The 254895-nt window shown below is 42.1% G+C and overlaps 1 protein-coding gene across 1 annotated transcript; it reads left to right on the top strand.

The window, feature by feature from the left end:
* The first annotated feature begins 44375 nt into the window (after positions 1–44375).
* Positions 44376–160487, top strand: LOC117530533 (formin-2-like). The gene is given in 23 exon segments (XM_034193425.1): positions 44376–46279; positions 58004–58245; positions 67217–67401; positions 70205–70355; positions 75635–75687; positions 78332–78415; positions 78417–78786; positions 78830–79073; positions 79111–79205; positions 79208–79496; positions 84669–84822; positions 88489–88576; positions 89837–89898; positions 95909–96000; positions 102230–102359; positions 123026–123172; positions 124619–124678; positions 135054–135174; positions 139098–139190; positions 144489–144540; positions 147735–147884; positions 151684–151765; positions 160403–160487. Coding segments are annotated over 23 exon segments (4605 nt in total). The 5' UTR covers positions 44376–44645; the 3' UTR covers positions 160430–160487.
* Positions 160488–254895: the final 94408 nt, after the last annotated feature.

Genomic DNA, 254895 nt, shown 5'->3' with positions numbered 1-254895 from the left:
TTTAATTCCCACCTGCACTGCCAGTTTCTTGTCCAGCAGGTTTCCTTAGCACCTGAATCAGAGGGAGAGAAACAGAGGGAGCACAGCACTCTCCAAGACACAAAGATGCTTTGATTTGAAATCTGGGTTTATTTGGAGATGGATCATTCTCTGATTTAAGGCTCACCAATACCCTCATCCTTAGTGATGACCTCTCCCGCTAACTGTAACCTAAACCTACTCCTTCCCCTAACCCTAACCATAACCCCCAGACTCCCTGCATCACTTTTAATTTTGTACAGCCATCATGGAATGTATTAGAAAAAATTTGTGCTCCCATTACAAACATTTTGCACTTATGGTACGATATGGTAGGAGTAAGATCCAAGAAACGAGTGGAAGGCATACCAGAGTAATCGGGATGGTCAAAAGCATTCTTTAGTCAATTCTGGAAATATGTGTATATAAATGATTCAAAAGTGGAGGTAGTGTTCTTAGCCACAACAGAGCTCTGCCTCGCAATAATTACGTAGAAAATTTTAGCTGTCAGTAGAAAAAGCCAGTGGTCTCTGCTTTAAAACCATGACATTCTTATAGCTCACTATGAAAAGGCTCCGGATATGGAAGGTGAGTGTCTCAGCTGGCACCAGCAGGTGATGTGTGCTTCTGGATGAGTAGGGCTTGAAAGAGAAAGCAAAGGTCAAGGGTGGTGAGCAGAATTGTCCTTGGAGATCCGTAGGTTCGTAGGCTGTACGTGGGCAAACAGGAAGTGAAGCTGGGTGTGGCTGGCTGAGAGAGAGAGAGAGAGAGGAAAAAAAAAAAACAGGAGAGAAACAAATTTAAAACCAGTCTCAAAGATTCACACAAACTACTATGAATAAGAGCCAACATCTTTTAAATGCTGGCTAAAAAAAAAAAAAAAAAAAAAGATGGGTGACATTTCTAGATAGGGGTTTTTAAGGATGTTGAATAATGTGGATTTATGATGAAAAAAATATGCATTTTCACATTTAAATGTGACTTTTCAGTTCATTCATTCATTTTTTTGATAGAGTCACTGAGGGCTGGAGCCTAGCAGCCATAGGGCGAGAGGCAGAAACACCCTCGACACCAGTCTATCACAAGGCCACATATAGATGGACAAACATTTTATTTTATTTTCCTCCACATCAGCAGCGTGATGTGGTGCAGCTCGTCCCACAGTGTGAGCTGCTGCAGCTGCTCGCACTGCTTGAAAGACACCGTCCCGTGCACGAACTGTCGCACCGGCATCGTGCACGCCTGCCCATCGGCGCAATGTTTTGTGGTGCGCTAATTTGAACTGTTTCGCCCTAATTCGACCAAATTTGCACGATGTGTGAAAGGGCCCTAAAGAACTTTCAAACACGTTTTATCAAATGTGTCATCCTCAGTCAAGTGTGACAAAACCTTTGTCCATCACACATCTGAAAAAATAATGAATCAAATGTTTGTTTTCATTCGTTTAAGATCAGCTGAGTCCTTTTGATGCAACAAAGCAGCAGCTTGATCCCAGTGTTTAAGCACTGTACGTCCATCCTCACTTCCATCACTGGTACCCCTGACCTTGTTCTTTTAGTCATGGCCCAAAGCTCCACACCATAGGTAAAGATCTGGGTGTACCTTGACTGGTAAGTCCAGAGTCTTCTCTTGTGTCACAGTTCTTTCTTCACCATGACTGTCTAGTGCAGAGTCCACCAGACCTCAGACACAGTCCCAATCCATCTATTGATCTGACAAGACCCCTCCCAGCACACACCCATAAAGAACAACTACACATTCATTTGGTGGACCAACAACTCTTCAAGTCAAAAAGAATCAAAGTTTATCTGAATGCCTTCAAAGCAAGAATTTATTTCAGGTTTCTTTGTTTTTGATTAATGTTTTAAATCACCATGATAAGAATCCATTTCAGAATGACTGCGAAAGTTCATCATAAACTTTTCAAGTGTGAAAGTTGTTTTTCAGGAAACGTAGCTCAAGTTATCTATTCTCTGATCAGATGTTTCCATCCATCACCAGGTCGATGTGGTAAGACTCCATCATCAGCCTGCCTCTGTGACTGGAAGCTGCCAGTATGAGGTACTGTGAGCAGTTTCTTCATGTGACACAGATGCAGTGTTGACTGTCAGTCATGACCACCGCCAAGGGGGGTTTATTTTTGTGGTTCTTTATCTGTTTTTCCGACTGTTTTGTAGGACAACACTAAAACTTATGATCAGAGTTCAATTAAATTTGGTGAACAGATCGTTTTCCATTTTGGGATGTTGATATGGAGGCAGCACAGTGCCTTAGTGGTTGACACTGTAGTCTCACAGCAAGAAGGTCATGGGTTCGATTCCTACCTGGTGCCTTTCTGTCTGAGTTTGCATGTTCTCCCTGTGTTTGTGTGGGTTCCCTCCGGGTGCTCCGGCTTCCTCCAACATCCAAAGACATGCAGGTTAGGTGAACTAGACATTTTAAACAGACCACATGTGTGAATGTGTTTGTTTGTCTTCAGACTCCAGGGCCACATCCTGTCCTGTCAAGGGTGAACCCTGCCTCACGCCCTATGACTTTTGGGATATCCTTCCCTCCATGACTGTTGATTGGAGTAAGTCAGTATAGAAGATTAATGAATGTCGATATAGAACACACTGATACAGCTGCATTGTAATGCATCAAAGTAGCACAATGTATTGATGAAGAACTACATACACAGTACGATGGCACTAGACTCCTAACAGGGCCTTGGAGCAGTGCACCTGTTTCTGGTCCCATCTGTGGTTGATACTGAGGCCAACTGTGGGTGTTATGGACACCATCTGGACTGGCAGAGAAGGATGTATGTCGACATCAGTGTTTCCAGAGGCCACACTTCTGGCAGCCACATCATCACAGATTTATTTAATAAAATGCTTGCAAAGGTCCACAGCAGCCATCAGCTGCTGGTAGCTGGGGTCATGGACTCATCAGCACACACTGCTACCAGTTACTTTACCCCACCCTCCGCATATAAATCCTTTCCCATCCTATAATAAATTGTGCAGTAAGGATTTAACAGCCAATGATACTGCACACCTGAGAAGATTTTGAAGGAGGCAGCAAATGATGAAGAAATATTTGAAGGGTTCAGATATAAAACCCTGTATCTTCAGAACTCCAGATTATTAGTTCAGACTAACTTGCACTTTGCATTAACAGTGTGCAAAATATTGCAGAACTTGAACATATTTTCATTTTATTTATGGAAATCGGGGCATTTTCTCATGTGCTTTCTTTTATATCTCAGTTAACAAAAGGAGATACTGGGTTTTTGTATCTGTTGATTTTGAACCCAAATGTTCTTGAATGGATTGAACACTGTATTATCCAAGTAGTAATAATAATATTAGTAGTGGTCAGTGTGTGTGATCACACTACATGTATTACTACACCCAAGGGAAACTGGACCACATCCCAGACCACCTCTGCAAGTCAAGCAGGGATGTAAATGTGCACCATGCCTGAACACAGCCTCGAGCACTTACAGCAGTCAAACAACTGGATGTCCATTGTGCTCGGGTGTGGTACAACTTGCCTCATGTGAGTGTGTGCTTTGACACATACAGACCAAATCCATTTTATTACTTGTGTTGCTTACTACTTTAGATTTGCTTGATGAATGTTTTAAAATGAAGTTAAAATTTGAAAACATCTTTTCAGTAATTACGCTGTGGGTTCCACCAGGTCTTTGTGAACCTTTGCAGTGACGTCTCTCTAGGCAGGGGTCACATCCTGATACTGTTGGTATTTGTGTTGTGCAGATCTCAGATGTGTGATATACAAAATGTATTCATTAATTCATTCATCCACAAAACCAGTCTATTCCAAGTAAGTGTTTGGGGGGTGGGGTGGGGGTGTTAATCCAGAAGTGATTGGGCAAAAGGTGTGATATACCCTGGACAGGACACCAATTTATCGCAGGGATGACACAGAGGCAAACCTACAGTAAATTCAGAGACACCAGTTCATCTAACCTGCATGTCTTTGGCAGTGGGAGGAGGTTGGAGCACCTGGAGGGAACCCACGGAATCATGGGAAAAGGTGCAAACTCCACACCGAAAGGCCCAGCCGGGAAGCGATCCATGACCTTCTTGCTGTGAGGAAACAATATTAATCACGAAGCCACGTGCCACCCACACTTATCAATGAATTTCTGAAAAATTGTTCAAAAACATTTTTGTAATTTTGCATATTCTTTTGGAGGCTGCTTACAGACAGAAAATAAATTGCCATTGAATGATTCTAAGTGCCCCGACCCCCCCCCCCCCCCACCACCCCGATAAATACAATAAAATAAATTCACACTATTCAAGTTGTTGCAGAAAATCTGTTCATAGAAATTTTCTCATTGAGTTTTTCATAAATTTTGCACAGACATTCCTTGGGTGACTGTCTGGCTATGGTAAAGTGGACTTTCTGATTCCCAGAGCCTGCAGAAGGATAAACACTCACTCACTCATCTTCACCACTTACTCCAATGAAGAGTCATGGGGACTGGAGCCTATCCCAGCAGTCATAGAGCGTGAGGCGGGATACACCCTGGACAGGACGCCAGTCTGTCGCGGGGTCACATATAGACAAACAAACACATTCACCCTGCCACGCACGCACACCTATGGACAATTTAAAGTTTCCAATAGGGTTGAGCCGGATACTCGTTTCAGATGAGTATCTGGTACGGATAAAGCATTTTTGACAAGTATGAGCATGATATGATATGAATATGAAGGAAAATTCTCATTGGCTAACTGGCTGTCTTCATGCTCTGTGATTGGCCAGTCACACAACGTGCCCGCCTCTCCCTACACAGACACGTCTGTCTGCAGCTTCTCTCTCAAACATACACACACACACACACACACACACACACACACACACACACACACACACACACACACACACACACACACACACACACACACACACACACACACACACACACACACACACACAGGATCTCTCTCTGTGCTTGGCTTCCGTGCTGTGCTCTCTCTTCAGCTCGGCTCTTTTTTGGTTTGTATGATATTTAAAGTTACTTGGTGAACTTGTTTCGTAATGTATGTGGTGCATTTGACAAGACAGAGCTGAAAACGGCTCATGTCGCATCGGTCACTGCCTCCACTCTGGTCGGGTATTTTTTTTAACTGTTTGTTTGCTCTAAGTTTGGCTGGTGATATAAAATCAGTTGGAAAACTTTGCTCGTACTGAACGCGGTGCTTTTGAGAAGAATACAGTGAACAAGGCTGACATATTATTTCCTTGTTTGCCATCACTGGATGTTTGCGTGAATCACCAAGTTCACACACATCATTAAAAAATAAACAGTCTTACAGACCACTTACACACATACTCACATATAGCTGAACACACAAAGCAGCTTATTATTAATATTTTTTTTGAATATGGCTGCATGTAGTATCTGACATTTTCTCACTGCAGTTCATAAAAATAAATTGGTCAGTCGAACAACCTCTCTCTCTCTCTCCCTCTCACACAGTCACTCAGTCACACACACATGCACACACAGTCTTGCACAAACAGACACACCTTAAACAATATTGTTTAACTTCATGTGGAAAAAAAGCCAAGAACGTTAGATACTAAAAATAAATAAATAATTGGGAAAAAAAAACACACAGTATGATCATAAAATTTTTAAAAAAGGAAGTTGTGTTGAGTGTGACAACTCTTGTTCATGCATACTTAGTAGTTCATAATTTCCTACTACATTAAATGTCAGTTCTGAGGCTGTTCTGTTATTCATTCACACACTTAAGAAAATATTAATGTTCTGAGTTTATAAAAAAAAAAAACTTGTTCTGTAAAATAGTTCCTTTACTGTTGTGATCAAAAACATATTCATGTTCTGAGTTTCTAAAAAAAAAACTTGTTCTGTAAAATAGTTCCTTTACTATTGTGATCAAAAACATATTCATGTTCTATTGTGATCAAAAACATATTCATGTTCTGAGTTTCTAAAAAAAAACTTGTTCTGTAAAATAGTTCCTTTACTATTGTGATCAAAAACATATTCATGTTCTGAGTTTATCAAAAAAGAACTTGTTCTGTAAAATAGTTCCTTTACTACTGTGATCAAAAACATATTCATGTTCTGAGTTTATCAAAAACTTGTTCTGTAAAATAGTTCCTTTACTATTGTGATAAAAAAAACATGTTCAAGTTCTGAGTTTATAAAAATAAACCCTTGTTCTGTAAAATAGTTCCTTTACTATTGTGATCAAAAACATATTCATGTTCTGAGTTTCTAATAAAAACTTGTTCGGTAAAATAGTTCCTTTACTATTGTGATCAAAAACATATTCATGTTCTGAGTTTCTAAAAAAAACTTGTTCGGTAAAATAGTTCCTTTACTATTGTGATCAAAACCATATTCATGTTCTGAGTTTATCAAAAAAGAACTTGTTCTGTAAAATAGTTCCTTTGCTACTGTGATCAAAAACATATTCATGTTCTGAGTTTATCAAAAATTTGTTCTGTAAAATAGTTCCTTTACTATTGTGATAAAAAAACATGTTCAAGTTCTGAGTTTATAAAAATAAACCCTTGTTCTGTAAAATAGTTCCTTTACTATTGTGATCAAAAACATATTCATGTTCTGAGTTTATTAAAACAACTTTTCTGTAAAATAGTTCCTTTACTATTGTGATCAAAAACATATTCATGTTTTGAGTTTATAAAAAAAACTTGTTCTGTAAAATAGTTCCTTTACTACTGTGATCAAAAACATATTCATGTTCTGAGTTTATAAAAAACTTGTTCTGTAAAATAGTTCCTTTACTATTGTGATAAAAAAAAAAACATGTTCATGTTCTGAGTTTATAAAAATAAACCCTTGTTCTGTAAAATAGTTCCTTTACTATTGAGTTTCTAAAAAAAAAAACTTGTTCTGTAAAATAGTTCCTTTACTACTGTGATCAAAAACATATTCATGTTCTGAGTTTATAAAAAACTTGTTCTGTAAAATAGTTCCTTTACTATTGTGATCAAAAACATATTCATGTTCTGAGTTTATATAAAAAAAAACTTGCTCTGTAAAGTAGTTCCTTTACTACTGTGATCAAAAACATATTCATGTTCTGAGTTTATAAAAAACTTGTTCTGTAAAGTAGTTCCTTTACTATTGTGTTCAAAAACATATTCATGTTCTGAGTTTATAAAAAAAATAATAATATAAATAGTGCCTTTACTATTGTGATCAAAAACATTGAATCTCAATTCTGAGGCTGTTCTGTAAATATTCATTCATAGACTTAAGAATATTTATGTTCTGAGTTCATAAAAACTTGTTCTGTAAATAGTTATCTTCCTTTTGTGATCAAAAACATTGATTTGAATCAAAATTTTGAGGCTGTTCTTCTGATCAATCTATATCAATTTCAGACTAAAAATAATGTACTGATTTAAGCCCTAGCCATTTCGCATTAAACCACGCTCACTTCTGGTATAGGCCACGCCCACTACAAGTACAGATACGCATACAGATAATTTAGATGGTTGAACCGTTACAGATACAGACAGTGGTGTACTCGCTCATCCATAGTTTCCGATCTAACCTGCATGTCTTTGGATGTGGGAGGAAGCCGGAGCACTCAGAGAGAACTCACGCAAACACGGGGGGAAGACACAAACTCCACACTGAAAGCCCACAGGTGGGAATCAACCCCATGACCTTCTTGCTGTGAGGCAACAGTGCTAACCACTAAGCCACTGTGCTGCCTGGAGGATAAACAATTTCAGGTAAAAACACAAAAATGAATTACTTAATGTCACTTTTCCCATATTTGTTCAAAATGACTCTTTCCAAAGCGCTTTTTTTTTTATTATAGGTTGTTGAAATGCTTTGTGTTGCAGCTTTATTTACTGGGTCTAATACAGTTAATAAGCAAATCCATGTTCCAACAGTTCTTATCAAATAGGTGTTTTTCTGGATGACCTCAAAGTAAGACTTTCTTTCTTTTTTAATGTTTGGGACTTTCAACATGATTAGAATCACTTTTAGAATTAGTGTGACATTTTATTGTGAACTTTTAAATTACAGTCAAAGTTGCTTTTCAGGAAATGCAGTGTAGCTCATGTCTACTCTCAGCAGATGTTTCCATCCTTTATCAGGTTATCGGGTTCATGTGGTTTGACTCAAATGTCACCCTGCCTCTGTAACAGAGAAATAGAGATACATAGAAAAAAAAAAAAAAACATTAACACTGCTGATCAAAATGAAATACATCTCAAACTGCTGGCAAAACCCAGACACAGCAGGAAAGCAGTGGGACAGATCCGGCACAGAGGATTTGCAGGGCTGCTTTGACTGGACTGATTGGTTCAGTCTCACTCCAGCTGAGATTGGTGGTGCCCAGTGATGTCCTCCTACTGCACTACTGATTTCACAGCAGAATATATCAAAATCTGAGAAGGCTGAACTTTGTACCCTCAAAGACAGTGAAAATATTCTTCAGCAAAGTGTATATGTAAAAGCTGGAGAAGCTCTTCCAGAATAGAAAGGGAAGCAGGGAGTTAAGACACTCATCGGTCTCGCCACCAACAGTAAAGGTCCCTTCACACATAACACAACTGAAGCCAACTGGCAAGGTGGGGCTATTCGCACAGCCAGCACGACAGTAGAGCGCAGACGACCACTTATGAGCCGACTGTGTGCATGGCCTAACAATGTCTAAGTACCCCTTGAGTGTGCTGTTACCAAGCAATACATATATCATGCAAGTGTGCTTCTGGATGACCTCAAAGTAAGAATTTCTTACTGTGGTGTGCCAGTGTGTCACCCCCCCTCCATGAACCAAAACTGTCAGGTGCGGCTGAGGTTACTGAAGTGCGATCGCTGTCCAGCACAGCATGCATCTGGATGGCTGTAATGTCCAGAGGGACAGCTGGAACAGCTGAGCACTGTGTACTCACAACTCAGCTGGAGAACATATGTTGTGCCATGAACAACACTCCATACAATGCACATGTGTGTACGGGCTCTCATACTCTCATGACATGCTGAGAATTAAGTACAGACAAGATCACATGGGAACCGGCCAGCCACGTCTGAGCGCGCATAGCACGCTGTGATCTTTGATATTAGCTGGCCGACCAGGCTAATGAACCTTCCACCACGTACATTGTAGTCCCCCTGACAGACAGAGTGGAAAATATATAAAACATGAGGAAAGGCGTGAACTCATTCATGTGTGATTGTTTTGCATATAGCACTGTGGACACATGGCGCCTCTCAGCTGATCGCTGGCCAGCCAGTCAATGTTAGCTGGAAATGACAACAGCTCAGTACACACGGTGTGTTACATTAAAAACACATAGAACATAGCCAGCACAAATAACTAAATAAATCTACAATAACTACATACATAATTACATAACAAATACATAAAATAAATAATCACAGAACAAAGGAACAGATAGTGACACTTTGTTGTCTGCACTGATTGGAAAGGTGGGCATGTCTATGAGAGCAGCAGCTGTTGGGATCTGTGGACCCGCAAGTCACAGCTGGAGAACACATATTTTGTATGAAGGACATCGCCTTACAACACTCCACCGTGAGGTGCGTGCATGCTGTCCTCACGTGGAAATACATAAAAACATATATCGCGTTTGCAAAGGGCAGCAGCAAATGTGCCAGCGTGCACATCACCAACCAGGCTGCCCCACGTGACAAGCTCCGTGTGATCATGTGAACACTCAGCTGGCAATCGGGCTGTCACGTCCACCACGTGAGTTATGGGCCACATGACATGGCGTCTTTCGGCGCACCACTAAATGGACACCTGGACATGCAACGCCAACTGATGTGTCCACATTTTGAGCGCACGGCTTCATTCATGTAAGTCCATCAGCGTGTTTACGTGCATGCTCATGGGTCATGCACAGAGAAGAACAGGAGGATGATACTTATATTTTCCACTCTTCATAGCAGGAATTAATCACTTAAAACTGCAGTGTTTTCTTTGTTTTAACAGTGACAACAGATTCATGTAACATTGTTACTTTTAAACAGTACATTCACTGTTCCTAGAATGTTCCGAATCTGTGCTTCGCTTTATTTTCTGGTTCCATTTAATTGTTGATTTATGTAAATGCTAAATGGACTGCATTTATATAGCGCTTTTCCACTTGCATCAGATTCTCAAGTGCTTTACAGTAATGCCTCACATTCACACTACACACCGGGAGCAATTAGGGGATTAAGGACCTTGCCCAAGGACCATTAATGATTCTCCAGTCATGCTGGGATTTTAACCGAGGATCCTCTGGTCTCAAGCTCAATGCTTCTAACTGTTCTGTTGCTGTGGGAGCGGAATGTGGTGCCACGCATTCCACATGCTCGCACTGTGTTTGTGCGCAACCATCGCCACAGTATCGTTCATGCTTGTCCAACCATGTGTCCATCCAGACAGCAGGTGGAGAGTTTTTACAATACCTGATGGTCATATTTGATGGCCATCGGGTAATTAAAATGATAAAAGTCATACGAAAATTACCAGCCCCCCCCCCCCCCCCCCCCCAAAAAACATACAAAAGAGCAAAATAAAATCCAATTTAAGATCCTCTAGAACAGTGTTTTTCAACCTTTTTTGAGTCGCGGCACCCTTTTTATATTTACAAAATCCTGCGGCACACCACCAACTAAAATAATATTATTATGCTATTACCTCTGGTTTTGCGCAAAACCCAATTATTGCAATAGAAAATCGATACAGAAAACATCGCATTTTGAAAATCCTCAAGCATTTTGCGCTCTGATCTCAAGTAGGGCTGTCACGATTAGAAATTTCTGGAGACGATTAATTGTCAGACAAATAATTGCGATTGACGAATATATTGTCTATTTTTTTTCTTTTTTTCCCCTTCTTTATATTCTACTATTGTAGTATAATTACACAACTCTGGAAGAACGTTTGGCTTCTGTGAGTGGAGAAACTGGGAATGGTGCAACATTTTTATTTTTATCTTCATTTTACATACAGTCCCAACTTTTTCTGATTTGTGGTTGTTTCTGTTGCATTTCTGAAATTGTTTCTCCTCATCAGTCACGTTTTGTGCTTAAACACTACATTAAGCTCAAGACTGAACAAATAAATACCTTTGGAAAGTAACAGCTGTTAAAGTTCAGAGTTCTCACCTGCTTTTTGTGATTTGTGCGTCTGGACATTTTTTTTTGTGTGTATCTCAGTTCATTCATATATTCTCATTTTTTAAATATGTTTTTAAAGATATTTGACCGTTTATTTCATCTCATGATCTCATAAATTCAGCATACGACGCGCACATGGTGTGAACAGGACGGTAACGGCAGAATCACACCTTTAGAGAAAGTTCAGGGAGAAGTAAAAGCTTCATGTTTTCGTTTTGTTAACATGTTCACTCCATTTAAAATCCTCTCTCTGCTCCGCGCTCGCTGCGCACTGAACGTGTCGCGCCTGCATCCAGGAATCTCCCTCACCCACCCCCTCCCCTCCCTCACCCACCCCCTCCCCTCCCTGACCCACCCCCTCCCCTCCCTCACCCACCCCCTCCCCTCCCTCACCCACCCCCTCCCTCGCAGTCTGCAGCCTGTTAACTCCGCGCGCGTGCACACACAGGCACAGACACACACACCGACAGCTCCGCATTTTAGACGGCTTTTGAAGGAGACGGCACTGTTTTAATCGGCCGTCAGCCTCCTTGTTATTGTCCCGCCTTAAGACGAGAGCGAGGCTGCAGCACAATGACATCAGATTCTGAGTCGTTTTATGCTTTGTGGATAGGGTTAGGCTCCACTCTCTGTGGAACACGCTGAGGATTCATTCCTATTCGCTTTTATGGTGGGAGGTTTGCCGCTGATTGGTTTGTGTGCTGCCCTGACCATAGGAATATTAGCAAGAGGGCTGCTTCCAGAATTTTGTCCCATCATCTATCTGTCATGATTAATGAGTTAGGCAATGCTGTGTAATCTCAGACTGTGTGAACTCTTGAACTCAAACACAAAATGGATACAATCTCGGAGGAATTTGCTGCATTGCAAAGGAATGTGTTGCTGAGGACTGGAGAATATTCTTCATAAATTTGGACTCTAGACAGTCAGAGGTGCAGTAAATGGAATTCTGTATCTCTCCACCTAACATCAACATGGCAGCCTTATCAGCACCTGAAGGCCAAATTCTCTGCTCTTCCCCCAGAAGGATCTACGGCCTTGGTGAAGGAATTCAGCTCCCCCTTCTCATCTATCTCCCCCCTCCAGCCTGCTGTTGCCTAGCAACATTGGACTTTACACAAACACGGACAGAAATTGACAGAACTTTAACTCATCTGCACACAACGCATGTCTCCCTCCCTCCATCCCTATTACTCCCCTCTCCCCCGTGTCTCTCCACTCCCCTCATCCTGGCTTCCTCCCTGCCACCTTAATGGCAGCGTGGTTTTTACTGCTGCAGCCTTCAACCCCCAAGCTGGGAGGCGCGGGCCCCTCCTGCTGCGGCCTTCACCCACTTTAACTCGGATGACAGACTGCTTCAAGTTTAGAGCACATAAACAATGACAAATGTATATGTGTTGTCTTTAATTTTGATGTGTGCCATTATTACAGTAAACAAGTAATAACTGTGGATTAATTGCTGTATCTTGTCTGAGGTAATTGGAGTGTAAACAAAATTGCCCTTTTAGGGATTAATAAAGTTTTCTGAAGTCTAAAATCAACACAGTAATAAAAAGTAAACACACACACACAAGGTGCATTCAAAAAGTATTATTATATCTCACAGAAACAAATGAAGCGAGTTGTTTGCTCGGGAGGTTTCGGGAACTTTCTTGCACATGTGTGAATTTTTCCCACCCTCAGTTAACATTAGTGGCAGTCAGCCTTTGAGTGAACATGTGTACCAAGCGCCACTCCAATACTCATTTTCTCATAATGGAATGACTTGAGCACAGGTGATGCGAAGCTCATTCTGGTAGTACATCCACAAGCCAAAACGACCAAGGGACTGACAGAATATAGACTTTGGTCATGGATGGCTGTTGTGCCACCATCCAAGAACTTGAGGGATAAGGTGAGCATAAGCACAGGTTCAGTACATTCCATTTTGACAGAAGATTTGGGCATGTGGAAAGTAGAATAGAATAGAATAGAAACTTTATTATCATTGCACATACATACAGTAGTGTTCAGAATAATAGTAGTGCTATGTGACTAAAAAGATTAATCCAGGTTTTTAGTATATTTCTTATTGTTACATGGGAAACAAGGTACCAGTAGATTCAGTAGATTCTCACAAATCCAACAAGACCAAGCATTCATGACATGCACACTCTTAAGGCTATGAAATTGGGCTATTAGTAAAAAAGTAGAAAAGGGGGTGTTCACAATAATAGTAGTGTGGCATTCAGTCAGTCAGTTCGTCAGTTTTGTGGACCAAACAGGTGTGAATCAGGTGTCCCCTATTTAAGGATGAAGCCAGCACCTGTTGGACATGCTTTTCTCTTTGAAAGTCTGAGGAAAATGGGATGTTCAAGACAGTGTTGAGAAGAACAGCGTAGTTTGATTAAAAAGTTGATTGGAGAGGGGAAAACGTATACGCAGGTGCAAAAAATTATAAGCTGTTCTTCTACAATGATCTCCAATGCTTTAAAATGGACAAAAAAAAAAAAAAAACAGAGATGCGTGGAAGAAAACGGAAAACAACCATCAAAATGGATAGAAGAATAACCAGAATGGCAAAGGCTCACCCATTGATCAGCTCCAGGATGATCAAAGACAGTCTGGAGTTACCTGTAAGTGCTGTGACAGTTAGAAGACGCCTGTGTGGAGCTAATTTATTTGCAAGAATCCCCAGAATATTTTGCAGACTGAGAGTAAAATTGTTCTTTTGGGGTCCAAGGGCCGCAGACAGTTTGTGAGACGACCCCCAAACTCTGAATTCAAGCCACAGTTCACAGTGAAGACAGTGAAGCATGGTGGTGCAAGCATCATGATATGGGCATGTTTCTCCTACTATGGTGTTGGGCCAATATATCACATACCAGGTATCATGGATCAGTTTGGATATGTCAAAATACTTGAAGAGGTCATGTTGCCTTATGCTGAAGAGGACATGCCCTTGAAATGGGTGTTTCAACAAGACAATGACCCCAAGCACACTAGTAAACGAGCAAAATCTTGGTTCCAAACCAACAAAATTAATGTTTTGGAGTGGCCTGCCCAATCCCCAGACCTAACTCCAATTGAGAACTTGTGGGGTAACATCAAAAAGCTGTTTCTGAAGCAAAACCAAGAAATGTGAATGAATTGTGGAATGTTTTTAAAGAATCTTGGAATGAAATAACAGCTGAAAGGTGCCACAAGTTGGTTGACTCCATGCCTCACAGATGTAAAGAAATCATGAAAAACTGTGGTTATACAACTAAATACTAGTTTAGTGATTCACAGGATTGCTAAAAAAGCAGTTTAAACATAATAGTTTTGAGTTTGTAGCGTCAACAGCAGATGCTACTATTATTGGATTAATCTTTTTAGTCACATAGCACTGCTATTATTCTGAACACTACTGTACATACAACAAAACTTGTTGTCTGCATTTAACCATCCTAATTACAGTTAGACACAATCTATCCACTAGGAGCAGTGGGCAGCCACAGTCCAATGCCCGGGGACCAACTCCAGATGTAGAGATGCTGCCTTGTTCAGGGACAGAGAATGGAGCAGACCCTAAACAAGCATGTTTTTGATTGAGTGTCAGCTAAATTCATGTTGAAGCTGCTCGTGGCAGAGCAGAAGCAAATGCATCTGGAAGTCTTGGAGGACATGCTGAAATGCACAAACAGTGACCTTGACTTGACTTCCTAAACACTGTCATCAGTGGTAATGAGACATGGATTTACTGGTACGACCCGGAAACCACATTTTTTCTTGTTGCTAAATGCTGACAAATTATACAGTAGTTGTTGTCTTTCTGCCACCTAAATCTGTTTGTTCTTTCTGTTTGAGGTGCGGCTCCATCCAGAGATGGGAGTGGATGTCTTCTTCTGCAGGCCTCCTGTCCTGTGCACCAGCATGGACTCCTAAAATTTCCTGTATATTCATATTGTCAATTGTGTCTGTAGAATGGCCCAAGCAGAGGGTCACCCTTTTGAGTCTGGTCTGCTTGAGGCTTCTTCTTAAGAGGGAGTTTTTCCTTTCCACTGTCCCCTGTGCATTTGCTCTGGGGGTTGGTAAGGTTCGACCTTACTTGTGTGAAGCGCCTTGAGGCAACCTTGTTTTGATTTGGTACTATATAAATGAAATAAATTAAACTGAATTGACTTGAACCATAAAGTGGACACCATTTGTCTTATACAATTTGAAACTGGGGATATAAGTACTTTATTCTGAGAATAGCCAGCATTGATTTTATTAACATCCTGGTGTAAATAAGGTATCACCACATGTGTAGAACTCAAAAAGAATGATAGGATGAGTTTTCATTAAAAAAAAAAAACTGCAATGTGGTAAAATGTATTCAGAAATATGAAAGAACAGGCTCTTAATAATTATTAACTATTGCATACTGTATTTTTTTCTCAAGATTTGTTTTTGCATAAGTTAGAAAAAACAACAGATCATAAGTTTAGGATAAAATACTTATCATGAATTTAATTTTCGAAGTGGCACTAATGACAACACTCATACTGAACATAATTTCGCTTGCATAGACTGATTTTGGAGATCAAGCAATAATTGTAGATGGGCTTTCTGAGGTCCCAGATAGCTTTTCTGATTTCCTTTTCTAAATTTCAGAATTTAGTAAATTAGCATATGGTCCATTGATACTTATGTGTAGACACTAGTCCCTAGAGGCAACTATTTTTGGTTTCAAATCTGGGCAAATGCAGTCCCAGAAAATTCAGAATGCGACAAACAAGAAACAGGTGTAAACAAGTCAATGCTGCTAAAAATACAAACTTGCAGAAACAAAGATACTATTCTGACATGATTTTGCACATAAGACTGACATAGCATGTTTCAAGTACACGCATATATGTCAGAAGGTGGGGGGGGGGGGCATACCATATTCTGTCACCCCTGGTTGAAAAGGTGGGGGAACATGTCCCCCCTATGCCCCACCAAATTGCGCCCATGGGCCAACTTATCTGATGACTGGTATTGCGCATGTATTGATGGCTCAAATCTTATTCCTACCAATGAGCTTGCAGCTGGATAGTGTAGTCATAGACTTTCTGCCTCAGGAACAACAGGTAATGGGTACAAACTCCGGTCTGGACATACGAGGTCTGTTAGAAAAATAACGGACCTTTTTATTTTTTGCAAAAACTATATGGATTTGAATCATGTGTGATTGCATCAGCCAAGCTCGAACCTTCGTGCGCATGCGTGAGTTTTTTCACACCTGTCGATTGCGTCATTCGCCTGTGAGCACGCCTTGTGGGAGGAGTGGTCCAGCCCCCTCGTTGGATTTTCATTGTCAGGAAATTGGCTGATCAACTGCACATTCCACTGTTACAGGAGTTTTTGTAATGGAAAGAGGAGCGGAGAAATTCGCCACGGAGCCGCTCATGGTGCGGGACGAAAGCACCTCCGTGTTGGTCTCACAGGACAAGCCCTAACATGCCCAGCTCTTGCACCATTCGGAAAATTCAGATGGCTTTCAGTGGCTTTTCAGTCATGTGACTATCTGAGAAATTGTGGACAAGCTGGACATGCCACAACATGTCCTGTGAGGCTTCATCACAGTGTTGCTTTTTGTTCTGTGCCCTGCGCCTCCGTCCTGACGCGTGAATTCCTCCGCACATCTTTTCATGACAAAAAACTCCTGTAACAGTGGAATGTGCAGAAAAAGTGCTATGTCCAGCTGTCTTGCCATTTCTCTGGTAGTCAGACGACGTCCCAGATCAACAAAGCGTTTACTATGGAAATTATCTGGTTGTTTGAGCCTGTCGATCGCCGCTCGGTGCGCGGCGCACCATCCGCCGCTGTGGGCCGTCTTTAATCCAGTTGTAATTGTCCTTAATCTCTGTGATCCCCATAAGATCTTCACCGAAAGCCATCTGAATTTTCCAAATGGTTTCCACTTGGCTGTCTCTCACACTTTCTGAAAAAAATTTGATGAAGCAAAGCGGCAGTCGCTCAGCCAATTTCCTGACAATGAAAATCCGACGAGGGGGCTGGACCACTCCTCCCACAAGGCGTGCTCACAGGCGAATGACGCAACCGACAGGCGTGAAAAAACTCACGTACGCGCACAAAGGTTCAAGCTTGGCTGATGCAATCACACATGATTCAAATCCATATAGTTTTTGCAAAAAATAAAAAGGTCCGTTACTTTTCTAACAGACCTCGTACATCCAGTAATGGCCCCCAGGCAAGACTCTGTATGCTAGTCCCCCAGCCTACCTTGGAGCATGAATGTAAAACATAAATAAATCCATGCTGGCTTGGATGTCACCTGGATTAACAAGGTCCATCTCAGTTGTTGAGGAACCACAACAAACTGATTGCATAAATGGACAAAAACTGGCAACATCCACAAGCGTGGCCAATATTATGTACATATGCATTGGAATGCCAGTTTATACACACACACACACACACACACACACACACACACACACACTTGTGTGTGTGTGTATACAACCCCAAATCCAATGAAGTTGGGACCTTGTGTAAAATGTAAATAAAAACAGAATACAGTGATTTGCAAAACTTCTTCAACCTATATATATATATATTTTTTTTCTAATATTTATTTAATTCATTTAAAAGAAAAACAGAAAAGCAGAAATGAATATATTACAAGACATTAAATGAAAAGGAGCAGAGGGAAGAACAAGTCTTATATTTTCTGCCCCTTTTTACAATACAATCTTTCAATTTTAAGCATCATTATTCAGCATTATTTAACAGATTACATTTTTTGACTTTGTCACATACTACTGACTTATTTCATAATTTTAGCCATTATTTAAAAGATTACATTTTTAACAGGTTACATTTTAAACTTAAAACATTTTAGACATTATTAACAGATTACATTTTAGACTTTGTCACAACCCACTGACTTATTTCATAGTTTCATACTTACTTACTACATCTAGTTTAATACATTTTTAAAAATAATTTAAGCGACCTTGATTCTTTGATTTCTTTGTTGAGGTTGTTCCATAATTTTACACCATTCACTGCAATACTCCGTTCCTTTACTTTGGTTCTGAATCTTGGTTTTTTAAAGACTTCTATTCCTTTCAAATTATAACTACTTACTCTTTTTTCAAACATATTTTGAATGTTTATTGGTAAGGTATTTTTATTAGCTTGGTGCATTGTTTGTAATATTTTCAAATCAACTAAATCATGAAATTTAAGTACCCTATACTTAATGAATAATGGATTAGATAGATCTCTAAAATGACTATTGCTAATGGTGTATTCAATTTTTATTCTTTGTGGTGTATTCAACTGAATACACCACAAAGACAAGATATTTAATGTTCAAACTGATAAACTTTATTGTTTTGTGCAAATATTTGCTCATTTTGAATGTTTACCACTGTGTTACATCACCTTTCCTTCTAACAACACTCAGTAAGTGTTTGGGAACTGAGGACAGTAATTGTTGAAGCTTTGTAGGTGGAATTCTTTCCCATTGTTGCTTGATGTATTACTTCAGTTGCTCAACAGTCCAGGATCTCTGTTGTTGTACTTTGCGCTTCATAATGCGCCACACATTTTCAATGGGTGACAGGTCTGGACTGCAGGCAGGTCAGTCTAGTACCCGCACTCTTCTACTATGAAGCCATGCTGTTGTAACACGTGCAGAATGTGTCTTGGCATTGTCTTGCTGAAATAAGCAGGGATGTCCCTGAAAAAGACGTTGCTTGGATGGTAGCATGTGTTGCTCCAAAACCTGGATGTACCTTTCAGCATTGATGGTGCCATCACAGCATGCCATGGGCACTAACACACCCCCATACCATCACAGATGCTGGCTTTTGAACTTTGCAACTGGCAATAATCTGGATGGTCTTTTTCCTCTTTTGTCCGTAGGACACAACATCCATGATTTCCAAAAACAATTTGAAATGTGGACTCATCAGACCACAGCACACTTTTCCACTTTACGTCTGTCCATTTCAAATGAGCTCGGGCCCAGAGAAGGCAGCGGCGTTTCTAAATGTTGTTGATGTATGGCTTTTGCTTTGTATGGTAGAGTTTTAACTTGCACTTGTAGATGTAGCGACAAACTGTGTTAACTGACAATGGTTTTCTGAAGTGTTCCTGAGCCCACGCAGTAAGATCCTTTACACAATGATGTCAGTTTTTAATGCGGTGCCTCTTGAGGGATTGAAGGTCACGGGCATTCAATGTTGGCTTTCAGCCTTGCCGCTTACGTGTAGAAAGTTCTCCAGATTCTCTGAATCTTCTGATTATATGAGCAAAGTGTCATGCAGTGGCGCGAAGCTCACTCATGATACAGGGCGTCCTAAACAGGAAGTGCCACAATTAAAGTCCACAGTAAAACAGGAAATGTTCAAATGTCAAACACTTCCTGAATTGACAGACAAGATCCCATGGAATCTCATGGGATTGACAGACAAGATCCCATGGAATCTCACGGGATTGACAGACGAGATTGTTGGGTATTTTCTCCTCCAAACATTCTTAAAACCTTTGATAAGACAAACAGAGTCAAGAAACACCAGTGAGACAGAAAGTCAAATTTTACGCGCGGAGTGCGGCCAGGCTGTACACCAAAGCTACACTAAAGTCTGGCCTGCGCTTCGCTCTTTTTATTAGTGAATCCCTCATCACATCATAAAACTTGTCCTAAGGGAGGGGGGGGACAACGCGAGACAAGTTTCTTCCCGTAACATAAACACATACGTCAATAAGCGCAGCTGTAAGGAAAAACAGTTTCTTTCTTTACTCTTATCGTCGGAGGTCAGCACATCTCGTTCGTCTGTTGCAGTTATCAGCTGTTCTGCATCTGCCTGGAACACTAAGCATCACATCACAATCAGTCAAAATTCAACCTTCAGTTCTTTTACTCCCAGTCGTTAGCGGCTACGAAGACAAGTTGTGTAATAATAATAATAAGTACATCCAGCTCCAACAAGGTTGAATAACACGTACATTCTCGGGTTTAAGTGCAAACAGCACAACACCGTTCTCATCAGAAAGAAGACAAAAGGTACAAATGTTTAACAGTGATAACATATATATATATATAAAATCCTTAACATTTCCCACCTGTTTATCACCTGTTAAACATACAGTAGGCATCACCCAGCTTAGTTAGTTAGTTTATTAACTTAATCTATTCTGTCCACGTTTTTATTAATTGAACACCACCAACAGATGGAAGATTTGAATCCAGCTGCTATTTGATCAACCAGTTTATACTCGTCAGGCACTCCTCTGGGGACTCCTATTGCGTCAATATATGTTGGATTTCCTACTCCTTTCCAATCTCTTTTTACTCTATGTCTGGCTATGCCTTTCTGCCAATCCTCAGGAATAAGAGAGGCTGCATATGTCGTAACGTCTTCAGGGGTCATGGGTAACAATAATGATATTAATGCACAATAACCTGACACATTTCGTGGCAGTCTGTCAAAGATTCTGTTATCACCACACCACCACCATACATCACTCCTACCGACTGGTATAAATGAACCGTTTTTCTGTATTATTCGACTACACCACTTGTCTTATTACTTTTTCAGCTAAAGCTTCATAGGCTAAGAGTGTGTTAACTCATCACGTCAACAGTTCAAGCTTGAACTGGAGTTGTGAGCTTTTCAATATCATCATAATTCTCAGTACAGTCATTACAGTTTTCTCCACTAAGGTCTGACTGTTTCAATGCTTGATATTTTGGCATAGTTTGTTGGAAGGCCAGATTACACTGTACAAATGTATTTGACACCATTTTGCCAACCATTGTTTTGATATAAGGGATCACACAACACATGCAAAGTCCAATCAGAATTAGGACTATAATAACTGGTGTCACCATTTTCAATAGTAACTGCCAACATGGTCCTGAAGTCAACCAGGACCAGGGATTCCACCGGTTCACGGCTAGGGTGTCTTTATGCATTGCATCACGAAGTTTATTCAGCTCTTCCAATGCGTCCTGCATATCCACTGAATGAATGGAGTCTGGGATGAAAGTACAGCATGTTGTGTTCAGCAGAACACAAACTCCTCCCTGTGAACCAGTAAGCAAGTCTAAAACCATGCGATTTTGCATCACCATGGTACGTAAAGCATCTATTTCAGTGTTTTGAGCTGCTACTATTTTTTTTTTAGTTACATTCATGAACAGACCCAATCGATAATTCAGAGTTTCAATCATTAATGAATTTTTTCCCACTCCTATCCAGGGGAACAATGAATGTGCTATTTTATCTCCTACAGACCACAATTTTTTGGTCCTTTAGTACATCCGAGCCCCACATGTGATTATGTGGTAACACATCTGGGTATATCAATCTCCTCCGTCTGGTGCTGCCATTCTTCTCTGTGGAGGTCCTACCACATATGTATGGTCAGTCACCTGGGTAGGTGCACACACACCACCCCAATTTGGTGGGAGACTCATGTACAGTCTGGAACCATAAAGCCAATAGATGTCATCATACACCGGAATACCATTTACAGGTGGTAGCAAAAACTTACTAACATAAGCACATGATTCATCCGTTCCCCATGGACAGGAGCCTGTATAATTACATCCCCGTCCAATGTGATGAAGATAAGTACCATCCACATATTATGTTTTGGTTAGGCTTAAATTATTTGATAAAACATACGTTTGGGTACACAGACGTTTCTTAATTTTACCTACATTTTTATTCCCTGTCCCGTAAAAGCAAATTGGGAATGGCCGTTGTGATGACAATTTAACGTGATGATATTTTTGCGTTTCCCTTCAGTCTAGTCAATGGAGCAGCACTTGGGCACGCTTGTACGTCCTCTGTTGAAATCCCTATCATATAAGTGGTTGCACTGAGGCAAGTGGTGTTACATCTTATCAGATTTGCTGAGAACTGCTGCCCCCGAAATACAGTTTGATTATGCATCCGTATGATAAGACATTCTGTCACCCTAGCAGGGTACGGTTTAGCCGTCAGAGCTGGGTGTGTTGAGGATATAGGTATTTGCGAACAAACATAACAATTAGTAACGTAATTCCATAGCCAATAAATGAACATATCTGTACCACATATTAGTATGGTATATATGAGGGTGTCCATCTGTCTCATTCACATTATGAATAAACCTCTTCTGACGTTGCTTGCGTTGTTCTCTGGCTTGGTCCACAGTGAGCTGCAATTCTTGGGTCAACCACCAGGCCAGGAATCCGAGGAGCACGAAACACACTAAGATCACAACGCAACCGGCTGCCCTACCAACAGTCTGGCAGCGGCGGCGCTGAGCACGCCGCTCCGGGGTCTGCTGTAGTTCAGTCATGATTGCTAGGATACAGTGTTGTTAACCACCTCACCTAATAGTGCAAGGATCTCCCTGCTTCACTGGCATTGAGACAATCTATTGCTAATTAAATAGACTCCCTTTGTAGCCAGACTTCCCCTTCCACTGTGGAGGCCGCCAACACACGCTGTATCTTACAGTGATGTATCCACGTTGATCTCTCCGCTATCTTTACTGCAGTTGGTGTTGTTAACAGCACTTGGTATAGACCTTCCCAACGAGGACTGGACTCTGATGAACACCCAGTCTCCTGGCTAGACTACTGGAAGGCCGTCCTGTGGAAGATCAAAATTATTCGGCAGTAAATGTGTTTAAGTTATCTCTTTCTGTGTTAATGTCTTTTTCATAAAATTTGCTAATGTTTGTTCCTCATCTGCTGTTTTAGTATCCATGTCAAAATTGGTAGACGATATGGTCGTCCATAAAGTATCTCAAATGGTGTTAACCCTGATGGTGTTGGTGTTATTCTCATATACAATTTTACTAGGTCCAACATTCAATCCAGGTTCGTTTTGTCTCTTCTATACATTTCCTTAATCTTATTTTTATTGTGCCCTTTGTCCTTTCCACTAATCCGGCACTGTGTGGATGATAAGCACAATGATTTTTGAGATTGACCTGTAGCGCTTCTCCTACGTATTGCACTATTGTATTAACAAAATGCGCTCCATTATCTGAATAGACTGTTTCTGGTATTCCAAATCATGGAATGATGTCTTTGCACAATGCCTTAGCCACTGTAAGTGCACCTGCATGTTTTGTAGGGAACAATTCTACCCATTTTGAGAAGGCATCAATTATGACTAAACAAAATTCCTTCCCTTCATGTTTACTCAGCTGTATATAATCCATATGAATCACTTGGAAGGGATATTGTGGTGTTGGAAATTTGCCTCTTTGGGGTCTCAAATTGCCTTGTGAGTTGTGTTTTGCACATGTCATGCATGCTCTACAATGCTGTTTTGCATATGCATCGAACCCATAAAGACAAAAAATAGATTGCAATTGCGATATCATACCCCCTGATGAGACATGCGTCACGCCATGGCTCATAATAGCTGCCCATTTAAACATATTTTTTGGCAATATGGGTTTCTTTTGTGGTCATATCCGGAGGGGTGTCATATAGGAGAAAAATAGAAAGAGCTGTTGCCGCCTTTGCGGTTTTGTCAGCAACGTCATTTCCTTTTGAAACACTGTCAGAGCCTTTGGTGTGAGCCGCACATTTGCATATAGCAATTTGGTTAGGCAATTTCACAGCTTTCATTAGTGCAGTTAGGAGAGTGGCATGAGTCACTGGCTTTCCAGATGATGTCACCATTCCACGCTCTTCCCACAGTTTTGCAAACACATGCACTGTGCTAAAAGCGTACTGGCTGTCTGTATAAATTGTTACAGCCGTACCTTTAAACAGATAGCAAGCTGCAGTTAAAGCAACTAATTCAGCTGCTTGTGCTGAAAATGAGGATGGCAATGAAGCAGAATCCAATACTTCTGAATTTGTGACAACAGCATATCCAGATTGTGTTTGTCCATAAGCGTTTTTAGTGGAAGAACCATCCACATACGCAATTGTACTGTTTGGAATGGGTGTGTCCTGGAGGTCTGGGCGTGCTTTCGTACAGACCGTAGCTACATCAAGACAATTGTGCGGCTCACCATCCTCAGGTAAGGGTATCAATGTGGATGGATTCAATGTTGTACAGCGCTCTACCGTAAGATGTGGTTGTGATAATAGCAAGGACATACACGAAAGATGTCTTGCTGGGGACAAAAGGCTCATGTTTGTCTGCAACAGAAGTGCAGAGACTGTATGTGGAACTTTCAGTGTCAACTGATGGAATAGAACAACATTACTGCTACTTTGAACAGCCATAGAGGCTGCAACAACAGCCTGTACACATGGTGGTAAAGCATTTGCTACTGCATCCAATTTAGATGAGTAGTAGGCAACTGGCCTCAATTTTGAGCCATACACTTAAACCAAAACACTAGTCATGAACTTATTCTTACAATCAACTGTTTGAATGAATGGTTTACTATAATCTGGTAGTGCCAAAACTGTGGATGACACTAATGTTTGTTTTACTTTTACAAAGGCTTCCTCAGCATCTTTGTTCCATTCCAACACGGTTGACATTGAAATATCATCCTTGTACATCAAATCAGAAAGTGGACTAGTCAACTCTGCATAGCAAGGAATCCATGCCCTGCAGTAATTAGTCAGTCCAAGAAATGACATCATCTGCTTTTTGGTTTGTGGTTTTGGAGCGTGTAAAATTGCTTCCTTCCTGTCAGACAGGATCGTGCGCCCTGTGGCTGATAATTCATGTCCTAAATATTTTACTTTATCCCTACACAACTGAACTTTGTTTTTACTCACTTTGTGGCCATTATTAAATAAGAAACATAATAATGCTACTGTGTCAGTTATGCAGTTTTCTCGTGTGTCAGAGGCAATCAGAATGTCATCAACATACACTAACAGTTGGCTATCTGCCGGTGGAACAAAATTGGCTAAACATGCTGACATGACTTGAGAATAAATAGTTGGGCTCTCTGCGTAACCCTGCGGTAATCTGGTAAATGTATATCGTTGTCCTTTAAAGGTAAAAGCAAACCAGAATTGACTATCTGGGTGTACTGGTACAGAAAAAAAAAAAAAAAAATGCATTACTGATATCTATTACAGAAAAACAACTAGAATTTAATCTCAATGAGCTTAACAGTGTGTGCGGATCTGGTACACATGGTGCTCTTTTAATCACAGCAGCATTTACTGCCTGCAGATCTTGAATCATTCTCCACCCCACTGAGGGTGGAGCCTTTTTTTTTACAGGAAATATGGGTGTGTTACATGGTGAATCTGGACATGGCACTATTACTCCTGCTGTTAATAAATCCTCTATTACTGGCCTGATTCCGTCAATTGCATCAGGTTTCAATGGATACTGTCTTACACATGGTCTGTATTCTGTTTTTGGTCTTATAACTACAGGTTGTGCATTTTTTATCAGTCCTACGTCTGAAGGACCTGTTGTCCACAATCCTGATGGTACAGAAGAGAGAAGATCATCCTCTTCAGGACTCAACTGAAACACTCAGGATTGTGAAGTGGACACATCAATGTGTGTTCCAGCTGTCAGCACCAATGAGACATTAACTGGCACTTTATACAATTTAGTTGATGGACTGAACTCCGTTCGTGGTCCAACTCTGCTCCAATCAGTGGCTGACAAAGCTGTTATGACTGTCAGTCCCAATTCTTGCCATTCTGTCAAATATGGTTTACAAAGTGACACATGTAATGGCATACCTGTGAATCTCAATGTTAAAACATCTTCAGTGGCACCTGTTACTGTTATGACAGCTGTTGAGTTGCCATCATGAATCAAATCGGTCATTGTCAGCTTCACAGGTGAAACATTTTTCAATTTGTTTTCATACACTGGTGTTCCTGGCAATATGCCACTATGGACTCTAAATAATCTGCATCTAAACTCTATCCATGGTTCTCCTTCTTTCTGAGTTGTCCTGGTAATTTCAGTATAATTTATCTTTGGTCCTAACACACCTTTTGCCCGTGTAATCATAGCTTCCACTCTTGTTTCTAAGACTAGATCATCATGTGTCAGTGGTACGCCTTGTTGGTCTGCAGGATTCCAGTCTCCGCGTACCTGACTCCATTTAGGGCCACATGCTTTCATCCACACCTGTTGGACTTCAGGTCCACTAAGGTGGTAAGAACTTCTAATGTTTTCTATATCCTGCATAAATCCCTCAATATCGACATGTGGCGATGGTATCATGTCGACTGCTGCTTTGATATCATCAGCATTCCATGTTCGATATACGAGCATGGTTGATCGATATCCTGCTGTTCCTGCACGAGGATTTGGTACTTCTATCATAGGATAGGCACCTCCCTGGTCACTGTGTTCCACCATGGGAGGGGCTGTAGGCACTTTCGCTTGACTGCGTGTTTGTGGTTTTTCTGGTTTTTCTGGTTTTTCACTTTTTACCTTAGGTTTTACTGCTAAATCATACTGTGGTGGCGGTACATCGTCATCCTCTGGTAGAGGAGATAAGGGTGTTGTTGTCACCGACGATCCAGCCGTCGGTGGTTGCTGAGGCTGTTCTGGTTCTCTGTGCTGAATTATCACATCTTCTTCTGCCTTACCTACAGCTTTCTTTTTCCTTGCTTTCTCTAATCGTCGCTTCTCTGCTCCCTTCTGTCTGTTCTCTGCTTCCTCCTCCCAAAATGCCACTAAATCTGCCCCTACTTTCTGCATCTTTTTCTCATCACCTTTATGTTGCTGTTCTAACTCCTTCTTTAGCTTCTGTATACTGATCAGGTTCAGTCGTCCGTCAAAGTCATGTTTATTTATCCAGGTCTCCAATTTCTTTGTTGTTTTTGGATTTTTTGCTTCCATAAATTTCCAGTCGTCAGTTGATAAATTTCCCTTATTTATAGACGTCTTACCCCCCATTTTTATTATCCCTTGTTATAATTTGGACTTCAGACGGGGGCACACCTAGGGTGTTCTAAATCTGAAGTTTTCACACTTTCTTTGGACGTGACAATTAATTAGCCGTCGTGTGGTTGATTCCTTTCACCTCCCCGTAGGAAGCGGAATCACTTGCCTGCTGCTTCCACACGCACGGTTGTCACTAACGTTGTCCAAAGTATTACACTTTCACACAGTTATTTACACTTACACAAAACACTATTTACACATAGAAACACTTTTAATAATCGTACGCGTATTCTTAGCCCAGGGGAGCTCGCCCTCCCGTGAAATTTAACTAATGTCCTGCATTAGGGGACTCCGCCGTCCCTGCCAAATTTAACTGCTTTTTTACAGTGCACGTATTTCTACCCGGGATTTCCTTTACGTATTAAAACAGAGGAGTCCGTATCCTCCTTCCGGAATTTAACTACGTGCGTCCCTCGCAACCGTAGAGGAGTCCGCCCTCCTTACAGAGTTTAACTGTGTTTCATTAACAGACGATTCTGTATCATCGCTTACGGAGTTTAACTGTTTTATGTGATCACTTTTATCCCCTACCGGTACGCGTATATAAACAGAGGAGTCCGCACCCTCCTTACAGAGTTTAACTGCTTTGCATTAACAGACGATTCTGTATCATCGCTTGCGGAATTTAACTGTTTATGTGATCTGATCACCACTCACTCAGTACTGTTTACAAAGAAATTTTACTCACTGACTCGACTTCCTGTCTGTCTTCTTCGGGAAAATCTCGTCAACCAGACGATGCCAACGGTGGTCGACAATTGCAGACACGATCAATCGATCGGACCTTGGCCAAGGATTTACGTCTGGACTTGACGACCTCCGCTGGACACCTCCGGTATTGTTGAGCTCCCGGACGAGCCCCCAGTCAATGTTGGGTATTTTCTCCTCCAAACATTCTTAAAACCTTTGATAAGACAAACAGAGTCAAGAAACACCAGTGAGACAGAAAGTCAAATTTTACGCGCGGAGTGCGGCCAGGCTGTACACCAAAGCTACACTAAAGTCTGGCCTGCGCTTCGCTCTTTTTATTAGTGAATCCCTCATCACATCATAAAACTTGTCCTAAGGGGGGGGGGGGACAACGCGAGACAAGTTTCTTCCCGTAACATAAACACATACGTCAATAAGCGCAGCTGTAAGGAAAAACAGTTTCTTTCTTTACTCTTATCGTCGGAGGTCAGCACATCTCGTTCGTCTGTTGCAGTTATCAGCTGTTCTGCATCTGCCTGGAACACTAAGCATCACATCACAATCAGTCAAAATTCAACCTTCAGTTCTTTTACTCCCAGTCGTTAGCGGCTACGAAGACAAGTTGTGTAATAATAATAATAAGTACATCCAGCTCCAACAAGGTTGAATAACACGTACATTCTCGGGTTTAAGTGCAAACAGCACAACACCGTTCTCATCAGAAAGAAGACAAAAGGTACAAATGTTTAACAGTGATAACATATATATATATATAAAATCCTTAACAGAGATCCCATGGAATCTTGCGGGAACTCAGTTGCAAGCTCACACTCAAACAGGAAGTGCCAATTTATCAGTCATAGTGAAACAGGAAATGTTGAACACTTCCTGGCATGGGTGGAGCTAGCGTGGAGGCCGGGGTTTCACTGGACTCCCCTGAAATCTGATTGGACACGGATGAATGACATGTCACTGCACCACACGTCTGGTTGAAAGAGCTGCATTTTCAAATCAGTGAGTCATATTGACTGCTAGGTTCCTCCTGTCCAGAAGTTTGTGCTGTGTACCACAAAAAGTTCTAATCCACCTTAGAAGAAAAAGAAAAATGTTTGCTCCAGATTTGGAATCACACCAAACTTACATTGGTGAGTAAACGACCGTATTTTATGCCAGAAATGAGGTCCAGGTTGTTAAAAGCAGTATTTCTCCTTTAATCAGGTTGCCATGTCTGTCTGTCAGCTGTTTAAGAGTGCAAACATGTTTAAACTAACAGAAAACAGCTGGTTCATGCTCTGTTGGCTTTTTGTGCAGCAGATAACTGAAACAATCCTTCAAATAGTGATACAAACATCAAATTCAGCACAAATACAGCTGGAGCAAAATTCATGGAACAACTTTAACTTCTGACCCCTGTACAAACTGAAACTGACCTTTGTCACCATTCTTATCATTCATCATTCTTATCACTTATCATGTTTCCATCCCCTGACTTGTCTAAAGAAAACTGGCAATAAAACTGATTATTATTTACAGGTTTTATCAGGTTTTAGAGATTTGCTTTCAGTTTGAGTTTGAGGAAGATCATTTTAGAAATTTTTATTCTTTATACTTTTTGTTTTTCTTGTATTTTAAATGGCATAAAGAAGTTAAAATGTGTGAAATTCCAAGTGTTCCAATACTTTTGGAGGGCACTGTATCCTAACCTTGTGATGAGTGCAAAATGAGTGTGGTATTTTTACTGTTTTGTTTAAGAATGTTTAATTTTCACTGTTGCTGCACTTTGTGTCAAATCATAGTCCTATCGTATATCATATTGATATGGAAATTCAGTAAGGTATATCTTCTAGTATACATTCCAAATCTAAGGTGGAACTCTACTACTGTTTACTAAGGTACACCTAAATATCTTTAAATAAAAAAACAAAACAAAACAAAAGAGAGTAGAGCTACTTAGGTGCCTGGTCTTGAGAACCAGGTTGAAAAGCTTTTTTATCCCATGGGAACTCTCCTACCCACCTAAGTGGCTCAAGAATATGGACAGCATGTATATAAGTGACATTTACATTTAATGACAATTTATATGACGATACTGAGATATGATAATTTGACCATTTTGTACAGCCCTACTGTCAACTAGCTGAAAACTTTGAATATTAATTTACATCTACATTTAAAAAAAATACTTAAAGTGGCAGGGGGTTAAGAGGCCTGTAATTAGGAGGGTCAGCTGAAAAGCAAAAAAGAAAAATGCTTAAAAAGGTGGGGAGTATGGGGGGGCAGAGCTCCCGCCCCCCAGAAGCTGAAAGGGAAAATAAGTAAATTGCTTAAAGGTGGGGAGTCGGAGCCTCCCCCCCCCCCCCCCAGAAGCTGAAAGGTTTTAGTCATGCTCATGCTCCCAAGAACCATTATACTGAAAAAAGTCTGAAGGACCTAAAGGACATGGTTAGATGGCAAGAAGCTTTTCCAGGCATGTGAGGGGCAAATAAAGAAAATGCTTAAAAGGCGGGGGGTCTGGGGGGGGGGGGGGGTGGCTGAAAGGCTGAAAGGTTTTTGCTATGCTAATGATCTGCTGAAGCATTTACTCAAAATAAAGTCTGAAGGACCTAAATGACATGGTGAGATGCTGACGAGCTTCGCTCATTCATGTCTGCGACATATGCATATTATTATGGACTGTAGATGATGGAATCCCTAAATTCCTTGCAATTCAACGTTGGGAAACATTGTTCTTAAAGTGTTTGACTATTTTTCATGCAGTGGTTCACAAAGTAGTGATCCTCGCCCCATCTTTGCTTGTGAACGGCTGAGCTTTCTGGGGATGCTCATTTTATACCCAATCATGACACTCACCTGTTTCTGATTAACCTGTTCACCTGTGGAATGTTCCAAACAGGTGTTCTCTGAGCATTCATCAACTTTCCCAGTCTTTTGTTGCCCCGTCCCAGCTTTTTTGAAATGTGTTGCAGGCATCCATTTCAAAATGAGTAAATATTTGCACAAAAACATATGTTTTTGTGCAAATATTTACTCATTTTGAAAAAAAAAAAAAATATATATATATATATATATATATATATATTATATATTATATATTATATATATAGATAAGTAGATAGCTACGCTATTGAGAGAGTAAAGGTGTATAAATAACTTGGATCCACCAGTTGACATTAAAAAATAACACCAATTAGATCCTCAAAAAAGTGTCATCATCTCTACGTCCTTCCTTCCCTTGGCAGGATTTGGCTCCTTGAGTGGGCTAAACAAAAGTCTTTGACAGAAGTTTATCAAAATGAGTGAGAAGATCCTTGAACAATCCCAGAACACCCTGACGGTCATCTTTGAGATACAAGCTACCAGGGAAACTCATGACCTCTGACCCACTCAACAGCTAATACGATGTGTTGTTTTCACAATGGAGGTTTCAGTCTCTGTCCCCAAAAACTAACCTTTGAGTCAGCATCGATCAGACTGTTAAATAAACAGTATGCATCCCTCCCCAACATACACACACTATTGCTTAGTTTTTATGTTTTTTTTAGCATGTTTCTATTATTATTGTGTACAACCCTAAATCAGAAAAAAGTTAGGAGACTATGGAAAATGGGAATAAAAAGTGATTGTTACATTTACATTGACTTCTGTTTCATTGCAGACAGTTTGACACTGAGATATTTTAGGGTTTGTGTGGTCAGCTCCACTTCATCTGATGTTATACATCCATTTCTGCATTTATAGCCTGAAGCACATTTCAAAAACAAACAAAAAAAAAGTTTGGACAAGGGTAATTTATTCTAAATATAAGGATTAACATTTTTTGCAGTTAGTTGCCATGAGACAGGTCAGGGGATGGATACATGAACATTTTCAAGTCACTGAATATGTCTCTGACTTCATGAACATCCATCATTAAGAAATACAAACATATGGTTCTGTATGCAAATCTGCATCAAGTTGGCAGGTCTAAAAACTCAAATGACCGTGCTGGAAAGAGACGAGTGAGGGAAACCACCAATACACCCACGAGTGCTGTGAAATAATTATTGGATTCTATGGATGTGAGTGGAGAAACTGGGAACAGTGCAACATTTACCTGTTGCGTCCCCATTTGCAGCTTCATGTTGGAGTGGAGTAGAAAAGGATTGTAAAACTCAAAAACAGATTTGTTGTGTGTGTGTGTGTGTGTTTATTGCAGTTGCAGGCAACAGTTGAAAATATTTCTCTTTTGCTGTGAACTCTCTCACCACTTGCTCCAAAAAAACAAGTATGAAATACAGGGAGGTGCTGTTCAGATATTGCTATTTGCAGTTGATCGCTGTATTTTGTTGGTGAATTAAAAACTGTTTGGGGTTTTCTGTTCTGGACTTTGGTGGCTGAAATCTTATTACTGAGGTCAATTTCAGTGTTTCTTTTAATAGAAATATACTAGAGTATTTCACAGTGAGGTACCTCAAGGTTCTGTTCTTGGTCCACTGTTGTTCTTTCTGCATGTACCACATCTTAATCATATTGTACCTAACCATGAGACTGACTTTCTCTGTTATGCTGGTGACCTGCTACTGCACATGCCTGTTTATGTTGGTAATGGCTCGAAGGCTAATTGTCCATAGCCTGATTCCACCTTCTGTAAAAATGTTACACCCTGTGTTTTTTGGGGGTTTTTTTTGGTCGTTTTTTTGTTGTTTTTTTTCAGAGCATACTGGGTTTTTTGTGTGCAAGCTGTTTGTGCTTTTAAATTGGAAATCCAAGAACCCTATATGGACATGGGACCTAAAATTGTAAAACTGCAGGGTTGTTCATTCATTCATTCATTTGTTCCCAAACCAACTGAGAAATATAATCCCTTCAGAGTCTCACCCGGGTTCTTGACCAAGGAGTCGATTGGGGGTTAACCAGACATGAATGGTCTCCTTCTTTAGCCTGACAGCTTTCTATGCCACAGGTGTCCACTACAGAGTTCTCTGGTTGCTACCACGACAAGCACCAACAACTGTCTGACCACAGCTCAAACCAACTGCCTCAGAATGAAGGCCTTGAACATGGACCACTCTGATTTCATGACCTCACTCTGGATAGGCTCCAGTCCCCTGTGACCCTCAAATGGAAAAACTGGCTTCAGGAAACAGATACATTGATGGTCAAAGGTCAAGCAAACTAAAGGCCATAAAAACCCCATTTACCACAATATCGCTGCTGCTGCCCTTCATTTCTGTTCATAATTTGTTCAAATATTTGTTGTAATTTCATCAATCTTTTAAACTTTTTTCAATTTGACATCACTTTGTAATTCTTGACTTGAAAGTGCTTTAAACCAAATTATTATAATTATTATTACCGTGTGCTTCGGTGAAGTGGTGAGCGGGGCGTTGTTTCGACTGGCATGTGTCTCTGTGTCAATGTATCTGCAGACAAGATAAATCAAACCACTCCTCCCACAAGGAGTGCTCACAGGCGAATGACGCAACCGACAGGTATGAAAAAACTCACGCATGCGCACGAAGGTTCAAGCTTGGCTGATGCAATCACACATGATTCAAATCCATATGGTTTTTGCAAAAAATAAAAAGGTCCGATACTTTTCTAACAGACCTCGTATGTTTTAGTTTTAAAGTAATGTGCAAATTTTTAAGGATTTAGTGTGGGAAATGCTGTGTCCTGGTGCATTATGGGATAGGGTAATCTCGGTACGGTAATCTCAGTACATTCACGACAGGAGAATGCATTTCAGACACTCTGATCAGGACAACAGCATTAAACTCTAGTGCCCAAAACTCACATGCAGTGTTGCCACAGTTACTTTGAAAAAGTAATCCAATTACTGATTACTTATTACTCCTTGAAAAAGTAACTTAGTTACTTTACTGATTACTCAATTGTAAAAGTAACTAAGTTAGATTACTAGTTACTTTTTTAGTTACTTTCCCCAGCTGCCGACAACAACCCACGTCAACATGACAATGATACCTGTTTTGCCAAAACTCACTTTATAGTCACCCTTTCTTGACTTCAATGAAAATAAATACTTGTTTTATAAAACGTAAAATAAAGACCTCTTTCTTGACCTCATATTTAACTGTTGACAGCACTGTAACAGTAAAACTTGCAATTTCAAACCTACATTGTTTATAAATGTAACTATTAAATTCTAACATTTTTCTAACATTTAAATTCTCTCTAAACATTTTACTTGTCAAAATTATTATTATTTTAAGCAATATTAGTAGTTGTAGTAAAAAACGGCTTCAAAACTGGACCTTTAATCTAGGGGTGTTGTGGGGGAGGGGGACACATCCCTGCCACACACCCCCATTCAATCTGGATTCGCCCCTGTTTTGGCATTTGAGCACAAAGAATGGATAACATTTATTTATGCAGAAAGCATGACCAGATTTACAGGTAAGAAAGTTTTATTGCGTTTTCACATCATGTGGTCCTCAGAAAGACAGTTTAGGTGCATTTGAGTGGAAAATAGTGTTAGTTGTTGACGCGTCGCGGAGGATCAGCTGTTTTAATGAGACGATGCAGAGCGGCTCAGATCAGAATTCTAAATAAAAGAGGGAAAAAAGTATAAAAATGTCTTTGCAAAGCTCAGTGCAGATGTGCAGATCACCGCGCTTTAAGAGGTGAAGACGAGTCGAGCAGCTGCAAAAAAACGCGGATGAAAAGCTCACAGCTCAATTAAAGTGGGCAGTTCAGTCGAACTCTGACCTTCTGCCCACGGACCAAGTTTAATGCTGCTGTCGACCCACAATGAAAAATAATAGTAACGCACAGTGACATGGAGAAGTAACTTTAATCTGATTACTGATTTGGAAAGATTAACGCGTTAGATTACTCGTTACTAAAAAAAAGTGGTCAGTTTAGAGTAACGCGTTACTAACGGCATCACTGCTCACATGAATATACAGACATTGTTATTGTGTTTGTTTGCTTTTATTAAATTCCACGCCTCTTAAACGTAGCAAGTAGCAACACAGATTATCTGGAATTTTGTGTTTGCAAGTTTTCAAGGTCTCTACTGCTATCTACTGGCCAGTAGTGTTCATGGCAGTATTCAAACTGAAGCTGGGCTGATATTCTCAAATGACATGTCAGACTCGTGTTTCCAGAAGCAAAACATAAACAGAAGCTTTTTTTAAACTTAATTTACAAAAACTGCACTTTAACCGCTGCACATGGACAACACCATTAACATCGCAACATAAAACTATTTTTATATTGTGCCTAAAACTCTCATGAATATATTCTTTGGGTTGACGTTATTATTGCATTTTTTTTTTATGTAAACGTGAGAATCACAGGCTGTCTCTCCGTTATTTTCAATGGGAGCTGCTGTGAGAAACGCTCGCTTCCTGATCATGTCGTTCTGGGTAAAGTGAAGTTTGCTCTTTAACATCTTGATTATTGTTCTTTACAACACTGTTTGTCCTCTTTGTTCCAGACTAATATATATAAGATGTCTGAAATTCGGTTTGCGTTTATTAAATTCCAAGCAGATTAAACGTAGCAGACACGGATTATTTGTTATTATTGTTTAAGCAAGTTTTCAGGCTATCATGCATGCAGTTTCTTATTAACGTGATGAAAAGCATAAAAAATACATTTTTTGTAGTATAATATTAATTTACAATTGTCTTTATGTGGATTCTCTATATGTTGTTTGACTGCAGCAACTCTCTGGTGCGCAAGGGATTATGGGATACGTCAATAGGGCGAATGGCAGTGTTCTATTTATTTTGCCACCTGCTATATCAGATGGTTATCTAATTACAACTTGGCTTTTTTTTTTTTTGAAAATGCCTTTTTTTACAAATAAAAAATGGCATATTTTACAAAAGCACATTTATCTGTAAATATCAGCAAATGACACACCTCACATTAACGTGTTGGTTTACATAGAATGAATCATCCAATCAGTGTGAGCAGAGGCACATTTTACCCAGAATGCCATCTGTCTGTGTTTGTTACAAAACTTCAGAATTAGTGCATTATTCAGTTTATTTCAATTTCAATTTATTTCCTTTATATAGCGTAAAATCACAACAGAGTTGCCTCAAAGCACTTCACACAGGTAAGGTCTAACCTTACTAACCCCCAGAGCAACAGTGGTAAGGAAAAACTCCCTCTGAGGAAGAAACCTCAAGCAGACCAGACTCAAAGGGGTGGCCCTCTGTTTGGGCCATGTTACAAACATAAATTACAGAACAATTCACAGAACAATTCACGGACGAATATACAAGAAATGCTATTGGCACACAGGACAGGAGGGTCGCCAACACAAATACAACTCCCATCTCTGGATGGAGCTGCACCTTAAACAGAAAAAAACAGAATCAGGCATCAGAAAGACAAAAAATACTGTATAATTTGCCAGCATTAAACAACAAGAAAAACAGAAGAAATACTAAGGTAATCGCCCACCACTAACCCTAAACTTCACTAAAAGGCCCAGAATTTAGGTAAAGTTGAGGCCGCGGCCCACTGCAATTACTAATAAAATTAATTAAAAGAGTAAAAAGCATAAAACAAAACTGTACCAGTATGCTAGCCATATGAAAGGGAAAATAAGTGCGTCTTAAGTCTGGACTTGAAAATCTCCATAGAATCTGACTGTTTTATTGACTGTTTTATTGATATTTATTGTTTTATTATTGATTATTCAACATTAAAAGATATGTTATCTTAACTTTGCACAAATGACAGAATTGACATTAATGGAGTTATTCTATCAGTATTCATTTTATTTACACCAAACCATTACCAGTTGTATTTGTGCTGGTGACCCTCCAGTCCTGTGCACCAACAGCATTTCCTGTATATATGTTTTGTGAATTGTTCTGTAAATTGTTCTGTAATTTATGTCTGTATCATGGCCCAAGCAGAGGGTCACCCCTTTGAGTCTGGTCTGCCTGAGGTTTCTTCCTCAGAGGGAGTTTTTCCTTACCACTGTTGCTCTGGGGGTTAGTAAGGTTAGACCTTGCTTGTGTGAAGCGCCTTGAGGTAGCTCAGTTGTGATTTGGTGCTATATAAATGAAAAAAAAAAATGAAATTGAATATTGTTTCACCTTTGCCAGTGTGGAATCTCTGTCGGTTTCACGTGCAATCTGCTAAACATTGATAGGCAAACTGTCGAGGTAAGAGACTCAACACACTGGGCTAGACCTTGGAAAATCTTTATCTGTTGGCAGTCTGGATAATTCATTTGCATTTCCATGTTGTTCTGATGGTATGTACTTGATTTCTTAGGCATATGCAGCTAAAATCAAGGACCATCTCTGTTTCTACCGGCGGTATTCCTGTCTTTGGACCTACAATTTTTAACAATGGCTTGTGGTCAGTCAGGGCTGGATCCAGAGTGAAAATCTGACAGATGCATTTTTGCCCAATGATAAAATAAAAAATCGTATGCATCTTGTTATTCAATAATTTTCATTCTTTTATTTGTGTGCAACATACACTGTCACAATTCTTTTAATATATTTATTATACTTCACCATAGTGAACACTTCTTATTTGTATAAATACGATGTCCTAAAAATAAACTATAACAAAAATTGACATGGTGGATCCTTGATCTCTGGACATAAATAGGAATAAACAAAATCTGTCTATCTGAGCAGAGCTCTTACAGCTGCTGTGCTGCAAGTCAGGGTGTAATTTGTAAAGAAATATAGCATGTCTCATTTTGGGAGGAAAAAAACATTTTAGTCGATTGTAGTTTCTTGTCTGTATTACAACGTTTGTAAAAGGTGTCATTTTATTTAATGCTGCAATTAATTTTCAAGTTATTAATTCAGAACAGACTCTGTCTCAGCAGAGAGCCGTGCAGCGTTTGGAGCTGTGCCAACAGAACGGAGGACGATTCTCGTTTCTTGACAGGCAACAAGACAAGAGTCCCAGTTAGTGACTTTAATACACACAAAAGTGACTCACGGTATTTTAGCGGCTTTGAGAGGGGTTAAGAACCGGGCTTGCCGTTTCTGAAGAGCAACGAATCAAAGAGCCAACGAGCTAGTGGATCGAAGCATTGCTTCAATGGTTCACGCTTGAAAGTGGAGTCGCGCTGCAGAAATGGTTGATTACAGACCCGCTGCAGACCAAACCCTGAATATCCAACCTTATTTGTATGTCCGTATGACTCTGAAACTCGGAAAAATCTGTATAATTTACAGACAGTCCGTATAGGTTGACATGTATGGACTTGGAAAACCACCGAAAATGTAATTTCAGTCATCATAGAGTGCCTTTCAAACACACTATTGTCTGAAAATTATTTATAAACCACTCACCATTTCTTGCTGAAATAAGCGCCCAATTTTCATTGCACAACTTTTTTCCTGGATGCCATGATCATCGACTCGACTGTGTACACCTGCGTGGTGCATTGTGGGATCAAATCAAAAGCTGTGTTCACGTGGGGACACCTTCGGCACTATTTGGGATTATTCAAGATTTTTTTTTTTACCAATGATGAACGATGTGTAAAAAAAATCTGACCGATGCAACTGCATCAGTCCAAACTGGTCTGGATCCGGGCCTGTCAGTGATCAAAGTAAACTTATGTCCAAACAAATACTCATTCAATTTAATCACTCCAAAAACTAAGCCAAAAGCTTCTTTTTGAATTTGTGAGTAATTCTCTGCTTTTGTGTGCATTGTAGAAGCAAAAACAATTGTTTTGAGTTTTTTTTTTTTTTTTTTGCTTCCATCTGGCATTTGGTGATAAATCCCTGCAGCGACACCTACTGGTGAAGCATCACATGCCAATAACAGTGGCAGATCTGGGTTAAAGTGTACTAGCACTTTGTCTGAAATCAGCTCCTGTTTTACTTCCTCTAAAGCCTTTGTACATGATTTTGTCCACTCCTACTGAGCATCTTTTCGTAGCAACACTGGTGCAATCACTCACTCACTCATCTTCAACTGCTTAATCCAATTAATGGTCACGCGGGGCTGTAGCCAATCCCAGCAGTCATAGAGCACGAGGTGGGGTACACCCAGGACAGAACGCCAGTATGTCACAGGGCTACAAACAGACAATCAAACACATTCACACCCACTCGCACACCTATGGACAATTTAAAGAGTCCAATCCACTATTGACAAATTTGGTATGAACTTTCTATAATAGCTCAACAGAGAGAGAAATGATCTTAACTCAGTCATATTACTTGGGCTTACTTGGCACATTACTTGGGTTTTTGCAATTGCCTCACATTCCTCTGGCAGGGGATGAATTCCCTCTGCATCAATCATGTGTCCTAAATACGATGCACTGAGTTGAAAATAAGCACATTTATCTTTGTTTACTCACTGATTATGAGTTTGCAGCCTTTTTAGAACTTCTTCCAAGTTTTTCATGTGTTCTTCTCTGTTCTGTCCAGTGATCAGCATGTCACCTAAATAACATATCACTCCATGTAACCCCTGTAGAATTTAATCCATCAGTTTCTGGAAGATGACAGGTGCACTGGCAACTCCATAAGGCAGTCTGTTAACTTTATACAGACCCTTGTGCATGTTAATTGTCAAGTACTGTTTTGAACGCTGATCCAGTTCCAGTTGTTGATAAGCTTGTGACCAATCTAATTTGGTAAATCTGTCACCTCCTGCCAACTTTGTGAACAAGTCTTGTGGTTTTGGAATGGGGTACTGATCTACCTTCAACCAAGGATTTATGGAAACTTTGTAATCCCCACAGATCCTGACAGAGTTATCCATATTTCAGTATGTTCACAGTGGGTGCCGTTCACTCACTATGACTAACAGGTGTAATAACTCCTTCGGTTTCCATCTTACTTAACTGTGCTTCTACTGCATCTTTTAGTGCATAAGGCACAGGGCAAGGTTTACAAAATTTGGGTATGGCCCCTGGTGCAACATGTAGTTTAGCTTTGATGTCTTTCACTTTTCCCAAGGTAGGTTTGAACATCTCTGGATATCTCCCACAAAGCTCTTCTACACTCTCTGGTGCCACTCGGTTTACAAAAGACCAATCTAGTTTTAACCTGTCAATCCAGTTCCTTCCCATTAAGGCTGGACCATTTCCTTATACAACAAATAACGTTAATTTTTGACCGTTAACTCTACATTTTACCAATATTTGAAGACAACCTTTAACCTCCAATGCTTGGTTGTTGTAGGTTCTCACCTCGCAGGTGGAATGCAAAAGTTTTATCTTTTTGAACCTGCATTTGAAAAGAGACTCTGATATGGCAGATACCACTGATCCAGTATCAACCTCCATTTTCATTCGTTTACTATTAATTTGCGCATAAACATAAAAATTATTAATCCTACCACCAGTTTCTATTTCAAACAGTTTCAAACCCTTGTGTTTAACTTCCCTGTTTTTCACATCACTGTCTGGTTTGGAATTTGACCTGAGGTGTTTCAGATGATTAAAGCTACCAATCATCTGCCTCCTCTGTTGAAGCTGTCGGGGTGTTGGAGCGTCGACCGTTGCATGAGGCGTCACACGTGGCATTGCACGTGACTCCTCCCCATCCTGATCATCATACTTCTTCGCTGTCATCAGATTGTGGTTCCACTTTGGCTGTTTGGCGGCTTTCTTTTCCCTCCATGCGTGCTCCTCTTCTCCTGGGCGTGCACGTTCCACTTTGTGTGTGCGACACGCTCTGGTGATATGCCCTTTTTGTTTCAGCTGCGGTATTCCACCTTCTTAAACCAGCAGTCATCTGCTTAATGTCCTCTCCCACGGCACCTGTAGTACAATTTACTGCTTTCCTCCTTCTTAGGAACAGCTTTTTGGAAAACTGCATTGGTTTTGATGGACTTTTGCGGCAACTGCTTTCCATTTTGCTTTGCAACTTCGTGCACCAAGCCCATTTCACAAGCTTCCACCAGTGTCAAGTCCTTTGTGTGTGCTGCGTTTAACATGTGGTCACGAAGCTCCTGGCTTTGAACACCACAAACGAATCTGTCTCTCAGTGTGTCGTTCAAAAATACTTAGAATTTACATGTTGAAGCTAGCTTTCTGAGGCTCACCATGAACTGAGTAATAGACTCATCTTTTCTTTGTCTTCGGGAATTAAACTTATATCCTTCAGCAATAAAGTTTGTTTTTGGCACAAAGTGAGACATTAAATCAGTGAATTTACATTCAGACAATTTTATCGGCGCACATAAGTCCATTATGCTGCATTTACACATAATGACGATGAGTCACGAATGCCACGAAGTATGCATTCTTGGCTGCTGATCACGAATGTGATGATTTGAGGCCAAGGCATCAGGTGTCCTCAGGAGCTGCTGCAACCTGTTACCACGCGTTACAATTAATGGCACGTGTTGCTGGTGAATTATCAGGAACCATTACGCACGGTCAAGAATCATCTTCAACACTGTTGTGCGCTGTTCTGCGTGATTGTGCGTAACAGCACATCTTTATGTTCTGTCACACTGTGAATGATTCTCCACACACACACACACACACACACACACACACACACACACACACACACACACACACACACACACACACACACACACACACACACAGACACCCATATTCATCCATCAGCTGCTGAACAATTCAGATCGCTCCAGTTTGCTCCTCAAAATCCACAGCAGAAGAACTTTGTGATTGCATGCTTTGCTGGACTCTGTGCCATGGAGTGGTGCAGAGAGGAGGAGGATACAGAAAGCCAGATGTGTGGCTCCACACGGCTCTTGTCTTGCTCGTTTTCCCAAACATCAGGCACAGCAGCAGGTGGAACACCGTGCTGAGGGGCATTGGAACAAAACTTTTAGCCGACTTGGCATCACTGTCCTTCTTCAGCATACTGTAGCAATGAAACTGGATGCAGTGCAGCAGGGTTTAATTGTGCACACATCAGAGAAGAATGCTGTCATGCTCTATTAAGAATCACCACTAATCAAGGTGGATCAACACACTCAGTTGCAAACTCCATGAGATGAGGCAAAATGAGGGTGGTGCATGACATTCGTGGAAGATTTTTTTGACAGCCAAAAACATGCTCCATGAAAATCACGAATATCACTCACCAACATGAACTATTAAAAAACCTATTCAAGTCACGTTAAGAATGTCAGGCATGTGCCAAGAATGATGCAAATATGACATTCATAACACGTCCTGCCTGTGTGTAAATGCAGCATTAGCCTGGTGTGGTTCCATTTTCCAGCCACTGTCAAAAACACTGCTTTCAAATTTTTATCACCATATTTCACTACATTTGCCACGAAGAATTGTTCTAGCCTTTCCGTTGTGACCATAGAGCTTTTGTGGCGGTGGGATCAAACCCCAGACTGCTCGAACTAAAGACCAGAACTCTACCAGGTCAGCCAAAGGGGAATTCCCCATTAGCCAAACTAGTGGGAATGTCTTTTCAATCCGGACTTCATCTTGCTACACCGTATAGGCGTCAAATTCTTCCTCTGCTTCGTCAAAACAAAGGTCTTCACCTCCACCGAATGCAGGTCACCTTGTCCATGCGCACGCTTCATCTCACAGGAGTTCAGTCGCTGACATAAAACTCTTCTTCAAAACTTAGTTTAGGTTCGTAAGTTTGAAGAAACGGTCAAGCTGTACTGGAACTATAATGCATTTTTTTGCAGCGACCAAAAGAAAACAACCATCTAGTCTCGTTCATTCCACTCTACTTCTGCGACAGGCTGCGCATGAGTCAGTCTTATATAGCCCCTAGACCCCCTGCAGTAAACTGTAGTAACTGCAGTCATGGAACGTACTAGACACAACAGCAATGAGTCATTACAGTGTACTGATAGATTAGTAACAGTTTAAGTGTAAAATGTAGTGACAATAGTGCAAACTGGGTGGACAGAGGATGGTGAGTACATACATTATGTGTTGTTATACAGATGTGTATGCAGATATTTGTTACCTGTGTGGACTCCGATGAGAGTTCACTGTGTGTTGGAGTCTGAGATTCATTAGTCATGAACAGTAGATTTGTTTTGACATACAGTATCCTGTAGTTATGACATAGAGGTCATGACGAGGATGTGATGGGTCCACAGCAGTGCTTCCTGTCTGTGACTTCACTCTGCAGGATCTAAAGATGAGTGACAGAAAGCACATGTTGTTGTTTTCCCTTCTGGTGCTCCCAATTTGTGCACCTTCGCCACAGACCTGCTTTGGTATTTGGCACAAGTTTTACACTGGAAGACCTTCCTGACACAACTCCAGTTTTACCTGCAGAAACATACACAGCCCCTGGTCTTCTGAAGAGGTCTCCCATCCAAGAACTAACCAGGACCCACTCTGATCAGCTTCTGAGATCTGACAGGATCTGGATCACATGGAGCCTGAATGACTGTTCCACTGAAAGCACATGTAGCTCACCAAAATAATTAGCGCAGCAGATAACTGAAACAAACCTGAAAATGGTGATACAAGCGCCAAAGTCGGCGCAAATACTCCTCAGACATTACTCTTTTGAAAAAAATGACTCCCAACTTAAATTTTCAATAGGTGGCCAGGTAGGGGTCAATTGAAGAATTACACAGGGGTCAAAAGTTAAAGTTGCTCCAATTTTGGTAAAAAGTGATGCAAATTACTAGTTGAGCTAATAGGATTAATAAATGGAATAGTTTTGACAGTGTTGAATGCTTGATCTCCAAAGTAAAGGTCAAACAAGGTCTACGTCTATTGGATTCTATGACATGTGTTACCCTGTAAGATGATAACTAAGCATGACACATGGTGCAAACTATTCCTTTTTAAAACCCTGTTAACTCAACTAATAATTTGTACAAACTGTACAAACTTGAACCTGACCTTTATCACCATTTTTGCTGTTTTTACCCCATAACTACAGAACATTCAGTCACAGATAGTCCAAACTATACCTTTTTTGAATCTTTATGATGAGACAAATAATGTAGTGTAGTTTTCAATTTGATTGGAGCATTTTTAATTTTGACCCCTGTGTAATTCTTCAATTGACCCCTACCTGGTCGCCTATTGAAAATTCAAGTGGCTGGTCGGTTTTTTCAAAAGAGGATTGTCAAAAGAGTATTTGTGCTGAATTTGATGCTTGTATCATCATTTGCAGGATTTTGCTCTAAATATTCTCTTCACTGCTGCAATAAATGATTTCAAAACAGTCATACGATGAAGTCATACACAGTCAAAAGCAACATTTCAGACACGTGTGTAGTTACTTGACCATTTATGTATGTTCAGCGCACAAGGGTTGTTGTTATTATTATTATTATAACTTTTTGCTCTTGATATTGTGTGGTCTTGTTTTGAAGGAATATATATATTTATTTGTGTGTGAGAGGGTGATTTTGGAGCTCAGATTGACTTCACTGCTGAATGTGGTTAATGAAGGCAGAAACCTTGGAATCATGGGACATGTAGTGCACTTGTTATTAGCAACGGTGACACACCATGAGACTGTCTGTGTAAGTGGGAGGTTAATATTCACATTTCCACTGCCAGCCCCATTTATTGCTTCCTGCCAGCATATTTTCCTCCAGCAGGCCTGCCTTTGATTGTTTCTTTCTCTCTCTCCCGGTCAGAGCTCCACTGAGCACGCAGTGCCTGCGTCACTCCTTTGAGCAGATGGGGGAGGAGGAAGGAAAGGGTATCACAGAAAGAGAGAGAGAGAGAGAGAGAGAGAGAGAGAGAGGAGTGGAGGAGACGAGAGCTTTGTGTCTTTCTAGCATCAGTATCAACATCACTAATGCACCATCTTTCATCCCTGGAAAAGACGAAGCAACACAAGTGCAACACAATGCCGGAGCACAGTGTGCTGTGTTCAAAGATGGTGGAGCCATGATCTCCACGCACAGGCAGCTACGAGCCAACCCAGAGGAGAGGAGCCCTCCCAGGCAGGAGCGGAGAGGAGAGACTCGCTCCTGCTGATGCTTCTGTCAACATGGGAAACCAGGAGGCGAAGCACAAGAAAGCCGCAGCACTTGGAAACGGAAGCCACCCTTCACTGGATGAGAAGTGGAGAGACGGAGGAGGAGACGCTGCAAAAAAGGGAGGAAAAAAACTCGCCAATAGGCATGGAGGTAAAGGAGCAGGCAGAGAAGGAGGAGGAGGAGAAGGAGGAGGAGGAGAGGTGCACAGCTCAGGAGCAGGCACAAAGAAAACCAAATTGGACTCCAAGTCATCTGTGTTCTCTATCAGAAAGAGAAAGAACCACGTGAAGACTAAAGGAGACGCGTGTTTGTCCGTGGCAGGTTCAAAGGAGGATGTTTTAGCCTCTCACCCTGATGACGGCTCAAAAACACCCAACCTGTCCGCGGACGAGCTGGGACAGTCGGACACCGAGGCTGCAGCCGCCGAGAAGAAGAGCAAACGTGAGCAAAGGAATGGAGGCCTGGAGCAGGACAGACGGCGGGCAGCGGAGGCCGTCTCTCCCGCAGACGAAGGCAGACAGAAGGAAGGAGGCTCAGGATCCGACACGGACATCTACAGCTTCCACTCCACCGCCGAGCACGAGGACCTGCTCGCAGACATCCAGCTTGCAATAAAGCTGCAGCATCAAAGCATCGTCAGCTCAGATGTGGAAGTGGGGGTAGAAGGGGGGAAGGAGCTCAGCTGGGGTCAAGAGGTCGTCATAAGTGTGGAGAGGAGGAGGCAGAGTGATGCTGGCAGTATGTTAACGCCTCCCGATCCGCTGGACCTGACTCTGGACTTGGAACTGGGGTCTGATGCGCTGTCATGCCTCAACAGTGGAACTCTGTCGAGCGCCGTCAGGGACCCTGGCCCCCCTCCAACTGTACACATCCCCTTGGTGCAAAAGCGGGAAGAGGAAGAGGAGCATCGATACCCAGAACTAAATGTGAAGGGGACAGAAGAGGTTAAAACTGAACCCACTCTCTGTGCTGTCTTAGGGACAAATGACCAGCATGCCTGGCGGCAGCAGCCCCCCCACACAGCCATCACCATAGCTACTAATGGGGGAGCTGCAGTCAGCCCCGTCACCATGACAACCAGCGGTAACAGCTTTCTGGAAATCACCGGCTTCACTGACAGTGGAGCAAAACCCCCAGGGGGCAAGGAGGAAGGAGGAGGAAGTCGACAGGAAGCAGAGGGGGGCGTCACTGTGGATGTGAACCTGAGTCCTCCACCTGCTGAGAGTCTCACCAAAACGTCCAGGAGTTCCGATCCCACAGAGGAGTTAAGCTCAGGGGCCGTGTTTGAGGAGGGTGAATGTTGCATGGGCTCGTGTACCAGTGCCGAGTCTCTGGAGGACTGTTTGGGCACCGTCTCAGAACCGATCCACCTTGTTCTTAACAACACAATAAAAACACAGGGCAGGAGGCATCATTCCTACTCCCCCCCTCTGCACCCTCAAAAGGACCCCGTCTTAGCCAAGATACACCTCAAGTCCACCAACTCCTCAATCTCCAACAACCAGAAAATGAAACCACATCCATCCATCTTCCCCACCTACATCAAGACCACCACGAGACAGCTCAGCTCCCCGACGCAGTCTTCAGCTGTGTCCCTGTCCAACAGCCCGCGGTCCCAGTGCCGAACCCACGAACACCTTCACAGGTACTCGTAGTGTTACAACGTGTTCAATGTGACAGTTTTATTTTTCCAATTTCATTTCATTTTCAACACTACTGTGTGACAGCATGTTAAAAAATGGGTTTTCATTTTCTTGCAACAGATAAAGAACTGCAAATATATACAGTACCAGTCTGTACATGTTTTGCACTTTTGCAAGCCAATGTGTATGTGTGTATATATATATATATATATATATATATATATATATATATATATACACGTGGTCTGTCCATAAATTAACGGTCCTTTTTATTTTTTTAAAAAACTATATGGATTTCATTCATATGTTTTTACATCAGAAAATGCTTGAACCCTCGTGCACATGCGTGAGTTTTTCCACGCCTGTCGGTGACGTCATTTGCCTGTGAGCACTCCTTGTGGAAGGAGTGGTCCCGCCCCCTCATCGGATTTTCATTGTCTGGAAATGGTGGAATGAAAAGGACTTTTTTTCCATCAGAATTTTTTCAGAAGCTGTTAGAGACTGGCACCTAGAAACCATTCGAAAAATTTATCTGGCTTTCAGTGAAAATTTTACGGGCTTCACAGAGAATAAGGACTTTAACTACAGCTTTAAGAACCCCTTTAAGGACGGTCGGTGCTGCGAGCTGCGATGATGCGGCACAAACCACTGGATCATTTCTAAGCTGATGGCTCTGTGGATACGAGACCGTCATGTGCTCTTTCTCTGGTTATCACAAGAGCTGGACATCAGCCATTTTCTGGCAGATTTCACTTTTAACAAGTGATTTTGTCATGGAAAGCCGCGCGGAGGCTTCGCGCGTCACGACCGATTCGCTGATGAAGCGAGACAAAGGAACACCTCCGTTTCGGAGTGTTAGAGGACAAGTTGGGACATGTCTATCTCGGCTTTCAGTGCTTACCAGTCGAGTGAGTATAAAAGAACTTGTGGAGAGCTGGACATGTCCCAACTTGTCCTCTAACACTCCGAAACGGAGGTGTTCCTTTGTCTTGCTTCATCAGCGAATTGGTCGTGACACATGAAGCCTCCGCGCAGCTTTCCATGACAAAATCACTTGTTAAAAGTGAAATCTGCCGGAAAATGGCTGATGTCCAGCTCTTGTGATAACCAGAGAAAGAGCACATGACGGTCTCGTATCCACAGAGCCATCAGCTTAGAAATGATCCAGTGGTTTGTGTTGCATCATCGCAGCTCGCAGCGTGGCGCACCGACCGTCCTTAAAGGGGTCCTTAAAGCTGTAGTTAAAGTCCTTATTCTCTGTGAAGCCCGTAAAATTTTCACTGAAAGCCAGATAAATTTTTCGAATGGTTTCTAGGTGCCAGTCTCTAACAGCTTCTGAAAAAATTCTGATGGAAAAAAAGTCCTTTTCATTCCACCATTTCCAGACAATGAAAATCCGATGAGGGGGCGGGACCACTCCTTCCACAAGGCGTGCTCACAGGCAAATGACGTCACCGACAGGCGTGGAAAAACTCACGCATGCGCACGAGGGTTCAAGCATGTCTGACGTAAAAACATATGAATGAAATCCATATAGTTTTTGAAAAAAATAAAAAGGTACAATACTTTATGGACAGACCTCGTATATACACACACACAGTGGCTTGCAAAAGTATTCAGCCCCTTGGTATTTCACGCATTTGAACCCTCTGGGGTCCGAGGGCATGTTTTGGACAGTTCACTCGCCTGGCATAAATGTTTTATTATTGCTGTTAACACCTCTCCCTGCATCCCACAATCAAGTTTTATGTCTCCTTTTTTTAGGACAACCTGTGTTTTCATAATGTATATGCTTTTGTTGTGTTTTTAAGTGTAATAAAGGTTTACAATCAGAAATAAGAAAGGAAAAAGTAAAGTGGAAATAATTTTCCACACACATTTATTCAAAACACACACCAAATTATAATAAACAACTGTTTTGATACTTTATAAAGGTATTTTGAGGTCTTGTGTGAAAGACTGTACAACAAAAAGGTTCAAACAATAAACACAAATGCACATTTTGAACAATATGCGATTTTTGTCTTCATCTCAAAGCAATTTCTGTCTGCTATTACACAAAGGTTACATCACACACTTCTACTGTGTTTTGAAGTGTTCGGTGCTACTCCTAAAGCAGCTTTCATTCACACTTTGTCCCACTTTGGCTCCTTACAGTCTGAGGAGTCCCCCCGCTCCATTGATATGGCAAACAGTGCTTTACGCTGAGAAAGCAACAGAGTTATCCAGTAACATCTACATGCAAACTAGTGGAGCAATTCTGATATTTACACACTCTTTGTTTGAGCATGTGAGATTTTCATCAGAGGCTCTCCGTGTGCTCCGTCTGCTCACTTTCACTGATTGCTGTGCATAATGGTGCAGGGCGCATTGGAGCCAGCAGCCAGGGGGCTATTCAAATGGGCCAACTAGTAACATATCACTCCTGAAAATGATCTTTGGCTTTTCACGTGAGGTAAATCTGTCCTACGATTGGTTTTTGGAAAACCATGTGACGGTGAACCAATTCCGATTGGACACTCACATTGCGCACGTCATCACACAGCTTCTATGAGGAGTACAAAGATGGCTGATGGCTGGCTCGAAAGTCCGCAAAGTTAACTTCTCAGAAAAAAAAGTATGTTTCTATCTCATATCATTAAAAAGATTTTTGTTGTTGTTGTTGTTTTTCGTCTTCCAGTCACAAAATTAGTCAAATCTTTGTGACAGTGTTTTTTTTTTTAACTCACTATTACTAACCCTACTCCTAGCCCCAACCCTAACCTTAACTATAATCTAATCCTCCCCCCCCCCCAAACCATAACCACCCTGACCCCCCAGCTTCACTTTTAATTTCCTGCAACCATCACGGAATGAATTGGAATAAATTTGTGCAGCCGTGATGAAAATGAGGCACTTTTCGTCACAATATCACAAACCAATAGATTAATGTATATTTTGTGCCGCTGAATCACGACTTACCATGAGACCAGGTTGCAATATCACAGAATAGAATACAATCAAGTTACAAAGGTTCTGACTGACCAAGTAGTTACCACGGTGGTTACAACAACGAATGAGCGATGAGTGGAGAGTGAGACCTGGTTTAAATGCTGCAGCATTTCTTCTATAGAATTCCATCACACCCAGAAAGATGATCAGCTGCATTGAAGTGGAAGAACTAGGACTCATGTTCCACCAGTAGGAAAAAATAAACATTAATGAGTTGTACTTAATGCAATATTTTTGTCAAACCTCCTGAATTAAAGCAGAGAGGCTGCATTCAAAGAACATCTCAGATGTTTCATTACAACTCAGCTGTGGTTATTGTCGAGCCAAAATGTAAAAAATTGTCCAAATAATTATGTACCCAATTTTTGTTATTTATTCTACTTAAGTATTGAGCAAAAATAAATGATTCCGTTAGTTACATAAGCAAAGCAGCAATAATTTTGAAAGTCAAGTCTGGGAGCATGCACTGGTGCTGTGCTTTGCCGCATCCACAATGCAGCAGAACTGCCTCGGGACCTGGATGGCAACCACCCAGGCAGATAACCGGTCCATTCCCACATAGTTTGCATGTTGAAAGTGATTACTTTTATAGCGTATGGATGATCTTACAGATGTAGCAACACAATGTGGCGGCACTCTGAACAACATCTTACAATGCAAGATACAGAAGACGTCTAAATAAAGCGGTAAAGTGAGTACTGATGATCACTTTTCACTTCCAAAAGGCTAAGCTAGTGTCACACGCAGCAGGTTCTTTCAATTTAAATAGGACATACACATAAATTGTGTAACCTTTTTTGTAATGTGGATTTGCGTCAGGAAGGGCATCTGGTGTAAAATGTGCACCAGTTCAAGGTGCAGATTCACCTTGGATTTGCTGTGGCGACCCCAAGTGAAAACAAGGGAGCAGCCGAAGGGTCTTACTTTTAAATAAGGGTCACCTCAGTGGTGACTTTTAATATCATACTGACCATGTGTATAACATGACCCCTTTAACAGAGAGTGGCAACGTTCAGTGTCCCAGGATTCTGACTCCACAGTGATAGTGTTAATCAAATTGTAAATCACACATGTAAAGGCAACTGGTTGTTGGATTCTTGGTTTTACTCCCCAAAAGTGATAGGATGTGCATGTGGGTGCAAAAACTGATCTGAAAATAAATATAAAATATAGTATAGATTTGCAGATGAAGAAAAGAAAAAAATATGGGAAAATAAAGCAACAACCAGCTCATGTAGCTGTCAGACACGTTCATGTTGAAGCTGACAGTGTGTTGGTTCCATCTCCACCATCAGGCTTTTTATACTGATTATAATTATGGCATTAAAAATAATGCATTACTTTATATGACTTAATTATGGAGCTGGGCAGTGCTGTGATTAGTTGTTAACACTGTTGCCTCAAAGTAAGAAGCTCGTGGGATCGCTTCCTGTCTGGATCTATCAGTGTAGTGTTTGTATGTTCTCTCCGTGTTTGTGTGGGTTTCCTCTCACTCCCAAAGACATGCAGGTTAGATAAATTCCAAACTTTAAATTGAGCATAGGTGTGAATGTGTTTATCCATCTATATGCGGCCCTGTGAGAGACTGGTGTCCTATCCAGGGTGTCCCCCGCCTCTCGCCCTAATGACCACTGGATGGGCTCCAGCCACCCTGCGACCCGTAATTGGAATAAGTGAGCATAGAGAAATTCATTATAGAGCTGATAACGTCCCAGAAATGTAAACTCCATTGAACTCCTCAATGTAAAGCCAGAAATATATATATATATATATTAATAATACCAATGAAAAATAACACCAAAGTCAGTATTCTGTAAATCAATAATGACTTCAGCACATTGACAGATAGCTGAGATAAACAGCTCTATTACGTTTTTCTGTGGCTCGGCTGCACACTTAAAGCACGTATCACTAATAAGTAAAATGTCAAATGAGCTGACACTCCTAAATAAATACAGAATTATGAAAATATTGATGTGTTTTATTTTTGGTGCCATGTGTCCTGAGAAATTAAGTCACAAACATGGAGAATTTAGCCTGATTTCACCTGCTGCTGATAAACGCACAGAAATATGAAACTGTGAGGAATGTGGACTTCGATGACATCAGAGGAACAGTTTTGTAGCCAGTAAACCAGTATTGATCAGTATGTCTGGTATTTATATTGTACATTTATATTGCAAACTGCTTTTCTTTTTTACTTTCACTTTTGATACTATGTGTGCTTCTTACCCTGTGTGCTGCTATACAATGCTGCTGGAACTTCAATTTCCCTGAGGGAGTCTTCCCAAGGGACCAATGTTCTATCTAATCTAATCTAATCTAATCTATTCTAATCATGTAGGGTAATGCCCCGCGAGGCCCTCTATTGAATGGGAATACAGAATTTTCTACAGTGTTTTTTTTTTTTGGTGGAGTTTGACGGCGTATATGTCAAAATGGTTAAAACGTGTGTTTAAGGGCCCCATTCACACATAACAGAAAAGACGCAGAAACCAGAAGAAAATCCACGAACCAAACATGAAATGGGGAAGCACGACCCATCGTACACGGGCACGAACACAGTGCGAGCAGCTGCACCACATTGCATGTGATGTGGAGAAAAATAAAATAAAAACCAGTTGTATAATTAGAGAAAATCACTGGGTTGATATAAATAATAAATAAAAGGGGATGCAATACAGAACGCTGCGGTTCAATAACCCTGGTTAAATAAAAAATAAATGCTACTCACGGGATTCGAACCGGCATTTTACAAAAGCTCAGATTACCAGATGGAAAATTTATCACTGCGCTACAATCACAGTCTTAGAAGAGGTGCGTAAAATGGCTAAAATCAACAAGATGATAAACGTATTGGTTTTAATAAAGAGAAAAAAAGCGCCGTAATAACTGACAAAACTGTGTTTATTACAGCATTTTTTGGTGATACGTGACTGAAAGTGGCATATTTGTCACACTGTTGGCTTGTCACCTGTGGCCCGCTGCTCACAGGACATGTGTGTCCGGCCCAACATGTGTGTCCTGTCAGACAGACGTGACATTCATATCACCTGCTGCGTGTCCACATGAACTGATGCTCCGTTTCCCAGCCCGTTGCAAAAGCGATCTATGTTTTATGTATTTCCACGTGAGGACAGCAAGCACACACACACGCACATGTCCATCAAAACATGGGACATAATCTGTAGCTGTGACGTCCGAGATGTCTCAACAGCTGTTGGCAGACAGACACGCCCCCGTCCTTTCAGCGCACAGACCAAGATGTCAGAAGAGAGGTGCCTTGCCTGTGGGGGAGGGGGGGTGCGCAAACCACATGCACACCACATGTTGGGGGGAGCGAGGGGGGCGCCCCCCTCACTCCCCCCAACATTTTGTCACGCCGCATGTGTACTTGGCAACAGCCAGCTCGATCGTGATCACCTGCTGTTTTTGTGCTAACAGCGCAAATGGCTACACTATTTGTAAGTGCTCCACGAGCCATATTAGATGCTTGTGTGTGTCACCTGGAATTTGGCAGACACCTGGTGCAAGAGGGATCGAATGGGCTCTCACAGGGCATACTCTGTCTTTTGGCCACTAGTGTGTGCAAATGGTTGTAGCAACAGGTGTACGAGGTGTCGGAGGCGGCTCCAGTTTTCCACCACTGGCATGCAATTCCTTCTTCGTGCGCTAGTCGACTTCAATTATGTTATGTGTGAAGCAGCCCTTAGAAGAATGTAGTTACATGACTGGTGATGTTTATTTGGTGGACAGATTTTCCAGAGATATTTTGAGGAGGAAAGTGGGAGGTTTTTTAATTTCATTGTATTTTTTTTGTTTTGAGTGCATCTGGGACAGACTGCAGAAGTGAAGCCCAGCACAGTGTGTGAATGGGCTTCAGAACATGGATTCTATTTTTTCCATTCGTACAGACACGGGTGGAGTGACTTTCACACAGGAAATAGTCAGTGTCTGCTGTTACATCACAAATATGGATCAACACGACTGTCAATCTATTGTGCATTTTTCACAATAGATTGACAGTCGCTAACGGTAAAAAGGAGTTTTACCGGCAACGCGTTAGTGGAGCCGATAAAACAAATATTTGTGACTGTATATAGCAGATGAACACACTGATATTTGAGAAGAGAAATGAAGTTTCCACTATTTACAGAGTAAATAGTGTGCAATAATTATTTAAACAAAATTAGGCAAGTGCATAAATTTGGGCTACCCTTGTCATTTTATTGATTTGAATACATTGAGCACTAATTACTGGAATAAACAATTGGTTTGGTAAGCTCATTGATCCTTGACCTCCTTACACAGGTGAATCCAGTCATGAGAAAGGGTATTTAAGGTGGCTGCAGATAGTGTCTCTGTGCATCGTTCAACTATACAGCGCACTTTGTACAAAGAGATGCTGTATGATGCTGTAATGCAGAGGAAGCCTTTTCTGCGTACACGCCACAAACAGAGTCACTTGAGCTATGCTAAAACACATTTGGACAAGCCAGCTTCATTTTGGAATAAGGTGCTGTGGACTGATGAAACTAAAATTAAGTTATTTGGACACAACAAGGGGCGGTATGCATGGCTGAACAAGAACACAGCATTCCAAGAAAAACACTTGCTACCTACAGTAAAATTTGGACGTGGTTCCATCATGCTGTGTGGCTGTGTGGCCAGTGCAGGTACTGGGAATCTTGTTAAAGTTGAGGGTCACATGGATTCCAGTCAATATCAGCAGATTCTTGATAACAATGTTCATGAATCAGTGACGAAGTTGAAGTTGTGCTGGGGCTGGATCTTTCAACAAGACAATGACCCTAAACACTGCTCAAAATCTACTAAGACATTCATGCAGAGGAACAAGTACAACATTCTGTAATGGTCATCTCAGTCCCCAGACCTGAATATTATAGAAAATCTGTGGTGTGATTTTAAGCATGCTGTCCATGCTGGGAAACCAACAAACCTGAGATGTTTTGTAAAGAAGAATGGTGCAATACCTTCAACCAGAATCCAGACTCTCATTGGAAGCTATAGGAAACTTTTAGAGGCTATTATTTCTGCAAAAGGAGGATTTGGTAAATATTGATGTATTTTTTTTTTTTCTGTTGGGGTGCCCAAATTCATGCACCTGCCTAATTTTGTTTAAATAATTATTGCACACTTTGTGTAAATCCTATAAACTTCATTTCACTTCTCAAATATCACTGTGTTTCTCTGCTACATGATATATTTAACTGAAATTGCTGATCCAAACAACCAGTGATTTATAAAGGAAAATCATGAAAATCATCAGGGGGTGCCCAAACTTTCACATACAACTGTAAATGCAGTCCATTTACCATTTTTGCCATAGACACACCAGGTTGTTATTCACATACTTAAATAGTCATTTAAAAGAAACTAGCAAATGCACTGTTTTTTTTTTTTGTTTTTTTTTTTTTACTTAAAAGTCTAATTATGTAAATAAGTCTTCAAGTGTTTTTTCTTGGTGTAAACTAACTTGGGTGGCAATCAGACAGGTTTGACTGTGGGGTTTCCATGCAGAGACGCTGTAAATACAGTGTCCAATGGACTGAACCAGAATACAGTACAGCGTCAAGACTTGAGCTGTTTCTGAGAGTGAGTTAACCCCTCAAGACCTCGGTTTGTATTCAGTGACACCTTATCGATGATCTACCTGATGTTCTTACACTGTGCTGTGCTGAGCTCTGTGACTGGCTGCCTGTTTGAGTCCTTACTGTTGGGATTTCACTGCAGAACCTGAACTCTCAACAAACGGAGTGAGTGACCCTCACATTCACTCACACAATGACGTCAGCGTGCTGCCACGCAAGGCGCCCAACTGCACCCTGGGAGCAACCTGGGGATTAATGACCTTGCTGAAGGACATTTTATTGAGTTTCCCGGCTGATGGATAACCAAACTGAGGATCCTCTAAGCTACAAGCCCCCTCTTTAATCTCCAGGCCACCACCTCCCCAAAAACACTGAGTCAAATGCTGTTGAGTCTGTATGTGACAATCGACAACAATCAGCCATAATATTGTAACCACCTCCCGCCTAATATTGTGTAGGTCTCCCTTTGCCACCAAAACCACCATGACCCCTCTGAGACTTGGTCCTCTACACCTCTGAAGGTGTTCTGTGGTTATTTGGCACAAAGATGTGAGCAGCAGATCCTTTAATTCCTGTAAGCTCTGAGTTGTGAGGTGGACAATCTGACTTGTTTGTGGAGCACATCCCAGATGATGCTGTCGTGAGATTAACTGGTTTTCCATCTTTGGACTAATGTTTGATTGGCACTGATCGCTACTGACCAGGAACATCAAACAAGAGCTGCAGCTTTGGAGCTCTTGTGGCCTGGTTGTCCAGACATCACACTCTGCTTCTTACCAGTCACTCAAATCTTTATTATCTTGCCAAAACTTTGTTTTGGCAAGATAATATAATATTCTATAATATAGTGTTTCTTAAAGCCAGAAAGTTGCCATTTGAAATGACTTTAGTTTTGTGTCATGTCTGTGATCTGCTTTTTTTCTACAAAATTAAACAACTGAATGAACATCCTCCGAGGCCGGTGATTCCATAATTATTGCCAGGGGTTGTAATATCAAACAGGTTTGATTTTCATTCGACCATACGATCGGCGATCAGGAGGTGGTTATGAGATGTTAAACACAGCTTGTTACTGCATGTATACTAAATGATACAGGACGCGCGATTAACCTGAAACTCGGTGCGATCCAAAAAATTCTCGCACGAGTGAAAAATCAGATGAAAAAAGGGCCAAAACTCGCACAGTGTAAATCCAGCTCAAGTACTGAACGTCTGGCACCAGTAGATCATGGCAGTGTTCTATTATTTATTTTTGACACAGGTTATATCAGACGGTTATCTAATTACAACTTGGCTTTTTTTTTTTTTTTGAAAATCCTTTTTTTTTTACAAATAAAAAAATGGAATATTTTACAAAAGCACATTTATCTGTAAACACCAACACACGACACACGTCACATTAACGTGTTGGTTTACATAATGAATGAATCAACCAATCAGTGTTTAGCCGAGGCACATTTTACCCAGAATCCTTTGTGATCTGTCTGTGTTTGTTACAAAACTTCAGAATTAGTGCATTATTCAACATTAAAAGATATATGTTATATTTTAACTTTGTACAAATGACAGAAATGACAGTTACTCTATCAGTATTAATTTTATTTATACACCAAACCATAACTCAGCATTGCTTTATTTTCCAAGACCTCCACCTGATGGAAGCATTGTGATTGAATAAAAAGTTGAGCTGTGTGGCTCCTCTCAGCTTGCGTCTGTACTGGAAGCCATGTAATAAAAAGAAGCTTCCAGCAGGGAGCAGGAAGCTCAAAGACAGAAGTACTGACTCGTTGTTTGGGTTTGTCATCACCTTTGATGCTTTCAGAAGTGATCATGGTGTTAAAACTCAAAATCAGCTTGTTAGTAGTTACAAGTGTACCGGAGACAATACTGGAATTTATCTGCTATTTATAACTTCCAATACATTTTTGGGTGGTTTATCTTTATCAAAGATAACACTTATGTTATCTGTTTATCTGTTATTGAAGTTAATTTTTTGGTTATCTGTGCCCACCACTGAAAACATGTTGTGTAATACACCAAATTAAAGGGTTCGATGAGAGGATCTAGAATATAGCAAAGGTTTTAAGTTATGACGTCATTTGAGTGTAAAGAGCTGGTCCACTGTTCCACAACCAGGATGGCTCCTGCTGAATCGGAGGTTCAACTAACAGTCTAAGTCTCCTCTGTAGTACCCTGGCATAGACTTTCCAAGAGGCTGAGAAGTGTGAACCCTCTATGATTGAAACCACCTTCTTTGTCCCTTTTTTTTAAAAGATGGGGACCCCCACCCCAGTGTGCCAATCCAGCGGTACTGTCTCCGACTTCTATGCAACATAGTAAAGTCTTTATGCTTCTCCATTTTTTTCTGCTTCCAACACCTCAACTTCAAATGCAGGATGCTAATGTCCTGCCTAATATGCCCTGCTCACTGACAGGTGCCATTGTATGGAGATAATCAGTGTTATTCACTTCACCCGTCAGTGGTCACAGTGTATTCATACTCAAACTCACACCTTCTTGCCCCTATTTTGTACATACTTGTAATTTTTTTTTTTTTTTTTTGTAATTTTTGGTACTTTTTATATCCTGCACCTTTTTACATTTTATTGTGTGAGAGAATCACAATTTCAGTACTCTATATGTCCTGTACATCGAACAAAACCGACAAATAAAGTTGTCTTTGACTTTGATGTTAAGGCTGGTCAAGGCTGTCCAAACTTTTTCACAACTGTATCATGGTATGCATTTCTGTTTATTTATTTGTCGTGTGTCATATTCTTGCTGCACATATTCAGGTACTTACCAAACCCGACAATCAGGGAAATTTTCTTCATTAATAAGGGACAAAAATATAATGTTTACATCAGTTAAAGTAAAACATTTAATGCAGTGGTTTTGCACGGATGCAGAAGGTTCCAGGATGATTTCACGCCACCTGTGAAAAATTGAAAATCACTGACTACCTGAAAAAGAAACACTAACTTTCTGCAGCAATCTTGTAAAAAAGGTTTTGTTAAAATAAAACAGTTCATATGGAATGTGCTGTAATGTAGGACAAAGGTTTGGTTCTTATCTTATCCATATTTATCTTCTCGTTGTCACTTTTGTCAAAATGGTTGACAGGATGATGGTTATTGATCACGTCCGTCGGCAGCGCTCTCGAAGTCTCACTGGACCTCTGAGTCGCTCAGCTGACTGGACTGAGGAGATCGAGAAACGACTGAGAAGCCCAGAGGTAGATGGCTGTGGAGGTGCACATGAATACCTGGTGGGCTACAGAGGAGGAGGCAGCCAGCCCATTTGTCCGTCTAGACGATCCTCCTATGGACAAGTGCCAACGTATGGGTTCCAGGATGTTTTCACTGGTGAGTACAGACCACAAAAACAACATCAATATTATATGACTTCACTGTGAAGACACTTAGTGCCCTTAGTAACCAGTGGTGGGCACAGTTCCGCTAATCCACTAACCGCTAATTAGCGGAGCTAACTTTTTTGTTAGCGGGTTAGCTTTTCAGCAGACCAATTAGCTTACGATAAATTTAGTTCTGATAACTTTTAGACCGCTAATGTTTTTTACATAGTTAGTAACAGTGAAAAACATTTATAAACCTTGTTTGCATCTGTCTGCTATGTATTTTGCAGCAGTGAGGTAGCTGAGAGGAGCTGAGCTCAACTCTACCCCAGCAGAAGGGGCCTGGCCGCCAGGCTGCTACAAAAAAAAAAGAAGTAATTTCCCTTGACAGCATATAGTGGTCAAAATGCATAGAACACTGCCATCTACTGGCACCCAGTTATATCACACGGTTGTCAAATCACAACTTAACAAACAGATGTTTCGGTTTTGCAAATGCTTTTTTTTTTACAAATGAAAAAAAAGACATATTTTACAAAAGCATGTTTATTTGTAAACACCAATACACATTACATTAGCTTATGTTGGTTTTTACATAGAATGATGAGTGAACCAATCAGTGTGAACGGAGGCTCAGTTTATCTATAATCCCTTTGGGCATCTGTGTGAGCTAATGATTAAAACTTCAGAATTAATGCATTACTTTAAAATTAAAAGATATGTGTTATATTTTCACTTTGTACAAACGACAGAGTTGACATTAATGTAGTTATTCTATCCAGATTAATTTGATTTATAAATCAAAGCCATAAGTCAAACCTGCCTCATGGCTGGACCACAGTATGCTGTCAAGGTAAATGACTCTTCCCTACAGCAGGGGGCAGGGTGCACAAAGACAGAAGCACTGACTCACTGGCTGTGTTTGGGTTTGTGATCATCTTTGATTCTATCAGAAGCATTGGAGGAGTTTAAACTCAAAATCAGCTTGTTAGTAGCTGAGAGTGTACAGGAGACCATACTGAAAGTTAGCGGTAGCTTCTATAATTCTTTTTGGTGGTTTATTGGTTTAGCGTTATAAAAGATAACTTTTCAGTTAGCTGATTAGCGGTTATCAAAGCTAACTTTTTGGTTAGCTGTGCCCACCACTGTTAGTAACCTACTGTACACCTGGGGCTCCATCTTACACCCGGCGCAAAGTGTCAAGTGCCAGTTTTCAAACTAACCACTTGTTATTTTTCACCCTAAGCACTGTTGTTGTTTAGAAGGGAATGTACTTATCTGTGGACTTATCTGTGGTGCATTGTTCTTAAAATGAGGTCTGCAGAGGCAAATTCAGTGCAGAGATTTTCTGCTATTCATGTTACCCAGATATAAGTTACATAAACACTTTCATAATGCATGTATGAAAGTGAATTTGAAGAGGAGGTCAGATGGATGGAGACAGAGGGGAGGAGGTGTTGCAGGTGGTGCTGTGTGCTTTGCTGTTTTTGTTTGCAGATCTCTTGCCTGGCCAGAACACCGATTACTTTTATCACCCACTGAGTTAAATGGACTGTCCACTTTTCCATTCAATGAAGATGCTTGAAATGCTTTGTGATGCCTCATATTCATTCATGACACACACTCACACACTGTCTGTGTGCTCCATGAGGGTTGTCTTGGTGGCTTCCCACACTAGTCTTCTTCTTGCCCACACTAGTGTTCTTCTTGCATAGTCATTCAGTTTTAAGAACTACAAACTCGAGATATATTTACCATACAATCTATGACATACTCAGTAACTTTGAAATATTCATGCATCCATCCCCTGACAAATGATCACTGTAGAAGTGATCATTTGTATCAAAGATAACCCATGTATTTAGTTTGTCCACTTACTGATGGGCTTTGAAAGTGGATGGACAATGGATACAAATGCATGTGTAGTTCCTCAGCTGTTTGTGTCATGTTTTTGTTGAACTCCTTGACATAAAGCTAAAATTCTATAAGGTGGATTAGTGGCTAGGGTAGGGTTAGGGTTTGGGTTACGGTTAGGGTTCGGCATTGTGGACTAGTCCATATTCCATTTTACTAGGACTCTGTTCTTGGCAACTTAGTTGTCTTTTGTGCCCCCAATCATTGTATATTTGACAATCCCAATTGTTTGTTTTTGGTCTTATAACCAAAACAGATATTCACTCCACTGAGCCTGGTCTGCTTGATGTTTCTTCCTGTAATAATTGAAAAAAAAAAGAAAATGAGAGTTTTTTTTTTTTTTTTTTTTTGCTTGCTCAAGGGGTTGATACAGATTTAAGCCTGACTTGTATGTAGTGCCTTGAGGTCACATGTTGTGATTTGCTGCTGTATAAACTGGACTGACGTGTAATGAAAATGACAACATAAAGGTGCCCATAATGAACGTCTTATTGACTCACCAATCTACCATTCCAAGGTCTACAGCAATGAAATCAGGGGTCCATTTGTAAAGGAGATATGCAGTCAAATAGTGCCAAAGAGGTGATGAAGACTGAAGAGGACAAGAAGGTGTCATAGAAAACATACAGGCCAGTTAAAAGGAGCTTTCTTTTTTCAGATGTTAATGGAAGAAGGAGGCAACAAGATGCTCAGGTAGCCCCAAGGGTCCTAAAGCATAAGGCAGATCTTAAAGGACATGTCGCATGTTTGTCAACGTCCCAGTTAGCAACACAACATCAAAGTATTCATGATTGTAAGTCTCTCCATGCACATACACTCATAATTAGTGGTCTCTGATGTTTTTTTATTCTTCTCCCTGAGCTAGTTAACAGGTGTGTATCCAGAAAACTTCTCACTCTGCAATTCTCAGTGTGTGACGTAGTTATGAGCAAAACAGAAACATCCCGATGGCTGACAGACAGAGCGGTTATGTTCAGTAATGAAGCTTCTGAGCTTTTATTTGCAAGTGATGGCTCGGATTTACAGAGGAGACGACACACTTCTCCCTGAAACTCTTAACTTTTTCAGAGTCTGCCAGATTTTGGAACATAAAGTATTGTGATGCTGCTGTTTGTGTGGCAGGATGCTGGTTTACTGCTGCTGTGAACATGATGTGGACTGGCACCACCACAAACTGCCTGGACACGCAAATGTATGTCTCATGTTGGAAAAAACTCAGAAGATGCTATTTTCAGGACTATCTAATCACAATCGTGCCACTACCATGCCACAGTTGTGACAGAATTTGAGTTGAAGGCAGAGCTGGGATCATACATTATAGGCACGCGCAGGCTTGTGTGATCAAAACCTGAGGGAAAGTGGACCTGGACGTTATTCTCTGGCTGAGTGGAACTTGAAAATGATCTCTGGCTGTGGATCCGTGTGAGGACAAGTGGACCCTTTCCTTGGTTGGCGCATGTGTGCGCAAGTGCGATCACAGTGCATGTGAGGGCTTCTTTTGGTTTTGGACTTTTTTATTTGGATATCTTTACACTGGGTGAGTGGAATGTTAATTTTTTTCATTGTTTGCTTTGCGTGCCTTTCAATGGAGCTTTCAATGAAAGAAAAACTTTTTTACTTTGATACAGTCTGTGTGTGTGTGTGTGTGTGTGTGTGTGTGTGTGTGTGTGTGTGTGTGTGTGTGTGTGTGTGTGTGTGTGTGTGTGTGTGTGTGTGTGTGTGTGTGCAGCTGTTTTAATGTGCAGCTCAGCCGTTTTATTGCTCTGTGATCACAGATCTGATCACATCTGTCTGATCATCCATATTTGAAAATGCAGAGTATTGAACAAGACTCCAATTTACACGGACTTCTGGCTGAATTTGAACAATATATCAGCAGTATTAAGTTTATAGACTCTTTCAAATGTCATAATTCTGCATTTACACATAATGACGACAAGTCACGAATACCCCAAAGTGTACATTCTTGGCCGCTGATCACGAATGTGATGATTTGAGGCAGAGGCATCAGGTGTGCTCAGGAACTGCTGCAACCTGTTACCATGTGTTATGATTAATGGCATGTGTTGCTGGCGAATTATCAGGAACCATTATACATGGTCAGGAATAATGTTCGGCTCTGTTCCGCGCTATTGCTCGGCTCTGTTCCGCGCTATTGCGTGTAACAGCGCATCGTTAAGTTCTGTCACATTGTGAATGAGGTGAATTGTCTACACACACCCCCATATTCATCCATCAGCTGCTGAACAATTCAGATTGCTCCAGTTTGCTCCTCAAAATCCACAGCAGCAAAACTTTGTGACTGCATGCTTAGTTGGGCTCTGCGCCACGGAGTGGAGCAGAGAGGAGGAGGAGACAGAGAGAGCCAGATGTGTGGCTCCATGCGGCTCTCATCTCACGCATTTTCCCAAATATCAGGCACAGCAGCAGCAGGTGAAAAACCCGCAGGAGCGTGCTGATGAGCACTGGAACAAAACGTTTGGCTGACTTGGCGTCACTGTCCTCCTTTAGCATACTGCAGTAATGAAACTGAATGTGGTGCAGCAGGGTTTAATTGTGTGCATGTGAAAGAAGAACACTGTCACGCTTTATTAAGGATCACCACTAATCAAGATGGATCAACACACTCAGTTGCGAACTTCACAGCATGAGGCGAAATGAGGGTGGTGCGTGACATTCGTGGAAGATTTTTTGACAGCCAAAACCATGCTCCATGAAAATCACGAATATCACGCACCAACATGCACCTACACGCACCTACACGCACTATTAACAAACCTGTTCAGATGCGATAAGTCAATCAATCAATCAATCAATTTTTTTTTTTATATAGCGCCAAATCACAACAAACAGTTGCCCCAAGGCGCTTTATATTGTAAGGCAAGGCCATACAATAATGATGTAAAACCCCAACGGTCAAAACGACCCCCTGTGAGCAAGCACTTGGCTACAGTGGGAAGGAAAAACTCCCTTTTAACAGGAAGAAACCTCCAGCAGAACCAGGCTCAGGGAGGGGCAGTCTTCTGCTGGGACTGGTTGGGGCTGAGGGAGAGAACCAGGAAAAAGACATGCTGTGGAGGGGAGCAGAGATCGATCACTAATGATTAAATGCAGAGTGGTGCATACAGAGCAAAAAGAGAAAGAAACAGTGCATCATGGGAACCCCCCAGCAGTCTACGTCTATAGCAGCATAACTAAGGGATGGTTCAGGGTCACCTGATCCAGCCCTAACTATAAGTCATGTTAAGAATGTCAGGAATGTGCCAAGAATGACACAAATATGACATTCGTAACACGTCCTGCCTATGTGTAAATGCAGCATAAAGCTGTCAATCTCTATAAGGAACTTTTTAAAGAGAATTCATGTTGAAAAATCATTTAAAAAATAAAACAAAAATAAACAGCTGACATGCTGAATTTATGTGGAAATGATTGTTGTACAAAAGCTTCAGATATCTGTTGCTGAGATAGATAATGACTGGAGTGCAGTTTTAAGCAGAAACGAGGTGATAATTGATGAACCTCAGCTAATGACACATGCGCAGTGAAGGCAGGAGGGACCGATTTTTAGAGGGGACCACAGGGGGTCTGCAACACTGGTCACAGAAGTACACAGAGTAGAGCTCTACCGATATGGATTTTTTGAAGCTGATGCCGATAACGATTATTTGGATGAAAAAAATGCCGATAATCAATAAATTGGTTGATTTGCCGATAGCCGATAAATCAGCTGATATTATTTTTATTAAATGAATAAAATGTTCTTTTTTGGACCCTTAACAAAAAAGGTATGCACTAGAAGCTGAAGCTTTGTCCTCATATTGATTAATTTTATAACAGAGAAGAATTTTCAAGTTCAAAAAATGCAATCAAAAATTAAACCTTTGTGAAATTAGCAAATACATATCCTTAAAAAGAGTTGTGAAATACATCTGATCTTGTACCTCTTGTTGCTGCAACTTAGATATATACTCAACAAAAATATAAACGCAACACTTTTGGTTTTGCTCCCATTTTGTATGAGATGAACTCAAAGATCTAAAACTTTTTCCACATACACAATATCACCATTTCCCTCAAATATTGTTCACAAACCAGTCTAAATCTGTGATAGTGAGCACTTCTCCTTTGCTGAGATAATCCATCCCACCTCACAGGTGTGCCATATCAAGATGCTGATTAGACACCATGATTAGTGCACAGATGTGCCTTAGACTGCCCACAATAAAAGGCCACTCTGAAAGGTGCAGTTTTATCACACAGCACAATGCCACAGATGTTGCAAGATTTGAGGGAGCGTGCAATTGGCATGCTGACAGCAGGAATGTCAACCAGAGCTGTTGCTGGTGTATTGAATGTTCATTTCTCTACCATAAGCCGTCTCCAAAGGCGTTTCAGAGAATTTGGCAGTACATCCAACCAGTCTCACAACCGCAGACCACATGTAACCACACCAGCCCAGGACCTCCACATCCAGCATGTTCACCTACAAGATCGTCTGAGACCAGCCACTCGGACAGCTGCTGAAACAATCGGTTTGCATAACCAAAGAATTTCTGCACAAACTGTCAAAAACCGTCTCAGGGAAGCTCATCTGCATGCTCGTCGTCCTCGTCGGGGTCTCGACCTTACTCCAGTTCGTCGTCGTAACAGACTTGAGTGGGCAAATGCTCACATTCGCTGGCGTTTGGCATGTTGGAGAGGTGTTCTCTTCACGGATGAATCCCGGTTCACACTGTCCAGGGCAGATGGCAGACAGCGTGTGTGGCGTCGTGTGGGTGAGCGGTTTTCTGATGTCAATGTTGTGGATCGAGTGGCCCATGTGACGGTGGGGTTATGGTATGGGCAGGCGTCTGTTATGGACGAATAACACAGGTGCATTTTATTGATGGCATTTTGAATGCACAGAGATACCGTGAGGAGATCCTGAGGCCCATTTTTGTGCCATACATCCAAGAACATCACCTCATGTTGCAGCAGGATAATGCACGGCCCCATGTTGTAAGGATCTGTACACAATTCTTGAAAGCTGAAAATGTCCCAGTTCTTGCATGGCCGGCATACTCACCGGACATGTCACCCATTGAGCATGTTTGGGATGCTCTGGACCGGCATATACCAGTTCCTGCCAATATCCAGCAACTTCGCACAGCCATTGAAGAGGAGTGGACCAACATTCCACAGGCCACAATTGACAACCTGATCAACTCTATGTGAAGGAGATGTGTTGCACTGCATAAGGCAAATGGTGGTCACACCAGATACTGATTGGTATCCCCCCCCAATAAAACAAAACTGCACCTTTCAGAGTGGCCTTTTATTGTGGACAGTCTAAGGCACACCTGTGCACTAATCATGGTGTCTAATCAGCATCTTGATATGGCACACCTGTGAGGTGGGATGGATTATCTCAGCAAAGGAGAAGTGCTCACTATCACAGATTTAGACTGATTTGTGAACAATATTTGAGGGAAATGGTGATATTTTGTATGTAGAAAAAGTTTTAGATCTTTGAGTTCATCTCATACAAAATGGGAGCAAAACCAAAAGTGTTGCGTTTATATTTCTGTTGAGTGTAGGTTCAGGATAAGGATATAGATCCTTATAAACTTACTTGTATACTTTTGTCAGCCAATCAGTGCAGTGTGATGGTGAACTACGGGGGCCGGTGATGAACACATTTAAGCAGGGGTGTAAGCAGCTCTTAGTTGAATGGAATCAGAGCTCCATCTACTGGACAAACGGTGCAAGGACATTTTACATTGCCGACACAATCATTATTTCAGTAACTGTTCTGTTTATGAGAAATTATCAGCGTTCTATCGGCAAAATTTCGGCCGATAGTGAGTACTTTGAAAAGGGCGGCCGATATATCGGTTCTGCTCGAACACAGAGTAATTGTGGGGATTAGCAAATGGTCACTAACAGACTAAATCTAAATTATGATTTTGGTGCGACATGTCCTTTAAGTAGTCGAATTTAAAGCATGAAGGCAAATACAATATGAGTCATCATAGATTCAGCGGGATGATAACATGGACAAAAGAGGACAGAGAAGCTATAGCTTTCAAGGCACTGAAACACCTCACAATACATACATTTTGACCAGGACCCTGAGACCGTTTAACTAGTAAGAGGACGGAGACTATGGTTTAGTGAGGGTCACAACCAGGATATTAGCACCACACTGGGCATATCAGGTACAGACAAAAGCAATGGCTGATCTCAAGAAATTCTACCAGTTGGACACACACACACACACACACACACACACACACACACACACACACACACACACACACACACACACACACACACACACACACACACACATAAAAAGAAGACTGAACTGACAGCTCAGATACACAAAGTCTGTCATGGCCAAGACATTTTGATGGTTGACAGGGGAAGATTAGTTAACTGTAGCATTCCCAAGTAAGATTAGTTAACTCTAGCATTCCCAAGTAAGATTAGTTAACTGTAGCATTCCCAAGTAAGATTAGTTAACTGTAGCATTCCGAAGTAATGCAAATATCAGGAATAAGGTGCATGAAAAGATCAAATAGCACAGTGATCTAAAGGAAGACCTGGATGGAAAGTAGAATGCTTCCAGTAGTAACAGCAAGAGTAAGACCAGCAGCACTCATACCAGTAGTAGAGTGAAGAACCCTTAAACTGCCAGACATCTGGACCCAGACATGTGGAAGACACACAGTAGCCTATTTATGGCTGCCTATTTTTGTGACGCTAAAGAGTTAAGACCTCAGACACACCAGGACCTGGAAGCAGTGAGACTGAGAGAACATCAGGAGGACCTCAGAAGAACTGACTCAAGTTGACCAGAGTTAGTGAGTCAAAACTCTGAGAGTGAAATTTTAGTATCATGGTCGTGTGGCATCTCCCATATTTTTGCCCATGTCTGTCTGAATGCTGCGTGTGAAGCTGTTTAAACATGTTTTGTACAGCTTCTAACACTTACTACGGTATCTTCATTCCTCACTTTTAAAGACCGCTGTCAATGGTGAATGAGTTAATAAGAAGAAAGTCGCTCTGCCCTCTGCATTCAGGCCGAACTCTCCTGGAGAAGCTTTTCTTACAGCAGCAACAGGAAGAAACCGAGACAGAAGAGGCTGAAAAGATCTGCTCCAAAATCCTGGCACTGGGCCTTCTGCTTCCTTTTACCGACTGCTTTAGAGAGCAAGTGGGAAGCAGCACCACCCACTTGGCTTCCACAGCACCAACCAAATTCCATGTACGTATTGTATCTCATTTAATATTACCCGAGGAACACTGGAGTGGGGGTCTTAGTTATAGTTTTACTGTCTTGAAGTCAATATTGACAGTTTCTCTTTATTTTGATCTTTGTAGCTCAGTAAATCAGCTGCTCGTATTGTTTGGTGATATTGGGTAATTCTGTAGTAACTGAATTATAATAACAACAAATTCTAGCCATATTTTAGCTCAACATTTAAAATTTGCTCTGATTGTAATTCCGTTGCCATCAGTGACGTGCAATGAGGTTGAGGGCTGGTGAGGCACTGATTTCATCACAGTCAGATTTACAAACATACCACTCAACAAAAATATAACGCAACACTTTTGGTTTTGCTCCCATTTTGTATGAGATGAACTCAAAGATCTAAAACTTTTTCCACATACACAATATCACCATTTCTCTCAAATATTGTTCACAAACCAGTCTAAATCTGTGATAGTGAGCACTTCTCCTTTGCTGAGATAATCCATCCCACCTCACAGGTGTGCCATATCAAGATGCTGATTAGACACCATGATTAGTGCACAGGTGTGCCTTAGACTGGCCACAATAAAAGGCCACTCTGAAAGGTGCAGTTTTATCACACAGCACAATGCCAAAGATGTCGCAAGATTTGAGGGAGCGTGCAGTTGGCATGCTGACAGCAGGAATGTCAACCAGAGCTGTTGCTCGTGTATTGAATGTTCATTTCTCTACCATAAGCTGTCTCCAAAGTCGTTTCAGAGAATTTGGCAGTACATCCAACCAGCCTCACAACCGCAGACCACGTGTAACCACACCAGCCCAGGACCTCCACATCCAGCATGTTCACCTCCAAGATCGTCTGAGACCAGCCACTCGGACAACTGCTGAAACAATCGGTTTGCATAACCAAAGAATTTCTGCACAAACTGTCAGAAACCGTCTCAGGGAAGCACATCTGCATGCTTGTCGTCCTCATCGGGGTCTCGACCTGACTCCAGTTCGTCGTCGTAACTGACTTGAGTGGGCAAATGCTCACATTCGCTGGCGTTTGGCACGTTGGAGAGGTGTTCTCTTCACGGATGATGCGAAGGAGATGTGTTGCACTGCATGAGGCAAATGGTGGTCACACCAGATACTGACTGGTATCCCCCCCCCCCCCCCAATAAACAAAACTGCGCCTTTCAGAGTGGCCTTTTATTGTGGGCAGTCTAAGGCACACCTGTGCACTAATCATGGTGTCTAATCAGCATCTTGATATGGCACACCTGTGAGGTGGGATGGATTATCTCAGCAAAGGAGAAGTGCTCACTATCACAGATTTCGACTGGTTTGTGAACAATATTTGAGGGAAATGGTGATATTGTGTATGTGGAAAAAGTTTTAGATCTTTGAGTTCATCTCATACAAAATGGGAGCAAAACCAAAAGTGTTGCGTTTATACTTTGTTGAGTATATGAACCCTACAGAGTAGCATATTCACCATTTGACTGGCAGCAATTAACGGGTTATGTTTAAAATCTCATATGAGCATTCTTTACACATAAAAACTGTAGCATACAAAAAAGTACATTTAATAAAAAAAACATTATTTTGGTCTTACCTTTACTTATAAATGAAGTTCATGTGCCGCTCCTTCTGAACAAAAGCATCGATAACTTGCTTGTAGAAGTCTTCCTTTTCTTCCTTCAGTTTTAAAAGTCTCTCTTTCTCAGTGGAGATCACTGCCAAGGAAGAAAGTCGTCCTTCATCAGTCCTGTTCCAACTGTATGTTTGGAGCCTTTTATGGCTTTGAGTGTGAGTGGTTGACCTCTCGTGTTTGATGAGACTTCTTTATAAATTCTTCAGGTCACAATATCTCATCTGCGTCCAGACCTTGTCACAAGTTGAGAAAAGAAGGTGGTTTCTTTCTGGATGCCCACAGAGCCAGACTTTACGTGTGTATCACTCCGTTTGAAAAAGAGCGGGTCTTCTGTCCCGTAATATGAAGCAAACCTTTTACCTCCAGCGTTCGTCCTTTAATTAGCACAGGATTCCAGCAGTTAGCCCAGTGACTGCGCAATCCAAGGTGAGGCATGGCTGGCTGCTGCCTCATCGCACGTCTCTTCTCAGTATTTGAATGGCAAATGTGAAAATTCTGCAATTTTGAATAAAAAATAATATAAAACTGGTGAAGTTAAAAGGAATATAGCTTTATAGTACAAATCACTGGATAAATATAACAATTTAATTTATTTTTTCATTTTACCTCCCTCCCCTAACCGCATGTCAGTGGTTACCATAAAACTGTCCAATTGTCAGTGATCTGTAGAAAAGATACACTATGTCTTTTAAGCATTTGCATTAAATAGGATTCTCATCCACTTTGGCCCTGCCCAGCTGGCAGCATATCCACTGCACTTTTCTCTTGAATAGCAGCTTTTCATTTTATCTTGGTCTCTTGTAGTGTGTCCAAGGGGTGATGGGTGTCCCAGCCATGCTTGACAGCACAGTAAATTATGTAGCCAAAGCACCCTCTTCTGAATAAACTATGTAATGACACAGTTTAGGACAGCCAAAGTGTTCTTTTGCATTAAGTTTTTTGGCCAAATAAAAGTTTTCAAATCTGTAAAAATAATGCTTATGCCAATATGTTGCTGAAAAATTCATATCGGCCAATCATATCAGCCAGCCTAGATATTGGCTGGGCTCTAAATTTTCATTTATCTGCACATCAGTGACTCAGTCTTCTTCTCTTCTTCCTCAGCTATTCATGCTGACGGACACCGACAGATTGGAGATGGTGCAGAATGACAAACATCCTTTTTCTCTTTCTCAGCATGATCAGCTATACACATGGGCAGCAGTTAACCAGCCAACAGATATCCTGGATACTCCTGAGGGAAAAATACCCAGCCAACTAAAAGCACGATGGTCCCCAGCCAAGTCAAGTAGAGACAACAGGACTAGACTTAAATCAACAGAGGCTGGTAAGAACAGCATTAAATGGTCAATGGACTGCACTTCTACCATACTTTGATGTTTGATACAATGATCAAAGCAATAACACGTGTATTTATTAGAGAAGTGCAACCTGAGGTCAAGTTTGGGTCAAGGTAGACTGCAGCAGAGAGTGTCTAAAATGGAGACGTGAGCCTTTGAATAAAGGAAAACTCTGAGGATATACAGATGGACATATCCCCCATTGATGAAGGACTCAAGGGTTGAAGAGACATTGAGGAGATCCACTTTACTGAGGGTAGAAGCGCATGACCAATGCAGAGGAGCAAGCAGAATAGTATTTCTGGGCATTGTGAAAAATGGTGGAGTCCAGAAAACTCACAGTGCCATCCCTCCTGTCAGTGGAGCCTTTGGCTATTTTGTTGCTCGTTTGACTTATTATCAACCACATCAATCTCACGTTGCAGGGGTACATTGCCTTAGAATCCCGTACCCTGTGTCACAAAAAGCAAGGCTGCCTTTGCCATGTGTTGGCTTCATGCTGCCCCTCACCACAGATGTATCTTTGGTGGCATTACCATGCTCTTAGTGCGGAGATGGAATTGATCCAAATCCAGTGCAATAGAATAAACCAAGAACCTGTACAGAAATTAGATTGTGCCATCACATTCCACAAAAAGAGTATGTGTCCTTCTCAGAAAGTCCATAAAGCATTGGTGAAGGGGTGGGGTAGACCATGGACAGGCCTCCAGAGTCACATGCAGACAGACAAACCCATTCATCTCCAGTCCTTTTAAAGTCTCCACATCTTTGGAAGTAAGAGGAACCCTGGGCACCTGGAGGGAACCCACACAAACACAGAGAGAACATTCAAAATCCACACAGAAAAGACCAGGTGGGAAATGATCCCTGGACCTTCTGAGTGTGAGGCAACAGTGCTAAGCACTACCACCAATACAACTGAAACACATCAAACTTGATGCCATATTATGCTGACATTGCACATGAGACTGTTTCTCCATTCATGGTGATAGATATGCATCAAGCTTTGTGTTAGGGCCCCATCACACTAGAGCACGAATGAGCGTGAACGCCGTATGAATCAGCCCAAAGGGAAAAACAGCCAGAATTCAAGCTGCATTTGTACGGGACAGACATTCGTACAGCCGTGTACAACCCCTGGCAAAAATTATGGAATCACCGGCCTTGGAGGATGTTCATTCAGTTGTTTAATTTTGTAGAAAAAAAGCAGATCACAGACATGACACAAAACTAAAGTCATTTCAAATGGCAACTTTCTGGCTTTAAGAAACACTATAAGAAATCAGGAAAAAAAATTGTGGCAATCAGTAACGGTTACTTTTATAGACCAAGCAGAGGGAAAAAAAAATATGGACTCACTCAATTCTGAGGAAAAAATTATGGAATCATGAAAAACAAAAGAACGCTCCAACACATCACTAGCATTTTGTTGCACCACCTCTGGCTTTTATAACAGCTTGCAGTCTCTGAGGCATGGACTTAATGAGTGACAAACAGTACTCTTCATCAATCTGGCTCCAACTTTCTCTGATTGCTGTTGCCAGATCAGATTTGCAGGTTGGAGCCTTGTCATGGACCATTTTCTTCAACTTCCACCAAAGATTTTCGATTGGATTAAGATCCGGACTATTTGCAGGCCATGACATTGACCCTATGTGTCTTTTTGCAAGGAATGTTTTCACAGTTTTTTGCTTTATGGCAAGATGCATTATCATCTTGAAAAATGATTTCATCATCCCCAAACATCCTTTCAATTGATGGGATAAGAAAAGTGTCCAAAATATCAACATAAACTTGTGCATTTATTGATGATGTAATGACAGCCATCTCCCAGTGCCTTTACCTGACATGCAGCCCCATATCATCAATGACTGTGGAAATTTACATGTTCTCTTCAGGCAGTCATCTTTATAAATCTCATTGGAACGCCACCAAACAAAAGTTCCAGCATCATCACCTTGCCCAATGCAGATTCGAGATTCATCACTGAATATGACTTTCATCCAGTCATCCACAGTCCACGATTGCTTTTCCTTAGCCCATTGTAACCTTGTTTTTTTCTGTTTAGGTGTTAATGATGGCTTTCGTTTAGCTTTTCTGTATGTAAATCCCATTTCCTTTAGGTGATTTCTTACAGTTCGGTCACAGACGTTGACTCCAGTTTCCTCCCATTTGTTCCTCATTTGTTTTGTTGTGCATTTTTGATTTCTGAGACATATTGCTTTATGTTTTCTGTCTTGACGCTTTGATGTCTTCCTTGGTCTACCAGTATGTTTGCCTTTAACAACCTTCCCATGTTGTTTGTATTTGGTCCAGAGTTTAGACACAGCTGACTGTGAACAACCAACATCTTTTGCAACATTGCGTGATGATTTACCCTCTTTTAAGAGTTTGATAATCCTCTCCTTTGTTTCAATTGACATCTCTCTCTCTGTTGGAGCCATGATTCATGTCAGTCCACTTGGTGCAACAGCTCTCCAAGGTGTGATCACTCCTTTTTAGATGCAGACTAATGAGCAGATCTGATTTGATGCAGGTGTTAGTTTGGGGATGAAAAATTTACAGGGTGATTCCATAATTTTTTCCTCAGAATTGAGTGAGTCCGTATTTTTTTCCCTCTGCTTGGTCTAAAAAAGTAACCGTTACTGACTGCCACAATTTTTTTTCCTGATTTCTTATAGTGTTTCTTAAAGCCAGAAAGTTGCCATTTGAAATGACTTTAGTTTTGTGTCATGTCTGTGATCCGCTTTTTTCTACAAAATTAAACAACTGAATGAACATCCTCCGAGGCCGGTGATTCCATAATTTTTGCCAGGGGTTGTACAAATGCTATATGTATACCCAGAATGTGGTACGATGCCGGCTCGAATGAGTCACGCACATTTGGAATGCAGCAGCTCCTGAATCCAGGTTGAATGCGAACACAACACAACACAGAAAAAACCTAAAATAAAATAAAACCACAAAGAATAAAAATAACACAGCATGAAACATGGGAAAAAACTAAAATAAATAAAACACAAAGAATAAAAATAGGACAGCACAAAACGCCACAATCCCGGCAGAAAGTGGCAGGAATTTGCAGATGCACCTCCATTGCCGTACGTGCCACCCATGTCTGGATAGAAGGCAAGCAAGGGGGAGGGACGATATTGAATGACTTCCAACCCATGAAACTGATTACATGTCAGTATACATGGGTGTGGTCCACAAAGCCGTTATGGGCACATACACGCGCAGCGGTTCGATCAGCAGTTCTGACCACACACACACACACATACACACACACACACACACACACAGCAGGGTGTGTGGATGATCAATCCTGCCGCCCTCACGGCGCTTCGATCAGCTGTCATGAACACAAGCACACACAGCGGTTCAAGCACATGAGGAAGCCCCATGCCTCTCCTCTCTCCAGGATATTAGGTCCATGAATGTCCATTTGTTGTAGTGTGTGTGTGTGTGTGTGGGGGGGGGGATTACATACAATCTGAGGAAAAAAACGTGGATTGTTGTTTAACTTTGACACAAGAACAGACAGTTTCCTGTCTGCAGGATGACGGTCCTGCACCGCCATTTTAATGCATGTATCTTATGTCTCAATATAGATATTTACACTATTTATTAGATTTTTTTTTTTTCTCCCGTACAAAAGTTGTCCTCTTCTGGGTGCCCCTGGTTCACCACATTAGCAAAAAATGTGGCTTGCTGACTGGATCTGATCATTCTAAATAACTATGTTATGAAACTGAACTAGCTAATATATTTGAAACTGGGATTTCCTGAAATCAATTCACTTGATGAATCCAGTCCTTAGTAGCTCTCTATAAGTAATACTGTAATCCCACCATGAGATTTTTGCAAATTTATAAAAAAAAACAAAAAACTAAGAAATCACAGGTACAACTATTCACAACCTGTACCATGAAGTAGAGGTGGGCAATACCAGTATCGTTGATATCGATACTGAACCGATACTTTTTCATATTTAAGCTTCATAGATCCAAAGGATCCAAAAGACCTAGGATAGAATATCACCAAAACATTGTACGTGACAACAAATACTTTATTAATCACACTCAACACAACTTAAAACAAATCTCCTGAGGTAGAGGGCTGACAAACCCAATACCAAGAGTGTGCTGCTCCGTGTTGTGTGGACACAGACAGCACTGCTCTTACAGGACAGAGAGTAGACTTTGTGAATCTGCGTGTGCGCAGCATTCAGTGTGTTGCAGGAGAGAAAAAAGCTTGAGTATCGATCTTTTTTAACGAGGATTCAATATCAATTCCAGCATTGTTATCGATATTATCGATATTAGGATCGATCCGCCCACCTCTACCATGAAGCTTGAAATTGAGCTCAGGTGCATCCTGTTTCCACTGATCATTCTTGAGATGTTTCTACAGTTTAATTGGAGTCCACCTGGGGTAAATTCAGTTGATTGGACATAATGTGGAAAGACACACACCTGTCTACATATAAGGTCCTAGTTGACAGCATGTCAGAGCACAAACCAAGTACGAAGTCAAAGGAATTGTCTGTAGATCTCTGAGACAGGATTGTCTTGAAGCACTTATCTGGGGAAGGTTACAGACACATTTCTGCTTCTTTGAAGGTCCTAATGAGCACAGTGGCCTCCATCATCTGTAAATGGAAGAATTTTGGATCCACCAGGACTCTTTGACTTGGTGCCCATCTAAACTGAGTGATCAGAGGAGAAGGACCTTAGTCAGGGAGATGGCCAAGAACCCAATGGTCACTCTGTCAGAGCTCCAGCATTCCTCTGTGGCGAGAGGAGAACCTTTCAAAATGACAGCAATCCACCAATCAGGCCTGTATGGTAGAGTGGCCAGATGGAAGACACTCCTTAGTAAAGAGCACATGGCAGCCCACCTGGAGTTTGACAAAAGGCACCTGAAGGACTCTCAGATCATGAGAAACAAAATTTGCACTATTATGGCAAAACTCTTGAAAAGGGAGCTGTTTTATAATCAGGGCTGTCTTATATGCAGGCCAGTATGAAATAGCAAGCATTCCTCCCAGAGCTTAAGTTTTTCACAATACTTTGCAACAAACGCTCCGTCTCAAACCTTTCCTCAGTGTGTTGTGTGTCCACATTATTTTTTGCAAAATATGAGCAAGGAAATAAATTGCAATTGTCTGGATTTTTTTTAAGAATATTTAGACTTCAGTTTTGTGTATGCTCTGTAAAATTGTTTAAAATGTTTATCTGACCTGCTGATGTGTCTGTTTTCTCAGGAAACATCCACCTTTGGAGCAACAGCAGAAGGAAATCCAAGAATATCAAGTCAGTCACTTTTGTTTTATTTTTAATTTTTCTTTCATGTAGTCTGAAATAGAATTGCAAGTGGACAGTAGAGGTGGTGTGATACCGGGAATTTTGGTATTGATCCGATACAAGTAAATACAGGCCCAGTATCGGCGATATCGATTTTGATACCAATACTTTTTCATATTTAAGCTTCATAGATCCAAAGGATTCAAAAGACCTAGGATAGAATTTCGCCAAACATTGTATGTGACAACAAAATACTCTATTATCACAATCAACACTTTTGTTTAAAAAAATATCACTCAACACAACTTAAATTCTCCTGAGGTCGAGGGTCTGACTTGAGGAGACCACTGATGTGGGCAGGCCAGGCTGAGACTACCTGCATGGCCGTTGGCTGGCGCCGCTGAGCCACGTGACGGCGCAACAACAAAAGACCGGGGGGCGGGGGGGGGTAGTGTGCTGCTGTGTGGACACAGCTGCAGCGCTGCTCTTACATACAGACAGTAGACTTTGATGAATCTGCATGTGCAGCAGTCAGTGCGTGTGGGAGAGAAAAAAAGCTTGAGTATCGATCTTTTTACACGAGGATCGTTCAATATCAATACCAGCGTTGGTATCAATATTAGCAATATTAGGATCGATCCGATCTAGTTGACAGCAAACACACAGAATGTACAGTTGTTTATTACATAATGGGAGTCTGTACATCACTTGAGTAGAATGTGTTGTGCTACAAAATTAGCAATGAAGAATTTATGAAACTTCATATATCTAGTTGGCAGCGATTCACCTAACCGGCGTCTCAAATTCATCTTTGTGCTCTGTTGTTATCAATCACATCTTATTGAAAAAGATAAATCAAAACAAAAACACTACGACGTAATCATTTGTTTGTTCTTTCCAGCATGTGGTTGTGCTCTGCCGCCCCACAAAAGGTTCCAAAATTGAATTTTTTTATTTATTTTTTGTATGACATACAGTAGGTAGCTCAGTGGGGTTCTCAATATGTAGTTGTGAGTTTGTACAATTGTTTATGAGAACTACATAATAGATTTAGGAACATGTAATAATGTGCAGCAATAACTTGAGATTGTGCTTTATTCTAAACATTAAGAGCTCTCTTTGTGTAGCTATCGCAAAGTCCAGTGTGTCATTTACTAATTTATGCACCACAGTTGTCATTTTTCTCCCAGCACCCGCGTCAATAAAAACCCACTGTGTTCTTGTTGGTGGTTGGTCTCTAAACATGAGATGTTGTCTGCTGCATAACAGGTGCATGATATCTAGAAGCACCAGAAATCATTTGCACTGAACCCAAGATTTTCATGTTTTGTGTGATCAACTTCAATTCAATTTATTTAGTTTATATATGCGCTAAATGACATGCCTCAATGAGTTCACACAAGTAAGGTCTAACCCTACCAACCCCGAGAGCAAGCACACAGGTGACAGTGGTAAGGAAAACTCCCTTCTGATGATTTGAGGAAGAAGAACCTCAAGCAGACCAGACTCAAAGGGGGGAACATCTGCTTGGGCCATGCTACCAAAAAGGTTTACAATACAGAACACAACGCAACAACCATGATGAGAGTCCATGCAGGCATCCAGTCCACCATTGGGGGGAGGGCAGACCATCGAGCCACTCGAATCTGTTCCTACAGTGGAGTCCATCACGTGTCCGCCCACAGAAATCAATCCAATATCCGCATGTGGATCCAGCCGCATCCCAGACAGAGAGAAAAAGAAAACAGAATCAGCTGGCCAGAAAAACTATGCTTAAGGTGAAATTCATCAGCATTAATAAAACAAACAACAAACAAAAAAAAAACCTAGAAGAAATACTAAGCGTCACAAAAAGACCCAGAATTTAGATAAAGTCCATTTCCTAATAAAATGAATTAAAAGGAATAAAAACATACTATGCCAGTATGCTAGCCATACGAAAGGGAAAATAAATGCGTCCTCAAGTTTGTACTTGAAAGTTTCTACAGAATCTGACTGTTTTATTGATGCAGGGAGATCATCCACAGAACAGGGGCACGATAAGAGAAAGCTCTATGACCCGCAGACTTTTTATTCACCCTAGGGACACGAAGTAGTCCTGTGCCCTGAGAACACAGAGTCCGGGCCGGTACGTAGGGTTTAATTAGGTCAACTAAGTAGAGAGGTGCCCAGTCCATGAACAATTTGTAGTTTAGTAACAGAACCTTAAAATATGATCGAACAGAGACAGGAAGCCAGTGAAGGGATGCCAAAATGGGTGGTGTAATGTGTTTGAACTTTCTGCTTCCTGTCAAAAGTCTGGCAGCAGCATTTTTGAACCAATTGGAAAGCCCTAATGCTGGACTGCGGTAAACTAGAAAATAGAACACTGCAGTAGTTCAATCTAGAAGATACAAATGCACAAATCAGGGTCTCAGCATCAGCCCTAGACAGGATGGGACGAATCTTCGCTATATTTCGTAGGTGGAAGAAAGCAGTCCCTCGTAATATCTCTAATGTGGAGGTCAAAGGACAACTAGGATCAAAAACACAAAGTCAATTTAGGTGAAAATTAAAGGGTACTCTACCTTTGTTTTTCTGAAAAGGACTTTTTTAAGGTTTTTTTTTTAAAGAAACTTTGATTTTTACACAGATATTTTTTTGTATTTTACAAACAGGATGAATGTGTCTTGAACACAATGAAACTGAAGGAAAAACACATCAATGTGATTCAACAACTTGAACAGACCATCGAGGACCTTCAGGATGAAGATCTCAGAGTTGGAGCGGACATCCTCCTCTGTTGGACACTGATGGCACGAAGCCATGGGAGCGCGCAGACAGGCCGTCTGTGGGGAGGAGACGGGCCTGCTGAAGGAGGTGTGTGACGCTCACCTTCAGACAGAGGCTCTGACAGCTCTGGGGTGTCTGGAGGCCAAATCAGTGCAGACCTCACCCATGGACGACAGTTCTAAGGTGAAGGTGCCGAGCAGTGACTCTCCTGTGTTGGACGGCCTCCTGCGTCCCATCACGACACAAGATCCTGCACAGTGCTCCTGTCAGAAAATGTCCCAGCCTCCTTCTCCTCCACCACCTCCTCCCTCCTCTGCCATCCAGTTCAGCAGACGCTATTGTACTCTTCAACTCCACCTCTCTCCATGATGGTCTTGCTCAAGGCCTAGGTCCTCCTCCTCCTCCTCCTTTACCACACTGGGAGGCCCACCTCCTCCTCCTCCTCCCTCTACCTAATACGCATAAACCCTCCTCCTCCTCCTTACCATCACTGGGAGGCCCACCTCCTCCTCCTCTACCATCACTGGGAGGCCCACCTCCTCCTCCTCCTCCTCCTCCTCCTCCTCCACCTCCTCCTCCTCTACCATCACTGGGAGGCCCACCTCCTCCTCCTCCTCCTCCTCCCTCCACCTCCTTCTCCTCTACCATCACTTGGAGGCCCACATCCTCCTCCACCTCCTCCTCCTCCTCCTCCTTTACCATCACTGGGAGGCCCACCTCCTCCTCCTCCTTTGCCATCACTGAGGGGCCCACCTCCACCTCTCCTCCTCCACCTCCTCCTCCTCCTTTACCATCACTGGGAGGCCCACCTGCTCCTCCCCCTCCACCACCTCCCCCTGGCTGTGGACCACCAGCTCCTCCTTCTCCACAAAGTGTGGTCTGTGCTCCTCCTGTTCCTCTGGGATCTCTGGGTTTTCTGCCTCCTCCTCTGCCAGCTGGGCTGTTCGCTCTGGGTTTGGGCCATGAGAAACCACCCAGGAAACCTGCAGTAGAACCTCCCAGACCCATGAAGCCTCTGTACTGGACCAGGATACAGCTGCACGCCAAAAAGTAAAGATTGTAACCGCATGTAGTCTAGATATGTAGATTCAAGATCATTCAACTCCATTTTATCATTTATTCATTCATTCATTTTCTACACTTGCTTATGCCCAATCAAGGGTGAGAGGCAGGGTACATCCTTGACAGATCGCCAGTCTTTCCCAAGGACACATATACTCACAGGACATTTTGTTAGGTACCCCTTGCTAGCCCCAGGTTGGACCCCTGTTTGCTTTCAGAACCATCTTAATTCTTCATGGCATAGATTGAACAAGGTGTTGGAAACATTCCTCTAAGATGTTGGTTCATATTGACATGACGGCATCACACAGTTGCCCATCCAACATCTGCCCATTGTCCTCTGAACTCTGACACCAACAAGGCATTTTCATCCACAGAACTGGATATCTTCTCTTTTTCGGACCATTCTCCGTGAGCCCTACATATGGCTGTGCATAACAATCACAGTAGAGCAACAGTTTTTGGCCAACCCATCTGGCACCAACAACCATGTCCTTTTTTCCCCATTCCGATGCTCAGTTTGAACTGCAGCGAGTCGTCTTCACCATGTCTAGATGCCTAAATTCTTGTGATTGGCTGATTAGCTATTTGTGTTAACAAGCAATTGAACAGGTGTACCTAATAAATTGCTCAGAGAGTGTACAAACAAACACATTCACACACCTACGGCCAGTTTAAAGTTTCCAGTTCACCTACACAGTAAATTTTGCAGAGTAAAATTTACTCTGCTGGGATAACATTTGGTCCCAGTCTATATAGAGTTAAATATACTCTACCACAGGGCTAAATCAACTCAACACAGTGTAAAATCAACACTTAATGGAGTAGAACCACTTGATTTGACAAGATGGTGTCGCCTACCGAACGGCCCGCCCTAAAAATTAGTCCGCCCTGCCTTCACTGTGCATGCGTCTTTAGCCGCCGGTTCACGGATTAACACCTCGTTTCTGCTTAAAACTGACTTCAGAATGATTTAAGAGGTTTAAAAGGTTAATAATCCCATTTATTCCATTTGATCGCTTTGGGTGAAGAGACTCTCTCTTAGATGAGCGGCCTGAGCTCTGACATGATGCATGCGCAGTGGAGGCAGGGCGGACCAATTTTTAGGGGAGTACCGTCAGTACCGTTCGGCGACAATGTAGAGCTGATTTCACTTTGTAATAGGAATGTATTTTACTCTATTTAGACTGGGACGAAATGTTATCTTGGTGAGTATATTTTACTCAACAAAATTTACTGTGTATACTGCATGTCTATGGAAGTGGGAGGAACCCGTGCAAACACGTGGAGAACATGTGAACTCCACACAGAGAAGACCAGGTGGGAAGTGATCCAAGGTCCTTCTTTCTGTGAGCCAACAATGCCGCCCAGCTGAATTACACAGTATCAGGTTTGATGGACAGAGACGTCTGGACACAATTGCAGGACTTGTCAACACAGCTCTGGTTTTAAAATGTTTACTGAAGAAGTCAGTGGGGTTCAGTACACAGCAAGACAGTCCAAAATCAGCAAAAAAATCCAAAACATCAGACGTAAGGTGTGATCGGTATAAACAGGCAGGTGGTCAAAACACAACGTTGGGTAGCAAGACTAGGAACACAGAAAACAGAGCTGGAAATGAAGACACAATGCAGAACGATCTGGCGGGGAACTAGTGCAACCAGTGGAGCTTAATACACCCAGGTGATGAGCTACAGATTAGAAACAGGTGTGTGGAAAGTTCCAGAACAGGGCGTGGCCCAGACAGAGTGTAAACCCCACCACCAAGCACCAAGAGAGACAGACAAGAGAGATAGGGACAGACAAAGCCCAAACAGGAAAAACCCAGCAAGAGGAGTCACACACAGAAAAAACAAACTCAAACTCAAACCTAAGCAGAACTAAACAAACAGAGCATAATAACAAGTCCAGATCATGGACACACAGCAACAAATCACAAGTTACCTCAAAGTGCCGCACGGAGGCTTCGCGTAACACGTAACAGATTTTCTTGTCATGAAGCATTAAGCGATACACTCTTATAGTAAATATCTAAACATATTTATTATGACACAAAAACAAATCCTGCCTCAGTTTAGTGTGTTTCATTACTATATATAGTCCTTATTTATATAAATTATAAAATAATACTGATTACAGATGAATATTCAGGAACAAAACAAGATAAACCATATGGCTAAATATTTTACTGTGCAAAAACATTGCACTGTGAAAAAAAGATGTGTATTTTATTACTATTTGTTCCTGACATAATTTTTTTTTTTACCTCAGGACACCACGACACTATAGTTGAAATCAATTGAATTTCAGCTTAATTCAATGTCAATAAAGATATTGCATTAACCATTTAGGAATTAGACATTTTTATGCACAATACCCTTTATTTTCAGACTGACTACTGACTGTTAGTCAACATGACTAACAACTACAATAATAAATAGAATTTTATACTTTAACCTTATACTTAGAACCTGTTACAGTTAATGACGACTGAAGTCTGGAAGTCGAGGACCTGATGACTTTCCTTCCTTGACATGTATTTTGAGGTCTGCAGCCTTCTACAGCTGCTACTTTTTCTGCCTTTCTGCCTTCAGTTTTGTGATCTGTTAGTAAAAACATGCTCAATTGGGTTTATGTCGGTTGACTGACTTGGCCATTGAAGAATATTCCACTGTTTTTTTTCTTGAGAAGCTGATGGGTTGCATTGGATTTTTTTTTTTTTTTTTTGGTCCGATCTCATTATCCATCTCCACTGTGAAGCTCTGAACTGTCAGTTTGGAAGCATCTGGTTGAAAATCACAAACTTTCTGTGATGTCACACATCGGTTTTCTGAAGACACCCGGAAAAAACAGTTTGAAGGTCAGTAAGTGCTGCTCTGGGTGTTGCTGTGCTGACAATACACCTGCATCCCTGTTAATCCATAACTGAGTAAACAGTTGAAGCAGGGGCAAGACCCTGTAGTCCATGAGCCAGTCATGAATTTTGACCTAATCTGTACCACTTAAGGGGAAAAAAAACAACACTTGTTCTGGAGTTATGGGGTAAAAACAGCAAAAATGGTGACAAAGGTCAATTTCAGTTTGTACAGGGGTCAAAAGTTAAAGTTGCTCCAATTTCAGCAAAAAATGATGCAAATTATTGGTTGAAATAAAAGGATCAGTAAATGGAATTGTTTTGACTGTGCTGAATGCTTTGTCTCCAAAGTAAAGGTCAAACAAAGTCAACATCCATTGAATTCTATGACATGTGACATATGTTACCCTGTAACATGATAACTAAGCATGACAGATGGTGAAAACTATTCCTTTGTATAACCCTATTAACCCAAACAATAATTTGCATAATTTTTTACTGAAACGAGCAACTTTAATATTTGACCCCTGTACAAACTGAAACTGACCTGTGTCACCATTTTTGCTGTTTTGACCCCATAACTCCAGAACATTCCGTCATAGATAGTCCAAACTATACCTTTTTGGAATTGTTATGATCAGACAAGTAATGTGATATAGTTTTCAACATGATTGGAGCATTTTTAAAGTTTGACCTCTGTGTAATTCTTCATTGACCCCTACCTGACTACAGCTACCACCCTGGGATGGCTATCATACATTTTGTGTAGACAATGATACACTGAGGCTGGATTCTAAGTGTTGTTTTTTCCCCATAAGTGGTACCGAAAACCTGCTTGGCCAATGGACTACTGGTTGACTTGGACAGGATGAATATGACCTGAACATTCCTCCATCTCAGATGTTGGGCAATGCCAATATCTTTGCAGGAGAACAAAGGGCTCACTAAAGGCTGGAGAAGACCAAGGACATGCCCATCATTTATACCTGGTTGCAGCAGATGAATGGTTCCTTCTTCGGGTGGGGAAGTTGCCATTCAAGACCCAAGGTTGTTCCACACTGTGAGCGATGTGGTAACATGCACCACAAATTCATGCTCTGAGACCTGACCTGACCTCTGTATATGTGCATAAAAGTGGTTGTGCTTCCTGAACGGTTAATGCAATATTTCACCACTAGAGCACTTTCCATAGAGTGATAAGTGCTAAATGCTGATTGGAATGGTTGGAAGAAATTCTTATGGGACAAACAAGCCACAAGGTGTTGTGTCATGAGTCATAATGACTCCCACAAATCCATAAATAATTGAGTTGTCAACGGATCATAAGTAGCACTTTTTGCATCATTTACAATTTTAGACATGTCAAGTGAGATAGTTTCAAATCCAGAAAGTGTCAGTTTTTAAATATCTCAGGGTCTTGTTCATGAGTGAGGGTCAGTTGGAGCATTCGATGGACAGATGGATTGGGGCAGCATCTGATATTTTATGGACACTGTAGTGGAGAAGGAGCTCAGCCAGATGGCAAAACTTTTAATTCTCCAACACCCCTCTTCTCACCTATGGTCATGAACTTTGGATAATGACTAAAAATATAAGGTTGAGGATACAAGTGGCAGAAATTAAATTCCTGTGTCAGGTATCTGAGCCAACTTCCTGGGCAAGATAAGAAGCTTGACTATCCACAAGGGACTTGGAATGGAGCTGCTGCTTTTTCACATCGAAAGGAGCCAGCTGAGGTAGTTCTAGCATCTGTTGAGGACGACCTCTGGTTGCCAATCTAGGGAGGTGTTCCATGAACTGCCAAGTGGGAGGAGGCTCCAGGGAAACCCAGGACATCCTGGAGGGATTGTATTTCCTAGCTGGTTTGGGAACACCTCAGGATTCCTCCATTAAGAGTTAGAGGACTTGGCTAGGGACATTTTGGATGAGCTGTTTGGTCAACTGCCACTGTGATCTCGAGCCAGACAAATGGTAGAACATGAATGAATGTCAACAATTATTGTAGCTTTTAGGTCATCTATGCCATTTCAATTTTTTGAATCGAACAACACACCAAACAATTGTTGTCTTTTCTAAACAATTCCACAGCAGCCTGTCCAGACAGAACTTAGCCAATCTATCAAAATTCAGTTTGTAAAAATATTAGACATTTTCAATTCAGTAGACTAGTGATAGAGATGGGACTTTCAATTTTATGAATAAGTGAGAAAAATGTCAGTTTTATTGAAAAAAAAAGCATTTTTTCAACACATAAATCTACTTTTTCTTTTGTATTGTATTCTAATTCTCTCTCTGCTTTTCATCAGAGAGGTTTCTTCTATGACACCAATGGTGTGGGAGACAATTGAGGAGCCTAATGTGAACTTTGAGGAATTTGTGGAGTTGTTCTCAAAGATGGCCATTAAGGAGAAGAAAAAGCCACTTTCTGACACAATTACCAAATCCAAGGAAAACAGGTCTGTATATTATGTTCAAGCACCAAACATATTAATGTCTCATATCTTATCTTTAATATAGTCCATAGGGCCAAGCAGGTTTTCTGTACCACTGAAGGTGACCAAACGACACTTAGAATCCAGCCTCAGTGTACCATGGCCTACACAAAATGTAAAAATGCCACAATCATGTTGAAAACTTTATCACATTATTTGTCTGATCATATCGATTCCAAAAAGGTATAGTTTGGACTATCTGTGACTGAATGTTCTGGAGTTATGGGTTAAAACAGCAAAAATGGTGACAAAGGTCGATTTCAGTTTGTACAGTGGTCAAAATTTAAAGTTGCTCCAATTTCAGTAAAAATGCTGCAAATTATTGTTTGGGTTGATAGGTCTAATAAGGAATAGTTTCCACATCTGTCATGCTTAGTTTTTATGTTACAGGGTAACCTATACCACCTGTCATTGAATTCAATGGACGTCAACCTTGTTTGACGTTTACTTTGGAGACCAAACATTCAGCACAGTCAACACTATTCCATTATTAATCCTTTTATTTCAACCAATAATTTGCATTTTTTTTTTTTTTTTTTTTACTGAAATTGAATTAACTTAACTTTTGACACTGTTTTTTGGTCACCTTCAGTGGTACTAAAAGTGATTACTGGTGCCTGGACTAATATTTGATCCTGATTTCTGTGAAGCCCAAAAATACTTATGTAGTAAATTACTTGTTTCCTATAAATAATATTTTTCACAAATTAAATTCTGTTATGGTAAATACTTTTTTTTTTATTACACATACCCATGTGGTACTGGGGATTGCTAGTTCTACCAGAAAGACACTGGAGGAAAATTAAACTTCAAATTTCAAAACATCAAGAAAAGATACAAAATGTTATAATAGTTTTTAGTGTAATCGATGTGGTGTAGGCCCCATCTTGATAGAGAGTAGAGTTAAGATGATCACAAATTCTGCTAATGGAAAAGTCTGGGGCGGAGCCTACCCCTAGGCATTGGACAGGGACCAACTGTTGGTGGTGTGGTGGAGGAAGGGATGTCTTTTCTGTGAACTGTAAACAGCAAGAGGTGAATGAGAACACTGACATATTAAGGAATGTCCATAGTTCCTATTGGTTGAGAGCTGATGACTAATGGGGGAACATCTGCTTTGTTTAGAGATAAATCTGATGTTAATAAAGTAATTCTGAGTGAATACTTAAAGATCTGAGTCTTCTGGTAGAACGTATGCTGCACTGGATTTCTTATACTATATTATGTTCAGCCAGTCTTGCGTTGAGTTTACAAACTCTTTCACAATATAAAAGGAGCCACACAGACACTTTTTTATTAAACCTAAGACTGATATATCAGTAAAAATGAGTGATGCACAAAAGTAATAACTGTATGTTAATTTATGCAGATGGGGGTAATAAGCTTTATCAATTTTACAGATGTTTGTGCTTTTATTTTGTTAGTACAGCTTGAAAAAAATGCTGTTGAATTCGACAGCTCACGTAATTTGATGCCAGACTACAATTAAAGGCTAGAATGAGATAAAGGACAGATTGTAGTGAACGGTGAGTGATTTCTTTGATCAGAGCAGGCGGCAATCGGCAGGTGGCATTAAATGGGCAGAAATTTGTGCCGTAAGGGTATCCCTGAGGTGCACAGCTCTGCTCATCGCTCTTAGTGCAGCAGATAACTGAAACAATCCTGCAAATGGTGATACAAGCATCAAATTCAGCACAAATACTCCTTAGACATTATTCTGTTGTTCAATAGGTAGGGGTCCATTGAAGAATTGAAAATTATTGGTTGAGCTAATAGGATTAATAAATGGAACAGTTCTGACAGTGTTGAATGCTTGGTCTCCAAAGTAAAGGTCAAAAAAGGTCAATGTCCATTGGATTCTATGACATGTCACATATGTTACCCTGTAACATGATAACTAAACACAACAGATGGTCCAAACTATTACTTTTTAAAACTATGTTAACTCAACTAATAATTTGCATCACTTTTTACTAAAATTGGGGCAACTTTAACTTTTTGACCCCTGTACAAACTGAAACTGACCTTTGTCACTATTTTTGCTGTTTTTACCCCATAACTCCATAACATTCAGTCACAGATAGTCTAAACTATACCTTTTTGGAATTGTTATGATCAAGCAAATAATGTGATATAGTTTTTCAATATAATTACAGCATCTTTAGTTTGACCCCTGTGTAATTCTTCAGTTGACCCCTACCTGGCTGCCTATTGAAACTTCAGGTGGCTAATTGGTTATTTCAAAAGAGTAATGTCTAAGAAGTATTTGTGCAAAATTTGATGCTTGTATCACCATTTGCAGGATTCTGCTCTAAATATTGTCTTATCTGCTGCACTCTTTGGCATGTGGCACAAGTAGATGACTTGAACATGCAGGTAGAACATGCAGTGACAGGGACCTACCATTCTCTGAGGAAAACCCTCCTTCTGATCCTGATCTGCAACAAAAATCCTCTGAAATACAAATTCTGCTTTTCAATAAAGGTTTTGAGATAACATTTTAGCGTTGTGCAATGCGGTAATAACCACCAGGTTAGTGCATAGGCTGTTTGCATTTGGCTCCATCTTGTCTTGTGGACACAACTGCTTGTGTCATGGGCTGCGTCCATATTTGGTTGAAGTCTGCAACAAACAGCTATTTCATCAGTATATGATTTGTATGACATGAAAATTTGGACTGCTGCTGTAGTAAATCAGGCCTGATCTCCTCATTTCTGGAATTGGAAAGGCAGTCAGGGCCAAAAATTGACAATGGCAGACTTGCTTTAGGCTCTAACCAGGGACTTTAGCCCTAACTCAATATATTTGGCAATTGGTCTCTTTTGAGAAACCACAGCTAACTGGACTAATTGTATGACAGATGATTACATAGTGAAACTTGGAAAAGGTGCCCTATTTGCATTGCGAGGGAGAGCTATGACACTGCTACCATGTGATGTATTATCTGAGCATGATCCAGCACACAGATGCCACAGTGAGGACCCAAGTAAGTGTTACAGGCCAAGGTGACGCCAAGATATCTGTCTGTCTCCAGCAGCTGGATGGATACTTTTGGGAGGTGGGGATGAACTGATTGTCTGTCTGGATAGTGACCAACCGTCAGTTCCATAGTGTGGTGGATGCAGCAACGTGCAGCACCAACACATACTCCCTGACCTGACCTGCTCTGATTTTTGGCAAAATTTAATCAATCCAACACCTAACAATGTAAAATGCAAGTTCTTTTCAAGTACATTTGTCTAATTTCCAGTCGGAATGCCCCATTTACACAGAATCACTTTAGACGTCAAATTCAGTGAGAAATCATTACTTGTTTCAGGAAAATATGTCTTTAATATTCCATATTTTAAGCTACTGTGGTGTTGTAAAAGAAATAACACTGGCAACATTATACAATGACGCTCAAAGGAGTTTGTTAAATTTCTAGTTCATGAGCAGTTCACCTTAACCAGATAACCCATCCACCTGGCTGATGTGACGTCTATCCAAGATGCTGATTAAACACCATGACTCCTGCACAGATGTGCCTTGGACTGGTCACAACAAGGCCACTCTAAAATGTGAAAAAGATGCTGAGTCGGGGAAGCTGTTGGATATAAACTTTCCAATCTCATCATCTGTCTGTGTTTTGTAGGTGGTGAAGCTCCTAAATAACAAACGCTCTCAGGCAGTTGGAATCCTCATGTCGTCCCTACACCTTGATATGAAAGATATTCATCATGGTGAGTTCATCATCTTGTTTGTCAAATGTTTCACGTAGCCTTTTTGTCAGCCTGGCATTCAGTGCGGTCTTTATGGGATAGCACAGCTGTAGCTCACAAGTTGGAGCCAAATGGACAAAACCAAAAACAAAATGGAAAAAAATGGCAAGAAATAGGAATCATCAGTTTTCAAGACACTTGGTTCAGTTTTCAGGGTGTTTTATTGGGGAGGTGATGGTTTATTGGTAAGCGTTGGGCTTGAGACCAGGGGATCCTCAGTTCAAACCCCAGTCTGACCAAAAAGTCGGCCCTTGAGCAAGGTCCTTAATCGCCAAGTTGCTCCTGGTGTGTAGTGACAGCCTTACATGGCAGAACACTGACATTGGTGTGAATGGGTGAATGCAAGGCATCAGTGTAAAGCGCTTTGAGCTTCTGATATAGATGGAAAAGCGTTATATAAATGCACTCCGTTTACCATATAGGTTACTTTGCTTGCAACCTTGCTTACAACCAAACTATATTTCTTGTCTTATTTGTTATCCATCTGAAATTTACACAGCTCCCATTCACCTGTAGCAAAAATATTATAATATTTCTCTAAGTAAATACTATATAATTGGAGGTAAAGTGCCACAGTTATCTGGAAATTCATAAAGTTCCACCTTCACATGCATACTACTTAAATGGTAAATGGACTGCATTTATATAGCGCTTTTCCATCTGCAACAGACACTCAAAGCGCTTTACAATGATGCCTCACATTCACCCCAATGTCAGGGTGCTGCCATACAAGGTACTCACTACACACCGGGAGCAACTAGGGGATTAAGGACCTTGCCCAAGGGTCCTTCGTGATTTTCCGGTCAGGCTGGATTTGAACAGAGGATCCTCTGGTCTCAAGCCCAACGCTTAACCACTAGACCATCACCTCTCCTGATGACTCATGGCTTTTTTTACAAACAAAAAGTGTTCAAATGCAAAACACATATTTGTGTTGATAATAATTTCATAATATTGCTGCATGATGCTTATTACATGATATGTCAAAATGTATATGGTATAAATGTAATGCATTCAAATGTATTGTGAAATAAAAAAATCAAAGCCATCATCTAAAGACTGAGAATTCTACAATCTACAGGATGAAGATGAAACATCCTTTTGTCTTTTCATTTCCTTTGTAATTATTTCACGCTTTGTGCTGCTCATGCCTTGGCTCGACAACTGTCTGTTACAATGGAATTCCTTTGAATTTAATCTCACGCTTTTCTCTACTTCCAGCTGTTCTCAACTTGGACAATAGCATAGTTGATCTGGAAACCCTTCAGGCCTTGTATGAAAATGTGAGCAACAATCATTCCTTCATGTCTTTCAGTCAGTTTCAGTTCTCTTTCTATTGCAGGATATGTGTCTCCACATATGTCATAAAGTATACCATAATATTTGTCCAAACAAAAACATTACAAAAAGGTATAATTTGTACTGTCTAATACCACAGGTTACAGAGTTATTAAGTAAAGATGGCAAACATTGCCTTGCCTCTATTGGTGGTTCGCTCTCAATGCGGTATTGTATCACTTCCTGTTCCGGAGCACAGCGGTGTTTTTCTGTATCTGTTAGCTGTTTAATCTGTGCAGTTAGATTGATCTAGTTATCTAGATTACGATTTGTTTCCCAGTGTAATCTTTACGTGCCTTAACTAAAGCACTCCTTCTGCTGAATCACCTCTAGCTTAGCCGCCGTTAGTTCCCCTCTGGCAGATCCCGAGCAGCCGGGAAAGCAGGCCGACTGGGTGACTGTGAGGAGGAAGCGTAGTTCTAAACAGAAGCCCCGTGTACACCGCCAACCCGTTCACATTTCTAACCGTTTTTCCCCACTCGACGACACACCCGCAGAGGATCAAACTCTGGTTATTGGTGACTCTGTTTTGAGAAATGTGAAGTTAGCGACACCAGCAACCATAGTCAATTGTCTTCCGGGGGCTAGAGCAGGCAACATTGAAGGAAATTTGAAACTGCTGGCTAAGGCGCGTAAATTTGGTAAGATTGTAATTCACGTCGGCAGTAATGACACCCGGTTACGCCAATCGGAGGTCACTAAAATTAACATTGAATCGGTGTGTAACTTTGCAAAAACAATGTCGGACTCTGTAGTTTTCTCTGGGCCCCTCCCCAATCGGACCGGGAGTGACATGTTAGCCGCATGTTCTCCTTGAATTGCTGGCTGTCTGAGTGGTGTCCAAAAAATGAGGTGGGCTTCATAGATAATTGGCAAAGCTTCTGGGGAAAACCTGGTCTTGTTAGGAGAGACAGCATTCATCCCACTTTGGATGGAGCAGCTCTCATTTCTAGAAATCTGGCCAATTTTCTTAAATCCTCCAAACTGTGACTATCCAGGGTTGGGACCAGGAAGCAGAGTTGTAGTCTTACACACCTCTCTGCAGCTTCTCTTCCCCTGCCATCCCCTCATTACCCCATCCCCGTAGAGACGGTGTCTGCTCCCAGACCACCAATAACCAGCAAAAATCTATTTAAGCATAAAAATTCAAAAAGAAAAAAATAATATAGCACCTTCAACTGCACCACAGACTAAAACAGTTAAATGTGGTCTATTAAACATTAGGTCTCTCTCTTCTAAGTCCCTGTTAGTAAATGATATAATAATTGATCAACATATTGATTTATTCTGCCTTACAGAAACCTGGTTACAGCAGGATGAATATGTTAGTTTAAATGAGTCAACACCCCCGAGTCACACTAACTGTCAGAACACTCGTAGCACGGGCCGGGACTGAGGATTAGCAGCAATCTTCCATTCCAGCTTATTAATTAATCAAAAACCCAGACAGAGCTTTAATTCATTTGAAAGCTTGACTCTTAGTCTTGTCCATCCAAATTGGAAGTCCCAAAAACCAGTTTTATTTGTTATTATCTATCGTCCACCTGGTCGTTACTGTGAGTTTCTCTGTGAATTTTCAGACCTTTTGTCTGACTTAGTGCTTAGCTCAGATAAGATAATTATAGTGGGCGATTTTAACATCCACACAGATGCTGAGAATGACAGCCTCAACACTGCATTTAATCTATTATTAGACTCTATTGGCTTTGCTCAAAATGTAAATGAGTCCACCCACCACTTTAATCATATCTTAGATCTTGTTCTGACTTATGGTATGGAAATAGAAGACTTAACAGTATTCCCTGAAAACTCCCTTCTGTCTGATCATTTCTTAATAACATTTACATTTACTCTGATGGACTACCCAGCAGTGGGGAATAAGTTTCATTACACTAGAAGTCTTTCAGAAAGCGCTGTAACTAGGTTTAAGGATATGATTCCTTCTTTATGTTCTCTAATGCCATATAACAACACAGTGCACAGTAGCTACCTAAACTCTGTAAGTGAGATAGAGTATCTCGTCAATAGTTTTACATCCTCATTGAAGACAACTTTGGATGCTGTAGCTCCTCTGAAAAAGAGAGCTTTAAATCAGAAGTGCCTGACTCCGTGGTATAACTCACAAACTCGTAGCTTAAAGCAGATAACCCGTAAGTTGGAGAGGAAATGGCGTCTCACTAATTTAGAAGATCTTCACTTAGCCTGGAAAAAGAGTCTGTTGCTCTATAAAAAAGCCCTCCGTAAAGCTAGGACATCTTTCTACTTATCACTAATTGAAGAAAATAAGAACAACCCCAGGTTTCTTTTCAGCACTGTAGCCAGGCTGACAAAGAGTCAGAGCTCTATTGAGCTGAGTATTCCATTAACTTTAACTAGTAATGACTTCATGACTTTCTTTGCTAACAAAATTTTAACTATTAGAGAAAAAATTACTCATAACCATCCCAAAGACGTATCATTATCTTTGGCTGCTTTCAGTGATGCCGGTATTTGGTTAGACTCTTTCTCTCCGATTGTTCTGTCTGAGTTATTTTCATTAGTTACTTCATCCAAACCATCAACATGTTTATTAGACCCCATTCCTACCAGGCTGCTCAAGGAAGCCCTACCATTATTTAATGCTTCGATCTTAAATATGATCAATCTATCTTGTTAGTTGGCTATGTACCACAGGCTTTTAAGGTGGCAGTAATTAAACCATTACTTAAAAAGCCATCACTTGACCCAGCTATCTTAGCTAATTATAGGCCAATCTCCAACCTTCCTTTTCTCTCAAAAATTCTTGAAAGGGTAGTTGTAAAACAGCTAACTGATCATCTGCAGAGGAATGGTCTATTTGAAGAGTTTCAGTCAGGTTTTAGAATTCATCATAGTACAGAAACAGCATTAGTGAAGGTTACAAATGATCTTCTTATGGCCTCGGACAGTGGAATCATCTCTGTGCTTGTTCTGTTAGACCTCAGTGCTGCTTTTGATACTGTTGACCATAAAATTTTATTACAGAGATTAGAGCATGCCGTAGGTATTAAAGGCACTGCGCTGCGGTGGTTTGAATCATATTTGTCTAATAGATTACAATTTGTTCATGTAAATGGGGAATCTTCTTCACAGACTAAAGTTAATTATGGAGTTCCACAAGGTTCTGTGCTAGGACCAATTTTATTCACTTTATACATGCTTCCCTTAGGCAGTATTATTAGACGGTATTGCTTAAATTTTCATTGTTATGCAGATGATACCCAGCTTTATCTATCCATGAAGCCAGAGGACACACACCAATTAGATAAACTGCAGGATTGTCTTACAGACATAAAGACATGGATGACCTCTAATTTCCTGCTTTTAAACTCAGATAAAACTGAAGTTATTGTACTTGGCCCCACAAATCTTAGAAACATGGTGTCTAACCAGATCCTTACTCTGGATGGCATTACCCTGACCTCTAGTAATACTGTGAGAAATCTTGGAGTCATTTTTGATCAGGATATGTCATTCAAAGCGCATATTAAACAAATATGTAGGACTGCTTTTTTGCATTTACGCAATATCTCTAAAATTAGAAAGGTCTTGTCTCAGAGTGATGCTGAAAAACTAATTCATGCATTTATTTCCTCCAGGCTGGACTATTGTAATTCATTATTATCAGGTTGTCCTAAAAGTTCCCTAAAAAGCCTTCAGTTAATTCAAAATGCTGCAGCTAGAGTACTAACGGGGACTAGAAGGAGAGAGCATATCTCACCCATATTGGCCTCTCTTCATTGGCTTCCTGTTAATTCTAGAATAGAATTTAAAATTCTTCTTCTTACTTAAAAGGTTTTGAATAATCAGGTCCCATCTTATCTTAGGGACCTCGTAGTACCATATCACCCCAATAGAGTGCTTCGCTCTCAGACTGCAGGCTTACTTGTAGTTCCTAGGGTTTGTAAGAGTAGAATGGGAGGCAGAGCCTTCAGCTTTCAGGCTCCTCTCCTGTGGAATCAGCTCCCAATTCAGATCAGGGAGACAGACACCCTCTCTACTTTTAAGATTAGGCTTAAAACTTTCCTTTTTGCTAAAGCTTATAGTTAGGGCTGGATCAGGTGACCCTGAACCATCCCTTAGTTATGCTGCTATAGACGTAGACTGCTGGGGGGTTCCCATGATGCACTGTTTCTTTCTCTTTTTGCTCTGTATGCACCACTCTGCATTTAATCATTAGTGATCGATCTCTGCTCCCCTCCACAGCATGTCTTTTTCCTGGTTCTCTCCCTCAGCCCCAACCAGTCCCAGCAGAAGACTGCCCCTCCCTGAGCCTGGTTCTGCTGGAGGTTTCTTCCTGTTAAAAGGGAGTTTTTCCTTCCCACTGTAGCCAAGTGCTTGCTCACAGGGGGTCGTTTTGACCGTTGGGGTTTTACATAATTATTGTATGGCCTTGCCTTACAATATAAGGCGCCTTGGGGCAACTGTTTGTTGTGATTTGGCGCTATATAAAAAAAAATTGATTGATTGATTGATTGAAACATTGTGACAAAGTATGTACTGGGGTCAAAAATTAAAGTTGCTATAACTTTAGTTTTAAAAAATGGTGCAAATTATTGATTGAGCTAATAGCAGTTAATAAAGGAATAGTATACAAATAACAAATGCTTATGAGTGCAATGGTAAGAATATTCATATCATTACATGTTTAGCAAACATTCATTATTTGTTTTATATGACACCTAAATAGATCTGCATCATTTGATATTTTACATAAAATTAGGTTGTTCTTCTCAAAAAAGGAAGTGGACAGAAGCAGAGCGGATTGTGTCCACCCAAGATTTGACTTCACTAGAGTGATTGGAGACACATCTGCTTCTGTCACAATGGGAACTTGTCCAGTTCTTTTACAGCCGCTAAAGATGTCCCCGCTAACAATGTGGGTACTTAATTTAACTTTCTCTTATCATGGAAGCGTTTTTATGAAAACCTAATAGAGTCCTTCAATAGAGTGAAACACATGGGACAAAAATATAAGATAAATAGACCAAAAATGAACATAACATGACTTCAGTCATACAATGGGACAAATAATAAATGCCATATGGCATACAATCCACCATATCAGTTGATAAATATCTATTTAGGTGTTATATCATTTGTAGGATTTGTTATTATGGTGTTATAATTTGTATTTTGTAGAAAGCAATAGTCATTGTTTGCCCTTTACTTTTGAAAACTATCAGTCAGAACAGTTAAAATTTTCTTCTTTTTTTTTTAACCAAATTAAGGCAACTGTAATTTTTGACCACTGTACAAACTGAAATTGGCCTTTATCACATTTACTGTTTAGAGTCCATAGCTCAAAATTTGAGTCCATCCAAAGTATATTGTGTTGGAATCCTTATGAGCAGCTCAATAAGGTGGCATCATTTACAACATATTGGAATGAATTGCCATACCATCATATCATATCATCATTCTATAGGCTGTGGAATAATTAATAATGAGAAACACACGCTCTGTGAAATTGGTTGTTTTATATTCACTTGTCTTGCTCTGTTTCTTTCATTCTCCACAATAATTAGGCTTAAACTGCTTTAAAAACTCTGCATTTGCATGAGGTATGTGAGACGTAGATGCATTCTCATCACAGATTCTTCCTTAATAAATACCAGTTTGTACGTTGGGGAGAAGATGTCACTTTTGTGCAGATGTTAATTTAAAGAGGAGAATGCCCCCTAACAAGGCTTTGGCTGAATAAAGGGGGAGCTCATGTTATCAGCAAGTGAGAAGTTTATCACCCTCTAAAGTCCAAGCTGGGACATTGTCTCTGAGTTTTGACAAGTTTTTAAATGACACTGGTTGGTCATCAGTCTACCACAGGATCACGCAAAAGGCAAAGGAATTTCTATATTGATGTTAAATATATAAACTGATCTGTTGGAGGGAGGTTTTGGGACACGCTTACAATCATGTGCTCTGTCATTTCGACAGAGGGCCCAACAGGATGAACTGGAGAAAATTGAAAAGCACATCAAGTCGTCTAAAGAGAAGGAAAACACCAAACCTCTGGATAAACCTGAACAGTGAGTGTGATTTCCACTCTGCAAGTTCAATCATCATGTAACGTACTAATTTAAACTTGGAAAGGTAGAACAAGTTGCAGAAATTTTTTATTTTTTTTATTTTTTATTTTTTAGGAAAACTACAAAAGTAGCTCAGTAAAATGTATGATGAAGTCATGATGTAAAGCTTACAGAATTTATTCACCCATCTCATCCATTGTACAGAGAATTTGAACGGTTACCTTCAGGGACATCGCCAAATGCAAACAGAAATATCACCAAGAAACATTTGTACCAAGTGCTGAGTTTTAAGTGAAGTGAGGTTCTGGTCCCAGGGCCCTCATTTATCAAACTGCATAGAAAACTTTCTAAATGCTCTCATACAAACAAAATTTAGTATGTAAGTACAAAAAAAAAAAAAAAAAAAATCTGTTTATTAAATAGGTGCAGAATGTTCCTACCCACGTCAGTATTATCTGTTGATAAATCCCAAGCATTCTCAAGCATGTGCTCATGCACCTTCATGGTCATTTGCCATCAGAAATGCCATCAATTAACCATATATGGTAACAAAACATCCTTTTGTTGCTGGTGTTCCTCACAGATCTGAGACAACAAAAATAAATGCAGCGAATGGCAACAGATCGTGTCATGGCCCGAAACTTGCAGATTTTTGTGCATCATGTCTTCTTTTCAGATAACTCCTCGCTCACTACATTTCAGCATCTGATCACTCTGACTTGTTTTGCAGTGAGCCGGGTCGGACTGAAAGTCAACTCACTCTAAGAACAGCCAAGTGGTTTCACGCTTCTCATTTTTCTCTCATGTGCAGCAGAGTTAATTGATGCCCCAGATCCATTACACCGTTCCTCCGTGCAGTCAGCTTGTTTACAATTCTCATTACGTGGTTATTCAGTGGAGAGGGACCTCTGGTCATAATTGGCTGTAGTTGGATCTAATAAGAGCACACCCTTAAAAGATGCTGTATTCTCATCTGTACCTGTCTGACCTGAATTGTCTGCCAGACTGTTGTCACTCCTTCCACTTTCTAGCACTTCCTCAGGGAGTGTATTATTCTTTATGCCAGAACCATTTTGACCGTTGTGTTTTTGGATTACTGGCTTTGACCACTGATTTTGGGCACAGAAAGACTATTATCATTGGATGTTAATGAAAGAACTGTTTTGTAATTGCTTTCTGTTGCTGTCTGTCTGTGAGTCATTTTCAATTTATTTTCATTTATATATCGCCAAATTACAACAAAATTGCCTCAAGGCGCTTCACACAAGTAAGGTCTAACCTTTCCAACCCCTAGAGCAAGCACACAGGTGACAGTGGTCCCTCTGATGATTTGAGGAAGAAACCTCAAGCAGACCAGACTCAAAGGGGTGACCCTCTGCTTGGGCCATGCTACCAACACAATTTACAAAACAATTTTCAAAACAAATATACGGGAAATTTTGCCAGTGCACAGGATGGGAGGGTTGCAGAAGTAGACACCACACCCATCTCTGGATAGAGCCGCACCTCTAACAGAGAGAAAAAGCAGAATCAGGCATCAGAAACACAACAAATACAGTATAATTTGTCAGCATTGAGCAACAACAAAAACAGAAGAAATACTAAGATGGTCACCAGCCACTAGTCCTAAGCTTCACTAAAAGACCCAGACTTCAGATAAAGTTGAGGCCGCGGCCCACTGTGTTTACAAATAAAATCAATTTAAAAGGGTAAAAAGCATACTAAGACACTATGCCAGTGTGCTAGCCATACGAAAGGGAAAATAAGTGCGTCTTAAATTTAGACTTGAAAGTTTCTACAGAATCTGACTATTTTATTGATGCAGGGAGATCATTCCACAGAACAGGGGAATGATAAGAGAAAGCTCTATGACCCACAGACTTTTTATTCACCCAAGGGACACAAAGTAGTCCCGCATCCTGAAAATGCAGAGCCCGGGCCGGTACGTAGGGTTTATTAGGTCAGCTAAGTAGGGAGGAGTCAGTCCTTGAAAAATTATATAGGCTAGTAGTAGAACCTTAAATCTGATTTCACAGGGACAGGAAGCCAGTGAAGAGATGCCAAAATGGGTGTAATGTAATGCAAACTTTCTGCTTCCTGTCAAAAGTCTGGCAGCAGCATTTTGAACCAATTGGAGAGTCCTAATGCTGGATTGTGGTAAACCTGTTGTATGGCTGGGGGGGCCTGGCTGCCTTTTTGTTTCTGTCTTTTGGTTTTCCTTCCAGGTGGCTTGCATTTGGGACTGAGTGGCTGTGTAGCTGAGGTTATCAGGACCTCACCCTGATCACCTGCGGCTCATCAGGACTCACAGCTGTGGTGCATCTATATGGATTGGAACATGGTGGCATTTAAGACTGGAGTATACAGTGTGTATTTGCCAGAGACACGACCTTGTGACCAGATGGGTGAGATCATCGTCTCGGGAGCCATCTCATCATCAGTGGATGCAGAGAACGTCCAGGGTTTGATTCACGGTCTGTGAAAGAGGAGGGGGTGAGGTCTCACGCTCATCAGCACACTTCCTGAGGTACGTTAGATTTTGTGACTAACGTTTATACAGTCAGTAAATGTGGTGTCCCTCACACCTTATTATATTGAGCTGTACGTTAGTCATGTATCGGCTTCCACTGCAGTGGAGTTTTGTGAACTGGATGTTCCATGCCTGCAGGTTGGGAAGCTGATTAGTAATTAAGCCAGGAAGTGTTTGCTGTTTATGTACACCTTTGAGTGGTCTCTCTGTGTGTAGAGTGTGGACTCACATAATGGTTCCTTCTTTCACAGACTCGGTTTGTTGCGGCCACCTGGGGGGTGTCGGCGGGGTCCTTGGGTCCGAACGGCTTCTGGCTCCGGACCGTTAGCGCTGCTGGGAGCGCACCGTATCACCACCATGCCAGACCGCACACTCTTTTGTTGTTTTGTATCACATCACTGTTATGTATTAAATTCAGTTAGCCTTTGTACCGTGCTCTGCTTATTTCATACTGGGTCCTTCAAACGCTGGTCGGTTCTCCGAGCTGCGTCCGACACATAACAAAACCAGAAAATAGAACACTGCAGTAGTCCAATCTAGAAGAGACAAATGCATGAATCAGCCTCTCAGCATCAGCCATAGAGAGAATGGGAGGAATGTTCGCTATATTTCATAGGTGGAAGAAAGCAGTCCTCATAATATCTCTAATGTGGAGGTCAAAGGACAACGTAGGATCAATAATGACCCCAAGGTTCCTCACTTTGTCAGTGTGATATATGACACACAAACCTAGGCTAAGTGTTAGCTGGTCAAATTGATGCTGATGTTTCACTGGACCAAGAGTAAAAATAGTAATTGTGCACACATTAAATCCTAATTAGGACAGGTGCAGGATAATCAAGAATAGTAGACAAAAAAAGAAAGAAAATCCGCTTTACCGATGTGTGGATTTTCTTTCTCTTTTTTGTCACTGGACCAAGAACCATCATTTCATTCTTATCAGAGTTTAAAAGTAGGAAATTGTTAGACATCCAGCTTCTCACTAATGCAAGGCAATCCTCTAAGGATTCATTTTTGATGACTGCTGATTATTATTTCTGAAGACTGCTGCTCAGTATTTTTTTTGAAGATGACTAATCCTTAATTGCCAGAGAGCTGAGAGACTGTACAGCTTATTCAGCTACTGTCACCCAACCACGCCAGTGGTGTTTTGTTTTTGTTTTGAGAGCAAAAAATAATTTTGTGGTAGACTTAGCAACGCATTTTTCATTAACTTTTCCCTTTTCTGTATTAAAGGTATTTTAGTATCACACTGAAAAGGGAGTGCTCATGTGGTTCCTGACACTAGGTGGTGACAGTTAGTCCACTCAAAGTGTTGAACCCGTAACAACCACTCACTCATGGTGTCACATATTGCTTCTTAATTTAGACATCACAAACACTTATGGAGGCAGCACGGTGGCTTAGTGGTTAGCACTATTGCCTCATAGCAAGAAGGTTGTAGGATTCCTTCCCAATTGGATTGCATCCCTGTGTGGAGTTTGCATGTCCTCCCTGTGTTTGCGTGGGTTATCTTCTGGTGCTCCGGCTTCCTCCCACATTGAATTGGGAACTTTAAATTGATCATAGGTCTGCGTGCGGGTGTGACTGTGTTTGTCTGTCTATATGTGTCCCTGTGACAGTCTAACATCCTGTCCAGAGTCTACCTTGCCTCACGCCCTATGACTACTGAGATAGGCACAAGCCCCCCATGACCCTTAATTGGAGTAAGCGGGTACAGAAAATGAATGAATGAATGAATGAATGAATGAATGAATGAATGAATGAATAAAAACACTTATGGACATCATTTTAACAAGTTTGAAGAAGCTTTAATAACTTCACCACAAGAACCAGCATACAACATTCCAACAAATAGAATAAGTAGACAATTATTTACTGCTACAGTTGTCTCAGAATCATTTGCACTCCTGTGATGTCACCATGCTGTTGTCTTCACTGAGATAAAATCTCTTCTAATTAAATTTGAGCAGTGAAAATAACATTGGCCAATGTTTAGTATAAAACTGCAACAGGGAAACTATTTGTTCCAGGCCTTGTAGTAGCAGGCAGAGATTGAGATGCTTGTTGATGTATGTGGATGAGGTTGTATGCTGTGATATCAGCAAAGTTTTCTCACTGCAGTTTCCCTGTTCTACCTTTAGTTGCTGTGTGTATGCATGGTCAGGGCTGCACATATATTTATACACTTATGTAGTTATAAGTACAAGTTGGTAAATTTTACATTTTCCAGACAAATGTTTATACAGTTGAAGCACAAGTCTCGATCCCACATTATTCTCCATCTACATGTTCCCCCTGGGCCACATCATCAGCAGGCATGGAGTTGCCTTTCATTTCTATGCTGATGATACTCAGCTCTATGTCAGGTTGGACACTACATTGCCCTCACTTTCATTAACTGCTCTTACGGCCTGCTTAGAGGAGACAGGGGCGTGGATGAATGACAATTTTCTTCAGCTTAACGGGAATAAAACTGAAGGTGTGCTCATTGGGACCCCTTACCAACTTCGGTCCTTGCCTCTCACTGTTTTTTCATTTGCTGGCCACAACATTCCCTTAAATTCCTCTGTCACTAACCTTGGGGTACAGTTTGATCCCCACCTGTCATTTGACATCCACATCCAGCACCTCTGCAAAACTACATTCTTTCATCTCCGGAACATTGCCAAGCTCCGTCCCTTCCTTTCCTTACCCGATGCTGAGAAACTGGTCCATGCTTTTGTCTTCTCCAGGCTGGACTATTGCAATGCACTCCTCGCTGGGATACCTGGCAGGAGCCTGCAGAGACTGCAGTATATTCAGAACTGCGCTGCTAGGATCCTGACAGGGGTGCGGAGGTTCATGCACATCACACCCATCCTTAAAAACCTCCACTGGCTCCCTGTTAGGTTCAGGATTGAATATAAGATCTGTCTCCTGACCTATCAGTGTGTCTATGGCAGCACTCCGGTGTACCTTAAAGATCTGATCAGTCCTTACAATCCATCACATCACCTTCGCTCTTCTGACAGTCACCAACTCAAAGGCCAAACTCCGCACTATGGGAGATAGGGCCTTCCAGACGGCTGCACCCCGACTGTGCAATGCTCTTCCCTACCATCTAAGACTGCCACTGTCAGCTGAAACTTTTAAAAAACACTCAAAGACATACTTGTTCTTAAAAGCTTTTTCTTAATTGTTTTTTCCCATTCTACTGTGTTTTATTGTATTTTTATGGTAGCGCCTTGAGATTTGCTTGTCAAATGTAAGGCGCTTTATAAATAAAATGTATTATTATTATTGTTATTATTAAGTCTGAGCATACGAGCAGTTGATAAATGTGTGTTCTCCTGCCTTTGCAATATGTCAGTGTGATATATGATGGTGTGAAAGTGTTCCTGTTTGCACTGTGAGTTTGGATTTAACTTATAGGAATATGTATATGATGTATGAACTGTTATTTAGATGTATTTTTGATTGTTTGCTGTTATGATGTATGACATTTTTATAACACTAAAAAAACTCAATTGTCCACAATGTGGAATTTCCAAGGTTTTTTTTTTTTGTTGTTGTTGTTTTTATCATGTTGCCACACACTGTTGAGCAGACATACAGACTGTGTATCTATATTTTCTGTGCACAGTCTGTCGCACACACACATAGTGTACACGAGAAGCACTTGTGCTGGATGCATGAAGCATTTATCTTGTGTTGTAGGTTCCTCTACCAGCTCTCCCTGATCCCCAACTTCTCTGGCAGAGTCTTCTGCATTCTTTTCCAGTCCAGCTTCTCTGAATGCACATCTTCAATACTGAAGAAACTGGACACACTGCAGAGGGTATGCAAGGTGAGTGTAACTTATTTATTCTAAGGAAAATAATACACCTGGGCCCGGTTTCATAAAGTGGTGTAATATTTTTGTCAGGCAGAAGGGGTGGCATGGTCACAAATTCAGGTGGTGGTCACAAATGCACACTCACGGATACAAGTGTTGAAGATTTCAGAAGATTTACGGTACACAAGTAGACAGTCAACGAGGCAGATACAGATGATTGGCAGACAGAGTTGAGGTCATACAACAAGCAGGGTTCAAAATCACAGGTTGGCAGAGTTCATGGGCAGAGACAAAAGCAAGGTCCAAAAAGCAAAGCGGGGTCAAACACGGGCAGGCAATCAAACAAATACTAAACAAGGCTGTGGTACGAGGCTGGAACGAAGACGTAAAGTGCAACAAACTGGCAGAGAACAAAGCAGAGAAGAGAGAAAACTGACCAACCTTTAGTCAAAAAGTGATTAATGACCCTGTCAGCCAATCAGAATCGACTACGTCACTAAGCCCCGCCCCCCTTATGACATCACAGCCAATCAGAATCGATGATGTCACTATGTCCCGCCCCTAAGTCCCGCCCCTAACCCCTCCGCTAATCCCGCACCTTATGACATCACAGCCAATCATAATCGATTACGTCACTATGTCCCACCACTAAGCCCCGCCCCCGGCTCCTCCCCTAGTTCCGCCCCAGGCTCCTCCCCTAGCCCCACCCCCAAGCTCCTCCCCTAACCCCGCCCAAGCACCGCCTCCAAGCCATACCTCCCCTCCCACCCAGGGTCTAATATTTTAATGTCATTTTATTTCATGAATTAAAGAATGATTAAAAATACCTAGATCTTTTTAATGTATTAAAGAATTAACTAATGCTGAAATAATTAAACATAAATCAGTGTCTATTATTTAATGCCCCTTTAATATTTCTTAATTCTTAAATTATTACGTTTCCTTTTCTGTTTTTTAATTCGTAAATTAAAGAAGGGAAACAAATAGCCGTCTCTCGGCTGTAAGTCTCTCCTCCCCAATCGGACCGGGAGTGACATGTTTAGCCGCCTGTTCTCCTTGAATTGCTGGCTGTCTGAGTGGTGTCCAAAAAATGAGGTGGGCTTCATAGATAATTGGCAAAGCTTCTGGGGAAAACCTGGTCTTGTAACTGTTTGTTGTGATTTGGCGCTATACAAGAAAAAAGTTGATTGATTGATTGATTGTTAGGAGAGACGGCATCCATCCCACTTTGGATGGAGCAGCTCTCATTTCTAGAAATCTGGCCAATTTTCTTAAATCCTCCAAACCGTGACTATCCAGGGTTGGGACCAGGAAGCAGAGCTGTAGTCTTACACACCTCTCTGCAGCTTCTCTCCCCCTGCCATCCCCTCATTACCCCATCCCCGTAGAGACGGTGCCTGCTCCCAGACCACCAACAACCAGCAAAAATCTATTTAAGCATAAAAATTCAAAAAGAAAAAATAATATAGCACCTTCAACTGCACCACAGACTAAAACAGTTAAATGTGGTCTATTAAACATTAGGTCTCTCTCTTCTAAGTCCCTGTTGGTAAATGATATAATAATTGATCAACATATTGATTTATTCTGCCTAACAGAAACCTGGTTACAGCAGGATGAATATGTTAGTTTAAATGAGTCAACACCCCCGAGTCACACTAACTGTCAGAATGCTCGTAGCACGGGCCGAGGAGGAGGATTAGCAGCAATCTTCCATTCCAGCTTATTAATTAATCAAAAACCCAGACAGAGCTTTAATTCATTTGAAAGCTTGTCTCTTAGTCTTGTCCATCCAAATTGGAAGTCCCAAAAACCAGTTTTATTTGTTATTATCTATCGTCCACCTGGTCGTTACTGTGAGTTTCTCTGTGAATTTTCAGACCTTTTGTCTGACTTAGTGCTTAGCTCAGATAAGATAATTATAGTGGGCGATTTTAACATCCACACAGATGCTGAGAATGACAGCCTCAACACTGCATTTAATCTATTATTAGACTCTATTGGCTTTGCTCAAAAAGTAAATGAGTCCACCCACCACTTTAATCATATCTTAGATCTTGTTCTGACTTATGGTATGGAAATAGAAGACTTAACAGTATTCCCTGAAAACTCCCTTCTGTCTGATCATTTCTTAATAACATTTACATTTACTCTGATGGACTACCCAGCAGTGGGGAATAAGTTTCATTACACTAGAAGTCTTTCAGAAAGCGCTGTAACTAGGTTTAAGGATATGATTCCTTCTTTATGTTCTCTAATGCCATATACCAACACAGTGCAGAGTAGCTACCTAAACTCTGTAAGGGAGATAGAGTATCTCGTCAATAGTTTTACATCCTCATTGAAGACAACTTTGGATGCTGTAGCTCCTCTGAAAAAGAGAGCTTTAAATCAGAAGTGCCTGACTCCGTGGTATAACTCACAAACTCGCAGCTTAAAGCAGATAACCCGTAAGTTGGAGAGGAAATGGCGTCTCACTAATTTAGAAGATCTTCACTTAGCCTGGAAAAAGAGTCTGTTGCTCTATAAAAAAGCCCTCCGTAAAGCTAGGACATCTTTCTACTCATCACTAATTGAAGAAAATAAGAACAACCCCAGGTTTCTTTTCAGCACTGTAGCCAGGCTGACAAAGAGTCAGAGCTCTATTGAGCTGAGTATTCCATTAACTTTAACTAGTAATGACTTCATGACTTTCTTTGCTAACAAAATTTTAACTATTAGAGAAAAATTACTCATAACCATCCCAAAGACGTATCGTTATCTTTGGCTGCTTTCAGTGATGCCGGTATTTGGTTAGACTCTTTCTCTCCGATTGTTCTGTCTGAGTTATTTTCATTAGTTACTTCATCCAAACCATCAACATGTTTATTAGACCCCATTCCTACCAGGCTGCTCAAGGAAGCCCTACCATTATTTAATGCTTCGATCTTAAATATGATCAATCTATCTTTGTTAGTTGGCTATGTACCACAGGCTTTTAAGGTGGCAGTAATTAAACCATTACTTAAAAAGCCATCACTTGACCCAGCTATCTTAGCTAATTATAGGCCAATCTCCAACCTTCCTTTTCTCTCAAAAATTCTTGAAAGGGTAGTTGTAAAACAGCTAACTGATCATCTGCAGAGGAATGGTCTGTTTGAAGAGTTTCAGTCAGGTTTTAGAATTCATCATAGTACAGAAACAGCATTAGTGAAGGTTACAAATGATCTTCTTATGGCCTCGGACAGTGGACTCGTCTCTGTGCTTGTTCTGTTGGACCTCAGTGCTGCCTTTGATACTGTTGACCATAAAATTTTATTACAGAGATTAGAGCATGCCATAGGTATTAAAGGCACTGCGCTGCGGTGGTTTGAATCATATTTGTCTAATAGATTACAATTTGTTCATGTAAATGGGGAATCTTCTTCACAGACTAAAGTTAATTATGGAGTTCCACAAGGTTCTGTGCTAGGACCAATTTTATTCACTTTATACATGCTTCCCTTAGGCAGTATTATTAGACGGTATTGCTTAAATTTTCATTGTTACGCAGATGATACCCAGCTTTATCTATCCATGAAGCCAGAGGACACACACCAATTAGCTAAACTGCAGGATTGTCTTACAGACATAAAGACATGGATGACCTCTAATTTCCTGCTTTTAAACTCAGATAAAACTGAAGTTATTGTACTTGGCCCCACAAATCTTAGAAACATGGTGTCTAACCAGATCCTTACTCTGGATGGCATTACCCTGACCTCTAGTAATACTGTGAGAAATCTTGGAGTCATTTTTGATCAGGATATGTCATTCAAAGCGCATATTAAACAAATATGTAGGACTGCTTTTTTGCAATATCTTTACGCAATATCTCTAAAATCAGAAAGGTCTTGTCTCAGAGTGATGCTGAAAAACTAATTCATGCATTTATTTCCTCTAGGCTGGACTATTGTAATTCATTATTATCAGGTTGTCCTAAAAGTTCCCTAAAAAGCCTTCAGTTAATTCAAAATGCTGCAGCTAGAGTACTGACGGGGACTAGAAGGAGAGAGCATATCTCACCCATATTGGCCTCTCTTCATTGGCTTCCTGTTAATTCTAGAATAGAATTTAAAATTCTTCTTCTTACTTATAAGGTTTTGAATAATCAGGTCCCATCTTATCTTAGGGACCTCGTAGTACCATATCACCCCAATAGAGCGCTTCGCTCTCAGACTGCAGGCTTACTTGTAGTTCCTAGGGTTTGTAAGAGTAGAATGGGAGGCAGAGCCTTCAGCTTTCAGGCTCCTCTCCTGTGGAACCAGCTCCCAATTCAGATCAGGGAGACAGACACCCTCTCTACTTTTAAGATTAGGCTTAAAACTTTCCTTTTTGCTAAAGCTTATAGTTAGGGCTGGATCAGGTGACCCTGAACCATCCCTTAGTTATGCTGCTATAGACGTAGACTGCTGGGGGGTTCCCATGATGCACTGTTTCTTTCTCTTTTTGCTCTGTATGCACCACTCTGCATTTAATCATTAGTGATCGATCTCTGCTCCCCTCCACAGCATGTCTTTTTCCTGGTTCTCTCCCTCAGCCCCAACCAGTCCCAGCAGAAGACTGCCCCTCCCTGAGCCTGGTTCTGCTGGAGGTTTCTTCCTGTTAAAAGGGAGTTTTTCCTTCCCACTGTAGCCAAGTGCTTGCTCACAGGGGGTCGTTTTGACCGTTGGGGTTTTACATAATTATTGTATGGCCTTGCCTTACAATATAAAGCGCCTTGGGGCAACTGTTTGTTGTGATTTGGCGCTATATAAAAAAATTGATTGATTGATTGATTGAAGTCTTTGCAGCAAGACTGTCAAATACCCACGCATAGAGCTGCTCGCGGAAACATGACCCCACGGCTGTAATACCTGTTGCAGACGCTAGCTGTGTCTGTGTGTGTGCGTGTGTGTGTGTGTGTGTGTGTGCGTGTGTGTGTGTGTGTGTGTGCTCGCGTGTGTGTGCGTGTGTGTGTGTGTGTGTGTGTGGCGGGACACCCGCTGAGCGGAGATGCTGCCCCGAGGTGATGAACCCGAACAATCAACAAAGCTCCTTCTCACTCACGCCAAATTATGTTTTCTTTTAAGATATTAGCCGATCGATCATGGTGTGCGAGCCGATCGATCATGGGGTGCGGGACACCCGCTGAGCCGAGATGCTGCCCCGAGGTGATGAACCCGGACAATCAACAAAGCTCCTTCTCACTCACGCCAAATGATGTTTTCTTTTAAGATATTAGCCAATCGATCATGGTGCGCGAGCCGATCGATCATGGTGCGCGGGACATCCGCTGAGCGGAGATGCTGCCCCGAGGTGATGAACCCGAAAAAATCAACAAACTTCGGTCTCACTCACGCCAAACGGTGTTTTTAGAGCAAAAGGTGAGGAATTACGCCCCGCGGACGAAGAAGGGTTTAAAAATCCCCTTTCCGACGACAGAGTGACATACAGCATTCACCATGGCGAGACAAACTCCGATCCTCCGCTACATCTGCAAGACCCCGGTTAACATCACCATGACAACAGAAGGCTTGCTCGCTCCAAAAAAAGGAGAGGATGTACGTCAGCCGTCTGAGCCAGCCGATACCGGAGGAAGATCTGACGTACAGCCTGGAGGGGCACGAACTTTTAACTTACACGTTCGACCCGTATTATGCCCAAGTAAGTTTCTTCACTCTGGCCGAGGGTGAGACTGCCACTGGAGGAACCCCACGGGTGGCGCTTACTTCCGCCGATTGGGGGGTCTTCTCCGCGGCAGCGGGCTCGATGATTCGCGACACAGTCAACCCTGAACCTCCAGGAGATCGGACGCCGGAAAAGAAGAAAACACGCTTCCAACTCACCTGGCTCAGCACCCAGGGGCCGCGCTATAGGGTGATATTTCAGCGTGGACCTCCTGACACTGTCTCTGAGGGTGAAATTAAGTTGGAGCGGCTTAGTGCCAGCGGCCACGTCAGAAGCGTCACAGCTGCGGCTGAGAGCTGGCATGAGATGTTCAACACCTGCAACGACAGGATTACGGGCCTCTTTACAAGGTGCCTGGCCTGGAGGGACGTTATCGAAGTCCGAAAAAACTTGGCCCCTCTTTTTACTTAAAAAAAATAAATAAATAAAAAAATAAAATAAAATAAAATAAACAGAAAAAAAAAAAAAAACTCTGACGTAGCTCCTCCCCGCATGCACGGGGGTTTCTATAAAAACCAGGGGACCACATCTCATTCAAGCATCGGACGACAAAACCAGCATGAGCTCCTCAACCTCTCCCATTGCAGCGGCCGACGACATCGCTTGTGACTGCGCGCTCGACTGTGGAAGAGACCTGCCGTCCCTGAGCCAGGCTTCACGGACCCGCGGCGGGTACGAGAGCCCGTGGGGAGTTCAGCTCGAGCCGGTCTGGGGCGAGATCCATCCTTCTCACGCGCTTTCCAGCCCGGGAGGCGTGGGGTCTCTTCCCGCTGTCACGGAGGCCGCGAGTCCGCGGGAGGTACAAGACCTCGAGCCGGCTGAGAAATACGCCACATCTTTCGCATCTGACCGGCCAGACGGGTTCCTGTCAGAGGAATTCCTGAAAACGGTGAAAGTCGGCGTGGCACACTTACTTTTGTCTGTGATCAAAAGTTACAGACAAAAACTCTGTTACGGGTGTGAGATCGATCACCCCAGCCAGCGCCAGCACGAATGCCTGGACCCGTTAAATGAATATTTCTTTACCGGACATTTTGAGAGATTAATGGTGAGACTCTGGAGACCGACCTTCATCCCGGCTGTGGTAAAGCTCCTAGCCCAGCGCTTCCTCAACCCATCGGCTGCGAGGGTTCAGGGGGCGGTAGAAAACATCCTCACTGAGCTGAAATACACTGATAATTTTGAAGCAAAGATCAACGAACTGTACACATGTTACGGTGAAGACGCAGATCTAGACCTGGAGGGGATGGTAGCCGTCTATAACCCAGACGACTGAAGAAAAAACCTGCTTCTTTTTTGTTTGTTTTTTAAATATCATTATATTATTTTACAGTCATGGGTAATTGTGTGATGACTCTCTTTCAAAGCTTGCGGGAAGTTTATATTATACGTGGACTCTCGTATAAGCTGGAGCGGGTAGTCATTCGCAGGCTGGAGATCCCAGACGCCCCGCCTTCATGCGCTTTGGAGAGTGTCTTCGACGTTATCAGACGTCGCCCCGGGCCCGGAGTCTGGACAGATCATATCTACAGCGCGGCTCTCCATTCATCTGAAAAATCTCTGTACAACGTATTACTGAAAATCTCTGTTTTGACCACTGACGATTTTACACGGTGTAATCCGATGCACCTGCTTACATTATACACTCTGTTTGTGGATGTGATAGCGTGCCGGGTGAAACAGATGGGGCTGTCCAGGGGGGAGATTGTTCCTACACTTTTACAGCTGAATACTGAAATAAACCGTAAATGCGGGGGAGATGTATTACTGAGAGTTTTCCAGTTTTGTACGTGAACGTATACTTTTTTCCTTCATGCATGTTGTGTTTAATAACATGAACATATGCTTTTTTCTCTGTGTGTGACTTTAATGAATGTAATAAAGCATACATTCTACAACTCAGACGGTCAGTGTTCTTTCCAATAATATTGTTGAAAAAGGGTGAAATGTTTTACAAACCAAATTTATATAGCGCGAAAACCACAACAAAACAGTTGCCCCAAGGCGCTTCATATAGCAAGATAGTCATACAAACGAGGTTTTGGTGGAAAAAAAGGTGCTCGTATGAATTAATGATGGGTTTTAACACGGTCTTATTAAAAGCTCGAGGCTGCTCTGTGAGCGCTCTCCGCAGTGCTGAATCAGAGTTCAATTTAACGTTTCCAAGAGCGCCTTTTTAAAACGTATACTTTTTTCTTCATGTAAGTGGACCAAATTTGTGTTTAATAACCATGAACATATGCTTTTTTCTCTGTGTGACTTTAATGAATGTAATAAAGCATAGATTCTAAAACTCAGACGGTCAGTGTTCTTTCCAATAATATTGTTGAAAAAGGGTGAAATGTTTTACAAACCAAATTTATATAGCGCCAAAACCACAACAAAACAGTTGCCCCAAGGCGCTTCATATAGCAAGACAGAGTCATACAAACGAGGTTTTGGTGGGAAAAAAAAGGTGCTCGTATGAATTAATGATGGGTTTTAACACGGTCTTATTAAAAGCTCAAGGCTGCTCTGTGAGCGCTCTCCGCAGTGCTGAATCAGAGTTCAATTTAACGTTTCCAAGAGCGCCTATTTAAAACAAAAGACTAATATTTATGGTCGCTAAAACATATAAAAATGCAAAAGGACTATCCGGTTCATCATTCCGAAGAGATCCGTCTTAAAAGATGGGTGATGAGGGTTTAATGAAGGATCAGCCATTGATTAGGGTGCATCCCCAGCATGTACGCCGTCGGGGCTTCAAAATATACCTGGCTGGTACCGTCTCCTTCCCACAGAAACTTTTTCTGGATATCGTCATATTTTAAAGTCAGATTTGGATCTATAGTCCTGCAATAACCTCAAAGTTATCATAATATCCCGTGTCAAAATATCGCGAGTGAACGGCGAGTTTGTTCTTGCCCGTAATTTTCATCACCTGGAATGTACAGGAAGGCTTTTCCGGGATATTTAACCAGGTGTGCGGATAAGAAATTTCCGTCAGCGCCACATCCCAGTCACCCTCTAGATCCAGGTGTCGAGCCAAGTCCACCTGGTAGCATGAAATTGTGTTGTCCGGGAATACTTTTAGGCTGGCGTTTGAAGGCAGAGTCATATAAAATCCGTGTTTCAGATCCCGATCCATTTCTCATATGTCGGTTGAAGATGGAAGTTCTCATATTTATACGGCCATCAGCTGGTCCGCGGGAACCCAGGAGTTAAATTTCTCGGGCCAATTTTTCCATCTGACAAATACAAATTTCTTTCCCTTGGTAAAACGTTCACGAATAATTTCTTGAACCTGATACGGTCTGTCTTTTGCTATTTTAACCTTCTGCAATTCCGGTTCATAGAATGAACCTTCAATGATCTCGCCGTCATAATCTTTCACTTTATAAACGGGCGGCATGCGTTGTATACATTCTGACACCGTGAACATTTCATCCGTAAAACTTTGTTCATATTTTTTTATCAAAAACTCCCCTGAGCTTGGAGACCCTGACTATATCTCCGACCTTATATTTACACTTCACAGGCCTCCTGCATAGGGTGGATGCCCCATACAAATTTTGAAACACTTGATCGACATTTCGATCATTAACCTCATTCGGCCTTATCTTAATGCTTTTATGATAACTCTCGTTATAAGCCGTGAGTAAAGACGGTAGGACGTCGATGTATCTTCTCGTGTTTTTAGCAGTAAAATATCTCCACATTCTCGTCTTTAGCGTGCGATTAAACCTCTCGACAACCGAGGCTTTCAGATCACTTGCGGTGGCAAAATGTAGAATCCGGTGTTTTTTCATTAAATCCTTGAACGGTTTGTTAAAAAACTCTTTCCCGGCATCAGTCTGCATCTTCAGAGGCACCCCGCTCTGCTTTAAGAGTGAGGCAAAGGCCTGTGAGACTTCACACCCTTGCTTTGACTTCAGAGGTCTGGCATACGCTTTTTTTGAGAAGATATCGATAACGGTCAGCAGGTACTTGTACCCGTCGTTAAAATCTGATAACCCCTGCATGTCGCATAAATCCGCCTGAAATTGGTTAAGCGGGTTTGTGACAAATACTCTATTTCTTGAAAAATGCGTCCTGGCAGGTTTGTGTAATGTGTATGCATCTTCCCCCGACAGGAAATCTCTGATATGCTTCATACGAATTTTAGAGCCGTGTTGATCGGTCATAGCCCTGCGTAAACGCTCCGGCCCTCCAAAACTCCCCGGATTTACCGGACTATAATATATATCCTTCATTAAACCCTCATCACCCATCTTTTAAGACGGATCTCTTCGGAATGATGAACCGGATAGTCCTTTTGCATTTTTATATGTTTTAGCGACCATAAATATTAGTCTTTTGTTTTAAATAGGCGCTCTTGGAAACGTTAAATTGAACTCTGATTCAGCACTGCGGAGAGCACTCACAGAGCAGCCTCGAGCTTTTAATAAGACCGTGTTAAAACCCATCATTAATTCATACGAGCACCTTTTTTCCACCAAAACCTCGTTTGTATGACTGTCTTGCTATATGAAGCGCCTTGGGGCAACTGTTTTGTTGTGGTTTTGGCGCTATATAAATTTGGTTTGTAAAACATTTCACCCTTTTTCAACAATATTATTGGAAAGAACACTGACCGTCTGAGTTTTAGAATGTATGCTTTATTACATTCATTAAAGTCACACACAGAGAAAAAAGCATATGTTCATGGTTATTAAACACAAATTTGGTCCACTTACATGAAGAAAAAAGTATACGTTTTAAATAGGCGCTCTTGGAAACGTTAAATTGAACTCTGATTCAGCACCGCGGAGAGTGCTCACAGAGCAGCCTCGAGCTTTTAATAAGACCGTGTTAAAACCCATCATTAATTCATACGAGCACCTTTTTTTCCACCAAAACCTCGTTTGTATGACTGTCTTGCTATATGAAGCGCCTTGGGGCAACTGTTTTGTTGTGGTTTTGGCGCTATATAAATTTGGTTTGTAAAACATTTCACCCTTTTTCAACAATATTATTGGAAAGAACACTGACCGTCTGAGTTGTAGAATGTATGCTTTATTACATTCATTAAAGTCACACACAGAGAAAAAAGCATATGTTCATGTTTATTAAACACAACATGCATGAAGGAAAAAAGTATACGTTCACGTACAAAACTGGAAAACTCTCAGTAATACATCTCCCCCGCATTTACGGTTTATTTCAGTATTCAGCTGTAAAAGTGTAGGAACAATCTCCCCCCTGGAGAGCCCCATCTGTTTCACCCGGCACGCTATCACATCCACAAACAGAGTGTATAATGTAAGCAGGTGCATCGGATTACACCGTGTAAAATCGTCAGTGGTCAAAACAGAGATTTTCAGTAATACGTTGTACAGAGATTTTTCAGATGAATGGAGAGCCGCGCTGTAGATATGATCTGTCCAGACTCCGGGCCCGGGGTGACGTCTGATAACGTCGAAGACACTCTCCAAAGCGCATGAAGGCGGGGCGTCTGGGATCTCCAGCCTGCGAATGACTACCCGCTCCAGCTTATACGAGAGTCCACGTATAATATAAACTTCCCGCAAGCATTGAAAGAGAGTCATCACACAATTACCCATGACTGTAAAACAATATAATGATATTTAAAAAACAAACAAAAAAAAAGCAGGTTTTTTCTTCAGTCGTCTGGGTTATAGACGGCTACCATCCCCTCCAGGTCGAGATCTGCGTCTTCACCGTAACGTGTACAGTTCGTTGATCTTTGCTTCAAAATTATCAGTGTATTTCAGCTCAGTGAGGATGTTTTCTACCGCCCCCTGAACCCTCGCAGCCCATGGGTTGAGGAAGCGCTGGGCTAGGAGCTTTACCACAGCCGGGATGAAGGTCGGTCTCCAGAGTCTCACCATTAATCTCTCAAAATGTCCGGTAAAGAAATATTCATTTAACGGGTCCAGGCATTCGTGCTGGCGCTGGCTGGGGTGATCGATCTCACACCCGTAACAGAGTTTTTGTCTGTAACTTTTGATCACAGCCAAAAGTAAGTGTGCCACGCCGACTTTCACCGTTTTCAGGAATTCCTCTGACAGAAACCCGTCTGGCCGGTCAGATGCGAAAGATGTGGCGTATTTCTCAGCCGGCTCGAGGTCTTGTACCTCCCGCGGACTCGCGGCCTCCGTGACAGCGGGAAGAGACCCCACGCCTCCCGGGCTGGAAAGTGCGTGAGAAGGATGGATCTTGCCCCAGACCGACTCGAGCTGAACTCCCCACGGGCTCTCGTACCCGCCGCGGGTCCGTGAAGCCTGGCTCAGGGACGGCAGGTCTCTTCCACAGTCGAGCGCGCAGTCACAAGCGATGTCGTCGGCCGCTGCAATGGGAGAGGTTGAGGAGCTCATGCTGGTTTCGTCGTCCGATGCTTGAATGAGATGTGGTCCCCTGGTTTTTATAGAAACCCCCGTGCATGCGGGGAGGAGCTACGTCAGAGGTTTTTTTTTTTTTTCTGTTTATTTTATTTTATTTTATTTTTTTATTTATTTTTTTTTTTTAAGTAAAAAGAGGGGCCAAGTTTTTTCGGACTTCGATAACGTCCCTCCAGGCCAGGCACCTTGTAAAGAGGCCCGTAATCCTGTCGTTGCAGGTGTTGAACATCTCATGCCAGCTCTCAGCCGCAGCTGTGACGCTTCTGACGTGGCCGCTGGCACTAAGCCGCTCCAACTTAATTTCACCCTCAGAGACAGTGTCAGGAGGTCCACGCTGAAATATCACCCTATAGCGCGGCCCCTGGGTGCTGAGCCAGGTGAGTTGGAAGCGTGTTTTCTTCTTTTCCGGCGTCCGATCTCCTGGAGGTTCAGGGTTGACCGTGTCGCGAATCATCGAGCCCGCTGCCGCGGAGAAGACCCCCCAATCGGCGGAAGTAAGCGCCACCCGTGGGGTTCCTCCAGTGGCAGTCTCACCCTCGGCCAGAGTGAAGAAACTTACTTGGGCATAATACGGGTCGAACGTGTAAGTTAAAAGTTCGTGCCCCTCCAGGCTGTACGTCAGATCTTCCTCCGGTATCGGCTGGCTCAGACGGCTGACGTACATCCTCGCTTTTTTTGGAGCGAGCGAGCCTTCTGTTGTCATGGTGATGTTAACCGCGGTCTCGCAGATGTAGCGGAGGATCGGAGTTCGTCTCGCCATGGTGAATGCTGTATGTCACTCTGTCGTCGGAAAGGGGATTTTTAAACCCTTCTTCGTCCGCGGGGCGTAATTCCTCACCTTTTGCTCTAAAAACACCGTTTGGCGTGAGTGAGACCGAAGTTTGTTGATTTTTTCGGGTTCATCACCTCGGGGCAGCATCTCCGCTCAGCGGATGTCCCGCGCACCATGATTGATCGGCTCGCGCACCATGATCGATCGGCTAATATCTTAAAAGAAAACATCATTTGGCGTGAGTGAGAAGGAGCTTTGTTGATTATCCGGGTTCATCACCTCGGGGCAGCATCTCGGCTCAGCGGGTGTCCCGCGCCCTATGATCGATCGGCTCGCGCACCATGATCGATCTGCTAATATCTTAAAAGAAAACATCATTTGGCGTGAGTGAGAAGGAGCTTTGTTGATTGTTCGGGTTCATCACCTCGGGGCAGCATCTCCGCTCAGCGGGTGTCCCGCCACACACACACACACACACACACACACACACACACACACGCACACACACAGACACAGCTAGCGTCTGCAACAGGTATTACAGCCGTGGGGTCATGTTTCCGCGAGCAGCTCTATGCGTGGGTATTTGACCGTCTTGCTGCAAAGACTTACAGCCGAGAGACGGCTATTTGTTTCCCTTCTTTAATTTACGAATTAAAAAACAGAAAAGGAAACGTAATAATTTAAGAATTAAGAAATATTAAAGGAGCATTAAATAATAGACACTGATTTATGTTTAATTATTTCAGAATTAGTTAATTCTTTAAAACACTTTTGGTTTTGCTCCCATTTTGTATGAGATGAACTCAAAGATCTAAAACTTTTTCCACATACACAATATCACCATTTCCCTCAAATATTGTTCACAAACCAGTCTAAATCTGTGATAGTGAGCACTTCTCCTTTGCTGAGATAATCCATCCCACCTCACAGGTGTGCCATATCAAGATGCTGATTAGACACCATGATTAGTGCACAGGTGTGCCTTAGACTGCCCACAATAAAAGGCCACTCTGAAAGGTGCAGTTTTATCACACAGCACAATGCCACAGATGTCGCAAGATTTGAGGGAGCGTGCAATTGGCATGCTGACAGCAGGAATGTCAACCAGAGCTGTTGCTCGTGTATTGAATGTTCATTTCTCTACCATAAGCTGTCTCCAAAGGCGTTTCAGAGAATTTGGCAGTACATCCAACCAGCCTCACAACTGCAGACCATGTGTAACCACACCAGCCCAGGACCTCCACATCCAGCATGTTCACCTCCAAGATCGTCTGAGACCAGCCACTCGGACAGCTACTGGAACAATCGGTTTGCATAACCAAAGAATTTCTGCCCAAACTGTCAGAAACCATCTCAGGGAAGCTCATCTGCATGCTCGTCGTCCTCATCGGGGTCTCGACCTGACTCCAGTTCGTCGTCGTAACCAACTTGAGTGGGCAAATGCTCACATTTGCTGGCGTTTGGCACGTTGGAGAGGTGTTCTCTTCACGGATGATGCGAAGGAGATGTGTTGCACTGCATGAGGCAAATGGTGGTCCCACCAGATACTGACTGGTATCCCCCCCCACTAAAACAAAACTGCACCTTTCAGAGTGGCCTTTTATTGTGGGCAGTCTAAGGCACACCTGTGCACTAATCATGGTGTCTAATCAGCATCTTCGTATGGCACACCTGTGAGGTGGGATGGATTATCTCAGCAAAGGAGAAGTGCTCACTATCACAGATTTCGACTGGTTTGTGAACAATATTTGAGGGAAATGGTGATATTGTGTATGTGGAAAAAGTTTTAGATCTTTGAGTTCATCTCATACAAAATGGGAGCAAAACCAAAAGTGTTGTGTTTATATTTTTGTTGAGTATATTAGACCCTGGGTGGGAGGGGAGGTATGGCTTGGAGGCGGTGCTTGGGCGGGGTTAGGGGAGGAGCTTGGGGGTGGGGCTAGGGGAGGAGCCAGGGGCAGAACTAGGGGAGGAGGTGGGGGCGGGGCTTAGGGGCGGGACATACTGACGTCATCGACTCTGATTGGATGTGACGTCATAATGGGCGGGGGCTCGGAGGCGGGACTAGGGGCGGGGCTTAGGGGTGGGACATAGTGACATCATCGATTATGATTGGCTGTGATGTCATAAGGGGCGGGATTAGGGGAGGGGGTTAGGGGCGGGGCTTAGGGGTGGGACATAGTGACATCATCGATTCTGATTGGCTGTGACATCATAAGGGGGCGGGGCTTAGTGACATAGTCAATTCTGATTGGCTGACAGGGTCATTAATCACTTTTGACTAAAGGTTGGTCAGTTTTCTCTCTCAGAGACAAGCAGGGTTTAAATACAGTGGTGGTAATTAGAAAAAAATGGACACAGGTGTGGAGAACATTTGGGAAGGGAGCGTGGTCAGACAAATCAAAGGTGAGGGAAGACAGGAGGCAAGAGAATACAGTAAGACAGAGCAGACAGAATTACAATGAAGATGAGGGAAGCTGTTGCAAGATAGTGGAGTTTGACAAACGCAAAGTGAACAGGACCTGACAAGAGGATGAACCTAAAACCACAGTGATCAAAATAAAATACCAAATCCAAAGATGAACAAAACCCAAGGCCTCAGTTCTATGTAAAGGTTTGGGCACTCCTGATGATTTCTATGAGTTTTCTTTATAAATCATTGGTTGTTTGGATTAGCAATTTCAGTTAAATATATCATATAACAGACAAACACGGTGATATTTGAGAAGTGAAATGAAGTTTATAGGATTTACAGAAAGTGTGCAATAATTATTTAAACAAAATTAGGCAGGTGCATAAATTTGGGCACCTCAACAGAAAAAAAAATACATCAATATTTAGTAGATTCTCCTTTTGCAGATATAAAAGCCTCTAAAGACTTCCTATAGCTTCCAATGTGAGTCTGGATTCTGGTTGAAGGTATTTTGGACCATTCTTCTTTACAAAACATCTCCAGTTCAATCAGGTTTGTTGGTTTCTGAGCACGGACAGCCCGCTTAAAGTCACACCACAGATTTTCAGTAATATTCAGGTCTGGGGACTGAAATGGCCATTCCAGAATGTTGTACTTGTTCCTCTGCATGAATGCTTTAGTAGATTTTGAGCAGTGTTTAGGGCCATTGTCTTGTTGAAAGATCCAACTTCAAAGTGCGCAACTTCAACTTTGTCACTGATTTTTGAACATTGTTCTCAAGAATCTGCTGATAATGACTGAAATCCATGTGACCCTCAACTTGAACAAGATTCCCAGTACCTGCACTGGCCACACAGCTGCACAGCATGATGGAGCCACCTCCAAATTTTACTGTAGGTAGCATACCACCCCTTGTTACATCCAAATAACTCAGTTTTAGTTTCATCAGTCCACCGCACATGATTCCAAAATGAAGCTGGCTTGTCCAAATGTGCTTTAGCATAGCTCAAGTGACTCTGTTTGTGGCATGTATGCAGAAAAGGCTTCCTCTGCATTACTCTCCATATAGCATCTTCTTGTGCAAGGTGTGCTGTATAGTTGAACGATGTACAGAGACATTATCTGCAGTAAGATCATGTTGTAGGTCTTTGGAGCAGCTCTGTGGGTTGACTATGACTGTTCTCACCATCCTTCACTTCAGCTTATCTGAGGTTTTTTCCTGTCCTGCAACTTTGGGCCTTAAGTAAAACTATGCCTGTGGTCTTCCATTTCCTCACTATGTTCTTCATAGTGGAAACTGACAGCTGAAATCTCTGAGATAGCTTTTTGTATCCTTCCCCTAAACCATGATGTTGAACAATCTTTGTTTTCAGGTCATTTGAGAGTTGTTTAGAGGCAACTGCCACTCATTAGAAGAGATGCAGAGAGGAAACATTTGTAAATGGCCATCTTAAATACTCTTTCTCATTATTGGATTCACCTGTGTAAGGAGGTCAAGGGTCAATGAGCTTACCAAACCATGTTTGCATTCCAGTTATTAGTGCTAAAAGTATTCAAATAAATAAAATGACAAGGGTGCCCAAATTTATGCACCTGCCTAATTTTGTTTAAATAATTCATTTTAAGATGATGTGCTCATACGACTGTGCCAGACAACATTCAGGAAATTGCTTGTAAATCCAGAAAACTGCATAAATCACATGTGATGGCGATGTGTAAAACAGTACACATTCATGAGAGGAGAGAATTTGTTTAATGACACAAAAATACCTATTAGGCTGCATTCCCCGCCCACATAAGTCAGACGTGTACAATCAGAACATATGTGCAACACCACTTCAGTAATCAGAGATTGACATCCTGCTCAAATGTACCCAAAACAATGTTTGTACATGTAATTCTTAAGAACACACACACACACACACACACACACACACACACACACACACACACACACACACACACACACACACACACACACACACACACACACACACACACACACACACACACACACACACACACACACACACAAACTCAAGGCACTGGGGGCTTACTCATGTGGAGGCACAGAATGAACTTTGCATGTTCCCCAAATGTGGGATGATAAAAGTAATATCTTATATTAATTCTGTTGTTAGTTTACATGAAAAAAAAAAATTTATGTGACTAAAAAGATTAATCCAGGTTTTGAGTATATTTCTTATTGTTACATGGGAAACAAGGTACCAGTAGATTCAGTAGATTCTCACAAATCCAACAAGACCAAGCATTCATGATATGCACACTCTTAAGGCTATAAAATTGGGCTATTAAAAAAAAAAAAAAAAAAAAGTAGAAAAGGGGGTGTTCACAATAATAGTAGTGTGGCATTCAGTTAGTGAGTTCGTCAATTTTGTGGATCAAACAGGTGTGAATCAGGTGTCCCCTATTTAAGGATGAAGCCAGCACCTGTTGAACATGCTGTTCTGTTTGAAAGCCTGAGGAAAATGGGATGTTCAAGACATTGTTCACAAGAACAGCATAATTTGATTAAAAAGTTGGAGAGGGGAAAACGTATACACAGGTGCAAAAAATTATAGGCTGTTCATCTACAATGATCTCCAATGCTTTAAAATGGACAAAAGACCAGAGACGCGTGGAAGAAAATGGAAAACAACCATCAAAATGGATAGAATAATAATCAGAATGGCAAAGGCTAACACTGTAAGTGCTGTGACAGTTAGAAGACGCCTGTGTGAAGCTAATTTATTTGCAAGAATCCCCCACAAAGTCCCTCTGTTAAATAAAAGACGTGCAGAAGAGGTTACAATTTGCCAAAGAACACATCAACTGGCCTAAAGAGAAATGGAGGAATATTTTGTGGACTGATGAGTAAAATTGTTCTTTTTGGGTCCAAGGGCTGCAGACAGTTTGTGAGACGACCCCCAAACTCTGAATTCAAGCCACAGCTCACAGTGAAGACAGTGAAGCATGCTGGTGCAAGCATCATGATATGGGCATGTTTCTCCTACTATGGTGTTGGGCCTATATATTGCATACCAGGTATCATGGATCAGTTTGGATATGTCAAAATACTTGAAGAGGTCATGTTGCCTTATGCTGAAGAGGACATGCCCTTGAAATGGGTGTTTCAACAAGACAATGACCCCAAGCACACTAGTAAATGAGCAAAATCTTGGTTCCAAACCAACAAAATTAATGCCTCGCAGATGTGAAGAAATCATGAAAAACTGTGGTTATACAACTAAATACTAGTTTAGTGATTCACAGGATTGCTAAAAAAGCAGTTTGAACATAATAGTTTTGAGTTTGTAGTGTCAACAGCAGATGCTACTATTATTGTGAACACCCCCTTTTCTACTTTTTTTACTAATAGCCCAATTTCATAGCCTTAAGAGTGTGCATATTATGAATGCTTGGTCTTGTTGGATTTGTGAGAATCTACTGAATCTACTGGTACCTTGTTTCCCATGTAACAATAAAAAATATACTCAAAAACTGGATTAATCTTTTTAGTCACATAGCACTACTATTATTCTGAACACTACTGTATGTGTTTTTGGTGAATGCATGAAACTTGTTGAGACATTTACTTATCTTGGTAGCAATATCCAGGTCTCTAGAGTCTGAGATGCCTGGGAACAGCTTATAAAGTCATGAGGTCACTGGACAGAGGTTTGGTCATGCTGGTGTCTTCGCAGAGGAACAAAGGTCCAAGTCTTTAGAGTGCTGGTGCTTCCTGTGTTGTTGTATGTGTGTGTTGTTTGGATGCTAACCAGTGACCTAAGGTAATAAATTAATGTCTTTAGTACTAGTTCTGTACAGAACGTTCTTGGACACTGCTGGAATAACTTTGTGTCAAATGAACAGTTTCTGTGATGGAGACAGATGGGGCATAGTGCTTACACTGTGAGGGGAGCTTATCTATGACTCTGTGGCCCTTTGGCACACTTCCCAGAGCGTGATCCAGTATGGAGAGTGTAGAGGACCCTTTCAAATAGAAAAGGCCAAGGGGATCACATGCCTGCATACACTATGGACTCTCATCCACAGCACCAAAACCAATGGGCTTTAGGGCTGCTGTAGGACTTACTTCAGAGCCCCCTGGGCATGATGCCAGTCCAACACTGCTTACTTGACCAGCCAAGGCCAGTACCCATTTACAGCAGGGTGGACTGAGACAATGCAGTGTCTTGTCCAACGACTCAGACAGGTAGCATGAGCAGGATTCAAACCCAGATCTACATATAAGCATGCTAACTTCTTATTCACTCAGTGACCTTCTCTCCAATTGGTTCAAAATGCTGCTGCCAGACATTTGACAGGAAGCAGAATGTTTGACCACATTACACCATTTTGGCATCTCTTCACTGGCTTCCTGTCCCTGTGAGGTCAGATTTTAAAGGTCTGTTACCGATCTATAAAAATTATTCAGGGACTAGCACCTCCCTACTTAGCTGCTGACCTATTGAAACCCTATTTTCCAACCCACGCTCTGCGTTCTCAGGGTGCAGGACTGCTTTGTGTCCCTAAGGTGAATAAAAAGTCTGTGGCTCACAGAGCTTTCTCTTATCGTGCCCCTGTTGTATGGAATGATCTACCTGCATCAATAATAGTCAGATTCTCTACAGATGTTCAAGTATAGACTTAAGACTCACTTATTTTCCCTTTCATATGGCTAACATACTGGCATCGTATGTTACTATGCCAGTATGTGCCAGGGTTATGTGAAACCTGCATAGTATGGTACTATGCTTTCTACCCTTTTGAGTTCATTTTATTAGGAAACGGAGTGGGCTGTGGCCTCAACTTTATCTAAAGTCTGGGTCTTTTAGTGAAGCTAAGGTCTAGTGGCCGGCGATCACCTTATTATTTCTTCTGTTTTTCTTGTTGCTTAATGCTGATAAATTAGATTGTATTTGTTGTCTTTCTGCCCCCTGATTCTGTTTTTTTTTTCTGTCTGTTTAAGGTGTGGCTCCATCCAGAGATGGTAGTGGGTGTCTTCCTCTGCAGTCCTCCTGTCCTGGACACCAGCATGGACTCCCAAAATCTCCCCAAACTTCCTGTATAATTTTCTGTTTTGTCTATCGTGTCGGCAGCATGGTCCAACCAGAGGGTCAGCCCTTTGAGTCTGGTCTGCTTGAGGTTTCTTCCTCAGATCATCAGAGGGAGTTTCTCCTTACCACTGTCACCTGGGTGCTTGCTCTGGGGGTTGGTAAGGTTAGACCTTACTTGTGTGAAGCGCCTTGAGGCACCTTTGTTGTGATTTGGCGCTATATAAATGAAAATAAATTGAAATTGAAATATGGTGATGTACTGGCTCATTAAAAAAGGCTACTATTTTGTCATCTGTCATTTCTTCTGCTGAGTCATTCATACTTTCATTGTGTTTCATACACATCCACCTGGATTTCTTTTCCAGACACTACAGGCTGGTGAGACAGTGAAGCAAGTACTTGGTTTGATTCTGGCCTTTGGTAACTTCATGAATGGCGGAAATCGAACAAGAGGCCAAGCTGATGGTTTCACCCTCGACATCCTGCCCAAACTCAAAGATGTTAAGAGCAGTGTAAGTCATGAGATGCTGAACCAGCTCGGAATGAATTACAGTGGAATGTTGTCCTATAACTCTGGATCTCAGAGCTGCTGGATTAGAAATTATTTCTCCTTTTTAAATAGTGTTTCACATGTTGCACGATGTGAAAGTAAAACACTAAATTCAACATTTGTCTGATTGCTTGTTTTGAACATTGTCAGGTCTGGTAGGCAGGTTAGGTAGAATGCAAATGCAGGACTCAGACACAAGGCTCTGTAGGTAAAAATGGTTTACTGTTGAAGCAAACCGGGTCTGGTACACATGTAGGCAGTCCAAAATCAGCAGCAGTACAAGGAGCATCAGGCAAAGGCGTGGTCGAGAAAACAAGCAGATTGTCATAAATACAACAATGGCTAGCAGGATGTGAATACAAAACAGAGCTTGAAAGAAGACACAAGGTGCATCAATCTGGCAAAGGACAAAGTAAACTGGGGAGCTATAAGTACACCCAGATGATGAGGTGCAAATTGGAAGCAGGTGTGTGTGGAATGCACCAGAAAGGGGGAGTGGCCAGAGAGGGGGAGACGCCCACCACCAAGAGACAGAGGAGACAGCCAAGACAGGCAGGGACAGAAAGTCCAAAGAAAAAAAACCCAGACAAGAGAAAGAACACACAGAAAAGCAACATAACCTAACCAAAACATGAAAATACACCCAGACAAAACCCAAATCCTGACAAACATTGCCCAGTCAACATAAAGTGTGAGTTTGCATATTCATATTATTATCAGCTGTAACAATCTACAGCAATAGTGTAGCATAAGTGTCAGTTTCTTTCATTTTCAAAGGATGCTGATTCTTGGTGGTCACCAAGGAAAACACTGCTTGTCCAAATAAAACTGTAAAAGTTCAAATTTGTAAGTTCTAATTTGTAACTGGTCTGTTTTAATTGTGTTCCCTGACAATGAAGGACTGTGTCATAATTCCAGAATAACTGAAGAAGTATTCTTGTTAAATTCCTCAAATTAAAGCTAATGTCATCATGACAACTACATCTGGATCATTACATTTGATTCTTGTTGTGGTGATGTGCAGAGACAAAATTACAAAAATAAATAAATAAGTGTTATCAGAATTGTGGTAACATATGTACCAGAAATCAGTTTGCATCATGACTGTAGGAATTCAAAAAACGTGGCAGTGACATTTTTTACAGAGTGGAGCAATGAGACACACAGTATTTTAACAGTGTGCAGATCCATCATGTTCAGGATAGTCTTGTTTTGTCATTTTGTTTATTGATTACAGTGAAATTGGCAGTTATTCATAGATCTATCATTTAAAATGCTTAACATGTCAAAGTGAGAAATCCAAATAACTATAAAATATTCTTTAAGTGCTTTTCTATCATATTCATAAGACCTTCTTCAATGAGCCTACATTTTGTTTTTTGTGTTTTTGTTGTTTTCTTACACACAGGACAGCACACGAAGTCTTCTGTCCTACATTGCTGCGTACTACCTTCGGCACTTTGATGAGGTAAGCCACACAGCTGTGGTTCACATTTATACTTTGTCATGTTTCTCAGATCCTCATCCTGAATCCAGCAGACCAGATGACAGCGTGCGCAGCAGAACATTATCTATGGAGATAATGACTACTGTGCTAAAGGCTTTTCCAAATCACTCACCATAGTGACCACAAACAGCACAAGCTGCCGCAGAGCTGTTTTCTCTGGACCCCTGTCACACATAGGCTGACTGAGGCAGAATGGCGTCACAATGACACATCCACCCACAGTCGGGAAGTGTTGAGGTGCGGTCTGAAGACGGATGGACAGCAGTCTCTGAGCAGTCTACATAGTTGGTCCCATTCGCTTGGGTGTCCTGACTGTGTTGCACAGTTCAAAACACTCTTGGCGCCATCGAGTTGGGACGCACATCTGACGGCGGTCCACCTCTGCTGGACCCCGGCCACGGAGGGCAAAGGAAATGTTGATATGTAATAACATGTATGTGGCATGTGGCATGCATTCATCATGTGCAGAGGATGTGAACAGTGCACAATCAATCTGAACACACCATGTGCTACTGCAGGTCAATGCATCGCACAGCGCATGCCATGCGCAGATCTGAACAGGCTGTTATATACATAATAGACCTTACAGTACAGATACATTTCCATTACTTCCCATGGGTGACATAAATAATGTGAAATATTGTGCCCATTATATCTGTGACGCCACAGGCAGGTGCGCCCCACCGCTGTCTCATGCACATTAGTGTGTCATTGCAATCATCAGATGCTCACACCTAAATGGATCTCACTGCTTTAATATACATATTATTACATGTTCACCATCTAACTCTGTAGGAGGTATGACGTGGAACTGTTTCGCCAGCCCATGACAACATTATTAAACATGTATCTCACCTCGAGCATGGCCCTAGCAGCATTTCACAGTGCAGGGAAGACAGGAGCCAGGGACCACAGCCTGTGGTGAAAAGCCTCTCAGCCGGCTGATGTGTGCTGCAAACAACCACGGCATGAATAAATCCCATGTGACATGCCGCGCACCTATAATCCAATCATGTAGAGTTGCGTTGTGCTGCTTATGCTGGAGTGAGCAATAAAAAAAAAATTAAAGTTCGCTGGAAACGCTGCGTCTGATGAATGTTGCGTGCATGGGGAAGCTTGGCCTACTGCCAGCAAAGTTTAGTATCAAAAGGTGTCTCGCAGCTGACAACAGTGCACACGCGCATGTGCGCTTGTTCAGCTTTTATGAAAACACACACACACACACACACACACACACACACACACTGAACGATCATTTCATCATTGCAACACCTGTTCTATACATGTACACGCACGTCCGGTCTCCTGCTGTGAGGTCAGTGAGCACTGGGAAGGAGAGGATGGGCAAAGGTGTGATTGCATGGGAGGGAGTGAGTGACAGCACCAATGTTGGCTTTGACACATATGGCGTGAGTCTGGTCCATATGTTGATTGTACTCTGATGTCCACTACCGGCAGGTCCTGTGCAAAGGGAGGACAGAGCACTGGCTCTCACTCAGGTCCTGTGTTTGCCATCCAGATGTTTGAACATCATGCAGTCTTCAGCACTTTTTATGGAAGCCTGACAGCAGTCTGTGTCGTCTAACTGTTGTCTAAATACACTTTGGATGCGACCGTGCAGGTGTCGATGAAGTAGTCTGGACGAGATCCGCCCACAGTCTACACACCTCTTTCCCTCCCGACTGCGTCCAGATTATGACCACTTTTATCGTGTCGGCCTGGTTCCTGCGTATTCTTACTATGTGTGATGGGGGTCTTACTGTCAGTGTTTTCCTGACTGAATAAAGGACAATCAGTGTTGACCTGTGACCTCTACATGGAGGTCACAGGTCAAAATTTTTTTAGCTGAAAATACAGAATCTGTTATAAAAAGTACATTAATTTTTATTTCCTCCACAAAAAGGGGATGTCACTGTGGCTCCGCTCCAGTACATTATTTTGGGTGTGATATAATATCGACTACAACAAAGTAAGTAAGTTCCTTCTGCCTTGTTTCACTCGGAGTCGTCACAGCAGATCCGAGGTGTATCTGCATGTTGACTTGGCACACAACTCCACATTACACAGAGAATGAACCAGGAACCCAAACAAAAGCACTTAACCACTTGGTCAACAACAATAACAACAACAAGAGTATTTGGTACAGCACAGCAACAAGGTACCGTAGTCATCTACCATGTTGCATTCTTTACTCCGCTGTATGAATCTGTCCATATCCACATATATATCCAAGCTGTCCAACTGCTGCTCAAAGGCACAGACCACTGGATCTGTGGCTAAAATATCAGACAGCTAATCTTGATGAATAATCTTTGGTCCTGGAAGATGACTCTTGATCCTTTTCTTTGAATGTGAATCTGAGACCTATATAAGACCTACAAGGTCATGACAATTTGTCAACTCTCACAGGTCTTGGCTGGTCTCCGTTGTGATCTATTATTTGAGTTTAGACCAAGCGTGCATTGCAACCGAATTGTGGGAGTGAAAAATATGTTAATTACTGCAATCATTGATGCAACCCCATGCAGAGTCATGTGAGAGTCCATTACAACCTGAAGGATCAGGTTGAGAAGGTGCTGAGGCATGTGAGAGTTTATCAAGACCCATTATGAGACCCATGTATCTGTTAACTGGCCACACAAGTTGTGCAAGTGTTTTAAACAGTTCACTACACTCACACTCCTGTTGGAGACCTCTGGGGAGTGATGGAGAGCGACGGCTATCGTGTACCGCTCAGTTTAGGTTCAGTAAGCTTGAAGAAATGATGAAGCTGCAAAGGAACTATCAACATTTAATTACAGCAATGATCCGAACAACCGTCTCCTTCCATTCACTCTACTTCTGCAGCTTAGAGGTGGGCGGATCAATCCTAATATCTATAATATCGATACCAACGCTGGTATTGATAGTGAACAATCCTGATGTAAAAAGATCGATACTCAAGTTTTTTCTCTCCCGCACGCACTGACTGCTGCGCGCGCAGATTCATCAAAGTCTACTCTCTGTCTGTAAGAGCAGTGCTGCGCTGTGTCATACAACACGGAGCAGTGCACCCTTGTATTGTAGTTTGTCAGCCCTCTACCTCAGGAGATTTTGTTTTACGTTGTGTTGTGTAATATTTTTTAAACAAAAATGTTCAAATCAAATCAAATCAATTTTATTTATATAGCGCCAAATCACAACAAACAGTTGCCCCAAGGCACTTTATATTGTAAGGCAAAGCCATACAATAATTACGGAAAAACCCCAACGGTCAAAACGACCCCCTGTAAGCAAGCACTTGGCGACAGTAGGAAGGAAAAACTCCCTTTTAACAGGAAGAAACCTCCAGCAGAACCAGGCTCAGGGAGGGGCAGTCTTCTGCTGGGATTGGTTGGGGCTGAGGGAAGAGAATCAGGAAAAACACATGCTGTGGAGGGGAGCAGAGATCAATCACTAATGATTAAATGCAGAGTGGTGCATACAGAGCAAAAAGAGAAAGAAACACTCAGTGCATCATGGGAACCCCCCAGCAGTCTAAGTCTATAGCAGCATAACTAAGGGATGGTTCAGGGTCACCTGATCCAGCCCTAACTATAAGCTTTAGCAAAAAGGAAAGTTTTAAGCCTAATCTTAAAAGTAGAGAGGGTGTCTGTCTCCCTGATCCGAATTGGGAGCTGGTTCCATAGGAGAGGAGCCTGAAAGCTGAAGGCTCTGCCTCCCATTCTACTCCTAAAAACCCTAGGAACTACAAGTAAGCCTGCAGTCTGAGAGCGAAGCGCTCTATTGGGGTGATATGATACAATGAGGTCCCTAAGATAAGATGCGACCTGATTATTCAAAACCTTATAATTAAGAAGAAGAATTTTAAATTCTATTCTAGAATTAACAAGAAGCCAATGAAGAGAGGCCAATATGGGTGAGATATGCTCTCTCCTTCTAGTCCCCGTCAGTACTCTAGCTGCAGCATTTTGAATTAACTGAAGGCTTTTCAGGGAACTTTTAGGACAACCTGATAATAATGAATTACAATAGTCCAGCCTAGAGGAAATAAATGCATGAATTAGTTTTTCAGCATCACTCTGAGACAAGACCTTTCTAATTTTAGAGATATTGCACAAATGCAAAAAAGCAGTCCTACATATTTGTTTAATATGTGCATTGAATGACATATCCTGATCAAAAATGACTCCAAGATTTCTCACAGTATTACTAGAGGTCAGGGTAATGCCATCCAGAGTAAGGATCTGGTTAGACACCATGTTTCTAAGATTTGTGGGGCCAAGTACAATAACTTCAGTTTTATCTGAGTTTAAAAGCAGGAAATTAGAGGTCATCCATGTCTTTATGTCTGTAAGACAATCCTGCAGTTTAACTAATTGGTGTGTGTCCTCTGGCTTCATGGACAGATAAAGCTGGGTATCATCTGCGTAACAATGAAAATGAAAATTTAAGCAATGCTGTCTAATAATACTGCCTAAGGGAAGCATGTATAAAGTGAATAAAATTGGTCCTAGCACAGAACCTTGTGGAAATCCATAATAAACCCTGACTGAAACTCTTCAAATAGACCATTCCTCTGCAGATGATCAGTTAGCTGTTTTACAACTACCCTTTCAAGAATTTTTGAGAGAAAAGGAAGGTTGGAGATTGGCCTATAATTAGCTAAGATAGCTGGGTCAAGTGATGGCTTTTTAAGTAATGGTTTAACTACTGCCACCTTAAAAGCCTGTGGTACATAGCCAACTAATAAAGATAGATTGATCATATTTAAGATCAAAGCATTAATTAATGGTAGGGCTTCCTTGAGCAGCCTGGTAGGAATGGGGTCTAATAGACATGTTGATGGTTTGGAGGAAGTAACTAATGAAAATAACTCAGAACAATCGGAGAGAAAGAGTCTAACCAAATACCGGCATCACTGAAAGCAGCCAAAGAGAACGATATGTCTTTGGGATGGTTATGAGTAATTTTTTCTCTAATAGTTAAAATTATATTAGCAAAGAAAGTCATGAAGTCATTACTAGTTAAAGTTAAAGTAATACTCGGCTCAATAGAGCTCTGACTCTTTGTCAGCCTGGCTACAGTGCTGAGAAGAAACCTGGGGTTGTTCTTATTTTCTTCAATTAGTGATGAGTAGTAAGATGTCCTAGCTTTACGGAGGGCTTTTTTATAGAGCAACAGACTCTTTTTCCAGGCTAAGTGAAGATCTTCTAAATTAGTGAGACGCCATTTCCTCTCCAACTTATGTGTTATCTGCTTTAAGTTGCGAGTTTGTGAGTTATACCACGGAGTCAGGCACTTCTGATTTAAGGCTCTCTTTTTCAGAGGAGCTACAACATCCAAAGTTGTGCTCAATGAGGATGTAAAACTATTGAGATAATCTATCTCACTCACAGAGTTTAGGTAGCTACTCTGCACTGTGTTGGTATATGGCATTAGAGAACATAAAGAAGGAATCATATCCTTAAACCTAGTTACAGCGCTTTCTGAAAGACTTCTACTGTAATGAAACTTATTCCCCACTGCTGGGTAGTCCATCAGAGTAAATGTAAATGTTATTAAGAAATGATCAGACAGAAGGGGGTTTTCAGGGAATACTGTTAAGTCTTCAATTTCCATACCATAAGTCAGAACAAGATCTAAGGTATGATTAAAGTGGTGGGTGGACTCATTAACATTTTGAGCAAAGCCAATCGAGTCTAACAATAGATTAAATGTGTTGAGGCTGTCATTCTCAGCATCTGTGTGGATGTTAAAATCGCCCACTATAATTATCTTATCTGAGCTAAGCACTAAGTCAGACAAAAGGTCCGAAAATTCACAGAGAAACTCACAGTAACGACCAGGTGGACAATAGATAACAACAAATAAAACTGGTTTTTGGACTTCCAATTTGGATGGACAAGACTAAGAGTCAAGCTTTCAAATGAATTAAAGCTCTGTCTGGGTTTTTGATTAATTAATAAGCTGGAGTGGAAGATTGCTGCTAATCCTCCCCCTCGGCCCGTGCTACGAGCATTCTGACAGTTAGTGTGACTTGGGGGTGTTGACTCATTTAAACTAACATATTCATCCTGCTGTAACCAGGTTTCTGTAAGGCAGAATAAATCAATATGTTGATCATTTATTATATCATTTACTAACAGGGACTTAGAAGAGAGAGATCTAATGTTTAATAGACCACATTTAACTGTTTTAGTCTGTGGTGCAGTTGAAGGTGCTATATTATTTTTTTCTTTTTGAATTTTTATGCTTAAATAGATTTTTGCTGGTTATTGGTGGTCTGGGAACAGGCACCGTCTCTACGGGGATGGGGTAATGAGGGGATGGCAGGGGGAGAGAACTGCAGAGAGGTGTGTAAGACTACAACTCTGCTTCCTGGTCCCAACCCTGGATAGTCACGGTGTGGAGGGTTTAATAAAATTGGCCAGATTTCTAGAAATGAGAGCTGTTCCATCCAAAGTGGGATGGATGCCATCTCTCCTAACAAGCTTTGCCAATTATCTATGAAGCCCACCTCATTTTTTGGACACCACTTAGACAGCCACATGTCACTCCCGGTCCGATTAGGGAGGGGCCCAGAGAAAACTACAGAGTCTGACATTGTTTTTGCAAAGTTACACACTGATTCAATATTAATTTTAGTGACCTCCGATTGGTGTAACCGGGTGTCATTACTGCCGACGTGAATTACAATCTTACCAAATTTACGCTTAGCCTTAGCCAGCAGTTTCAAATTTCCTTCAGTGTTGCCTGCTCTGGCCCCCGGAAGACAATTGACTATGGTTGCTGGTGTCGCTAACTTCACATTTCTCAAAACAGAGTCGCCAATAACCAGAGTTTGTTCCTCGGCGGGTGTGTCACCGAGTGGGGAAAAATGGTTAGAGATGTGAACGGGTTGGCGGTGTACACGGGGCTTCTGTTTAGGACTACGCTTCCTCTTCACAGTCACCCAATCAGCCTGCTTTCCCAGCTGCTCGGGATCTGCTGGAGGGGAACTAACGGCGGCTAAGCTACCTTGGTCCGCACCGACTACAGGTGCCTGGCTAGCTGTAGGATTTTTCAAGGTGCTGAGCCGAGTCTCCAATTCACCCAGCCTGGCCTCCAAAGCTACGAAAAAGCTACACTTATTGCAAGTACCATTACTGCTAAAGGAGGCCGAGGAATAACTAAACATTTCACACCCAGAGCAGAGACGTGCGGGAGAGTCAGGAGAAGCCGCCATGCTAAACCGGCTAAGAGCTAGTAGCTGCGCTAAGCTGGTGGATTCCTAAAAACACACAAAGTGAATAATGTGTGAATAATTTAGAGGTGATTCAGCAGAGGGAGTGCTTTAGTTAAGGCACGTGAAGATTACTCTGTGAAACAAATCGTTATCTAGTTAACTAGATCAATCTAACTGCACAGATTAAACAGCTAACAGATACAGAAAAACACCGCTGTGCTCCGGAACAGGAAGTGATACAATACCGCAGTGAGAGCCAACCACCAGTAGAGGCAGCAAACAAAACGATTGTTGATTGTGATAATAAAATATTTTGTTGTCACGTACAATGTTTGGCGAAATTCTATCCCAGGTCTTTTGGATCCTTTGGATCTATGAAGCTTAAATATGAAAATGTATCGGTATCAATATCGGCGATACTGGGCCTGTATTTACTTGATATCGGATCAATACCAAAATTCCCGGTATCGCCCACCTCTACTGCAGCTGGCTGTGCTGCAGTCACAGCCTTTTATATTGGTTCTTAGCGCCCCTGCAGGTAACTCTGGTTACTGCAGTATCAGAATCTTCCAGAATACTACAATGGCAACCAAGAGGGATCATTTTTCTGACCATGGAGGCCCCTTTGTGACCAGCCTGCAACTCCAGTGGGAGTCATTGAGAGTGATGTCGAGCAGATGCCGTTTTTCAGTCGTAACTCGGCCGTGGACTCAGTGTAAACAGGGTATTAGCCTTTGATTATGAACACTGAAATTTGATTCTAGTCTTTGATTGTATTGATATTCGAAATAATAAAACATTTTGAAATAATTTCAATTCACTGATAATTCATCCAAAATTTGATCGTAATTGTTGCACTTTGATACTAATTTTTTCTGATTGCTGAACTTTGATACTAATCCTGATGATGATCCTTAACCTTTTATTCTGATTACTGTGCTTTGATCATAATTTTGATCTTTAATAGCTGATTACTGACCTTTGCTCTCCATTGTTTTGATCCTGTATTCAAAATCAAGTTGATCCTGAATACAGGATCCTTTGTTGTGGGTGTGCGTTGTTCAGTCCTGGTTGTTTCTTTATGATTGTGTGATGTATTTAGCTCTGTCTGATTTCTGTGGCTTCTCTGTGTTCATTGTCTGCTGTCTGCACTTCTTTCTGTGTCTGTGTCCTCCTTATGGGTTGTTCCTCTGCCTCCCTCTTGTGCCTCTCTTTGGTTTTGTATCTGGGGGTTTTCTGTTTTGGTCCTTGTCCTCTGACTCCCCTTGCTGACAGTTGCTGGTGTTGTCTGTAAACCCTCAGGTCTGAGTGTTTCACGCTTTCCTGTCTTTGATTATTTATCTGCTGTTAAGTTCTTGTAGTCGTTGTAGTCTGGTTTTATCGTTTCATTCCTGTGTTTATTTTATCATGTTGTATTTCTTTTTCATTTCTTTTTGCCTTCTTGTTTTATTTTCATATCTGACTGTTTATGTTTGATTGATTTGTGTGATTCCTTGGCTGTCAGTGATTTGTTGATTAATTTCTCCATGTACTTAAGTCTGTGTTTTTGCCTGTGGGTCTTTGCCTGTTACTTCAGGGAGGTGTGAGTATTTTGATCTTTAATGTCTTCTTCAGTTTTGTCAGGGTTGAGTAGTTTCAGGTAATATTTCAAATTTGTCTTTACCCCGTGTGGTTTTTGCTTTTGGCTAAAGTTTTCTCCCAAGTTGTTTTTCATCTTCCCTGGATTTGTTGGACTTTTTTTTTTTTTTTGTACTTCTGTAAATAAATCACCATTGTTGGCATTTAACTTTTTTTTGTGTGGCTGCTCTGCACTGAGTTCAATCAGACTTTCCCTTGGTAAAAATCACAACATCTTGGCCTTGATCTGGATCAACACTGAAACTCAGTGGGATTTTTTTTGGGCCATGATGCAAGATTTAGTTTTGTATAATCCTGCTTGGAAACCAAACACAAAACAAATACAAGTGATCACATCATCCTTAATGGTGGCAGAAAGAATGAACATGAGCAATCAGGTTTCTGACTTCCGCCGAGCTGAATCACCTCCAAAATGCAATGGAGTCTTCATGGCCTAATATATGTATCTGTGGCGAACGCTGATCACATCATCACTTACACACCAACATGTGACGCAGTAAATAAGATGTTGTGTTCTTAGTTTTGTTGTTACAGTGTTTAAGATGATTGTGGAGACACTCACTCAGATTGCTGGCCTGCGATCCTCACACACAGAATAACTGGACGGACATTTAGCAGCCTCACTCACTTTATGGCCTCCACCGTCCACCATGCTACTGTGAGGCCTGTTGCTGGGTATTATTGATTCTAATCCAATTACATTTTTCCGAGGATCTGATTGGACCGGTGTTCTGACGAGATGTCATTCCTGTCCTTCACGCAATATTATTGGGATGCGGAACTGTCGATTTATGCGATGAGACGCACAATTCGACATAACACCGGTGGCGCACTGCTAACTGTTAGCGCTGTTAGCTGAGAGAAAGTACTGACGCCGCCGCCAAAATAGGTGAATTTAAGCTACCATACGAAAGTATTGATGTGGATTCTGATACAGAATTACCGTTTCATATTTGATGGATTTTCACGTTTGATGGATTACGCAGCGCTCTGACTGCTGTTGGAGCGACGCTGCCTCAGCTCAACAGTAAGCCTTGCCGACCAAATTACCTACAGAAAAATAAACCGTGCAAACGATGGAATTGAAGTAGAATGGGAATAACCCCTTGTGTCTGATTTGCAGACGTGCATGCTGTTTTATGGCTCCGCTTACGCGTTGCTGGTAAAGCTCTATTTGCGACTGTATAACCAGCATGAACGTCTGCAAATCATCATCATCAAACACAACAGGGTTATTCCCTAATTATTTGTCATAGTAAGACCCTTTGGCTGCTCCCTTGTTTTCACTTTGGGTTGCCACAGCAGATCCAAGGTGGACCTGCATGTAGATTTGGCACGTTTTACACCAGATGAAACAACTCACTGTGGCAGGGGTGGGGTTTGAACGGGGAACCTTCCGCACTGAAACCAAGCACACTTGGGCAACACCCCTGCTATTGAATGTTTGTCATAGTGATGAGTATTTCCACCTCCCTGTCTCTCCATCACCAGGATGCTGGGAGGGAAACATGTATTTTTCCTCTTCCTGAGCCTCATGATGTGTTCCAGGCCTCACAGATGAAGTTTGAAGACTTTCACAAGGACCTGACTCAAATTAGGAAAGATCTGAGAGGTACTACACCAACACAAACTCATCTTACAAAACCAGTAGTTTTAACCTTTGTCCTCTGTGATTGAGTCACCAAGTGGTTTGTGAAGTAAAGAAAAAAAAAAAGAAAAATTCATAGTTTGCAGTGTTTCCCAAACTTTAATGTACAGCTTAAAGATTCAGTGTTTTTGTATATTTACACACATTTTTGTGGTGTTGGTCTCAGTAAAACATTTCATGGGACTTTCATGGTTCCGACTCTGTGATAAGTTTTGTTTTAGTTTTATATCTGAGTGTCTTAAATTAGTTCAGACAACATACGCCGAGTTATAAATTCTATTTTTCATGCATATTTTCTGTCTTTATTTAATTATGGTTATTTGCATGTTACAAGTTGCCAACATTACACAAAACAGGAGACGCACTGGTCTTCAAATGTATCAGTCACAATTTCAAAATATCAGAAGTGAGCATCTAGTACTTGGAGTTAGTCACAGAAATTCCACTCACTAACTCACTGAGTGAATCCATGAATCCTACATGTCAGGCCAATCACAGATAATTAATTACCAAATCACTGATTTAAGAAAGAGAAAAACTCACAACCAGCTCACACATTCAAAGTAATGTTCATGTTTAAAAAAAAAAAGGATTCACTGCTGTCAGTTCGGTGAACGCTTCACAAAAGAAACCACATGGGCCTCTGTGTGACTCAGGAACTTTTCTGTATCTTATCATTACACTTTTACCTCTATAGAATAAACTGAGAAATTTTAGAAACAGGAATTTACAGTTGCCACATATGTACAGGGCAACTTACTAACTTACTTACTAACTTCTACACTCAAGAAATGCCTCTTTGGATGAACTCAATTCAATTATGGGCAGGATTTCATCTAATAAATATATGTAGTCCCAACTAAAATAAATTATATTATCTTGGATGGATGCACTTTATTTGAGTTGGGGCTACATGTATTTATTAGATGAAAATCCTGCTCATAATCGAACTGATTTCATACAGTGCATCCATTTTTTGAGTGCAGATCCCAAAACTGAATCTCCACAAGTCAGGTTCCTAAATGACAATGAAGGCGGAGTCATCAGATGTAAGTGTGATATCCTTCACCTTGAAGAGAACACTCTATCACCATGATCTGAAAAGCTCCAAGCACAGGATAAATCCGTTAGGCTAAATTTGACACAAATCAAAGGTTGGATCTTTGTTGAAGTACCATATTATGACCTATCGTTACCTTTAAGCAGTGATCTATGGTGGCCGTGTAAAAAAGTATTATTGCCCAAAAAACAGCTGTCTCTGATGCTTTACAGCCAGCTAGAAGCTACAGCTGCAATTGCACACCTGGCAAAGTACAGCAGATGTGGTGAGGGAGAGAACTAAAGTACTGGGTGTGACATCTGGACAGCTGAAGAAAGACAAGGAGACTCAGTGGTGGAACAAAGATGTTAAGGAAAGCATAAGGAGAAAAAAGTTGGCAAAAAAGAATTGGGATGGTCAAAGAGATGAAGATAGTAGTCAGGAGAACAAGGAGATGTGGTGTAAGGTGAAAGGAGAAGTGGTAAAAGCTAAGGAAAATGTATATAGCGAGCTGTATAAGAAGTTGAACGGTAAGGAAGGAGAAAAAATCTTGTACTGACTTGCCAGACAAAAGGACAGAGCTGGAAAGGATCTGCAGCAGGTTAGGGTGGCAATAGCTGCAGATGGTAATATGCTGACAAGTGAGGAGAGTGTGTTGAGAAGGTGGAGGGAATATTTTGAGGAACTGCTGAATGAAGAAAATGAGACAGAAAAGGCTGGATGATGTGGAGGCAGTAAATCAGGGAGAGTAAGAGACTGGTATTGGATAAATTGAGGACAGCTATGAAGATGAAGAGTGGAAAGGCAGTTGGTCCAGATGACATTCCAGTGGAACCTGTCAGGATTTCAGAGCAGTTGAGCACAGCAGATGATAGGAGGCACAATGCAGACTCTCAAACAGGTAGTAGGATATCAAAGGCTTTATGGTAAATGCAGGCAGTGGTCTGGTACACAAAGAAGCGGTCAGCGAGGCGAAGGTACAGGCAGGCATCAGGCAATGGCATTGTCAAGAATTAACAGGCTAAGGTCGAGAGCACAGCAAACAGTAGTGAGTGGGCAGAGACAAAAACAAGGTCCAGGAAACAAGCACGGTCAGGCAATAAAGTACAAAACAAGGAACACAGATCAAGAGCAGAAGAGCTGGCATGAAGACATTAGAATCAATGAACTAGCAGTTTCAAACAGAACTCATAGGGCTTAAATGCATGGTGAATAATTAGGCAGTGATGGAAAACAGGTGTGGAGAGCTGGCAGGAAGTGGGCGTGGACAAACAAAGATAAGAGACAAGGCAATAGAGTAAAGTGACGAATGGGAAAGCAGAAGACAAACAAAACGGGGTGTGGCCAACAGGAATACGGAAGTGCTGGTGAAGGGCAAGAGAGTGTAGTGATCTGAGGGTGTGACAGTGATACAGATGAAACTGGGTGTGAAACATGAGGAACAAAGATGAGGCGGAACTGACAGGGGAGTGCAGTGACATAACCAGAATCCATAAACTAATAATACTAAAATATCCAGACCAAAACAAACAAGAAATCTAGATAGAATGGAATCTTAACATGAACAGAATAACAACAGGTGACAAATGGCTAAAACTGAAAAGAAGGCAACAAGTAAATCAAAACTAAAACTTGGACAGAGCTGATGAGTGTAAAAAGTACAAAACACAAGATAATTAAACTAACACTTCACTGGTAAATGTGCCAAATAAAAACTGTGACCAAAGCAATCATGAACAAAATCAAAAACAGTGGATTAAAGACAAACAAAACTAGAATGGCACTAAATGTGTGGCTGATGTGTGAAGAACAGAAACAAGCTGTGAAAAAAACAAAATAAACAGATGATCAAAAACCAAGTAAAAGATATCAATACAGAAAAGCTGATGGAAAATAAAAGGTCAAGACCTGAGCAGGAGCAAATCCTGACAGAACCATGCAAATGTCTAGGCGAGATGGCAGTGGAGTTTCTAACCAAATTGTTTAATAAAATCTTGGTTAGTGAGAGCCTGAGGAGTGGAGACAAAGCATGGAGGCGAAGCGTGCTGGTTCCTATTTTTAAGAATGAGGGTGATGTCCAGAGCTACAGTAACTATGGAGGCATAAAGTTGATCAGCCACAGCATAAAGTTATGGGAAAGAGTAGTAGAAGCTAGGCTTAGGAAACAGGTGAAGATCTGTGAGCAACGATATGGTTTCGTGCTGAGAAAGAGCACTACAGATGCAATGTTTGCCCTGAGAATGCTGATGGAAGCATATAGAAGGTTAGGAGTTACATTGTGTGTTATGGGACTTTAGAGAAAGCTTATGACAGGATGCCAAGAGAAGAGTTGTGGTATTGTATGAGGAAGCCTTCAGTGGCAGAGAAGTATGTGAGGGTGGTACAAGATATGTACAAGGATAGCTTGACAGCGGTGAGATGCGCAGTAGGGATGACAGATTCATTCAAGGTGGAGGTGCAGCTGCAGAGTGAAAGGAACTGGAAGGCCAGGAATCAGCAGAAAGAAGAAGAACAAGTTGGACTGGAAGAAAATGACAAACATGATGAAATAGAAGCAGCACGTGGCTTCTGTATAAATGACTTTCGGGTGGGGGTTTGGGTGAAGTCAAGAATGTGTGACGTTTTGACTCACTGGGTGCAGTGCAGAGAAATGTTGGTTTCTCAGAATGCACAAGATGGAGAACCATGACCTATATTTTTTCTGGCTCAGGTTCAAAACTTCTCACTCGACTCTGGCAAAATGTAACCTTAGGATGTTGTTCCTATGAGGGTGCAGCACTACTGTTAATGAATTTCATTCAGCTCACAGTGCTCTTGGTACCAAGTTACTTCTGTTTTATTTTGTCAGCATGTATGTCACAAGTGGATAAGGTGTGCAAGGAATCAGATGAGGAAACCATGCAGCCATTCAAAGACAAGATGGAGGACTTCCTTGTAACTGGTAACGGAATAAAAAATACTGCTTCAGGATTCACTGTGTCCATGAAAACACACTGTGGGTTTTTTCATGCTGAACAAAGATCACAAGTTTTTAAATGTACCTTCTACAGTGCAATGCACAAAGAAAGTGTTGGCTTAATAACCCAAGCTAAGGCTGCAAAATTCATGTCAAAATCAAGTTTTACATCAAAAACTGTCAGTGCCAGTTATACTTTCACTGCATTTGTCTGATTTTTCTGGAAGAATTGTCAAAAGGATATGAATGGCTTTAACTGAGATTTGTTGGCCTTGGGTCAAGGAATTTTTTGACAGATAGAGAACCCCAGTGTAGTGAACCACAACACAGTTAAGTAAAAACAATATTGTTCACAAATGGAGCAACAGTTCTCCAAACTGCAGACAGGAAGCTTGATCAGTTACGTAAGCAGAAGTCAGGGAGAAGATATATATATAAATACACTCAACAAAATATAAATGCAACACTTTTGGTTTGCTCCCATTTCGTATGAGATGAACTCAAAGATCTAAAACTTTTTCCACATACACATATCACCATTTCCCTCAAATATTGTTCACAAACCAGTCTAAAATCTGTGATAGTGAGCACTTCTCCTTTGCTGAGATAATCCATCCCACCTCACAGGTGTGCCATATCAAGATGCTGATTAGACACCATGATTAGTGCACAGGTGTGCCTTAGACTGCCCACAATAAAAGGCCCACTCTGAAAGGTGCAGTTTTATCACACAGCACAATGTCACAGATGTCGCAAGATTTGAGGGAGCGTGCAATTGGCATGCTGACAGCAGGAATGTCACCCAGAGCTGTTGCTCGTGTATTGAATGTTCATTTCTCTACCATAAGCCGTCTCCAAAGGCGTTTCAGAGAATTTGGCAGTACATCCAACCAGCCTCACAACCGCAGACCACGTGTAACACACCAGCCCAGGACCTCCACATCCAGCATGTTCACCTCCAAGATCGTCTGAGACCAGCCACTCGGACAGCTGCTGAAACAATCGTTTTGCATAACCAAAGAATTTCTGCACAAACTGTCAGAAACTGTCTCAGAGAAGGTCATCTGCATGCTCGTCATCCTCATCGGGTCTCGACCTGACTCCAGTTTGTCGTCGTACCGACTTGAGTGGGCAATGCTCACATTCACTGGCGTTTGGCACGTGGAGAGGTGTTCTCTTCACGGATGAATCCCGGTTCACAACTGTTCAGGGCAGATGGCAGACAGTGTGTGTGGCGTCGTGTGGGTGAGCAGTTTTCTGGTGTTAATGTTGTGGATCGAGTTGCCCATGGTGGCGGTGGGATTATGGTATGGTCAGGCATCTGTTATGGACGAAGAACACAGTGGCATTTTATTGATGGCATTTTGAATGCACAGAGATACCGTGACGAGATCCTGAGGCCCATTGTTGTGCCATACATCCAAGAACATCAACTCATGTTGCAAGCAGGATAATGCACGGCCCCATGTTGCAAGGATCTGTACACAATTCTTGGAAGCTGAAAATGTCCCAGTTCTTGCATGGCCGGCATACTCACCGGACATGTCACCCATTGAGCATGTTTGGGATGCTCTGGACCGCGTATACGACAGCGTGTGTTATATGGCTGGGGGGGCCTGGCTGCCTTTTTGTTTCTGTCCTTTGCTTCTCCTTCCAGGTGGTTTGCATTTGGAACTGAGTGGCTGTTGTTGCTGAGTTTATCAGGACCTCACCCTGATCACACTGAGGCTGATCACCTGCGGCTCATCAGGACTCACAGCTGTGGTGCATCTATATGGATTGGAACATGGTGGCATTTAAGACCGGAGTGCACAGTGTGTATTTGCCAGAGACTCGACCTTGTGACCAGACGGGTGAGATCATTGTCTCAGGAGCCATCTCATATCAATGGATGCAGAGAACGTCCAGGTTGATGCACGGTCTGTGAAAGAGGAGGGGTGAGGTCTCACGCTCGTCAGCACACTTCCTGAGGTACGCTAGATTTTGTGACTAACATTTATACCGTCAGTAAATGTGGTGTCCCTCACACCTTATTATATTGAGCTGTATGTTAGTCATGTATCAACTTCCACTGCAGTGAGTTTTGTGAACTGGATGTTCCATGCCTCAGGTTGGGAAGTTGATTAGTAATCAAGCCAGGAAGTGTTTTGCTGTTTGTACACCTTTAAGTGTTCTCTCTGTGTGTAGAGTGTGGGACTCACGTAATGGTTCCTTCTTTCACAGACTCGGTTTGTCGCGGCCACCTGGTGGGTGTCGGCGGGGTCCTTGATGTCCGAACAGCTTCTGGCTCCGGACCGTTACGCTGCTGGGAAGCGCACCACGCCAGAACCGCACTTTGTTTTTTATGTATCACTGTTATGTATTAAATTCAGTTAGCCTTTGTACTGTGCTCTGCTTATTTCATACTGGGTCTTTCAAACGCTGGTCGGTTCTCCGAGCTGCGTCCGACACATAACAGCGTGTACCAGTTCCTGCCAATATCCAGCAACTTCGCACAGCCATTGAAGAGGAGTGGACCAACATTCCACAGGCCACATTTGACAACCTGATCAACTCTATGTGAAGGAGATGTGTTGCACTGCATGAGCCAAATGGTGGTCACACCAGATACTGACTGGTATCCCCCCCCAATAAAACAAAACTGCACCTTTCAGAGTGGCCTTTTATTGTGGACAGTCTAAGGCACACCTGTGCACTAATCATGGTGTCTAATCAGCATCTTGGTATGGCACACCTGTGAGGTGGGATGGATTATCTCAGCAAAGGAGAGGTGCTCACTATCACAGATTTAGACTGGTTTATGAACAATATTTGAGGGAAATGGTGATATTGTGTATGTGGAAAAAGTTTTAGATCTTTGAGTTCATCTCATACAAAATGGGAGCAAAACCAAAAGTGTTGCGTTTATATTTTTGTTGAGTGTAAAATGAGGAATAAACCTCAAGCAAACAAGAATTACAGGGGTGACCCACTGCTTAGGCCATTCTTACAGATTTTCCACAAATTTCTTTACAAACAAAAGTCAGAAGAGCAACAAAAACAATCCTTAATTGAACAAAGAAACAGTCCATCTTGGGTCTGTAATCTAAATGTGTTCATTTTCAGCACCGATAGGCCCAGAAGAGGTATGACTTCCAGTTATTGGTGCAGCAGGCAGGGCATCCTGATGTCAGTGCCTCGGTGAGAGAGAAAAAGAGCAGAATCATTCGGCCTGAAATAACTACACCTGATGCAGGAATTCACCAGCAGTAAATCAGCAGGGAAGCAGAGAGATTACTAAGTTGGTCGCCGGCAGCTAGCCCTGTGCTTCACTAACAGACGTAATGAGACTGAGACCTGTTCCATTACTAATAATATGAATTAAAAGGAAAGAAAATACAGTTCCATACTACACTGGTGTGTTAGTCATATGAGAGGGAGAATAGATGCATCTTTAGTCTGGACTTGAATGTTTCTATGACTGTTATCTGACTGTTTCATCTCTGCGGAGAGATCATTTCATAAAGCAAGCGCATGACAAGAGAAGGCCCTGGGGCCTGTCAACTTTTTTTTTTTCACCTTTGGGACACAAAGTGGTCCTGCGTTCTGAGAACGCAGAACACAGGACAGTACATAGGGTGTAATTAGGTAAACTGGGTAGGGAGACACTAATCCATGAATAATTTTACATGTTAATAAGAGAACCTTAAAATCAGACTTTACAGAGACAGGAAGCCAGTGAAGGGTGGCCAAAATCAGTGTAATGTGTTCAAACTTTGTTTCTGCATTTACCATTGTGTAGTGTGATTACTGAACTCAGAACAGTCTTATATTACTGTGTTGCAATGTGACTACAGTAACGTATTACTTTGGTCATGCATTAGACCATTAGACCAACACTGTCCACAGCGCCAGTAGCCTCAGGGCCTACATAAGACTTACTTGCATCTGTCAGTTGGCTGAAGTGAATAACAATAACAATAAATCCAAATTGTTCACATAATACAGTAAAGTGTCTCAAATTGAACATGAAAATAGGTGATTCTGAATTTAAGCAGGTCGCCAACTGCTGATTTATGTCACCTGGCTGGATACCCAATGCTATAGTGTCATTTTTTTGTAATAATTGTGTTATAGAATGTAGGGACCAATCGGGAAAATTTTGAAATTAAGCACACAATAAATAAATAAATAATTGGGACATTGCACTGCACAGAAGCAAATAATCTGTAATCTGTTCGTAAAGTGCATCTTTTAATATAATTTTACTGATGGCTTTGTTTTTATCCCCCTCTGACCAAAGGCTCGAAGGGGGATTTAATGTCATTCATACCGATTTCCATTCGTCCGTCCATCCCAAAATGGGTATAAGCATTCTGAATTCAACTCTTTTCACATTTTTAGGAGGAATTTCATGAAACTTGGTACAAGTCCTTGTTATGGTTTGGATACATGCATATTATCATATCATTAGAATTGGGTCCATTTTACAAAGGTTATGGTCCTTCATTAACAAATCTAGGCTCTGTCAATTTCATGAGTAGGTGCCTGCATTTTGAAATCAACTACTCTCACATTTTTTGGAAAAATTTAGCAAAACCTGGTACAAGTCCTTGTTATAGGTTGGTAAAATGCAGCATGCTCGGGTTTTCACCAAAATTTTCAACTGGTCCCTGACAGTTTGCTGTCCCATTGTGCCTGAAGACCTCCACTATAGTCCGCCTACCGAGGAAATCCCTCATGGGCTCATTTTACCAGAGTTATGGACCTTGATTTACGAAGCTAAAACTCTTTCAGTTTCATAAGCGAGTGCCTGTATTTTGAAATCAACTTCTCTCCGTACTTTTAGATGGAATTACCACATAAAATTGTACAAATCCTATTGTGGTTGATAATACACATACTATAATTACTGTACCAGATTGACACATCTTGGCAGAGTTATGGACGCCTGATTTCCGAAGCTAAACCCCATCAGTGTTCATGAGTTGGCGCTCTGCATTCGGAAATCAACTCCTTACATATTTAGGATGAATTTGTGAAAACTTGTAGAAATCCTTGAATGTTACCAGCACTTGTACCAAAGCAGCCAGCGGGGGATCTTGTCCTCTCAGAGCACTCGTTTTTATTTTGTTACTGCATCTTGGAAACAATAATTTCTCCTTGAATGTTGGACCGGCTGTGTTGTGGTGAAGTACATGTGATTATAATAGTGCTGTCTATTTCTGTAGTGAAAACTCAAATACACAGCCTTGTTAGTCGTGTTCAATCTTACCTTTTCATATTTCTTTTTTTTTTTTTAAGCTAAAACGGAACTGGAAAATCTGGAATCTCAACTCAGTGACACTCACAGACAGTAAGCACAGTTTGTATGATGCCACACCCCCGTGTTTCTGTTTCTGAGCAGTTTTGTGTTGAATATGTGAATTGTGCTTCATGTAAGTTGCTGACTGCGCTGTTTCAACACCAGAGAACACTGAAGTAAATTCTCACAATCAAACGTCAACAGTTTTCTCAGATTCATTCCATCTAAAGCCCAGAGGGTGTTGTTGCTTTTTATTGCCACCGATCACATCAGAAAATAATGATCCCCCCCCCCCAACGCACAGCTGTATTAATAACTGATATGAGCAAGTGGCATCTGTCATTGGACTGAAAACCTGCAGTAGTTTGTTTTTCTCTGGAATGCATTTCGGACATGCATTAGTCAGAACTTCCCTGGTTTCTCCTTCACACAAAAGATAATTCATTAGACGATGGGCCAGGACCTGGAGTTTGGGCCATTTGGCCCAACTGAGGGAACGATGTCTCACTATATTTTGATAGCTATATATATATATATATATATATATATATATATATATATATATATATATATATTATATATATATATATATATCCCAAGTTGTGGAAAATGTATGATAGCACTGCCAGAGCGGCAGTGTTCACGACCACCCTTAAAAATGCATTCAAATTAAGAGACGTCACGACCCTCACATAAAACACAATCCCCATATTTTTGACACTCATTGAGGACAAATAACCAAATAAATGTGCTTTTCAGATAACATGGTAAATATTTAAGCTAAAAATATGATAATTAATTATAACAAAAATTTAAGAATAAGTTTCATTTTAATTCGGACCAAATATAATTTTTCCTATTTTGTCAGTTCAACATACAAAAGCCTTTGCTATTGAAATTTTTTATTCCTAGTCACTCTGCAGTATACTAAAGAAAACCAAATTGCCTTTATTTTTAGCATATACAGTAAAATGTACATTTGCACAATGCTTTACTGTTTTGGTCTTACTTTCATAATTCTGTAAACCATATATGTTACATTATAAACTATAAATTTTGGGAACTTTTTTAGATACTTTCAATGTTATAACAAATATGTCATTTTAAAATCACTGCCATGTTCCCACGGTTGGAATGGTTTTCTTGGGGCTGTTCTCATCCTCTAAACATGGTAAGTGGAGTTGATTCCAAAAAGCTCTATTCTGGTCTCATCTGACCACATGACCTTCTCCCATGCCTCCTCTGGATCATCCAGATGGTCACTGGTGAACTTCAAACGGGCCTGGACATGTGCTGGCTTGAGCAGGGGGACCTTGCTGCCCTGCAGAATTTTAAACCATGACAGCATCATGTGTTACTAATGTAATCTTTGTGACTGTGGTCCCAGCTCTCTTCAGGTCATTGACCAGGTCTTCCTGTGTAGTTCTGAGCTTTCTCAGAATCATCCCTACCCCACAAAGTGAGATCTTGCATGGAATCCCAGACCGAGGGAGATTGACAGTCATCTTGTGTTTCTTCCACTTTCTAATAAATAATCATAACAGTTGTTGTCTTCTACCAAGCTGCTTGCCTGTTGTCCTGTAGTCCATCCCAGCCAGTGCAGGTCTACAGTTTTGTCCCTGGTGTCCTTAGACAGCTCTTTGGTCTTGGCTATGGTGGACAGGTTGGAGTGTGATTGATTGAGTGTGTGAACAGGTCTCTTTTATACAGGTAACAAGTTTAAACAGGTGCAATTAATACAGGTAAAGAGTGCAGAATAAGAGGGCTTCTTAAAGAAAAATTAACAGGTCTGTGTGAGCCAGAATTCTTGCTGGTTGGTAGGTGTTCAAATACTTATTTGCAGCAGTAACATACAAATAAATTATTAAAAAAATCATACACTGTGATTTCCGGATTTTTTTTTTTTTTTTTAGATTGTCTCTCACAGTGGACATGCACCTAAGATGAAAATTTCAAACCCCTCCATGATTTCTAAGTGGGAGAACTTGCAAAATCGCAGGGTGTTCAAATACTTATTTTCCTCACTGTAGCATTACACACCAAATTTCCTTCTCTAGCATGTCCAAGTGAGCAACAGTAAGATGCTCAAAATACCAAGGTGGCCATCTTGAAATATTCCCATTAAAAACTAAATGCTGCTGTGGCTGCATTGCTATCATCAATTTTCTGTCTCAGGGGGACTTGAACTTTAAAAAAAAATAATAGATAGCACTCCTCTCCCCAGGTGGGCCAAACAAACAAACTCTGGCCCACTGCCTACATGGCCGAGTCATCTGAAATTCATTGGTATTTGTAGATCTGCCATAGATGGGAGACCTAGTCACTGAAGAATGCCCTTGTTGGGAATGTTGTCCTGCCAGGATAGGTTCATTATCTGTCCAGTAGTGTCCGTAGATACCATCCAAATAGATTCACAGCTTTCCTCATCTTCTTGACCTTCTTGCATCCTAGCATTCTTGCCATTGCTCCCCAAAGCAGGAGTTGACCAGCATGAACCGGGTGATGTCTGAGTCAGTATGATATTGTATAAGCTATTTTTCAACCATGATCATGAAACTGTCTGCAAAGGTATTTGGAAGTACTGCTAGCTTTTTCACATATTAACAGCACTGTCATGGCAGAACAGTGACGTAGTCCAGTGGCAAGGACAAGCAAAGACAAACTTCAGTATCTGTTGCAGTGGTAGACTGGGAGGTTTGTTTGTTTATATGTACTCTTTTGTAATACGGTGGGTCCCTTGATTGGGTTTGCATATTGTCCATTGCAAAGAGCTCATCTGACCTTTGACAGGTGATGTCTTTAAGTCCTGCTGGGTGACATGCCACCATCCTCACCAGTTTAAGGCCAGTCTCACACTTTTTTTTGTTCTCCCTTCACGAAATGAGTCGCATTTTTGTGACTTTTTTTTCCTCCCCTATTTTTAACCCTACCCCTTCCCCTAACCACAATCTCCATAGACTCCCCTACATCACCCCACATTTCGTGATATGGTTCCAAAATGAATTTGTGCTCCCATCACAAAAAGTGCCACATTTTCATAACAGTATCACAAATGAATGCATTAAAACCCTCTGGAGAAAAGCCAGAAAGGCAACAAAGTCTTACATTGATGGTTCAAGTCCACTTCATAGCTAAAAACATTGTCGTCACGTCTGCACATACTGTAATGACATGTTTCTAGGATGAATTGTCTTTATATACTAAAAGAAGAGTGCAAAGACATGAACTAAATTGTCTTTTGCCAGGTTCCTGGAGCTGACCGTGTTTTTCTCAGTGAAGGCGAAGACAGGAGAGAAGGAAGTTTCTCCCAACACTTTTTTCTCTGTCTGGCATGAGTTTTGCTCAGACTTCAAGGACCAATGGAAGAAGGAGAACAAGATCATTCTCAAGGAGAGGTACAGGAACATGTTGCACTGGAATGTTGTTTACTCAGGAATTGTTGGTCATTGTTTTTTAATCTTGTGGGAAATTCAGACTCTTTTAGAGTTTGGCATTAAATTACAATAAATTTACCTTTATTGGATACAAAATTCAAATAAACTAAATTAGGGTAGCTACATCCCCAAATCGGGAAAAGGTTGGGATGGTATGGAAAATGAAAATGAATAAACAATTATTTAATTGTAGACAGTGTGAATGTATTTCAGGATTTGTATGGACAACTTCATTTTATTTGTTAATCTACATCCACTCCTACAAGGCCTGAAACAAGTTAAAAAAAAGAGCAATTTAGGACAAGTAAATGAACAGATATTGTTAATTCAAACAGGTGATATCAACAGGTGATTTTAATGATGATTTAGTATCCATGAAAGCCTGAATCTTTGAGGAGAAATGATGAACAGAGGATCTCCAATTTGGAAGGCATGTTTTGCCTTCTACAGTGCAGAATATCATTAAATAATTCAAGGAACCTGGAGGAATTTCAGTGCATAAAGGGCAATGGTGCAAGAATAAAATATGAATCTATGATTTCAGATCATTCAGCACAGTATCAAGAACCATTAGTCATCAATAGCTGATATAACCACATGGGTAAGGGATTACTTTGGTCAACCTTTGTCAAACACAACAATATCATGTTACATTCATAAATGTCACTTCAATCTTTACTGTGCAAAAAAGAAGCCTTATGTTAATCGTATCCAAAAGTGGTGTTTATCTCTGGACTCTAAAACATCTGTGTTGGACATCACACAGTGGAAATGTGTATTGTGGTCAAATGAATCAGTGTTCCAGATTTTTTATTTATTTATTTATTTATTTATTTATTTGGAAGAAATGGATGTCATGTTCCAGGCCAAAGATGAAAAGGACCATCCAGAATGGTATCAGCAGTAAATCAACAAACCAAGGTCTGTCATAGTATGGTGTTGTCAGTGCCCTTGGCAACAGTAACTTACATTTCTGTGATGGCAGCATTAATGCAGAACAATACATTCATATTTTAGAGCAACATGAGCTGCCTTCAAGGCATCTTAAGTGTTGTGAGAAGGAATGACAACATTATAAAGTGGTAAATGCTTTAATATTATGTTTAACACTAAACTGAGTCAATATAAGACCACAAATGCAAGCAGCCATGGACACGGAGGTGATTGCAAAAACCGGGATGTTTAATAATCCAGCATGACAGTGATAAGACAACGGTGACAATGTAATTCCATGTAACAAACCATCCAAAAACTAACAACCTAAGTAAAAATCAGAATAAAGGGGTAACAAAAAACAGCCAAAGAACACAGCGGGGACACTTACTAACTGGAGTTCAAGGTGAAGACAGATGAGAGGAGTGACTCAAACATGGGACTGAACATAATCAACCAGCAAAGGAAAGACAATGGTCAGACAAGAACATGTGCTAACAAATAAGGAACACAAGGGGGCAGTAAACTGAGACATCAAACAGAACATGGAACTAACCAGTGAGCATGACGAAAGACATCTACCAAAAAACACAGAAAATGCAAAACAACCATGGAACAACAAGACAACATAAGTGACAAACCCAACATCATAAAATGCACAGAGAGAAAATAAATGCGGGACTAAAACTGTGACTGAATAAGAACCGGGGACACAAGACAATCTTACGAAATAGATGAAGAGAACAGCATAAATAACAAAGGGCCAGAGGACAGTGGGCAGGGACAAGAATATGACAGGAACACAGATGGATGACAAGACACACAGCAGGCTTTGTCCACTTGATTTGGACTATATATATATATATAGCTCCACTGCGATGCGCGGAATTCCTCCGCACGTCTGTCTCAATGTGCCGAAAAAATGCTGATGTCCACGTCTTTACACAATTCCTGTGCTAGTCAGACGACATACCGGATCAAGACAGCGTCCAGTTTAGAAATGAACGGCACATTCCACTGTTACAAGAGTTTTTGTCATGGAAAGAGGAGCAGAGGGACGCGCCACGGAGCCGTTCATTACACGGGACAAAACCACCTCGGTGTTGGTCTCACAGGATTTCTTTCAGGTGGATTTCAGACGGCTGTCGGTTGCTTTTCAGTCGTGTGATTATCCGATTGTGATTGTGCATGAGCTGGACCTGCCCCAACATGTCCTGGAAGGCTTCATCACGGCGTTGCTTTGCGCCATGCTCCTCTTTCCATGACAAAAACTCCTGTAACAGTGAAATGTGCCGTTCATTTCTAAACTGGACGCTGTCTTGATCCGGTATGTTGTCTGACTAGCACAGGAATTGTGAAAAGACGTGGACATCAGCATTTTTTCGGCACATTGAGACAGACGTGCGGAGGAGTTCCGCGCGTCACGGTGGAGCTGCATGGTGCAAAGCAACGCCGTGATGAAGCCTTCCAGGACATGTTGGGGCAGGTCCAGCTCATACACAATCACAATCGGATATTCACACGACTGAAAAGCAACCGACAACCGTCTGAAATCCACCTTTAAGCCATCCTGTGAGACCAACACCGAGGTGGTTTTGTCCTGCATAATGAACGGCTCCGTGGCGCGTCCCTCCTCTTTTCTTTCCATGAAAAAAACTCCTATAACAGTGGAATGTGCCGAAAAACTGCTGATGTCCACGACTTCTGCCTTTTTGTGAAAGTCAGATGAGGTCCCGAATCAACAAAGCCTTCACGTTGGAAATGATCTGGTTGTTACAGCGGGGTCTGAGCATGTCGATCGGCGCTGGAAGTGCGCTGCGCTCTCAGCAGTTGTGGGCCGTCCTTAAAGCGGCAGTAACACTCCTTAATCTGTATAATCCCCATAAAATTGGCCCTGAAAGCCATATTAATTTTCCGAACGGTGTCCACCTGGAGGTCTCTCACAGTTTCTGGAAAAAAATTGATGCAGCAAAGCTCCAAATTGTTCAGACATTTATTCGCAATAAAGATCCGAAGAGAGGGGTGGACCACTGCTCACACAAAGCCTGCTCACAGGCAAATGACGCAACCGACAGGCTTAAAAAACTCACACATGAGCACGAAGGTTCAAGCTTGGCTGATGCAATCACACGTGATTCAAATCCATATGGTTTTTGAAAAAAATAAAAAGGTCGGATACTTTTCTAACAGACCTCGTATATATATATATATATATATATATATATATATATATATATATATATATATATATATATATATATATATATATATATATATATATATATATATATATATATATATATATATATATATATGAGGCTGCAGGCCCAAATAGAGGAATGGATGCATATTAACAAATGAAATGAAGCTGACCGGAATAACACATGAAATATCTTGGATTTATACTGTCTGCAGTGGGGAAAAAAGTCAAAGTAAATGTAAGAATCACTCTGGGGTTATTACCAATTTTGTCCCAACTTTTTTGGGGATTTGGGGTTGTACAATCTAGATCAGGGGTGGGCAATCATGTGCCATGAAGGGCCGAAGCACTGCAGGTTTTCCTTGCTACCAATCACCTCAGCAAGTGATTTCATTAATGTTCAGGTGTTTCAACAGGTGATTTCATTGACAACCAGGTGTTTATGTTCAAGGGAGACGCTCATCAGCAACCCACCTGCTGAGGTGATTGGTTGCAAGGAAAACCTGCAGTGTCTCGGCCCTCGTTGCCCACCCCTGATCTAGATGCAAGTCTTGGCTTTAAAAAACATGAATGTAATTACTTAGCTGAATATCATCCTTATAATCATTAATTTGCTTTTATTACCAGGTTAAAAGCAGCAGAAGAGTCTTTCCAGCAGGCAAAGGAAAAAGCTTCGTACAGTGTCAAACCCAAACATGCCTCTGGGATAGTAAGTAGACATTACACGCTTTATGGTGTCAGTAACCTGAAGCACAGACAATCCGGCGATATACAACCCCTGGCAAAAATTATGGAATCACCGGCCTCAGAGGATGTTCATTCAGTTGTTTAATTTTGTAGAAAAAAAGCAGATGACAGACATGACACAAAACTAAAGTCATTTCAAATGGCAACTTTCTGGCTTTAAGAAACACTATAAGAAATCAAGAAAAAAAGATTGTGGCAGTCAGTAACGGTTACTTTTTTAGACCAAGCAGAGGAAAAAAATATGGAATCACTCAATTCTGAGGAAAAAATTATGGAATCACCCTGTAAATTTTCATCCCCCAAATTAACACCTGCATCATATCAGATCTGCTCATTGACATTGACCCTATGTGTCTTTTTGCAAGGAATGTTTTTGCAGTTTTTGCTCTATGGCAAGATGCATTATCATCTTGAAAAATGATTTCATCATCCCCAAACATCCTTTCAATTGTCCAAAATATCAACATAAACTTGTGCATTTATTGATGATGTAATGACAGCCATCTCCCCAGTGCCTTTACCTGACATGCAGCCCCATATCATCAATGACTGTGGAAATTTACATGTTCTCTTCAGGCAGTCATCTTTATAAATCTCATTGGAACAGCACAAAACAAAAGTTCCAGCATCATCACCTTGCCCAATGCAGATTCGAGATTCATCACTGAATATGACTTTCATCCAGTCATCCACAGTCCAGGATTGCTTTTCCTTAGCCCATTGTAACCTTGTTTTTTTCTGTTTAGGTGTTAATGATGGCTTTCGTTTAGCTTTTCTGTATGTAAATCCCATTTCCTTTAGGCGGTTTCTTACAGTTCGGTCACAGACGTTGACTCCAGTTTCCTCCCATTCATTCCTCATTTGTTTTGTTGTACATTTTTCGATTTTTGAGACATATTGCTTTAAGTTTTCTGTCTTGACGCTTTGATGTCTTCCATGGTCTACCAGTATGTTTGCCTTTAACAACCTTCCCATGTTGTTTGTATTTGGTCCAGAGTTTAGACACAGCTGACTGTGAACAACCAACATCTTTTGCAACATTGCGTGATGATTTACTCTCTTTTAAGAGTTTGATAATCCTCTCCTTTGTTTCAATTGACATCTCTCGTGTTGGAGCCATGATTCATGTCAGTCCACTTGGTGCAACAGCTCTCCAAGGTGTGTTCACTCCTTTTTAGATGCAGACTAACGAGCAGATCTGATATGATGCAGGTGTTAGTTTTGGGGATGAAAATTTACAGGGTGATTCCATAATTTTTTCCTCAGAATTGAGTGATTCCATATTTTTTTCCTCTGCTTGGTCTAAAAAAGTAACCGTTACTGACTGTCACAATCTTTTTTTCTTGATTTCTTATAGTGTTTCTTAAAGCCAGAAAGTTGCCATTTGAAATGACTTTAGTTTTGTGTCATGTCTGTGATCTGCTTTTTTTCTACAAAATTAAACAACTGAATGAACATCCTCCGAGGCCGGTGATTCCATAATTTTTGCCAGGGGTTGTAGTATCATTTGCACTTGGTGTTGCACCTATTTGTTGGCAAGGTAAGTAAAATCATATCTTATTTGGTTTGAAAAAACAATAGGTTTATATTCCTAGAATCGACTGGGTGCTTAAAATTAAGAAATGTAATTAAATAAAAATAAGGACTAACAAATAAGAAAAATAAAATAATAATATTAATAATAAAAATAAAAAAGATGGCACTGTGAAAAAGCTCAATATGAGGACCTCCTTAACTGGAGGTTCAGTATTTGAGAGAGCTAAAAAGGAAAAGAGGAAAGAATTAGAGAGCAGAGAGCAGGTAGCAGAAGAGGAACGTGATCAACAAATAATAGGTGCAGAGAAAAGTCATTATTGTGGGGTTCTTAAATGGTTTATAGAGAATTTAAAAAAATAATTTATAAATGTTTTATAAAGACATTACATATTTTGTTAATAATTATTAAGCCATCTATTTATGTTCTTACCAATGAGTAGCTAATAAAAAAGAATGCTTAATAATTTGTGAGGAAAAATGTAAAGACAATAAAAATATGATTTGTAAACTATTTTTTATCACTAATGAATAGTGTCTGATTTTACGTTTGTAAATGATCTATTAATTAATTTATTAATAGATCTATTAATAGATCTATTTATTAATGATCTGTTATAAATTAACTATTAATGATCAACTTTTCTTGAATGGTTATAGAGAATTAAAAATCATCTATAAATGTTTCATAAAGATGTTACATATTTTGTTATTAATAATAATTAAGCCATCTATTTATGTTCTCACCAGTGAGGAGCTAATAAAAAGAATGCTTTGCAAATGTTTTACAAGTAGTTATTTAAGCATTTACTTACATTTTATAAATGCTTTACTAATGCTTTATAGCGGGCAGTTAATATAAAGTGTTACCAAAAAGCATTATCTTTGTTATGTACATGCCTCTGCATTTTCCACCATAAGCGTCAGAAATAAACATGACTACTCCAGAGGGAGAAACAGCCACTAAATACTTAACTGTGATATTTGCATATTTGTGTCTGTATGACTCAGGCCTTGAATCCAGTGTTGTGCCTTTTGTAAAACTGTCTTTGTACAGTCAATTACACAGGTTGGGTTAACAATGTGCTCTTTAAAAGCTTTTGACAATGTTGCTTTGATTGTTTCATGAGGCAACCACACAGTGAGATCCTTCATGTGTTCACTCATAAAGTCTACCCACAGTCCCACTGTGCTGCTGACCTGACCTTGTGATTTTTTAAATCTGTGTTCCAAATCAGCCATGACAAAGTTTTGTCTTAGTTTTATTAAAGTTATTAGAACTTGGACCACAACTGGGATTGATGGTGAAGTGTTTGAAATTCTATGAGTGGAATCCCTGCATACTTCAGACTTCAGACTTCAGACAACTTTATTGATCCCAAAAAAGGGCAATTACGTTTACACTCCAATTACCTCAGACAAGATACAGCAATTAATCCACAATTATTACTTGTTTACCGTAATAATGGCACAAATCAAAATTAAAGACAACACATATACATTTGACATTGTTTATGTGTACTGAACTTGAAGTAGTCCGTTTTCCGAATTGAGGCAAAGTGGGTGAAGGCCGCAGCAGGAGGGGCCCGCACCACCCAGATTATCAGATGGGAGTCTGCATCACTCTCTAAGATGCAGTCAGCTACAGGGTGTGGTGGTCCTGGTGGTGGTGGTGGATGCATTTGACACGTGATGATGGGCTCTTTTGAACAGAGACGTGGTTGAGAGAAACTAGCATGTGGTCAAAAACACAATGAGACAAAACGAAGCAAGGCAATGGTACAAGAGAAGGCTGTAAAGAAGGCTCAAGGCACATCAATCTCACAAAGGACCAGAGCCAAAAGAGAGTCTTAAATACACCCAAGTGATGAACAGGTGTGAGGGGAGGCGACTAGAACAGGGGTGTGGTCAGACAAAGAGAAACACCCACCACCAAGAGAATGACAGAGAGAACCCAAGCAGAAAGCAACAGGCAAGGAACCGACAACACCCAAAAATAAGACAAAATGTACAATAACACAGAGCACAAACAAAACCTGACACAGTCCAAATGCACGTTACATTTTAACTCTTCAGAAAAGGATAATACATGTTGTTGCTAATGATTAATACCTACAGTGATTTGTCCTCCAGACACACAAAATCATACCTGTTATTCTGGTGACACTGTTGTCAATCATCTTTAGCTTCTCCAGTGGTCTGTAATATCCCAGCCACAAAGTAGGATGTTCCTCTGTGGGCTTTTTGTCAACAAAGTGAAAAGAGCACATGTATAACATTTTAAGTGGTCTTTTCAAGTTGAGTTTTTTCAGCCACATCCTTCTGGGTTCCTCATCCCTCTGTCGGCGGTGGAAACTATCTCGGTCCGGCTGTATGTTCAAAACATCGCTGTTGTAGCTGCAGATTTAACTTTGTCTGGTTGTTAGTATAAAAGCAAACAGCGCAACATGTTCCTGAACTGCACAAGGAGATTTTTTTAAAATGCTACAGGAGGTGATCATCGTTTAGAAAAGAAAACAATAAACTTTTTTAAATTAACCAGTCTGGGAAATGAAACCCGCTATAAAACAATGGCTCACTGCTACTTTCGGTGTCTAACAGCAAGTTGCACCCATAATCGCTTCTACAGCAGTGCCCTCAGGAATAAGATGGATAGGCTTACCTATGCAGCACCAGCCATTTTAGATTGTCCTTATCATCAGTAAAACAGTTTTTGTCTCAGAGACTCCAAATAATGCAGCAAAGAACCTTGCCACATAGCACTACTCAGACAAAATAGATAAATATACAAAAACATAAATAAAATACACTTAAACACAACATGGTTATAATAACCACTTTTACATTTTGGATAACTCTTGAATCATAAAGAATACAATGAGAATTCTTTGTTTTCTGCATTCCTTGGGGTGGTTCATATTAAACAGCATACATGCTCATTTCTGTCTCAGATCTTCTGTCATTCTGAGTTGTTTAAAAAGAATTATTCTACAATCTCCACAAAATTTCACTAAATCTCCTGTAGCCCACAAACTAATTATTCTATTGAAATCAGACTTGTGCACATGATCACTATGGATTTATTAAAGAAAAAACTGACACGATTTAACAACGACATATAGATTTCAAGGAATAACTTCTGAACTCAAATTTTCTGGCATTTTCAATTGTTTGAAAGTGTTTTGTTTTGGGGTTTTTACAAAAGCGTTTTTTTTTTCACTAATCCTCCTACAATTTGTATTCAGTCTTCAAAAAAGATTGGTTTCAACCAAGATGAACAAACCGTACCAAATTAATATTTGATATTTTGCTGTGATTTTCCTAAAATTGGCTACCAAGTTTGAGTGGGTGTGGCTTATTTAATTAAATCTGACCATGAATAAAGTGCTCGAAATCAAGCTTGGTGAAAATGATCACTTTGGATTTACACAAAAACTTACATGTGCCAACCTGATGGGGCGCTTTATCCACCAAAATATAGTTTTGGCGCTACGTTCTTTCAAGCTCACTTGGCTATCGCGACCAGCCACCATCTGCAGATGTGGAGTCTAAAAACACCAGCCGACAAATTGGACAAATTCTGTTCCCTGTTGCATCCGTGACCTGATGGCTGATCTAACGTTGTTTGACTTCTTTATAGCAAGACATTTATCATATTTATTATTTATGTATGTAATAAAGATGAAAAGAAAGATTAAGGATAAAAGTGTGAGCTGCATGAACATAATTCTTACAACAACAATCTCAGGAAAGAAACTTTTTTCCCTATGACATGCAACAAATAAAGCTAACAGAAGGGGATCACATATTTTCAGTTTTATTAAAAGATCTTTCTTTCTAGGGGAGGTGGCCAAGTGGTTAGTGCGCATGGTTTCAGTGCGGAAGGTTCCCGGTTCAAATCCTACCCCTCCCACCCCTCCATGTAATGTGGAGTTGCGGCAGGAAGGGCATCCGGCGTAAAACTTGTGCCAATTCAACATGCAGATCCACCTTGAATTTGCTGTGGTGACCCCGAGTGCAAACAAGGGAGCAGCCGAAGGGACTTATACTATTAAAAGATCTTTCTTTAAAAAAAAAGAAAATTGTACAAATGAACAATTTAGAGCATCTGAAGCAGCATAAACAAGTTGACAAACAAGTGTCTACAATTATTAACAAAGGAAAAAACATTTATCCACAGGAAGTGGTAGATTTATTTTTAATACCCTCAATATTTCGGGCTTTTAATTTGAAGGTTGTTTGATAAATTTTGATAGATTTATTGTCATGACAAGTGCAACAGAATTTCTTCCCACACAATCACCTCAGACAAAATACACTTATTCCACAATTATTACAAGTTGAACGTAATAATGGCACACATCAGAATTAGAACACCCATACATATACTTTTGATTGTTTATGTACGCTAAACTTTAAGAGAGTCCGTCATCTGAATTGAGGCAATTAATGTTCCTCTCTTCATAATTCAGTAAGTCTCCCTTTTAAAAAGCTATAAAAAGGATTTTAACATCAAACCAGTTTTGAAGATGTCATTATTTCTTTTTTAAAGGTATATATTTGTTAGTAGCAGTGGTGGGCACAGCTAACCAAAAGGTTAGCTTCGATAACAGTTAATCCGCTAATTGAATTAACTTGTATAAAGCTAAACCGATAAACCCCTAAAAAATAAAAGCTAAACCGATAACTTTCAGTACTGACTTCAGTACACTAGCAGCTACTGACACGAGTGAGTGCGTCTGTGTCAGATCAGCCTTACTTCAGCAAAAGACACCTGGTGACCAGAGAGAAAGGAAAGAGAAGAGCAAAAGGAATAGGGAGGGGGGGAAAAAAAGATCATTTCTCTTCACACCATACAGACTCGCTGGTATACCACCCAAGTCATGCACAGGCAGACAGTTAAAATTTTAAACAAAGTAATTCCGGACAAGTTATTGAAATTAACACATCTGTCACATCTGTCTTTTTATAAAGTGAAAATATCAGCTATATGTTTTAGTTTTAAAGTAATGCACTAATTTTGAAGGTTTTAGTGTTTAGACACACATGCCACAGTGCATTATGGGTAAATGCTGTTCATACTTCCATGAACACTGCCATCTAATTGCTACACATTTGCTAAAAGTGCTGAATCCACTTAAACAGAATTTTCAGTTTTCAAATTGCATTTTTTTTTTTTACAAATGAAAATAATTACATATTTACAAATACAGATTTATGTGTAAAACCCACCACGTTTCAATTTTATCTAAAAAGCAAATCCGCTAATGAAAACATTAGCTTTGATAATTAGCGGTTAGCGGCTTAGTGGAACCGTGCCCACCACTGGTTAGGAGATAATGGATCTGATGTTCTCTGAGCTACAACAAAGCAAATCAGTGTCAGTTAAGTCTTCAGCCAATCAGGACAAATCTGGGTCATCACAGGGGCGGTTCTCAGTCAACGGCAGCGACTGACTCCTGGCGGCACGCTGCGGCAAGGTTTTACAGTCATGTGACATGGTGATGAAATAAAAAGTGAGGATGTGACTGACATGCAGTGTGTTCTGTTCTAGCCACATTTAGCGTAGTGTTACACGGCGCTGAATGATCACTGCATGGCACCACCAGCCAAAAGGAGAACAGGAGGAGTAGAGAAGATCAGACATGCAGTTAATCAGTGTGCCAGAGGAAGATGCAGAGTGAGATGGATTATCAATGGCAAGAACCCCAGTGGAACAACCACAGAACACATAATTTTATTGCACTCATTAAATTTATATGTCTTTATGTGTGACTGCTGTATTTTGGTCAAATTGTGCAAAACGTGCTTGGACCCCATCATTGCAGCTTGCAGCTAAATTTGTGAATTGTTATTATGATGGGAATTGAACATGAAGTGAGAAAGTGGGATGAGATGATCCTGGGGGTACACAAGAAGGCATATGTCAACAGGTGACTCAAAATCCAAACCTTTAGTCTTTAGGGCCCCTTTTGGCTCCCGTTTTACTGCACGGCTGTGAGACATACACAGTAAAATCACCAGTGTAAAACTAACACTGACAGTGTTAAATTAATACTCCCAGTGTACATATGGTCCTGCTATGGTCAGAGTGGGACCATATGTTCACTGTCATTGTTAATTTAACACTGGTGATTTTACTGTGTATGGCCTCATGACTGACCAAAGATGATGACTGGATGTCTTTGCTAATAGGATCCAAGGAACCTTTGGTACTATTGGAAAGATTTGTCAAAAGAAGAGTTAGGTATGGACACTGAGACGAGTTGTACAACTTTTGTTGAAATGAAACGTTACCTACGGCATTTTGACCAAATGGCACATTTCTAAGCATGATTGAGTACACAGGTACCTCAGTGTTGAGGACCCCAAGTCTCACGGGACACCCGTATTTCCCCTAGCTCAGGCAGATAGATGGCTCCTTAAAAGATATGCATTCATGGTTGAAATCCAGGACCCAAGGCAGTACCATGTCATGATGCATATTTTTATTGTAACCATTGTGGTCATAGCAACCTCTCAGCCCATGATTTGTCCCCAATAACATGTTTATGTAAACTGTACTCATGAATTGCATTAAAACTTTGGGACATGAAGGCAACTGCACTCAAAAAACTGACTCATTGGATTGGTTTTCCATCTAATACATGCATGTAGTCCCAACTGAATTATATTAAATTATCTTGCATGGATGTGTTTTATTTGAGTTGGAGCTACATATATTTATTAGATGGAAATCCTGCACATAATTGAATTGAGTTCATCCAATGAGTCTTTTTTTAAGTGCACTCAAAAAATGGCTCTTTGTATGAACTCAATTCAATTATGTGCAGTATTTCCATCTAATAAATATATGTAGTCCCAATTAAATTAACTTGCATGGATGCACTTTGGGTTGGGACTACATGTATTTAATACATGAAAATCTTGCTCATAATTGAATTGCGTTCATCCAATGCATCAGTTTTTTGAGTGCACTTTTGTAAATATACTTGTCTAATTTCCAGCTGTGTGTCCAAGAGGACAGATGTGATGAACCTTAACCTTTGTGATGTCTCTTCCTCAGAAAGCGAAGCTTGGCATGAAGATTTGACCCGGTGGATTGGCGTGTTTGTTTCATGGATTTGGGCACCAGCATTGTTTGGAAAAAATTTTTATAGAAGACAGCAGATGCAAGACGATACAAGAGAAGAACTGATTGTGGTGTGTACAGAAAAGCTTCCACTGAACATCAGAGCACCTGTTTATTATTTCCAGTCTGATCACTTTCGCCTGCTGTGTCCACCTGTAGCCTTACGTTGCACTTCTCTATAGATGTCTGATTTTTATGTTCCGCACAATAAAAGCAAGATTGCTGCCGTTGGACCATCAAGTCTAGATTCAGATGCACCGCAAGCAGAACTGGTGTAACAGTGTTCAGTATTAATGCAAAACTGTGCCAGTATGCATTGTGAAAATGGAAAGCAATGTAAAGTCATTCACTGTAATAAAAACATTTTGATCATAAGGAAAAAAAAAAATGCTCAGTGTCACTCTGTACCGTTCTGTCTCACACTGAGCGTGACACATACACTTCCACACCAAATTACAAATAGTTAGTGTATCAAACTATGTATCAAGTGTTCACAATCAGGATTTATGTTGCATGATCACAACAACTGTGCAGCATTAAAGACACACGCAGTCATATGACACAAGAGCAGCCAACAGACATTCTGCACCAGTGTTTGTTTCAGTTCAGATGGATAAAGATTTGTAATTTGCTGTTAATTGTAAAGTTAAATATGACAGCGATGCTGTTAAAACCTTTGACATGTCCAACGGTTTGGCTGTGGCCAAAAGCTGGATGTCATCGACTTTTACGTACAAATCAGAGGGAAAAAAAAAAAAGATGGTTGATTTTGGCCCTGTACAACATAAACATTTAACCTGGGGACAACCAAAAAAAAAAGCCTAAAATGAATAAAATGCATGAAATAACTGTTGGACAAAACAAGTGTCAACCTGTGTCTGTGTCAAGTTTCAAGTCTGTGTTTTAAGGAAATGACATTCATTGAAAACTGATCTTTGTATCAAAGTCAACATGGCTGACACTGTGTTACTTTATTCTTAAATCTTACAAATAGCATATAAATAATAATATTAAGAAATTGTATTATTAAATATTTTTTGAAGTAGTTGAGTCTAGTTATTATGTGAAAAAAAAGTTTTTAAAATGCCTTTAAAAGTGGACCTTTAAAGAGTCTGGGGGGCTTTCCCACCCCTCAGCCCTGTGGGTCCACCCCTGTAGAACAGACAAGAAGAGAAAGAAGACGTGTACAGTGGACTTATCAGTGTGGCTTTTGAGGTATTCAATACATGTGCACGTCCGACTGCAAACCTAACACAATTTGCACTTCTACAACAAGTCACCATGACACAAAGTCACACTTATGTAATCTTTGCAGTTAATCCACAGGTCACATGCATGCTGATCAGCGGGAGCGGACACATCAGGGATCAGCTGTTATTTGTTATATGTGACCCTGCGATAGACTGGTGTCCTGTCCAAAGTGTACCCCACCCTATTCCCACTATGAATGTAGGAATAGGCTCTACTGCATCTCCACCATTACCCTTCACTGGAGTTGTCGTGTATTGAAACAGACTTATTATCTGGTATCTGAAACAGACTTATTATCTGGCATCTGAAACAGACATATTATCAGGCATCATGTGTATATAAAGGGATGCCTGTCTGTGAGACAACGAGAGGAGATGAGTGAGATGGCAGAGAGCATAAAACCTTTTGGTTGTTCCAGGTGTAACAAAGTTGCTTGTTCCTGTGAAACCTTTGTTTTCTTCAACCAGGGAGAACCACACATTTAATTCTCTTAAACACAACAGACGTTGACGACGAGAAACAGATGATTCCTGGTGGAGAAGAGTCCAGCTGAACACTGAACACCGTTGAGATGAAGATGCACATGGTAATGGTAATGGTGCCAGTACTTGCTGTCGGGGTCACCGAAGGCCTCTGGTTTGAAGAGGCGGAGGAAGAATTTGAGGCATATGTGGAACGACTGGAACGGTTCACTCATCTTCAACTGCTTTTCCGGGTCCTGGCAAATGGCATAAAGTTTGGAGAAGAAAAGTCCAAGGCAGTGTTTTTGACAGTCATTGGAAGAGAACACCACACACTGTTGAGAGACTTATGCTAGTAGTGCTATGTGACTAAAAAGATTAATCCAGGTTTTGAGTATATTTCTTATTGTTACATGGAAACAAGGTACCAGTAGCTTCAGTAGATTCTCACAAATCCAACAAGACCAAGCATTCATGATATGCACACTCTTAAGGCTATGAAATTGGGCTATTAGTAAAAAAAAGTAGAAAAGGGGGTGTTCACAATAATAGTAGCATCTGCTGTTGATGCTACAAACTCAAAACTATTATGTTCAAACTGCTTTTTTAGCAATCCTGTGAATCACTAAACTAGTATTTAGTTGTATAACCACAGTTTTTCATGATTTCTTCACATCTGCAAGGCATTAATTTTGTTGGTTTGGAACCAAGATTTTGCTCATTTACTAGTGTGCTTGGGGTCTTTGTCTTGTTGAAACACCTATTTCAAGGGCATGTCCTCTTCAGCATAAGGCAATATGACCTCTTCAAGTATTTCGACATATCCAAACTGATCCATGATACCTGGTATGCGATATATAGGCCCAACACCATAGTAGGAGAAACATGCCCATATCATGATGCTTGCACCACCATGCTTCATGGTCTTCACTGTGAACTGTGGCTTGAATTCAGAGTTTGGGGGTCATCTCACAAACTGTCTGCAGCCCTTGGACCCAAAAAGAACAATTTTACTCTCATCAGTCCACAAAATATTCCTCCATTTCTCTTGAGGCCAGTTGATGTGTTCTTTGGCAAATTGCAACCTCTTCTGTCTCTTATTTAACAGAGGGACTTTGCGGGGGATTCTTGCAAATAAATTAGCTTCACACAGGAATCTTCTAACTGTCACAGCACTTACAGGTAACTCCAGACTGTCTTTGATCATCCTGGAGCTGATCAATGGGTGAGCCTTTCCATTCTGGTTATTCTTCTATCCATTTTGATTGTTGTTTTCCGTTTTCTTCCACGCGTCTCTGTTTTTTTTTTTTTTTTTTGTCCATTTTAAAGCATTGGAGATCATAGTAGATGAACAGCCTATAGTTTTTGGCACCTGCGTATAAGTTTTCTCCTCTCCAATCAACTTTTTAATCAATCTACGCTGTTCTTCTGAACAATGTCTTAAATGTCCCATTTTCCTCAGGCTTTCAAAGAGAAAAGCATGTTCAACAGGTGCTGGCTTCATCCTTACATCGGGGACACCTGATTCACACCTGTTTGTTCCACAAAATTGACGAACTCACTGACTGAATGCCACACTACTATTATTGTGAACACCCCCTTTTCTACTTTTTTTTTTTAATAATAGCCCAATTTCATAGCCTTAAGAGTGTGCATATCATGAATGCTTGGTCTTGTTGGATTTGTGAGAATCTACTGAATCTACTGGTACCTTGTTTCCCATGTAACAATAAGAAATATACTAAAAACCTGGATTAATCTTTTTAGTCACATGGCACTACTATTATTCTGAACGCTACTGTAAGTTTAAGACAAGGAAGCAGAGACATGACCAGTCCATCAGTGACTTTATGGAAAGTTTAAGAAAGCTGGCTTCGACATGCCGATTTGATGCATTTTTAGATGGTTTAAGAGACTATTTTGTTTGTGGTATTACAAGTGAAAATCTCCGTGACAGCTTAAGTGTGGCGCAGTCCAAATACTTAACGCTCGCCAAAGTTTTTGATGTGAGTCTCGCTCATGAAATGGCGGAGAGAAATGCCAAGCAGTGGTGAAAGAAGTTCTTAAAAGGAAACACGGTGTCCACAAAAGCTTTTTTCCAGGAAGAACGAAAGAGGGAAACCTAGTGGAAAAGCATGTTACAGATACAGGAGGACTGACCACGTGCCAAATGAGTGCCTTTTTAAAGATGAACAATGCCAAAGGTGCAAGAAAAAAGGGCATATTGCCAGAGTGTGCTGCGAAAAAGAGGAGGCGGGACATTCTAAGTTGGAGAAGAAAGGCGTAACCAATCACCTGGGGCCTCATGTACAAAGACTTGCTTGGATTTCCTACTAAAACACGGCGTACACCTAAACCCAGAAAATGGCATAAGTACAAAAAAATATTCAGATGTGTATGGGTCCACGCACATTACATTTGTACATCCCACTGAACATGGAATTGAGAGTGGAACTAAACTCCTCCCTGGCCACGTCCTATTAAAATATGCAATTTCATGTAAATTGGTCCTTTGAGCAGGGATTCCCCACGACGTCACATCAGACAACGTGAACACAGAAAACAAATTATACTATAAATGACTGGAAGTTACGTGGGGACACACAGGGACAGTTTATTCGGGACACTGTTAAATGGATTAATCATGAAACTGGAAAAATGTCTGTGGGAGCCACGGAACGTGTGTGTGTGTGTGTGTGTGTGTGTGTGTGTGTGTGTGTGTGTGTGTGTGTGTGTGTGTGTGTGTGTGTGTGTGTGTGTGTGTGTGTGTGTGTGTGTGAGGCTGACTCGCAGAACAGCGCTCACACACTGACGTTAAAAGAGTGAGAAGCACCTCCGCTGACAGTGTGACATTCACAATTTACACATGCATTTATTGACAAATACAGAACACAGGAAACCTGTTAAGAAGCTCTGCAGCTCACCATCAAGCAAAAATAAGAAAAAAAGACATTAATAAAGATATTTGAATGCGCAACATGCCCAAATGTGCCCACATTGGTTGTCATTCGAAACAGTTATACATGGATACACTGTTCAACCACCAAGCAGTCCCCTTCACACACCATGCAGCCTCCATCCTGATGCGCATTTGTGCATCACTTATGATTTGAACATTGAAGGAATGAATATGTTTCCTATTAACAAAACATATTCATCACGTGATTGTTGTGAAAGTGTAGGTACACGGACCCACAACAGGGGGCGTAATGAACGGACAATGGAGAAAGGTGAATAACAAGTTTTACTGTTGTGAAACGAGCACAACGAATACAACAATTAACAATTTGGGGTCGAATCCGCTGGTGTCGTGTGGGCAGGCTCGAAGGTAGGAGACGTCCGTCTCAGTCGAACCGGAACCACCCAGATCTCCTCTGCCACCGAACCCTGGAAATACTGGAACCGCCAAGTCCCGAATTCCCAGGTGGCCACTGCCTCCGCTCGTCGGATCCGGTACTGCTGGCGGGAGAGAGCAACAACACACAGGTGTGGATGCGACAGCACCCAGTAACGGAGAGGGGAAGAGCCGCCTCCACCTCTTGTCAATATATAACAGGAAGGTGAGTACTTATCCAAGCAATTTAGCTATCAGTAGTCAGCAGTCCTGAAAAGGTTTAACAAGTTTTAGCTGGTTATTCAGACTATGAATGCAGAGAACGTTACCTCAGTCTTAAGGCGATATCTCGGCACTGAGGTGGAGACGCCGTCCTGATGATATACCCCCGGGCTGAGTGGAGTCAGCTGTGTCCAGTAATGGGTGACAGCTGTCACCCTGACTGCTCTCGTACGGCGGCGGCGCCCTCTGGTGCCTGGAGCCCGCACTCCAGGCAGGGCGCCCTCTGGTGGTGGTGGGCCAGCAGTACCTCCTCTTCAGCGGCCCACACAACAGTGATGGTGCGTTTATCAAATCAAATCAAATCAATTTTATTTATATAGCGCCAAATCACAACAAACAGTTGCCCCAAGGCGCTTTATATTGTAAGGCAAGGCCATACAATAATTACGGAAAAACCCCAACGGTCAAAACGACCCCCTGTGAGCAAGCACTTGGCAACAGTGGGAAGGAAAAACTCCCTTTTAATAGGAAGAAACCTCCAGCAGAACCAGGCTCAGGGAGGGGCAGTCTTCTACTGGGACTGGTTGGGGCTGAGGGAGAGAACCAGGAAAAAGACATGCTGTGGAGGGGAGCAGAGATCAATCACTAATGATTAAATGCAGAGTGGTGCATACAGAGCAAAAAGAGAAAGAAACACTCAGTGCATCATGGGAACCCCCAGCAGTCTAAGTCTATAGCAGAATAACTAAGGGATGGTTCAGGGTCACCTGATCCAGCCCTAACTATAAGCTTTAGCAAAAAGGAAAGTTTTAAGCCTAATCTTAAAAGTAGAGAGGGTGTCTGTCTCCCTGATCTGAATTGGGAGCTGGTTCCACAGGAGAGGAGCCTGAAAGCTGAAGGCTCTGCCTCCCATTCTACTCTTACAAACCCTAGGAACTACAAGTAAGCCTGCAGTCTGAGAGCGAAGCGCTCTATTGGGGTGATATGGTACTATGAGGTCCCTAAGATAAGATGGGACCTGATTATTCAAAACCTTATAAGTAAGAAGAAGAATTTTAAATTCTATTCTAGAATTAACAGGAAGCCAATGAAGAGAGGCCAATATGGGTGAGATATGCTCTCCTTCTAGTCCCTGTTAGCACTCTAGCTGCAGCATTTTGAATTAACTGAAGGCTTTTCAGGGAACTTTTAGGACAACCTGATAATAATGAATTACAATAGTCCAGCCTAGAGGAAATAAATGCATGAATTAGTTTTTCAGCATCACTCTGAGACAAGACCTTTCTAATTTTAGAGATATTGCGCAAATGCAAAAAAGCAGTCCTACATATTTGTTTAATATGCGCATTGAATGACATATCCTGATCAAAAATGACTCCAAGATTTCTCACAGTATTACTAGAGGTCAGGGTAATGCCATCCAGAGTAAGGATCTGGTTAGACACCGTGTTTCTAAGATTTGTGGGGCCAAGTACAATAACTTCAGTTTTATCTGAGTTTAAAAGCAGGAAATTAGAGGTCATCCATGTCTTTATGTCTGTAAGACAATCCTGCAGTTTAGCTAATTGGTGTGTGTCCTCTGGCTTCATGGATAGATAAAGCTGGGTATCATCTGCGTAACAATGAAAATTTAAGCAATGCCACCTAATAATACTGCCTAAGGGAAATATGTATAAAGTGAATAAAATTGGTCCTAGCACAGAACCTTGTGGAACTCCATAATTAACCTTAGTCTGTGAAAAAGATTCCCCATTTACATGAACAAATTGTAATCTATTAGATAAATATGATTCAAACCACCGCAGCACAGTGCCTTTAATATCTATGGCATGCTCTAATCTCTGTAATAAAATTTTATGGTCAACAGTATCAAAAGCTGCACTGAGGTCTAACAGAACAAGCACAGAGATGAGTCCACTGTCTGAGGCCATAAGAAGATCATTTGTAACCTTCACCATTGCTGTTTCTGTACTATGATTAATTCTAAAACCTGACTGAAACTCTTCAAATAGACCATTCCTCTGCAGATGATCTGTTAGCTGTTTTACAACTACCCTTTCAAGAATTTTTGAGAGAAAAGGAAGGTTGGAGATTGGCCTATAATTAGCTAAGATAGCTGGGTCAAGTGATGGCTTTTTAAGTAATGGTTTAATTACTGCCACCTTAAAAGCCTGTGGTACATAGCCAACTAATAAAGATAGATTGATCATATTTAAGATCGAAGCATTAATTAATGGTAGGGCTTCCTTGAGCAGCCTGGTAGGAATGGGGTCTAATAGACATGTTGATGGTTTGGAGGAAGTAACGAATGAAAATAACTCAGACAGAACAATCGGAGAGAAAGAGTCTAACCAAATACCGGCATCACTGAAAGCAGCCAAAGATAACGATACGTCTTTGAGGTGGTTATGAGTAATTTTTTCTCTAATAGTTAAAATTTTATTAGCAAAGAAAGTCATGAAGTCATTACTAGTTAAAGTTAAAGGAATACTCGGCTCAATAGAGCTCTGACTCTTTGTCAGCCTGGCTACAGTGCTGAAAAGAAACCTGGGGTTGTTCTCATTTTCTTCAATTAGTGATGAGTAGTAAGATGTCCTAGCTTTACGGAGGGCTTTTTTATAGAGCAACAGACTCTTTTTCCAGGCTAAGTGAAGAGCTTCTAAATTAGTGAGATGCCATTTCCTCTCCAACAGTTACGGGTTATCTGCTTTAAGCTGCGAGTTTGTGAGTTATAGCACGGAGTCAGGCACTTCTGATTTAAAGCTCTCTTTTTCAGAGGAACTACAGCATCCAAAGTTGTCTTCAATGAGGATGTAAAACTATTGACGAGATACTCTATCTCACTTACAGAGTTTAGGTAGCTACTCTGCACTGTGTTGGTATATGGCATTAGAGAACATAAAGAAGGAATTATATCCTTAAACCTAGTTACAGCGCTTTCTGAAAGACTTCTAGTGTAATGAAACTTATTCCCCACTGCTGGGTAGTCCATCAGAGTAAATGTAAATGTTATTAAGAAATGATCAGACAGAAGGGAGTTTTCAGGGAATACTGTTAAGTCTTCAGTTTCCATACCATAAGTCAGAACAAGATCTAAGATATGATTAAAGTGGTGGGTGGACTCATTTACATTTTGAGCAAAGCCAATTGAGTCTAATAATAGATTAAATGCAGTGTTGAGGCTGTCATTCTCAGCATCTGTGTGGATGTTAAAATCGCCCACTATAATTATCTTATCTGAGCTAAGCACTAAGTCAGACAAAAGGTCTGAAAATTCACAGAGAAACTCACAGTAACAACCAGGTGGACGATAGATAACAACAAATAAAACTGGCTTTTGGGACTTCCAATTTGGATGGACAAGACTAAGAGTCAAGCTTTCAAATGAATTAAAGCTCTGTCTGGGTTTTTGATTAATTAATAAGCTGGAATGGAAGATTGCTGCTAATCCTCCGCCTCGGCCCGTGCTACGAGCGTTCTGGCAGTTAGTGTGACTCGGGGGTGTTGACTCATTTAAACTAACATATTCATCCTGCTGTAACCAGGTTTCTGTAAGGCAGAATAACTCAATATGTTGATCAATTATTATATCATTTACTAACAGGGACTTAGAAGAGAGAGATCTAATGTTTAATAGACCACATTTAACTGTTTTAGTCTGTGGTGCAGTTGAAGGTGCTATATTATTTTTTCTTTTTGAATTTTTATGCTTAAATAGATTTTTACTGGTTGTTGGTAGTCTGGGAGCAGGCACCGTCTCTACGGGGATGGGGTAATGAGGGGATGGCAGGGGGAAAGAAGCTGCAGAGAGGTGTGTAAGACTACAACTCTGCTTCCTGGTCCCAACCCTGGATAGTCACAGTTTGGAGGATTTAAGAAAATTGGCCAGATTTCTAGAAATGAGAGGTGCTCCATCCAAAGTGGGATGGATGCCGTCTCTCCTAACAAGACCAGGTTTTCCCCAGAAGCTTTGCCAATTATCTATGAAGCCCAACTCATTTTTGGACACCACTCAGACAGCCAGCAATTCAAGGAGAACATGTGGCTAAACATGTCACTCCTGGGCCGATTGGGGAGGGGCCCAGAGAAAACTACAGAGTCCGACATTGTTTTTGCAAAGTTACACACCGATTCAATGTTAATTTTAGTGACCTCCGATTGGCGTAACCAGGTGTCATTACTGCCGACGTGAATTACAATCTTACCAAATTTACGCTTAGCCTTAGCCAGCAGTTTCAAATTTCCTTCAATGTCGCCTGCTCTGGCCCCCGGAAGACAATTGACTATGGTTGCTGGTGTCGCTAACTTCACATTTCTCAAAACAGAGTCGCCAATAACCAGAGTTTGATCCTCGGTGGGTGTGTCGCCGAGTGGGGAAAAACGGTTGGAAATGTGAACGGGTTGGCGGTATACACGGGGCTTCTGTTTAGGACTACGTTTCCTCCTCACAGTCACCCAGTCGGCCTGCTTTCCCGGCTGCTCGGGATCTGCTGGAAGGGAACTAACGGCGGCTAAGCTACCTTGGTCCGCACCGACTACAGGGGCCTGGCTAGCTGTAGAATTTTCCACGGTGCGGAGCCGAGTCTCCAATTCGCCCAGCCTGGCCTCCAAAGCTACGAATAAGCTACACTTATTACAAGTACCATTACTGCTAAAGGAGGCCGAGGAATAACTAAACATTTCACACCCAGAGCAGAAAAGTGCGGGAGAGACAGAAGCCGCCATGCTAGTAGCTGCGCTAAGCTAGCGGATTCCTAAAAACACACAAAGTGAATAATGTGTAAATAATTTAGAGGTGATTCAGCAGAGGGAGTGCTTTAGTTAAGGCACATGAAGATTACACTGTGAAACAAATCGTTATCTAGTTATCTAGATCAATCTAACTGCGCAGATTAAACAGCTAACAGATACAGCAAAATACCACTGTGCTCCAGAACAGGAAGTGATACAATACCGCAGTGAGAGCCAACCACCAGTAGAGACAAGCCAAAGGCAAGCAAGTTTATAACAATATGTGTGCAGTCAATAGCTCTGATCACATTAGGGATCCAACGTGAAGGCTTTGTTGATCCGGGACGTCGTCTGACTTTCACAAAAAAGGCAGAAGGCGTGGACATCAGCACTTTTTCGGCACATTCTACTGTTACACGAGTTTTTTTCATGGAAAGAGAAGCGGTGGATTGCGCCACCGTGCCGCTCATGGCGTGGGACAAAACCACCTCCGCGTTGGTCTCACAGGACGGCTTCCGGTTGCTTTTCAGTCGTGTGAGTATCCGAGAAATTGTGCATGAGCTGGACATGCCCCAACATGTCCTGTGAGGCTTCATCACGGCATTGCTTTGCGCCATGCGGCTCCGCCGTGACACGCGGAATTCAACAGAGCTGCAGTTGCCTTCATCAGAGAAGCAAAAGGTTTTATTCAAACAAAACTCTGGTAATAAAACCAGCAAAGGTTAAAAATAACAGAGGTTTGAAATTGTTTTCATTAGAGACTACTGATGTAAATAAACCATACTACATGTATGTACAGGTGAATGGAAAATGGATGAAAATGAACTAGACACAGGTGCTGCTGTGTCACTGATCTCTGAAGCATTTTACAAATGCAGGTTTAGAAAGGTTAAACTTGAATCTGCTGACTGCAAGTTGAGAACATACAGCAAACAAGCCCTGGAGGTCAACAGTCTCATCCAAGTAGTGGTAAAAAGTAAGGAATACAGCCAAAACCTCATATTATATGTGGTTAAAGGTAATGGCCCAGCTTTGATGGGGAGAAACTGGCTTGAAAGGCTAAAATTAGTTGGTGGTTATTTAAACCGAGTTGCATATGAGAGTGTAGAAGAGCTGTGTGACAGATACACAGAAGTGTTCAAACCCAGCCTAGGAAAGGTCAAGGGCCTGAAAGCAAGCCTACATGTAACATCAGTTACTCCAAAGTTTTGTAAGCCACAATCTGTGCCTTATGCACTGAAAGATGCTGTGGAAAAACAGTTGAACAAAATGAAATCAGAGGGGAGTGTAACACTGGTGAGTTACTGTGAATGGGCCTCACCTACGGTAAACATCACAAAAATGGGTAATTCTGTCAGTATTTGTGGGGACTACAAAGTATCTATAAACCTGTGGTTGGAGGTAGATCAGTACCCCATCCCAAAGTCACAGGACTTGTTTGCAAAGTTGGCAGGAGGTGAAAATTTCACAAAGCTCGATTTCTCACAAGCATATCAGCAGGTAGAACTCCATGAGTCAAAACAGTACTGAGTCATATGCTATTTGGATGACATATTGATTACTGGACAGAACCAAGAGCAGCGCATGAAAAATTTGGAGGAAGTGTTGAAAAGGCTGAAAAGTCATAACATTTGAGTAAATATAAACAAATGTGCTTTCTTTCAAGATAGTATGTCTTATTTGGGACATATGATCAATGCAAAGGGAATTCATCCTCTGAGGGACAAATGTGGGGCTATTTCCAAGGCCATGACCCCAAGTAACGTGACTGAGTTGAGGTCCTCTTTGTTAAGTAATTATGGGAAGTTCATACCAAATTTATCCACAGTGACAGCACAAAGTTCCTATGTAAAGATGTCAAGTGGGAGTCGTCAGACTCACAAAACAACTTTAAAGTGCACATTCCCATCAGGTCTTTATGTTGCACTTCGCACAAAGTTAAATTGTTCACCTTCACCCAGCTTTTATATTGCACTTACCACTAGGGATGGGTATCAGGAACCGGTTCTTTTCGGTCATCATTAAAAAAATTTTCGATCCATCGACATCAGTAGTCTTTTTGCTTAACAATTCCCTTATCAGTCCTTCAGAGTGGCCGTTATTTTTGGGGGCGTTTGTCAGGAAAATGATAATTTCTCCACATTTCTTAAAGACCCTGCAGAGGGTCTGTAATCAATCGCTTCTGCAGCACGGCTATGCTTTGAACCTTGAACCAATGAAGCAATGCTTTGATCTGCTGCTTCCTTGGTTCTTTGTTTTAGTTCGCTTTATCTTAATTTTTTCCCACAAAAACCCTAAAGAGCATATGTCTGTGAGTAATATTTACATTTTTTATGCTAAACCAACCTGTTATGATCTTCTGAAACAGTTGATAGATGTATTTTATAACTTAAAAATGGGACTGATGCTAACGCATTAGCATGTCTATGACGTTTTCATTGTTAAAGTTAGCATTAACCCTCTGGGGTCCGAGGGCATTTTTTAGACAGTTCACTCGCCTGGCATAAATGTTTTATTACTGCTGCTAACAGCTCTCCCTGCATCCCACACTCAAGTTTTAAGTCTCTTTTTTCAGGACAACCTGTGCTTTCAGAATATACAAGGTCTGTTAGAAAAGTATCCAACCTTTTTATTTTTTTCAAAACTATATGGATTTGAATCATGTGCGCTTGCATCAGCCAAGCTTGAACCTTTATGCGCATGCGTGAGTTTTTTCACGCCTGTCGGTTGCATCATTCGCCTGTGGGCAGGCTTTGAGTGAGCACTGGTCCACCCCCCTCGTGCCCTCGGACGTGCTTTTTGTTGTGCGCCATTGCGGCTCCGTCCCGACGCGCGAATTCCTCCGCACGTCTTTCATTACAAAATCTCCTGTAACAGTGGAATGTGCCGCAAAGGTGCTGATGTACACCTCTTCTGCAATTTCTCTGATAGTCAGACGACGTCCCGGATCAACACAGCGTTCACTTTGGAAATGATCTGGTCGTTTCAGCCTGTCGATGTTCGCTCAGAGCACGGCGTGCCCTCCGCCGCTGTGGGCCGTCTTTAATCCGGTTGTAATGCTCCTTAATCTGTGTGACGCCCAGAGTATCCTCACCGAAAGCCATCTGAATCTTCCGAATGGTTTCCACCTGGCTGTCTCGCACAGTTTCTGGAAAAATTTGATTCAGCGCTGCTCCAATCGCTCAGCCATTTCCCTGACAATGAAAATCTGATGAGGGGGGTGGACCAGTGCTCACTCAAAGCCTGCCCACAGACGAATGACGCAACTGACAGGTGTGAAAAAACTCACGCATGCGCACAAAGGTACAAGCTTGGCTGATGCAAGCGCACATGATTCAAATCCATATAGTTTTTTAAAAAAATAAAAAGGTCGGATAGTTTTCTAAAAGACCTCGTATGTTTTTGTTGTGTTTTATAAGTGTAATAAAGGTTTACAATCAAAAATAGGCAAGGAAAAAAATAAAGCAAAAAATAATTTTCCACACACATTTATTCAAAAGACACAGCAAACTATAATAAACAACTGTTTTAACACTTTATAAAGGTAATTTGAGGTCTTGTGTGAAAGACTGCACAACAAAAAGGTTCAAACAATAAACACAAATGCACATTTTGAACAATATAGACAAAATGGTCTATGCGTTTTGTTGTCCATTGATATGGTAAACAGTGCTTTACGCAGAGAAAGCAACTGAGGGATCCAGTAACATTCACATGAAAACTAGTGGAGCAATCCTGATAGTTACACACTCTTTGTTTGAGCACGTGAGATTGTCATCAGAGACTCTCCATCTGCTCCTGCTTTCACTGATCACTGTGCGTAATGGCGCAGGGCGCACTGAGTAGTATGTACTCATTGGAGCACCCAGGGGGCTATTCAAACAGGCCAACTAGTAACATCACTCCTGAAAACGATCTTTGGTTTTTCACGTGAGGTAAATCTGCTCGCCGATTGGATTTTGGAAAATCATGTGATGGTGAACCAATTCTGATTGGACACTCACATTGCGCATGTCATCACACAGCTTCTACGAAGAGTACAAAGATGGCTGGCTCGAAAGTCCGCGGAGTTAACTTGTCAGCAAAAAAAAAGTAAGTTTCTACCTCATATCATTAAAAAGTTATTTATAATTTAGTAAAGCTTGGTCTTATCCGTCGTATACGGCTGTTCGCACCTCAGCACATTTGTGTGCATTTGTTTTCTGTATAATAACTAATGGCTCAGCATTCTTTCTCGTAAAAGAGTCAAATGTATTACAAATTGTAATTTTTTATTTTTATTTATATATTAATAATAATAATAATAGCAACAACAACAGCAATAATAACTAATAATGCTAAAATACAATTTTAGAGAAAGATAAAACAAAACAACAGAAAAGATAAAACAAACTAACAATGAACATAAATAAATAAATATAGAAATAACTGTTTTCTGTGAACACATCATGTTCATCCCTGTTTTGTTTTGTTTTTTTAAGTTTAATGACAATTTGTTTTGGTCAAACTGTATTTTCAATTTGTTAATTTCTTCAGTGATTTCCTCCAGAACTAATGCCAAGCTAGAAAACTGCTGCATTCTATTAAGAGCAGAATACTACTGGAATGAATTTGAATAAGGAAAGTTGGGTTTTTTCTCACCGAAATGGATGTTGCACTCACTGCAGTTTATGGTCTGGAATAGCCCCAGATTGCATTTCAGAGCTTCTAGAATTCAAACATTTTTGTGCGGGTGGTGTTGGGGGGTAATTTTGGGTTTTAGCTTTTTTGTTTTTCATCACTTTCATCCCTGAATGATAGAGTCCAGTCGGAATTAATAACTTCAAAGCAAAATGCCATTTAAATCAAATGACACCTGTTCCCAAACGCTGTAATACAAACTGCAATCGATCAAAATGCTTTTTTTCCTCCCAAAATGAGACATCCTGCGCTGACATGCAGCAGCCGGCTGAGTTCAGCTCAGAGGTATGGAGAGACATTCATGCCAAAATGTCTGAAGGAGAAAAATGGTTTTGACAAAAACTACACATTTTATTTATTTTTATTTTTGTCCAGAGATCAAGGATCCAGTGACCAATTTAAAATGTTGTTGACATAGAAACCTGTAAAGCCTACTTTTAGTACACAGAAATTCACAAGAGGTATCAATAAGGGAATCGATAAGGAATCGGATCGATAAGCCAAATCGATAATGGCATCGATATTGATAAAATCTTATCAATACCCATCCCTACGTAGCACAAAGTTAGATTGTTCACCTTTAATCCTGATTAATGTTGGCTGAGCAAGGGCCCAACTCAGGCACAAATAAAAAACAAACTAAATACAAACAAACTGCAGACCAAAACACAAACAACAACATAAGCAACAAATCAACAAATGAACAACCAAAAAATTAAGGCAAGGGAACTCGGCCAAAAGGGAATAAAACCCTTACTCGACCATATTAATCAGATTAGGCAAAGTCAGTCCCGTGCAGTGCACCAAATGCACCAGCAGAGGGCGCCCTCTGCAAAGCAATGCACACAGCTGTTGAAGGCCAACGAAAATGTGGACAAAGCAACGGCCCCTTTTATAAGAGGTGGCGACTCAAACGTGCACCACACGCATTGTGGTTCCTTGTGCCTAAATGAGAGACTTTAGTATAATTAATCAAACAATGACTGCATTAACTCAGCCTGTATGGTTGAGTTAATGCAGTTATAATGCTTACCTGCCGGTGGAGGTGTGCGCACCTGCAGACAGCAGGAGGAGGAGGGGGAGAGAGAGACAGCTGTGATGGACTTAACCACGAGGTCCCATAACCCAGGCTCTAAAGCAGAATTTAGCATCAACCATAACCAGCGCCCAAAGCCAACGTGACAATGAACGGAGTTACCACAGTAAAAAGCCCTAGACCCACAGCGTGTGTCCGACCACACGCACTCGCAACAACCGTGAAGGAATCCCCCACACAGACCAGATCTCTGCATGCTGAGATCTACACCAAAGTGTAGTGCTACACCAAACGCTGAATGCACAGCATTTGGTGTAGCACTTGCCCCAACAGAGTCACACACGAGCATGCAGCCACCTGGAACCCACTCCAGGTGGTGTGTGTATGACGCGCAGTGTGCACGCTCCGGCTTTCAAGGCCATGTTAGCACCACCCACCATTTACCTTAAAGGTACACCGCACACCAATATACCACAATTGTAAAAGTGAGGTCATTGGCTAGATGCTTATTATGGTGGCCAACATTAGATGAAGACATTGAAACTGAGATGAATCAATGTGAAATCTGTAAACATCAGTGCAGTGTACCAGCTACAGCTCCAGTACATCCATGGAAATGGGCTTCAGGTCCATGGCAAAGAATACAACTTGATTTTGCAGAATCCAAAGGTCAAATGTGTTGGGTATTTTCTCCTCCAAACATTTTTAAAACCTTTAACAAGACAAACAGAGTCAAGAAACACCAGTGAGACAGAAAGTCAAATTTACGCGCGGAGTGCGGCCAGGCTGTACACCAAGGCTACACTAAAGTCTGGCCTGCTTTTCCGCTCTTTTATTAAGAGACGCCCTCATCACATAAACAAGAAACTTGTCCTAAGGGTGGGGGTGATGACGCAAGACAAGTTTCTTCCCATAACATAAACGCATACGTCAATAAGTGCAGCTGTAAGGAAGAACACTTCAGGTCAGCACATCTCATTCGTCTGTTGCAGGTATCAGCTGTTCTGCATCTGCCTGAAGTGTCCTGTCTTCCACACTCCTTCACACTAAACACCACACCACAATAGTCAAAACGTTCTCTTGCTCCCAGTTGTTAGAGGCTGCGAAAACAAAGTTATATTATAATAATAAGTACATCCAGCCCTTCATTCCCAGCTCAGATTGACCCCAGAGTGCTAAAACAAAATTGAATTCTCAGGATTGCATTAAGACAGGTGCAAAACAGCACATCTCCGTTCTCATGAGAAAGAAGACAAAGCTAAAACAAGGTTGAATAACACGTACATTCTCAGGGTGAAGTGCAAAACAGCACAACACCGTTCTCATGAGAAAGAAGACAAATGTACAAATGTTTAACAGTGATAACATATATACAAAATCCTTAACATTCCCCTCCTGTTTATCGCCTGTTAAACATACAGTAGGCATCACTCAGCTTAGCACTTCTTTTTGAGATTTTCACTAAGAGGTTCATCATGGTATGTTCTCTCTCTAGGCTTACACCCCAGAGGTGATGTCGTCATTGTCACCATCATCGGTGTCTGGGTCATCATACTTCCATTGGTCTGGGTACAGGTCAGGAGAGCCATCGTCCTCCTCGTTGTCGTCTGTCCCCAGAAGTGGATATGATGCCGGACCCCCTCCTGGTCCTGGACTTATTGCTGTGGTTATCATTCTATTTACAAGGCCTCGGAGACATGGAATACAACAACATCCACACAATGTTAGAATTGCAGCAAATACTGCTATAGACACTAATAGTGAAGAAATCAAAGACCTCCATTTTCCCATCCCTTCCAGCCACCAATCCCAGCCTTCGGTGTTTACTCCACTGTGCTCTTTCATCTTCCTGTTCAACGTCCTCAGCCCGTCAATGGCTTGAGTGAGACTGCCGTCTGCAGCCGTGTTGTTGGGAATGAATGTGCAGCATTGTTCTCCGAACATGGCACAAACACCTCCTTTCTCTGCCAACAACATATCCAGAGCAATACGATTCTGGAAGGCCATAAGGGACGTGGCTTCTAACTGTGAATGGACAGCCTTAAATCCTTCCTCAGTCCAATTTCCTAATTTCTGTACATTGTAGTGGATGTAGTTTATTCTGTCCACGTTTTTATTAATTGAGCACCACCAACAGATGGAAGATTCGAATCCAGCTGCTATTTGATTAACCAGTTTATACTCGTCAGGCACTCCTCTGGGGACTCCTATTGCGTCAATATATGTTGGATTTCCTACTCCTTTCCACTCTCTTTTTACTCTATGTCTGGCTATGCCTTTCTGCCAATCTTCAGGAATAAGAGAGGCTGCATATGTCGTAACGTCTTCAGGGGTCATGGGTATGGCTTCAACTGGTAACAATAATGATATTAATGCACAATAACCTGACACATTTCGTGGCAGTCTGTCAAAGATTCTGTTATCACCACACCACCACCATACATCACTCCTACCGACAGGTTTGAATGTGGGAGTACTATGGACCACATTCTTACACCAGGCAGTGTGGCTTAAGCTACCCAAAGTCTTACTTGTCCCTGTCAAGTGTACACATGTATGGTTAGCATGCCCAACTTTGCTTGAAAATAAAGGTTTGATCTTAGTCAATTTGGTCAATGGATAGATCTTGTCCCACTTAGAACATTTGTTGTTTGCTGCAATGTATGTCTGTGTCATAACCGTCAGCAGACAGTCTTTGGGTAATGCTGCCGGTATTACCTGTAATATAGGTCTGGGTCCCATACATACAACACAGTCCTTCTTTGCTGCTAGTCCTGCTTGTTCTGCCAATTGTTATTTTGTCCACTAATTCCTGTAGTTACTAGGAACCAGTCATCTGCCTTCATGTCTTTTGTGCCTTGTACAGACACCCCCTTTGCTTGTATGGACACCCCCTTTGACGTACTTAATTCGGTCAATATTGGTTGCTGTACTCTATCTGTTTCACAGAGGAAGAAATGGAAATACGGATCTTTTCCTTGTTTGTATACCCAAAGGAGGAACAACCAACAGTCTCCCTCTATATCAGGTGGGAATATGGTTCCTTTTTCTGTGGTATTCACCACTATAGACAGCTTATCATCTGTTTGATACATTTTGAGAATTTGACTCTGGTACTTAGCCCACTCGGTTTGTGCCCATCTTGGTGTCCATCTACTCCATTCATCGGCTACCAACGTTTCCTATCTCCTATCTTGTTGATCGTTGGTCATATACCATGAGAAACTATTTCCGTAATTAGTCCCTCTGTCACCATCCCCACCATCCCATATTCCATGGGTAAGAGCACTATATGGTACAGAGATGACCACAGAAGCTTTTCTAGGAATGCAGGCTTGTATACCAAATCGGTACGCATTGTTCCCATTACAGCTATGTACTGTGGCATTTATTATCGGACTGGGGTCTTCGTTACTTCTTTTTGGTCTCTGCAATCTGTGGATGTGATCCTTATTATCATGTCCCGTACTCATGGCTTTTAATAATAATCCAAATTCAAAAAAGAAAAGTAGCATAACAAGGACTGTCCATGGGGTCCAGAAACCCTCGTTCTTTTGTTTTTTTTTCTTTCGCCATTTCTGCACACTACAGCACACCTATGTTCAGAACAGTGGCTTCTTAATGTCTTCTGCTAGCTTTCGTGTCTAACCTGGATCTTAACACCAAGCTCACACACTATTACTAGTCTTGTCCTACTGTTCTTACTGTTTGTCTGTGTCTGCAGAAATGACTTTCTTACAGTGAGTTAAATAAATCCATGTACTTCTTTCCCCAATTTTCAAAGCTGTGGGTGTTGTGAGTAGTACTTGATAGGGCCCTTCCCATTTAGGTGAATGCCAGTGTTTTCTCTTGATGCTTCTTATCAACACCCAGTCTCCAGGTACCACTTTAGGGTCCTCCTGTGGAGAAATGGGATCATCAGTGTTTGGAACTCTCCCTCGTTGTCCTTCTAACATTTTTCTCATGTAATCCGCCAAATTGGCTTCCTCAGGTACATCCCAAATTTGTCCATAATATGGCAATCGATATTTTCTGCCAAACAATGTTTCATACGGTGTCAAACCCGTGGTACTAGTTATGTTTATATACATTTTTACCAAATCTACACAATGCGTCCATGGTCTGCCTGTTTCCTCCATTGTCTTTCTAAGTCTGTTTTTTACTGTTCCATTCATCCTTTCCACTAATCCGGCACTTTGTGGATGATAAGAACAATGATTTTTTAGATTAACCTGTAGTGCTTCTCCTACGTATTGCACTATTGTATTAACAAAATGCGCTCCATTATCTGAATAGACTGTTTCTGGTATTCCAAATCGTGGGATGATGTCTTTGCACAATGCCTTAGCCACTGTAAGTGCATCTGCATGTTTTGTAGGGAACAATTCTACCCATTTTGAGAAGGCATCAATTATGACTAAACAAAATTCCTTCCCTTCATGTTTACTCAGCTGTATATAATCCATATGAATCACTTGAAAGGGATATTGTGGTGTTGGAAATTTACCTCTTTGGGGTCTCAAATTGCCTTGTGAGTTGTGTTTTGCACATATCATGCATGCTCTACAATGCTGTTTTGCATATGCATCGAACCCATAAAGACAAAAAATAGATTGCAATTGCGATATCATACCCCCTGATGAGACATGCGTCACGCCATGGCTCATAATAGCTGCCCATTTAAACATATTTTTTGGCAATATGGGTTTCTTTTGTGGTCATACGTACAAATCATTTGCATACGTAGCTCCTTTAGCTATCCACATTTGTTTTTCTCTGTCTGTTGCCTGCTGTTGCATGTCAGCAAGCAGTGTACGACCTAAATGCAAATCTGGAGTAGTTTCCTGTACAACAAAAATAGAAGAAGCTGCTGCTGCCTCTTTTGCTGCTCTGTCAGCAAAATCATTTCCTTTTGAAACACTGTCAGAGCCATTGGTGTGAGCCGCACATTTGCATATAGCAATTTGTTGAGGCAACTTCACAGCTTGCAGTAGGGCAGTTAGGAGCGTGGCATGAGTCACTGGCTTTCCAGATGATGTCACCATTCCACGCTCCTCCCACAGTTTTGCAAACACATGCACTGTGCTGAAAGCGTACTGGCTGTCCGTATAAATTGATACGGCCGTACCTTGAAACAGATACCAAGCTGCAGTTAAAGCAACTAATTCAGCTGCTTGTGCTGAAAATGACGATGGCAATGAAGCAGAATCTAATACTTCTGAATTTGTGACGACAGCATATCCAGATTGCGTTTGTCCGTAAGCGTTTTTAGTGGAAGAACCATCCACATACACAATTGTACTGTTTGGGATGGGTGTGTCCCGGAGGTCTGGGCGTGCTTTCGTACAAACTGTTGCTACATCAAGACAATTGTGCGGCTCACCATCCTCAGGTAAAGGTATCAATGTGGAGGGATTCAATGTTGTACATCGCTCTATCGTAAGGTGTGGCTGTGATAATAGCAAGGACATGCACGAAAGATGTCTTGCTGGGGACAAAAGGCTCATGTTTGTCTGCAACAGAAGTGCAGAAACTGCATGTGGAACTTTCAGTGTCAACTGATGGAATAGAACAACATTACTGCTACTTTGAACAGCCATAGAGGCTGCAATAACAGCCTGTACGCATGGTGGTAAAGCACTTGCTACTGCATCCAATTTAGATGAGTAGTAGGCAACTGGCCTCAATTTTGAGCCATACACTTGAACCAAAACACTAGTCATGAACTTATTCTTACAATCAACTGTTTGAATGAATGGTTTACTATAATCTGGTAGTGCCAAAACTGTGGATGACACTAATGTTTGTTTTACTTTTACAAAGGCTTCCTCAGCATCTTTGTTCCATTCCAACACGGTTGACATTGAAATATCATCTTTGTACATCAAATCAGAAAGTGGACTAGTCAACTCTGCATAGCAGGGAATCCATGCCCTGCAGTAATTTGTCAATCCAAGAAATGACATCATCTGCTTTTTGGTTTGTGGTTTTGGAGCGTGCAAAATTGCTTCCTTCCTGTCAGACAGGATCGTGCGCCCTGTGGCTGATAACTCATGTCCTAAATATTTTACTTTATCCCTACACAACTGAACTTTGTTTCTACTCACTCTGTGGCCATTATCAAATAAGAAACATAATAATGCTACTGTGTCAGTTATGCAGTTTTCTCGTGTGTCAGAGGCAATCAAAATGTCATCAACATACACTAATAGTTGGCTATCTGCCGGTGGAACGAAATTGGCTAAACATGCTGACATGACTTGAGAATAAATAGTTGGACTCTCTGCGTAACCCTGCGGTGATCTGGTGAATGTATATCGTTGTCCTTTAAAGGTAAAAGCAAACCAGAATTGACTATCTGGATGTACTGGCACAGAGAAAAATGCATTACTTATGTCAATTACTGAGAAACTATTAGAATTTGGTCTCAGCGAATTTAACAAGGTGTGTGGATCTGGGACACATGGTGCTCTTTTAATCACAGCAGCATTTACTGCCTGCAGATCTTGAATCATTCTCCACCCCACTGAGGGCGGAGTCTTTTTTACCGGAAATATGGGTGTGTTACATGGTGAATCTGGACATGGCACTATTACTCCTGCTGTTAATAAATCCTCTATTACCGGCCTGATTCCGTCAATTGCATCAGGTTTCAATGGATACTGTCTTACACATGGTCTGTATTCTGTTTTTGGCCTTATAACTACAGGTTGTGCATTTTTAATCAGTCCTACGTCTGAAGGACCTGTTGTCCACAATCCTGACGGTACTGAAGAGAGAAGAGCATCCTCTTCAGGACTCAACTGAAACACTCAGGATTGTGAAGTGGACGCATCAATGTGTGTTCCAGCTGTCAGCACCAATGAGACATTAACTGGCACTTTATACAACTTGGTTGATGGACTGAACTCCGTTCGTGGTCCAACTCTGCTCCAATCAGTGGCTGACAAAGCTGTTATGACTGTCAGTCCCAATTCTTGCCATTCCGTCAAATATGGCTTACAAAGTGACATATGTAATGGCATACCTGTGAATCTCAATTTTAAAATGTCTTCAGTGGCACCTGTCACTGTTATGACAGCTGTTGAGTTGCCATCATGAATCAAATCGGTCATTGTCAGCTTCACAGGTGAAACGTTTTTCAATTTGTTTTCATAGTCACCATCCGGACCTGGAGGATCTTTATGCCACATTGTGACATGCAGGTCAGGTGGTGACATCTGTTGTTCAGGATTTTTTAGTAGGGCTGTCGCTTGCAAGACGACATCTTTACCCCATCTTGCAGCATCTTCTTCTGAGATGTCAAATGTATAGTAATAGTGGAATGTGGGGTCAGCGCTTTCTTCTCTTACCATGTTAACGCCTCCTGTGCGTTCAACAACTAATTTCCCTTGTTCCACAATTATGGACAAGCCCAATGCAGTCAATCCGTCTCGTCCTAAAAGGTTAACTGGACATTGTGGCATGCTCAACACTGACATAGTACACGTCAGGCCAAATGGATCTGTCAACGTTATGGGTTTGGTGATAGGGACGTCTGATGTTTGTCCATTTGCAGAGCGAACCCTAAAGATTTCGTTGCTTAATTGATGGACAGGTATGTTGTCATTACATGTGGTTCTACATGCTCCTGTATCACAAAGGAATGTCACTGGTCGTCCATTTACCAACAAAGTCACTTCTGGTTTTGGTACCGGATTTCCCAGCAAGGCACACAGATCCATATCACAGTCAGACTGCCTATCTGATGTGGAATCATGGATTATGGATTCTAGTCATTGTGGATACTGTGGCTGCGGAGGATTATTCCGTTGTGGAATTCTCCCTGCTGCTCCCTCAGTAGGTGGATTCGGACAATTTCTATACATATGTCCCTCTCTTCCACAGTTCCAACAAATCAGGGGACCACGTGGTGGCCCTCCCTGTCTGTGCTGCTGTTGTGGTTGCCAGGGTCCTTGATGTTGTGGCTGTCCACCTTGTCTATTTTGCCATGGCTTTTTTGGGCGTTTGCACTGCTTCTGCTGTCTTAAGTTACCCTGCTGGTAATATATTTCATCATCTCCGTGTGCTACATACACTCCTTTGTCGCTGTTTCTTGTCTTTTTCTGCTTTAAGACTTCTTCTGCATGACAGCAGTGTGTATGTGTTTCTTCCAATGTGCCTGTAGGCAATCCAATCCAATGTTTCTGTATCCAAGCTTTTATATCCTTATTGGAATGTTGGATCAGAGCGTTTTTCAATTGTTGTTCATACACAGGTGTTTCTGGCAATATGCCACTATGGACCCTAAACACATTCTCAAACCTGCACCTAAACTCTGTCCATGGCTCTCCTTCTTTCTGAGTTGTCCTGGTAATTTCAGTATAATTTATCTTTGGTCCTAACACACCTTTTGCACGTGTAATCATAGCTTCCACTCTTGTTTTCAAGACTAGATCATCATGTGTCAGTGGTACGCCTTGTTGATCTGCAGGATTCCAGTCTCCGCGTACCTGACTCCATTTAGGGCCACATGCTTTCATCCACACCTGTTGGACTTCAGGTCCATTAAGGTGGTAAGATGTTCTAATGTTTTCTATATCCTGCTTAAAGCCCTCGATATCGACATGTGGCGATGGTATCATGTCGACTGCTGCTTTGATATCATCAGCATTCCATGTCCGATAAACGAGCATGGTTGGTAGCTGTCCTGCTGTTCCTGCACGAGGATTTGGTACTTCTATCATAGGATAGGCACCTCCCTGATCACTATGTTCCACCATGGGAGGGGCTGTAGGCACTTTCGCTTGACTGCGTGTTTGTGGTTTTTCTGGTTTTTCTCTTTTTACCTTAGGTTTTACTGCCAAATCATACTGTGGTGGCGGTACATCGTCATCCTCTGGTAGAGGAGATAAAGGTCTCTTTGTCACAGACGATTCAGCCGGCGGTGGTTGTTGAGGCTGTTCTGGCTCTCTGTGCTGAATTATCACATCTTCTTCTGCCTTACCTACAGCTTTCTTTTTCCTTGCTTTCTCTAATCGTCGCTTCTCTGCTCCTTTCTGTCTGTTCTCTGCTTCTTCCTCCCAAAATGCCACTAAATCTGCCCCTACTTTCTGCATCTTTTTCTCATCACCTTTATGTTGCTGTTCTAACTCCTTCTTTAGCTTCTGTATACTGATCAGGTTCAGTCGTCCGTCAAAGTCATGTTTATTTATCCAGGTCTCCAATTTCTTTGTTGCTTTTGGATTTTTTGCCTCCATAAATTTCCAGTCGTCAGTTGATAAATTTTCCTTATTTTTAGACGTCTTACCCCCCATTTTTATTATATTTTTTATCCCTTGTTATAATTTGGACTTCAGACGGGGGCACACCTAGGGTGTTCTAAATCTGAAGTTTTCACACTTTCTTTGGACGTGACAATTAATTTGCCGTCGTGTGGTTGATTCCTTTCACCTCCCCGTAGGAAGCGGAATCACTTGCCTGCTGCTTCCACACGCACGGTTGTCACTAACGTTGTCCAAAGTATTACACTTTACACAGTTATTTACACTTGCGCAAAACACTATTTACACATAGAAACACTCCTAATAATCGTATGCGTATTCTTATGTCAGGGGAGCTCGCCCTCCCGTGAAATTTAACTAATGTCCTGCATTAGGGGACTCCGCCGTCCCTGCCAGATTTAACTGCTTTTTTACAGTGCACATATTCCTACCCGGGATTTCCTTTACGTATTAAAACAGAGGAGTCCGTATCCTCCTTCCGGAATTTAACTACGTGCGACCCTCGCAACCGTAGAGGAGTCCGCCCTCCTTACAGAGTTTAACTGTGTTTCATTAACAGACGATTCTGTATCATCGCTTACGGAGTTTAACTGTTTTATGTGATCACTTTTATCCCCTACCGGTACGCGTATATAAACAGAGGAGTCCGCACCCTCCTTACAGAGTTTAACTGCTTTGCATTAACAGACGATTCTGTATCATCGCTTGCGGAATTTAACTGTTTATGTGATCTGATCACCACTCACTCAGTACTATTTACAAAGAAATTCTACTCACTGACTCGACTTCCTGTCTGTCTTCTTCGGGAAAATCTCGTCAACCAGACGATGCCAGCGGTGGTCGACAATTGCAGACACGATCAATCGATCGATCGGACCTTGGCCAAGGATTTACGTCTGGACTTGACGACCTCCGCCGGACACCTCCGGTATTGTTGAGATCCCGGACGTAGCCCCCAGTCAATGTTGGGTATTTTCTCCTCCAAACATTTTTAAAAAAGACAAACAGAGTCAAGAAACACCAGTGAGACAGAAAGTCAAATTTTACGCGCGGAGTGCGGCCAGGCTGTACACCAAGGCTACACTAAAGTCTGGCCTGCTTTTCCGCTCTTTTTATTAAGAGACGCCCTCATCACATAAACAAGAAACTTGTCCTAAGGGTGGGGGTGATGACGCAAGACAAGTTTCTTCCCATAACATAAACGCATACGTCAATAAGTGCAGCTGTAAGGAAGAACACTTCAGGTCAGCACATCTCGTTCGTCTGTTGCAGGTATCAGCTGTTCTGCATCTGCCTGAAGTGTCCTGTCTTCCACACTCCTTCACACTAAACACCACACCACAATAGTCAAAACGTTCTCTTGCTCCCAGTCGTTAGAGGCTGCGAAAACAAAGTTATATTATAATAATAAGTACATCCAGCCCTTCATTCCCAGCTCAGATTGACCCCAGAGTGCTAAAACAAAATTGAATTCTCAGGATTGCATTAAGACAGGTGCAAAACAGCACATCTCCGTTCTCATGAGAAAGAAGACAAAGCTAAAACAAGGTTGAATAACACGTACATTCTCAGGGTGAAGTGCAAAACAGCACAACACCGTTCTCATGAGAAAGAAGACAAAGCTAAAACAAGGTTGAATAACACGTACATTCTCAGGGTGAAGTGCAAAACAGCACAACACCGTTCTCATGAGAAAGAAGACAAATGTACAAATGTTTAACAGTGATAACATATATACAAAATCCTTAACAAAATGTGTCTAGTAGTATTGGATGCATATGCCAGATGGCCAGAAATCATCCATATGCAAAATACTACCATGTGCAAAAATGATTATAGTTTTGGGGAGCTTATTTTCAGTTTATGGGTTGCCCAATGGACCTCAATTCACAAATGAATAGATTGGCTACGAGGCTGGTGCAAAATTTTAAGAGGTCCTTAGCCAAAAGTTGACCACTTGGTGGTATGTCACTGCAAGAATGTATTGCTAAATTTTTGTTTGGGTATCGCAATATGCCACATGTAACAACTTGGAAAACACCAGCAGAACTGTTCTTGAAGAGACAAGTTCACACTAGGTTATTCAAAGGATTCAAGGATTCAAAAGGAGTTTATTGTCATATGCACATAGGAAAATGTTTCCTGCACAATGAAATTTTACTGCATTTTTTTCCCATCCTAATTGCCAGTTAGGAGTAGAGGTCACCTTTTGTGGCACCCGGGGACCCAGCCCCAGATGTATATCCCTGCCCTAGGTCACGAGCAGAGCTGAGCAAACCTTGACCGGTCTCATGACACACTTAACAAACAACAACACACATAAGCCGGTCCGGTACATGAACACATATATAAGCACACACAAGGAAAGAATTGGGAAAAGAAAAACCTCCATTGCTGCTGTGTTGAACTCACGCAGCACCACTGGAGAGCAAAAAAAAAAAACCATAGCACAGAAAAACAGTCATACAAAAAACAAATCACAACAGACGACAGACGACAGCCGAGACTTGGATGTGTCCAGTGTCCAGACAGACAGCCCGGAAGGCCGCATGTGAGGCGCCATCGACAGGCCTTATCTGTCCATCCTGGGGGGATCCCAGTCCTGAATCAGTCCACCAGAGTCTCAAGGTCCCACAGTCAACATCTCAGGACTGGGAAGGGAGGGAGGGGGAAGACGAGGAGCGAGGCTATCAGGAGTGTTCCTCGGGGGGGAGGAATTTATCCCAGCGGCCTTGAAGGACAGCTGGTGTTTGGAAACCAAATAGATATCCAGATTAACAGACGCCTGGCAGATTCCACAGTCTGAAACTTCAGAGTGGCTCTCAAATACATCTGAATAGAGGAGATGTGGTCTTACTGATGATCAAAGCGCTTTTCCAGTGCAGCCATTCTCCCTGAGATGGATTCCAATGTGCGGTTAATACCAGCCGACTGAGCTGACACTGCCCTTCCAATCGAATCAATCATGTGGGGCAGCCTGGACGGGCCAATTAATGCCGCCTCCACCTTCTTAATTTTCCGGTAAACCAGTGCTATGGCCCCCCCACACAGCAGAAACCCGTTCACCACAGCTCCAAATAAGTAAACATCTTCAATGTCCTCCACAGACAATGTGTACAGGCACATGACTTGCCACCTCCGCCAGCTGTCCATCACGTAACCCGTCACATGTGTCCCGGCAGGACAGGTCGGGTCCTCCGCTCCAGAGTATCTTGTGGAAAAAATAGTATCAATTGCGTTCAGAGACCACTTGATCAGATCCATTTTGCCATTTTCCAGAGGAGCAGGGCTGGCAGCCTCACAGACAAAACACGCTACAGTAGCAGGCAAGTTGGGGAGGGAGGAGGAGAGAACAATGTGACTGTCCCGACCGAGAACAAGAAGGCAAAAAAAAAACTTCCAGACAAAACTTCTTTGTTGAAACCACAGTTTTCTGAAAAAGTCCAGGATAGACTTTCTCATGCAAAAGGGAGACCCGGGAAATTCTCTGTAAGTTACAGGGGAGGAGAGAAATGGGTGAAGTTACCCAAGTTCTGGATCCTGTGACATACATGGTGTCTGCAAATGGAATGTGTGTCAAAAGACATGGGAATCAAGTGTTGGAAAATAAGCAAAAGCATGTTAATTCAGAGAGCATTGTCAGTGATGTGGTTGATCATTTTCAGTATGATCTGGACACTGAATGAGTCAGAGAGAGAACCTGGGAAACAGTTTCAGAAAGAGATAGATAGAGTGGAAGTTCCTCCAGAAGTGATGCAGATGTTGACACAAAGGATGGAATGTCCAAATAGGAACATACGTCCTCCAAAATGGCTTGATTTATGAAAGGGTTGTTGATACTGCACGTTTGGAAAAAAAGAGTGCAGTATATATTTACAGGGGAGGGAACTGTGGTGTATTGAAACAGACTTATTGTTTGATAATCTGTAGGTGTGATGAACCATCCACACCTACAGAGGTCACTCGGGTGTCAAATCTATATAAAGGGATGTCTGCATTTGAGAGAACAAGAGGAGATGAGGGAGATGGCAGACAGCGTAAAACCTTTTGGTTGTTCCAGGTGTAATAAAGTTGGTGGTTCCTGTGAAACATTTGTTGTTGTTCAACCAATATGAACCAAACATTTAATTCTGTTAAACACAACAGGAGTAAGTTGGTAGCATGAATGAATGAATGAATAATTTCTATACCTGCTTACTCCAGTTGGGGGTAATGGGGGACTGACGTCTATCATTCATAGTGTGTAAGGCAGGGTACACCTTGGGCAGAATGCCAGGCTATATTGCAGGGCCTCATTTCGATGGACTCACACATGCACGAACACCTAGGGTCAATTTAGAGTCACAAATTCATTGAACCTGCTTACCATGCACCCAGAAGGAACCCATAGAAACATTGAGAACATACAAACTCCACATCAAATAGAAATATAAATAGAGGAAACACACATATAAGTTACATGATGTAAAAGTCACACTTCTGTCTCTATGTGAAACTCACTTTTTAATACAATGTTTAACAACATACAGGAACTCAGTACTACATGTGCACATCACAGTGTGTGCTGTTACTTCTCATAAGGACTTCTGAATTCAAAAAATAAGCAAGATGGACAAATAAATGTGCATCGGACAACATATTACATACGAGGTCTGTCCATAAAGTATAGGTCCTTTTTATTTTTTTCAAAAACTATATGGATTTCATTCATATGTTTTTACGTCAGACATGCTTGAACCCTCGTGCGCATGCGTGAGTTTTTCCACGCCTGTCGGTGACGTCATTCGCCTGTGGCACTCCTTGTGGGAGGAGTCGTCCAGCCCCTCGTCGGAATTCCTTTGTCTGAGAAGTTGATGAGAGACTGGCGCTTTGTTTGATCAAAATTTTTTCTAAAGCTGTGAGACACATCGAAGTGGACACGGTTCGAAAAATGAAGCTGGTTTTCTGTGAAAATTTAACAGCTGATGAGAGATTTTGAGGTGATACTGTCGCTTTAAGGACTTCCCACGGTGCGAGACGTCGTGCAGCGCTCTCAGGCGCCGTCAGCCTGTTTCAAGCTGAAAACCTCCACATTTTCAGCTTCCGTTGGAAGCCTTAAGGACAAGTTGGAACATGTCCAGCTGTTAAACAATTTCTCATATACTCACTCCACTGAAAGCCATCAAAAGCCGCCTGGATTTTACAAATGGTTATCAACATGGAGGTGTTTTTCCTGTGCCACCGCACCGCGCCGGCTGCGTCCCAACGCGCGGACCCGTCCGCACATCTTTCATTAAAAAAATCTCCTTTAACAGTGGAATATCCGGATAAAATGCTGAAACAGACTTCTTCTGAAACTTCTCTGTTCTCTCATGACATCCTGGATCAATAGAGCCTGAAATGTCTGAGGCTGTTTGTGGAAATGAAAATTCAGATGAATTTTAATTTGAGGCCTCGAAGACACACGCAAAGTCAAAATCAGTACAGCAGGATTTTGAATAAGAGTGTGCCCAGAGCAGTTCTGAAGGTGCTCTTTTGTACACCAACTAGGGCGAGGGCACAGCAAGCAGACACATACACATAAATACATTTCAGCTTTTCCCATGAAAACTGCCACTGAACAATGAATCACAATTTCTGCTCAGGAGGGAAAAAGGGAGGACACCAGGCAGAGACGGTGTGTTTTACCCAACCCAGTCTCATGGCATGTTGTGATTCAGCAGCACAAAATATGCATTACTCTACTGGTTCATCATATTGTCACAAAAAGTGCAGCCGGTCTGCTCTGTGTCAGTCTGATCCTGTCAGATCTCAGAAGCTAAGCAGTGCAGGACCTGGTTAGTATTAGGATGGGAGACCTCTTTGGAATACCAGCGGCTGTGTGTGTTTCTCCAGGTAAAACTGGAGTTGCGTCAGGAAGGGCATCCAACGTAAAACTTTTGCCAACTACCAATGCAGATCTGGCTGTATCCGCTGTGGCGACCCCGAACACATAACGGGAGCAGTCGAATGGACAACAACATATTGTCAAGAAAAGTGCTAAATTTTCATTATGGGAGCATAAATTTATTCTAATTCATTCCGTGATGGGTGCACGTAATAAAAGTACAGCAGGGGAGGGGGATTTGGGGGTGGTTATGGTTAGGGTTGGGGGTAGGTAGGGTTAGTAATGGTGAATTTAAAAAAAAAGTCACAAAAATTTGAATCATTCATGACGGGAGGACGAAAAAAATGACAGACTGGTCTGGTTTTTCCAGCTGCAAGGTTAAAAAAAAACGTGAGAATGGGCTGCATTTTCATGTGTTCATGTTGATGTGAACACGTCAGTTCCCAGCATTTTATGAGATCAATATTTTATTTATTTTGTGGAAATTTCACTGCTTTGTCGATATCTTCAAATCAGACTGTAGTGGCTGGTGATACTTGACCCAGTAAATAGAAAATATTTCACCACAGTTGTGGTGCAAAACCTTTAATGTTGACAGTATTGTTATTAGGTAGGGCTGTTTACACATCTATCTCAAAATTGTGAAACTGGTGATTTCATGAAAACAAAGATGTCAGAGTACTGTGTAATGAGCTTTACATGTTCCTTGTTCATGCAGTCAGCAGTTGCTTGTATTCTTACAGATTCCATGACTTTTCTTCTTTTGGTGTTCAAATTTACTTGCATCAAAGTGTTTAACTTTTCAGCAGACTTTAGGAATGATATTAAGATTAGTCTTAACCCTCTGGGGTCCGAGTGCATTTTTTGGACAGTTCACTCGCCTGGCATAAATGTTTTATTATTGCTGTTAACAGCTCTCCCTGCATCCCACAATCTTTTTCTGGACAACCTGTGCTTTCATAATATATATTCTGTTGCTGTGTTTTATAAGTGTAATAAAGGTTTACAATCAAAGATAAGAAAGGAAAAAGTAAAGTGGAAAATAATTTTCCACACACATTTATTAAAAACACATAGCAAACTATAATAAACAACTGTTTTGACATTTTATAAAGGCAATTTGAGGTCTTGTGTGAAAGACTGTACAACAAAAAGGTTTAAACAATAAACACAAATGCACATTTTGAACAATATATACAAAATGGTCTATGCAGGATTTTTTTTTTTTTTTTTTTTTTTGTCGTCATCTCAAAGTAAATTGCTGTCTGCTATTACACAAAGGTTACATCACAAACTTCTACTTCTACTGTGTTTTGGAGTGTTCTGTGCTGCTCCTAACGCAGCTTTCATTCACACTTTGGCTCCTTACAGTCTGAGGAGCGGCCCTCCCCCTCGCTCCATTGATATAGTAAACAGTACTTTACACCGAGAAAGCATCAGAGTTATCCAGTAACATTCACATGCAAACTAGTGGAGCAATCCTGATAGTTACAAACTCTTTGTTTGAGCACATGAGATTGTCATCAGAGGCTCTCTGTCTGCTTGTCTGCTTTCACTGATCGCTGTGCGTAATGGTGCAGGGCGCACTGGATGTACTCAGTGGAGCACCCAGGCAGCTATTCAAACGTAACATATCACTCCTGAAAACAATCTTTGGCTTTTCACGTGAGGTAAATCTGCCCTACGATTGGATTTTGGAAAACCATGTGATGGTGAACCAATTCTGATTGGACACTCACATTGCGCCCGTCATCACACAGCTTCTGTGAGGAGTACAAAGATGGTCGATGGCTGGCTCGAACGTCCACGGAGTTAACTTTTCAGCAAAAAAAAAAAAGTAAGTTTCTATCTCATATCATTAAAAAGTTATTTACAATTTAGTAAAGCTTGGTCTTAGCCGTTGTATACGACGGCGTCGGCCCCAGAGGGTTAATATGTCTTCAGGAGTCACAAGTAGGTTCCACCTTTCAAAGCCTAACATCAGGGCTTTTCCATAACAATCTTTCTACACTGAGTAGCATTGGTGTCAAGACAGATAAGGCTCGAGATGTTCAGAGACTTGCCAGGTATCTTTCAGAAGAAGCACAGGATTCCCTTAATAAGTTAGTGACCACTGATAACCGAGGTGTAGATGATGAGTCAGATTTTGATGTGAGTAGACATATAATGACTTTGATATTCTGAATGGGGGTTGATTACTGGCAGACTCCATGTATGTGCATGTAATCATTTTAATGTTAGCATATGTCCATTTCATTACTTCATTTAACGTCATGTTTGAAATGAAGTTTTCTTCCGGGGAAAATATAAACTGATCCCCCATGATGAGATGGATATGCAAGCATGCAGATGCAAATTAAGGCCAAAAGTGGTCATTTGTAGTGGCTTTTTCATATTAGATTTGAAATAAAAAATAATTCTGAATAAACATGACATGTTTTGTCCTTTACGAGGTCTATTAGAAAAGTATCCTACCTTATTATTTTTTTCAAAAACCATATGGATTTGATTCATATGTTTTTACATCAGCCAAGCTTGAACCTTTGTGCGCATGCGTGAGTTTTTCCACACCTGTCGGTTGCGTCATTCGCCTGTGAGCAGGCTTTGAGTGAGGAGTGGTCCACCCCCTCGGCGGATTTTCATTGTCAGGAAATGGCGGAATGATTTGGGCTTTTTTTCCAATCAGAATTTTTTCAGAAACTGTTAGAGACAAGCAGCTGGAAACCATTCGAAAAATTTATCTGGCTTTCGGTGAAAATTTTACGGGCTTCACAGAGAATAAGGACTGTTACTACAGCTTTAAGGATGCCCCACAATGGCGCACGGTGTGCCACGCTCCGAGCCGCCATCGAGAGGCAGAAAACACCACATTTCTAAACGGATGGCTGTGTGGAGCTGGGACCGTCGTGAGCAATTTCTCTGGTTATCACAAGAGCTGGACATCAGCCATTTTCCGGCAGATTTCACTTTTAACAAGAGATTTTGTCATGGAAAGCCACGCGGAGGCTTCGCGCGTCAGGACCGATTCGCTGATCGAGCAAGACAAAGGAACACCTCCGTTTCGGAGTGCCAGGGGACAAGTTGGGAAATGCTCTCCACAATTTCTCTTATACTCACTGGGCTGGTAAGCATTGAAAGGCGAAATAGGCTTGGTGCTCCTGTCCCAGTGCTCGACTGAGGACAACAAGATGCACCCTTGTCCATTCTTTTCTAAGAAGCTGTCCCCGGGCAAACGTAACTGTGATGTGGGGAATTGGGAGTTGCTAGCTGTGAAGCTAAACCTAGAGAGTGCCCGTCAGGCCTTTTTTGGTTTGGACTCTCCACAAGAAATTGCAGTATCTCAAATGTACTCAAAGGCTTAACTGTCTTTAAGCAAGGTGGGCATTATTCTTGACCAAGGTCGATTTCACTGTCATGTGGTAGCCATAGTAAGAAGATGCCGCCCACTCTTGCCAGTTTGGCCCTGAAGATTCAGCCTCTGAGCATCCTATGATTCTTCTTCCTACATGTGTCCTGTGGGCAATGTAGTAGGAAATGGAACAGCAGGTGAAAATAACTGTTCAGGATGTCCAGGTGCCAAACGAGTGCCCATGTCGCAGACCGAACGGTCCCCCCTCAAAATTTCTTCAGCCTTGCCTTCCATGTGCATGAGTCATTTTGGAGCTCAGCAGCTTGTCTGAGATGGACTCTCTACACCCAAAGTGATCAAATGGATTAATGTGATTATTATCCATCAGATGATAAGGTAAAACCTCTGAAATCATTTTAAAGTCAGTTTTAAGCAGAAACAAGGCAGTTTTAAGCAGAAAAGAGGCTATATTCGCTGATGCTATGAAATGACGGACGCGCAGTGAATGCAACAGCTAGCAACTCGTGTAGCTGCGCTTCCTCCATCTTTTATGATGAAATAATGCTGAATTTATGTGGAAATGATTGTTGTACAAAAGCTTCAGATATCTGTTGCTGAGATCGATGATGGCTGGAGTGCAGCTAGAAGCAGAAACGAGATGATAATCCATGAACCGCAGTTAATGACGCATGCTCAGTGAAGGCAGGGTGGACCAATTTTTAGTGGCGACCGTTCAGTTGGCAACACCCACCTCACTAGATGTTGGACCAAGGTAGCTTAGCCGCCGTTAGTTCCCTTCCAGCAGATCCCGAGCAGCCGGGAAAGCAGGCCGACTGGGTGACTGTGAGGAGGAAGCGTAGCCCTAAACAGAAGCCCCATGTACACCGCCAACCCGTTCACATTTCTAACCGTTTTTCTCCACTCGGCGACACACCCACCGAGGATCAAACTCTGGTTATTGGTGAGTCTGTTTTGAGAAATGTGAAGTTAGCGACACCAGCAACCATAGTCAATTGTCTTCCGGGGGCCAGAGCAGGCGACATTGAAGGAAATTTGAAACTGCTGGCTAAGGCTAAGCGTAAATTTGGTAAGATTGTAATTCACGTCGGCAGTAATGACACCCGGTTACGCCAATCGGAGGTCACTAAAATTAACATTGAATCGATGTGTAACTTTGCAAAAACAATGTCGGACTCTGTAGTTTTCTCTGGGCCCCTCCCCAATCGGACCGGGAGTGACATGTTTAGCCGCATGTTCTCCTTGAATTGCTGGCTGTCTGAGTGGTGTCCAAAAAACGAGGTGGGCTTCATAAATAATTAGCAAAGCTTCTGGGGAAAACCTGGTCTTGTTAGGAGAGACGGCATCCATCCCACTTTGGATGGAGCAGCTCTCATTTCTAGAAATCTGGCCAATTTTCTTAAATCCTCCAAACCGTGACTATCCAGGGTTTGGACCAGGAAGCAGAGTTGTAATCTTACACACCTCTCTGCAGCTTCTCTCTCCCTGCCATCCCCTCACGCGCTTCCACCTGGGCGGTGAGAGCCTCCATCCTCCGATTGAGAATAACATTCTGCTCGGTCATCAAGTCTAACCGAACAGTGAAGGCGGTTAAGATTTGCTGCAGCTCAACTAACACGCCTCCTGCCGGCACCTGTGCACCCTGCATTGCCATTGGTGGTTCACTCGACGCCCCTCGGGATCCATGACGTTGGCCGAGATATCCTGTTGGGAAAAGTGTAGTGACATGGACCCACAACAGGGAGCGTAAATGAACGGACAATGGATCAGCCGAAATACAACTATTTAATGTTGTGAATGTGCACAACGGAAAGAACAGACAAATGCAATTTAGAACAATAGTCAATAATACAAGGTGACGTGTGGGCAGGCTCGAGGATAGAAGACGTCTGTCCAGAGAAGAGCCGGGTCCCACACGATTTCCACTGCCCACGGATCTGGAACACACCGGAGCCGCCAAGTCCTGAATTCCCAGGTGGCCACCGTCTCCAGCTGTCAGATCGGTACTGCTGGCAGGAAGCAAAAACAGTTTATGGTGGGTGTGTGCACACCCAGCAAAACAATCAGCAATCAGTTCTTATCCACTTGGAGGGAACACCTCCACCTCCAACTCAGGAACAATTTAACGGCAGAGCCTGAACCACTACTTATTGTATGTGGAGCAAGGAGTGAAGGTTGTCACTCCTCCACCATCCACAAAACCCAGCTCCCAGCTGCAAATAGTTCAGAAAAGGATTACGTGCAATCGGCACAACAGCGACTGAGAATTTTACCTTTCAGGTAGACTGATATCTCGGCAGGGAGGTGGAGTTGCTGCCCAGCTTTTATGGAGATGGTGATGATGAGGAACAGCTGTCAGGTGGTGATGAGGGACAGCTGTCATTTCCAGCTGCTCCCGTGAGGCGGCGGCGCCCTCTCGTGCCTGAAGCCCACCCTTCAGGCAGGACGCCCTCTGGTGGTGGGCCAGCAGTACCTCCTCTTCAGTGGCCCACACAACACAAGCTTTAAAAAGACTGCGGCCGGTCTTCTCCAGCCTCTCCTAGTTACTAGTCACCCTTGGCCTCTCTCTTTGTGAATTTTATATCTGAGTTGCCTCCCTCCGCAGAGATCTCAAACCCATTCCAGAAAGGGCCAAGAGGGTGCAGGTTTTCTTTGCAACCACCCACTCAACCAGGTGATGTCACTGATTAACACTTTGAGCAGCTGGAATCAGTTAATCAGTGAAATTACCTGGTGAGTGGTTGCAAAGAAAACCTCCACGATCTTGGCCCTTTCTGGAATCAGTTTGAGACCTCTTTTCTAAGCGAAAGAATGTGCTTCTCACTGTCATACACCATATTTTAAGTGACCCAATTGATTCCACCCCTTGCTCCTGTGATGTTGTCCTGTTCCATGCTCTTACTGTTATTCTTCCTGACACTCCCACCACACACCAATATGCCTCCTTTCACCTGATGGTTTTGGACTGTGACCTATCTTTGGACTCTTCCAACACTTTTCTGGTAAATAAAGCATTTTCAGTAAAAATTTTGGTTCATTTAAGACCAATCATAACACAATCAGGTGTTTTTTATTCACCGTCTTCCCTCTGACATAATCTCAGATCGGGAACCCTTGTCTTTTTCACGATTTTGGCGTGAAGCTTGTAGGTGTATTGGTGCTTCTATTAGTCTCTCTTTGGATTATGACCCTCAGACCACCAGCAAAACAATCAAGAGCTAGATTCAGATCTCCATTGGCTGGTTTCCCAAGAACTCTTTTGTTGGGCTGATGTATTTATTTGGGTCAAGTACACTCACAGCGTGCTCTCTCTGTATTGTCTACTAGGCTGGGTAAATCAGCGGTTTAGCTCTCAACAAAAGATCAGCCATTGTGGACCTTATGCTAAACATTAACGCAGCGCTTTATCAAGCATGTTCCTATCGCCAAGCAAGGTTGGGTAGGATTACTTTGAAAGAATACATGTGGATGTATGTATGTACATACATTTGGATTACTTGTAATCTGATTACTTTTGGATTACATTTCAAAGTAATCCTACCCAACCCTGTCCCAAGGTACTTACTTACAAAGTACTTACGTCCTACTGCTGTATAACTGGTGATGCAACAGACTAATCTTACACTGTGCACAGTTTCTCCATTCACAGCCACAGAAGCCCATATCTCCTGGTGGCTTTCCTCACTAGTCTCCCACAGCTAGGTGACTTGTTAGTGGACATGGTTGCATGGATGAGGTCTGAAAAGACAAGGGCTTGATCAAGACATTAGTTGAGTAGTCAGGTTCCATTTGTCGTAAGCTTGACAATAAATTAAAACAAATCTGCCGGTAGATGTTGGCCTGTGTTTGACCTCTGTTCTCAGTGAAACAATGTCTCACCCTGTGTGATGAAATCCTATGCAGAACACCACGGATGTAACAGTCTTAAAGAGTTTCATTGAGGAGGCTTAGCACAAATAGGTTACATAAAAAGGCTTGGTATGGTTCACAGACTCAGTCCACAGAGATATCAGACTCCAACCCAGCACGCAATCCCATAGTTCATATCCAGGCACATGATCAGTATATGAGTGGTCAGATCTCAGGGCAAACAGTCTTTCTGAAGGGAACAGCTGAAGTGTAGTCAAAAAAGCAAGCACAAGTCCATTGCACAGATGTAGTCCAACCATATATACAGAGTTCAAAAACAGCACACAGGAATCAGTGGTCACGGGAGTCAAAAGGTCATACACAAACAATCAGGAATAATGGGATTCACCCTCGGGAATGCTCGACAGAAAAGGCTAGAAGGTGGGAGGGAGTGACGATGATCTGACAGAAGGCACATGAAAGAAAGACTTTTTAACAGCCACTCAATAAACAATGGAAGCCCAACAAATGGAGAGTGAACAAACAAACCTGCAAATAGTGACACATGAAGAACCTATGACAACAGATTACATCAAAAGATCAGAAACATGAGGGAACTAATTAAACTATAATTACAGACGGGGAAGAGAAAAGACAAAAAACATGAGGAATACCATCAAAGTAATGGAGCATATAAACATAAAAATGAAAATGAAAAAGTCACCAGCACACCACTTCAAGGGCCCAAGCACCCTGTGGAAAAAAAACCCAATGTAAAAGTAAAGTAAGACCCTTCGGCTGCTCCCTTGTTTGCACTTCGCCACAGCAAATCGACACAGTGACGCAAGAACCAAGAAACCAAAAACAGATGGAAAACAAAACAGAACAAACTGTCAAGGCACAAGGATGTATGTTCCAGAAAGTGATAGGACACAAAATGCAGACTCGTTGACAAAGGAGGTAAAAAAATGACTTTATTGTTTAGGCAGGCAGGAGTACGGTACACAGTAAGGCAGGCAGCGAAGCAAAGGTACAGGTAAGTACAAGGCAAATACGTGGTCAAAACATGGGCTGGGTTCAGTGGCACAGAGAGACACTGTAACATGGGGTGGGGCATAAAGTGAGGTCCAAAAAACAAAGCAAGGTCGATACACAGTGGGGCAAAATCAGGACTGTGAGAAAAGCCTGGAACAAGAATACAGAGATCAACGAGCTGGCAGAGGAATAGAGAAAGTGAAGGGCTTAAAACCACAGGTGATATAATTAGGGAAACAAGATGCACGTGTTGGGGAAAGATCTGGAAAGGGAGGTGTGGTCAGGCGAATCCAAGAGGTGCAAAGAGGGACAAGAGAGGATGAGTGAACATGGCAGACAGAGACAAAGATGAAACAGGCAGGTGCAACAGTGTAAGTGAAAGAAATACAAATGGTGACAACAGTGATGAAATAAGATAAACTAAACTCAACACATGGCTAAAAGTCTTAAAGACAATAAACATAAAAAGTAACCTATAGATTAAACTGTCATGATAGGGGCTTGTATGTAGTGTTTTTTTGTTTCTTTATTTTATTACTGCCATTCTTTGTCACTGTCATGTTTGGTGGAGGAACCTTTCTGCTCTGTCTTCTGCTTGGTGTTGGGCATTTCCCTGTGATCCTCTCTCCAGCCTGCCACACCTCTTTCAGATCCTTACACGTACACCTGTCATGCATTTCCTGCTAATCACTCACTCTATTTTAGTCACACCTGTCACCCTGTCTGGTTGCGAGATTGTTGAGCCTTGAGCCACATTTGAGCACTTATTCTTCTGAGCATTTCTGTCCTGTTTTTGACTACCCGTTTTTCTGACCTGCCTGCCTGTTTTTGATGTTGTCTCTGCCTAATGTTTTGGATCCTGCTGCTTATCTTGGTCTGTCTACCTGTGTACCAAACCTGGCCTGAACTTTCATTCTGTTTTACTGACATCTGAATCCTGCATTTGTGTCGAGCCACACCATTGCAGTAAGCCTGACAGAACAATCTCGGCAGCTATGGACACAGCGGGTTGAGATCCAGCCCAGCTGACACTACGTGCTCAGGCGCAGCAATTAGCTCAGCATGAGGACAAGCTAGAAGCTGTCTGCTCCGGTTTGAATGCACTGTCACAACGTCAGGACCAGCTTATCTCCACTCTAAGCACACAGGTGGACCAGCTGCTGAAACATTTTGACACCCAGCTTCCTCAAGCACGTCGAGCTGAAACTCCCGGAAACCCACAGCCGGGCCCGTCAACAGAGACAACCCACTCCAGCCACGGTCATGTGTAATCAGCTAAACCGACCGGAACGCTTTTTCTTGCGAATCAGGTGATGTCAAGCCATTTATCACACAGTGTGAACTACACTTTGAACTCATGTCTGCACCGTTTCCAACTGACCGGACAAAAATTGCTTTCATGATATGTTACCTGACGGGGCGGGCGGCAGCCTGGGCCACTGCCAAGTGGAGCCGTCATTCTGAGATGTGCCAGTCACTCTCTCGTTTCACCATCGCACCTGTCCCTGTCGCGAGGTGGCGAGGTCTCTCATGAAGCTTCGGCAGACAGCGAGTAGCAGATTATGCCATAGACTTCTGCATTCTCACAGCCAAGAGCGAGCAAACAGCAGCATTAACTGATGCTTTCGTCCAGGGGTCCTTGAAGGACAGTGAAAGATCAGCTAATCGCCATCGAGCTCCCAGATGATTTGGACGCTTTGATTGCTGTTGCCATCAAGATCGACAGACGGCTATTGGACCAATGCCAGGACCGGTTCCGTTGTGAACAGCGCTCCCAGAATTCTAGCGGTAGAACTGACTCCTCCCACCAAGCTCGTCCAGTGGCCTCTGGTCCCCGACCGGATGAAGAGGAACCCATGCAGCTTGGGTGGACACAGCTCTCAGCAGAGGAGCGTCAGCGCCATCAGCGGGAGTGGCATTGTTTTTACTGCGGTCAGCTCGGCCATCAGATCGCAAGTTGCCAGGTCAGGGGTGCCCCGCCTCCAAACAAGCAAACTATCCGGGTGAGTCATAACCAAATTTCCTCTTCTCACAATTCCATTCAAGCTAAAATTAAGTATGATGAAATATCTGTCCAAATCTCAGTATTTATTGACTCGGGATCTGATGCCAATTTAATTTATACCTCTCTTATCAGGAGGTTGAATCTTAAATTCGGCATTCATTTCTAGAAATCTGGCCAATTTTATTAAATCCTCCAAACCGTGACTACCCAGGGTTGGGACCAGGAAGCAGAGTTGTAGTCTTACACACCTCTCTGCAGCTTCTCTCCCCCTGCCATCCCCTCTTTACCCATCCCCGTAGAGACGGTGCCTGCTCCCAGACTACCAACAACCAGCAAAAATCTATTTAAGCATAAAAATTCAAAAAGAAAAAAATAATATAGCTCCTTCAACTGCACCACAGACTAAAACAGTTAAATGTGGTCTATTAAACATTAGGTCTCTTTCTTCTAAGTCCCTGTTAGTAAATGATATAATAATTGATCAACATATTGATTTATTCTGCCTTACAGAAACCTGGTTACAGCAGGATGAATATGTTAGTTTAAATGAGTCAACACCCCCGAGTCACACTAACTGTCAGAATGGTCGTAGCACGGGGCGAGGCGGAGGATTAGCAGCAATCTTCCACTCCAGCTTATTAATTAATCAAAAACCCAGACAGAGCTTTAATTCATTTGAAAGGTTGACTCTTAGTCTTGTCCATCCAAATTGGAAGTCCCAAAAAAACAGTTTATTTGTTTTTATCTATCATCCACCTGGTTGTTACTGTGAGTTTCTCTGTGAATTTTCAGACCTTTTGTCTGACTTAGTGTTTAGCTCAGATAAGATAATTATAGTGGGTGATTTTATCATCCACACAGATGCTGAGAATGACAGTCTCAACACTGCATTTAATCTACTGTTAGACTCGATTGGCTTTGCTCAAAATGTAAATGAGTCCACCCACCACTTTAATAATACCTTGGATCTTGTTCTGACTTATGGTATGAAAATTGAAGACTTAACAGTATTCCCTGAAAACCGCCTTCTGTCTGATCATTTCTTAATAACATTTACATTTACTCTGATGGACTACCCAGCAGTGGGGAATAAGTTTCATTACAGTAGAAGTCTTTCAGAAAGCGCTGTAACTAGGTTTAAGGATATGATTCCTTCTTTATGTTCTCCAATGCCATATACCAACACAGGGCAGAGTAGCTACCTAAACTCTGTGAGTGATATAGATTATCTTGTCAGTAGCTTTACATCCTCATTGAGCACAACGTTGGATGCTGTAGCTCCTCTGAAAAAGAGAGCCTTAAATCAGAAGTGCCTGACTCCGTGGTATAACTCAAACTCGCAGCTTAAAGTAGATAACCCGTAGGTTGGAGAGGAAATGGCGTCTCACTAATTTAGAAGACCTTCACTTAGCCTGGAAAAAGATTCTGTTGCTCTATAAAAAAAGCCCTCTGTAAAGCTAGGACATCTTAATACTCATCAACATGAAGAAAATAAGAACAACCCCAGGTTTCTTTTCAGCACTGTAGCCAGGCTGACAAAGAGTCAGAGCTCTATTGAGCCGAGTATTCCTTTAACTTTAACTAGTAATGACTTCATGACTATCTTTGCTAAAAAAAAAAATTTAACTATTAGAGAAAAAATTACTCATAACCTTACCAAAGACATATTGTTATCTTTGGCTGCTTCAGTGATGCTGGTATTTGGTTAGACTCTTTCTCTCCAAGTTATTTTCATTCGTTACTTCCTCCAAACCATCAACATGTCTATTAGACCCCATTCCTACCAGGCTGCTCAAGGAAGCCCTACCATTAATTAATGCTTCGATCTTAAATATGATCAATCTATCTTTATTAGTTGGCTATGTACCACAGGCTTTAGGGTGGCAGTAATTAAACCAAAAAGCCATCACTTGACCCAGCTATCTTAGCTAATTATAGACCAATCTCCAACCTTCCTTTTCTCTCAAAAATTCTTGAAAGGGTAGTTGCAAAACAGCTAACTGATCATCTGCAGAGGAATGGTCTATTTGAAGAGTTTCAGTCAGGTTTCAGAATTCATCATAGTACAGAAACAGCATTAGTGAAGGTTACAAATGATCTTCTTATGGCCACAGACAGTGGACTCATCTCTGTGCTTGTTCTATTAGACCTCAGTTGTTATGTGTCGACGCGGGTTGAGGAGCGGACCTGCGTCAGACGGAACCCAGCGAGCTGCACAATCCTCATCACAATTCAAGTATACTGCGTAACAAAATACCAAGTTACTATCAACAATTAGTCAAACACTTAATCACCTTTGATGTGTGCTGACAGCATGTGTCCCTCACCCTTCCTTGCTCCACGGGCTCGATGTGTCAAACCCAGGCGTGGTCCTCAGCGTCTCACAAACGAACATCACAAGGTCGAGTTCCGGCAGTTCTGCTTGAATCACACATGACTTAAATGCAGAACGCCATCCAATTATCTGATTCAGCTGAAAGTCTTTAAGGTTGCATGTGAGCACCATTCACAGGTGCTGCACATGATGTTGATGAGGGTGAAGGATTCTTCAGCCAGCACCTTCTCCACAGACAAATCAGTTCTCATGCCACCTGGAGAGCAAAGAAAAGAAAAGAACACCAAAATATCCAGCACACCCCCCAACACACAACAGTACCCCCCCCCCCCTTTAACCGGGAAGCCTCCCGGCGACCGAACAGACCAGGCCCGAGAACAGCACCTCCCTCCGGAGTCCTCGTCAGGAAGCAGACAGCACCACGCTCCCAAGGTCCACCACAGACAGCAGGACAGGGCACCGCAGCTGGAAGGCCGGCTGGCATCAACAAAAGCCCCAAAACATTCCCCAGTACAATCCAACACACAGGAAAAAACACAAAACCCACCCAAAACCTCCCCAGGGGACCGTCCCATCAAACCCCGGGAAGAAAAGAAAAACTCCCAAACGCAAAAACCCAACACAGCCCCACAAATGCAATACAAACATAAATGCATAAAAGAAAAATAACAAACAACCCCCCCCAGAATGACTTGCAGAGCCCAACCCCCCCCAGAAGGCCTTTACCGCCAGTTCCAGGAGGAACAGCCAGAACCAGAATCCCACAAAGGTCCCCAGGTATACATGGAGCAAACGGCGCCCCCAGAGGACCGTACCATCAACCCCAGGAGGTACCCTCCCCACAACCCCGGAACCCCCAGACCCGGCCACACTAGATGGCCCCAAGCCAATTCCCCCCCAGAGGACCGTCCCATCAACCCTGGAGGTGGAACTCGGAAGGAAACAGAAAAAAAATCAAAAGTCAACCCCCGGAGGACTACCAAAAACAACCCCGGGGGGATATAAAATGACCGCAAACCCTGTTACCTTCCCCGGCACCCTGAAAGACCCCAGGTCCCTCCCAGAGCCCCTCGGCGGCTCAATTTTGGCGAACGGCTCAAAACAGTAAGCCGGGGAGGGAACAGGAAAAACTAACCCAGCCCCAACCCCAAAGCGCAGCGGAGAACCGGAAATACGTCCGGTGCCCCAACTCGACCATACCCCAGCCTCTCGGGAGGGTGGAACTACCGAAATGGCGAACGGCAACAGATCGGCCCACCCCTCCGACTGAGGTATGTCTCCGCTGCACCACACCCCGGCAACACCAATGACAAACGGTACAAAGGCTCACCGAGGCTGGAGTGGAACCGGGCCCTAACCAAACCAAGAAAACGCCCCTAACACCCCCCCACCCCCCCCACCCCCCCCAGGTGCAGAGGTCTTCTGAGAACGCTCAGCATGACCACCTGCACCACCCCACAACCCACAAGAACAAACGGTCTTGGGGCAAGTGAGGTTGGGGTTAGGGATGTAGGGAAATAAAAAACAACAAAATAAAACGACCCAACAACCCAAACAGAAAATACCTAAAAACACACAAAAATTAACAATAAGTGAGCCCAGACGGGCTTCTAACCGCCTAACATTCACTCCACCAGATACGCCTCTAACTCCCCAAACAAATTATAACCCCTATTTAAAGAAAACAAAACATTAACCCGTACTAGATTTTTTTTTTTTTTATGTGTGTGTATTCTGCCTGTCCCAGAACACCTGGAGATACGTCACATTATTTTTCTTGACGTTTACATGTCGGGGCAATACAGTGATCTCTGCTCGTCCGAGCTGCATGGGCTCATCAACAGGAGGAGCCAGAGGTCCCAGCGAAGAAGAGGGCGGCCCAGATCTGTGTCAGGGAAAGCCCCGAGACGAAAAAACCCGCTCTGAAGGCCGCCCTCCTCTCGCGTCCACGCTCCTTCATCCGATCATCTAGACGAATCACCAACGATATTAGCTCATCTAAATCGTTTGGCTCATCACGGACTGCCGGCTCGTCTTTTAATGACTCATTTAACCCATCTACAAAACATTCCTCGTAAAGCTGCGGCATTCCAACCTGACTGAGCAGAAACCAGAGAACATTGCATCAAAGCACAGGCCTTCGACATCTCCCGTACAAGGCTCCGGACGACAAACAATCGGTTCGGACGCCGAATCTCTGGGTGACGAAGTTATCTGCAACCAGTATCGATGGTGCCGCAGCTGGAGCAGCAGGAAGCGGAACGGCTTGCGCTGCAAGCTCCGTAACATGGGCGTTTGTTTGTTTAATTTGGTTGCGAGATGCTGTAATTGCTCCCATATTTTCTCCAAGTGTTCTTGAACTTTTTCGGCAAAAGGAACCGCCTCTGCCGCTGGGTCCATTATGGAATGGCCGGGAACTACTGTTATGTGTCGACGCGGGTTGAGGAGCGGACCTGCGTCAGATGGAACCCAGCGCTACAAATAACCAGAAAAGCGGTTCCAAAAACAATATATTTATTTCACCCGCTGTGCATAATAAAGTGGAAGAACTGAAATAGCGTCCTTCTGGTGGAGTGAAGGCTGGCACGCTCTCCAGCGCCCAAAAGGATCGAAGCCCGGCGCTCCTGGACCCACTACCACTGCCAAACACCCCCCAGGTGGACACGACAAACCGACTCTCTGCGAAGCATAGAAGAGGTGAGGTAAGTTAGCAATTACAACTAATATCCTTCAAAAGACACACACTATCAGCAACACATGCAGGTCTGTATTTTAAGCTTTATGCAAATGAGCAGCTTCTCACAACAGGTGGAGGACCACTTGTCCGCATGCCACAGCAGTGAGAAGCGAGCTGCACAATCCTCATCACAATTCAAGTATACTGCGTAACAAAATACCAGTTACTATCAACAATTAGTCAAACACTTAATCACCTTTGATGTGTGCTGACAGCATGTGTCCCTCACCCTTCCTTGCTTCACGGGCTCGATGTGTCAAACCAGGCGCGGTCCTCAGCATCTCACAAATGAACATCACAAGGTCGAGTTCCCGGCAGTTCTGCTTGAATCACACATGACTTAAATGCAGAACGCCATCCAATTATCTGCTTCAGCTGAAAGTCCTTTAAGGTTGCATGTGAGCCACCATTCACAGGTGCTGCACATGATGTTGATGAGGGTGAAGGATTCTTCAGCCAGCACCTTCTCCACAGACAAATCAGTTCTGATGCCACCTGGAGAGCAAGAAAAGAAAAGAACACCAAAATATCCAGCCACACCCCCAACACACACATCAGTGCTGCTTTTGATACTGTTGACCATAAAATTTTATTACAGAGATTGTTGTGTGGGCCGCCAGAAGAGGAGGTACTGCTGGCCCACCACCAGAGGGCACCCTGCCTGAAGTGCGGGCTTCAGGCACGAGAGGGCGCTGCCCACACGGACACAACCGGGAGTGACAGCTGTCACACATCAACTCATGACAGCTGTCACCCATCATTTCATCACTCCATAAAGCCGGATGTCATCTCTACCTCGCTGCCGAGATATCATCTACCTGTGAAGGTAATATTCTCTGCTGTATCTGAACTTAACACTGGACTTTATAGTCTGAACTTCTTTGCAGCCGGTTTTCCTGTGGGTGGTTGCCTTATCTGTGGGATTGGCGTTTTGGTGTGATCAGCGACGGCTTCGCTTCACACCCCAAGCAGATAAGTGGTTAACAGGAGCTGCACGAGTGTGTGATTAGAGGTGGAGGTGACTTTCCACCTTCTGACTGTTTTGTTACTGGGTGTGCACACACCCACATCTCACTGTTTGTGCTCCTCGCCAGCAGTACCAGATCCGACAGTCTGGGTCGGTGATCACCTGGGAATTCGGGACTTGGCGGCTCCAGTATTCACCAGGTTCGGTGGCGGCGGAAATCGTGTGGTTCCGGCTCTTCTCAGGACAGACGTCTTCTATCCTCGAGCCTGCCCACACGTCACCTTTGTGTATTGACTGCTATCAGATTCTGAGATTGTCTGTATATTCGTTGTGCACATTCACAACATTAAATTGTTACCTTTTGGCTCATCTATTGACCGTTCATTTGCGCCCCCTGTTGTGGGTCCGTGTCACTACACTTTCCCCAACAGAGATTAGAGCATGCCATAGGTATTAAAGGCACTGCAGTGGTTTGAATATTTATCTAATAGATTACAATTTGTTCATGTAAATGGGGAATCTTCTTCACAGACTAAGGTTAATTATGGAGTTCCACAAGGTTCTGTGCTAGGACCATTTTTTTTTTCACTTTATACATGCTTCCCTTAGGCAGTATTATTAGACAGCATTGCTTAAATTTTTATTGTTACGCAGATGATACCCAGCTTTATCTATCCATGAAGCCAGAGGACACACACCAATTAGCTAAACTGCAGGATTGTCTTACAGACATAAAGACATGGATGACCTCTAATTCCCTGCTTTTAAACTCAGATAAACTGAAGTTATTGTACTTGGCCCCACAAATCTTAGAAACATGGTGTCTAACCAGATCCTTACTCTGGATGGCATTACCCTGACCTCTAGTAATACTGTGAGAAATCTTGGAGTCATTTTTTGATCAGGATATGTCATTCAAAGCACATATTAACAAATATGTAGGACTGCTGTTTGCAGTTGCAATATCTCTAAAATTAGAAAGGTCTGTCTCGACTGATGCTGAAAAACTAATTCAGCATTATTCCTCTAGGCTGGACTATTGTAATTCATTATTAGCGGTTGTCTAAAAGTTCCCTGAAAAGCCTTCAGTTAATTCAAAATGCTGCAGCTAGAGTACTGACAGGGACTAGAAGGAGAGAGCAATCTCACCCATATTGGCCTCTCTTCATTGGCTTCCTGTAATTCTAGACTAGAATTTAAAATTCTTCTTCTTATAAGGTTTTGAATAATCAGGTCCCTCTTATCTAGGGACTCATAGTACCATATCACCCCAATAGAGCTCTTCGCTCTCAGACTGCAGGTTACTTGTAGTTCCTAGGGTTTGTAAGAGTAAAATGGGAGGCAGAGCCTTCAGGCTTTCAGGATCCTCCTGTCGAACCAGCTCCAATTAAGATCAGGGAGACAGACACCCTCTCTAATTTTAAGTTAGGCTTAAACTTTCCCTTTTTGCTAAAGCTTATAATTAGGGCTGGATCAGGTGACCCTGAACATCCATTAGTTATGCTGCTATAGACTTAGACTGATGGGGGGTTCCCATGATGCATGTTTCTTTCTCTTTTTGCTCTGTATGCACCACTCTGCATTTAATCATTAGTGCTCGATCTCTGCTCCCCTCCACAGCATGTCTTTTTCTGGTTCTCTCCCTCAGCCCCAACCGTCCCAGCAGAAGACTGCCCTCCCTGAGCCTGGTTCTGCTGGAGGTTTCTTCCTGTTAAAGGGAGTTTTTCCTTCCCACTGTCACCAAGTGCTTGCTCACAGGGGGTCATTTTGATCGTTGGGGTTTTTCCCTATTATTGTATGGCTTGCCTGCAATATAAGGTGCCTTGGGGCAACTGTTTGTTGTGATTTGGCGCTATCTAAATAAAATTGATTTGATTAAATTAAATCAGCTCCCATGCCCCCTGGAGGTTAAAGCTGGTGGATGGCAGCTGTGGGGAGAATCATTCATTGCACCAGTCAGTCCAGTTAATATTTTCTGAGGAGCATTCTGAGAAAATCAGTTTCCATGTTTTTAAAAACATGACTCACCTCGCCATCTTGGGGCACCCCTGGCTAAAACAACATTGTCCTAACTTTGATTATTGGGGACTCAGCTGTGCCCACACTTGTTTAGTCAGAAAGGGGGAGCAATCTGTAGAAATTAACCCAGATCTTTTGGGGTTACCATCCTGCTATCATGATCTGGCACTAGTGTTTAGCAAAGTCCTTGCCACCCCATCTGAGCTATGACTGCGCTATTGACCTCCTTCCTGGGTCTAGTCCCCATAGGGGGAAATTATTCTCACTCTCCTCTCCAGAACGCCAAGCAATGGAAGAATATATCAATGAATCCCTAGCCACAGGGCTCATTCGTCCATCATCTTCCCCAGCGAATGCCAGTTTCTTTTTTGTAGAAAAAAAGATAAGTCTTTGTGGCCATGTATCAATTACCGGGGGCTTAATGAGGTCACAGTAAAGAACCGGTATCCCTTACCACTGCTTTCTTCAGCGTTGAGCTCCTGGAGGGGGCCAAAATTTTTCACCAATTAGATCTTCGCAATGCATACCATCTGGTCTGGATTAGGGACAGCGACGAATGGGAAACCGCCCTTAATACTCCCACGGGCCATTATGAGTACTTGGTGATGCCATTTGGGCTCACTAACCCACCAGCCACATTCCAGGGTTTTGTGAATGATGTGTTAAGAGAGTATTTGAATAAATTCGTGTTCATATACCTAGACGACATCTTGATTTCTCCCTTGATGAGGAATCTCACAACAGCATGTCCTTACTGTGCTACGTAGGTTGCTCGAAAACTAGTTGTTTGTCAAGGCAGAAAATATGAGTTTCACAGGCCTTCAGTGTCCCTTCCTGGGGTTTGTGTTGGGTGAGGGGGAGATATGTATGGATCCATTGAAGGTAGCAGCTTGTATCCGAAATGGGCCACACCTCATTGTCGTAAGGAAGTGCATGCTTTCTTGGTTTTGCCAATTTCTATAGGAAATTCATCAGAAATGTTAGTACCATAGCCGTTCCTTTACACAGCCTTACCTCCACCCACCAGTCATTCCTCTGGTCCCATGAGTGTGAGGAGGCCTTTCAGGAGCTAAAGAAGTGATTTATGTCTGCCCCTGTGCTGCTCCTTCCAGACCCTAGCCGGCAATTCGTGGTGGAGGTGGATGCCTTGGATGTAGGGGTGGGGGCTGTCCTGTCTCAAGTAGGTGCCATAGACAATAAACTGCATCCATGTGCATTTCTCTCAAAAGAGTTATCATCAACCGAACACAATTACAGCATAGATGACCGCGAACTCTGACTGTTAAGGTGGCCTTGGAGGAATGGCAGCACTGGCTGGAAGGGGCACAAGTACCTTTTCTAGTCTTAACCAATCACAAAATTTAGAGTACTTAGGTGCCACCAAAAGGCTAACTCCCGACAGGCCTGGTGGTCCATTTTCTTCAGCAAATTTAATATCACATTGTTACTGCCATTCTTTGTCACTGTCATGTTTGGTGGAGGGATCTTTCTGCTCTGTCTTCTGCTTGGTGTTGGGCATTTCCCTGTGATCCTCTCTCCAGCTTGCACACCCCTTCCAGATTCTTCCACGTACACCTGTCCTGCATTTCCTGCTAATCACTCCCTCTATTTTAGTCACATCTGTCCCCTGTCTGGTTACGAGATTGTTGAGCCTTGGGTCACTTTTGAGCACTTATTCTTCTGAGCATTTCTGTCCTGTTTTTGACTACCCCTTTTTGTGACGTGCCTGCCTGTTTTTGATGTTGTCTCTGCCTAATGCTTTGGATCCTGCTGCTTACCTTGGTCTGCCTACCTGTGTACCAAACCTGGCCTGAGCTTTCATTAAACTCTGTTTTACTGATATCTGAATCTTGCATTTGTGGTCCAGCCACGCCATTGAGGTACGCCTGACATAAACAGCATAACTACACTACAGAAAACCTGAGACAACAGTATAATGTGCAGAAAAAAGGGAATGAACAACTCAAGACTACATCATGAGAAGCAGAAAATAAGCTGCCAGTCTCTAACAGTTTCTGAAAAAATTCTGATGGAAAAAAAGCCCAAATCATTCTGCCATTTCCTGGCAATGAAACAACGACGAGGGGGCTGGACCACTCCTTACTCAAAGCCTGCTCACAGGCGAATGACGCAACCGACAGGTGTGGAAAAACTCACGTATGCGCATGAGGGTTCAAGCTTGTCTGATGCAATCACACATGATTGAAATCCATATGGTTTTTGAAAAAAATAATAAGGTTGGATACTTTTCTAATAGACCTCGTACATACAACGAAACTTGTCCTCTGCATTTAACCATCCTAATTGCAGTTAGACACAATCCAACCACTAGGGGCAGTCCAGCACCCGGGGACCAACTCCAGATGTAGAGACGCTGCCTTGGTCAGGGGCAGAAAAGAGCAGACCCTAAATAAGCAAAGTGCCTGGAGAAAACCCACGCAGACACGCGGTGAACATGCAAACTCCACACAGAAAGGCCGAGAATCGATCCCACAACCTTCTCGCTGTGAGGCACCATTGCTAACCACTAAGCTCTTAAGATGTTTTACCAACTTAATTTTCCATGACATAACAATGGAATAGGCCACAACTGGCCAAGAAATGGTTTGTCTGATGTCGAATTATTATGGCCTTTAAAAATAGAGAAATGTGCAAACATGGGTTTAATTCCTTGATGGCTGCTGCAATATTTCTTGAATTGAAGCATATCTTAATTGAAATGCGATCCCAGTTGCAATATTTCACGCAATAATCTCCACGAGGCCAAATGGTGCAGCCCAATCCTGATTTACTATGACTCAAACACTTTCAGGCAGAGATGTGTTGTTGTCATTGTTGTCATTTGTGATTTTGTCCCTGAAAGTTATCAATAAGTTTGTTTCGTTGTTGCTGTGTAGGAGATTATGCCTCTGGGCTTCAGAAAGGCCACGGGGGTGTGTTTCATGTGGTTTCTAATTCCTGCTAAACTTGATTGCTGAGTAATTTTGCATGGTTGCCATGGTAACAAAGAAAACATTGCGAGAAATGGGCTGATGAAAACATTTGGTGTCAGTGTAACTATCACTCAGGGAACTCAGCACGTCTGTCATATTCTGCTTCTTTCTTCTGGTTCAATTCCAGTTTTTCCCCAGTTAGTTCACCATCTCTACACAACTTGAGCCTAAATCCATTCACATAGTCACAAATGTTTTGTGCTTTCCTGCACTACATCACGGGCAGCAAGTAAGAGCCAGGGTCGGCCCTCCTCCCAATCTGCTGACAACTCTGTACAAATGCACGAAGCAACGACTTTAAAGTTTGATGAAAACGTTCCAAAGCTCCTTGATTTTGGGCATGGAACGCAGTAGATTTATGTTTAACTTTAAGCTGTTTAAGAATTTCAGCAAATAAATGAGAGGTACAGTAGTACGACAGCGTTTTAGTGAGTGAGACTGCCGTCTGCAGCCGTGTTGTTGGGAATGAATGTGCAGCATTGTTCTCCGAACATGGCACAAACACCCTCCTTTCTCTGCCAACAACATATCCAGAGCAATACGATTCTGGAAGGCCATAAGGGACGTGGCTTCTAACTGTGAATGGACAGCCTTAAATCCTTCCTCAGTCCAATTTCCTAATTTCTGTACATTGTAGTGGATGTAGTTTATTCTGTCCACGTTTTTATTAATTGAGCACCACCAACAGATGGAAGATTCGAATCCAGCTGCTATTTGATTAACCAGTTTATACTCGTCAGGCACTCCTCTGGGGACTCCTATTGCGTCAATATATGTTGGATTTCCTACTCCTTTCCACTCTCTTTTTACTCTATGTCTGGCTATGCCTTTCTGCCAATCTTCAGGAATAAGAGAGGCTGCATATGTCGTAACGTCTTCAGGGGTCATGGGTATGGCTTCAACTGGTAACAATAATGATTTAATGCACAATAACCTGACACATTTCGTGGCAGTCTGTCAAAGATTCTGTTATCACCACACCACCACCATACATCACTCCTACCGACAGGTTTGAATGTGGGAGTACTATGGACCACATTCTTACACCAGGCAGTGTGGCTTAAGCTACCCAAAGTCTTACTTGTCCCTGTCAAGTGTACACATGTATGGTTAGCATGCCCAACTTTGCTTGAAAATAAGGTTTGATCTTAGTCAATTTGGTCAATGGATAGATCTTGTCCCACTTAGAACATTTGTTGTTTGCTGCAATGTATGTCTGTGTCATAACCGTCAGCAGACAGTCTTTGGGTAATGCTGCCGGTATTACCTGTAATATAGGTCTGGGTCCCATACATACAACACAGTCCTTCTTTGCTGCTAGTCCTGCTTGTTCTGCCAATTGTTATTTTGTCCACTAATTCCTGTAGTTACTAGGAACCAGTCATCTGCCTTCATGTCTTTGTGCCTTGTACAGACACCCCCTTTGCTTGTATGGACACCCCCTTTGACGTACTTAATTCGGTCAATATTGGTTGCTGTACTCTATCTGTTTCACAGAGGAAGAAATGGAAATACGGATCTTTTCCTTGTTTGTATACCCAAAGGAGGAACAACCAACAGTCTCCCTCTATATCAGGTGGGAATATGGTTCCTTTTTCTGTGGTATTCACCACTATAGACAGCTTATCATCTGTTTGATACATTTTGAGAATTTGACTCTGGTACTTAGCCCACTCGGTTTGTGCCCATCTTGGTGTCCATCTACTCCATTCATCGGCTACCAACGTTTCCTATCTCCTATCTTGTTGATCGTTGGTCATATACCATGAGAAACTATTTCCGTAATTAGTCCCTCTGTCACCATCCCCACCATCCATATTCCATGGGTAAGAGCACTATATGGTACAGAGATGACCACAGAAGCTTTTCTAGGAATGCAGGCTTGTATACCAAATCGGTACGCATTGTTCCCATTACAGCTATGTACTGTGGCATTTATTATCGGACTGGGGTCTTCGTTACTTCTTTTTGGTCTCTGCAATCTGTGGATGTGATCCTTATTATCATGTCCCGTACTCATGGCTTTTAATAATAATCCAAATTCAAAAAGAAAAGTAGCATAACAAGGACTGTCCATGGGGTCCAGAAACCCTCGTTCTTTTGTTTTTTTTTCTTTCGCCATTTCTGCACACTACAGCACACCTATGTTCAGAACAGTGGCTTCTTAATGTCTTCTGCTAGCTTTCGTGTCTAACCTGGATCTTAACACCAAGCTCACACACTATTCTAGTCTTGTCCTACTGTTCTTACTGTTTGTCTGTGTCTGCAGAAATGACTTTCTTACAGTGAGTTAAATAAATCCATGTACTTCTTTCCCCAATTTTCAAAGCTGTGGGTGTTGTGAGTAGTACTTGATAGGGCCCTTCCCATTTAGGTGAATGCCAGTGTTTTCTCTTGATGCTTCTTATCAACACCCAGTCTCCAGGTACCACTTTAGGGTCCTCCTGTGGAGAAATGGGATCATCAGTGTTTGGAACTCTCCCTCGTTGTCCTTCTAACATTTTTCTCATGTAATCCGCCAAATTGGCTTCCTCAGGTACATCCCAAATTTGTCCATAATATGGCAATCGATATTTTCTGCCAAACAATGTTTCATACGGTGTCAACCCGTGGTACTAGTTATGTTTATATACATTTTTACCAAATCTACACAATGCGTCCATGGTCTGCCTGTTTCCTCCATTGTCTTTCTAAGTCTGTTTTTTACTGTTCCATTCATCCTTTCCACTAATCCGGCACTTGTGGATGATAAGAACAATGATTTTTTAGATTAACCTGTAGTGCTTCTCCTACGTATTGCACTATTGTATTAACAAAATGCGCTCCATTATCTGAATAGACTGTTTCTGGTATTCCAAATCGTGGGATGAGTCTTTGCACAATGCCTTAGCCACTGTAAGTGCATCTGCATGTTTTGTAGGGAACAATTCTACCCATTTTAGAAGGCATCAATTATGACTAAACAAAATTCCTTCCCTTCATGTTTACTCAGCTGTATATAATCCATATGAATCACTTGAAAGGGATATTGTGGTGTTGGAAATTTACCTCTTTGGGGTCTCAAATTGCCTTGTGAGTTGTGTTTGCACATATCATGCATGCTCTACAATGCTGTTTGCATATGCATCGAACCCATAAAGACAAAAAAGATTGCAATTGCGATATCATACCCCCTGATGAGACATGCGTCACGCCATGGCTCATAATAGCTGCCCATTTAAACATATTTTTTGGCAATATGGGTTTCTTTTGTGGTCATACGTACAAATTTGCATACGTAGCTCCTTTAGCTATCCACATTTGTTTTTCTCTGTCTGTTGCCTGCTGTTGCATGTCAGCAAGCAGTGTACGACCTAAATGCAAATCTGGAGTAGTTTCCTGTACAACAAAAATAGAAGAAGCTGCTGCTGCCCTTTTGCTGCTCTGTCAGCAAAATCATTTCCTTTTGAACACTGTCAGAGCCATTGGTGTGAGCCGCACATTTGCATATAGCAATTTGTTGAGGCAACTTCACAGCTTGCAGTAGGGCAGTTAGGAGCGTGGCATGAGTCACTGGCTTTCCAGATGATGTCACCATTCCACGCTCCTCCCACAGTTTTGCAAACACATGCACGTGCTGAAAGCGTACTGGCTGTCCGTATAAATTGATACGGCCGTACCTTGAAACAGATACCAAGCTGCAGTTAAAGCAACTAATTCAGCTGCTTGTGCTGAAAATGACGATGGCAATGAAGCAGAATCTAATACTTCTGAATTTGTGACGACAGCATATCCAGATTGCGTTTGTCCGTAAGCGTTTTTAGTGGAAGAACCATCCACATACACAATTGTACTGTTTGGGATGGGTGTGTCCCGGAGGTCTGGGCGTGCTTTCGTACAAACTGTTGCTACATCAAGACAATTGTGCGGCTCACCATCCTCAGGTAAAGGTATCAATGTGGAGGGATTCAATGTTGTACATCGCTCTATCGTAAGGTGTGGCTGTGATAATAGCAAGGACATGCACGAAAGATGTCTTGCTGGGGACAAAAGGCTCATGTTTGTCTGCAACAGAAGTGCAGAAACTGCATGTGGAACTTTCAGTGTCAACTGATGGAATAGAACAACATTACTGCTACTTTGAACAGCCATAGAGGCTGCAATAACAGCCTGTACGCATGGTGGTAAGAGCACTTGCTACTGCAGTCCAATTTAGATGAGTAGTAGGCAACTGGCCTCAATTTTGAGCCATACACTTGAACCAAAACACTAGTCATGAACTTATTCTTACAATCAACTGTTTTGAATGATGGTTTACTATAATCTGGTAGTGCCAAAACTGTGGATGACACTAATGTTTGTTTTACTTTTACAAAGGCTTCCTCAGCATCTTTGTTCCATTCCAACACGGTTGACATTGAAATATCATCTTTGTACATCAAATCAGAAAGTGGACTAGTCAACGCTGCATAGCAAGGAATCCATGCCCTGCAGTAATTTGTCAATCCAAGAATGACATCATCTGCTTTTGGTTTGTGGTTTTGGAGCGTGCAAAATTGCTTCCTTCCTTCAGACAGGATCGTGCGCCCTGTGGCTGATAACTCATGTCCTAAATATTTTACTTTATCCCTACACAACTGAACTTTGTTTTCTACTCACTCTGTGGCCATTATCAAATAGAAACATAATAATGCTACTGTGTCAGTTATGCAGTTTTCTCGTGTGTCAGAGGCAATCAAAATGTCATCAACATACACTAATAGTTGGCTATCTGCCGGTGGAACGAAATTGGCTAAACATGCTGACATGACTTGAGAATAAATAGTTGGACTCTCTGCGTAACCCTGCGGTAATCTGGTGAATGTATATCGTTGTCCTTTAAAGGTAAAAGCAAACCAGAATTGACTATCTGGATGTACTGGCACAGAGAAAAATGCATTACTTATGTCAATTACTGAGAAACTATTAGAATTTGGTCTCAGCGAATTTACAAGGTGTGTGGATCTGGGACACATGGTGCTCCTTTTAATCAAGCAGCATTACTGCCTGCAGATCTTGAATCATTCTCCACCCCACTGAGGGCGGAGTCTTTTTACCGAAATATGGTGGTGTTACATGGTGAATCTGGACATGGCACTATTACTCCTGCTGTTATAATCCTCTATTACCGGCCTGACCGTCAATTGCATCAGGTTTCAATGGATACTGTCTTACACATGGGTCTGTATTCCTGTTTTTGGCCTTATAACTACAGGTTGTGCATTTTAATCAGTCCTACGTCTGAAGGACCTGTTGTCCACAATCCTGACGGTACTGAAGAGAGAAGAGCATCCTCTTCAGGACTCAACTGAAACACTCAGGATTGTGAAGTGGACGCATCAATGTGTGTTCCAGCTGTCAGCACCAATGAGACATTAACTGGCACTTTATACAACTTGGTTGATGGACTGAACTCCGTTCGTGGTCCAACTCTGCTCCAATCAGTGGCTGGGACAAAGCGGTTATGACTGTCAGTCCCAATTCCTTGCCATTCCGTCAAAATATGGGCTTACAAAGTGACATACTGGAATGGCAATACCTGTGAATCTCAATTTGAAAATGTCTTCAGTGGCACCTGTCACGGTTATGACAGCTGTTGAGTAGTCCAGCATGAATCAAATCGGTACATTGTCAGCGTCACAGGTGAAAACGGTTTTCAATTTGTTTTCAAATAGTCACCACCGGACCGAGAGGATCTTAATGCCGACAGTGTGACATGCAGTCAGGTGGTGACATCTGTTGTTCAGGATTTTTAGTAGGGCTGTCGCTTGCCAGACGACATCGTTACCCATCTTGCAGCATCTTCTTCTGAGATGTCAAATGTATAGTAATAGTGGAATGTGGGGGTCAGCGCTTTCTTCTCTTACCATGTTAACGCCTCCTGTGCGTTCAACAACTAATTTCCCTTGTTCCACATTATGGACAAGCCATGCAGTCAATCCGTCTCGTCCTAAAAAGGTTAACTGACAGTGTGGCATGCTCAACACTGACATAGTACAACGTCAGGCCAAATGGATCTGTCAACGTTATGGTTTGGTGATAGGGACGTCTGATGTTTTGTCCATTTGCAGAGCGAACCCGAAGATTTCGTTGCTTAATTGATGGACAGGTATGTTGTCATTACATGTGGTTCTACATGCTCCGGTATCACAAAGGAATGTCACTGGTCGTCCATTTAACCAACAAAGTCACTTCTGGTTTTGGTACCGGATTCCCAGCAAGGCACACAGATCCATATCACAGTCAACTGCCTATCTGATGTGGAATCATGGATTATGGATTCTAGTCATTGTGGATACTGTAGGGCCTGGCGGAGGAGTATTCCGTTGTTGAATTCTCCCTAGCTGCTCCCTCAGTAGGTGGATTCGGACAATTTCTATACATATGTCCCTCTCTTCCACAGTTCCACAAATCAGGGGACCACGTGGTGGCCCTCCCTGTCGGTGCTGGCTGTTGTGGTTGCCAGGGTCCTTGATGTTGTGGCTGTCCACCTTGTCTATTTTGCCATGGCTTTTTGGGCGTTTGCACTGCTTCTGCTGTCTTAAGGTTACCCTGCTGGTAATATATTTCATCATCTCCGTGTGCTACATACACTCCTTTGTCGCTGTTTCTTGTCTTTTTCTGCTTTAAGACTTCTTCTGCATGACAGCAGTGTGTATGTGTTTCTTCCAATGTGCCTGTAGGCAATCCAATCCAATGTTTCTGTATCCAAGCTTTTTATATCCTTATTGGAATGTTGGATCAGAGCGTTTTTCAATTGTTGTTCATACACAGGTGTTTCTGGCAATATGCCACTATGGACCCGAAACACATTCTCAAACCTGCACCTAAACTCTGTCCATGGCTCTCCTTCTTTCTGAGTTGTCCTGGTAATTTCAGTATAATTTATCTTTGGTCCTAACACTCCTTTTGCACGTATAATCATAGCTTCCACTCTTGTTTTCAAGACTAGATCATCATGTGTCAGTGGTACGCCTTGTTGATCTGCAGGATTCCAGCTCCGCGTACCTGACTCCATTTAGGGCCACATGCTTTCATCCACACCTGTTGGACTTCAGGTCCAGTTAGGTGGTAAGATGTTCTAATGTTTCTATATCCCGCTTAAAGCCCTCGATATCGACATGTGGCGATGGTATCATGTCCGACTGCTGCTTTGATATCAGCAGCATTCCATGTCCGATAAACGAGCATGGGTTGGTAGCTGTCCTGCTGTTCCTGCACGAGGATTTGGTAACTTCTATCATAGGATAGCACCTCCCTGATCACTATGTTCCACCATGGGAGGGGCTGTAGGCACTTTTCGCTTGACTGCGTGTTTGTGGTTTTTCTGGTTTTCTCTTTTTACCTTCGGTTTTACTGCCAAATCAGACTGTGGTGGCGGTACATCGTCATCCGCTGGTAGAGGAGATAAAGGTCTCTTTGTCACAGACGATTCAGCCGGCGGTGGTTGTTGAGGCTGTTCTGGCTCTCTGTGCTGAATTATCACATCTTCTTCTGCCTTACCTACAGCTTTCTTTTTCCTTGCTTTCTCTAATCGTCGCTTCTCTGCTCCTTTCTGTCTGTTCTCTGCTTCTTCCTCCCAAAATGCCACTAAATCTGCCCCTACTTTCTGCATCTTTTTCTCATCACCTTTATGTTGCTGTTCTAAACTCCTTCTTTAGCTTCTGTATACTGATCAGGTTCAGGTCGTCCGGTCAAAAGTCATGTTATTTATCCAGGTCTCCAATTTCTTTGTTGCTTTTGGATTTTTTGCCTCCATAAATTTCCAGTCGTCAGTTGATAAAGTTTTCCTTATTGTTAGACGTCTTACCCCCCATTTTTATTATATTTTTTATCCCTTGTTATAATGTTGGACTTCAGACGGGGGCACACCTAGGGTGTTCTAAATCTGAAGTTTTCACACTTTCTTTGGACGTGACAATTAATTTGCCGTCGTGTGGTTGATTCCTTTCACCTCCCCGTAGGAAGCGGAATCACTTGCCTGCTGCTTCCACACGCACGGTTGTCACTAACGTTGTCCAAAGTATTACACTTTCACACAGTTATTTACACTTGCGCAAAACACTATTTACACATAGAAACACTCCTAATAATCGTATGCGTATTCTTATGTCAGGGGAGCTCGCCCTCCCGTGAAATTTAAACTAATGTCCTGCATTAGGGGACTTCCGCCGTCCCTGCCAGATTTAACTGCTTTTTACAGTGCACATATTCCTACCCGGGATTTCCTTTACGTATTAAAACAGAGGAGTCCGTATCCTCCTTCCGGATTTAACTACGTGCGACCCTCGCAACCGTAGAGGAGTCCGCCCTCCTTACAGAGTTTAACTGTGGTTCATTAACAGACGATTCTGTATCATCGCTTACGGAGTTTAACTGTTTTATGTGATCACTTTTATCCCCTACCGGTACGCGTATATAAACAGAGGAGTCCGCACCCTCCTTACAGAGTTTAAACTGCTTTGCATTAACAGACGATTCTGTATCATCGCTTGCGGAATTTAACTGTTATGTGATCTGATCACCACTCACTCAGTACTATTTACAAAGAATTCCTACTCACTGACTCGACTTCCTGTCTGTCTTCTTCGGGAAAATCTCGTCAACCAGACGATGCCAGCGGTGGTCGACAATTGCAGACACGATCAATCGATCGATCGGACCTTGGCCAAGGATTTACGTCTGGACTTGACGACCTCCGCCGGACACCTCCGGTATTGTTGAGATCCCGGACGTAGCCCCCAGTCAATGTTGGGTATTTTCTCCTCCAAACATTTTTAAAAAAGACAAACAGAGTCAAGAAACACCAGTGAGACAGAAAGTCAAATTTTACGCGCGGAGTGCGGCCAGGCTGTACACCAAGGCTACACTAAAGTCTGGCCTGCTTTCCGCTCTTTTTATTAAGAGACGCCCTCATCACATAAACAAGAAACTTGTCCTAAGGGTGGGGGTGATGACGCAAGACAAGTTTCTTCCCATAACATAAACGCATACGTCAATAAGTGCAGCTGTAAGGAAGAACACTTCAGGTCAGCACATCTCATTCGTCTGTTGCAGGTATCAGCTGTTCTGCATCTGCCTGAAGTGTCCTGTCTTCCACACTCCTTCACACTAAAACACCACACCACAATAGTCAAAACGTTCTCTTGCTCCCAGTTGTTAGAGGCTGCGAAAACAAAGTTATATTATAATAATAAGTACATCCAGCCCTTCATTCCCAGCTCAGATTGACCCCAGAGTGCTAAAACAAAATTGAATTCTCAGGATTGCATTAAGACAGGTGCAAAACAGCACATCTCCGTTCTCATGAGAAAGAAGACAAAGCTAAAACAAGGTTGAATAACACGTACATTCTCAGGGTGAAGTGCAAAACAGCACAACACCGTTCTCATGAGAAAGAGACAAAGCTAAACAAGGTTGAATAACACGTACATTCTCAGGGTGAAGTGCAAAACAGCACAACACCGTTCTCATGAGAAAGAAGACAAATGTACAAATGTTTAACAGTGATAACATATATACAAAATCCTTAACAAAATGTGTCTAGTAGTATTGGATGCATATGCCAGATGGCCAGAAATCATCCATATGCAAAATACTACCATGTGCAAAAATGATTATAGTTTTGGGGAGCTTATTTTCAGTTTATGGGTTGCCCAATGGACCTCAATTCACAAATGAATAGATTGGCTACGAGGCTGGTGCAAAATTTTAAGAGGTCCTTAGCCAAAAGTTGACCACTTGGGTGGTATGTCACTGCAAGAATGTATTGCTAAATTTTGTTTGGGTATCGCAATATGCCACATGTAACAACTTGGAAAACACCAGCAGAACTGTTCTTGAAGAGACAAGTTCACACTAGGTTATTCAAAGGATTCAAGGATTCAAAAGGAGTTTATTGTCATATGCACATAGGAAAATGTTTCCTGCACAATGAAATTTTACTGCATTTTTTTCCCATCCTAATTGCCAGTTAGGAGTAGAGGTCACCTTTTGTGGCACCCGGGACCCAGCCCCAGATGTATATCCCTGCCCTAGGTCACGAGCAGAGCTGAGCAAACCTTGACCGGTCTCATGACACACTTAACAAACAACAACACACATAAGCCGGTCCGGTACATGAACACATATATAAGCACACACAAGGAAAGAATTGGGAAAAGAAAAACCTCCATTGCTGCTGTGTTGAACTCACGCAGCACCACTGGAGAGCAAAAAAAAAAAAACCATAGCACAGAAAAACAGTCATACAAAAAACAAATCACAACAGACGACAGACGACAGCCGAGACTTGGATGTGTCCAGTGTCCAGACAGACAGCCCGGAAGGCCGCATGTGAGGCGCCATCGACAGGCCTTATCTGTCCATCCTGGGGGATCCCAGTCCTGAATCAGTCCACCAGAGTCTCAAGGTCCCACAGTCAACATCTCAGGACTGGGAAGGGAGGGAGGGGGAAGACGAGGAGCGAGGCTATCAGGAGTGTTCCTCGGGGGGAGGAATTTATCCCAGCGGCCTTGAAGGACAGCTGGTGTTTGGAAACCAAATAGATATCCAGATTAACAGACGCCTGGCAGATTCCACAGTCTGAAACTTCAGAGTGGCTCTCAAATACATCTGAATAGAGGAGATGTGGTCTTACTGATGATCAAAGCGCTTTTCCAGTGCAGCCATTCTCCCTGAGATGGATTCCAATGTGCGGTTAATACCAGCCGACTGAGCTGACACTGCCCTTCCAATCGAATCAATCATGTGGGGCAGCCTGGACGGGCCAATTAATGCCGCCTCCACCTTCTTAATTTTCCGGTAAACCAGTGCTATGGCCCCCCCACACAGCAGAAACCCGTTCACCACAGCTCCAAATAAGTAAACATCTTCAATGTCCTCCACAGACAATGTGTACAGGCACATGACTTGCCACCTCCGCCAGCTGTCCATCACGTAACCCGTCACATGTGTCCCGGCAGGACAGGTCGGGTCCTCCGCTCCAGAGTATCTTGTGGAAAAAATAGTATCAATTGCGTTCAGAGACCACTTGATCAGATCCATTTGCCATTTTCCAGAGGAGCAGGGCTGGCAGCCTCACAGACAAAACACGCTACAGTAGCAGGCAAGTTGGGGAGGGGAGGAGGAGAGAACATGTGACTGTCCCGACCGAGAACAAGAAGGCAAAAAAAAACTTCCAGACAAAACTTCTTTGTTGAAACCACAGTTTTCTGAAAAAGTCCAGGATAGACTTTCTCATGCAAAAGGGAGACCCGGGAAATTCTCTGTAAGTTACAGGGGAGGAGAGAAATGGGTGAAGTTACCCAAGTTCTGGATCCTGTGACATACATGGTGTCTGCAAATGGAATGTGTGTCAAAAGACATGGGAATCAAGTGTTGGAAAATAAGCAAAAGCATGTTAATTCAGAGAGCATTGTCAGTGATGTGGTTGATCATTTTCAGTATGATCTGGACACTGAATGAGTCAGAGAGAGAACCTGGAAACAGTTTCAGAAAGAGATAGATAGAGTGGAAGTTCCTCCAGAAGTGATGCAGATGTTGACACAAAGGATGGAATGTCCAAATAGGAACATACGTCCTCCAAAATGGCTTGATTTATGAAAGGGTTGTTGATACTGCACGTTTGGAAAAAAAGAGTGCAGTATATATTTACAGGGGAGGGAACTGTGGTGTATTGAAACAGACTTATTGTTTGATAATCTGTAGGTGTGATGAACCATCCACACCTACAGAGGTCACTCGGGTGTCAAATCTATATAAAGGGATGTCTGCATTTGAGAGAACAAGAGGAGATGAGGGAGATGGCAGACAGCGTAAAACCTTTTGGTTGTTCCAGGTGTAATAAAGTTGGTGGTTCCTGTGAAACATTTGTTGTTGTTCAACCAATATGAACCAAACATTAATTCTGTTAAACACAACAGGAGTAAGTTGGTAGCATGAATGAATGAATGAATAATTTCTATACCTGCTTACTCCAGTTGGGGGTAATGGGGGACTGACGTCTATCATTCATAGTGTGTAAGGCAGGGTACACCTTGGGCAGAATGCCAGGCTATATTGCAGGGCCTCATTTCGATGGACTCACACATGCACGAACACCTAGGGTCAATTTAGAGTCACAAATTCATTGAACCTGCTTACCATGCACCCAGAAGGAACCCATAGAAACATTGAGAACATACAAACTCCACATCAAATAGAAATATAAATAGAGGAAACACACATATAAGTTACATGATGTAAAAGTCACACTTCTGTCTCTATGTGAAACTCACTTTTTAATACAATGTTTAACAACATACAGGAACTCAGTACTACATGTGCACATCACAGTGTGTGCTGTTACTTCTCATAAGGACTTCTGAATTCAAAAAATAAGCAAGATGGACAAATAAATGTGCATCGGACAACATATTACATACGAGGTCTGTCCATAAAGTATAGGTCCTTTTTATTTTTTTCAAAAACTATATGGATTTCATTCATATGTTTTTACGTCAGACATGCTTGAACCCTCGTGCGCATGCGTGAGTTTTTCCACGCCTGTCGGTGACGTCATTCGCCTGTGGCACTCCTTGTGGGAGGAGTCGTCCAGCCCCTCGTCGGAATTCCTTTGTCTGAGAAGTGATGAGAGACTGGCGCTTTTGTTGAATCAAAATTTTTTCTAAAGCTGTGAGACACATCGAAGTGGACACGGTTCGAAAAATGAAGCTGGTTTTCTGTGAAAATTTAACAGCTGATGAGAGATTTTGAGGTGATACTGTCGCTTTAGGACTTCCCACGGTGCGAGACGTCGTGCAGCGCTCTCAGGCGCCGTCAGCCTGTTTCAAGCTGAAAACCTCCACATTTTCAGCTTCCGTTGGAAGCCTTAAGGACAAGTTGGAACATGTCCAGCTGTTAAACAATTTCTCATATACTCACTCCACTGAAAGCCATCAAAAGCCGCCTGGATTTTACAAATGGTTATCAACATGGAGGTGTTTTTCCTGTGCCACCGCACCGCGCCGGCTGCGTCCCAACGCGCGGACCCGTCCGCACATCTTTCATTAAAAAAAATCTCCTTTAACAGTGGAATATCCGGATAAAATGCTGAAACAGACTTCTTCTGAAACTTCTCTGTTCTCTCATGACATCCTGGATCAATAGAGCCTGAAATGTCTGAGGCTGTTTGTGGAAATGAAAATTCAGATGAATTTTAATTTGAGGCCTCGAAGACACACGCAAAGTCAAAATCAGTACAGCAGGATTTTGAATAAGAGTGTGCCCAGAGCAGTTCTGAAGGTGCTCTTTTGTACACCAACTAGGGCGAGGGCACAGCAAGCAGACACATACACATAAATACATTTCAGCTTTTCCCATGAAAACTGCCACTGAACAATGAATCACAATTTCTGCTCAGGAGGGAAAAAGGGAGGACACCAGGCAGAGACGGTGTGTTTTACCCAACCCAGTCTCATGGCATGTTGTGATTCAGCAGCACAAAATATGCATTACTCTACTGGTTTCATCATATTGTCACAAAAGTGCAGCCGGTCTGCTCTGTGTCGTCTGATCCTGTCAGATCTCAGAAGCTAAGCAGTGCAGGACCTGGTTAGTATTAGGATGGGAGACCTCTTTGGAATACCAGCGGCTGTGTGTGTTTCATCCAGGTAAAACTGGAGTTGCGTCAGGAAGGGCATCCAACGTAAAACTTTTGCCAACTACCAATTGCAGATCTGGCTGTATCCGCTGTGGCGACCACCGAACACATAACGGAGCAGTCGAATGGACAACAACATATTGTCAAGAAAAGTGCTAAATTTTCATTATGGGAGCATAAATTTATTCTAATTCATTCCGTGATGGGTGCACGTAATAAAAGTACAGCAGGGGAGGGGGATTTGGGGGTGGTTATGGTTAGGGTTGGGGGTAGGTAGGGTTAGTAATGGTGAATTTAAAAAAAAAGTCACAAAAATTTGAATCATTTCATGACGGGAGGACGAAAAAAATGACAGACTGGTCTGGTTTTTCCAGCTGCAAGGTTAAAAAAAAAAACGTGAGAATGGGCTGCATTTTCATGTGTTCATGTTGATGTGAACACGTCAGTTCCCAGCATTTTATGAGATCAATATTTTATTTATTTTGTGGAAATTTCACTGCTTTGTCGATATCTTCAAATCAGACTGTAGTGGCTGGTGATACTTGACCCAGTAAATAGAAAATATTTCACCACAGTTGTGGTGCAAAACCTTTAATGTTGACAGTATTGTTATTAGGTAGGGCTGTTTACACATCTATCTCAAAATTGTGAAACTGGTGATTTCATGAAAACAAGATGTCAGAGTACTGTGTAATGAGCTTTACATGTTCCTTGTTCATGCAGTCAGCAGTTGCTTGTATTCTTACAGATTCCATGACTTTTCTTCTTTTGGTGTTCAAATTTACTTGCATCAAAGTGTTTAACTTTTCAGCAGACTTTAGGAATGATATTAAGATTAGTCTTAACCCTCTGGGGTCCGAGTGCATTTTTTGGACAGTTCACTCGCCTGGCATAAATGTTTTATTATTGCTGTTAACAGCTCTCCCTGCATCCCACAATCTTTTTCTGGACAACCTGTGCTTTCATAATATATATTCTGTTGCTGTGTTTTATAAGTGTAATAAAGGTTTACAATCAAAGATAAGAAAGGAAAAAGTAAAGTGGAAAATAATTTTCCACACACATTTATTAAAAACACATAGCAAACTATAATAAACAACTGTTTTGACTTTTATAAAGGCAATTTGAGGTCTTGTGTGAAAGACTGTACAACAAAAAGGTTTAAACAATAAACACAAATGCACATTTTGAACAATATATACAAAATGGTCTATGCAGGATTTTTTTTTTTTTTTTTTTTTTGTCGTCATCTCAAAGTAAATTGCTGTCTGCTATTACACAAAGGTTACATCACAAACTTCTACTTCTACTGTGTTTTGGAGTGTTCTGTGCTGCTCCTAACGCAGCTTTCATTCACACTTTGGCTCCTTACAGTCTGAGGAGCGGCCCTCCCCCTCGCTCCATTGATATAGTAAACAGTACTTTACACCGAGAAAGCATCAGAGTTATCCAGTAACATTCACATGCAAACTAGTGGAGCAATCCTGATAGTTACAAACTCTTTGTTTGAGCACATGAGATTGTCATCAGAGGCTCTCTGTCTGCTTGTCTGCTTTCACTGATCGCTGTGCGTAATGGTGCAGGGCGCACTGGATGTACTCAGTGGAGCACCCAGGCAGCTATTCAAACGTAACATATCACTCCTGAAAACAATCTTTGGCTTTTCACGTGAGGTAAATCTGCCCTACGATTGGATTTTGGAAAACCATGTGATGGTGAACCAATTCTGATTGGACACTCACATTGCGCCCGTCATCACACAGCTTCTGTGAGGAGTACAAAGATGGTCGATGGCTGGCTCGAACGTCCACGGAGTTAACTTTTCAGCAAAAAAAAAAAAGTAAGTTTCTATCTCATATCATTAAAAAGTTATTTACAATTTAGTAAAGCTTGGTCTTAGCCGTTGTATACGACGGCGTCGGCCCCAGAGGGTTAATATGTCTTCAGGAGTCACAAGTAGGTTCCACCTTTCAAAGCCTAACATCAGGGCTTTTCCATAGCAATCTTTCTACACTGAGTAGCATTGGTGTCAAGACAGATAAGGCTCGAGATGTTCAGAGACTTGCCAGGTATCTTTCAGAAGAAGCACAGGATTCCCTTAATAAGTTAGTGACCACTGATAACCGAGGTGTAGATGATGAGTCAGATTTTGATGTGAGTAGACATATAATGACTTTGATATTCTGAATGGGGGTTGATTACTGGCAGACTCCATGTATGTGCATGTAATCATTTTAATGTTAGCATATGTCCATTTCATTACTTCATTTAACGTCATGTTTGAAATGAAGTTTTCTTCCGGGGAAAATATAAACTGATCCCCCATGATGAGATGGATATGCAAGCATGCAGATGCAAATTAAGGCCAAAAGTGGTCATTTGTAGTGGCTTTTTCATATTAGATTTGAAATAAAAAATAATTCTGAATAAACATGACATGTTTTGTCCTTTACGAGGTCTATTAGAAAAGTATCCTACCTTATTATTTTTTTCAAAAACCATATGGATTTGATTCATATGTTTTTACATCAGCCAAGCTTGAACCTTTGTGCGCATGCGTGAGTTTTTTCCACACCTGTCGGTTGCGTCATTCGCCTGTGAGCAGGCTTTGAGTGAGGAGTGGTCCACCCCCTCGGCGGATTTTCATTGTCAGGAAATGGCGGAATGATTTGGGCTTTTTTTCCAATCAGAATTTTTTCAGAAACTGTTAGAGACAAGCAGCTGGAAACCATTCGAAAAATTTATCTGGCTTTCGGTGAAAATTTTACGGGCTTCACAGAGAATAAGGACTGTTACTACAGCTTTAAGGATGCCCCACAATGGCGCACGGTGTGCCACGCTCCGAGCCGCCATCGAGAGGCAGAAAACACCACATTTCTAAACGGATGGCTGTGTGGAGCTGGGACCGTCGTGAGCAATTTCTCTGGTTATCACAAGAGCTGGACATCAGCCATTTTCCGGCAGATTTCACTTTTAACAAGAGATTTTGTCATGGAAAGCCACGCGGAGGCTTCGCGCGTCAGGACCGATTCGCTGATCGAGCAAGACAAAGGAACACCTCCGTTTCGGAGTGCCAGGGGACAAGTTGGGAAATGCTCTCCACAATTTCTCTTATACTCACTGGGCTGGTAAGCATTGAAAGGCGAAATAGGCTTGGTGCTCCTGTCCCAGTGCTCGACTGAGGACAACAAGATGCACCCTTGTCCATTCTTTTCTAAGAAGCTGTCCCCGGGCAAACGTAACTGTGATGTGGGGAATTGGGAGTTGCTAGCTGTGAAGCTAAACCTAGAGAGTGCCCGTCAGGCCTTTTTTGGTTTGGACTCTCCACAAGAAATTGCAGTATCTCAAATGTACTCAAAGGCTTAACTGTCTTTAAGCAAGGTGGGCATTATTCTTGACCAAGGTCGATTTCACTGTCATGTGGTAGCCATAGTAAGAAAGATGCCGCCCACTCTTGCCAGTTTGGCCCTGAAGATTCAGCCTCTGAGCATCCTATGATTCTTCTTCCTACATGTGTCCTGTGGGCAATGTAGTAGGAAATGGAACAGCAGGTGAAAATAACTGTTCAGGATGTCCAGGTGCCAAACGAGTGCCCATGTCGCAGACCGAACGGTCCCCCCCTCAAAATTTCTTCAGCCTTGCCTTCCATGTGCATGAGTCATTTTGGAGCTCAGCAGCTTGTCTGAGATGGACTCTCTACACCCAAGTGATCAAATGGATTAATGTGATTATTATCCATCAGATGATAAGGTAAAACCTCTGAAATCATTTTAAAGTCAGTTTTAAGCAGAAACAAGGCAGTTTTAAGCAGAAAAGAGGCTATATTCGCTGATGCTATGAAATGACGGACGCGCAGTGAATGCAACAGCTAGCAACTCGTGTAGCTGCGCTTCCTCCATCTTTTATGATGAAATAATGCTGAATTTATGTGGAAATGATTGTTGTACAAAAGCTTCAGATATCTGTTGCTGAGATCGATGATGGCTGGAGTGCAGCTAGAAGCAGAAACGAGATGATAATCCATGAACCGCAGTTAATGACGCATGCTCAGTGAAGGCAGGGCGGACCAATTTTAGTGGCGACCGTTCAGTTGGCAACACCCACCTCACTAGATGTTGGACCAAGGTAGCTTAGCCGCCGTTAGTTCCCTTCCAGCAGATCCCGAGCAGCCGGGAAAGCAGGCCGACTGGGTGACTGTGAGGAGGAAGCGTAGCCCTAAACAGAAGCCCCATGTACACCGCCAACCCGTTCACATTTCTAACCGTTTTTCTCCACTCGGCGACACACCCACCGAGGATCAAACTCTGGTTATTGGTGAGTCTGTTTTGAGAAATGTGAAGTTAGCGACACCAGCAACCATAGTCAATTGTCTTCCGGGGGCCAGAGCAGGCGACATTGAAGGAAATTTGAAACTGCTGGCTAAGGCTAAGCGTAAATTTGGTAAGATTGTAATTCACGTCGGCAGTAATGACACCCGGTTACGCCAATCGGAGGTCACTAAAATTAACATTGAATCGATGTGTAACTTTGCAAAAACAATGTCGGACTCTGTAGTTTTCTCTGGGCCCCTCCCCAATCGGACCGGGAGTGACATGTTTAGCCGCATGTTCTCCTTGAATTGCTGGCTGTCTGAGTGGTGTCCAAAAAACGAGGTGGGCTTCATAAATAATTAGCAAAGCTTCTGGGGAAAACCTGGTCTTGTTAGAGAGACGGCATCCATCCCACTTTGGATGGAGCAGCTCTCATTTCTAGAAATCTGGCCAATTTTCTTAAATCCTCCAAACCGTGACTATCCAGGTTTGGACCAGAAGCAGAGTTGTAATCTTACACACCTCTCTGCAGCTTCTCTCTCCCTGCCATCCCCTCACGCGCTTCCACCTGGGCGGTGAGAGCCTCCATCCTCCGATTGAGAATAACATTCTGCTCGGTCATCAAGTCTAACCGAACAGTGAAGGCGGTTAAGATTTGCTGCAGCTCAACTAACACGCCTCCTGCCGGCACCTGTGCACCCTGCATTGCCATTGGTGGTTCACTCGACGCCCCTCGGGATCCATGACGTTGGCCGAGATATCCTGTTGGGAAAAGTGTAGTGACATGGACCCACAACAGGGAGCGTAAATGAACGGACAATGGATCAGCCGAAATACAACTATTTAATGTTGTGAATGTGCACAACGGAAAAGAACAGACAAATGCAATTTAGAACAATAGTCAATAATACAAGGTGACGTGTGGGCAGGCTCGAGGATAGAAGACGTCTGTCCAGAGAAGAGCCGGGTCCCACACGATTTCCACTGCCCACGGATCTGGAACACACCGGAGCCGCCAAGTCCTGAATTCCCAGGTGGCCACCGTCTCCAGCTGTCAGATCGGTACTGCTGGCAGGAAGCAAAAACAGTTATGGTGGGTGTGTGCACACCCAGCAAAACAATCAGCAATCAGTTCTTATCCACTTGGAGGGAACACCTCCACCTCCAACTCAGGAACAATTTAACGGCAGAGCCTGAACCACTACTTATTGTATGTGGAGCAAGGAGTGAAGGTTGTCACTCCTCCACCATCCACAAACCCAGCTCCCAGCTGCAAATAGTTCAGAAAAGGATTACGTGCAATCGGCACAACAGCGACTGAGAATTTTACCTTTCAGGTAGACTGATATCTCGGCAGGGAGGTGGAGTTGCTGCCCAGCTTTTATGGAGATGGTGATGATGAGGAACAGCTGTCAGGTGGTGATGAGGGACAGCTGTCATTTCCAGCTGCTCCCGTGAGGCGGCGGCGCCCTCTCGTGCCTGAAGCCCACCCTTCAGGCAGGACGCCCTCTGGTGGTGGGCCAGCAGTACCTCCTCTTCAGTGGCCCACACAACACAAGCTTTAAAAAGACTGCGGCCGGTCTTCTCCAGCCTCTCCTAGTTACTAGTCACCCTTGGCCTCTCTCTTTGTGAATTTTATATCTGAGTTGCCTCCCTCCGCAGAGATCTCAAACCCATTCCAGAAAGGGCCAAGATCGTGGAGGTTTTCTTTGCAACCACTCACCAGGTAATTTCACTGATTAACACTTTGAGCAGCTGGAATCAGTTAATCAGTGAAATTACCTGGTGAGTGGTTGCAAAGAAAACCTCCACGATCTTGGCCCTTTCTGGAATCAGTTTGAGACCTCTTTTCTAAGCGAAAGAATGTGCTTCTCACTGTCATACACCATATTTTAAGTGACCCAATTGATTCCACCCCTTGCTCCTGTGATGTTGTCCTGTTCCATGCTCTTACTGTTATTCTTCCTGACACTCCCACCACACACCAATATGCCTCCTTTCACCTGATGGTTTTGGACTGTGACCTATCTTTGGACTCTTCCAACACTTTTCTGGTAAATAAAGCATTTTCAGTAAAAATTTTGGTTCATTTAAGACCAATCATAACACAATCAGGTGTTTTTTATTCACCGTCTTCCCTCTGACATAATCTCAGATCGGGAACCCTTGTCTTTTTCACGATTTTGGCGTGAAGCTTGTAGGTGTATTGGTGCTTCTATTAGTCTCTCTTTGGATTATGACCCTCAGACCACCAGCAAAACAATCAAGAGCTAGATTCAGATCTCCATTGGCTGGTTTCCCAAGAACTCTTTTGTTGGGCTGATGTATTTATTTGGGTCAAGTACACTCACAGCGTGCTCTCTCTGTATTGTCTACTAGGCTGGGTAAATCAGCGGTTTAGCTCTCAACAAAAGATCAGCCATTGTGGACCTTATGCTAAACATTAACGCAGCGCTTTATCAAGCATGTTCCTATCGCCAAGCAAGGTTGGGTAGGATTACTTTGAAAGAATACATGTGGATGTATGTATGTACATACATTTGGATTACTTGTAATCTGATTACTTTTGGATTACATTCAAAGTAATCCTACCCAACCCTGTCCCAAGGTACTTACTTACAAAGTACTTACGTCCTACTGCTGTATAACTGGTGATGCAACAGACTAATCTTACACTGTGCACAGTTTCTCCATTCACAGCCACAGAAGCCCATATCTCCTGGTGGCTTTCCTCACTAGTCTCCACAGCTAGGTGACTTGTTAGTGGACATGGTTGCATGGATGAGGTCTGAAAAGACAAGGGCTTGATCAAGACATTAGTTGAGTAGTCAGGTTCCATTTGTCGTAAGCTTGACAATAAATTAAAACAAATCTGCCGGTAGATGTTGGCCTGTGTTTGACCTCTGTTCTCAGTGAAACAATGTCTCACCCTGTGTGATGAATCCTATGCAGAACACCACGGATGTAACAGTCTTAAAGAGTTTCATTGAGGAGGCTTAGCACAATAGGTTACATAAAAAGGCTTGGTATGGTTCACAGACTCAGTCCACAGAGATATCAGACTCCAACCCAGCACGCAATCCCATAGTTCATATCCAGGCACATGATCAGTATATGAGTGGTCAGATCTCAGGGCAAACATCTTTCTGAAGGAACAGCTGAAGTGTAGTCAAAAAAGCAAGCACAAGTCCATTGCACAGATGTAGTCCAACCATATATACAGAGTTCAAAAACAGCACACAGGAATCAGTGGTCACGGGAGTCAAAAGGTCATACACAAACAATCAGGAATAATGGGATTCACCCTCGGAATGCTCGACAGAAAAGGCTAGAAGGTGGGAGGGAGTGACGATGATCTGACAGAAGGCACATGAAAGAAAGACTTTTTAACAGCCACTCAATAAACAATGGAAGCCCAACAAATGGAGAGTGAACAAACAACCTGCAAATAGTGACACATGAAGAACCTATGACAACAGATTACATCAAAAGATCAGAAACATGAGGGAACTAATTAAACTATAATTACAGACGGGGAAGAGAAAAGACAAAAAACATGAGGAATACCATCAAGTAATGGAGCATATAAACATAAAAAATGAAAATGAAAAAGTCACCAGCACACCACTTAAGGGCCCAAGCACCCTGTGGAAAAAAAACCCAATGTAAAAGTAAAGTAAGACCCTTCGGCTGCTCCCTTGTTTGCACTTCACCACAGCAAATCGACACAGTGACGCAAGAACCAAGAAACCAAAAACAGATGGAAAACAAAACAGAACAAACTGTCAAGGCACAAGGATGTATGTTCCAGAAAGTGATAGGGACACAAAATGCAGACTCGTTGACAAAGGAGGTAAAAAAATGACTTTATTGTTTAGGCAGGCAGGAGTACGGTACACAGTAAGGCAGGCAGCGAAGCAAAGGTACAGGTAAGTACAAGGCAAATACGTGGTCAAAACATGGGCTGGGTTCAGTGGCACAGAGAGACACTGTAACATGGGGTGGGGCATAAAGTGAGGTCCAAAAAACAAAGCAAGGTCGATACACAGTGGGGGCAAAATCAGGACTGTGAGAAAAGCCTGGAACAAGAATACAGAGATCAACGAGCTGGCAGAGGAATAGAGAAAGTGAAGGGCTTAAAACCACAGGTGATATAATTAGGGAAACAAGATGCACGTGTTGGGGAAAGATCTGGAAAGGGAGGTGTGGTCAGGCGAATCCAAGAGGTGCAAAGAGGGACAAGAGAGGATGAGTGAACATGGCAGACAGAGACAAAGATGAAACAGGCAGGTGCAACAGTGTAAGTGAAAGAAATACAAATGGTGACAACAGTGATGAATAAGATAAACTAAACTCAACACATGGCTAAGAAGTCTTAAAGACAATAAAACATAAAAAAGTAACCTATAGATTAAACTGTCATGATAGGGGCTTGTATGTAGTGTTTTTTTGTTTCTTTATTTTATTACTGCCATTCTTTGTCACTGTCATGTTTGGTGGAGGAACCGTTCTGCTCTGTCTTCTGCTTGGTGTTGGGCATTTCCCTGTGATCCTCTCTCCAGCCTGCCACACCTCTTTCAGATCCTTACACGTACACCTGTCATGCATTTCCTGCTAATCACTCACTCTATTTTAGTCACACCTGTCACCCTGTCTGGTTGCGAGATTGTTGAGCCTTGAGCCACATTTGAGCACTTATTCTTCTGAGCATTTCTGTCCTGTTTTTGACTACCCGTTTTTCTGACCTGCCTGCCTGTTTTTGATGTTGTCTCTGCCTAATGTTTTGGATCCTGCTGCTTATCTTGGTCTGTCTACCTGTGTACCAAACCTGGCCTGAACTTTCATTCTGTTTTACTGACATCTGAATCCTGCATTTGTGTCGAGCCACACCATTGCAGTAAGCCTGACAGAACAATCTCGGCAGCTATGGACACAGCGGGTTGAGATCCAGCCCAGCTGACACTACGTGCTCAGGCGCAGCAATTAGCTCAGCATGAGGACAAGCTAGAAGCTGTCTGCTCCGGTTTGAATGCACTGTCACAACGTCAGGACCAGCTTATCTCCACTCTAAGCACACAGGTGGACCAGCTGCTGAAACATTTTGACACCCAGCTTCCTCAAGCACGTCGAGCTGAAACTCCCGGAAACCCACAGCCGGGCCCGTCAACAGAGACAACCCACTCCAGCCACGGTCATGTGTATCAGCTAAACCGACCGGGAAACGCTTTTTCTTCTTGCGAATCAGGTGATGTCAAGCCATTTATCACACAGTGTGAACTACACTTTGAACTCATGTCTGCACCGTTTCCAACTGACCGGGACAAAAATTGCTTTCATGATATGTTACCTGACTGGGCGGGCGGCAGCCTGGGCCACTGCCAAGTGGAGCCGTCATTCTGAGATGTGCCAGTTCACATCTCATCGTTTCACACCATCGCACCTGTCCCTGTCGCGAGGTGGCGAGGTCTCTCATGAAGCTTCGGCAGACAGCGAGTAGCAGATTATGCCATAGACTTCTGCATTCTCACAGCCAAGAGCGAGCAAACAGCAGCATTAACTGATGCTTTCGTCCAGGGGTCCTTGAAGGACATGAAAGATCAGCTAATCGCCATCGAGCTCCCAGATGATTTGGACGCTTTGATTGCTGTTGCCATCAAGATCGACAGACGGCTATTGGACCAATGCCAGGACCGGTTCCGTTGTGAACAGCGCTCCCAGAATTCTAGCGGTAGAACTGACTCCTCCCACCAAGCTCGTCCAGTGGCCTCTGGTCCCCGACCGGATGAAGAGGAACCCATGCAGCTTGGGTGGACACAGCTCTCAGCAGAGGAGCGTCAGCGCCATCAGCGGGAGTGGCATTGTTTTTACTGCGGTCAGCTCGGCCATCAGATCGCAAGTTGCCAGGTCAGGGGTGCCCCGCCTCCAAACAAGCAAACTATCCGGGTGAGTCATAACCAAATTTCCTCTTCTCACAATTCCATTCAAGCTAAAATTAAGTATGATGAAATATCTGTCCAAATCTCAGTATTTATTGACTCGGGATCTGATGCCAATTTAATTTATACCTCTCTTATCAGGAGGTTGAATCTTAAATTCGGCATTCATTTCTAGAAATCTGGCCAATTTTATTAAATCCTCCAAACCGTGACTACCCAGGGTTGGGACCAGGAAGCAGAGTTGTAGTCTTACACACCTCTCTGCAGCTTCTCTCCCCCTGCCATCCCCTCTTTACCCATCCCCGTAGAGACGGTGCCTGCTCCCAGACTACCAACAACCAGCAAAAATCTATTTAAGCATAAAAATTCAAAAAGAAAAAAATAATATAGCTCCTTCAACTGCACCACAGACTAAAACAGTTAAATGTGGTCTATTAAACATTAGGTCTCTTTCTTCTAAGTCCCTGTTAGTAAATGATATAATAATTGATCAACATATTGATTTATTCTGCCTTACAGAAACCTGGTTACAGCAGGATGAATATGTTAGTTTAAATGAGTCAACACCCCCGAGTCACACTAACTGTCAGAATGGTCGTAGCACGGGGCGAGGCGGAGGATTAGCAGCAATCTTCCACTCCAGCTTATTAATTAATCAAAAACCCAGACAGAGCTTTAATTCATTTGAAAGGTTGACTCTTAGTCTTGTCCATCCAAATTGGAAGTCCCAAAAAAACAGTTTTATTTGTTTTTATCTATCATCCACCTGGTTGTTACTGTGAGTTTCTCTGTGAATTTTCAGACCTTTTGTCTGACTTAGTGTTTAGCTCAGATAAGATAATTATAGTGGGTGATTTTATCATCCACACAGATGCTGAGAATGACAGTCTCAACACTGCATTTAATCTACTGTTAGACTCGATTGGCTTTGCTCAAAATGTAAATGAGTCCACCCACCACTTTAATAATACCTTGGATCTTGTTCTGACTTATGGTATGAAAATTGAAGACTTAACAGTATTCCCTGAAAACCGCCTTCTGTCTGATCATTTCTTAATAACATTTACATTTACTCTGATGGACTACCCAGCAGTGGGGAATAAGTTTCATTACAGTAGAAGTCTTTCAGAAAGCGCTGTAACTAGGTTTAAGGATATGATTCCTTCTTTATGTTCTCCAATGCCATATACCAACACAGGGCAGAGTAGCTACCTAAACTCTGTGAGTGATATAGATTATCTTGTCAGTAGCTTTACATCCTCATTGAGCACAACGTTGGATGCTGTAGCTCCTCTGAAAAAGAGAGCCTTAAATCAGAAGTGCCTGACTCCGTGGTATAACTCAAACTCGCAGCTTAAAGTAGATAACCCGTAGGTTGGAGAGGAAATGGCGTCTCACTAATTTAGAAGACCTTCACTTAGCCTGGAAAAAGATTCTGTTGCTCTATAAAAAAAAGCCCTCTGTAAAGCTAGGACATCTTAATACTCATCAATAATTGAAGAAAATAAGAACAACCCCAGGTTTCTTTTCAGCACTGTAGCCAGGCTGACAAAGAGTCAGAGCTCTATTGAGCCGAGTATTCCTTTAACTTTAACTAGTAATGACTTCATGACTATCTTTGCTAAAAAAAAAATTTAACTATTAGAGAAAAAATTACTCATAACCTTACCAAAGACATATTGTTATCTTTGGCTGCTTTCAGTGATGCTGGTATTTGGTTAGACTCTTTCTCTCCAAGTTATTTTCATTCGTTACTTCCTCCAAACCATCAACATGTCTATTAGACCCCATTCCTACCAGGCTGCTCAAGGAAGCCCTACCATTAATTAATGCTTCGATCTTAAATATGATCAATCTATCTTTATTAGTTGGCTATGTACCACAGGCTTTTAGGGTGGCAGTAATTAAACCAAAAAGCCATCACTTGACCCAGCTATCTTAGCTAATTATAGACCAATCTCCAACCTTCCTTTTCTCTCAAAAATTCTTGAAAGGGTAGTTGCAAAACAGCTAACTGATCATCTGCAGAGGAATGGTCTATTTGAAGAGTTTCAGTCAGGTTTCAGAATTCATCATAGTACAGAAACAGCATTAGTGAAGGTTACAAATGATCTTCTTATGGCCACAGACAGTGGACTCATCTCTGTGCTTGTTCTATTAGACCTCAGTTGTTATGTGTCGACGCGGGTTGAGGAGCGGACCTGCGTCAGACGGAACCCAGCGAGCTGCACAATCCTCATCACAATTCAAGTATACTGCGTAACAAAATACCAAGTTACTATCAACAATTAGTCAAACACTTAATCACCTTTGATGTGTGCTGACAGCATGTGTCCCTCACCCTTCCTTGCTCCACGGGCTCGATGTGTCAAACCCAGGCGTGGTCCTCAGCGTCTCACAAACGAACATCACAAGGTCGAGTTCCCGGCAGTTCTGCTTGAATCACACATGACTTAAATGCAGAACGCCATCCAATTATCTGATTCAGCTGAAAGTCTTTAAGGTTGCATGTGAGCACCATTCACAGGTGCTGCACATGATGTTGATGAGGGTGAAGGATTCTTCAGCCAGCACCTTCTCCACAGACAAATCAGTTCTCATGCCACCTGGAGAGCAAAGAAAAGAAAAGAACACCAAAATATCCAGCCACACCCCCCAACACACAACAGTACCCCCCCCCCCCTTTAACGGGAAGCCTCCCGGCGACCGAACAGACCAGGCCCGAGAACAGCACCTCCCTCCGGAGTCCTCGTCAGGAAGCAGACAGCACCACGCTCCCAAGGTCCACCACAGACAGCAGGACAGGGCACCGCAGCTGGAAGGCCGGCTGGCATCAACAAAAGCCCCAAAACATTCCCCAGTACAATCCAACACACAGGAAAAAACACAAAACCCACCCAAAACCTCCCCAGGGGACCGTCCCATCAAACCCCGGGAAGAAAAGAAAAACTCCCAAACGCAAAAACCCAACACAGCCCCACAAATGCAATACAAACATAAATGCATAAAAGAAAAATAACAAACAACCCCCCCAGAATGACTTGCAGAGCCCAACCCCCCCCCAGAAGGCCTTTACCGCCAGTTCCAGGAGGAACAGCCAGAACCAGAATCCCACAAAGGTCCCCAGGTATACATGGAGCAAACGGCGCCCCCCAGAGGACCGTACCATCAACCCCAGGAGGTACCCTCCCCACAACCCCGGAACCCCCAGACCCGGCCACACTAGATGGCCCCAAGCCAATTCCCCCCCAGAGGACCGTCCCATCAACCCTGGAGGTGGAACTCGGAAGGAAACAGAAAAAAATCAAAAGTCAACCCCCGGAGGACTACCAAAAACAACCCCGGGGGGATATAAAATGACCGCAAACCCTGTTACCTTCCCCGGCACCCTGAAAGACCCCAGGTCCCTCCCAGAGCCCCTCGGCGGCTCAATTTTGGCGAACGGCTCAAAACAGTAAGCCGGGGAAGGGAACAGGAAAAACTAACCCAGCCCCAACCCCAAAGCGCAGCGGAGAACCGGAAATACGTCCGGTGCCCCAACTCGACCATACCCCAGCCTCTCGGGAGGGGTGGAACTACCGAAATGGCGAACGGCAACAGATCGGCCCACCCCTCCGACTGAGGTATGTCTCCGCTGCACCACACCCCGGCAACACCAATGACGAACGGTACAAAGGCTCACCGAGGCTGGAGTGGAACCGGGCCCTAACCAAACCAAGAAAAACGCCCCTAACACCCCCCCACCCCCCCCACCCCCCCCAGGTGCAGAGGTCTTCTGAGAACGCTCAGCATGACCAACCTGCACCACCCCACAACCCACAAGACAAACGGTCTTGGGGCAAGTGAGGTTGGGGTTAGGGATGTAGGGAAATAAAAAACAACAAAATAAAACGACCCAACAACCCAAACAGAAAATACCTAAAAACACACAAAAATTAACAATTAAGTGAGCCCAGACGGGCTTCTAACCGCCTAACATTCACTCCACCAGATACGCCTCTAACTCCCCAAACAAATTATAACCCCTATTTAAAGAAAACAAAACATTAACCCGTACTAGATTTTTTTTTTTTTTTATGTGTGTTATTCTGCCTGTCCCAGAACACCTGGAGATACGTCACCATTATTTTTCTTGACGTTTACATGTCGGGGCAATACAGTGATCTCTGCTCGTCCGAGCTGCATGGGCTCATCAACAGGAGGAGCCAGAGGTCCCAGCGAAGAAGAGGCGGCCCAGATCTGTGTCAGGGAAAGCCCCGAGACGAAAAAACCCGCTCTGAAGGCCGCCCTCTCTCGCGTCCACGCTCCTTCATCCGATCATCTAGACGAATCACCAACGATATTAGCTCATCTAAATCGTTTGGCTCATCACGGACTGCCGGCTCGTCTTTTAATGACTCATTTAACCCATCTACAAACATTCCTCGTAAAGCTGCGGCATTCCAACCTGACTGAGCAGAAACCAGAGAACATTGCATCAAAGCACAGGCTTCGACATCTCCCGTACAAGGCTCCGGACGACAAACAATCGGTTCGGACGCCGAATCTCTGGGTGACGAAGTTATCTGCACCAGTATCGATGGTGCCGCAGCTGGAGCAGCAGGAAGCGGAACGGCTTGCGCTGCAAGCTCCGTAACATGGGCGTTTGTTTGTTTAATTTGGTTGCGAGATGCTGTAATTGCTCCCATATTTTCTCCAAGTGTTCTTGAACTTTTCGGCAAAAGGAACCGCCTCTGCCGCTGGGTCCATTATGGAATGGCCGGGAACTACTGTTATGTGTCGACGCGGGTTGAGGAGCGGACCTGCGTCAGATGGAACCCAGCGCTACAAATAACCAGAAAAGCGGTTCCAAAAACAATATATTTATTTCACCCGCTGGTGCATAATAAAGTGGAAGAACTGAAATAGCGTCCTTCTGGTGGAGTGAAGGCTGGCACGCTCTCCAGCGCCCAAAAGGATCGAAGCCCGGCGCTCCTGGACCCACTACCACTGCCAAACACCCCCCAGGTGGACACGACAAACCGACTCTCTGCGAAGCATAGAAGAGGTGAGGTAAGTTAGCAATTACAACTAATATCCTTCAAAAGACACACACTATCAGCAACACATGCAGGTCTGTATTTTAAGCTTTATGCAAATGAGCAGCTTCTCACAACAGGTGGAGGACCACTTGTCCGCATGCCACAGCAGTGAGAAGCGAGCTGCACAATCCTCATCACAATTCAAGTATACTGCGTAACAAAATACCAAGTTACTATCAACAATTAGTCAAACACTTAATCACCTTTGATGTGTGCTGACAGCATGTGTCCCTCACCCTTCCTTGCTTCACGGGCTCGATGTGTCAAACCCAGGCGCGGTCCTCAGCATCTCACAAATGAACATCACAAGGTCGAGTTCCCGGCAGTTCTGCTTGAATCACACATGACTTAAATGCAGAACGCCATCCAATTATCTGCTTCAGCTGAAAGTCTTTAAGGTTGCATGTGAGCACCATTCACAGGTGCTGCACATGATGTTGATGAGGGTGAAGGATTCTTCAGCCAGCACCTTCTCCACAGACAAATCAGTTCTGATGCCACCTGGAGAGCAAAGAAAAGAAAAGAACACCAAAATATCCAGCCACACCCCCCAACACACAACATCAGTGCTGCTTTTGATACTGTTGACCATAAAATTTTATTACAGAGATTGTTGTGTGGGCCGCCAGAAGAGGAGGTACTGCTGGCCCACCACCAGAGGGCACCCTGCCTGAAGTGCGGGCTTCAGGCACGAGAGGGCGCTGCCACCACGGACACAACCGGGAGTGACAGCTGTCACACATCAACTCATGACAGCTGTCACCCATCATTTCATCACTCCATAAAAGCCGGATGTCATCTCTACCTCGCTGCCGAGATATCATCTACCTGTGAAGGTAATATTCTCTGCTGTATCTGAACTTAACACTGACTTTATAGTCTGAACTTCTTTGCAGCCGTTTTCCTGTGGGTGTTGCCTTATCTGTGGGATTGGCGTTTTGGTGTGATCAGCGACGGCTTCGCTTCACACCCCAAGCAGATAAGTGGTTAACAGGAGCTGCACGAGTGTGTGATTAGAGGTGGAGGTGACTTTCCACCTTCTGACTGTTTTTGTTACTGGGTGTGCACACACCCACATCTCACTGTTTGTGCTCCTCGCCAGCAGTACCAGATCCGACAGTCTGGGACGGTGATCACCTGGGAATTCGGGACTTGGCGGCTCCAGTATTCACCAGGTTCGGTGGCGGCGGAAATCGTGTGGTTCCGGCTCTTCTCAGGACAGACGTCTTCTATCCTCGAGCCTGCCCACACGTCACCTTTGTGTATTGACTGCTATCAGATTCTGAGATTGTCTGTATATTCGTTGTGCACATTCACAACATTAAATTGTTACCTTTTGGCTCATCTATTGACCGTTCATTTGCGCCCCCTGTTGTGGGTCCGTGTCACTACACTTTCCCCAACAGAGATTAGAGCATGCCATAGGTATTAAAGGCACTGCAGTGGTTTGAATATTTATCTAATAGATTACAATTTGTTCATGTAAATGGGGAATCTTCTTCACAGACTAAGGTTAATTATGGAGTTCCACAAGGTTCTGTGCTAGGACCATTTTTTTTTTCACTTTATACATGCTTCCCTTAGGCAGTATTATTAGACAGCATTGCTTAAATTTTTATTGTTACGCAGATGATACCCAGCTTTATCTATCCATGAAGCCAGAGGACACACACCAATTAGCTAAACTGCAGGATTGTCTTACAGACATAAAGACATGGATGACCTCTAATTCCCTGCTTTTAAACTCAGATAAAACTGAAGTTATTGTACTTGGCCCCACAAATCTTAGAAACATGGTGTCTAACCAGATCCTTACTCTGGATGGCATTACCCTGACCTCTAGTAATACTGTGAGAAATCTTGGAGTCATTTTTGATCAGGATATGTCATTCAAAGCACATATTAAACAAATATGTAGGACTGCTTTTTTGCATTTGCAATATCTCTAAAATTAGAAAGGTCTTGTCTCAGACTGATGCTGAAAAACTAATTCATGCATTTATTTCCTCTAGGCTGGACTATTGTAATTCATTATTATCAGGTTGTCCTAAAAGTTCCCTGAAAAGCCTTCAGTTAATTCAAAATGCTGCAGCTAGAGTACTGACAGGGACTAGAAGGAGAGAGCATATCTCACCCATATTGGCCTCTCTTCATTGGCTTCCTGTTAATTCTAGAATAGAATTTAAAATTCTTCTTCTTATAAGGTTTTGAATAATCAGGTCCCATCTTATCTTAGGGACCTCATAGTACCATATCACCCCAATAGAGCTCTTCGCTCTCAGACTGCAGGCTTACTTGTAGTTCCTAGGGTTTGTAAGAGTAAAATGGGAGGCAGAGCCTTCAGCTTTCAGGCTCCTCTCCTGTCGAACCAGCTCCCAATTAAGATCAGGGAGACAGACACCCTCTCTAATTTTAAGATTAGGCTTAAAACTTTCCTTTTTGCTAAAGCTTATAATTAGGGCTGGATCAGGTGACCCTGAACCATCCATTAGTTATGCTGCTATAGACTTAGACTGCTGGGGGGTTCCCATGATGCACTGTTTCTTTCTCTTTTTGCTCTGTATGCACCACTCTGCATTTAATCATTAGTGATCGATCTCTGCTCCCCTCCACAGCATGTCTTTTTCCTGGTTCTCTCCCTCAGCCCCAACCAGTCCCAGCAGAAGACTGCCCCTCCCTGAGCCTGGTTCTGCTGGAGGTTTCTTCCTGTTAAAAGGGAGTTTTTCCTTCCCACTGTCACCAAGTGCTTGCTCACAGGGGGTCATTTTGATCGTTGGGGTTTTTCCATAATTATTGTATGGCTTTGCCTTGCAATATAAGGTGCCTTGGGGCAACTGTTTGTTGTGATTTGGCGCTATATAAATAAAATTGATTTGATTAAAATTAAATCGGCTCCCATGCCCCCTGGAGGTTAAAGCTGTGGATGGCAGTCTGTTGGGGAGAATCATTCATTGCACCCAGTCAGTCCAGTTAATATTTTCTGAGGAGCATTCTGAGAAAATCAGTTTCCATGTTTTTAAAAACATGACTCACCTCGCCATCTTGGGGCACCCCTGGCTAAAACAACATTGTCCTAACTTTGATTATTGGGGACTCAGCTGTGCCCACACTTGTTTAGTCAGAAAGGGGGAGCAATCTGTAGAAATTAACCCAGATCTTTTGGGGTTACCATCCTGCTATCATGATCTGGCACTAGTGTTTAGCAAAGTCCTTGCCACCCCATCGTAGCTATGACTGCGCTATTGACCTCCTTCCTGGGTCTAGTCCCCATAGGGGGAAATTATTCTCACTCTCCTCTCCAGAACGCCAAGCAATGGAAGAATATATCAATGAATCCCTAGCCACAGGGCTCATTCGTCCATCATCTTCCCCAGCGAATGCCAGTTTCTTTTTTGTAGAAAAAAAAGATAAGTCTTTGTGGCCATGTATCAATTACCGGGGGCTTAATGAGGTCACAGTAAAGAACCGGTATCCCTTACCACTGCTTTCTTCAGCGTTTGAGCTCCTGGAGGGGGCCAAAATTTTCACCAAATTAGATCTTCGCAATGCATACCATCTGGTCTGGATTAGGGACAGCGACGAATGGGAAACCGCCCTTAATACTCCCACGGGCCATTATGAGTACTTGGTGATGCCATTTGGGCTCACTAACCCACCAGCCACATTCCAGGGTTTTGTGAATGATGTGTTAAGAGAGTATTTGAATAAATTCGTGTTCATATACCTAGACGACATCTTGATTTTCTCCCTTGATGAGGAATCTCACAAACAGCATGTCCTTACTGTGCTACGTAGGTTGCTCGAAAACTAGTTGTTTGTCAAGGCAGAAAAATATGAGTTTCACAGGCCTTCAGTGTCCTTCCTGGGGTTTGTGTTGGGTGAGGGGGAGATATGTATGGATCCATTGAAGGTAGCAGCTGTATCCGAATGGGCCACACCTCATTGTCGTAAGGAAGTGCAATGCTTTCTTGGTTTTGCCAATTTCTATAGGAAATTCATCAGAAATGTTAGTACCATAGCCGTTCCTTTACACAGCCTTACCTCCACCCACCAGTCATTCCTCTGGTCCCATGAGTGTGAGGAGGCCTTTCAGGAGCTAAAGAAGTGATTTATGTCTGCCCCTGTGCTGCTCCTTCCAGACCCTAGCCGGCAATTCGTGGTGGAGGTGGATGCCTTGGATGTAGGGGTGGGGGCTGTCCTGTCTCAAGTAGGTGCCATAGACAATAAACTGCATCCATGTGCATTTCTCTCAAAAGAGTTATCATCAACCGAACACAATTACAGCATAGATGACCGCGAACTCTTGACTGTTAAGGTGGCCTTGGAGGAATGGCAGCACTGGCTGGAAGGGGCACAAGTACCTTTTCTAGTCTTAACCAATCACAAAAATTTAGAGTACTTAGGTGCCACCAAAAGGCTTAACTCCCGACAGGCCTGGTGGTCCATTTTCTTCAGCAAATTTAATATCACCTTGTTACTGCCATTCTTTGTCACTGTCATGTTTGGTGGAGGGATCTTTCTGCTCTGTCTTCTGCTTGGTGTTGGGCATTTCCCTGTGATCCTCTCTCCAGCTTGCCACACCCCTTCCAGATTCTTCCACGTACACCTGTCCTGCATTTCCTGCTAATCACTCCCTCTATTTTAGTCACATCTGTCACCCTGTCTGGTTACGAGATTGTTGAGCCTTGGGTCACTTTTGAGCACTTATTCTTCTGAGCATTTCTGTCCTGTTTTTGACTACCCCTTTTTTGTGACGTGCCTGCCTGTTTTTGATGTTGTCTCTGCCTAATGCTTTGGATCCTGCTGCTTACCTTGGTCTGCCTACCTGTGTACCAAACCTGGCCTGAGCTTTCATTAAACTCTGTTTTACTGATATCTGAATCTTGCATTTGTGTCCAGCCACGCCATTGAGGTACGCCTGACATAAACAGCATAACTACACTACAGAAAAACCTGAGACAACAGTATAATGTGCAGAAAAAAGGGAATGAAACAACTCAAGACTACATCATGAGAAGCAGAAAATAAGCTGCCAGTCTCTAACAGTTTCTGAAAAAATTCTGATGGAAAAAAAGCCCAAATCATTCTGCCATTTCCTGGCAATGAAACAACGACGAGGGGGCTGGACCACTCCTTACTCAAAGCCTGCTCACAGGCGAATGACGCAACCGACAGGTGTGGAAAAACTCACGTATGCGCATGAGGGTTCAAGCTTGTCTGATGCAATCACACATGATTGAAATCCATATGGTTTTTGAAAAAAATAATAAGGTTGGATACTTTTCTAATAGACCTCGTACATACAACGAAACTTGTCCTCTGCATTTAACCATCCTAATTGCAGTTAGACACAATCCAACCACTAGGGGCAGTCCAGCACCCGGGGACCAACTCCAGATGTAGAGACGCTGCCTTGGTCAGGGGCAGAGAAAAGAGCAGACCCTAAATAAGCAAAGTGCCTGGAGAAAACCCACGCAGACACGCGGTGAACATGCAAACTCCACACAGAAAGGCCGAGAATCGATCCCACAACCTTCTCGCTGTGAGGCACCATTGCTAACCACTAAGCTCTTAAGATGTTTTACCAACTTAATTTTCCATGACATAACAATGGAATAGGCCACAACTGGCCAAGAAATGGTTTGTCTGATGTCGAATTATTATGGCCTTTAAAAATAGAGAAATGTGCAAACATGGGTTTAATTCCTTGATGGCTGCTGCAATATTTCTTGAATTGAAGCATATCTTAATTGAAATGCGATCCCAGTTGCAATATTTCACGCAATAATCTCCACGAGGCCAAATGGTGCAGCCCAATCCTGATTTACTATGACTCAAACACTTTCAGGCAGAGATGTGTTGTTGTCATTGTTGTCATTTGTGATTTTGTCCCTGAAAGTTATCAATAAGTTTGTTTCGTTGTTGCTGTGTAGGAGATTATGCCTCTGGGCTTCAGAAAGGCCACGGGGGTGTGTTTCATGTGGTTTCTAATTCCTGCTAAACTTGATTGCTGAGTAATTTTGCATGGTTGCCATGGTAACAAAGAAAACATTGCGAGAAATGGGCTGATGAAAACATTTGGTGTCAGTGTAACTATCACTCAGGGAACTCAGCACGTCTGTCATATTTCTGCTTCATTTTCTTCTGGTTCAATTCCAGTTTTTCCCCAGTTAGTTCACCATCTCTACACAACTTGAGCCTAAATCCATTCACATAGTCACAAATGTTTTGTGCTTTCCTGCACTACATCACGGGCAGCAAGTAAGAGCCAGGGTCGGCCCTCCTCCCAATCTGCTGACAACTCTGTACAAAATGCACGAAGCAACGACTTTAAAGTTTGATGAAAACGTTCCAAAGCTCCTTGATTTTGGGCATGGAACGCAGTAGATTTATGTTTAACTTTAAGCTGTTTAAGAATTTCAGCAAATAAATGAGAGGTACAGTTAGTACGACAGCGTTTTAGGGCCACATAGAATTTTATTTTTTGTTTTAGACTTCGAGAATAAAGTCGTAATATTACGAGAATAAAGTCATAATATTATGAGAATAAAGTCGTAATTTTAAGACTTCAAGAATAAAGTCGTATTTTTATGAGAAAAAAGCCGTAATATTATGAGAATAAAGTCATAATATTATGAGAATAAAGTTGTAATATTACAAGAATAAAGTCATAATATTATAAGAATAAAGTCATAATATAATATTTTGATTTTTTTTCTTGTAATATTACAACTTTTTTCTCATAAAAGTACGACTTTTTCTCGTAATATTATGACTGTATTCTCTTAATATTATGACTTTTTTCTCGTAAATTACGACTTTATTCTCAAAGTCCAAAAAAAAAAAAAAAAAAAGAAATTCAATGTGGCCCTAAAACTCTGTCGTAAAGTTAGAACCCTGATCCAACTGGATAATTTTTGGAATACCAAATGTTGAAATAAATTGAGTCAATGCTTTTACAAAGTGATCACGCGAACATCAGCATGGTGACATCACTAGCTGGTCTCGCTAGCTGCTAATTCCACTGTCACGCCATTTGTCAAGTCATCATAGAGCTCCCACACACAAGGAGCTCTCCTGCAGTATGCAGTGTAATGCCCCAGACACGGTGTGTTTTGTTTTTCAGGCAGTCCCACCGGCAGATCATCTTGATGCAGTGTGCAACATCAACCCTGACAAAACAAGGGGGACGTTTTGCAGACTGGTTCCCACATAAGACATGAAAGCATTTGTTAACCCTCTGGTGCCGATGCATACGGCAGCTGGGACGAAGCTTTACAAAATTATAAATAACTGTTTAATGATATGAGATAGAAACTTACTTTTTTTGCTGAAAAGTTAACTCCGCAGACTTTCGATCCACCATCGGCCATCTTTATACTCCTCATAGAAGCTATGTGATGACGTGCGCAATGTGAGAGTCCAATCGGAATTGGTTCACCGTCACATGGTTTTCCAAAATCCAATCGTAGGGCAGATTTACCTCACGTGAAAAGCCAAAGATAGTTTTCAGGAGTGATGTGTTACTAGTTGGCCTGTTTGAATAGTCCCCTAACTCCTCCAATGCGCCCTGCACCATTACACACAGCGAAAGTGAAAGCAGACAGAGAGCCTCTGATGACAATCTCATGTGCTGAAACAAAGAATGTGTAACTATCAGAATTGCTCCACTAATTTGCAGTTGAATGTTACTGGATAACTCTGTGGCTCTCGCCCTCTGCCGTAAAGCACTGTTTACCATATCAATGAGGTTAGGGAGGTTTGTTGTACAGTCTTTCACACAAGACCTCAAAATACCTTTATAAAGTGTCAAAACAGTTGTTTATTATAGTTTGCTGTGTGTTTTGAATCAATGTGTGTGGAAAATTACTTTTCACTTTACTTTTTCCTTTGTTATTTTTGATTGTAAACCTTTATTACACTTATAAAACACAACAAAAACATATATATTATGAAAGAACAGGTTGTCCTGAAAAAAAGAGACATAAAACTTGATTGTGGGATGCAGGGAGAGCTGTTAACAGCAATAACAAAACATTTATGCCAGGCAAGTGAACTGTCCAAAAAATGCCATCAGACCCCAGAGGGTTAATGTAGGTCTTCAGATCAGGATGAGGAGTGAAAGCCTCAACCAAGAATGGCCAGAGAAAAGTCACTCACAGCTTCCTTTGGAACAGCTGCACCCGCACCAATGCATTCTGTCAACCAATTAGCAATGGCATTAATGTCATGCCTCTCTGACAGCATTTGCACCACTAGGACACTGGAGCAGTTGTGTCTTGTCAAAACGCCTTGATACAAGAAGATATGGCCAGATGTATCATTTGTTCTGACCAGTTTTCTCACTACTGAGCCAGTTACATCAAAACACACTGTTGCGTGAGATGTCTTGGACAATGTCTTGTATACATGCAGCTGAGTTTGACTCCAGTAGTGACAGAAAAACTGATCCAGTCCAATATCTCTAATGCTACCACTGTGAGGTGCACTATATTTTAATAATTGCAAAGACAGAATAGGATCTTTGTCCCCTAATTCCAGATCATTTTTCTGTTGTTTGGCTTTTTGTAGGGTGGTCAAATTAGGCAGGTGGCTTGACTCAGGATCTCCAACATCCATTAGATCTGCTGCTTTTGCTGACTTCCATACAGCTGGTTCCATCCTGCCGTCACACAGCCCTTTTGCAATCTGCTCACGTAGATTTCCAGAAATGAACCTCTTGGAACAGCCAGTGTGCAGGGAGATATCTGTATTTAGTATGTGACACTGGAGCATCATTGGGCTATTAATTGGTGGCTCTCTGTCACATGTCATTTCAAACTGCCCATGACACTCCTGACAGTAGCCTCTAATCTCTGTGTAATTATTGGTGACAGTTAGATAGACTTTGGCTCTTTGGAACACAAAAGTGCATGTGTTTTTTATTTTCTTCCAAATCAGGTCATTTTTGACATGAGTCCAAGTGCCAGGCTTCAAAACTGTGTATTCCCTTTTCTGAGATGGAGAAAACTTGTCTTTGTGATCGACTTTCTCAGGAATGAATTTAACCAAAAGTACCTGCTTAAAAGCCTGACACTCTTTTTGTGCAGGGGAAATGAAATCCGAGCCTAAGCCATGTCAACAGTACTTTCAGGATCACTTTTGTGATCACTGAATTCCAAAGCTGACCAAATGTTGTGTCTGTTCAACTTCACTAAAGCGTACAGGGCCTTTGCAGACATCTTCCTTCCAGCTGCTGACTCAGCTCTGTCCAGACATCGGCAGCTGGAGTGGCTATTTTGCCATTTTTGACAATGGCCTCTTTTGAAGTGCAGAGAAATGCAAGAATTTAATTCCTGTCTACTGACGGCTTTTGGGGCATCTAGTTAAAGAATAATAAAAAAAAAAACTATGATTAGCATTGATCAAAAGATTAATTCTGGCTTATACCATGGTCAGTGAGAATTCCATGTCTAACTGGCGTGCATTATTTTCGTGTATACGCACACGTAGTTCGGTGAGTTAAGTCACTGTTATAATCACTCCGCTCTGGTCGTCACCATAGCAGCAAGCAAATCAGTTGGCGCAGATCAACTGTGTTTTGACAGGTGAATGACAAAAACGCGATAAAACATGGACTTCCAAGTGAATTTGAATATTTTTGACCAAAATAAAACATTTGAGGGATGGAAAGAGGAGGAGAGCAAACGAGAAGAACAGCAAAAGCAACGACGTAAAGATTTAACATCAGACGAACTGGACAAGACTGAAGACGGGAAAGAAGAAGAGAACGGTTCTATCCTTGCGGGCTGCCAGAGCGCTCCGCATCAAAACTGCAAGCGTAGTCTCTGGACCTGTTGCCAGAGTTGGCCGCAGCTCCACACAGCAGAGAGGGGGGTGGTGTGGGTGGCCCGCTGCGGCGCTTACCGAGTCCGCAGACTCGATACGCACATCGGAGGCAAAATATGTTGAGACTGGTATAAAATAGTCCCAAATACTTACACATTTTTATCAAGTTCTGTTATCTTAAATAAATATTTGTATGTTAGCTCACTGTGTGGGACCATGGTATAAGCGGATTAAACAACTCGAAGCCGTGCATTATACGGTTTGAATGCACTTGGAGGAGTAACACCACTCCACTTTGCGGACTCCGTGTCATGCATTCAAACCGTATAATGCATGGCTTCGAGTTGTTTAATCCTTACTTATAATATCTGCCTGGAGACACAAAACCAATCAATCGGCACACAATACCTGGGTCTTTTGTGCATTTGCAAATTTAAGTACTACCTGTTGAATTTTGAAAATGTTAGCTATATCATGTTAAGTTTCTGTGTAGGCTCTCAGTTGTCCAGGTGGTTTCCATAGTAGAGAAGCTTGAATCTTCGACTGGACTGGTTTGCAGCAACATTTACACAAAAGGCTATACCAGCACCGCAGAGAGGACGCCAGTGGACCTCAGTCTGCAGTTCATCTCCACCTTAAAGACACTAACCACACGTTTAAGGACAAGGAAGTTAAAATATTAGCCAGAGAGAAGAAATGGTTTGAGAGAGGGGTCAAGGAGGCATTCTTTGTGAAACGTTTGAAACCCAGCCTTAACCGGGGAGGGGGTCTGAGACACGCTTTATCCCCTGTTTACAATGGGGTACTCAGGGCAAAGCAGTTTCAGTCTTTTGTTCATGGTAATGAGTCATTCACGTCATCAGCAGAGTCGTCAAGGGAGCCATCAGGAGAGGGACAGCTGCCCTGTCATTAGGAGGGTGTTAACTAGAGCACAATAGGTGCTAATTAGAGCTATTGTTTAGTCACCAGCCTATAGCAGTCTGCCTCTCGGTAGGAGGGGTCTGGTTAGGTTTAAAACTCCAGCTTTTGTGACTTCTTGATTATTCGTCTCTACAAGAGTCAAGACAGAAGTCAGACCACCAGAGCAAGAATTTTAGCTGAGGAAGCTTCTGCGATTTGAAGCGAAACGTCCTCGCGTCAAGCAACCCAGTCCAGTCGAAGATTCAAGCTTCTCTACTATATCATGTTAACTGAATCTTGTTAGCTACATTATCATGTTTGCTGTATCATAGTAGCTGTATTATGTTAGCTATATCATGTGCCAACTCTGTACTTTAACTAAAATCTCTGTATTTGACAAGTCCACTTACTTTGTCTTGAAATCCGATTTAACTGAGGGTTGTAAAAATATCACTGAGATGGTAAAATTGTGTAAAAGTCATTGTATTTGTTTTTTTCTGAATACGTGTTGATTCGCTGTGAAAGACGTTTGTGTAGTTTTTAATGGGAGTATAGAATGTTCTTAATACTGTTCATTTTTCAGTAAAGTTAAAAAAAAAACACTCCACACACCTAAATAAACCTTGAAGCAATTGCACGTAATGTCTTATGACAGAAACGTGATCGATGAAGTAAAGATAAAGCACAGTTCATTAAAAATGTAAATCATTTATTAACCAATTAAAAGGCCTGTAATTTCCAATGGCACCTGAATGTAGCAGCTGCACTGTGCGTGTGCCCATCGTCATTACTCAAAAATAAAACTCTTAATATCTCAGAAACGAAAGCAGCGCAAACGAAAATTTTAACAGCACAAACCAGCACAAATGAAGCACTAAAAAACTGGCCAGTCTGGTCAGTGTTGTTTAAGAGCAGCTGACTGAGAAAATCAGCAATGGGGTGGAAAGTCGGGGTTGGCGGATCTTGACAAAGCTCTTCACACATGCTTATTTAGGTGAAAAATAGCATTTTCCAAAGTATTTTTGAAAAATTGAATTTGGTTAACATGGAAATGAGCTATGCTGAAAAAGGGGCTAAATTAGCCATTGTGGCCACTCAGATGGTTGCATTTTCAGCACTTTTCATGTGCAAATTAGAAAAAGATTTCCTAGACCTATACATGAATGGTACACATCCCTGAAATGTGCATGCTGTATATTTTCAAATGAGGTGCAACATACATACATGCCCATAAAGTGAAAAGAAAATATTTGCGTTTTATAACGTGACCTCTATTCAAATTTTACAAGTTTGAAAAATTCAAACTATTGTCAATTTTCCTTGCGCGACTGCCAGTGTTCGGACCATGGTAGACCATTTTGCTAACATAAATATGAAAGATAGATTCGTGAGCTACACATTTATGGGAAAAAATCCAATTGCATCGGACCAAGGGAAAATTTGTGAACAATTCAGTCTTCGCCCAGATTCAAGTATTGGTAAATTTTGAAGAAACAGTGTAAATGGCTATTTTGATATGATCTTCCAGAACGTGAGGCTCAACCTATCATTTTGTCATCATATGCAATTTATAGAGTGACCCCTGTAGACCATGATAGCATATTAAAAAGTAATTGCAATTTTGTTTCAATCCCAATATGTGTCATATACATCTCACCATATTTGGCTAAAACGGAAATTTGAGCAAATGTGATCTTTCAGAATGTGAGGATCAACCTATCATCTTGTCATCATGTCATTTATAGAGTGACCCCTGTAGACCATGATAACACATTTTAAAAAAAGTTATAGCAATTTTCTTCCAATGCCCATGTGTGTCATATAAATTTTATTTTATTATCATGGAACAGAAATTTGACAAAAAACTGTGGAAATGGTTAACTTCACATAATCTCATAGAATGTGAGGACAATCCAATCATCCTGCCATCATATCTGATGTAAACAGTAATCCCTGGAGAGTATAAAAACACTAAAAAGTTATTGCAGTTTTACTTCAATGCTGATACGTGTCCTATAGATGTAACGATATTTCGCCCAACAGCCAATTTTGAAGAAACTGAAGTAATGAAATTCTTGAAACAATCGCCCAAAATGTGAGAACCACAAGTTTCAAATTAACATACACAAGCCAATAATATCAAGTGATAACTGATAACTCACATGTAACTACAAACTATTGACAAATGGACACTTGCAAGTCACTACAACCAAGTGTAGGTCACAATAACACACAGTCAAGGACAAGTCACCACCACCAGGTGACACAGACTTGGTAAGGAAAAGAAGCTGGTGCTGCAACACTATCATACACATAAGAGTGACAACTGGACACAGGGTCCATGACACAATGTACAATCAAAACAGAGCGCAACATGTAGGGTGAACATTACTGTAGGGCGTTGGTAACATTCTCCACAAGTGACGGCAGTCCACCTTCTGCTCCTGCAGCCACACAGTCAACAGCCTCGACAGGGTCCAGTGTTGATTACATCAAACAGTATACAGCAGAGTAGGCAGCATTGTTTGCACTGATCTCCTCCTGGTGTATAAATTATGAAT

The sequence above is a fragment of the Thalassophryne amazonica genome, chromosome 18, assembly GCF_902500255.1.
Source record: "Thalassophryne amazonica chromosome 18, fThaAma1.1, whole genome shotgun sequence".
NCBI lineage: Eukaryota > Metazoa > Chordata > Actinopteri > Batrachoidiformes > Batrachoididae > Thalassophryne > Thalassophryne amazonica.
The sequence above is the reverse complement of the archived record's forward strand: the minus strand, read 5'-3'. Positions and strand labels throughout refer to the sequence as shown.